The sequence below is a fragment of the Taudactylus pleione genome, unplaced genomic scaffold, assembly GCF_031769625.1.
Source record: "Taudactylus pleione unplaced genomic scaffold, aTauple2 ptg000009l, whole genome shotgun sequence".
NCBI lineage: Eukaryota > Metazoa > Chordata > Amphibia > Anura > Myobatrachidae > Taudactylus > Taudactylus pleione.
In genome coordinates this window covers 12,918,897-13,207,254 of record NW_028284412.1, presented here as the reverse complement: position 1 = coordinate 13,207,254, position 288,358 = coordinate 12,918,897, and the positions used below count along the sequence as shown (strand labels likewise).

The 288,358-nt window shown below is 45.0% G+C and overlaps 2 protein-coding genes and 1 pseudogene across 10 annotated transcripts; 1 reads left to right on the top strand and 2 right to left on the bottom strand.

Annotated features, from left to right (window-relative positions):
* Positions 1-58,100: 58,100 nt before the first annotated feature.
* On the bottom strand, positions 58,101-129,490 carry CSTF2 (cleavage stimulation factor subunit 2). Of its 2 annotated transcripts, XM_088467304.1 has the most exons (14): positions 129,287-129,490; positions 128,922-129,000; positions 84,566-84,735; positions 79,373-79,509; positions 78,561-78,680; positions 77,417-77,539; positions 76,985-77,093; positions 73,179-73,241; positions 72,248-72,307; positions 70,410-70,551; positions 69,861-70,033; positions 69,563-69,693; positions 61,488-61,568; positions 58,101-58,895 (listed from the first exon to the last, which is right to left on the bottom strand). In XM_088467304.1, exons 1-14 carry the CDS (start codon positions 129,342-129,344, stop codon positions 58,773-58,775), a joined length of 1,569 nt encoding a protein of 522 aa, XP_088323430.1. In that variant the 5' UTR covers positions 129,345-129,490; the 3' UTR covers positions 58,101-58,772. The 2 variants fall into 2 exon arrangements, with proteins under 2 accessions (XP_088323430.1, XP_088323440.1); XM_088467314.1 differs by lacking the exon at positions 72,248-72,307 and having other exon boundaries at positions 129,287-129,488.
* TYW2 (tRNA wybutosine-synthesizing protein 2) lies at positions 129,436-179,324 on the top strand. Of its 7 annotated transcripts, none has more exons than XM_088467360.1 (8): positions 129,436-129,460; positions 129,912-130,022; positions 158,722-158,890; positions 170,588-170,786; positions 172,245-172,395; positions 172,476-172,585; positions 175,698-175,855; positions 177,356-179,324. In XM_088467360.1, exons 2-8 carry the CDS (start codon positions 129,949-129,951, stop codon positions 177,731-177,733), a joined length of 1,239 nt encoding a protein of 412 aa, XP_088323486.1. In that variant the 5' UTR covers positions 129,436-129,460; positions 129,912-129,948; the 3' UTR covers positions 177,734-179,324. The 7 variants fall into 7 exon arrangements, with proteins under 7 accessions (XP_088323486.1, XP_088323494.1, XP_088323458.1 ...); XM_088467368.1 differs by lacking the exon at positions 129,436-129,460 and adding an exon at positions 129,461-129,483; XM_088467332.1 differs by lacking the exon at positions 129,436-129,460 and adding an exon at positions 129,463-129,539.
* Positions 179,325-200,279: 20,955 nt separating this feature from the next.
* Positions 200,280-287,766, bottom strand: LOC148542777 (tumor necrosis factor ligand superfamily member 10-like; annotated as a pseudogene). Its single transcript, XR_015877686.1, has 5 exons — positions 287,329-287,766; positions 228,673-228,834; positions 211,179-211,215; positions 206,639-206,740; positions 200,280-202,836 (listed from the first exon to the last, which is right to left on the bottom strand). The product of XR_015877686.1 is annotated as a tumor necrosis factor ligand superfamily member 10-like (transcript).
* Between the last annotated feature and the right edge of the window lie 592 nt (positions 287,767-288,358).

Below are 288,358 nucleotides of genomic sequence, written 5' to 3'. Positions count from 1 at the left end.
CAAGGACCAGTCTTTCAATATCAGCAGGAGGCGTGTTGTAGCCTCCCCGCCGACGGTGCCCTAGGCCTGCTGCTCGCAGGTTGGAGCTGCTGGCTGTGTCCCCGGCACGGTGCCGCCTGCTTCGTCTTGTACTCGGTGGTACACTTCTACCCTGCTGGTGTGACTGATGGCACCCAACACCTTTAATACAGGCACTCCTGTCGCTGTCTATAGCTGCGCTGCTCCTGGACATTGTCAGCCTGATCTGCCTCCTCCTGCTTACAGGAGAAGTCTGCCCTTATCTAGGATCCCTGTCTGCTGCTACCACCTGGCTGTTACTGTGGTTGGGGAGTGGAGTTGCGGTCATCCTCACAATAAGTATAGCTGTTCACGTTACCTCCTTCATGGGCTCCGTTATACTCTGCTGCCCTTGTGTGGCTAAACCATCGTATTGCTCCATAAGAAAACATCCTGCCTTCTAACATGTTTTTATGGCATTGATTTTTTTATTGATGTGACTGTTTTCCCACCACCTATGCTGCTACACACCTGCCTTCGCATTACTCCTGCAATACTGTAGGCATCAATCATTATTCTGTGTTAACAACCGGGGACTATGGCACCTAAAAGACATAATAATAAACCTACTAAGGGCATACCCCCAGTGAGTTTTTTCAACCCTCCCTCTAAAACTCCTGTCAGTGGTCCGCCCATCTCAATCTACACAGCCCAAATCACCCCCGGATAAGGCTCTTACTTCCACCATGGCTTCATCCCCCCCATTGTCACCGGATGATATGTCTTTGGATAAACCTATCACAGTGCGACGCATGTTGCAGCTTCTTGGTGACCTTAAGAAAGATATTACAGCCGAACTGACCTCCACCGTTAAGTTGAAACAAGATGTCCACGAGTTGGGTGGTCGCATGGACCTCCTTGAAAACAAATTGGAAGAGGTGGTCACATCTCATAATGATCTGATCTCTGCCCATGAAGCTACTCAGGTAGAACTCTCCACACTGCATGAAAAATTGGCTGATTTGGAGGATAGGGCTTGTTGGAATAACCTTAAGATTCATGGTATTCCTGAATCGGTCCAAACCTCTGAACTTGCTGAATTTGTTATGGACCTATTCCAGAAATTACTCCCTGACCTGACCCCTGCACAACTCCTTCTGGATTGCATTAACCATCTCCCTAAAGCCCTCAATGCTCCCGATGCCGCTCCGCGAGATACCATCATGAGAATGCACTATTTCCATGTGAAGGAACGTCTGCTTCGAGTATCTTGCAACGTTGACCTTTCTTCGAATATAATGGGATCCTTGCAATTATTTGGCGATCTCTCCCCAGCTACATTAAATAAAAGACGATCATTCTCCAGTATTACATCGGCTTTGCGACAAGCACTAATCCCTTATCGATGGGGTTTTCCTACAAAGCTTATTGTCACTCATGCCGGCTACACGAAAGTTCTCGTTTCCTTAGATGATGGCATGAAAGCATTGGATTTTTGGAAGATCCCGCATGTTTCTAAGTCTACTGAGCTCATCCCTAAAATTAGGTCGGACTGGTCCCAAGTCGGTAACAAAATATGACTGTTTAGCCGTGCAATTTATTTGAGTTCATGGGGAGCCTCCCCATCCTTTGCTGATCTATTGTTTTAGGTACTCCATTTCACCTATGTCTATTACACGGCAGTCTAGGATGTAACTCCCTGGGAGTTCGCTCGAATGCTCCCTACGGTCTCGGACATTTGTTTTGGACTTTTTGTTGTGCCTTATGGTGCCAGTCGTCCCTCACGTATACTGCAAAGACTCTACTCACCGTAAATATATGTTGGTTATTAGTGTTATTTACTGTATTTCAATTTCTATTTTTATTGCTAACTATACTGTATATCTGTTATATACTGTATTTTCCAAATATTTTTTCGATTCTGGTTGTGGAATATTGTGTCTTTATTTGCCATATAGACCTATTTCTGTATTTATACATTTTCTATGTATGATAGGCTAGATCTGGTGTGTTATCTGTTTAGTTTTATGTATTTTATTTTTTTCCCAGGTGGTGGTTACTATGTCACAACCCCCATTGCTCTACAATTTCCGCCTCTCTGTTCCGTGGCCCCTTTGACCCCCATTGTGGAGTCATTTATGTTTGTTTTTTTTTGTCCCTACAAAAAACCTTTTTTATTTTTAATTTACTCTCAGGATATGTGACACTGAAATTATCTCTGTATAACAAAGTCAGTGTAGTGCAGTACAGTTCTGATTGGTTGTCTATATCTGGTTTTAGCACCTCCTTCATTTCAGTCCCATGGTGAAATTCATGTCCATCAATGCTAAAGGCTTAAACTTACCCCTGAAACGAAGAGTTGCCCTGCTTTATTTTCATACTTATAAATTGGATGTTATAGCGATTCAGGAAACCCATTTTGCTAATTCAGCCCCCCCTGTTTTTTCTGTTTTACATTATCCATTAGGTTATTTCGCAAATGGCCTGGTTAAAAAGAGAGGAGTAGCAATCCTTTTCCATCGTCACTGCAATTTTATATTAAAAACTCAAGTATCTGATGTTTTAGGTAGATATATTATTTTGACTGGGGAGTTAGAGGGTAAGGCTATTACTTTGGCATCTGTATACACCCCGAATATGGGCCAAGTGTCTTTTATTAGAAAGTTCCTTAGGGCTACTCAGAAGGTGTGCTCAGGCCAGATTATCCTTCTCAGTGACTTTAACTTAGTTCTGGATCCCAGACTAGATAAATCTAATAACGCTGGTGGCGGTACTTCAGTTGATCCTTCTGGTGCCACGAAGACCTTTGGTCAGCTTCTCCTGGAGTATGGTTTGTGTGATGTGTGGCGGGCATTATACCCCACTGTGCATGATTATACCTATCTCTCTCGTGTCCGCAGATCATGTTCCAGAATTCCAGAAAATCATGTTCCGATTTTTAAGTGGTCCAGTTGGCACGAGTTCTGCACAGCAGGTCCATGTCTTCCAGCAGCCATGCAATGATACTTTGTTACCTCTACCCTATCCTTTCTGTTTTGATTTTTGCCTGGTGTCAATATATGCTGATTTGTCCTATTATATTGTTATATTTGTATCACATACCTGAATCCCTCTGATTCTTCTCTTTTTCATTCTTCTGTACCCCTTTATTGTTGTTTGAAAAAAACTGAATAAAAACCATTGTTTAACAAAAAAAAAAGACATCTATCATCGTGCAAACAAGCTGGTCAGCCTGACGATAACGTCAGGTTGAGCATGTTTGCAGATAATTGATGAGCCTGAACTGAATGACTTCTCATTCAGTGCAGGCTCATCACAGACTGACAAACTACTGCACGATTACAATGTCATAATCGTGCAGTTGTTTTCAGCTCATCTAGTGGATGGGCAGCTTATGAGCAACACAGGGAGAAGTAGAGTGTGACGGGGAGAGGCAGAGAGTGATGTGGAGAGGCACAGGGTGGCAGGGGGGTGACAATGAATGGCAGAGGGTAACAGTGAGAGGTAGAGGGTGGCAGTGGGTGACTGGAGAGGCAGAGGGTGGCAGGGCTAGGTAGTGGGTGGATGGGAGAGGCAGTGGGTGTTAGGTGGTGATTAGGGGAGCAGTGGGTGACAGTGATAGGCAGAGGGTGACAGTGAGAGGCAGAAGGTGTTAGTGAGAGGCAGAGGGTGTCAAGGTGGTGACTGGGAAAACAGTGGGTGGCACGGGGATGCTGTGGGTGACAGGGAGAGGCAGTTGGTGGCAGGGGAACAGGGAGAGGCAGAGGGTGATAGGTAGAGGCAGAGGATCACAGGTACATGAAGAGGGTGTCAGGGAGAGTCAGAGAGTGACAGTGAGAGTCAGGGTGACAGTGAGAGGCAGTGGAGGGCAGTAAGAGGCAGTTGGTGGCAGGGGAACAGGGAGAGGCAGAGGATGACAGGTACATGAAGAGGGTGGCAGGGAGAATCAGAGTGACAGTGAGAGTCAGGGTGACAGTGAGAGGCAGTGGAGTGCAGGGAGAGGCAGTTGGTGGCAGGGGAACAGGGAGAGGCAGAGGATGACAGGTACATGAAGAGGGTGGCAGGGAGAGTCAGAGAGTGACAGTGAGAGTCAGGGTGACAGTGAGATGCAGTGGGAGTTAGGTGGTGACTGTGCTTGATTATACCTTTCTCTCTCGTGTCCGCAGATCATGTTCCAGAATAGATTATGTATTTATGGACAAGTGGTCATTGCAACAGGTCCGTAGCTCTGATATCCTCCCTATAACATGGTCTGACCCTTTGACCCTTACCTCAGACCTTACCCGGTCTCTTCCCTTCACCAGACCATGGAGATTTAATAACTTCCTTCTTTCCTTAGTAGAAGCAAAACAGGCCATTCAGGCGACACTGTCTGATTTTTTTTAACATAATAATCCTACAGATATCTCCCCCATTAATTTTTGGTGTGCCCTTAAGGCGGTTCTCGGGATCGGTGATTCAGATAGCCTCTAGACTTAGACGTCAAGAAGCTCAAGCACAGAAAGATCTAGAGATTAAACTCAAAATATTGGAAGATCAGCATAAAACTGATCCCTCTAATCACATGCTTTTTCAGAAAATACAGAAAGTTCGGGAAGAGTTAGAATTTTACACCATGAGAAAGATTAAGTGCCTGATTCAGAGGCACTCTGAATCAGGGCATTTTTTTTTTTTCCGGCCTCCAGGCCGCTTGCACAGCTGTGAGTGACCACCCACAGCTTGTGCGAGCGGCCTGGCGATCAGTGGCGTAAGTTCATCCCAGACGCCCGGAGGCAAGTTATAATTTGGTGCCCCCCATCACAGCCACTGACACTGTAATGTAGCAATTTGCATGCAGACAAGCTATACATAGATGAAGGCAGCAGCTGATGGTCTGACATGGAGCTCTCCACTAGTGTATGGTGGCTTCTCAGGTGCTGGGAAGGGGTGACATTTGGGGCGATTATCGTGATCATCAGCATTACGAGGAGACCCTAAGGTAGGGTCTCAGCACTCGCAATGCCAAGTGGACTTCCTGCTCTAATAGAGCAGGAAGTCCACTACTGACATCACAAGTGATGTCAGTAGGGCCGCCCACAAATGGCAGGCATTCCTTCAGGAACGCCTCCATTTGTGCAGCCACCCCCCCTACCCGCCTACAAAACGGGGCGAGCTGTCGATCAACACCGACAGCCACCCTGTTTTGTTGTGAGCTCCGGAGCGAGTGAAACTCTTACTCGCTACGTGGCTTGCGTATGCGCACTGGGCCAACATCGACCTGCTTGCGAGCAATATGCGCTCGCAAGCGGGTCTGAATCAGGCAAGTCCGACAAGTCCGCTATTGATAGGATGAACCAACAATTTTTTTTAGAGAAGGTAATAGGGCATCCCGTCTTTTAGCACAGAAGCAGAGAGGGAAAATGGCTCGCGCTTCAGTTAGGGCCCTATATAATGGTTCTGTAGCTAAATTGATCAATCCACTAGACATTTCTAATGCATTTGCTGAGTACTATGCCCGCCTTTATAATCTAAAAGATGAGCCCTCTGCGGAGACTTTCTCTGTCTTCATTTCAGATTTATCTCTACCCACTCTTAACGAACAGTCTTCAGACTCCCTTAATGTTCTCTGGACAGAAGGCGAAATAAAAGATGCAATTAAAACTTTAAAGAATGATAAAGCTCTAGGACCTGATGGCTTCTCTAATAATTTTTATAAGGATTTTCAGGGTGATCTTATTCCGGCGTTAGTGCAGGTGTTTGAGGCGGGGACTTCCTTAGGCTCATTCCCTCCCGAAATGCTGGAGGCTCGAATTATTACCATTTTAAAACCAGGTAAAGACCCGACAAATGCCCAAAATTATAGAGCCATTGCACTATTGAACACATATATTAAACTGTATGCTAAATTAGTGACCAATAGATTAAATCCGTTGCTACCAGGTCTGATCAATTTGGATCAGGTGGGCTTTGTGCTAGGTCGACAAGCTACCGATAATACGCGCAGGGCCCTTAATATTATTGAACATTTTATGCGGGTGGGCGACCCCTTATTGGCATTTTCACTGGACGCTGAAAAAGCCTTTGACAGGCTCCTCTGGGGATACATGAAGGCAGTTCTCCACAAATTTGGTTTCGTAGGTCAGTTTTTGGATGCCATTTTGGCGCTCTACTCTTCTCTAGGTGCCTGTGTATTTAGTATCGGTTTCCTGTCCTCCCTGTTTACAATTAGTAATGGCACCAGGCAGAGATGTCCTCTTTCTAATTTTTGTTCTGGCAATAGAACCCCTTGCAGAACGTATCCATACTAATGGTCCATACACACGATCAGATTTTTCCTTCAGATATGAATGATAACGATTTAAAAATCGTTCAGTCGTTCATATCTGAAGGAAAATCGTTCATATCTGACATGCCTGAACGACGGACGATCAACGATGCGCGTTCCCGTTTGTCAGATAACGATATCTGACATCTGATGGGTTTGCAGTCAGACTTGGACGATTCCATTCATTTTAATGCAGTCAAAAATCGTTCAATCGTTCAAATCGTTCAAAACTTTGGTAAAATCGTTCAAATCTTTCAAATCGTTTAATCGTTCAGTCGTTCATCTGACAAATCTGACAAGTCTGACAAATCTGACCGTGTGTACGCTCCATTACCAATTTCTTAGTGGCCCCCTTCTTATTGGTTTGCAACACCGAATTTGCCTTTTTGCAGATAATGTTCCTCTGTTTATTACCCATCCAGAAACCTCTCTTCCCTACATATGATAGCTGCTTGATGAATATTGTGCAGCCTCATTTTATAAATTGAAACCATCTAAAACAGAAGTTCTATCATTGATTGTTCCACCCAATATTCTGCTTTCCCTTAAATCACAATATAATTTTAATTGGCAATCTGTTTCTCTACGTTATTTGGGTATTTCTTTGTCAGCTAAGGAGGAAACGCTACTTGAATATAATTATGGCCCTCTGTTAAAACAATTTATTTCCTTTACAAAGGACTGGATGAATTACGAGGTTTTTTGGATGGGCAGAATGGTGGCTGTCAAGATGACACTCCTTCCCAAACTTCTATATCTATTTAGAGCTATCCCCAGGACCCTACCCTCTTCATGGTTGAATAGATATCATGCAGTGCTGAATAAATATATCTGGAATAACAAGAGACCCACACTTGCTAAAAGGTATCTTATGATGTCTAGATCAATTTAGGGCTTAGCTTATCCAAATCTGGAACTTTACCAAGGAGCTTGTCTGGTTGACCAACTTAGTGATTGATCTCCAGTCCTTGACCCCAAACCCTGGGTCAAACTGGAAGGTGACATATTCGGCCAATTCCTTTTTGACTTGTGGATCCCATCTAGTTCCAGAGTTTTTCCTAAAACTATTTTGAGGGCAACACTTGCATCCCTTAAGCTTGGGACAGCCTATTGGTTCTTTTACAGTTCCACCTTCCATCAGTTAATCTTTCTATCCGAGGTCTGTCATGTTTGATTCCAAATCTGAATCTCTCCCTTTGGTGTACTAATGGTATTCGAACTATTCATGATTTGTTTCTAGATAATACTTTTATGTAATTTTCCCAGTTACAATCCCATTTCTCTATTCCCTCTAGACACCTTTAGAAATATCTCCAAATAAGGACATTGGATCCAATCTTTTTCTCCCCCGGTAGGCTCGTCTGGTTTTGTGCCCTCCCATGTCTTCTCCGACATTACCTCAGGTTGCCGCAGGGGAGGAATTTCTTTTTGGTATACCCATTTTGTGGTGGCGAGATAACCCGATAAGACCCAAGCTATTTTGAAATGGGAACATGACCTAGATATTTGTCTAGAACCTCATATATGGTCTCAAATTTTATTTCTCCATTTTTAAAATGTCAAAGTGTATTTTACATACTGAAATATATATGAAGCTGTTTTATCATATTTACCTGACTCCTGCCAGACTATATAAAATATGGCCCTCCTAATCTAGACTCTGTTGGCGTGCATGTGGCCAAGTAGGAAAGATCCTCCATGTTTTTTGGATGTACCCTGTCATACGTCTCCCTCTGGTCCGAAGTGGAAGTTTTAATTTTACAGGTTGCTGGTTTACAATTGTTATTGTCCCCTTCCACTGCACTTTTACATATTTTCTCAGATGATGTTCCAATATACCATAGGTACGTTATAAGCCATATTCTTATTGCTACTAGAGCAGCTATTGCTCAGTTCTGGAAACAAGATAAAGCTCCCCCTCTTTATGCTGATCAAGACCAAAATTAATTATAGTTTCCGGATGGAGACTCTGAATTGTCCTTATTCCTCCTCGGTTCAGTCACCGATTTTGAAGTGGTCCAGTTGGCACGAGTTCTGCACAGCAGGTCCATGTCTTCCAGCAGCCACGCAATTATACTTTTTTACTTCTACCCTATCCTTTCTGTTTGATTTTTGCCTGGTGTCAATATATGCTGATTTTGTCCTATTATATTGTTATATTTGTATCACATGCCTGAATCCCTCTGATTCTTCTCTTTTTCATTCTTCTGTACCCCTTTATTGTTGTTTGAAAAAAATTTAATAAAAACCATTGTTTAACAAAAAAAAAGACATCTATCATCGTGCAAACAAGCTGGTCAACCTGACGATAACGTCAGGTTGAGCATGTTTGCAGATAACTGATGAGCCTTCACTGAATGACTTCTCATTCAGTGCAGGCTCATCACAGACTGACAAACTACTGCACGATTACAATGTCGTAATTGTGCAGTCATTTTCAGCTCATCTAGTGGATGGGCAGCTTAAGAGCAACACAGGGAGAAGTAGAGTGTGACGGGGAGAGGCAGAGAGTGATGTGGAGAGGCACAGGGTGGCAGGGGGGTGACAATGAATGGCAGAGGGTAACAGTGAGAGGTAGAGGGTGGCAGTGGGTGACTGGAGAGGCAGAGGGTGGCAGGGCTAGGTAGTGGGTGGATGGGAGAGGCAGTGGGTGTTAGGTGGTGATTAGGGGAGCAGTGGGTGACAGTGATAGGCAGAGGGTGACAGTGAGAGGCAGAAGGTGTTAGTGAGAGGCAGAGGGTGTCAAGGTGGTGACTGGGAAAACAGTGGGTGGCACGGGGATGCTGTGGGTGACAGGGAGAGGCAGTTGGTGGCAGGGGAACAGGGAGAGGCAGAGGGTGATAGGTAGAGGCAGAGGATCACAGGTACATGAAGAGGGTGTCAGGGAGAGTCAGAGAGTGACAGTGAGAGTCAGGGTGACAGTGAGAGGCAGTGGAGGGCAGTAAGAGGCAGAGGGTGGCAGTTGGTGACTGGAGAGGCAGAGGGTGGCAGGGCAAGGTAGTGGGTGGAAGGGAGAGGCAGTGGGTGTTAGGTGGTGATTAGGGGAGCAGTGGGTGACAGTGATAGGCAGAGGGTGACAGTGAAAGGCAGAGGGTGTCAAGGTGGTGACTGGGAAAACAGTGGGTGGCACGGGAATGCTGTGGGTGACAGGGAGAGGCAGTTGGTGGCAGGGGAACAGGGAGAGGCAGAGGGTGACAGGTAGAGGCAGAGGATGACAGGTACATGAAGAGGGTGGCAGGGAGAGTCAGGGTGACAGTGAGAGGCAGTCGGAGTTAGGTGGTGACTAGGGAAACAGTGGGTGACGGGGAGACTGTGGGTGACAGGGAAAGGCAGTGGGGGGCAGGGAGAGGCAGTGGGGGCAGGGAAACAGGGAGAGGCAGAGGGTGACAGGTAGAGGCAGAGGATGGCAGTGAGAGTCAAATAGTGGCAGTGAGAGGCAGTCATTGGCAGGGGGATGCAGAGGATAGTTCAAAGGGAAAGAAGGAGAAAAGTAACTACTTTGTTTGAGGCACACTATGTCATAAATATATTAAAAATGTACTTTTATTGAAATTAATTAAAACAGAATAAGGTAGAGATACAGCATATATTCATCATATTTAAATCAAAAGGTATGGAATAATAACCAATACACCCAACTAATGAAAAGATGGAAGAGTGTATTCATACATTATTGGATGATACCATAATCTTCAGAATTAGCGGCATATGATATCAAAGTGCTAGTGCAAATGAGAATGTCCTGTTGAGAGTATCAAATTAATCTAAGGCAATAATCAATTCACTATCTGCTGGTGAATAAATACAAAGGGCAAAGGGCAAACATGCATAAATCACCAAAATATTGAGAAGAAACCCCTCAAATGGTAAGAAATATCATTCAGATAAATATAAATACATTGCTATATTAGTAGAGCATGAAAAGAGCGTGGAAGGCAAAATTACAGATACATGTAGACATAAATGTCACTGCCTATATCAATAAATGCAGTGATAACAGCAGACATAGAATGATAACACGAGATAATAATAACCAATAATCACATATAGTAAAAAAATGGAGGAGTGTATTCATACATTGTTGGATAATACCATTATCTTCGGTATTAGCAGCAAAAAATATCAAGGTGCTAGTGCAGTTAAAAATGTCCCTTAAAAAAATGTCAAGTTAATCCAAGGCAATAATCAATTCATTCAAGGAAATAGTTCTGCTGGTGAATAAATACAAAGTGCAAACATAAATCACAAAGATATTGAGAAGTAAACCCTCAAAAGGGTACAAAGTGTCATTCAGATAAATATAAATGCATTGCTATTTGATAGAACATGAAAAAGTGTGGAAGGCGAAAATAAAGATAGATAGATATAAAAAAAAATTTCATCAATTAATACATAAATCACTGACTATGTCAGTAAGTGCAGTGATGGCACGGACCTAACAGTACTGTAATTATCAAATAGATCTGAGGCGTCCCTCATTGATCAAAAATTTATCCCCAAGATAGAGTGCTGGAGTTAGAAGGAAAAGTACCTGTGCACTTACAAGGAAATAGGGATCTGCTATTGCCAGTCTTACTTCAGCATCGGACTGGGAATGAGAGTCCCTGTCCAAAGATACAGTGAAATACAAATGGTACTCTCTCTGCTGTCAGTGCGAGCAGTGTATCCCCCCTGTTGCCGCAGTATTACAGGGTGGGAATAACATAGCCAGCAACTGATGAGAGTCTGGTGAAAGGAGAATAGAGAAGACGATACCTGATAGCACAAACAGCGGGGAGAGGGAAAGTGTACCTGCACACAGGTACTCGCGTGGCCCGATGCGCGTTTCGCCTAGGGGCTTTTTCAAGAGGGCTCACGTGTTAGTGTTTTGGCTGGAGATAAATACATCCGGCTGTTTCATGATTGGATAGGATTCTCTGATTGATAGGGTAATCCGCCAATGTCAGCTGCAAGGATAATACTCCAATAGCGCAGTTAATGACGGATTTGTGGGCGGGTCTAGTGTCTCTAAAGAAATGTATAGAGACACGGATCGTCACCACACATTTCAATCTATTAAGCTCATACACGGCTTAAATTTAAACAGTCTATCTGGATAAATCAGCCAAAATTCCTTAATTAAAGAAGTCTCTATACATTCTCAATAACACATTAAAAAATTGTATGTATATTATAGAGCAGTGTTAGATCAAAGAACAGAATTCGATGTAATATAGAGCAATAATTATTTGTCATATTGGCAGAAGCACAGTGTCAATATCAATGAATAAAGGAGATCACTTCACAAAAGTGTTGTCCCTAGTCACCGCATATAGGACCTCATTCAGAGTCGGTCGAAGCGGCCGCACGGTCGTATAGAAAAAGGGGCCGGATATGCAAATGATGCACACGCATGTTGCGTCCCTAAGGTCGGATCGTTAGCTGGCCGACCAAGGGGTGGATGCGGTCGGATCGCTAAAAATACGCCCACTTCTCGTACGCATAACATGTCATCTCCGGCTACATAAGGATTAATCGCGAGCATCGGATGCCATCGGAACTGGTCGTAGAGCTAAAGGTTGACCTGACCCTCTCCTAAGCTCTACGATCATGTCAGTGTAAAACCTCCCCTGTCACGTGTGCCATGACGCTACTTATGCACTCCCATAAACCGTATGCACTCCCATAAAACGCCGTTCGCATAATTAGGCACGCCTGCGTTTGGATCTTCACTCCCTCGTTTTCAAGCACATTCCCCTGTTACCACCCACAAACGCCTCAATCTGTCACTCAAACTACCGACCTGGCTGTGTTCAAGGAGAGAGAAACTTCTGATCGTAGCCGCTAGTTTGCGCACACGCATTGCGAACTGTACGCATGCACAGATCAGCAAACATCGGTGGCGTACGACCGTGCGGCCGCTTCGACCGACTCCGAATGAAGTCCATAATGCAGTGAATATTGATTAATACAGAAAACCCTCATGTATGTAGAAAATTATATAGATATCTACATATGGAGTGGGGGCTATTAATGTTATCATAATGGATACATAGGACTAACACCTAAAGTATAGTTATGATTATAAATAAATAAACTTAACAATAAAATATTAATTAACAAAAGAAAAATTAATTATTAGACAGAAAACAAAGATGTACAAATAACCCAATATATATCAAAATTCAAATTGATTGATTAGAATTAATTAAATAAATAAATGTGATCCTACATATAGTAAAAAAGTGATATATGTAAACCTAAAGTGAACATGATATACAGTCAGGTACATAAATATTGGGACATTGACAGAATTTTCATATTTTGGCCTCTATTCACCACCACAATGGCTTTGAAATGACACAAACAAGATGTGCTTTAACTGCAGACTTTCAGATTTAATGTGAGTGTAATTACATCCAAATCAGGTGAACAGTGTATGAATTACAACGGTTTCTATATGTGCCTCCCACTTTTTAAGGGGCCAAAAGTAATGGGACAAACTAAACAATCCTAAATCTAACTTTCACTTTTTAATACTTTGTTGCAAATCCTTTGCAGGCAATTACAGCCTGAAGTCTGGAATGCATAGACATCACCAGTCGGTGGGTGTCATCCCTGGTGATGCTCTGCCAGGCCTCTACTGCAAATGTCTTCAGTTTCTGCTTGTTCTTGGGGCATTTTCCCTTCAGTTTTGTCTTCATCAAGTGAAATGCACGCTCAATCGGATTCAGGTCAGGGGATTGACTTGGCCATTGCATCATTGCATAACGTTCCACTTTTTAGCCTTAAAAAACTCTTTGGTTGCTTTTGCAGTATGCTTCTGGTCATTGTCCATCTGCACTGTGAAGCGCCGTCCAATGAGTTCTGAAGCATTTGACTGAACATGAGCATATAATATTGCCCGAAACACTTCAGAATTCATTCTGCTGCTTTTGTCAGCAGTCACATCGTCAATAAACACAAGGGAACCAGTTCCATTGGCAGCCATATATGCCCACGCCATGACACTACCACCACCATGCTTCACTGATGAGGTGGTATGTTTCGGATCATAAGCAGTTCCTTTTGTCGAAACTGGATTATTGGCTGAAACAAAATCAGTTTAAAATTGAATCGCAGCGACACCATCTTGCGACTGGCCGCAAGACGCCATTTTGCGAAATGGCCGCCTAAGCGCCATTTTAGATAAACTCACACTTTAGTACATGTGGCGATAATATTATTAGCATCATGCGAATGCATCTGTGACCATCACCATAGGTTACGGCGATTCACCAAAAGCCTATTTCATTACTTTACGTATTATAAAGGATATATATTTCAGAAATGTCTTTACAGTATGCCAAAATTGCATTAGCTGAATAGAGCAAATGGCTACGTGACAACTAGCTTGTGTAGATAAGCTTCCTGGACAGTGTCTGCCCTCACTACAGGTGGTATGGCTCGAATACACACCTTACATTAGCAAGCTTCCTGCAATTACATGATTTCAAAGACTAGAGTGTCATCTTAGGTCTATCTCTTGTAGCTGGGCTATTTGCATTTCACACAAGAGACTGGGAGAATAAAGAGTTTTTCTTTTGAAGCCTGGGACAGATGGGGGGGGACTGCTCACAGAGTGGGCATGAGGAACTATCTGGCTCAGCATGTCACACTGCTAAGATGTTCACTCAGTGAGAGTTAAGTGCACCCTTCCTCATACACACATTAATACGTCTTTATATCAAACCCCGAATACTCACACATTACATATTCACACATAAGGTTTAATAAGCTTTAAAGTATATGATTTAAGTTGGTTCAGTTAGTTTAAATGCTGTGAAATAAAGATATTTGATAACTAAGGTTCTATACATGTTAAGACAGCCGTGTTTGGTTTCAAACTGATGCGTACTCTTTCAACAGAATTCCGGTACTATCGGTGTGGAGATCGCATCATGCATTCCCAACTTATGGACCGCAGAGACTACAAGCAACAAAATGTATATTTTATGAACAACTGTTAGGATGCAGCATGGGGAGGCGGGAGGGAAAAGACCCTCAGTTGTTAGAGGCTGGGCGAGTCTATTTGAACCAGCCTGTTAAATGCACTGTAACATATGCTTCTCCCCTGGGAACCAATGGCATAAGCAAGAAACTTCTCTATTGTCCTGTCTATTCTGGGGGGGTATAAACATGTGTGCTCAAACACTGGGTCTTTAGTCTTCTTGCTGAATGCTGATTGACGGAGGTTTTCTTTCTGAATGCCGGGATCTGGTCCAGAGGCGCTGCATATGTATACTGTACTTGGGTCTGTATAATTCCTTTGCGCTAAATTGTACACAGATCATAGCGTGTAACTGACTGTACTTTTACTTGAATAATACTTTGTGCTTCGGAACCACATGTTCTGAGTCTGGAGTCTCTATTTAATGTATTACTGCGTACGCAAAATAGCGTCATCCTTCGAGGTTTATATGAAGGATTTTAGAAGGTACAGGCAGGGGTATATAGAGGTTCATTTCAATATTAACACTTTCCTTCTCCATACTCTTCTCTTCCCATCACTCTGGTACAAGTTGATCTTTGTCTCATCTGTCCATAGGATGTTGTTCCAGAACTGTAATGGCTTTTTTAGATGTTGTTTGGCAACTCTAATCTGGTCTTCCTGTTTTTGTGGCTCACCAATGGTTTACATCTTGTGGTGAACCCTCTATATTCACTCTTGTGAAGTCTTCTCTTGATTGTTGACTTTGACACATATACACATATCTCCTGGAGAGTGTTCTTGATTGGCCAACTGTTGTGAAGGGGTTTTTCTTCACCAGGGAAATAATTCTTCTGTCATCTACCACAGTTGCTTTCCGCGGTCTTCCGTGTTTGGTGTTGCTGAGCTCTCCGGTGCGTTCTTTCTTTTTAAGAATATTCCAAACAGTTGATTTGGCCACACCTAATGTTTTTGCTATCTCTCTGATGGGTTTGTTTTGATTTTTCAGCCTAATGATGGCTTGCTTCACTGATAGTGACAGCTCTTTGGATCTCATATTGAGAGTCAACAGCAACTGATTCCAAATGCAAATGTCACACCTAGAATCAACTCCAGACCTTTTACCTGCTTAATTGATAATGAAATAACGAGGGAATAGGCCACACCTGTCTATGAAATAGCTTCTGAGTTGAGAGTCCCATTACTTTTGGCCCCTTAAAAAGTGGGAGGCACATATAGAAACCGTTGTAATTCATACACTGTTCACCTGATTTGGATGTAATTACACTCACATTAAATCTGAAAGTCTGCAGTTAAAGCACATCTTGTTTGTTTCATTTCAAAGCCATTGTGGTGGTGAATAGAGGCCAAAATATGAACTTCTGTCAATGTCCCAATATTTATGCACCTGACTTCTGATAGTAAGAAAATATGTAATGATGATGATGTGTGAATAGAGTGTACATCTAGGTGAACAAATGGATGTGTGACTAAAAATTAATAAAAGTGCAAGTGTAACTATAACAAAATAATAAAATTGACAAGTGATGGGAAATGTATCTGCAGGTCTATATACGTGCATTGAAATATATAACTCTGACGTAAAAAATGAGTGTAACTAATAAATGATGTACAGGTGTAATGTGTGAATACTGTGAAATATAGAATGCAGGAAAAAGCAAAATAATAAAAAAATTCTGAAAAGAATGGAATGATCTATTGTAATTCCAGATCTTTCACTTGAATATGAATGTATGTGTAACGTATATTGCATAATAAATAACTATGCTGAATAGAACGAATGACAACTCTAATGAAGAGAAAAAGGAGGAGAAAAGAAAAAGGGGTGATCGAGGAGAAGGAACTATGTCAAGTATCCATGAAGGGGCTGTAATTAATGATCTCACTGAGGCCATTCGGGTTTACTGTATCCATTCTGAATGTCCACTCACATTCCTTCTTTAACAATTCCTTAGTGATATCACCTCCTCTGATATCCAATTGTATTTTTTCTAGGCCCATTGCTTTTAGATCCTTCCATGAACTGTTATGTTGTGCCAAAAAATGTTTAGCCACAGAACTAATTTGTTTCTTTTTTGCAAGGTCTGATGAGGCATGTGTAATGTTGCCTATATGTTCCAGTATACGTTGCTTTAATGGGCAAGTAGTCATGCCTATGTATTTTTTGTGGCAGGTACACTCAAGGCAATATACTACTGCAGAAGTACTTCAGTTGATGAACTGACGTATGTTGTGATTGGTACCAAACCTATCAATGATAGTCTGTTTCTTTATCAAAGTAGGACCTGCCTTACAGTGGCCACCAGGATAAGAACCACAAGTTTGGGGGTCTTTTTTGGTAGTTTTAAGCTGTTGTTGTAAATCATTATCCAAGAGAAGTACATGCCAATGCCTCTGTATGATTCTGGTAAGCTTCTTCCATTCTTGACAGAAATCTCCAATAAATCTCAGTTTGTACTGTTTCAAGTTATCTTTTTTCCTATTGTCAGGAAAAATTAAAGATTCTCTTTGTGTCTTAGAGACCATATACCTCGCTTTTTTGACCATTTTCTTGCTATAGCCTCTCTATATGAGTCTCTTCATTAGATCCTCACACTTCAAGACCACGGATGGCTACAGGGAGAAGGGGACCAGTCCAGGTAATGTAGGTGAGTATGTGTGAGTGTGCATGTATGTATGTATTAAAACTATACTGTCACGGTGTGTGTGTATTGTGTATATTTAAACATTTCTTTAAAGGTGAACTACAGGTACCAGCGGGCCCTTAATGCCCCTCCTGCTGGTACTTGTGGTTCTCCAAGTACCAGCATGCGGGTTAGGCTTGCTGGAATCTGCAGTTCTACTCATAAAGACAAAGTTTTCACTTCTTTTTTTACACTACACTTATACACTATCAACCCAGCACTATCAGCCTAGGCCTGGGGTGCTCTGGAGGGGGAGGGCCCTTTATTAGGGGGGTCCCCAGCTCCCCAGCCTGTACTGACTAGCAGTCAGGGCTGATGCTTTGGCTTGGTGACCCAGTGAAAGGGCGCCCCGGACTGTGGCATCAGCCCCCCACTACAAAAAGTCTGGTGCTGGTTCTGGAAAATACAGGGGAACCCTACGCATTTTTTCCCCTGTATTTCCAGAACCAGGACCGGATCAGAGCTCAGTGATGGTTGCGCAGAATACGGGGGACCCCTACGTCATTTGTCCCCCGTATTTTGGCAACCAGGGCTGGTTATGACTAGCCTGGTGCTGATTGTGCTTACATACAGGGGACCCCTATGTCGTTTGTCCGCCGTATGTTGCACAACCAGCACTGGGTCACTAAAAGCCTGGGGCTGGTTGTTCTTTGACGGGGGGGGCATGCCTTTTTTTTGTTTTAAACACATTTTTTTTTTCTACAGATGCACAGATGGTTCTCATTGAACCATCACTGCATCTGTGTTTATTTTATTAAAGACAGATGCATGCATCACGTGCGTGCATGTCCTTTTTTTTTATTAACAAATGATGTTGGTCGGACGCACGATGCATCGCATGTGCAAATACACGGCACGATCTGCATACGATCACGATATATATGATGGGCTGCACATCTGATCATACGATACATTTTAAGAGCTGTGGGAGCGCACATCGGATTGTGGGCCTGATTCAGACCCGCTCGCGAGCACTATGCGCTTACAAGCGGGTCAATGGTGGCCCAGTGCGCATGCGCACGACGTAGCCCGCTCCTTCATGCGCATGCGCGAGACCCGGATAGCGACGGGCAAACCATCGCTCCGGGTCTCGTACCAAACGTGATGTCAGTGGGGCCGGCCCCAGACGGTAGGCGTTCCCATGGGAACGCCTCTGTCTGGGCAGCCACGCCCCTGGCCCGCCCACCAAAGGGGGCGTGCTGTCACTCAACATCGACAGCACGCGCCCTTTAGTGGGCGGACCAGGGGCATGGCTGCCCAGACGGAGGCGTTCCCATGGGAACGCCTACCGTCTGGGGCTGGCCCCACTGACATCACTGTTTGAGCCGAAAGCTCTCTTGGGCTTGCGGCAACGAGACCCTACCACAAGGGTCTCGTCGCAAGCCCGATGGTCCCGATGCACCAAGAGTCTATAGAGGATACACTGGTCACCGGGAAAATGGCCGTGGTGGCCATTTTCCCTGTACTGCGCATGCGCAAATGACGGGAAAATGGCAGTGGTGGCCATTTTCCAGACTTTTTACAGCGCTGGACCGCCGCGCCGACGTGGGACTCCGGAGAGGTAAGTAATTCTATGGGTGCAGGGTGTGCGGTGCGGGGCCCCCTGGACCGTCCGACTGGCTGCTCCTCAGAACTATGTGAGAGATGTCATGATGTCTCTCCCATAGTGCACACTGCGGGAGCCGGAAGCCAGAGCTCAAGAGTGAGCTCCATCCTCAGTCTGCTGCTGTAGGGAAGGAGGCGGGTGCCCACTAGTAACAAAATATCAGCGGTCGCACGGCAACTCCCTGCGGCGCAGGGCTGACTGGCCGGGTAAGGTTGGCTGGAGAAGGCGAAACTGGTTCCAAATAGAACTGACGGTATGCAGTTCTGCCCCACTTTAACCCCTGCCCATTATGTCTAAAGGCGCACATCCATTAGCAGATATAAATGAGAGATTGAACGATTACGACATGGTAATCGTTCAATCGCTCATTAGTCGTGCACAAATTGTGCACTATAATGTCGGAAACAACCAGCGATGCACGCTCCCGCTGGTCGTTTCCGACATCAATCATTGGCTGAACATGACGGTCAATCTGCCAATAACGACAGATTGGCAATGTTCAAGGATGAAGGAAAGTACCTACACTGAATGATCATATCGTTCAGTTAGACACTACAGGGGATGAGGAATGACTGCACGATTACGATGTTGCAATCGTACTGTCGTTACCTCATCTGCTAGTGGATATGCAATCGCACACACCCGGCCACTGCGAGAATATGCTAATGAATGCATACGCACTGCCACCGCACCATATTATAAAGACGCCCCCTTACCTTTACTCACATCCGTAATAATGTGCAAGATTGTGAAAACATTGGTAAAATCGAGAACCATCGGACCAAGACGCAGAATAGTGGTTGACCTGACCCTCCTGAAGGAATTGCTAAACTTCCAGCACGCAGTGAGTATTCAGTCTGCGTATGGGTTCACTGTGAATAATTTATGCACGCCCCTACAACGGCATTCAAACGCATTGATACGCCTGCGTTCGCACGACCACCCCCAAACAGCACTTTCTGTCAATCACTGAGTCTGTGTACTGCATCTTTTATGCATGCGCAGATCACAAAAATCCTCCGACTGCGTGCGTCAATGCACTTGCAATCTGTGCTGAATCAGGCCCACTGTTCATATCAAAGCAACAGGGGTATATGTATATATGATGAGCATATACACTCAACAATTGTGCTATGGAAGTTATTAACAGCAGTGCACAAAAATCAACCTAGACAACCTGGTATGGTAGTAGATTGGAAGATGTTGTCTAGCCCCAGTGTGCAAGCAGTATATACACTGACCAGGCAGAAAAATCTCAGGTCACACTTAGCAAATCCAAAGGAATTAAAAATATGCACATGTAATAAAGAGTTATTTTTCAGGTAAACTTTAGTGACACCATTGATAGTAAAGGATCTTAGTGGTGATGTCTAATGAGAGCACCCTGACTTATTCAAACATAATTTAGGTAGAAAAGCATGTACAGTATAGACATATAAAGGTACCTGTACAGTAGGTAAAGTAGGGTGAGTGTTGCTGCCGCTTCCAACTTTGTGCAGCTGCTGGAGTATAAATTATCCTTCTGCAGTGAACACTGGGGGAAATGAAACCTGGTTCCCCATTGGTCGATGGCAGCCATGTTTTTGTAGACTGCTGTGGGGGCAGCCATTTTCTATTGGCCCCTGCTTCCATACACGTTATAGCACTAAGCGGCCGGAGGGCAATAGAATCCTCTGCCTGCCTGTAGTGGCCCGGGGGGTAGATGGCACCCTGTCCCCCAGCCCAGCCCGCCCCTGACGCTCGGTAAAGAGGCGAAGCAGGAAGCACTACCGATGAGATGTATGAACATCTCATTTGCCAGAGAGGGGGCGCGATAACTCCCCCCTCTGGCGCTACCTGCTAGAGACCACAGCGCATCAGCCTAGTGCCGATGTGCTGTGTGTCAGTTCTGGCCTGCTCCACTGAGCATGCGCGGGATCTCGCAAGTATCGTGAGATCCCCGCGTGCAGCCGGCTGCTGTGGGTATAGCGACAGCTACAGTGGGCCGAACAGTCAGGCGATCTGACTGTTCATACACAGTCCAGGCTAAGCGCCCCTGTCATTTACCGCTCAACCCCTGATCATACATTGGGGAGAAGAGGTTATCAGTGCACATAATGTGCGCTGATACCGCTTCTGAGCTTCATACATCTCCCCTCCCTGTGTCTAAGCATACACTGTGCTTGTGTTATGTCATTTTCTATAGATAGATCTGTCTGGCACCAAAAAATCAGGCTGCTCCCAAGGTCCATGTAACACCCTGATGTTGCACCGTATGATGGGAGGGATCAGAGCTCTCGTCAGAGCTGCTGCTGTTGGTGACTGTGTTATTATCCCTATTCTAGAGCTCTGGTGCAGGGGAGGGGGCCCGGCCCAGCCAATCAGAGACCACAGCTCTATGTATCCTTAAGTTATAATATGGTGACATCATACACTGTGCACCATTGCCACCTGGTGGCTGCTGCGTAACAGAGGAATACACGACTCCCAGGCTGCCTACCAGGGAGACCAATTACTGTACCTCAAACTCAGAGGAAGGACGGAGGCTTCATCTCTGATATCAGTTAATGGGAAGGGAAGAGAACATTGCACTCCCAGCAGATTACTACAGGTCACTCTGCAGTATGCACAGACACACTTATGGGCTAAAGCAGATTATGAGATTGCAGCCCATACATTCACTTAGTCAGTGGTTCCCAAACTTTTTTGAATCACGGCGCCCTAGAGTTTCAGCATTATTTTCACGGCGCCCCTAAGCCAAAAGTTTGTTATTGAGAAATATCAGAAAAAAATGTACTAATGTAGTAAACTGAAGTAAAGTGTGTTTACCTGTCGTTCTTATGTTCAGTTATGTGGTGGTGGACAGGTTTGCACTTCTGTTTGTCCACATATTTACATTACATTGACCATAAATACTTTGATTTGGTGTAGGACCACCAACTTGAGACACCCCTGCAAGGTCCCAAGCAGTGGCGTAACTAAGGGGGGTATCGGGCTTGTGCCCTGGGTGCCACTGGACCAGCTGCGTGGGGGGTGCGCGCCTAATGCGGTCCAGGACGCTGTGATCAGTGTAGTGCTGACCGGATGGAATTCGGTCAGCAGTACACAGTAACAAACACACAGTCGCTGGCACCGACAGCTGTGTGTTTGTTTTAATTAGCAGTCAATGAGAGTCAGACAGACTCTCATTGACTGCTGCGCCCACTGCCGGAGCCGGAGCTCACTCATGAGCTCCATCTTCCAGCTCCTGCAGTGGGTAAAATGGGAGAGACGTCATGACATCATGACATCTCTCCCATAATGCAGAGCGGGCCGGCCCGGAAGGACTGGCGGCGGTGGGAGCAGGAGCCGGAATTCAGGTAAGTAATTTTTTTGCTATTTTACTTGTGTGTCTGCTGGGAGGAACACCACTACTGGGGGCACTGCATCAGGGGCACCACTACTGGGGGGGACTAACACTGGGGGCACTGTATCAGGGGGGACCACTGCTGGGGGCACTGCCTCGGAGGGGCCCATTAGTGGTGATTACTACTGGGGGCACTGCATCGGGGGAACCACTACTGGTCATTACTACTGGGGGGACCACTACTGAGGACTACTTTTAGGGGGGGGACTACTACTGGGTGGACCACTACTGGGGACTACTACTGGGGGCACTGCATGGGGGGACCACTACTACTGGGGGGGACTACTACTGGGGGCACTGCATTGGGGGACCACTACTGGAGGCACTGCATAGGGGGGACTACTACTGGGAGCACTGCATTGGGGGACCACTCCTGGGGACACTGCATAGGGGTGACTACTACTGGAGGCAGTGGCGTCCTCACCTTTAGTTGCACCCGGTGCAGGTGTACAAGCAGGAGCGCGGCTTAGCCGCGTGCGCCGGGGAAAGGGGCGGGGCCTCATGACATGTGGGGGCGGGGCCGCGCACCCGAACCCTGGTTTTAGTGTCTCCGGGGAGTCCAGGAGGTGCGGGCTGCCCCCGGGGACCAGTGTGTTTGTAGTGCTGGCTCCTTCACTGTGACAGGAGCCGATTGCTGCATGTAATTCTACAGTGCAGCACCCGGCTCCTGTCACCAGAGGGGGAGTCTGCACTTTGGTGTCACCCCTCGGCGGGTGACACCCGGGTGCGGCCCGCACCCCCCTTGTGACGCCACTGACTGGAGGCACTATATAAGGGGCTTACTACTGGGGGCACTGCACGGGGGGACCACTACTAGCCCTGGGGCACTGAATAGGGAGGACCATTACAGGTGGCACTGTATAAGGGGCACTGCAGAGGGAATCACTGCTGGGGGCCTGTATAAGGGGGACAACTACTGGGAGCACTGTATAAGGGGCACTACTGGGGGCCTGCATAAGGGGGACCACTCCTGGGGGCACTTTATAAGGGTCACTGCATAGGGGGAATCACTACTGGGGGCCTGCATAAGGGGAACCACTACTGGGGGAACTGTATAAGGGGCACTACTGGGGGCCTGCATAAGGGGGACCACTACAGGGGGCACTGTATAAGGGGCATTACATAGGGGAAATCACTACTGGGGGCCTGCATAAGAAGGGGCACTACTGGGGGCCTGCACTGGGGGCCTGCATAAGGGGGACAACTACTGGGGGCCTGCACTGGGGGCCTGCATAAGGGGGACAACTACTGGGGGCACTGTATAAGAGGAACTAATGGGGGCTGCATAAGGGGGACCACTACTGGGGGCCTGCATAAGGTGGACAACTACTGGGGGCACTGTATAAGAGGAACTAATGGGGGGCTGCATAAGGGGGACCACTACTGGGGGTACTGTATAAGGGGCACTACTGGGGGCCTGAATAAGAGGGACCACTACTGGGGGCATTACATACTGGAGGTACTGTATAAGGGGCACTACTAGGGGCCTGCATAAGGGGGACCACTCCTGGGGGAACTGCATAGGGGGAACTACTACTGGGGGGCACTGCATCGGGGGACCACTCCTGGGGACACTGCATAGGGGGACCACTCCTGGTGGCACTGCATAGGGGTGACTACTACGGGAGGCACTATATAAGGGACTTACTACTGGGGGCACTGCAAATGGGGGACCACTACTGGCCCTGGGGCACTGAATAGGGAGGACCATTACAGGTGGCACTGTATAAGGGGCACTGCAGAGGGAATCACTACTGGGGGCACTGTATAAAGGGGACAACTACTGGGAGCACTGTATAAGGGGCACTACTGGGGGCCTTCATAAGGGGGACCACTCCTGGGGGCACTGTATAAGGGGCACTGCATAGGGGGAATGGGGGCCTGCATAAGGGGAACCACTACTGGGGGAACTGTATAAGGGGCACTACTGAGGGCCTGCATAAGGGGGACCACTACAAGGGGCACTGTATAAGGGGCATTACATAGGGGAAATCACTACTGGGGGCCTGCATAAGAAGGGGCACTACTGGGGGCCTGCATAGGGGGGACCAATACTGGGGGCACTGTATAAGAGGAACTAATGGGGGGCTGCATAAGGGGGACCACTACTGGGGGCCTGAATAAGAGGGACCACTACTGGGGGCATTACAAACTGGAGGTACTGTATAAGGGGCACTACTAGGGGCCTGCATAAGGGGGACTACTACTGGGGGCACTGCATAAGGGGCACTGCATTAAGGTGCATATGGAAAGGAATGTTCCAAGAGTGACTAGAAAGGGGTGTGTGTTATGTTGATGCCCCATTTTTCAGTGGCCACGTCTCTTGTGACCACGCCCATTTTCAGTTCGCCTAAGGCGAGCGCACATAGAGGGGTAGGGGGCTCCATTTTTCAATTTACCTTTGGCTCCAAATACCCTAGTTATGCCACTGGTCCCAAGGCACCCCATGGTGCCACGACACACAGTTTGGGAACCACTGCACTAAGTAATGACACCAATGAGGCATGAGGCTCTTTATGCCTCCAGATGTCTCATTAATTCTTAGTGAATTAGCTGTTTGTAGGTGACTAGGACTCTATATCGACTTATGTTTCTGTATATATTACCCTCAGTAGTGATCTGAGTACAAGTTACTAACTTATTTACCAACATCATAGTGTCCCTGCAGTGTTATCAATACACTGACTACATGGCCTCCTGTTATCTAACATGGAAGCCTAGTGTACAGTACATTATACATATACAACATCCCCATGTTATACAGAATGTGCATAATAACTCATACTCAGACACGTTATGTAACATACATGTATATACAGTGCCTGTATCTGATGGCACTCACTGGTGACAACACTTATTTTCTCAGAAACAAGACGTTCCTCTACCGTCATTGCTGGTATAGTGTAACAGTCCTGCCTGGGATGTGCATCACTAGCCAACTGCTTTCCAGTTAATGTAAGGACCAGGAAGACACCTACCTGGCACCTGGGTATTCAGCAAGTCAGACGAGTATTGGTACATATTTCAAAGAAATATAAGCACTCTGTTTATGTGTGTATATGTCTATATGTGTAAACACGGTGGCACTCAAAGACTTATACTTACTGGTATACTCTAAGGGGGTGGTTCAATTACTTTCGACCAGCAGCTGGTAGTGCTGGGTACCTAACTAAGCAATTCAGTTGTTGCTCTGCCAGGGTGCGAAGAGCTACCGACGTTTCTGCTCTACCCCTCCTGATGAGGCGAGCAGAAATGTGCAATAAATCCTAATCCACGCTGTCACCCGGTGTGCGGTGTGAATCGGATGCTGTGTGCGTGGACATGTGGCAAGGGGGTGTGGTCATGTGGGGAGGTTGTGGCATCGCGGCCGAACCCTCATGGTCCCGTCACCGTGCTTCTAACTTGGGGGGCAGGGGGTGTGCCGAGATGTGGACTGCCCTGTTTGCAGTGCAGGCCAGCTAATTCACAGTGTCAGGAGCCGATTGCTGCACTTAATTATACAATGCAGCACCCGGCTCCTGTCACTGCTGGGGAGACTGCACCTTGATATCACTCTTCGGCGGGTGACACCCAGGTGCGGCCCACACCCCCCTTGTGACGCCACTGCCCTAACCTAACCTAAACCTTAGACAGATATAGCCAATTTACTGGGCTAAACCCAGTCTAATTGCCCGCAAAGGGGCCCTCATTCAGAGCCCCTCTCAAAAAGCGAGCCCTCGCTCTGAATGAGGGCAGCCGCTTTTGTTTTGAAAGTCAGCCTCCTGACTGCTCGCTAAGTTGTGGGTTACCACCCACAGCTTTAGCGAGTGACAAGGTAATCACGATGATCGAGACCATCGCGACCATCGGGGCTTGCGGCGAGACCCTTGCGGTAGGGTCTCGTCTACCGCAAGGCCCAGGTAGCTTCCTGCTCTAACAGAGCAGGAAACTCCCTACTGACATCACTGGTGATGTCAGTAGGGCCGCCTACAAACGGCAGGCGTTCCTTCAGGAACGCCTCCATTTGTCCGGCCACCCCCCCCACCCCGCCTACAAAACGGGGGGCAAGCTGTCGATCAACATCGACAGCGGCCCTGTTTGTAGCGAGCCCTGGAGCAAATGAATTTGTCACTTGCTCCGGGGCTTGCGCACGCGCACTGCGTGTGTGCAGGCCCTCACCATCGACCCGCTTGTGAGCGGGTCTGAATGAGGGCCAGAGTGCAATAATTAATGGGCCCCCAAAATAATTGAATTGCTACATTGGGTGGCCATTAATTATCGCGACATAAAAAACAATTGAAGCGCAGAGACAGGTTCTTTCCCAGCAGGGCTTCAGCGCCAAAGGTCAGATTTTCTGAGGCCAACAAACGCTCAAGAGCCAAGGCTCATGAGAAGCCTAGCACCTGACAGGGTCTCTCCAAACCCGGTCTGCTTGTGAGTAGACGGTCGCTTACTCCAGTTCACTGGATCACTGTGATACCTTACTTAGACAATCTTCTTATTAAAGCCGACTCTGCTCTTCTATTGCAGACACACCAGGACCACACAGTGCAGGTCCTTAGGGATCACGGCTGGATTCTGAAATTGTGGATGGTAGTTTGTCAGCGTATGCTGTTCCTGCGGGTGATCTTCAACACCCGTCTCCAGCAGCCGTTCCTTCCGTAAGTACTACAGAGTTTGGTCAGGAAAGTACTGATTGTAAGTAACTCACCCTCTGATCTTTCTTTGCATGAAACTACTGGGCAAAATGGACTCAACTTTTGAGACCATTCAGTTCGACCAGTTCCACTCACAAGAATTCCAGTGGGAAATTCTCAGAAATTGGTTGGGGGCCACCAAGTTCCTCTCTTCTCACTTCCTCACTCTGTCCATCAGTACTTGTCTGTCTCTATAAGGTGGGGTGCTGTGACGTTACATAGTCTACAGGGCCTTTGGTCACCGTCGGAAGCTGATCAGTTTTCTTGAACTCCGAGCCATTTTTTAGCTCTGTCGGGGGCCAAGTCTGTCCTAGTAGACAGGCCATTACTGATTCAATCGGACAATGCCACTACGGTGGCTTATGTCAATCACCAGAGTGGCTCCCGGAGGTAGTACTGCGCAGGCCCGATGCTTTGGTGTTCGGCGCCCCTCTGCAAGCTATAAATTTGCGCCCTCTCTCCCATCTTTTATAAAGGGATAGCGCTTGCCTTCAGAGCGCACCACAATAATGATGTGTGGTTTCACAAGGAAGGGGAGTGGCTACACAATAATACCCCCAATTCAAATTACTCCATACAGTAAAAGAATCTTATTCACATTACACTGCACATAGCGCCGCTGATTCACATTACACTACATAGTAGTATCCCTTATGTTACGACACACAGTAGTGCCCCTTATACACAATGCCAACAGTGTTACCCCTTATACATATTGGCCCTCATTCAGAGACACTCGCAAAAAGCGAGTGCTCACTCTGAATGAGGGCGGCCGCTTTTTTTTTTTTAAGCTGGCCTCCTGCTAAGCTGTGGGTGACCACCCACAGCTTTAGCGAGCGGCCAGGTGATGGTCACGATGGTCGCGACCATCGGGCTTGCAACGAGACCCTTGTGGTAGGGTCTCATCTACCGCAAGCCCCAGTGAGCTTTTGGCTCTAATAGAGCCGGAAGCTCACTACTGACATCACTCGTGATGTCAGTAGGGCCGCCCCCAAACGGCAGGCATTCCTTCGGGAACGCCTCAGTTTAGCTAGCCACCCCCCCTCCCCGCCTACAAAATGGGACGAGCTGTCGATCAACATCGACAGCTGCCCCATTTGTAGCGAGCCCCGGAGCGAGATAATTTCTCTCTCGCTCTGGGGCTCAGTGCCCCACCATCGACCCACTTGCGAGTGGGTCTGAATGAGGGCCATTATGCCCACAGTAGTAGTACCTCTTATACACAATGACCACAGTAGTAGTGCCCCTTACACAATGCTACACAGTAATAGTAACCCTTATACAATGCCCAGGGTAGAGGTGCCCCTTATACAATGTCCACAGCAGCAGTGCCCCTTTCACAATGCCCACAGTACTAGGGCCACTTACACATACTGACACAAAGTAATAATGCCCTTTACACATAATGACACACAGACACACTATACAGTACTTACCTGAAACCACGCAACTGTGCTGGCTTTTTTCGATGTTGTTTGGCAAACTCTAATCTGGTCTTCCTGTTTTTGAGGCTCACCAATGGTTTACATCTTGTGGTGAACCCTCTATATTCACTCTTGTGAAGTCTTCTCTTGATTGTTGACTTTGACACTTATATACGTACCTCCTGGAGACTGTTCTTGATTTGGCCAACTGTTGTGAAGGGGTTTTTCTTCACCAGGGAAATAATTCTTCTGTCATCCACCACAGTTGTTTTCCGTGGTCTTCCGGGTCTTTTGGTGTTGCTGAGCTCTCCGGTGCGTTCTTTCTTTTTAAGAATGTTCCAAACAGTTGATTTGGCAACATCTAATGTTTTTGCTATCTCTCTGATAGGTTTGTTTTGATTTTTCAGTCTAATGATGGCTTGCTTCAGTGATAGTGACAGCTCTTTGGATCTCATATTGAGAGTCGACAGCAACTGATTCCAAATACAAATGTCACACCTTGAATCAACTCCAGACCTTTTACCTGCTTAATTGATAATGAAATAACGAGGGAATAGCCCACACCTGTCCATGAAATAGCTTTTGAGTTGATAGTCCCATTACTTTTGGCCCCTTAAAAAGTGGGAGGCACATATAGAAACCGTTGTAATTCCTACACCGTTCACCTGATTTGGATGTAAGTACCCTCAAATTAAATCTGAAAGTCTGCAGTCAAAACACATCTTGTTTGTGTATCATTTCAAAGCCATTGTGGTGGTGAATAGAGGCCAAAATATGAAAATTCTGTCAATGTCCCAAGATTTATGCACCTGACTGTATGTATATATATATATATATATATATATATATACACACCATACACACAGGCGGCACTCTGTCTCCAGTAAGCCAACACAGGTAATAGTGAGGTGTTGAGCCGTGGTCTATCATATATACCAACAACTAAATTTGACCCTTTGAGATGGGAAGTGGAAAAATATCGCCTGAATAGGCAACTTAAAATAAATTAGCACTTTAATGGTACTAAAGCACCGCCTCGACCACCCAAATCTCTTGAGGTTGAAATTCCATATGCCCTTCGTAAATTGCAATCTAGATCGCAATTTGAGACGGTATCTAACAATGCGGCCATTAAAACATTCATACGCATGGTAGATCATGATGTTAAGCGGTCTATGAGTGATGTAGAGACTAACAGCAACTTATCGGTGGGAGAATGGAAAGCCCTACAAAATTTATCCAACTACAAGGATGTAGTGCTCCGCTCTGTTGATAAGGGCGGAGCAATTGTTGTACAAGACCTTTGTGACTATATGTCCGAGATAGAACGACAGCTGTCGGACGTCAAAGTCTCTAGACGGCTTGAAAGGGATCCCACAGATATATTTAGTAAACAACTCCACGAGAAACTTGATCTGGCAGTATCTGAGGGGATGGTTTCTAGTAGCCTGATTGAGGCATTGGTCCCTAAATATCCCATTGTGGCTTTACTATACACGTTACTCAAGATACATAAGCGCCTTGACAACCCCCCTGGTCAACCTATTATATTGGCCAGGGGGTCGTTGTTTCAGGTGCTCTCTGTATACTTGGATGGTTTATTACAGCCGTGTATCAGGGAACATCCGAGGTTTCTTTTAGATACCACATTTTTTAATAAAATATATGAGTTACCCAAAATACCTGAGGGTAGCCAATTCTGTAGCATTGACATTACTAGTCTATACACTGTAATTCCCAATGATGGTGGTTTAGCAGCAGTGAGAAAACTCATTAATGAAAGTACTGTATATTGTGGTCCAGATGTCAATTTGGTTATTGATTTATTGGAAATGATTTTAAGTAAGAATTTCTTTATGTATAATGACCAGCTGTTCCTGCAATTGATTGGCGTAGCAATGGGGTCCAATGTGGCCCCATCCTACGCCAATGCATATATGTTTCTGGCCGAGCAGGAGATCTTTTTTTGGGACGTCTATGTGTCTGGTAATATTTTTTTCTATACCAGGTACATAGACGACATTTTCTTAATTTGGACAGGCACGGAGCTTCAATTTGTTGAATTCATTGAGAAACATAACCGGTCTGTTAGTCCGATTAAATTTACATTCAATATTGATAACTCTAGTGTGAACTATCTGGATGTCAAATTGAGGTTGGAGGGTGATAGATTAGTTACTGAATTGTATAGTAAACCCACGGATAGGAACACGTTCCTGCATTTTAAAAGTTACCATCTTAGATCGCTGAAATATGGCCTGCCATTCTCACAATTTCTGCGTGCCCGCAGGATTTGTAGTGATGAGAACTTGGCTTTGAGAGAAATTGACCTTATGAGTACTACATTTTTGGCGAGAGGTTATCCTGCTAGCATTTTAGAACAAGCCAAAACTAGAGCATTGGTGATGTCGAGGTGTGACTTATTGAAGTCAGGAAGAATTAAAGATAAGGACAAGTTGAGGATACCATGGGTGAATCATTTTCAAACCCAGAGTAATGTTATCAGCAAGTCCACTAAGACATTATGGCCGATTGTTGAAACGGACCCTGATTTAAATTTGCATAAGACCAGTATTATGCCCTGTTACACCAGGGGGGGTAATTTATGCAATTGGGTGGTGAAAACCGACATTAGTGATATGAATACAGATAATACCAGTGACTTTTTACGTCCCAAACTAGGATGTTTTTAATGCTTAAATTGCCTGACTTGCTGTTCTCTGACAGTGGGCAACAGTTTTTGCCATCCATATAGTGGGTACAGATATAAGATATACCATCGTTTGACATGTACCACTAAGTTTGTTATATATGTCATCACATGTCCTTGTGGACTTATTTACATTGGCAAGATTGACAGGACACTCAGAGAAAGAATGGCATTACATCGGCCGGCCATTCGGGCCGCCATCAGTTCTGGTGGCAGTGATCAACCGGTGGCTCGCCACTTTGTTTTTCTTGGTCATAATGTGGCTTCATTACGGTACATGATCATCGATCATGTGCCAAAATGTTCAAGAGGAGGTGATAGATCCCGTAAGCTACTACAGTGTGAGTCACGATGGATCTTTAGCTTAGATGCACTAGCTCCGCGTGGCCTTAATGAAAATTTGGGATTACACTGTTTTCTCTGAAATGTGGTGGGTAGCATCCAATTATTGTTGTATGCTAGAACCTGTGTTTTTATTGTAATTTGCCATTATTATGGTATGGAGTTTATATGTGTCTTTTCATTCTATCAATTCCCTAAGTATTGGCTATACAAGCTATTTATTCTGGCTCTTCATGATCTGCTTTATATCCCTAACTCTGGAAAAAGGACCTCCACGCACCCGCCGGACACAAATGTTCTATGATTCAGTTCTTTTGGGCTACTAATTTATATGCATTGAGTGGTTGCGTATATGTGTATAGATTTATTGGATCATTGGGGCAATTGAGATGGGAGGGGATAGTCATGTCGTGAGTCCCGTGTCTGTGATATTCATTGTTTGAAATTATTATGTTGTTAATATTACCATCTAATCCTTAATTCTTTATTGGATATGTGAGACAGTAATATTGATTGTATATCTATATGTTATTCCTCTGTTTTTCACAATGACCGCTTATTTCCGGAATACTGTGCGTTGCTGGGGCAACGGAGACCTGTGTTGTGGGCGTCTCCACGATCACATGACCGACGCATAGCCAGCGCTGGTGTGGTGAGCGTTGATGACGTCAGCAGCGGGAGACCCGGCCTCGGACAGTGCACAGAACGGACTGCACGTGGTGTTATGCGAGTATAAATGTTGGTGTTTTTTATATGTCAATTGTTGTACCTTGATGAAGGGGCTATATTAAACGCTCCGAAACGTAAGGTGATTTGTTCACTATTACCTGTGTTGGCTTATTGGAGACAGAGTGCCGCCTGTGTGTATGGTATATTTTGGGTCAGTTGTTGCTGACTTATATTGGAGGGCACCTGCACGCTGCATTATTGATATTGGGAGTGCCACCCTTGAGGACTACATATATATATATATATATATATATATATATATAATTATATATATATATATATGCAGGTATTCGTTATGAGACAAGGTATTTATATAGATCCTGCACAGTATTATTATTATTGCTCAGTTTTACTGGGGCTCTATCTTTCTTAGAACCTGTGTATTAGTCTCGGCTACGTCTGTGACATTGCCGGATGTATACTAGGTACTGTAATGCTGATACTGGGGTTCCAATCACAGTAAATTGCTGGACTTATGTACACATTTAAAATAATAGCCTGTATAGTATCTATTCTTATTAGTTAATATCTAATGCGCCTCTATCTGGCTACCATGTATGGAATGGAATGTTAGAATGGAGATGGACGAGGAGCATGCTCTGTCCACTCTACCTTTTATTAGAGTCTATGTCCCTCCTTTGGGGAGAGAGTATTCATTATACAGTGTAAGTATATATATATATATATATCTCAGTTCTGGACTGTGTGTTCTGGTCTCTCCTCTGACCAGTTCCTTTAAACTACACGATCTACTCCTCCCAGTTAACATTCTGTGAGTCATAGACTGTGGTATCTTGGTGTGACAACAGATTCTCCACTAACTATTCTGCTAGTTTGTTTACACAGGTCCAGGCCTTTACTGATCCAGCTTAAATCTAAAGCCCAGGTTATGCAGCGTTCGGTCTCATGAAACCTACGGAAACTATGGATATTTTACCTGCAGGTGGATATGGCAACATTAAACACGGGTCAGTAAACGTCCACAAAGAGACCAGGTAGTCCCTGGTCGCTCGCAGGTAAGGACTTGCTCCACTTTTCTAGGTAGGCGCTCTTGTCTTAGATCCATTTGGCAGAAGGATAAAGCGGCCTGTGCAACAGAGCGGTCTAACATAATTCCTTAACAGTTATACTAGCAAACGTCTGTCCCTGTAGGGTACCTTCTTTATCATCAGTTTGGTGACCCTGAGTGAAAGCATTACCTATGCTTCGCACTGACTTGGGATACATAAACTACTACAATGGTTATTTGTGTTTGTTTTTTTTTTTTTTTCTGCTAGTTCTCTAGCCTTATATGTCAGATAGACCTGGTCTGCCAATCCTTTATTGCACTGCTTCTCCTTCAAGGACTATATCCACGTTGTCGTCTGAGGATCTAAGGTGTACGCAGTTTTTTTTACCTTAACAGTTTTCCTTCCTTGCTAGAGTGATGGATGTTTAATGGTTGTTCGGATCAATCACTTCCAGAGTCAATGGTCGCTTCACGAGGCGACGCTGCCGTTCAATGTACTAGAACTACATACACCCTTCTCCACTCTTCTGGAAGTTCCTGCTCAAGGTTGGCCTGTTTGCTTCCAGTTGGACTACGCCACTTCCATTGAGTACATCATCCTTCCAGAACTGACGCGCAGCTGCATGGCCTTGCGCGAGTTGCATTCTACGGTGGACAGAGTCCTATGTTTTGGCGATCTCGAAGGTGTTCTTTCAGGAGTGGAAGACTGGGAGGTGGTCTCTCTCAGTCGTCAGGACCTTCCTCTCCAAGAATGGGAACTTCTACCTGCGGGTTTTCTCAACGGATAACCAGCAGGTGGGGCAGGACGGACATCCATATCATAGCCCCCAAGCACAGTCGTATAGTACTACAGTACTGCTCCAGGAGGACTCGGGACCCATATGCAGAGGTGGTAGGCACTCTGACAGTGTTTGGAGGTACACTCTCATGAACCTTATCTCTCTTTTTTACATATTAACCCGCTAGCCCACAAGCGTGTCAGGCGAAATGTGGACACGGTTTTCCTGGTGATTCCGAAGTGGCCGTTGGGCCTGGTTCTCAAATCCAACTGCTCCTCGTCAAGAGTCTATGGCTACTACGTTGCGCCCGGTCCTCCTGCTTTTAGGTCAGTTCGTATTCCTGAGTTACAGAGCTTGGGTTTCATGATGTGACTATTGGGACCCACATCATCTGGCCGATTGTAGTTCCGGTGTAGTCGGACGACTGTCTGTCTTCCCTCGCCTTGCATTGTGCAGACTCTTCAGTACTGCAGCATTGCGGAAGTCACATTCCTTGTTTCTCAGGTGAGGTGGTCCTGCCTCTACGCAGACGTTGGCCACATGGATTTGCCTAGTCATTGACAGACATTCATTCTGGGGGCCGGCCTTCGTCCAATCCAGCTTCAAGGAAGGCCAGGACTCTGGAAATCCTAAGTACTTGAGGATCGTAGCTTCTGGTACGACACCATTGGAAATAGGTATTCCACACTCTGGTAGATCCGAGCAGAGGCTGGCTTATGCGCTCTGAGCATAGTTTGGACTACAGAGCTAGAGAATCCTTTGGACCTCAAGAGGGATGTCTCAAAAGCCACGCCATCAAAGCCAGACGACCCAGATCCAGGTAAAGGTAAGGACCCTGAGACAACAGGTCCAGACGTTGAGGCAGCAGGAACGTCGTGTCTCCGAAGATCTGGGTACCAGTGATGTCTGGACCAAGCTGGAGCCATCAGCAGGATAGTGCCTCCGTCTTGTTTGAACTTCAGAGGAACTCGAAGAAGGGAGACTGGAGGGGACAGGTACACAAACCGGAAGGTCCACTTCACTGACAATGCGTCCATGAAGGTTGCTTCGGCATCCCTTGTTCTGGACCCATACACCGGCAGTTTGTAATTGTGTCGGGAGGCCCCATCTGCTCACTAGGAGTTGAAACACCTTTTGGTGAAGAGGCCATTCCCTGGGATGCACGTCGTGATGGCTGAGGAAGTCTGCTTCCCAATTGAGAACTCACCAAATAAACACTGCAGAGATGGCCAGGAGGTGACCCTCAGCCCATGTCAGAGTGTGTGACACTTCTGTCATTGCTTCCCGACTTCGAGTGTTGCCCTGATGATTGATGTAACCCACTTTTGTGGCATTGGACTGAACCTGTAAGGAGTGTGGACCGGTCACTACGCCCCAGCCCTGGAGACTGGCGTCCCTTGTTAGGATTACCCAGTCTGGGATCCAAAAGGGGCGACCCTTGGTTAGATGAGATGTCTGAGAGGTGGTATATGCACCTCCGGAGAGAGCACCATCGTCTGAGCTTTGATCCGATGGGATAACCTGTTCCACCTGGAAAGGATCAGCCTTTGCAAAGGCCTGGAATGGAACGGAGCATACTCCACCATGTCGAATGTGGACACCATAGATCCCAGAACCTGCATTGCTGAGTGGATCGACACTCGGTGACTGTGGAGACATCTGCGCACTCGTAGTTGAAGTGTGGAGATCTTGTCTAATGTCAGAAAGATTCTCTGATCCTGAGAATCCAGCAGGGCTCCCAGATGATTCATTCTCTGTGAGGGATTCAGGGAGGACTTTTTCCAGTTGATTAACCGTCCCTACTTGTGCAGGAAAGCAATGGTCAGCTGCAGATGGCGGTGAAGCACCTCTAGGGAACCTAAGAGCTGGTAGCAGTCAGACACCCTGACCACGCAGGTGGGCCACCATGATAGCCATAATTTTGGTAAACACCCGAGGAGCTGTGGATAGTCCAAAGGGCAGAGCCTGAAATTGGAAGTGTTGCTGTAGTATAGCAAACCGGAGATAACGCTGATGAGGTGTTATAGGGACATGTAGGTACGCGTCCTGAATATCCAGAGATACCATAAAGTCCCCAGGCTCCATAGCTAGGATGATGGAGTGTAGGGTTTCCATCCTGAACCTGGGTACCCTGAGGAATTTGTTCAGGGATTTGAGGTTGAGGATAGGCCGATGAGACCCATTCAGCTTCTGCACCAGAAAGAGAGAAGAATAATAACCAGTCCCTCGCTGAGATAGCGGGACTGGTGCAATTACCCCTGCTTGCAGCAAGGACTGTATTGACTTTCTGGATTTGCAGGACCTTGCTCGGGTCTGAAGGAGGGCCTGTGTAGAAAAACTGGTGGGGAGACAATCGAAGAAATGAGAGAGCGTACCGTGAGACCACTTCTCTTACCCAAGCATTCATGGTGGTTTGACACCAGCACTGGGCGAACTGAAGGAGTCAGCCTCCCACTCTGGGATCCCCCAGAGGGAGGCCCGTCCCGTCAGGCTGAGGGTTTATCCTCTGGTTTTGAAGCAGGTCATTTGGTGTTCCAGGTCTGCTTGTTCCTGGTTTTGGCGGCCCTAGTGGAAGCAGACTGCCTAGGAAAGGACTGACCTTTAGGCTGTTCTTGAGGACGAAAGGACTAAAAGGATGTTGTCCAAGGCCTGTAGAAGTAGTTGAAGGCAGAAATGCAGTTTTTTATGCTGCCAACATGGATACAATCTTGTCAAGGTCTAGGCCAAACAAGCTATCCCCATTGTAGGAATCCGCATCTGCCTTCCATGAGCGTAGCCACGGGGTTCATCGGGCAGACACAGCTGTGGCCGAGAATCTGGAGGTTAATAGACTGGCATCCAATGTCGCTTCTCCAATATAGGAAGCTGCATATCGAATGTGAGCAACAACAGACATCTGAACCCTTCGAAGCATCTGATGGGAAAAAGTGTCTTCAAGTGCGTCAGCCCAGCCCTCTATAGCTTTAGCCACCCATGCCATAGCCATGGTCGGACGGGCAACAGCCCCTGAAAGAGAGTATATCGATTTCAGGCAAGAGTCCACCTTTCTATCCGTAGGATCAGGGCCGGATTATAGGCGGGGCGAAGGGGGCAGTCGTCCCGGGGCCCCCAAAGAGGGCCCCCAGACATTGACAAACTTCCCCAAGTGCATTTACAGTTAAATTGCTGCTGATCCCGTGTGCACAGCGCTACTCAGTTTATTTAGGCTAGCAGCGGCTATAGCGACTACCTAGTTAATTTTGGCGGCTGGGCAGGCGGCTATATTCGGCGGCTCAGCTGTTTCTTACAGCGGTCGCCGAGGAACTTCAGCACAGTCGGGGTCTCGCAAGATGATGTCATTCCGCGAGACAGTGACTGTGATGCTGCTGCTGCCGCTCTGCGACGTGGGAGAAACGCCCAAGGCACACTCATTGTCGCTCCTCGAAGGCTGTGAAGTCAGCCGCTGCCAGCTGCCAGCCTGCTGTATAATCTAGCTTTCTCAGTGTGTTGGTTCCCTGGCTGCCTGCCCTGTGACCCAGAGAGGCAGGTAGTGATCATGTTTCCCAAGTCCCACTCAGTCAACAAGCACCCCAAGTTCAATTGTTTCATATATATATATATATACACACCGTATATACTCGAGTATAAGCCGAGTTTTTCAGCACATTTTTGGTGCTGTAAATGTACCCCCTCGGCTTATACTCGAGTGAAGTGTAGCGCTGACCGGACGGCTACACTTCACTCGAGTATACTCTCCTGTGTATAGGGGTCAATTGAATACTGGTCACTGGGATGCAGGCTGGGTTACTTAAAACTGCTTTTTCTCTTCCTTAAGCAATTTACCCAAACATGAGTGACAGACATAAAACTCCACGTATATATATGAAAGTGGTGCAGAAAAAAGGAAACTGGCTAAAGAACGTGAGAGTAAGCAACAAGAAACTATTGCAAAGGTTGGAAGAATTGAGGATTACTTTATGAGCAAGAGACAGCCTGCTGTAGCAGATTCAACATTGTCAGTGCCAACAGTGGCATCAGTGCCAACAGTAGCATCACCTTCATCACAGCTAGCAGCAGAGGTGGCAACTACTTCTTATTCACATAGTTGTGAAGAATCCGGTGAAGATAGTAGTAATTCCATGATGGAAGGAATTCAAGAGAAACAAAATGAGGAAACTGGGGCCCAAAATCCTGAATTTGACAATGATATTGGCTTATGGCCAGAATCATCAACACAGAAAATGATAACATTTTGGGCAAAAACAGGATCATCTCAATTACAAAACTGCGATGATCAATTGTTAGAGAAATCAACTCCTCAAGTACAGTCTAAGAGTGGGAAGCAATTTCTGTGAAAATGTACACGGAATTTGTTTCATCGGAAAACACAGAACAACAAAACAATAAATCGTTCCTGGCTCTGCTTCTCTCCAACAACTGGAAAGGTCTACTGTTACATATGTAAACTTGTTGCTATTGAGAAGAATAAATTATCCAGATCAGGATTTTGCGACTGGAAACATGCAAATGAACGGTTTATTGAACATGAAAAATCAAAATCTCATCTAGAATCTGCATTCATTTTGGCAAAGCGTGGGAGAATAATTGGAGGAGTGGACCAGGATTTAGCAAACAAAGAAGCAGAAATGTGTGGATACTGGCGAAAGCTTCTCATGCGTGTTGTGAGTACCATAAAATTTATAGCTGAGCGTGGTTTGGCTTTTCGAGGTACAGACGAAGTCATTGCATCACCAACAAATGGAAATTATCTAGGAATTTTGGAATTACTTTCAGAGTATGATCCATTTCTTTCAGCACATATTAAATGAAAAGCAAATAAAGGTCGTGGTCATACAAATTACCTTTCATCCACCATTTGTGAAGAAATAATTGGTATAATGGGGCAACACCTTTTGAAGCAGATAATTACAAGAATAAAGGAATCAAAGTATTATTCAGTGTCTCTTGATTCAACCCCAGATGAGTCTAACTTCGATCAACTGACTTTGGTCCTACGCTATATGGAGTACACAACACCAAAAGAAAGATTTTTAACTTTCATGCCCAACCGTGGTCACACAGGAGCTGCTATGGCTAATTCATTACTTGAATTCTTGGCCTGCCATGACATTGATATAAATGACTGTCGTGGGCAGTCCTTTGGTAATGCTGCAAACATGAGTGCCAAGTACCGTGGAATGCAAGCTCTCATAAGAGAAAATCAGCAGCCAATACATGCTCTGCAGCTGTTCGTTACTTTGATTTTGTACAGCCTATATATGTCTTTTTCAATGCATCTACAACACGTTATGCAATTCTAAAGGAAAAGTTGTCCCAGGCAAACAAACGGTTGCATATTCCCAAAAGACTGAATGAAACTCGTTGGTCCTGAGGAGCTGATGCAACAAAAGCCATTGTGCAAGGATATGAAGATTAAAGAGGCACTGGATGACATTTCAACTGACCAGGAGCAGAAGGATGTAGTCCGAAATGAAGCAGATAGTCTTCATGAGAAGATGAGTACATTGGAAATTGCTGTGTACACATCTTTCTGGAATTATATTTTAGAAAGATTTAATGCAACAAATCACATACTACAGGACCCTACATTGGTACTCAATTCTGCAGTAATGGCACTCAAGTCCCTGAAAACATTTGTAGAATCAAAGAGAGAGTTTTGATGAATATGAGGATTTGGGGAAGAGATTGTCTGGAACAGCCAACTATACTCCGATTCGTCATCACATGAGAAATGTTCGCCTCAACCCAGTGGATTATGGTCAAGCAGAGATGGCCCAGATGACTCCCAGGGAGAAGTTTCGCATTGAAAACTTTATTCCAGTTGTTGACCAGTTGATTCTATCCTTAACTGAGAGAATAGCTGCTTATGATATGGTTTGTGAGCGGTTTGGGTTCCTCAACCAGCTTGAAGAGTTGAATTCTTCTGAGATCTATTCAGCTGCAGCTAATGTTGTCAGCATATACCAAAATGACCTAGAGCACAGCCTTGGTGCATTTTGCTGCCATTGTGAAGCTTTACAAAGACGACTACAATCACAATATGCCAAAAGAACGGTTCTTCTACAAAATTCTTGTTGAGAAAAATTTTAAATCAACATTTCCAAATGTTGAATTTCTTCTAAGACTGTACTTGGTAATGATGGTGTCAAACTGCAGTGGTGAACGGTCTTATTCCAAAATGAAGATCATAAAGAACAGACTGAGAACAACAATGTCTCAAAGTCGTCTTTCATGGCTCACGCTAATGAGTATTGAACATGACATGTTGCGTGAACTTGACTTCAAAGATGTCATTTACTTATTTGCCTCTCAAAAAGCAAGAAAGCATGCTTTCTATTAGTTTAAAAGCATGTATATCTTTGGGTTCGGCTGTCCTGCTGCTATTTGAGCATTAGGACTGCTGATGCATTAATGTATATAAACCATGAACATGTCCTATAATGTTCTGTAGTGTACAGTAAGTAACATTTTCTTGTTTTGTTGAAACTATTACTGTTTATGTAGTTTGTAAGATACTGTGGAATGGGACCCCTTGTGGCACCATGTAATTGATAACAACAATAAAACCCTGTTAATACATACACTGCATGTTAATGCCATTTTTGTATTTGTTGTGTTATTTCTTTGAATTACTGTATGCAAGATAATTGTAAGATTACAATATTTTTGTAAAATGCTACTTGTATTGTTTTACTTTATATCATCCATATTAACTTTCTGTATGGATTGATAACAATCTTGATATATTATACTTTGTTATAACCTCACAAATATATAATTTTGATAATTTTATTAATAGGGGCCCCCACAGAACTTAATCCGGTGCTGCGTAGGATCCTTCAAAAAGGTTACTGTAGGGATAGGCAATGTAGTGCTTTTAATTAAACGCATAACATGTGAATCCACTGCAGAGGGGTTTCCCATTTTGAACAATGAGCCACAGGAAATGGGTAACAGGAGGTCAGACGTTTTTGTGGCTGAAACCTCTTACCAGGCATCTGCCAGGCTGCAGCCATGTATTCAGCTAGTTGATTCGAAAGAGGGAATTCTGCTGAAGCCACTTTCGTCGTTTAAATAGAGGGTGCTTGGATTTAGGGGATGGCTCAACATCTTCTATTAGTAAGATGGGTCTGACCGCTCACACCAAGGCAGGAATATTAATTTTTGACCGACTCTCATCCTCCTCCAGAGGGGAGTCAGTGTTAGGGAGATCAGCATCTCTGCCTCCTCAGATGATACTTCAGAATCTGAGAGTCGCGTGGACTGTCATGATAACACAGGACGCTTAAAAGGCTTATTGGGTAATGGCTTCTCACCTTGCAACATAGTTTGAAAGGCAGTAGGAGGTAGCCACCAGACACTGTACCAAGTTAGAGAGTACGTCTACCCATGGTGGGGGCACAGGAGGTACCTGTATAGCCTGAACCTGTTGTGGCAACCCCAGATGAGGAATTACGGCCTGCTGCGGTAACCCCATAGGGGGAATTACAGCCGGAAACCGCTAGGCAGTCTGCAATAGTAGCTAGCACCAGAGAAAAAGAAGCCCACGGGGGCTCTTGTACAGGTGCTGTGGGGGTCTGATGGGCCTGGTAGAGTATAACACTTAATACACAACCCATATTGAATCAAATCCTCCTCACTTAAGCCTGCAGCACATAATGTGCATGATAGCAGTATGGGTGCAGAGACTTGCTTGCTACTCTTGCCTTTGCTAGACATAGCTGCAGAGTAGTATAGTACTCAATATGGTACTGGGTAAAATGCAACCACTGTGTATGTAGGATACTAGTAGGAATGCAATATACTGGTTCTGTTTTATGCAGGAGCATACAGCACAAATATGACACAGTGCAATAACCAACTGTATGTGACAAGCTTCACAAATACTTAGTTTTATAGATGTGAGGCACAGGAAAAACCCTGAATACACCTGTATGTTAGGGCAAAATCAGAAAAGGGAAATATATATGCTGAAAGTATAGAGAGATAAACAGACAGGCAGCACTAGCATAAGTCACAATGCAGAAATAACATATAACTGCAGAATGGCACTACAATCAACTACACAGACTCAGTGTCTGGTAGGTTATAGCGCTACATACACTGACTCCAGGGAGAGGTATGTAGGGGGACCAAACCCTGCATTTCCCTGAGAGAGCTGTGGCTGTGCCTAGGAGAAAATGGCCGCCGGAGACCTCGGAGGGGGCGTGGTCATAGGAGAAAAGCAGCTCTAGGAAGCGAGACATCAGAGGAATGGCGCCCTGAGCTGAGGGGAGGGGCTGCTTTAATGGGGAAAGCTGACATTCCCATGCTGGTCTAGTGGATCACATTGGACGGAGCCTGTGTTCACACTCAGCGCCTCCGGTCTGTCCTCTGAGACCGGAGGTATGACTGCCAATGCGTGGGTCACCGTGAGCGATGACTCGCCTAAACTGTCCCCTTGCGTCCGTGCGGCGGGCTAGCGAGGATCCCTGGATGCCCGCCGTAATCCCCAGCTGAAGCTGAAAACGTAGGTGTGACGGAGCGGCAGCGCAGACGTCCGGTGGACAGTCTTCTGCTGCTCGCGCAGGTAGTAAAATAAATAAATAAAGCTATTTGGGCTGCCTAAGCAGCCCATTGCATAATGGTGACCCGACACCGGCCAGGCACCGACGAAACTGAGGTGTCTCTGGCTCGGGGATGGGGTATAGGGGGATGGACCGATGCATCCTGGGAGCTGAAAGCTTTAACTGCGTTGTGCCCGGTCCTCAACCACCACCTACACCCCAAGGTCTCCCTGTGAACCCTATGGACTTCGGAGAAAGAGTTTACAAAGGTAAGTTTTACCATAACTCATTTTTTTTTTTTTTTTTAAATCTAATGTCCTGTAGTATCGATTTGGAGATATTGTGGAAGTCGTTAAATTGTTGCATCTTATTCATACCCCTATTTTTAAAATAGTAATTCCAAGAATGCCAGGATGCCTATACATAACAAATTATTGTATGCATATCTTCATTCCTCTTTTGTCCTATCTGGGAAGCACTGACCATGGGATATTAGGGAGGCTTAAGAGTTTGGCACTAAAATAGTAAAAAAAAAAAAAAAAAAGGGCTGACCCTCCCTCCCTTATATACCCTCCACTTCCCTTAGCTCCTTAGTTATCTGGCTAGCAAAGCCAAAGGAGAAAATTAGGAAAAGAAATGAAGTCAGTGATTCCCATATGGACTCGGAGGAATTGATTCTACAATGAGTAACCAGAATCTTGTTCCTCTTTCTTGAGGATTGGAGTTGAAAATCACTTACAGTGCGGCGGGCTAGCGAGGATCCCGGGATGCCCGCCGTAATCCCCAGCTGAAACTGGCGTTGCAGCGCTTGTAGGAGTGACGGAGCGGCAGCGCAGACGTCCGGTGGACAGTCTGCTGCTGCTCGCGCAGGTAGTAAAATAAATAAATAAAGCTATTTGGGCTGCCTAAGCAGCCCACTGCATAATGGTGACCAGACTCCGGCTGGGCACCGACGAAACTGAGGTGTCTCCGGCTCGGGGTATAGGGGGATGGACCGATGCATCGTGGGAGCTGAAAGCTTTAACTGCGTTGTGCCCGGTCCTCAACCACCACCTACACGCCAAGGATTCCCTGTGGAGCCTGTAGAAAAAATGATTCTACACATATGTATCCACCACCATGTATATAATATGGCAATGGTATACCATACAAAGGGACTGCAGGCTAGTAGCCATAGCAACCATACTGGGCATCTAATTGGGAGGTGCCAATTAGCTTGGGATGAGGAGCAGTGGGAGGTGATCACATTACGTCACTACAAGTATTCGTCCAAAAGAAAAAGGTGCTCAATACATGCTGCAGAAATATCACAATCAATAAAACCATTGATTGCTCTTGTAAACCGTAGGAATTGTACGTTCTTTGAAAGTAGAGGAGGGAGAAGAAAAAAATGCACTGACAAGTACTGGTATTAGCATGCAAACAGTTTTTCTCAAATAGCCATTTGTGTTCAAACTATTGAGAAAGCAGTCAGTGTGAAACGTACGTCGGCTTCCACCGGCCATACAGTGTCTGTCTAATATGATAATCTAAAGTGCATACTCTTTTCAGCGGCAGCATCTTAGCAGGAATAGCTGGGATGAGAGGAGTATGAAAGATAACATATGCAAAATGACATGCCGATCTCTCTCTCAGTACTAACATCGTTCTTGCTGCGATTTTATGTTTACTGAGCATCTGTATCAGAGGCCAAATGAGAACGTATACCCTTTTAGTGGTAGCATGCTAATGGAAACAGTCCGTAATGATAAATGATTAATATAATTCTATGCGAACGGATCTACTAAGATCCTCTTAGCATTTACTCAGCTCCCTTCATGGGATCATAATATATAATCAGATAGAAGTATAGGATAATCTTTTATTTCTGAACACACCTTATTTGTTGCTGATTAATCTTTATTCCCACTGCAGAACATTTTTTGGTCATTATATTACTGGCAGACCCAGTGTTCTCCCCAGGCTGTTTTCTGCAGGTGCATCGCCCAGCAGAAACAGCCTGCCGCCCAGCACTTTTCACCGCTGACCCCTTCAGTCTGAATGGATTTTTTTCAAGCTCTTTTGTGTTTTCGCTGTGGAATGCTGGCCTCTGAAGTGACCGGATGCTAAAGAACCCTCCGATCGCTTCAGAGGCCAGCTATCCCAGAGATGCATTGCGCGGGTGACGTCATGACGAGCCTGCCCCGCGCGCCTGCTAGATCCAGTCAGCGCAAGGCAGCGGGAGCGGCCAGCAAGTACAGGTAAGTGCTGGGCTGGGGACAGAACCAGTCTGGGGGCACTGCATAAGGGACACTATTAAACCTGGGGGCACTGCATAAGGGGCCAGCCTGGGGGAACTGCATAAGGGACACTATTTAAGCCTGGGGGCACTGCATAAGGGGCCAGTCTGGGGGCACTACTTCAGCCAGGGGGCAATGCATAAGGGCAAAGTTAAACTACAGGGGGCAATGCATAAAGGGGAAAACTACAGGGGGCACTGTATAATGGCCACTTTTGACTGAGAGCCAGTGGGGGAGCAGCCTGAGACCTATCGGGCTGGATTGGTAAGGGAGATGCCCCTTTTCCCGGCGCGCGCATAATTGCGAAGGCCCCCACCCGGCTACTTTTGGATGCCACCCGGCTGGAAGAAATGTCTGGGGAGAACACTGCGTACCCAAGTATATGTATGATATAGTGTCTTAAATACACTGAATTTTGTCATTTATATAATCTTATTAGCAGTATCATTTGCAAACCATCTGATTTAAATACATGTGCATGATACTATTCATATATTTGTAATAAGCGACGTCATCTTGCTAACATTCATGCAACATCAATTCATGCCTGTATACTTATCTACAATATAGAAATATATACACACCAGGATTTCAGACTAAGACTAATGGGTGTGTTTTGATACCAATTAAGAACAGCAGCTTCATGAACAGCGGGAGAGTTATCAGACTCCCTGGAGAGTACGTTTTCTGCTACTCTATAATTCTATCTTACTATGAGCATTAAATGTACAAGTATCTGACTAATTTCTGTCACAGCCTCTGAACATACTTATGTCATGGTATGTGAACACATACATATTCGTTCAATGCAGTGTTATTTATGTTTGAAATAACACTGACAGAGTGGCATTTGGTTTAAATAATTATTTATTGCAATATATGAAATCAGTAAACTAATTTGTATCAGAGGCCGAAGGAAAATGTATATTCCATACCCATTTAGTGGCAGCATGCTAATGGGAACAGTCCGCAAAGATAAATAAATAATATTCATGCGAACGGACTTGCTAAAATTCTGTTAGTATTTACACGGCTCCCTTCATGGGTTTATAACATATAATCAGATACAAGCACAGGATATTCTTTATTTTATTTTTGAACACACCTTATTTGTTGCTGATTAATCTTTATTCCCACTGCATAGATGTATGCAGAATGTTATTTGGTCACTATACTACTGATAGACCCATATATACTGTATTTATGATACAGTATCTTTAACACACTGAACTTATCATTTATATCACTTATTTTTTTCCTCACCTACAAGGGTATTTGCTACATCTAATTAGTAGCATAATTCACCTACCATCTGATTTTATACATGAAAATGACCGTATACCCATTAGGGATTATAATGAACTGAGGTATAATCCTTATTTGTCATATATGGGGTATATTGGTACTTCAAAAATTGATACATATGCATGATACTTTCTATTATTATTATTATCCTTTATTTATATGGCGCCACAAGTGTTCCGCAGCGCCTTACATAGTACATAGAACTAATAGGTGAAAAAGAAACAAGTAACTTACAGTACATTACAGCGCAGGACAAGGACACGATTTATATACATTGCTGTAATAGCGATTATAGCACTCACAGTAAGCAGCCGGGAGTTGGCAGTGATGTGTTAGGTGCCCTTATGGGGAGTAAAGAGTAGAAGAAAATGTAAAGAGAAGAGGTCCCTGCTCGTGAGAGCTTACATTCTAAAGGGGAGGGGCAGACAGACAGGCGTGACACAGAAGGGGATGATAGGGAGGAAAGAGCATGAGGTGGGTTAGGATGAGTGCTGGAAGGCCTTGATGAAGTAGTGGGTCTTGAGAGCCCGTTTGAAGATTTGTAGAGAGGTGGAGAGTCTGAAAGGGAGAGGGAGAGCATTCCAAAGGTAGGGAGCAGCACGGGCAAAATCTTGGATGCGGGAGACGGAGGAAGTAATCAGTTGGCAAGAGAGGCGGCATGCATTTGTTGAGCGAAGCGTATGGGCGGGAGTGTGAAGGGAGAGAAGGTCAGAAATGTATGCGGGAGAGGATTTGGTGAGGGCTTTGTAGGCGAGTGTAAGAACCTTGAATTGGCATCTGAAGGGGAAGGGGAGCCAGTATAGGGCTTGAAGGAGAGGGGAAGCAGATGTAGAACGTCTATATATTAAAATAAAAATACTAATGGGTGTGTTCTGATATCCATCTAGAATACCAGTTTTATGACAAGCAGGAGAGTTGTCAGACTCCCTGGAGGGCATGTTTTCTGCTACTCCATAATTATATTCTACTATGAGAATTAAATGTACAAATATCTGAACAACCTATTAGACTACATTTCCCACAGCCTCTGAACATACTTATTTAAGTTATGTTACATTATGTGGGCACAAACATACTTTATTTAAAGCAGTACTATAATTAATGTTTGAGATAACACTGACAGAATGGCACTTGGTTTAAATAATTATTTGTTGTAATATACTAAACAAATAATAACATCCAGGATTCTACTATATATCTCAGATAAACATTAAAACAGACCTGTATTGGTACTGAGAATCTATTTTTAATCACATTTTTCCTACTTATCACACTAAAAAAAATGTTTGGTTTTTTAATATTTCACGGACTGTATCATTGATATACATACGTATTTTAAAGACTAATAAAAGTAATTTTTTAATTTTGTGCATCAAATACAGACAACTCTTTCCCTCTTTCCCCATCATTGAACTATTGACATCAGACAGATGAGGTGTGAATCTAACTACAGATAAATTAGGTGTCCCATTTGTAACAGACCCAGATGATCTATTTCTAAACAAAACTATAACTAGGTAAACATTTTCCTTATTGCATTATGCAAATCGCTTATGCGAATTCCTGGGAATTCATCCTCTTGCTCGTATCAAAGCCATGAAGACCACAGAGATTCAAAGGAAAAAACTGTAGAAAATAGCGCTTCCTAAATGATCTGAAGTGTAAAGAAAGGCTGCTGCCAAAAAGAAGAAATTGTGCAATTACTTCAAATCCTGATAGAAACAAAATTGGCTGCGCTCAATTAATCACACTTGATATGTATATTATAAATCATACTTGAGTATATAATGTAAAAATATTTTAATCAAACAATCTCATACAAATATATAATACCTGTAAGGAACATATATTTGTTCCTACTGTAAAAATAGACATATATATATATATATATATATATATATATAAAATATGAAAAATGAACAAAGGGGGTGCACTCACCAGTCTTCTAAAATGAGTTTTTATTTCATCTTTTTAAAAAAAATTTTACAGCATCATAGTAAAGCTGTAAATTTTTTTTTAAAAAGATGAAATAAAAACTCATTTTAGAAGACTGGTGAGTGCACCCCCTTTGTTCATTTTTTGTATGCAGGGATACAGGTGATCCCTTTTGGGTGGCTACCCCAGCAATTGGATTTTCAGACGTGAGTGTGGACTAATACTGGACATATATATATATATATATATATATAAAACATATAGTTAATATCAGAAAAAAAAGGAAAAAGATTTAATGGGTGTAGTTAATTTTCCTGATTGGGTTAGTATCAGGTGAAAAACAAGTGTTCCTCTTATATTTGGATATGCTGTATCTGTGGCAATTTGTTTAAAAATGTGCAACAGTTCGGTATATTGTTGCTACGTTTCTGCAACATGCAGTAAGCTCACCCGATTCCTGGCTGGTAGGTCAGTCTGTGATCTGCAGATCAAAAAAGTCAAAATTCCACGTATATTGCTGTGTATATATCCCAGTGGCTGCAGCATATACCTTCATGTGCCCGTTAGTAAATAGAGGACTTTCTCCCTTTCAACACGGGATCTCTCAGTGGTGTTGCTCTGTTCAGTGTCAGGTATTGTGTAGCTGCTGACGGAGCCGCCGGCCGGCTTGGCTATACACTCACTTGGGAGCGGGTGCTTTGCAGTCACAGTGGATAGACGTGGTTCCCGATAAGGGCTTCGTGCCGGTTTGTGTGGTGACCGGAATCCCTCTATTGGAGAGGGTGGTGAACCGTATAAGGTCTGGATGTTTGGTCTGCTCAGGGTGAAAAGATTATGGCTTGGAAAGTCAGATGCCACAAGTCCAGCTGTATTTGCTCAACGCGTTTCCGTGTGTCTACACACCTTCGTCAGGAGCATGCTGGGAAAGAGGGATTTAACCCTTTTATTCTGTTTCTCTTAATTAGTATAATGAGAATCTTTATCAGCTGGAAAGTTCAAGCAATGTCAATCAGGTGCATTTAATTTGATCTTTCATATATCCTGCACAATTGCAAGAGTTATTTACAATCTTTTATGTCCATAGTGGTTGTTGGAAATTCAGAGCTTATCTGAGATCATATTTTTATATGTGTAAAGATTATCTTAAGTTATTTCATCTGATTATATCATCCAAAACTGTTGTTTTATCAAATAAATAAACGATTTTGCTCTTTTGCTTGTGTTATGATCTCATAACCCTTACGTGTTTATAGATCATGGAAACCATTGAATAAGTAAATAAATGAAATAAATGCATAAAAAACAAGATATAAAACCAAATTATAAAGACAAAGTAGAAATAATAAAAAATAAATAAAAATGGGAATATATGTGTAAGAAGGACTTGTAGTTGGTCTTATTTCTAAGGTATGATTACTTGAACCCAACTCTAAATAGCTATATAAATGAACACTTTTATAATCCAAACATTTATATATACAGTTTCTTATCATCTCTCACATATTTATTATTATGAGAGTTAGATGAGACAACAATAATAAAATATAATATTCCATAATATCTGTTATGTCAGTTACACAGAGTATATCCAAATTATGAGGTGTAAAAATATAAATATAATATAATATAAACCTTATTTATGATTTTTCTAAGGTCACTGATTAGAGGGAATAGTTTTCCTATGATGATGATGATCTGGTGGATGATGATGATGAGGTGGATTTTGATATATAGCCCCTGTTTCTACCGCAGTTCCCTGTGGGTTTTTGGGACCATCATCATAGGAAAACTATGCAGTGCCCCTTATATAGTGTCCCCAGTAGTCCCCCCTTATGCATTGCCCCCAGTAGTAGCCCACCCCTATTCAGTGCCGCCAGTAGTTGTCCTATGCATTGCCCCCATAAAGCACCCCCCCAACTTACCTGAAACCCCGCTCCTGATGTGACCGCCGCTGTCCGCTCCTCTTCTCCTGCAGTATGGGAGAGACGTCAGCGTCATGACGTCACTCCCATCATCACCCGGGGGGGAGCCGGAAGACGGAGCTCATAAGTGAGCTCCAGCCGGCTACCTCCGTTGAAGCAGCAGCCAATGAGAGTCTGTCTGACTCTCATCGGCTGCTGTAACATACACACAGCTGCCACCGGCGGCTGTGTTTGTCACTGTGTAGTGTGGCCGCGCTCACTGCGCGGTCTACACTACACCAGCGGTGGGGACACTAGCGGCGGGTGAAGCTACCGGCTGCACCGTTGCTAGTGGGGGCCCCTCTGTGTGTGGGGTGCCCAGGGACAACCGCCCGTCGCCCCCCCTTAATCTGGCCCTGATAGTACATACTGTAGCTTGCTTACGTCATACAGTATTAAGACTTCTTATGCCCATATTAGGCAATTTAGCTAGCTTTTTACCTGAATAAAAAAAAAATCTAATTTCATAATATCTTCTTTTCTAACCTTTATAGACATTTTATTGTTTTCCTCTATTTAAAACAGATTTCTTATGCAACCGTAAAAGGAAGGGATAGACTCTACACACTATTAATTTTATGTTAAAATAGCTGAAGTACCCAGCGTTTCCTGGGTTTAAATCTTCAAGTTATTACGTTTCATTATGTGATTTCATCCAAATCCATCCAGTGGAAGGCCCAGAACAGGCTTCCTGGGTCAAAGCTCTGCCCGACGCACTCCACCGTGAGGTCCAACCGGGACCTCAACCACTCCATTAGGCATCACACAGACCAATTGCCACTCCTCTGCAAAGTTTTCATCCAAGTCCATCTAGTGGAATGCTCAGAACAGGCTCCCAGAGTCCGAACAGGCTGCCTGGGTCAAAGTTCTTTACAGCACACTCCGCTGTGATGTGCAACAGGGGCCCCAACCACTCCATTAGGCATCCCAGACCAATTGCCACTCCTCTGTGAAAGTTGTATCCAAATACATCCAATGGAAGGCTCAGAACAGGGTCCTCAGCTCAAAGTTCTGCACAGCATACACCAATGGGAGGTCGGACTGAGACCTCAACCCCCTAGTATGTCTTCTGAGATCCACTCTGTGAAGTATTCGTTCAAATCCATCCAGTGGAATGCTCAGAACAGGCTCCTTGGGTCAAAGTTCAACCGGAACCCTAAATCCCCTAAAACCTGGCGAGGATCCAACTGGACCACCTCGAGTTGGTTTTATCCCATCGGTGCAGGGGTGTCCGAATCCATAACCGGACAGGCAAACAAAAAAGACCAATGAATTTGATATATAAGATTTGTCACTGTTGCATTGTCGCTATGTGGTCTCTTAGCTTACTTTCTTCTTCAGGGTCCATACGCTCCACAGGGATGTAGGTGATGGAACCGAATCCAGGCACCATGCACTTAAATCTTTCAGCTCCCAGGATGCACTGGATCCACTCTCCCTATACCCTGCCCCCGAGCCAGAGGCACCTCAGTTTTGTTGGTGCCTGGCCGAAGTCGGGTCACCATTACCCAGGGGGCTGCTTAGGCAGCCATTAAGCTCATTAGTTTTGTTTAATTTTACTTCATCTTGAGCGCGCAGCAGCAGACTGTCCAAGGAACGTCTACGCTGCTGCTCTGTCACCACTCCAGGCTGCGACGCACATACCGATTTGGAGATCTCGGCGGGCATCTTGGGGGTCAACGCTAGCCAGGGCTCCCGGAGAGGACCCAGACTGCAACCGGACTTTAGGGAACAGGTAAGGCAGGTCGCCGCTTGTGGTGACCCACGTGTTATGGCAGTCGATACCTCCGGGCTTAGGGGACAGACCGGAGGAGCTGAGCGTGGATACAGGCACCAGCCATCATGATCCACTAGACCACCAGGGACAGGGGTTAATAATCTGCCAGGGGAGACAGCTTCCCTGTTTAAGCGGCTCCTCCCCTCAGCTCAGGGAGCCTTTCCTCTGAGGTCTGGCTTCTCTGAGCTGCTCTCCTCCTCCGGCCACGCCCCCTCTGAGGTCGCCGGCAGCCATTTTCTTCATGGTGCAGTCGCAGCTCTCCCAGGACAATGTGTGGTCCCCCTACATATCTCTCCCTATGGTCAGCGTATGTAGCACTATTTCCTACCAGACACTGAATCTGGGTAGTTGAGTCTAGTGCCAATTTGCAGTAATTTCTGCATTTTATGTGACTTGTGCTATTGCTGTCTGTGTCTTTTTGTCTACTGTCAGCATAAGGCTATACCCTTTTCTCTATTTCATGCCCTAATACAGATGGTGTTAGGGTGCTTCATAAATACCTCATTCATATAAACAATATTTGTGAGGTCGGTTACACACTGTTGCACCGTCTTATATTTAGGCAGCAGGTCCCTGCAGCTTACCCAGTATATTGCTACCCTGCTAGTATTTGTACATACTCGTGGTTGCATTGTACCCAGCGCCATATTATGTGTTGTTTTATCCTGCAGAGATGTCCGACAAGGGTAATGAACACACTTCTGCAATGCAGATTATGTAATGCAGTTTTCAGTGAGTAGGATTTGATTTGGGATGGGTTATGTGTGAGGTGCTCTAGCCCACCGGGTAGCTCAACCCCCTACCCCCCCCCCCCCCCCCCGACATCGGTACAGGAGTCCCCTTGGACTATCGCTCATTATGCAGACCACTTATGCAGGCTGTCATTCCCACTCCGGGATTACCACAGGATATACCCCCCCACCATGGGTAGATGTTTTCTCATCTTCAGTGCAGTGTCTGGCAGCTTCCTCTACAGCCATTCAGACCATTGCAGAATGAGAGTCCTGTACGGCCAGCTAAGCGCCCTGTAGTGTCATCTCAATCCACTCAGCTATCAGAGTCTGAGATGTCATCTGATAATAGAGAAGTAGCTGACATCTCTAACCCAGACTCCCCTTTGCAAGAGGCAGAGACTAAGTATAGGATTAATATCCCTGCCTTGGTGCATGTGGTCAGATCCGTATTGGTTATAGAGGATGACGAGTCAGCCCCTAAATCCAAACACCCTCTATTTAAACAAATAAAGGTGACTTCGGGAGTGTTCCATCTGTCAGATCAGCTAGTGGACCACATGGCTGCTGCCAGGTAAGTAGTTTCAGCCTCAAAAACATTTGGCCTCATGTTTCCCACTTTTTACAACAAACCTCAGGAAATGGGTATAGCCCCCTACAGTGGATTCCCACATTACAAGATTAATTAGGAGTGCAACGTTACTTATGCCTTCCATATCCTCCTTGAAAGATCCTACAGATAGGAAAGTGGAAACTTGCCTGAAATCAATATACTCTCTTCAGGAGCTGTTGCCCCCCTGTCCATGGCTATCGCCTGGGAATCTAAGGCCATTGAGTGTTGGGCTGATGCACTTGAGGACTACTTCCCCTCGGAAGCTCCAGAGAATCAGGTGTCGCTGGTTAGCCACTCCAGGATGCGGCATATATTGGTGAAGCCGCTCCAGATACTAGTCTACTGACCTCCAGGGTCTCGGCCGCAGCTGTGTCTGCGCTCTTGGAGTGCGGATGCAGAATCTAAGAAAGGCCTGGAGGCCTTACCCTGTAATGGGGAGATTTTGTGTGTTCCAGACGTGGACAAGATTAACATGTTGGCAAAATCTGCAATTCTGGCTACCGCATCTGCTCCTTCAAAGTCTCAAGTCTCCTCCTTTAGGTCCTTTTGTCCCCAAGGTAAATTTAAGGGCAGTCCTTTCCCAGACAGTCCACTGCCAAGCTTAAGAAACAGGCCTGGAGCACAAGACCTCCAGCTTGCAAGTCAGAGGCTAAACCCTCAGCCTGACTGGGCGGGCCTCCCTCTGGGGGACCCCAGAGTGGGAGGCAGACTTCTTCAGTTCACCCAGTGCTGGTGTCAAACCATCAAGGACGCTTGGGTAAGAGAAGTGGTGGTCTCTCACGGATACTCCCTCATATTACTTCGAAGACCTCCTCACCAGTTTTTCTGCACAGGCCTTTCTTCAGACAAGAACAAGGCCTTACAGATCCAAAAACCCATACAGTCTCTGCTGCAGGCAGGGGTAATTCTGCCAGTTCCACTAGCTCAACGAGGTACTGGTTACTATACTACTCTTTTTCTGGTACAGAAGCCGAATGGATCTCATCGGCCTATCCTCAACCTCAAATCCATGCACAAATTCCTCAGGGTACCCAGGTTCAGGATGGAAACCTTAGGCTCCATCATTCTGGCTATGGAACCTGGGGATTTTATGGTATCACTGGATATTTAGGACGCATACCTACATGTCCCTATAACGCCTTCTCATCAGCGTTATCTCCTGTTTGCTATACTACAGCAGCTACCCGTTGGCCTATCCACTGCTCCAAGGGTGTATACCAAAGTTATGGCCATCATGACAGCCCATTTGCGGAATCAGAGTGTCCGACTACTACCATACATGGACGACCTCCTTCTGCTGGCAGGATCTCCAGAAGTGCTTCACCACCACCTGCAATGGACAATTGCCTTTCTACAGGCGCATGGGTGGTTGATCAATTGGAAGTAGTACTCCCTGGATCCCTCGCAGAGGATAATTCATCTGGGTGCCCTCCTGGATTCTCAACAGCAGAGAATTTTTCTTACTTCAGACAAGATCTCAGCATTACAACTGCGCATACGCAGATGCCTCCACAGTCTCCGGGTGCCCATATGCTTGGCGATGCAGGTTCTGGCATCCATGGTGGAATATGCTAAACTTCACTCCAGGCCTTTGCAGGGGCTGATCCTCTCCAGATGGAATAGAATGCCCCACCGGATCAAAGCTCAGACAATAGTGCCCTCCACGGAGGTACGTCTATATCTGTCTTGGTGGCTACTAACGTCTCATCTAAACCAAGGGTCGCCCCTTTTGGATCCTGGACTGGGTACTCCTTACAACAGACGCCAGTCTTCGGGGCTGGGGTGCAGTGACCCGTCCGCACTCGTTTGAGGGTAGTTGGAGAGCAGTCGAAGCGAAACTTGCAATCAACATATTGGAACTTCGGGCCGTGTACAGGGCCCTTGGGATGTTCAAACACATGCTTTTCGGAAAACCAGTGCAGGTTCCGTCCGACAACACCACCACGGTAGCTTACATCAACCATCAAATAGGCACTCGAAGTCAGGCAGCAATGACAGAAGTGTCATGTATTCCGACATGGGCAAAGCGTCACCTCCCGGCCATTTCAGCAGTGTTCCTTCTGGGAGTTCTCAATTGGAAAGCGGACTTCCTCAGCCGTCACGACGTGCATCCAGGGGAATGGTCTCTTCACCAACAGGTGTTTCAACTCCTAGTGGAGAAATGGGGACTCCCAGAGGTGGACCTCATGACCTCCAGACCCAATCACAAGTTACCAGCATACGTGTCCAGAACAAGAGATGCCAAGGCAAGCCTGGTGGATGCTCTGTCAGTAAAATGGATCTTCCGATTTGCGTACCTATTTCCTCCTGTCTCCCTCGAGTTTTTTGGAAGTTCAAGCAAGACATAGGCATTGTCCTGCTGGTGGCTCCAGCTTGGCCCAGACGCCATTGGTACTCAGATCTCCATCGACAGTCCGTTCCTGCTGCCTCAACGTCCGGACCTGTTATCTCAGGGTCCTTGCCTTTACCCGGACCTGGATCGTCTGTCTTTGACGGCGTGGCTCCTGCGACAGCCCTCCTAAAGGTCCAAAAGTTTTCTCTAGCTCGTTCATCAACATGATGCTTAGAGCACGTAAATCAGCCTCCACCAGGATCTACCACAGTGTGTGACATACATATTTCCAGTGGTGTCGTACAAAAGCTTATGACCCTCAGGTGTTTCAAATTTCCAGCATACTGGCATTCCTTCAAGCGCTGCACTGTCATTGTGGTTCCAACGTAGAATTGCTCCGCTTCCGGATATCTGCACCTTCCTCCAGGGCGTCCTCCGGATTCAAATTCCCTTTGCCCCACCAGTTGCTCCTTGGGATTTGGCAGTAATTCTTTGGGCCCTCCATTTGAACCACTAGATTCAGTGGATCTTAAGAGGGTAACAGCCAAGACTCTTTTCTTCAGGCCATTGCATCTGCCAGAAAGGTGTCAGACTTGGGAGCGCTCTCCTGTCGTCCTCCTTTTCTGATATTTCACCAGAACAGGGCGGTGCTTCGTACTTGCCCTGAGTCCCTTCCTAAGGCTGTTTCTAGTTCCCATATTAATCTAGAAATTATAGTATCTGTCTCCAGATCTCTCAGCAGATCTCTCATGTGGTCCGCGCCCTCAGAATTTATGTGGCCAGTACCAGTTCTCTTCGAAAATCAGACTCCTTGTTTGTGCTCTATGGATTTCACAAAAAGGGATGGCCAGCCAATAAGCAAACATTGGCTAAATGGCTTCGTATGACTATCTCAGAAGCTTACACACAGGCAGGCCTGCCTGTTCAGTCTTCTGTTAAGGCTCATTCTACTCGGTCTGTGGGTCCCTTGTGGGCAGCTCACCGTGGCGCCTCGGCTATTCAGCTTTGTAAGGCGGCCACGTGGTCTTCTGTCCAGACCTTTCTAAGGTTATATGCCTTTGATACCTTTGCCTTTCAGGATGCTTCCTTTGGGCGCTGGATTCTCCTCTCAGTGCAGGAGCGACCCCACCCGTAAAAGGACTGCTTTGGGGCATCCACAAGGTCTCCCTGTGGAGCCTATGAACCCTGAAGAAGAAAATGAGAGTTATGGTAAGAACTTACTTTGGTTAACTTTCTTCGAAGTCCATAGGGTCCACAGGGCACCCGCCCTGACTCACTTGGCTTCATATGGGCTATGTTGCTGGTCACCGGTTTTCCGTCTGTTTCTGTGTGAGAATGTGATTCTTGAGTGGTCCAGTCTTCCTTCCCTCTTATCCTCCTCCGGCCTTTGGCTTATTATGAACTGAGATGCCTCTGGCTCGGGGGCGGTGTATAGGGAGAGTGGACCTAGTATATCCTGGGAGATGAAAGCTTTAACTGCGTGCCCGGATTCAATTCCATCACCAAGACCCCAAGGTCTGCATGTGGACCCTATGGACTTCGAAAAAGAGAGTTAACAAAGGTAAGTTCTTACCATAATTTTTTCGATACTAGATAACTATGCAAGATTTGGCAGCTTTATCTTGAGAGCTGTGGAAGATATTCGCCAACAAACAAACAAACTTCTTTAGGGGGTCCCAGGGACCCCTCACTTTAAAAAATTGGGTCCTACTCCACGGTTTCTGGGTCTCATCGCATATTACAGGGGGTGAGGGCAGGCAGCAGTTGGGGTAGTGGAGGTTAATTTCTGGGTTAAGGGAGTGGGTAAGTGCAGGCAGCAGTTGCGACAGGTAGGGAGAAAGGGTATAGATAGCAGCTGGCGCACTACTGGGGGGCAAAGAGGGTGTTAGGGACAGGCAGAACTGGACTGAATAGGGTGGCGCAGTACTGAGGGGCAAGAAAAGGGTTAGGGCAGGCAGTACTGGGGGTAGGGAGAAGTAAGGGTAGAGAGCAGCTAGGGTAGTACTGGGGGGCAAGGAGGGGGTCAAGATAGCAGCTGGGGTAGTTCTGGGGGTGGGTAGGGAGAAGAAGGGTAGATAGCAATCGGGCCAGTGGTTACCTCCTACCTCCTCCTGGGAGCCTCCGGCTGGGTAACTGTTGTCCGCCTCCAACTCTCTCCTGTCCTGTGCAGTGTCCACCTCCCCGGTCCCCTGCATGCAGAGAGCTGGCTTAAGGAGTTGGGGATGGAGCGCAGGCTGCTGGAGGGGCCCAGTATCCCCAACAACGCTGCTGTAACAAAGGAGGATGCCCGATGAATGGAGAGCACACTGGCAGGCAGGGAGGGAAGGAGGAGGAGGTCTCAGACGGAGATTGCATGTGACACTGCTGGCGACGATTGGATGAGACGCTGCTGGCGGTAATTGGTTGAGGAGACTCTGCCGACGGCGATTGGTTGAGGAGACCCTGCTGGTGGCGATTGGCTGCTGCGGCGCACACAGCACGACCCACTCAGTTTTAAAGACAGACTCCCTAACTGTATGTAGCATGTAAAAAACACGCTATACACTTATTTCGCGACCACTGGAAGACTGAAAGAAACAAGTTGGCTAGGTCAGATTGTACTTTTCCGTCAAAATGTGAATGGAACCCCACTAAATGAAATAAGTGAAATAAATCATTGCTGTTCTACAAAAAGATTAATGTTCAAAAATTGTTACGTTAGTAGATTAATCTTACTTGTATTGACAAGTTTTTGTCAAAATGTAACATTTTCTTTTCCTTTTTTTGGGATTAGTTGCACTATATCAGGGGTAGATTGCTGTTCAATTGCCTATTTTACTGACTAAAAGCTTATTTGTGTAACCACTCTCTTTATAAAGATAAAGGTCAACTGAACAAATACAAACCTGGATATCATATAACAAATCTGGTTTACACAAGCTAGTTTGTCATTTATTTTACACACACCAATGGCTATGCACTTAATGTATAATGCACCTATGTTGAAAAAATAAACATGACTAGAGACTATTTGTTAACAATTTTAATTAAAAAATAAACTAGACAGGAGAGAAAACAACATGGACTAGTGACGTGGTAATGAGAAGGTCTACATGAGAGGCTTTAGTCAGGGGAGGAAAGAAATGCAGGGAATTCCAATACAATTCATTAGGAAACATTTAGCTCTTACTGTATGGGCAATTTCCTAATGTTACAGACAAGCAGTCTCTCATTTTATACACTTTCTTAATATACAAAACGGTTTATGCCCCTCATTGAACATTCATATACCAGTTTTTCCCCTCTGCTTTGTCCCATCATTTTCTAAACCGTATGGGCTTGTTCACAACCATCACCTGAACATTTAAAAAATAGCACAAATAAGATGCAAATGCATCAATCCTGCAAATGTGTTTTCAAGTGTTAATATGGCTTTTACAATTTTAAATTGCAGTACCCCATATTTCCCATGCATCGACACATGCTACCAGTACAATAGGTTATACTGGCAAGTGTAACGCATACAACACATTCATTGATAACTAAAAGTGAATCCAAAGTGTGTATTTGTTCTCATGTGTTTCCATCCATTTTCTCAGCATGTGTGAACGAACCTAGAAACTATATGGTTTTATTCTCATCAACATACGGCGTCACTCTGGTCTGAAATGTCTCCATTAAGGTAACAGTGCGCTCACAATCAGGGAGCTCCTGTGGATTTTTGAATCTGTTCCTTTAAGATAAGGATGCTCTGTCTCTGCTCAGGTGGCAGCATAGCAATCTGGTCCGGAGTCAACTGTAAAACCTGCATGATGAGGGCAGCCTATCGGAAACAAAGAGGACAACGCAATGTTATAGTTCATATTTGTTGCATTTTAGCATGTGCTAAAGTAATACCAATCTCACACATTTAGATCCTTCTCCATCTTTCAATTGAGATACTTTAAGGCTACATAAAAAAACCTCCTCAAATGCATTGGAACACCCTCTGCATGAAGATCTTTTATTATAATTTTCTTTCCACTTGCAAAAGCTCTTCCAAGTAATCTCTTAAATGTGATCCTTACAAATTAACAACCCTGAAACATCAGAGATATTAAACACATAAATTACACTCTTTAAAAAAATATAGACAGATGAGGAGGAACGTGTGACGTCTCACGTTAATAATCCACACATATTGCACGCTGATTTTTCTAAAAAAAAATAAAACTAACAAAAACCCTTAAAATCTGAACAGCTCGCACTAATTCTGCAAGGTGCAAACTACGTGAAGTGGGGAAAACATCCTGATCTTCAAAAAAGTGGAAAATAAGTCAGCAAGTGGCCATTCAGACAATATAGACTGCTGTGGGTGGCCATAAGGAAGTTATAGGAGGCTGTTGGTGGCCATAAGGACTGTGCAGACCGCTGTTGGGGGTCACAAGGACTGCGCAGACCGCTGTTGGGGGTCACAAGGACTGCGCAGACCGCTGTTGGGGGTCACAAGGACTGCGCAGACCGCTGTTGGGGGCTATAAGGACTGCGCAGACCGCTGTTGGGGGCCATAAGGACTATGCAGACCGCTGTTAAGGACAGTGCAAGAGGCTGTTAAACAGTGTCACATGGCTGAATTTTACAAGTTTTTATTAATGAATGAACAATGATTGCCAGCAGGTGTATTTCAGCAAATGAATGTTCAGTATGTTGGGATGCATTTAAATATACCTATAGTTATTGCGCCTTCACCAGTTAATAAAATATTGGAAAAACACATGCAACTCAGCTGCAAATTTCAAAGACCATTCCCATCAATACAACACATTAATATACATATCACACATCACAGTTATCACCTTCTCTGGAGGTGCGAACTAAAAGCTGTATTTTCTCACTTTGAAACCCATATTAACTTAGCACAAATTTTCTAAATGAATAGCAAAAAAAGTCACAGATATTATTATTATTATTTTACTAAAATAAAAAGTTATGCAACAGTTTGCAGCTAATTGAATCTGCCCCTATTTCCTCAGCCGGCAGCACACAGTTATTTTTCCAATCTAGAGCCGTATTCAATTTGAGCCGAGCCGCAATACTTTTTCGCAGCCCAGACTTTCCGCCTACTCTCTCTCTTGCATTTATTGGGGGACACTTGAACCATGGAGACTTTACAGAACAACCTCTAGGTGAAGGAACACTGAAGTTGATGAGCACTTTCAACCAAATGTAGCATCCTTGGACATAAAATGTTGAATCTGTAGAATATTGTGAATGTATGAGCACAGATACAGATGGCTTCCCGGCACAACTGATCCACTGAGGTCCCATCGCCTGCTCCTTTAAGAACAGACGCAGCCTAAATAGTTTAAAGGAAGAAGAGACCCGGTTTGTTCACACCACCATGTTTGCCTGAGAGCACTCAGATTAATTCCCAGCAAGGGTTAATGAAAACAATGAACTGCTTTCTATACAAGACTCATTTTCAGTACATTTATGTGACGTTTCTTTTCTTCCCATGACCATGTACCATACACCATCTTTGTCTGGATGCGATCTTCCCAGACAACAGCACTGTAGTCTGTCGGAAGCATAATCCCAATCTAGTAAGGAAGCTACTCATTGTACTAGCTGCCATGGAAGAGTAAAGAGGAAATTCATATACTATGATTCAATCGATGGAAGAATGGAGAGAGCTGCTCCATGAAAGGTTGGATTGCCCAATATTTATTAGTAGTGGAGTGTAAAGTGGTGGATCCTACCACAAGACTAAATATATATAACTAATAAAGCAAGCAGAGAAAAGGACAAAACTCTGAGGTGAGCATGAAGCGTTGGACACAGTGGCTAAGCTGCAAGAGGTGTCTTAGGTAAAAAGACACCCACTTGCGGCTTCTCTGATCTGATGCTACATCTGAAGATGCAGCCATCGGATCAACTGCGTGTCCATCGGACATCTGAGTAACCCTGTGTTTCCAAGAACATCATGCTGCCAAGGATGCAGCCACTGGCCTCAGCAAGCCCAGAAAACATCGCCGCCTAAACACAAGCAGCATGCTGCAGCGTTTGAGGCACCGCGAGCGACATCGCAGCCCAAGGTTTGCAAATGTGCAGTGTGGCTTCTGTGCATATCTAAACATTTTGGAGATGTGCGGAAACATCATGTCTGGGTACATCTCCCCCCCCTACAAAAAAAAGCTACTTTTGACTTGTGGAGAGAAAAGAGGAGGGTCATACAAAAAAAGGAGACACCAGGGAGTTGGTCTGCAGCTGCTGGCAACCTGGATGCCAAAGTATAAGTCATTACAAATGTCTAAACCTTAGGAGACATCTTATATAGAAGAGCTGGAATCTCAGATGTTATTGGAAGAGAAGTGCAACTAACAATGTGGACCCCTGAATGCGGGCCCGTTCTTCCTTTGATAAATAACTAGTATACCTTTTCATGGTCCTGTGGGGTGATCTGGTTCTGCCCGGGACTAAACCCACCCTGCCCGGAAGATGCTGGAACACCCGGAACCTAGAGAAGGGAGAAATAATATATATTATATAATAAATGATTAATGCTGAAACCATCAAACAAGAAACTGTGTAAAAACTTTTACAAAAGTGTCCTTTCAATTCCAAAACAATTGCAATGTTTTTATCACATTATCAATATATGTACAAAGTATTGCTATAACTAAATAACACAATCAGGGATTCTGCGCAATCAATATAATTGTCAAGATAACAGAATATAAAAAAAAAAGTGCTGAAAAAAACCTCAATGTAGACAGGAGTACAACACTCCTGCAGGACTTCTTCCTGACGTCCTCAAAATATGCTTAGCCACACTCAGCTCGTCATTAAAGCCAGCAAACCTAGTTTTAGTAGATCATAACTGAAAATATTTGAGGTAAAAGTTGGTGTTGAGATATCATAGTAATAATTCTCCTACATGACCGGTTTCTGGTCAGTAATCCTATTGATGGCCACTGAAACTACCATATCCAGTGATCAATTACTTGCACTGAGCTTCGCAACAAATATAAATAGGATGCTAAATACCATCCTGCCAAGGGTATAGGATAAAGAAAGTGTTATGGTAAAACTTACCTTCGTTAACTGTCTTTCTTCGAAGTCCATAGGGTCTATAGGGAGACATTGGGTGTATGTGGGACATGGAGGACCGGACACCAACAGCAAAGCTTTTCATTCTCAGGATGATACGGTCCTTTCCCCTATACCCCGCCTACAGCCTGAGGGCACTTCAGATTTGTTAACGCAGGGAAGGAAACAAGTGACCAAGAGGAGAAGCCCATAGTAGCCAGGTGCGTAAGGGCGGGTGCCCTGTGAACCCTATGTACTTTGAAGAAAGAGTTAACAAAAGGTAAGTTTTACCATAACTTTTTTTCTTCTTCAGGATTCATAGGGCTCCACAGGGAGACATTGGGGATATCCCAAAGCAGTTGTTCAAGGGCGGGAACGCTCCTGAGCTGATAGGAGGCGGGTGCAGGGTTCTCCTGAGAGGCAAATGTATCAAAGGCACAAAACCTAAGAAAGGTGTGGACAGAAGACCAGGTGGCCCCCTTGCATAGCTGTTCAGCTGAGGAACAACTCCGGGCTGCCCACGAGGGAACCACAGAACGAGTAGAACGAGCAGAGACTGTAGTCGGCACACGAAGGCCAGTCTGTGTGTAAGCCTGCGAGATAGTCATGCAAAATCCATCTGGCCATAGTCTGTTTGTTAGCTGGTCATCCATACTTATGGAATCCATATAAGACAAAGAGGGAGTCCGATTTCCTGTGGAAATAATATGGTCCACGTAGATCTTCAGAGCACGGTCCACATCTAAAGAGGCCGCACCTGCCGAGAGGTCTGGTGAATTAAAGGCCAGAACCACAATCTCCTCATTCAGGTGGAAGCGAGAAACCACCTTGGGAAGGAAGCCTGGGCGTGTTCTTCGAACAGCCCTGTCCTGATGAAATATTAAAAGGGAGAAGCGACATGAAAGCACCCCTATATCCAATACTCTACGGCAGGGATGGGGAACCTTTTTCTGCCGAGGGCCATTTTGCTAAATATAACATTCGTGGGGCCGGTGCAGGCCACGCCCCCTCCGGGTGGTGTCACAATCGCCGGCGATTACAGCAATGCCCAGAGCGTTAGGACCCTTCACACCACTGCCCTAAGGATGCTCCAGGCAGCACTGCTGCATAGATTCTGGCTGCAGGGTGACATTCTAGGCACCCTGCTAGCCAGATGAGGTTAGCAGAAATAAGCTTAGAGGGCCAGACCAAATGATTTCAGGGGCCTTATACGGCCCCCGTGCAGGAGGTTCCCCATCCCTGCCCTACGGCAGACACTATAGCCAGAATAAACAGAGTCTTCGTAGTGAGCAATTTGACATTCAACAGTTCGAATGGAGGTTCCTGAAGTGCTTTGAGCACCACTGAAATCCAATGGAGCCACAGAAGGAACGAGGGAGGTTGTACACCTTGCATGAAGGTATGAACATCCGGTATAGGAGCAATTCTGCGCTGAAACCAGATAGACAAAAGCAGAGACCTGCACTTTGAGAGATACTAGGCGGAGGCCTAGCTCTAGTCCAGCCTGAAGAAAGGCAAGAATACGAGAAACTTTATTTGAGGGTCATAGGTTCTTGGAGCACACCATTGGAAATATGTATGCCATATTCTGTTGTAAATCCTGGATGAGGCCGGTTTACGTGATCCAAGCATGGTCTGGAGAAACCCTTAGCCGTTAGGAGGGATGTTTCAAGAGCCACGCCGTTAAAGACAGACGGGCCCTGAAACAACAGGTCTACTCGTAGAGTAAGTTGAAGAGGAACGTCAATGGAGAGCACTTGAAGATCGGAGTACCAATGACATCTGGGCCAAGCCGGTGCTATTAACAGGACTATGCCCCCCTCCTGTCCGAAGCACTCAAGGAAGCAGGAATATTGGAGGGAAGAGATATGCCAACTGGAAGTACCCTTTTACCACCAAGGCGTCTATGAAGGCCGCATCGGGGGTCCTTTGTTCTGACTCCATAAACTGGAAGTTTATGGTTGTGTCTTGAGGCCATGAGATCCACTTCAAGAAGACCCCATTTGTCCACCAGAAGCTGAAAGACTTCTGGATGAAGAGACCATTCACCTGCATGCACGTCGGGACGGCTGAGGAAATTCTCTTCCCAATTGAGAATCCCCGACATGAACACTGCAGAGATGGCTGGGAGATTGCATTCGGCCCATGTGAGAATGCGGGACACTTCCGTCATTGCTGACTGACTTCGAGTGCCCCCTTGGTGATTGAGGTAGGCCACAGCCGTGGCGTTTTCAGACTGTACTTGTACTGGCCTGTATTTCAGAATGTTCTGAGCCAGAATGAGCTCTGTAGATGGCTCAAAGTTCCATGATATTGATTGGCAGCACTGCCTCGAATGGGGACCATTGGCCCTGGAAGGAGTGCTGGCCGGTTACGGCGCCCCTCCCTTGGAGGCTTGCGTCAGTTGTCAGGAGAGCCCAGCCCGGGATCCAAAAGAGACGACCCTTGTTCAAATGGGAAGTCTGTAGCCACCAGGCTAGGGACAGGCAAACCTTTGGGGGGAGACTCATTGTCTGGGATCTGAGCAGATGGTGTATCCCATTCCACCTGGAGAGGATCAGATGTTGCAGTGGCCTGAAGTGAAACTGGGAGAATTCCACCATGTCGAAGATGGAGACCATTGATCCCAAGGCCTGCATTGCAGAGTGGAGCAGTCTGCGTAGCCTATGCAGCAGTGTTGAAATCTTGTCCAATGTTAGGAAGATTCTCTGAACTAGAGAGTCCAGGAGGGCTCCCAAATGTACCATCCTTTGAAAGGGTGTCTAGGAAGACTTCTCCAGTTGATCAGCCAACCGTGCATTTGTAGAAAGGCAATGGTTACCTGCAGATGGCAGTGAAGAGTCTCTGGGGAGCTGGCCAACAGCAAGAGATCGTCCAGGTATGGGAGCAGTCTGATCCCTTGACGACGAAGAGAGGCTGCCATTACTGCCAGGATCTTGGTAAAAACCTGAGGAGCAGTTGAGAGGCCAAACGGCAGAGCCTGAAATTGGTAATGTTGCTGCAGTGTAGCAAACCGGAGATATTGTTGATGAGAAGGCGCAATAGGTACATGTAGGTAAGCGTCCTGAATGTCTCGGGATAAAAATCTCCCGGCTCCATAGCTAGGATAATAGAACAGAGGGATTCTATACGAAACCTGGGCACCCTGATAAACTTGTTCAGAGATTTCAGGTTGAGGATAGGCCGATGAGACCCATTGGGCTTCTGAACTAAGAAAAGGGTAGAATAATAACCCTTGCCCAGTTGTAAGGAGGGGATCCGAACTATCACCCCTGAATTTAGTAAGGACTGAATGGCTTTTTGGATCAGCAGGGCCTTGGTCAAGTCAGATGGAGGTCCTGTGCAAAAGAACAGCTGGAGGGGTCACCTCAGGAAGGAGAGGGTATATCGGTGGGAGACCGCTTCTCTTACCCAGGCATCTGACGTGGTTTGATGCCAAACCTGGATGAATGCCCAGGGAGAGGCCCGCCCTGTCAGGCTGCAGGCTTGTCCTAATTTTGGCAGGTGGACGTCTAGTTTTCCAGGCTTTTTTGGCCCTAGGCTTGGAGGCCTTGGCTAATGTCGGCTGCTGTGGAAAGGACCGACACTTTGCTTTGCCTTGAGGGCGGAACGCTGTCTTGGAAGCTGCCAAAGTAGTCACAATTTTATCTAATTCTGGAAGAAATAGGGCAGGGGATCCCAACCACGGTCCTCAAGGCACACTAACAGTCCAGGTTTTAGGGATAGTCATACTTGAGCACAAGTGACTTAATCAGTACCTCAGTTATTTTGATTTAATCATCTGTGCACAATAATGAATATTACTAAAACCAGGACTGATAGTGTGCCTTGAAGACCGAGGTTGGGAATCACTGAAATAGGATGTCTCCCGAAAAAGGCAGAGACTCCAGAGCCCACTTGGAGTCCGAATCTGCTTTCCAGGAACAGAGCCAAATAATACGGCGGGCTACTACCGAAGTGGCAGAAATCCTGGAGGCCAGGAGAGCCATATCCATAGCTGCTTCACCTAAATAGGAGGCTGCATCCCTAATGTGAGACACGAAGGATAGTTGTTCCCTTGAAGCATCAGGGGGAAATGTCTCTTCTAGGGCCTCTGCCCACCTCTCAATGGCTTTCGCCACCCAAGCTGTGGCCCTAGCAGGACGAGTATTAGCTTCTATAAGAGTAAATGGATTTATGACAAGCTTCTATACGTCTAATCTGTGGTCTCCTTCAAGGAGGTTGCAGTATGAATGGGTAATGTGGCATTTTTAACCAGACGTGTTACATGAGAATCCACTGTTGGGGGAACTTCCCATTTAGTGCAATCAGCAGCTGGCAGAGGGCAAAAGGAACTTAACAGTTTTGGGATTTGAAACCTTTTACCAGGCATATTCCATGCTTCACTCATGTGATCAGATAGCTGATCAGAATGAGGGAATTCTGGTAAAACCGCCTTTTGTTATTTAAAAAGTGCATTCTTTTTCTTAGGAGCAGGTTTATCCTCTTCTATTTGTAAAATAGATTTTACAGCTCTCACAAGAGCAGGTGGCTTCTCTTCTCCTGAGACGTAGTCAGAGTGAGAGAGGTCTGCGTCTTCTGCTTCCCCAGATGATATATCCGAGTCAAATAACTGAGTGGACTGGGAAGATAACAGAGCATGTTTACTAAATTTAGTAGTTAAAGACTTGTCCTTTTGTAGCATTTGCTGAAAAACCATATATGTATTAGCCAAACTCTGTGCTAAAGTAGACAGTACGTCTACCCATGGGGGAGGAACAGAATTTGCAGGGAGTTCCTGCTGTGGCCATCCCACAGGGGGAGCCACTACTGGGATTGTTGTGTGGTCCGTAATTTTTGCCAGCAACTGTGAAAAAGCCGCCCAGGGTGGGTCCTGAGGGAGAGACACTGGGGCTGTGTAGCAATTAATACAAAGACCATCCTGAATGGGGTCCTCTAGGGCTAAGCCTGCTGAACAGGACTTACATGACAACAGAGTAGGGACAGCAGCCTCAGGCTGCTTGTTATTCTTTCCTCTGCCAAACATAGCCACAAGTATAATACAATACACTACACAGTATGATACAGTGCAGTGAACACACTGCAGTATGTGTAATATGGCACAATGTAGTGTGCAACACAGCTATATAGTATGTGATAGTTCTCACACATATAGAAAAAGTGAGGAACAATGAACCCCCTTATACCTTAGTATGTCAGGGTATAGTAGAATAAAGGGACAGTTATAAACTGACAGTATAGAAATAGAGATTAGCGCTAGCACAAGTCACATACAAACGCAAAAAAACATTACATGTCTGCAATGGGCACTAAAATCAACTACACAGACCGCAGTGGCTGGTAGGATATAGCACTGTATAGCCTGGCCCGTGAGAGAGATATACAGGGAGACTGGACCCAGCATTTCCCGGAGACCTGCTTGCAGAAAATGGCTGCTTTCGCGTCTGAGGCGCCGTGGAAAGGGAGAGTGTGGCCACGCGTGAAGGGGTGTGACCACACAAAAAGGGGGCATGGCCACGCTGCCCGAACCCCCGTGTCTATTGCTTAGAGGGGAAGGGGGGGGTGCAGGAGGTGTGGTGTGCCGGCCAGCTCCCTCAGTGACAGGAGCAGAGTGCTGCACTTAATGCTACAGTGCAGCACCCGGCTCCTGTCAGTGAGGGGGGAGTCTGCACCTTGGTGTCACCCCTCAAAGAGGGCAGACGGAGACCATGGTCTAAATCTGCCTGTAGAAAAGCCAGTACCCGGGAAACCCTAAACACCTTAGGGCAGAGGTGGCCAAACTCGGTCCTCAAAATCTACCAACAGTTAATGTTTTCCATGTCACCCAGCAGGTGCACAGGTGTAGTCATTACTCACTGACATATTTTGAAAGATCCACAGGTGGAGCTAATTATTCTGTGAGGAGACCTGGAAAACGTGAACTGTTGGTAGATCTCGAGGACAGAGATTGGCCACCCCTGCCTTAGGGTCATACTTTCTTTGGGAACACCATTGACCAAAAGAATGCCAAACCCTGTAATAGATGCGGGCAAAAGCAGGCTTCCGTGCACTAAGCATCGTTTGAATCACAGAGCTGGAGAAACCTTTGGCTCTTAAGATGGAAGATTCAAGAGCAACGCCGTCAAAGCCAGACAAGGTAAGTCCAGATGCCGGCAACACTCTGCGTCAGCAGACCCTGCCATAGAGGAAGAGGATACAGACTGTCTATTGATAAGATTCTGTATGTCGGTGAAACAGTTAGGTCTGGGCCAAGCCGGAGCCACCAGTATTACTGTTCCACCTTCCTAGTTGAACTTCCGGAGAACTCTTGGGTGGAGGGAAATCGGGGGAAAGCAATATGCCAGCTTGAAGTCCCATCTTACTGCCAGTGCGTCCACAAAGGTTGCTGATTGATCTCTGGACCTGGCACCGTACATGGGGACCTTGTGGTTGTGACGAGACGCCATGAGATCTATTTCTGGTAGACTCCGTTTGTTTACCAGGAGCTGAAACACTCCCGGATGGAAAGACCACTCTACAGTGTGTATGTCCTGACAACTTAAGAAGTCTGCTTCCCAATTAAGCACTCCTGGTATGAATATTGCCGAGATGGCCGGAAGATGACGTTCTGCCCAAATCAGAACCTTTGTCACTTCTTTCATGGCTGCGTAACCTCTCCCTGATGATTGAGGTAGGCCACTGTAGTCGCGTTGTCGGACTGGAGAGCCACCTCCCCTGTCTGGCCCCAGAGCTTATGTCAGCAGCTGCTATTAAGCAGCACCCCGTTACACTATAATGCCCTGGTGGTCTAGTGGGCGGAGAGGGAGACCGGGAACCCCCACTAGCTAGAACCGCATGCAGGGAGCCGCCTTACCTTGTCGCCTCTAAGCGCCAGTTATGGTGTCAAGAGTCCGCGGCCGAAGTCACTGACCCAGTCGTCAGTGCTGCAGCCCCAGCGCTGGGGTGGCAGTGGACACGTCCTATAGGATGCCTGGCACTGCCCACTCAGTATGAAAAAAATAATTTCAATAAATAAAACGTGGGAGGACCATCTAATACAGCCCAGTTTTAGGACATCCCCAGTGTCCCCCACACAGATGAAAGAAATCACCCTCCCCATTATTAGTGTTCTTTTCATTAGTAATAATATATAAAAAAAAAAGATAATTTATTCAAGGTAGAGGTATACTTAAACCATATTTTAGGATTTAGCCTTCTCCTAATCACCTTTGCATAGCAACATTTTTTTTTTTTTTTTTTTAAACACAGTGATAGAATAATATCAGGTGCGTTATAAAATAGGAAGAAAAGCAGATGTTTGGCCACATAACACAGCAAATATAAGGTTTAGGTGGAAGTCTGACAATCTGTAACTTGGGTAAAATAGTTGAATGCCTCTTTATTATGCAAGCAGAAGAAAACTACATAATAATGTTTCCAAACCTGTCTTGGGGGCTGAGGACCAACTGGGCCTGGTCCTGGCATTCCAGGCATAGGTCCTCTGGGTGCTGGGCCAGGAACAGGACCCCTTGTCTCCATGGCTCGAGGTTCCATTGCTCTGGGATCCCTGGCACCTAAAAAGCAAAGTAAAATATAGAATATAAAATAATATAAATGCGGAGTGTTACCAAGTCCTCCTTTCAACTTTGTCACCCCAGAGTCAAAAATTATGCCATCCCCAATACACATGGTGACAAGTGGATGTCTCAGTAACTATTCAATCATGTTCAAATGATCTTACCTCGTGCATCTAAAGGAGGTCCACGTGGATCTATTAGGGGTGCACCTCTGGATTCGACAATCATAGGTCGGGGAGGTTCCCCCATTGGACCACCTCTAATTTGAAGGGGTGCGGGTCCTCGATCATGGTGGATGGGTGGACCACCTTGCAAAGGTGGTGGCATGTACCCACGGCTTAATAAAAAAAAAAAAAAAAAAGGAAAAAAAAGGAAAAAAAAAAAGATTAAAGTGACCACACACACACACACACACACACACACACACACACACACACACATAACAGAACTAAATTTGAGGCTAAGGATTAACAATATAAGTTGAGACTGATCCCCAATTAGTTTGGTTTTCAGTAGATTGGGATACACACACACTTTATACAGACTGATAAAGAAGCAAAAAGTATAAGATCTGGGGAAAAGTACAAGTTGGCCTAGTGTCAGTGGAGTTGGCTTGTATTATTTAGTGGACTCTGAAACAATGCTGCATAAGACACACAAGAACAAATGATGAATAGAGTGAACAAAGCAGATAATTGTTTCCATTTACTTACTTAGGTGGCTGCTCTTCACTTGTCACTGTAAGTAGAGTTCCTCCTCGCGGGTCATTGGGGCCATCTCCAAGAAGACCACGGGGTGGGACGTTAGCATTGGGAGGGCCACGCTGTACAGGAGCGCGAGGATCAGGAATAGGAACTGCATTTTGAATGAAATGAATAGAAATCATTCTGAATGGTAGACACTGTATATTTTATCTAATCTATGGAATATTTGACTGTTATTTGTAATGCCAAAACCTAAAATAAAATGACATTTAAAAAAATGACACACATGAGGGAGAGACGTTACCACCAAATGACTCAAACTTTCATGATATACAAAGTGTAAGTGAGAAGAGATTCCATAGTATAATTGGATATAATATATACATAATTAGCAGGAGATCCATTTTCTTATGCATTACAAACAGAGCACATGCAAATATGTTATCTCAAATGATTACATCGAATCTGCTTGTGATAATAAAATGGCCATTGTGAGTAACTGTTAAGTGTTTGGTATATTATTAGCAGTTTCTTGTAGCTCAACAAAGCACCCATTGTTTAGCAGGTTTTGTAGACTTGATGAGATGCAGTTAGCCATGCATCATACAGCAATACATTGCCTGACAAGCATGTATAGGTCTGGCTGCTTTTTAAAGCACTTGTTTAATCAGTTACTGACATTATAATCATCAGCCTGTGGCCATTTTCTTTAGTACATTGAGTGCACTCCATAGCATGTACTGTCCCTTCCTGCATTACTAAACAAACTGCAAGAATATCAGGTAACTGTAACAGCATAATTATGAATACAATTTAACCATGATAATATATTAAGCACATAGTGTAATCATTTTAGTTTTCTGATGTTTGCTAAATGCAATAAGTCTCTAACACTCTACAGAATTTCAATATAACTTTTTATTTTTGTTTAATATCCATTTGCTAATTACCTCTAGAGATGTGGGGTATTTACCAAATTTGAATTGAATTTGCCGTTGTGCTAATTCTTATTAATATTGTTTCTCTCGCTCATACATAATTTATTTTAAACATTTAGAATTGCTTTTCTTATTACATTTAAGAGAATATACAGTAATAAATTAAAAAAAAAAATAAATCACCACATATTCTAGATTTGTCTCTATATTTGATTCCTTCCTTGTGTTATCAAATCATGCAGCTGATGGGCACAGATATATTTCAAGATTAAGTAACAATTGCAGCTAAATTCATTGCTATGGGTTTGGATTCTTTTCAGTGTAAATACATATGTCAGTGTTTCCCAAACTTTTTTGAATCGTGGCACCCTAGTGCATCAGAATTGTTTTCACGGCACCCCTAAGCCAAAAGTTTGTTATTGAGAAATTCAGGAAAAAATGTAGTGAAGTAGTAAAGTGAAGTAAATTGTGCTTACCTGTCATCCTTAGGTTCATTTATGTAGTGGGTGACAGGTTTGCGCTTCTGTTTGTCCACATATTTATATTACATTGGCCATAAATAATTTGATTTGGTGCTGGACCACCAACCTGAGGCAACCCAGCAAGTGTCCCGAGGCACCACAGGGTGACACGGCGCACAGTTTGGGAACCACTGACATATATGTTACAAATATAACTACATTGGGTGTAAGACAACCTCTTAATCAATAAGAAAATACCGGCTGTTGCGATACCTCTGAGCAGTTGCAGCAGCAGAAACTTAGTGAATAGCAACTTTACTTCAAGTTTCAAAATCCCCCCCCCTCAAAAAAAAAACAAAAAAACAAAAAAAAACAGACCTTACTACAAACTACATGTTTTACAGATGGATTCCCAAATGAACAGGCTTTCTCCATGCATAGTAGGTACCTGATACTCTCTCTATAGGAGCAGGCCCAGAAGAGGGCACTGGAGAGTGCTGCAGGCTCCCTTCCATAGACAGCATGAAAAGAAAGAGCAAGACAAAGTGATGAAGAGAAGGGGATTAGTCTTGATACTCCATAAATTAGGCAAAGAAAAGAGACTTTCCGTTTACCTTCCATATCTAAAAAGTTTAAAAAACTTCAATAGAACACTTATCTCGCACACATTAAAGAAAAAAATTATTTATCAAGGAAAAACTCAAAACATAAAAAAGTTTCCACTCCATTCACTGGGAGGTAAGACTATAGCAGATACAAGTTACTAATATGTAAACTTGGTGAAACTATTAAAAATAATAGCACTATTGTTGAAAATATGAGTTAAAAATTAAATTAAAGCACCTAGCAACCAACGTGAAAGAATAATGTGCAATGTGTAACAAGTCTATTTGGTTAGGACTCATTTACAACAAGCTGAAAATGTAACAACAGATCACCTACAGTATGTCAATAACATCTTTTAGGAAAACAAAATGTCAGCCTTTAATTATTAATTGCAGTCAAGTCGCTTGTATACGTCTATAGAACCATTATAATGTACTTGTACTGTACAGCCACAGTCTAGCAGAAGGATTTCTAGCGGAAACCAATAGGACAAAGAAAATCTACCCTACTGATAAGGGCTGAATCTTACTTTAATTTTCAAACAATCTGTAGTAAAACAAAGAGAAATGTTTTTCTCTAAAGATTTGTTTTTATTTATTGACCAAAGTTAACAAGAAAATGTGATCAACGTTAAAGCATTTATCATACTGCAGTGCACCCTAAAAGACTGCAAATTATAATGCATGTTAAATGATAAAACATGTATGCTCAGGCTGCTAATCTGTAATATTTTAAAGGGGACAAAGATAAACCATAAGTAATCCTGACTTTACCTTGGGCTCTTTCCAAAGGAATAGACGGGCCAGGAGGGATCCCAATCTGAGGCTGCAGGACTCCTACAATAGAGAAGAGGAGAAATAACTATAGTAGCTATCCAACTTGGTAGCAGGCTCTGACCAAAGACAACTTGAATCATTTCAAGGAGGAGAGAAGAAAATACAGATAATGGACTTTCTAACACAACAATAAAAATTATATTGGTAGTGGTTTACATTATCGCAGTAATTAAATCTGTAAGGTGCAGATGTTGGAAAGTATACACGATTGGACATCTATAGATGCCATAGTACCTGGCGACATGGCTTCCATCTACTCCATGTTCAAGCCATCACCCTTTACAAGCATTGAATAAAATTATTTAATGGTAACTACAATAAGTCACTCCTGTGGCTGAAGAGGGGACACAGACGGATGTCTCAAAGCCACCCAATAAACGGGAGGTTAGAAATTTAGCTAATGCAAGAGGGCTGTCTAGCGAGCTTGATTAATATTTAGATCTCAGCAGAAGCAACAACATGACCATTTATAAAGCTGGGACAAGGGGTCAGGAGACCAGCAGGTTGTGTCGATACACCTATGGCCCACAGATGTCTTGTGATGGACTGTCCAACTACCAGGCACAGAACTCTCATTATCAGGCCCAACACCTCAACAAACACTACAGCAGTGGTTAACACACTTTCTAAGTTCATTGCACTGTTAGTGTCTCAGAATTCTTTCGCGGCACCCCTAGGCCATGGGTTAGATTCATTTAGCATTGAGGTCCAGTTGAAACCTCCTGCGCTAATGTGACACTTGAAAAATAAGAGTTATGGTAGACTTACCTTTGTTAACTCTTTCTTCGAGGTCCATAGGGTCCACAGGAATTACCTTGGGGTATTAGGTTGGCATGATCCAGGCACCAAATAGTCAAGCTGTGCATCCCAGAATGCCCTGGTCCTCCCCTTATATACCCCGCTCCTGGCAACTCCGTTTTGTAACAAGCCCAAAGCAGGAGAAGGAGAAGAGGAGAAGGAAGGACAATATACACCAGAAACACTCAAAAAAGAAGAAGAGGGAATCAGTGAACCCCAGAAAAAAACATTACCCATTGATGCCAGGAGCGTCAGGGTGGGAGCCCTGTGGACCTCGAAGAAAAAGAGTTAACAAAGGTAAGTCTACTCTTATTTTCTTCTTCTTCAGGATGTCTTAAAGCAGTTCCCTTAAGAGTGGGGACACTCAAGATCAGAAGGAGAATCCGCCACCCAAAGGAAGCATCCTGAGAGGTTAAAGTATCAAAAGCATAAAACTTGATAAATGTGTGGACAGAAGACCAAGTGGCTACCTTGCACAATTGTTCAGCAGAGGTGCCATGTCTAAATGCCCATGATGGTCCCACAGAGTAGAATGTGCTGTCATCCTGTTCAGAACAGGGAGATCAGCCTGCGTATATGCCTGAGAAATAGTCATACAAAGCCATCGAGCCAGGGTCTGTTTGTTAGCTGGCCAGCCTCGCTTGTGAAAGCCATATAACACAAAAAGAGCATCCGATCTCCTAAAGAAGTTGGTACGATCCACGTAGAAACGAGGGGCACGAACCACATCCAAGGAAACTTCATCTGCAAAAAGGTCTGAAGACTGGAATCACAATCTCCTTATTCACATGAAAACGGGATACTACTTTAGGAATGTAACTTGCCCGTGTGCAAAGGACAGCTCTATCCCGGTGAAAAATCAAAAATGTGGAGCGACAGGAGATCGCCGCCAAATCAGGAAGACTGCGAGCTGAAGAGATAGTGAGGAGACAAATTGTCTTTGCTGTTAACCACTTGAGGTCCAGTGGTTAAAAGGGGGTAGCCTGTAGAACACTGAAAACCAATGACAAATCCCACGGTACCACCAGGGGGACATAAGGTGGTTGAACATGGAGAACCTCCTGCAAAAAGGTTTTACATCCAGCAGGGGAGAAATCCTACGCTGGAACCAAACTGACAGCGCAGACACCTGAATTCTCAGGGTGGCCAGGCGGAGACAGAAAGTCTAACCCTGCCTGGAGAATAGCAAGAACCCGGGAAACCCTAAAAACCGTAGGGTCAACTTTTCTGTGGGAACACCATTGAAAAAAAGAATGCCAAACTCTGTAATAAATACGGGCAGAGGAAGGCTTTCGTGCCCTAAGCATCGTCTGTATTACAGAGCTATTGAAACCTCTGGCTCTTAAGATGGAAGACTCAAGAGCCACGCCGTCAAAGACAGCCGAGGTAAGTGGGGATGCAGGCAGGAACCCTGCGCTAACAGATCCGGGGCGTAGAGGAAGTGGAAACGGAGTGTCTATTGATAGACTCCATAAATCGGTGAACCAATGGCGCCTGGGCCAAGCAAAAGCTATTAGTATTACTCTGCAGCTTTCCTGCTTGAATTTTTTGAGGACCCTTGGGAGGAGGGAGATCGGAGGGAAGAGGTTTGCTAGTTTGAAGTCCCACCTCACCGCCAGAGTCGGCTGAGGGATCTCTGGTCCTGGACACGAAAAAAGAAAAAAAGATAAAAAAAAAAACAAAGCTTGGGACTGTTTGAGCAGTCCCGCTGTCAAGAAATGATGCACCTGAATCCTGCGCACAAAACGAAAAAATGATTTGCCTTTGGCCAGGGGTTGGGGTATATAGGGGAGGACCAGGGCATTCTGGGATGCACAGCATGACTGTTTGGTGCCTGGATCACTCCAACCTAATACCCCAAGGTAATTCCTGTGGACCCTATGGATTCTGAAGAAAAATAAGTAAGGTTTTCATACATAATAACCACCTATGAATGCAGCGATTAATTAAAACTCCCACCAAAAGTTTCCTATTGAGATTCTATACAATAGAAATATATGGTGTTGGACATGGTCGCACTTCTGGTTTTTCATGTTTCTGTTTGTTCATAAACACTGATTTTGCTTAACACAAAGAACACAAGAGGAAGAAGGAGAGCATTATTACCAACTTTAAAATTCTTCTCTCCAGGAGCTCAGAGAAGAGATGCAGGCGACAGCTGATGGGGGCGGGGACAAACTATTCACCTGCCCCCTTGCTGCAAAATACAGTGAATTGTGCGTCTAGGAATAGGGAGCGGAACCAAATGACATCATTATCATTGAATGGAGTCATACTGGCCCCGTCCCCTCCCCACAGCCAAGCAATTCCCATACAGTTATTCTCTGCATTCTGCCCACTTCACTAGGCAGCATGACATCATACCCTTCGGAGAGCCCGGGAGACTGCCTGAAAATTCAGAAGCCTTCAGGAAAGTATGCAAGTATGGAAGAGAGGTATGAAAAGTGGAGAAGCGGAAAGTCAGGGGGGAGAAGCTCTGATGCAAGTGGACAGTGGGTTGTGGAACCAGATGTGAAACAAAAGAGGATGGGGGGGGGGGGCAGATATGACAATAGGAGACAAACACAGAAAGGGGAAGAAAAAAAGACTTAACAGGTACCCATACTAAGGTGGGACAAAGAGGAACACACAGTAAGGGGCAGGGGAAATATGCACACATACTTGTCTATTACTGTGGGTTAAACATTGCAAGTCCTGCTGTGGGCCTCTATGATGTAACCTTACAATGGCCATTCCGGAAACGCACATTGCTGCCATCATGCAGTTTTGAATCAGCCCTATAGTGTTCCAAAGGTTTTAGATATGCAGTTATTCTATTACAGACATTATGAGAATTGACGTAATATTGCACTTTGTTTGGTTGGCTCATTCAGCATTAGCAGATTTAGAAGCAACTCCTGCATACATTTGCTATGTGCTTCTTATGCAGTAATGAAGCAACTCACCGCCTTGAAGAACAGGTCCTTGTCCAGGGTTCACTATGGGACCGGTAACTCCACCCTGCATAGGGAGTGGCTGCATCATTGGTGGAGCACCATTCACATGCATTGCCCCCTGACAACAAGAGAAGCAATGACAAAGTGGAATTAAAGGAGTTTAGAAACGAATCCACCCCCTTCCCTGCATGAAGGCAGCGCTTCCCAGTGACCCAGACTCCATTCGTGAGGTATGGCCTGATGAACAAGGAATTTCTCCTTCATGGAAGCCCAATTACATTAGGTGGCCCACCAAACATAGAAGGTAAGGGGATGGGAAGTTTTATTTTACATTTGCCATTTTAAATAATTGTAGCGGTCATAACAATGGCAAATAATTAGAGGAGCCAAATCTCTCCCATTTCGGTTTACACATTTTCATTCAATCTGAAATCCACTTACCACAGGGGGTGGCTGTGCACCAGCAGGAGCATTCTGTGGGTTGATAGGAACGTTTGGGCCCTGAACAGGCTGCTGATTTCCAGGTATTATGGGTGGCACAATGGTTGGGCGATGAAGGATTTTCTGAGTAAAGTAACAAAAATGTACCAAGACAGAGATACCATCCGGATTACACAAATGCAGTGAGAAAGTTCTTAAAGAATCACTAAACTTAAACATTTTAAAGACATGAACCATGAAGGCAATGGCTGCATTCATAGGTATTCAGAGTGGAGTATTGTTTCCCATTCACGTACATATCTTTAGCACTATTACCTGATTATGGGCCTGATTCATTATGGATCGCTATTGCGATTACGCACGCAGACGGCCGATTGTTGCATATTGCGCACTGGTATGGAAAGCACCACTGTGTCGGCAGTGCGATCACAGAAACCACGAATACCCATTGTAGATTGACAGGAAGTGAATGTTTGGGGGTGTTGACTTGGTTTTGGCGAAAAGCAGGTGCGCCAGTCTGTTTCAACACTGGTACAGGAGTGTGCATAAAATAACCACTGCAACGGCATACACAGCTTGTGTACTCACTGCGTATGACGATTTTAGCAATTTCTGAGTAAGATCAGACCTGTTATAATTGTGCGTAAGGGGCCGATGTTACTCTATGTTCCCAATGTATAAGCAGGATTGCAAGGTATTACGGATGTGCGAAAGCGGTAGTGAGCGTCTCTATGCTGGCTTTGGGCGTCTCTATACTAGCTTTGCAACTGCAGTCATTACCATATTTTCGCAACAGACCTGCGTGCGTAATCGCAGCTGTGATCGCAATAGCGACCCGTAATGAAGCAGGCCCTAAATCCTATAACACCAAGCTGATGTGACATCAATGGCTCTATACATATGGGTCAAATATTCAACTTATATACTAGAGAGTTACTCTTTATCAAGCTGACTGTGTAGGTGGTGGTGACAAATTTAACTGAATTCATATATTGAGTTTTAAATGGTAATATATATAAAAAAAAAAAAAAGAGAAAAAAAAAGAAAAGCATCTTCTTGATGTGAAAGAATATATTATATAGTAAAGAATATAATTATCAGATATGCATTTCATCTCTATGACCACATCTACACAATTGCTCACCACAGCAATCTCTGGGTCCACAATCCTCATTACCACTTGAGCTTGCAGGAGGGCATAAGCCAGCTGAGGGTTCTGCAGCAGCATATTTCGAGCTTCCTGGGGACTGTTCTGCACACACAACTGGAGGACAAAGACATACAAAAATCACGTGGCCAGCTATGGCGAGAAGATGGCGTCAGGCGTGTTGGAAATAAAGGTCTCTATCACTAGTAGTCAAAGTCAGTCTCGTGGCGACACTAAACGTTCAGATTACTTTTTTTTTCCAAAACGCTAGTGATTTTTATTAAAATTGTTATTTCAAAATATAAATATTCTATAAGTTCCCTTTACTGTAACCCAGTAAGTGCAAATGATTGAGACATTTCACTAGAAAGCAGAAAAAAGGAGGACAAATAATAGTTTACAGACTATGCAAGAGCCAGTTTTTCACTGTATATCACCGCTGAGCAGATCATAGGAACACAACATTGGGAATTAGATGGCACCAACCTAAGGTAGTAGTATGCAATACATTTCTCAAATAGAACCAAGAAGAAACAATACCCGCTCTATTAGAGCAGGTAAATCTGATACATGCCTGGATGCATTAAAGTAGCATCAAAGCAATGCGGTTAATCTTTAAATTTGGTCATATGGCATTTACTAGTATGAACTACATCGGTACATATTTTAATTGCATTAAAAAAAACAAACACATTCAGACCACTTTTCAATATGTTTCGTGGACAGATTCTGTGTTTTATCGGAATCTGTTTATCAGAATAAACATTAATATTCTACTTCTGAACCAAGCAGTATCCACTACAACTCACCTTCATCTGTTTCATGAGTTCAAACATCTGCTCAGGAGGTAAGCTGGCCACAGCGCGGCTTATGGACTCTGGTGCATCCTCTGGAGACACTGGGTCACCATACGGGGACTCAATTACAGGTGCACCCGTTCCCAGACCTACAGAACAAAAACTTCTGGTTTACAAAAATGTATCACAGCTAATACTGTGAATGTCTTTATAAATTTACACAATGATCAAGTAAGTGTACCCAACATCCTAGTTATGGAGACATTTTGTTGGCATTTTCACAGACTGGTAAAATATATCCAGTGTTAAACATACCACAGTGACCCAACACACAGAACACACATACCTAGGGCACCAATACCTTTGCTTTTATTTAAATTCACTTCCACCAACCATAGAGATCTCGACTCACATTTTCTGGTTTGTGTTTTCTTCAAGTCTCCTTTTAGAGTCTATGCCTGCCAACTCCTAATAGGCACATGTTTCATCACAATTTCCTGATCTGCCAACATTGTTTAATCTATCTGCAAGCTACTGTACCCATTTCCTCAGCTTATCATTTTTATCAAGCCATTGTAACTCTTGCTTGATAAAAACTTACTTTCAAGGCATATAGCTCAATAGCAAAAATACATATAACTTCCATTTATGCCCTATATGTACACTAATATTCTTTGTGCGTGTGCTGTATTCAAAATAAAGTGTTTCAGCTAGAAGGATTGTTTGAATTGCAGAACTGGAAAAACCTTTCACTCTTAAGATGGAAGATTCAAGAGCCACGCCGTCAAAGCCAGACGAGGTAAGTCCGGATGTCGGCAGGGACCCTGCGTTAGCAGATCGTGCCATAGAGGAAGCGGATACGGACTGTCTACGGACAGGATTCTGTATGTCTGTGAACCAATGACGTCTGGGCCAAGCCGGAGACACCAATATTACTGTTCCGCCTTCCTGCTTGAATTTACGGAGAACTCTTGGGAGGAGAGACATTGGAGGAAAGATACGCCAGCTTGAAGTCCCATCTTACTGCCAGTGCGTCCAAAAAGGCTGCTGATGGGTCTCTGGCCCTGCACCCGTACCTGGGGACCTTGTAGTTGTAGTGTGACTCCACATCTCTCTGGTAGATCCCACTTATTTATCAGGTGCAGGAACACTCCCGGAGAGACCACTCTCTGATGTGCATGTCCTGGCGACTTAGGAAGTCTGCTTTCCAACTGAGTACTCTACGTACAGAGCGGGTTTGCTGATGCGCGTTTCGATAGTGAGGCTTTGTCAAGGATTAGTGTTGTCCCGATCACATGATACCAGTGACCAATCTGATGCCACTTATTTTAGTTAAAGACTCCGGAATCCATTGGTCCCCCACTATAAATATAATCTAGGTTAGTAAAGGCAATCTGTTTGCCTTGACAAAGCCTCATTATCGAAACGCGCGTCAGCAAGCCTGCGCTGTTATCAGTAGCAAATACATGTTGTGGATGATGTAATTCCAACTCACAATGTTATATCATGTTTATGCTTTATGTTTGTCCTCGTTACATGGACACTAAGCCACGTGTGAGCCCTTGACACACAGTCTAGGGACACTCAGTTATAGGCAACATTGTTGCTATGTGCCATACTGAGTGCTCTGAATACAACCACACTCATTTACCATTGAGACTGCAAAGAGATCTTTTAATGACATCTTGTTAATAATTAAGATCATGCACAGACTTTAACACTAATGTGGAATAGAGTGTAATTCAATAGCCCTATATGCATCATTAAAGTTTGGTGGTCAGGGATTACGCTGCTTATACGTTTCTTTGTATGAATATGTATTAAACAAATTAAATATTAAAGCACTAAAAGAGACCCTGGGCTACCTACTGCAAATTACAAATGGGGCTGTATTACGAATTGTAATTTATATCACTTTGCACAGTGTTAGAAACCTTATCTATGTGAGATCTGAAGGTGTTTAATTATAACAAACTGTCACCTTCATGACTCTTCGCTCAGCACGAATATTTAAATTAAACATAATGACGAAGTTATAAAATTGACTAACAGCCAGATTTATATCCTTTATTGAATTTTAACACACATTTTCCTGAAAATAAATCTTTCACTATTCTTTAGTTTTAATCCATTATTTCGCTGGCTATTACCCTATATAAAGGATATTTTAACGTATATCTAATAAACACTAAAGTTTTTATACCATAAATAATAATTTTTTGTCCACCTATGTACTGACATAACCTTTTGCTTCTTGCACTTCTTGCTTATCTACTGCAGCTCCTCCCAGATAGGAAGCAGATTGCCGTATGTGGGAGATATACATCATCTGTTCTCTGGCAGCATTTGGTAGAGAGTCTTCCAATTCTCCCATCCATTCTTCAACAGCTTGGACTACCCAGGCTCCAGCCATAGCTGGATAAGTAACAGCTCCAGATGATTAAAATATTGCCTCAATTTTTCTATTTGTGGAATCCTTCAGAGTAGATGCCGACGGAATATGTAATGTAGCATTTCTGAATAATTGCGTTACATGAGCATCCACAGTAGGAGGTACCTCCCTCTTAGTACATACAGAAGCTGGAAAAGGATACAACGATATTATTCTTTTATTCACATAAAATGGTTCGTCCGGGTTACCCCATGCCTCATCCATAAGCTCAGTGAGCTGTTCAGATATAGGAAACTCCGTTTTTGCCACCTTTCGGTGGTGATTAAACATTGGAGCCTTTATACTATGAGCTGGTTCATCCTCTTGACTATCTAGGACTGATTTAACCACCCTTACCAAAGAAGGAACATCCACTGTGGATGGATTATCTACCTCCCCCGAGCTAGACCTGGAGAGGAACCATGCACATCATCTGATTCCTCTGATGATGCGTCTGAATCCATATGTTGGGCAGACTGATAAAAAGATTACTTGCGCTTAGGTGCCTTAGTCACTACCTGTCAGTTATCAACCTTAGATGGTGCCATACAATGACTAGAATGGCCATAAACATCCTTCCAAGAAGGATGCATGGGAGGTGCACATACTGTGGGCACCCCATCCAAGGAGGCATCGTAGGAGTAGCCATACGATCCACAACCTGCTTCTTCACCTGGGACAAAGAGGAGACCTGAGATGGCTCGTCTGGTTTACCTGTCTCTGGATTGGTAAGGTGGCTCTTAAAAACAGACAACACACAAACCATACTTTACATTCTGAGGGGACACACAGGCCATACATGATTTACATGAAACCAGCACAGGTGGCTCACCCTCCTGTTACTCAGAGAAAAACCTCCACCCCAGAGGATGGAGAAAAAAAAAAGTGATAGTTATAATTGACAGACAGAAATAAAAGACAGTGTCAATACAGCAGCTAGCAAACAGTCACATAGAATGCATATGTAATATAATTACAATCTACTCTAGTTCTACTACACAAACATAAAGGAATGGTAGGATATAGACCACTACAGTACATACCTTAACCAAGGGAGAGGTATACAGGGAGACTGAACCAAACCCTGCTGAGACCAACAGCTACAGAGTGCACCGAGTTTTGACCGAGAGCATCTCATATACATGTGGAAGGTAGGCAGAGAAACCCAGAAGCGCAAAACCCTTCGTAGGGTTTGCGTCTGGGTCAGGGGAGGAGCTGCAGGGGGAGCATCTACCTCCCCTAAGCTGCGTTAACCAGCCGGGTACACTGGCTTCAGAGTCTGCTGCCGATCCCAGTCGTCAGACAATAAGTCTCGGGTGGTGTAGTGAATACGCGGGCAATCGCGGGCCCTGACTGCAGCTTCTGGTGCATCTCTGACACCAGAAGCGAGGAATCGCCTTACCTGACATCTCCAGTGCATCTGGTTGCAGCCCGGGTAACAGCATCGCTGCTAGCAAGCTCAGCCACGACCCACCGGAGTCACCAGCCCAGTTACTGGTGTTGTGGCCCGGCGGAGGTAGATGGAGTCGCAGTACATGCGTCTTAATTCAGACACTTAGTACTGCCAACCCAAAAACATAAAAATAAAATAAAACATAAAATAAAAGCTTAGGACTGTCCCGTTACAAAGGTGCGTCTTGATCCTGCCGCACCAAACGAACAACTGAAGTCCTGTGGCTAAGGGTGTGGTATATATGGAGGAGGACCAGAGGCATCCTGGGAGCTTTAACTGTTTGGTGCCTGGTCTCTCCAACCATAATATATCCATGGTATACCTGTGTATCCCTATGGACCCGAAGAAGAAAGAAGTCCAAAACTGGAAACACTATACTTGCAGATATATTGCAGATTTCCCTGCAAACAGGCTACTACAAACTAGGGATGTGCAGGCTCGGTTCTACTCGGTTCCGTTCGGTTCTTTTTACCGAATCTTATTGGCTATCCAAAACTCGTGACAGCTGAAACCCAATAAGATCCGGTAAAAAGAACCGAACGGAACCGAGTAGAACCGAGCCTGCACATCCCTACTACAAACCATGAAAACCAGAGGAAAAAAAAAAGTGGAAACACTGCTGCAAACCAGGACAAGAAACCCAAAAGTGGAAACACTGGGTGGGTTATTGTAGCCGATAGGTATAATCATGTAACTGCCATCGATACTACTACAGCTGAATCGGTCAAGGTCACTAACTAGATATTTGAGTGGGTACCATGACTGCACAGTGGTTAACATTGTAGACTCAGCGCTGGGGATCATGAGCTATACTCAAATCAAGGTGTGTGGAGTGTGTAGGCTTTCCCTATGCTTGCACTTTACAGATTTCCTCCCACAGTCCAAAAACAATATGGTAGGTTAATGCTGACAAAAACGGACCCTATTACCCATAAGTCAAGAACTAGCCTCATAAAAGTATTCATTTGTTAAACAATGTTACAATACTCAATGTCTGTGTGGGAATCCTTGTCCCTGTTCTATTCTCACAATGGGAAGAAGTGAGACTGTGTAAGGGGTGTACTTGGGTGATTGGTGTCTTTCCTAGCTGTTGTTTATGAATCTTATACATAAGTATACTAATATGTGGCATTGTATCTTATACTGTGTAATAAAAAAAAAACTGCTGGATCATTCTGATTAGCAGTGGGATCTATGAAACCTACAATTTTAAAACAGCAAGTCAGTAAATGATCCTCCTTAGAAGTCATTTATAGAGAAAATAAAAATCTGTAAACACGGATTATATTAAAACACCAATGCAAAACTATCAAATACAAACTCTTTAGCTCCTCCTTGTTCTTCTCGCTGGCTGCATTGTCAACGCGTAGCGCTCGGCCGCTGAATTCTCTCCCATTCAGGTTGCGCATGGCACTGAGGGCTGTCTCCTGGTCCTGATACTCACAGAAGCCATATCCTTTGGGCTTTCCAGTTTCTCTGTCATACACCAACCTAACAAGAGAACATCACATAATTATATATTGGTTGCATGAAAGTGGTAGGTGATCGCAGAGCTACTGCCACAGATAATGCACAAATGCTTTTTATTCTAGGTAAAATAAGTAACTGACAAAGTTCATGTAATTTAATCAAATCAGTATAGAACTTAGAAATATATTTTTGAAACACTGAATTGGATTATCGATAATTAAACTTATTCATTTTATGGCTGCAAAACTAGTGGATTGACCATGTCTACCTACTAGGAACCAGAAGCAGATTACCTCTACCACCACACCCTCGCTATCCCAGTGAATTGCATATAACAAATTAGGTAAAAAGTAACTTTTTAGAAAATTATAATATTACTAAACTTGACAGCTCAAGGAAGAGTCGTAGAAATAAAAACAAAATCCATAAGCTTTACATTCCACCTCCTTGGCAGCACAGTCAAGGTCCAAAAGAATTAAAGTCTTTCATATAATAAAAAAAAAAAAAAAAAATTAGGCCTATATTGATTAACATCAAGCTTTGCAATGACTGCAGCGTAGGCAGGTGCTGGACATATGTGGCTGCCCTGAAGATTTAATCTGTGGTGGATACAGTCCTCAACATCTACTGTAGGAGACAGGTGACTGGGGAATGAAACATTCCGAAAGAAATTGATAGTCACTGATGACCAGTTCAATCCAGGATGGATTGAATTGACGGAAGAAGATTTGACTTGGTAAAATTCACAATCCAGTCATGAGCCTGTAGGGTGTCCACTGCAATCTGCAGATGTTGAAGCAGAAGGACCTCTGAAGCAGCTTCGAGCAACAGGTCGTCCAGATATAGAATTATGGTGACCGCTGCGCGTCTTCACAAAAGTCATGGCCCATATAGCTTCTTTGCTAACACCCTGGGAGTTGTAGATAGACCGAAGGGCAGGGCCTGAAACTGAAAATGGAGATCTCCCACCGCAAAGCTGATGATGGTGACCCTTCCAGATTGGAATATGGAGAAGAGCATTTTTGAAGTCTATGGTTGCCAAGAACTCCCTGACCTCCATGGTACTGATGATGAAGCACAACGACTCCATCTTTTTTTCCAGAAATAGGGTATTTAATGGAGGGGATCAACGTGAGCACATTGTATAACCTTTATAACTATGATAATAATGATTGTAAAATCATACATAATGATGGTAAAATCACGTAACTGAAGAGGAATTCCAGAGGGGTGAAAAACGGTTGTCTGTAAAAAAATGAAAGCTTTGAAATGTAGACAAAATATGAGATATGGTAAGAACTTACCCTTGTTATCTCTATTTCTACGAAGTCCATAGGGTTCCACAGGATACCTTGGGGTATAGGTGTGACGTCAGTCGCCGGGCACCATAGAGTTAAGCTTTTCAGCCTCCCAGGATGCACTAGGGTCCCCCTCCTATACCCCGCCCCCGAGCCAAGGCACCTCAGGTAGTTATCAAGCCATAGGCCGGAGGAGGAGAAGGAAGAGAGAGAAAAAAAGATCTGGACACATACAAGAATCGCATTCTCACCAGAGGGAGACGGAAAACCGGTGACCAGAGCAAAGCCCATCTGCAGCACAGGTGCGACAGGGCGGGAGTCCTGTGGAACCCTATGGACTTCGTAGAAATAGAGATAACAAGGGTAAGTTCTTACCATATCTCATATTTTCTACTTCAGGGTCCATAGGGTATCCACAGGATACCTTGGGGATGTCCTAAAGCAGTATCCTTTAAGGGTGGGGACGCTCCAGTGCAGAAAGGAGAATCCGCCGCCCGAAGGAAGCATCCTGAGAGGCGAAGGTGTCAAACCTGTAATACCTCACGAAGGTATGGACAGAAGACCACGTAGCAGCCTTGCAGATCTGGACTGCAGAGGCACCACGTCGAGCTGCCCACGAAGGACCAACAGACCTAGTGGAATGAGCCTTCACAGAAGGAGGAACCGGCAGGCCTTCATGAAGATAAGCTTCAGAAATAGCCATACGGATCCAGGCTGCCAAAGTTTGCTTTGAAGCAGGCCAACCCTTTTTACGGAAGCCATAGAGGACAAACAAAGCGTCCGACTTCCTAAACGAAGAAGTGCGGTCAACATAAGTCCTTAAGGCCCGCACAACATCCAAAGAGGTCTCACCCACGGAAAGACCCGGTGAGTTAAAGGCCGGAACAACGATTTCCTCGTTAACATGAAACTGGGAAACAACTTTGGGAAGAAACTCGGGCCGAGTGCAGAGCACTGCCCTGTTCCCATGAAAAACCAAGAAAGGGGGTCTACAAGAAAGAGCCCCTAAGTCAGAAACACGTCTGGCCGAAGCAATAGCCAGAAGGAAAACAGCCTTAGCTGTTAGCCATTTAAAATCCACTGAGCTCAGTGGTTCAAACGGCAGTCCTTGGAGAGCCCTCAGGACCACAGCCAAATCCCAAGGCGCCACAGGTGGAACAAAGGGCGGCTGAATGCGGAGAACACCTTGCATAAAGGTGCGCAACATCCGGGATTGTAGCAATCCTACGGTGAAACCAGACAGATAGGGCCGAAACCTGTACCTTCAAAGAAGCAAGGCGAAGCCCATGATCTAGTCCCGCTTGCAGGAAGGCGAGAATCGGAGACAGACGAAACTCCCGCGATGCATAACCTCTCGGCCGACACCACTGGAAGAACGTATGCCACACGCGATGGTATATCCTCGCGGAAGACGGTTTCTGAGCTCGCAACATGGCACCACAGAGCTGGAAAACCCCCGGGACCTCAGCATGGCCGTCTCAACAGCCACGCCGTCAAAGACAGCCGAGTCAGGTCCGGGTGAAGACAAGGACCCTGAGACAGAAGGTCCGGTCGTAGCGGCAACCGCAGAGGACTGTCCACGGACAGACCCTGAAGGTCTGAGCACCAGTGCCGTCTGGGCCACGCGGGAGCTATCAACAGGAGCGTCCCTCCTTCCTGTTTGAATTTCCGGATTACCCGTGGAAGAAGGGAGACCGGAGGGAACAGGTATGCGAACCGGAACGTCCACCGGACGGACAGAGCATCCACCAGAGACGCCCCTTCGTCTCTTGTGCGAGACCCGTACACCGGCAACTTCTTGTTGTGCCGGGACGCCATGAGGTCGATCTCTGGAAGACCCCACCTGTCCACCAGCAGTTGAAAAACGTCCGGGTGCAGGGACCATTCCCCCGGATGAACGTCCTGGCGACTTAGAAAGTCCGCCTCCCAATTTAGCACTCCCGGGATAAAGACCGCTGATATGGCCGGAAGATTGCGCTCCGCCCAAACCAGGATCCGAGAGACCTCTACGAGAGCTGCCCGACTTCGGGTTCCTCCTGCATGTTTATGTAGGCCACGGTGGTAGCGTTGTCCGACTGGACCTGCACCGGGTGACCCTGGAGAAACCGATGTGCCTGCTGGAGAGCATTGAAGACCGCACGGAGTTCCAAGATATTTATTGGAAGCTCCGCTTCTGTCGGCGTCCACCTGCCCTGGAACAAGTGTGGACCCAAAACTGCTCCCCAGCCCCGAAGACTGGCGTCCGTTGTCAACAGGACCCAATTTGGAACCCAGAACGGACGTCCCTTGTTGAGGTGAGTCGTCTGTAACCACCAAGCAAGGGACAGGCGAACCTCCGGGGTGAGCACAGTCGTCTGGGACTTCAGAGAATGAGGCAGCCCGTTCCACTTGGACAGGATCAGGTGCTGCAGAGGTCTGGAGTGAAACTGGGCGAATTCCACCATGTCGAACACCGACACCATGGAGCCCAGTAACCTCATCGCCGAGTGTAGGGACACCCGGCGGCTGTGCAGACAACTGCGCACCCTTGACTGTAAAGCAGAGATCTTGTCCTCCGTCACGAAGATCCTCTGCTGTCCCGAGTCCAATAAGGCTCCCAGATGCAGAATCCTCCGAGACGGGATTAGAGTGGACTTCTGCCAGTTGATTAGCCAGCCGTGCCGTTGCAGCAGTGCAATGGTCAGGTTCAAGTGGCGTAACAGGAGCTCTGGAGATCCTGCCACCAATAACAGGTCGTCCAAGTACGGCAACATGCGGACTCCCTGCAGCTGCAGAGAAGCCGCCATGACCGCCATCACCTTGGTGAAAACCTGTGGTGCTGTCGCTAGGCCAAAAGGTAACGCCCGAAACTGGAAGTGGTCGCTGCGGATTGCAAACCTGAGGAACTGTTGAAGGCGCAAAAGAATAGGGACATGCAGATAAGCGTCCTGTATGTCCAATGACACCATGTAGTCCCCAGGTTCCAGCGCCAGAATGATGGACCGTAGGGTCTCCATCCGAAACTTCGGAACCCGCAAAGACTTGTTGAGTGCTTTGAGGTTGAGAATCGGACGATACGACCCATTGGGTTTCTGTACCAAAAAAAGATTTGAATAGAAACCCTGGCCCCTCTGGGAGAATGGAACAGGCACTATAACTCCAGCCTGGAGCATAGTGTGCAATACCTTCCGCAGCTCCATAGCCTTGTTCCGGTCTGATGGTAGACCCGTGGTGAAGAATCGCGCCGGGGGTCTGTGCCGGAAGGAGAGGGCGTACCCGTGAGAGACCACCTCGAGAACCCAAGTGTCTGTCGTAGTGGCCGACCAACACTGGGCGAACTGCAGCAGGCGGCCTACCACCCTGGGATCCCCCAAACGGAGGCCCGGACCGTCAGGCCGCAGGCTTGTCATCTGGCTTGGTGGCCGGACGTCTGGTACTCCATGCCTGCTTCCGGGGCTTGGCCGATTTCTTAGGGCCAGCCTGTCGAGGAAACGACTGTGGTTTGGGCCTGCCCTGGGCCCTAGATGACCGAAAGGACGATGGTCCAGAACCAGAAGGAGCAGCGGCCGACGGGAGTCAAGCCAATTTGGCTGCCGCCAGTGTGGCCACAATCTTATCCAGATCCGAACCGAAGAGAACTTCTCCGGTAAACGGCAATGCCTCCAGACCCTTTTTGGAATCTGCGTACGCCTTCCAGGATCGCAGCCACAAGGTGCGACGAGCAGCCACCGCTGCTGAAGAAATTCTAGACACCAGGAGTACTAATGTCTAGGGCCGCCTCGTTGATATAAGTGGCCGAATCACGGAGATTACCAATCAACTCCGCCTGTTCGGCCGGACAGTCGGAATCAAAAGAAGCCTCTAATGAATCCGCCCAGCGCTCCATCGCTCTGGCAACCCAGCAAATGGCCATAGCCGGCCGTGCTGCCCCCCCCCGCAAGGGAATAAGCGGACTTCAGGCAGATCTACACCTTGCGGTCCGTAGCATCCTTAAGGGAGGACATGGATGGCATTGGCAATGTGGCACTACGGACAAGACGGGTCACGTGAGAATCCACCTGTGGAGGGGATTCCCACTTTGCAAAATAATTATCCGCGAACGGATAAGCCACCGCCAGTCGTCCCTGCGGCTGGTATCTTTTGCCAGGCTGTTTCCACGCCTCCTCTAAATGGTCCACTAACTGACCCGACAGAGGAAAGACTGTGGCATCGCCCTTCACATCTTTGAAAAAGGCATACTTAGATTTAGCCTCTGGGGGAACTTCGTCCACAATCACCAAGGCTGTGCGGACCGCCCGAATAAGTCCAGGTGTATATACTTTGGACTTAGCATCAGCGTCCTTAGTTTGGAGAGGTTCCTGATCGTAAGGATCCAGAATCTCCCCATCATCAGACGTCCCCTCGTCATCCTCATAAGGAGCAGACAGAGACGCCACCGGCCGTTTATGCAGCCGCATCACAGACTCCCCTTGCAACACATCCGACAAGTGCTGTACAGAACTCGTCAGGGAGTTAACCCACGCTGGCTCCTGAGAAACCGGGAGCGGGGAAATAGGGAGACTGTGGGGTACCACCAATTGTCGTGGGAAACCCTGCATGGGTGACGACACCACTGACTGCTGGGACAAACCCATCGGTGTAAACGCGGGCTGCGGAGCTAACTGGCCCACTAAGGCTGTAAGCGCCTGAGCGAAACAAGCCCAGGGCGGCTCCTGTACCGGTGCTGTAACCGTAAGCGGCCGCGCCATGGACAAACACTGCCGGCAAAGGCCCTCCGCGCTACCCTCCCCGTCCGCTAACGGTACTTTACACGTAGTACACTGTATCACTTTCAGACATGATGGCACCAGGTATGTGACCCCTCTCACCAATTAAATAGTTAAAAGGCGAGATACCACCCTGCAGCACCGCACCGCAAGGGCTTAGCAGAAAGAACAGGGACAGAATAAAGCTGACAGTTTAGAAGAAAAGTTACAGGCAGCAGCGCTAGCACAGTCACATACAATGCAAAGAAAATCAATTCCTGCACTAACAGCGCTGATCACTCAACTACGCAGACACAGGGCCTGGTAGGACACAGCGCTGCATACACAGACCTGACCACATCGGAGGAGAGGTATGCAGGGGGACCCAGACCACGATGCTTCCGTCCAGCGCTTCCAGCAGCGTTCACCATGCGTTCAGGAGAAGATGGCCGCCGAGGAGCAGAGAGGAGGCTGGCCTGGGGGAGGAGCGCTGCCACAGGACCAGTCGGCAGCGTGCAGAGAGGGCTGTGTGCAGCGGGGGAGGCGCCGGCTGTGAGACAGGGAAGGCGCACTCCCCTGGCATGCATTTAACCCCTGGGACGCCGCAGCGCTACCGCTCTGCTGCGGTCCGCTGTCCCAGGGGGTAGTGGAAGCGCAGGTTGGTTGCCTGGCTCCACGCTGCAGCCAGTCCCCAGGGAGCCCCCTGCCTGGGGACTCAGGACCATGTGATCAGCGGGGACCCACCGCGGGACCCCGCTGCTTACCTTTGTCCCCCTTAAATCCGGCCATGGTCCGGAACATCTGGGGTCACCGCTAGCTGTGACCCCAGATGCTCACCAGCATCCCCGGATCGGTACCGGCGTTCTGGTACCGGCGGGTGGTGTAGGGAAGACAGCATGGACGTCAGGACTGACTGTCCATGCTGTACATCCAGATGTGCAGCCACAGCTGCATAGGAGAAAGCTTCAGGGGCTCTTCTAGCCCCCACTCCGACAGGTGCACCCGACTCCGGCCGGGCACCAAACTAAACTGAGGTGCCTTGGCTCGGGGGCGGGGTATAGGAGGGGGACCCTAGTGCATCCTGGGAGGCTGAAAAGCTTAACTCTATGGTGCCCGGCGACTGACGTCACACCTATACCCCAAGGTATCCTGTGGATACCCTATGGACCCTGAAGTAGAAATATCAAGCCAAACCGCATCTGTGCTACCAATATTAACTATTCTTTAATAATCACACTCAACATTATTCCACGTTGCCATTATGCCCAAAACAGCTATGCACAATGCGCTATATAATAACATGACACACAATAGTGCTGTAACCATTAGAACCACATATTCTGACATTTTTTGCAGCATTTAGAAGCTTGATTCCAGTTTGGAATTATTCACATAACAATATGACCAGGTGATGTAATCTGAAGTGAATACTTTTCTCCAGGAAATCTACCTGTACACAGAATAAGTATAGATGCTGGTAATCACAACCAACACAAGTGATATTTTTACTTTTATTATAATTAGGATCGGAAATATGCAGTTAGTAATTTGCAGTGTTAGCTAGACCTTTTAATATATTGTTTTGGGTCCAGTAATGATGGCTAATTCCTTTCAAAAACAGTTTGTGACTCAACTGATCGACAGATTATAAGGGCACAGTCGTGCCCTTATATGAAGGCTGAATTGAAAAAAACATGATTCTCCCATAGAGAATTCCTGAAGAGGGGGCATAGTGTTTAAGGGGCTACACCTCAATAGCTTTTGAACGCATCGAGCCGATAGTTGGAATGGACGGAATCTGTATGAAATCCCGGCTAATTCAAAGCCGACAATATTTTCCTCGTCACCATAATGCCGATCTAATCAAAATACCGACATTTAATAACCCATCTGGACATTTTACCTTCAGATAATATATAGACAATTGATTTCCCAACAGGTTTGTAATACTGACATAATTGAAATATTGAATATCATGATACCGGCAGGTTAGAATACCGACATGGTACATCTCCGACAATCTCCAAATACCGATTGCTCAGAATACTGGCAATATAAAGTTACCGGTATATAGGTTTATTGTCAGGATTTCATTTGTTGGCATGTTTGTAGGTATTTTGGTGTTGTCAGGAATATGTCTGTCTGTAATTTTATGTTGCTGGTATTCTGAGCAATCGGTATTTGGAAATTGTCGGTGATGTAACATGTCAGTATTTTCATTACCGCCAATATGATGATGTTTATCAGTATATTGACTGTCGGTATCATTATATCGGTAATGTTTACTGTCGGGTTTTTTCATATTGTCGGTATTGTGCATATCGGTATTTAGGTCATGTGGTCTTTTACCTGTCCCGTTTACATGGTCGGTATTGTGTGCATCTGCATTTCATCTTTGTTTTATTAGGTAGCTCTTGTTCCAGGGTAGGGCCTTTTGGGGTTCAGGTAATTGAGAAAGTTACAGTTTTTAAAACTATTAGCCCACAAATGCCCCATTATAGAGATAGGGAATGTCAACTTACTAAGCAATGTCAGTTGGTGGCCTCCTGCAGGGGGTGTACAGTGGCTTCACTTGGGTGCACAAACATGGCTGCCTTTTAGCCCGCATCCCATTTTTATTAGGTGAACTGGAGGGGAATTACATACATTTTTGTGATACAGTGGGGTGTTTTGGGCACATTATCACAGTAATAAACCATGGCACACCTCACATTAATCCTCTGGTTTGAGCGGTGCCAGAGGTGTCTGATACAGCATGTGATCATGATGTCACTAATTTATTCAGGAGGAGGAAAGACAATAGAAGATTCAAAAGTGCTTTATTATAAGGGCATGGTCGTGCCCTTATATTAAAGCTGAATCAAAGAAATTGAATTCTCCCATAGGGAATTCCTGAGATGGGGGTATGGTGTTTGAGGGGCTACACCTCAAAAGCTAGTGGACGTACTGAGCTAAAATTTGGCATGAACGGGTAGAACTGAGGTTTGTTTTGTTAGGTAGCTCTTGTTCCAGTGTAGGGCCTTTTTTGGTTCAGGTAATTGAGAAAGTTACATTTTAACAATTGGCCAAAATATGCCCCTTTTTAAAGATAAGGACGTTCAACTTGCTGCACATGCTCAGTAGGTGGCCTCCTGCAGGAGGTGTACAGTGGCTTCACTTGGATGAACAAACATGGCTGCCTTTTAGCCCACATCCCATTTTTATTAGGTGTAGTGTGTATATATTAGATGTATATGGTGTATATAAGTATACAGTATATAGCGTATATGTATTGGTGTAGGCTACAAGAGATTATATCTATCTAACAGTACAAGGCCTAGCAGCAGAGTGTCCGCCCCCCGATGCTGTCACACTGACTCACCCATGCACAGGAGGACACACCGGTTCAGTAAGAGGAGACCTGTCCACATCACAACTCCGGGCGGAGGGCAGGGGTAAATGACCGAAACTGCACCTCGAGGGCTTCGGGAGCAGTGGGCTGCACCGATGAGACACAGCAGCAGGGGATAGCAGATTGCAGGCAATAAGGCGTCAGCAAGAAGAAACAGCTGCACATCTTACAACTTCTATCCTTCACACTGAAACTCCTGCTGCCTCTGTGTGTGATGCCGATCTCCCAGAGTGATGCCACTGTGCTGAGCCGCCTGAGTCTACCCACGCGGAGCATGTTCCCGTCTGGCTGTGAGTGAGCGCTCCCTCCCTGGTGCACATTTCTGTTGCCATCTACCAGTTATTTCACACAGCTCGACCCCCTTGTGCACCATACAGTACACCAGCCAGGGGACCTTCCCGCACTTCCTGGAGACCATGCAGCCCAGTACAGAGCAGCCTGTGGGACCAGGAGGGGAAAACATGGCGTTCTATGTAGATAATGGTATCAGACAGGCTGTGAGATGAACCCCCCCCCCCCCCCCCCCGCTGACTGAGCCCTCAGGTATGAAACACAGGGTGGCTGTGTTCCAGCTGTGACTGACAGCTCTCTGTGGGAAGTGTAAACTACGGTTAGGGTGGGTCCGGGAAGATGGTGGCTTCTAAGGACACACCGGGTCAGAAAGATGAGGAGGCCGGTCTGGATCGTGTCTCTGGGCGAAGGGAAATGTCTGAATATCCCGGCAGCAGCAGCAACCAAGCGGAGACTGATCTCCAGGTGTTAGACAGACCCAAACTACGGTCAGGACGGGCCCAGGAAGATGGCGGCATCCGACAGTCTCATATGTCCTCCTCACCTTCCACTATGTCATATATATGTAAAATATACCATGTACATATTCTAACACTTCACATATGTATGTCATATAAACACCTACTAATATATACATGTCCTGTCATCCACACCTCCAAATATATCCAATACATGTCCTGTCACCTCATATATAGGTCATATACACCTCCTAATATATCTTATACATGTCCTATCCCCTCATATGGTACATAGGAGAGACCAACACTGGGCACTGCCATGTGTGCCCCCCTGCTCCGTGCCAGCGCTGCCCCCTGCGCAACGCCATCTTCCTCATTTTACACACACAGTGCTGCAGGGGATTTTCTCCTCCAGCAGCGCAGCAACAGAGGATGGGACGGAGCACTGAGCTAGTTGTCACTGTCAGTGTCTCGGGTGTGCGATGTGTACTGTAGTTATGCAAAGGACGTGTTACTCAGTTGAAGTCATTACTAAGCAGCATGCAACGAACTACAACTCCCAGAGGACAAAGCGTGCAGCACACTCAACAGTCCTGACTTTGTGCAGCTTTATTTATTGTGTCTGTGTCGTGCTCAGGCACTCGGTGACAGGAGAAGGACGGAGAAACGCATGTATATATTATATTATATGGTTAATAAATAATAATAAATAAAAAAAAGCAATGAAATTCCATAGACAAAAAAAACCTTACGGTTTCACATGTCCCATTAAGGCTTCATTAGACATGATCTGAAATTTCATAAAACCTACTGATTTTCTGCCACTCAAACAAGCAACGAAATTCCAATCATTAAGGTTGACACCTTAATGGACGCGTTCCTTGCGCAATACAGATATGGTATGCCATCACACCATGTGGATAACTGCAGATTCAGCATTCTCCCAGAGTGAGATTGCTGTCACTCACAAAATGGTGGAGCTGCTAATTCACAGAATTGTGTGCTCATTGGAAAACACACATGCAGTCTATGCAACTATTATATAGATTAAAAAGGCATGGTCGTTCCCATAGAGAATTCCTGGGGGAGGGGGGCCTACACCTCAAAAGCTGTTGGAGGGGGGGGCGTGTCCTGATCGGCAGGCTGAGAAGACGTGCCTCGCCTCAGCTCCTGCAAAATACCCACATTGGGGGCTTTTTTGGGGGGATTCCCCACCCTCAACCCCTGCATAGGGGTTCATCACTAATAACCCACTCTGCTGGCATCTACCTGCGAGTGCCGGAGGGCTCCAACGACCTGCTACAAGGCGCGGCCTACCTGTGGCAAGAAGCCGGGGCCTCAATTAGTGGCCCTGACCGGATTCACATCCAGCGACTATCGCTAGACCGCCGCTACCTACCCCTCACCAGGTGACACTGGCGCCGCTGACTCCCACCTCCTGATGCCCTTGAGGAGCCGGGATTGGGACTGGCGACGGAGGTTTAATCGGGTGATTGCACTCGGCCGCCATCTTCGATTGGGCTCCTGACACGGTGCCCCCGCTCTCGCTTCTCCTCCTATATAGGGTGAGCTCACCTGCACCTCCGGAGCCTTGCCCGGTCTTTTTGCCGACAGTGGCTGTGTCCTGGGCGGCCGACGGGGACCCGACCTCTCTTCCTGCGGTGCGCTGGGGACGCTCACTCTGCATCCTGCAGAGCTGTGGAAAGTCAGCTGACCAGCTCTTGAGTCCCCTGTACCTGGACCTGCGCCGCTGCAACCCTCCTGGGACAGTGTGGTGGGATCCCACTCCACCTCTCCCTTGTTGTCCTATTTGGAGGAGGTGGGGTGCTGCCATAGTTCCCTTGTCACTTGCCTCAGTTTATTACTATGTGTGTGGATCTGGCTCCCCCCTGTGGCAACCTGCTGTAGAAAGTGACACCAAGCTCCTCTCCCAGGTCTGTGCTGAAATGACATCTTCAGCAATACCCAAGTCTACATCTTTCAATGCAAATTTCCTCATGTAGACCCTCTTCGGATGTGTCCACGTGTGTGGCCTTAATAACCTCTGCGTAACACAAATACACTTCTGATCCTGAGCTTACATCCTTTATGAAACAAATTCTAATTTCCTCTTCAATGACCCCTACTGGCCCTACTCAAGCCCCCCAAGACGATACCCCCGGTGGAAATTCCTCTGACTCAGACTGCTCTTACCACTCGTTCCACCAGCTACCGCAAACGCAAATCATCAATCAACTCTAAAACATCTAAGATGAAACCTGCTGATATTGCTGCTATTTTGGGCCCTCTGCTCGATGAAAAACTTGCAGGAATCAAAGAAGCTATTGAGTCTACTTTATCTCAACTAACCCAACATTCTACTCGTCTAGACGAAATGGAGCAGAGGGTATCAAACATTAGAAGACAACCTGAGCACTGCCCAACAAACCATTGAATCTCAACATAAGGACATTGCTATCCTCACCGACAAACTGGATGACCTAGAGAACCGTAGCAGGAGCAACAACCTACGGGTCATAGGCATCCCAGAATCAATACAGGGTCATAAATTACTAGACCTCCTTTCTAATTGGATTCCGGAACAACTAGCTATGGACTTAAAGGGGGTACCGCTGGCCATTGAGAGGGCACATAGAATTGGGCCAGATCGCAAAAACACCTCTGATCGCCCCAGTCCTGTTATAATGAAAATGTTAAATTACGCAGATAAAACTAAACTCCTGGATCATTACCGCAAAACAGCCAGTCTATCATACAAGGGGAAACAACCCTCATGTTCCAAGACTTTTCTGTTCACGTGACTAACAAACGCAGAGACTTTGCCCCGATATGCAAGCATCTATTCGATAATAACGTCAAGTTCTCTCTGCTATACCCAGGTTGCGGGTGTTTGAGGGAGGAAAACCACTCTTCTTCGAAGATCCAGCTGCAGCAAGAGCTCATTTTTTGCGTCCTGACACTTGACTGACCTGCATTTAAGTCTTCTTGCATTTCACTTTGCCTGTCTTACTTTTGAATATAGGCCACACTGTGGATATATAGATTAACCACATATGTACACAAAATACCATTTTTTTTTTTCTTTACACAATTTTTTTCTGTTTATTGCTTTGTTAAATGTTGAGATATTTTGTGCTTGTCTGTGCCTGGGGGTCAGATCTTCCAGGGGCTCTCCTTTCCTCTCGTGCTGGGATAGGAAGGGACCCCTTTATGTTCTTGAATCTATTTTTTTGCCGTTTCCAGCTATGGGAGTAGGTTAACATAAGCAAACCTTCCCCATCTCAACCATCTGTACCATTTAATATAATATCATGGAACGTTGAAGGACTTAATAGTCCTATCAAGCGTAAGAAGGGGATTACACATCTTGGTCGTATGTCTCCACATATAATTTTTCTCCAGGAAACCCACTGGACCGATGATCCTAGAAATTCACTAAGGGCCATGTGGATCGGAGATTGCATCTCCGCTCCGTATTGTAACAAAACCAGGGGGATGGCCATTTTGCTCAGTAAAAATCTACAATACTCCATTTGCAGGAAATACTTAGATCCCGATGGGAGATATATTTTATTAGATATCAAGATTGATGACGTAGTCTATACCCTACTTAATGTATATGCTCCGAATACCTCTAATCAAATTTTTTTTGCAGCACTTTTGCAGAAGATTCTTTCCTGGGGCAGCCAAAATCTTATATTGGGGGGTGACTTGAATACAGTTGTCGATCCATCCTTAGACAGATCTGGGGTGAGTACACAAGTCCCTGATCACTACCATTCTCTTCTTTCTTCCTTTTGTACACAATTAGATTTACTAGACCCGTGGCGTGTGCTTCACCCACTCCAAAGAGACTACTCTTTTTATTCTCACCCACACTCCACCCACTCTCGTATTGACTATTTATTTATATCCAAACATTTGTTCCATAAAGTCACTAATACATCCATTAAGAACATTATTATATCGGATCATGCCCCGATAGTTATGACTATCCAACTAACTCTGCCCCGACACTCCTCCAAGTGCTGGCGTTTTCCTGCATACCTTAATAAATCCCAAGATTTTTTTCTATTTCTTAAACACACATGGCTGACCTATGTTAACGACAATTCAACACATATAGCGGACACGCCGCTATTTTGGGGGGCTTCCAAAGCCGTCCTTAGGGGACATATCTCATATCTTCATTCCAAACGTAAACACTTCACCACCCGTCTGCAAGAGCTAAGCTCTGCACTCACAGCAGTTTATCGGACCTATAAACGGTCTGATAGTCCTATAACACAGGGAAGCATACCACTCTGCTAGACAAATATACAACACGTTTCTCACTGAACAAGCCCAAACCAAACATGACTATCAGAGAAATAAATTTCATAGATGGGGAAACAAATCAGGGAAGTTATTGGCAAATCTTATTAAAGGCCCACATACTAAGACCTGGGTGAACGCCATAAAAAATTCGAATGCTATCCCTTACTACGCCGACTGATATCTGCGCTGAGTTTGCAAACTTTTACAAATCACTATACACCAGGGGCCCAGATGACATCAGTGAGGGACACTCCTTCTTGAAAGAGGCCCGTCTTCCTGAATTGTCTCGGGAAGCGAGGGAATCCCTTGATGATCCCATCACAGAAAAAGAGGTAATTGACACCATTAAATCCCTCCCAAATAACAAAAGCCCTGGCCCTGATGGCTTTGCAGCAGAGTTTTATAAGACACTCCGGGAGGAACTAACCCCAACGTTGACTAAACTCTATAACCACATCCTCACTACTAAAGAGACCCCTCTTAGTTTCAATGAAGCTACAATTATTGTATTAGCGAAGCCTGGCAAAGATCCAGCCCTGGTGGGCTCGTACCGCCCCATCTCCTTGTTGAACCAGGATTTGAAAATTCTAACTAAATTGATGGCTAACCGTCTACAGACGTACCTGCCCCAACTAATTTCCCCTGCACAACTTGGTTTTGTTAAGAATAGGAAATTGGTACAAGGAATACGAACTGCTATAGCCGCAATAACATATACTCATGTGCACAAAGCTATGGATAACATACTCGTTAATTTAGATGCAGAAAAAGCATTCGATAAAATAGCATGGTCCCATCTTGATAATTGCACCATCAACGCTTTGGTATAGCTTTCTGTAATTTAATAAAAACCCTCTACGATACACCCACTGCCCACATAGTGGTAAATAATGTGACCTCTCCTCCATTTCACCTTGAAAGGGGCACTAGACAGGGGTGCCCTCTCTCGCCCCTCCTCTTTAACCTGGCCTTGGAGCCCATTATTCGATATATTATACAATTACCTGGATTTGCTGGCATTAGAATTGGCAAACAAGAGATACGTGTCACAGCATTTGCAGACGACCTCCTCATATTTACGTCCAACCCCAGACAATCCATCCCTCTTTTAATTAGGGCCATAAATAGGTTCTACTCATTTGCAGGCTTTTCCATTAATTTTGAAAAATCAGAAGCTTTGGCCATATTTGGACAGGTGGAGAGGGGATGGGGTGATACATTTCCTTTTCAGTGGGCAAACAATCACCTTGTTTATTTAGGGGTGGCAATTCCATCTCATTTGACCCATTTATATACCCTAAACATTGATCCAATTATTCGCAAAATAAAAACCGAACTTAGTTTGTGGCAAAATCTACCTATTAACCTATTAGGACGCTGTAATTTATTTAAAATGGCTTGTTTCCCAAAACTGCTATATATCCTACAGATGACTCCTCTTATACTTACAAAATCAGATCTATCTTTACTCAATGCCACCGTCTCTAAATTTATCTGGAATAATAAAAGACCTAGAATTAGCCAAAAAAAACTGTCTCAAACCATACCAAGGGGAGGTGTGAACCTACCGAATATTAGACAGTATAATTTAGCTTGTCTTCTACGCTTCGCTATAGATTGGATCACTGGAAACAATATATACACAGATGTTGGATTAGAGTCCCAGTTATGCACTCCTCTATCCCTTAGCTATTTACTACATATGCGGGTGTCAAGATTGCAATCACTTAATCTCAATAACCCTCTTGTCACATCAACCATTCAGGCATGGCAATCCTCTAGAAAACTACTCAAACTCCAACAATTCCACTCTCTAGCACTCCCTTTTATTGGCAATCTGGACTTTCAGAAGGGAGAGACATCATTGCCCTTTTCCACCTGGTGCTCTTCTGGAATCTTAAATTTACGTACGCTCTTAAATGAGACACACCTCCCCCTCACCTTCACCTTCAATGAAGCCATGGAAAAATATGGACTTAGACCCCAACACAAATTCTATTATTACCAAGCTATCCATTATCTACGTTCTATCCTTTCCCAATTAAATGAGCAGGACTATGCGAACCCTTTAGACTCTCTCACACGCACAACTACATATTTCAGCTCAACAAAATATACACGTATACGCACAGAAATAGATCCGGAGACTGAACTTTTGGAATTGGATAAGTGGTCCTCCCAGATTCCCTCTATGTCTCCGGGTTTAATTTTGGAGACATTTCAAACTAACTTAAAACTCATTCCTGCCAGCTCCTACCAAGAGATGGCATATAAATTACTACATAGGGCATATTTGTCACCAAAAAAACAACATTTGATGGGTATATCGGACGAGTCAAGATGCACCAAATGCTCAATTGCAGACGCAGATATCATGCATTGCCTTTGGGAATGCCGACACATAAGGAAGTTTTGGAACGAGTTACATCATTATGGATCTGGGGTGCTGGGCATACCTTTTCGGTGTACTGCGTCATGGGCTATATTTGGCCATCTAGCTGACCAACCCGAGAATCCCAAATTTGATAAAAAAAACTTATAGTAATTCTATCCGCAGTGGGTCGGAAGGCCATATTACAGCAATGGATCCATGACTCACCACCAACTGTTTGTATGGCCACTTCTAGACTACTCTTTTTGTTCAATATGGATTGGCTGGAGGCATCTTTAGATAAGGAAACTTTAACCCCTGCGCTTTTTCAGTGCTGGGGTAAATATATTCAAACACTAGCCCCTTCAAACTAAACTAGCAAGGAGGACTTCCGGTGGGCGGGGCATCAAGCATGGCCGCTTTTTAGTTCAGCTCCTCTCTGAAGGCTTAGGATCCAGTGCCATCCTGCAAAGCCTCTCGATTTATGGGCTTCTCCTGATAACACCATTAATTTGGAGACCCTGGAGATACCTTCATTGCCAAGGAGCGCCTTTTGATTGCACCGGAGTCCGGCCACCAACTTAGATGGCCTGCATGAGCGCTGGCAGCCTGTTTGGCGCGAAACACATCTGAAAGCTGGCGGCTCTCCCAGCGGAGTTTCCTGCATCTGCCCTCCGGCCCTGTCTAGGAGGAAACACTTACCTGCTACCTGTCGGCGACCCCAGACATCCTGCATCGGACACGCGCGGGTGTGCTGTGCAAACCTGGCGCCGGCGGGACCACGCGGTGCGGCTGTACGTAAAGCTCTCTTCTAACCGTCTGGTCCCTGGAGATAACGACTTTACACTGCGCTGTTGTCAGCCTGAAGGCTCCGACTGCTGGATCTGGCTGCAGGGAGATTTTACCTTCCGGCGGCGGGAGATGTACTCACCTGATAGCTTGCTGTGAAGCTGAAGATGTGGTTCCCTGCTCTCCCCGGTGATCGCGCTGTTTGTCAGACGCTGGACGGGCTCCTGTGTACCTGAGGGGCGTTTGTGTGATTACCATTGGGGAGCGCTGCTACTATCTCGGAACATATCGCATAAACGACTGTGCTGGGGGAGACTCACATCAGGCATTATGCCTTTCATTGTCTCTAACTGTGGGATCTAATTAAGAAGGGCTGAGAGTACTGCCGCTGAGACTTCCTTCAGACGGTCACATAATTGAGAAGCGGCCAAAGTTTACTGCCCTGATACTTACTTGGGGCTCGTCACGGCTGTGACTTTCGACTCTGACCCCTGGCTATTCAGCTTTACAAAAAGATACTGAGCCCTACCAGCCGAAAAATTTGGCTATTATAAAACAGTCTGGAATGCCAGTGTCTGCTGTTTGACCTATTGATCTTACTGGTTGGTGACCAATCGTAATAACTATCTGACTCCCCCTGCTTCTCTCCCAACGCCGGTAGCCAGCAAAGGTGTCAATTTTATCCTCATACCGCTGTCTCTGCGAGTTGTGGAGGATTCGCTGGTTCTGACCCTGGACTGCTGATGACCGGACTTTCTATTTTTGCTATCCTGGGAGAGGGTGGAGGCCGGGGTGCTTGGCTTGCTACACTTGGCTAATAATCCGGCTGATCCTGATCCTGGACTTTGTTGTACCGTACTGAAAATCTGATAAGTAACACAGCTAAATATATATACTTGCTGTTTTTCTTTATGTGAGCTTTTAGTATATTGTACTTTGAACAGTGAAGATATAATTGCGGCTATTATCTGTATTATCTCTGATCTAATATTAGTACGTGGCTGCCATCTACTGGTCACAGTGACAAACAACAGTATCTAATTCTAGCCTCTAAGCTGATGGACATTTCACAAACTATCTATACAGTATTGATACCACATACTAGCAGTAACGGAAGCAAATTTTGTTAGTTTTACTTTATAAGAACACGGTGTATCATGGAACCATATTAGGGCTTCATTATATAGAGGAATGTAGTTCAATCACTATTGTTCAGAAAATAAGACATGGGTGTTCGACAGAGTGATGCATATTTTTGAATCTTCATAACATGTCTACAATTTAGGGATGGTTGATGCACATCTACTCCTGTACCGTGCTTTACCTCTTGTTAATTTAGTGTCTTGTTGAGGAATTTGGAAATTATCTGACCTTATTAACTGCGAAGGATCTACTTTGAGTAGAATTTTCAAGGGATCTCTCGTTAGGTTATGGACAGATACGTCCGTAAATCTACTCCCGCTACATCTTCACAAGGGTCGACAAGTAAAATGGGCAAAGTAACTAAGACTCCAGCTAAAGTTGTTCCTCCTTCTCCATCACGTAGTGACACTGCTGATGTGGAACCTGAGGAAGCTGCAAATTTCAGTCATCATTCTCAGGGTCCTTCATCGGTTGCTGAAACTGCTCAGGAAATTTCTAAAATACTAATGCCTTTAATAGATAAGAAACTGGATTCCCTCCAGTCATCTTTTGACGCTGCACTTGCCAAAATAGATTCAAACACCTCCAGACTCGCTACCTTAGAACAGCGAGTTAGTGATGTAGAGGATCGTTCCCATGATATACAACAAATTGTAGATACGCAAGCAGAAAGCGTTCAATCGCTTTTAGTCAAAATTGATGATATGGAAAATCGGCTTCGAAGAAGTAATTTGAGGTTTATTGGGGTACCTGAGCAAATAACTGGTCAGGCTCTGGTTCAACTGGTAGCACACAAAATTCCTGCAGCCCTAAATTTGTCAGAGGATTCCATTTTGCCCCACGTAGAGAGGGTTCATAGAATAGGTCCAGAAAGACAAGCGCCTAATTCACGATCCAGACCGGTGATTGCAAAGTATCTAGACTTTCGAATGAAGGAAAGGATACTTGCTGAATATAGGAAGACATCCACACTAATGGTAGATGGTTTTAAGGTACTCATATTCCAGGATTTTTCAGCAGCGGTAACACAGAAAAGACAGGAATTTTCAGATGTGTGCAAATTACTGTATGAGCGTAACACTAGATTTGCTTTATTGTACCCTGCCAGACTAAGAGTGGAGGATGGGGGTCAAACATTATATTTTTCAGACCCTAAGATTGCTAAACGTCATTTTGGTGTGGGTATAGACAGGGAGCGCTCACCGCAACAATCACCAAACAGATGATTGGATAACTGATATAACACTAATTTAGGGTTTGGCTCTAATTTCTAAATAACCACGATCATCCCTGAGAGTAGATTATGCACTTATATTCGCTATTATTTTGTTAAATGTGACACTAATGTTGAATACCATAACGTCTAATTGACATGAAGGAGCATTCCTCGTTTTGGTGAAGATTTTCTACTGTACTGATATACGTTTAGTTTGCTACTTTATAAGTGATATTGAGTAGTTCAGGTGTGAATCACAGGTTGCAAGTGATGAACACCACATTGAAATGTTGGAGAGAAAATAAAGGAAAAGGGTGTAAGACATTTGCGCAGAAGTGTATAGTGCATCTATTTTTTTATGGTTTGTTTTTCGTTTTTATTATTTTTATTTACATTTTTTATTTTGTTGGCTCTCTCTCGTTTTCGCTCTCCCCCCCTGGGGGACTCCGAGGCCAGAAGGCTCGCATTCTTCAAAAAGGGTGGTCTCCGCTTGCTGGGACGGAGTGCCACGTTTTAACTTAATTTTGTTCTTAGACTGTTTTGTCCCACGGCAAGGTATTGGATAAGACATGTCTAACAATATGAGTACCGGTAATACTGGGTCACGAGTTGATAAGTTAAAATTTTTATCCTGGAACATTGGGGGTTTGAACTCTACTATTAAACGCAAAAGAGTAGTAACTCATTTAAAAAAATTTAAGTCTGACGTAATGTTCTTGCAGGAAACGCACTGGGCAGAGGGAGATATTTCCACTTTGAGGGCCCCATGGATAGGGGAATGTGTTAAGGCTAGCTGCAGTAGAAAGATCAGGGGGGTGGCCACAATATTTCAAAGGAATCTGCAATATTCTATTATAAATACCATTGCGGATCCCAATGGAAGATTTTTGATTATTGACGTAGAGATTCAGGGAACCTGTTATACTCTGGTAAACTTGTATGCACCGAATGTTTCACCTCAAGAATTCATAGGAAGGGTGATGGACATTTTGGCGCAACGTACTAACTATGCATTGATAGTGGCGGGTGATTTCAATTCAGTGGAGGATCCCTCATTAGACAGACAACCGACTCCCCAATCATCTAATATGGCAATATGGAGACAATTCCAATCTTTTAAAGCAAATCATCAACTTACAGATGTTTGGAGACTATTGAACCCTACAGATAAATCATACACCTTTTACTCTGCAGTCCATAGATCTTGGTCGCGAATCGATTTGTTTCTGGTCTCAGATAGCTTGGTATCTTGCATACAGGATTCCAGATTGCATTCAATTCTAATATCTGATCATGCGCCCATTACAATTTCTTTGAGTTTAACGCAGTCATCTAGGAGCTTGAAACATTGGAGGTTTCCGTCCTATATGTACAAATCCACTAAATTTAAAGATCACCTACTAGTACAGTGGATGAATTATCAAGACGATAATATAGAGGCATGGGATACACCAGCAATCTTTTGGGGTGCATCGAAGGCTGTAATGAGGGGACAAATCATAGCTTTTGTCTCTTCCCAATGGAAGGCAGAAGCTGCTGTGTATAAATCAATGTCAGAGGCCCTAACTTTAGCGCTACAAAATTATATAGCAGACCCTACTGATGTCTCTAGGGAAACGTATGTTCAGGCAAAACAACTCTTAGAATCGCACCTTTTATCCCAAGCTAAAAAGGATGTACTGTTCACTAAGCATAAATTTTACAGGTGGGGGAACAAAGCTGGAAAGTTGCTTGCTAACATGTCTAAGCCCTGGCGTAGAAGAACGTATATCACAGCCATTAAAGATCCGCATACCAATGCTTTACTCACAACGAATAATGAAATTATAAATAAGTTTGAAGAGTACTATAAGGACTTGTATAGAGATCTTCCTTTTGATCAGTCTCGGTATGAAGCTTTGATCCCTGATGACTTGTTGCCTTTATTAACTATAGAACAACAGGAGGCACTTTCCGGGAAAATAACACCAGATGAAGTGCTGTCGGCTATTTCACAGTTACAACTCGGGAAATCACCGGGCCCAGATGGTTATTCAAACGAATATTATAAATTATTGCGGCACCAGGTAGCCCCGATTTTAGTGGATTTGTTTAATGACATGATAGACAACAATTCTCCATTCCCATATTTTACAAATACAACTACAATATTGATCCCTAAACCTCAAAAGGATGTACAAAAATTAGAATCGGACCGACCTATCAGTTTGTTAAATACAGACGCGAAGTTGTTAGCTAAAATTATGGCAAGTCGCTTACAAACTATTTTGCCAGAATTACTAACTCCTCATCAATTGGGTTTTGTAAAAGGGCGTCATTCAGTTCGAGGAGTTAGAGCGGCTATTGCTGCAGTGGCAGTGTCAGCAGGGGCATCTTCAATTTCTACTAACACTCTATTAAGTTTAGATACGACAAAGGCTTTTGACATAGTGTTATGGCCCCATCTATTTAATGTATTACAAATGCGTGGGTTTAACTCTTCATTTATCGGATTGATCAAATATCTTTATTTATCCCCAATGACGTCCCTAATGAGAAATGGTTGTACTAGTGCACCTATAGAGATGTTCAGAGGTACTAGACAAGGGTGTCCTCTTTCACCCCTCTTATTTGATCTAGCTATAGATCAGCTGATTAGAATACTGGAGAAGGACGATCATTTTAAGGGAATAAAGATTGGTTCTAAAACAATAAAATTAACAGCATTTGCAGATGATATAATGCTTTACATTGCAAATCCTCATGACTGCCTAACGCATATACTAGGGCTTTTGAAAAGTTTTGAAGAAATATCAGGGTTTGCGGTGAACATAGGTAAATCAGAGGCACTTTATTTGGGTTCGCGCAATTCATTACGTCTGCCTAGTGATGTTCCACTTAAATGGGCCAAAGACAGGATTACATACTTAGGTATTGTGCTTCCTAGAAATTTATATCCTTTTAATTATAGACCCATTATAAAAAAAAATTCGGACGAATTGGATGGCTGGAAGAATATCACTCTGTCATATATGGGTCGCGCGAACTTAATCAAAATGATTTCATTTCCAAGGTTAATGTACACGCTCCAAATCCTACCTTTGCTCATTACAGTTAAGGATCTGAGTCTTTTAAATAAAATATTTAGGTCCTTTATATGGAATGGTAAGCGGTCTAAGATTAGTTTGTTAAAATTGCAACAAACCAAATTGAATGGTGGAATAAGCTTTCCAGACATCAGATTATATAATAAAGCAGCTATGATCCGTTATTTGTCGGATTGGATAAATGGATCAGAGAATTATGCTAATACCTCACTTGAGCGAGAATTTTTAGACCAGGGCGATTTGATTACGTTTCTTCACTCCCGTGACCAGGAGTTACCAATCGCAATTAAAAATAATCCTTTATTGTGGAATACAAAACGAGTATGGCACTTGATAAGACAAGAGGCGGGCCTTAACTCACACATCATTATTTCTTCCTTTAGTGAAAAATCCACATTTTCAGTCGGGGCAGGCGACATATCCATTCACAATATGGCGTGTGGGTGGCATTCAGAGAATAGGCTGTTTGGTGGATAAAGAAGCATGTCGGGTTTTATCTTTTAGCGAAGCGGCAGAACAGTATAGTGCTTTGTCGGGGTTCCCCATGGCCTTCCTGCAGGCACAGCATTATATCAACAGTGATCCAGGTGTTTGTGGCGGAAGATTGGAATAATCCAGTAGATGACATTCTTTCCAGGCCTCCAATACTCAAGAAAGCTATTTCTAATTATTATCAGTATTTTAAAATATCTTTGGATCACGCGTCCAATGCTAGGGGACTTTCGCAGTGGGTTCAAAAATTTCCTCTGTATACATCGGAAGAGTTATTGACTGCCCTTAATTATTCCTGTAAAACTTTAACATCAACAATATATGTGGAGATGTTTCTAAACATTTTTCACAGAGCTTATTTGTCTCCGCATAGAAGTTTTTTAATGGGACGTTCGGCTTCTCATTCCTGTTATAGGTGTGGAGAAGATAATGCGGACTTCATATCATTGTTTTTGGTCGTGCCCAATAGTCCGAGGATTTTGGTTACGGATCAAACGATATGCGGAGTCAGCTTTACTCAATTATGTCCCTTTCATTCCAGAGTGGGCTATTTTTGGCATTATACCTACAGATATGAGAGCTAGCAAAGGAAGCAGAAAACTGTTATTGGCAATTAGCGCGGCTGCTCGTAAAACATTATTGCAGGAGTGGATTTCGAACACCTCCCCATCTTTTGTGTTATTTAAGACAAAGTTATATAACATATTTCGAATGGATTGGGTAGAGGTAGTCTTAGAGAAAGAAAAGAAAGTGGAGAAATTTTTTGATATCTGGGAATCATATATATCTACATTATCCCTCGACGTGCGACGCCAAATATATTATAGTGTGAAGGATACATCTTGGTTTTTACTCCAGACTGTTGGAAATAATACACCAATAGACATCAACTCTGCCACGACCTAATGTGTTTTCATCAGATACAGATGATTATGGATCCTTTGGGGGTGGGGGGGGGAGGATTGGGAGAGAGCTCTTTTTGTTTTTGTCTTTGGTAGACACACTGTTACTATATTATGTTCACAACAATTATGATCTATGTCTACTGTACTCTATGTATATATTTATACTTTGCGTGATTGTTATTTTGATGTATCTGACTGTGCTTATGTGCGGTGTCTCAATAAAAGAAATGGTTTAAAAAAAAAAACTAAACTAGCAATACAACGGTGCTTTCAATTCACTTCATGGTACTCCTATCAATTATTAGATAACCAAACTCCTATCACCACCTAAATTGTCCGTCTTCCTATATCACGGCCAAACATCTGTATTTTCCCCTCTCTCTCTCTATTTGTAATTTTATCTTTTATCCCATGGATGGATCAACGACATAGGGTGTAGATGAGCACAGGTTAAGGTTGAGGTTGTTATATTTCTATTTCTACATTATCTAATAGAGATGATTATAAATGTCTAAATCTCTATCTTATAGTAACGATTAGTTAGATATATAAAATTCTGGAAAATATTGGTATATTTATATACACTGACTGTGAAAGGCCTCTAGTTGATATATATATATTTTTTTTACTTACTTTATATTGACAAAGCTGTATTTGTTAAGAGGTCTGCAATGCCTTGCCTTTTTTGTGTATTTTCTTTTTAATATACCTTAATAAAAATATGTTGTAAAAAAAAAAAAAAAAAAAAGCTGTTGGAGGTACCGAGCTGAAATTTGGCATGGACGGGTACGAGCTGTCGCTTGGTGCGGCATGTCAAATTTCAGGGCATAAACATAAAAAATAAGGATTTGGGAGTAATCTAAATTTCCAACTGTCAGTTTTTTCGGGCACTCTCAATTAGGACCACTTTTCTGCTGTAGTCTATGGGGGATATTTGGGAAAGCATAAATCAGGGTAGAGGGTAAATTTAGACTTGGGGTTTGTTTTATTAAGTAGCTCATGATCCAGGGTAGGGCCTTTTGGGGCAGTGGTAATTGAAAAAGTTACAGTTTTTAAACTATTACCTGACAAATGCCACATTAAACAGATAGGTAGCTTCAACCTGTTGCATAGCCTCAGTAGGTGCCTACAGCAGGGGGGTGTACGTGGCTTCACTTGGGTGCATAAACATGGCTGTCCTTTGCGCGTGTTAGCAAGGGGAGCTGGCAATGGTAGCAGCGGCGGGTACCCAGAAACGATGTGGGAGTTAGCCAGGTGGAGACCCGGGCATCAGCAGCGGCGATATTGCGGGCGTCTGCAGTGCAGGCATTAGTGGCTGTGCGGGCGGTGGTGCGGGCATTGGGTCTGGTTCCGAGAGGATCCAGTCAATGCCAGCCATTCTGAGTTCATCAGCAAGGCCCATTTCAAAAGGGAAGAACATGCCATGCCCACCTTGGCGGCATCCCGTTAAAACAGCCTGCAGGGTGCCGTCCTGTGAGCGGTCACCGCTGGTGAATGGATGGCGGGTGCATGCGGGGGCCAGCATATTGGGCACCAGATGCCTCGGGTGTACGGACCGCTGGATTTGTAGGCCTGGGATCGTGGGTCAGATCGGCAGGTACACAAATCATACCCACCTTAACACTTACCTCAAAAGTAAGATGATCCCTGGTCGTCTGGCTGCCGAAGAACACACAAGTCTCCGTCTTCCTCTTGTTGGTCCCACCAGGCAGCTTTAGCCTCGGATGCTGTAGACCAAGGGTGGGCAATAAGCACCACCCCAGATGTTGTAAAACTACATATCCCAGCATGCTCTGCCACAGTTTTGCTATTTGACCATGCTAAAAACATTGCAATGCATGCTGGGATATGTAATTCAACAACATTGTCCACCCCTGCTTTAGACTAATGGCATCACTTAACTGTGCTCCGGGAAGCCTGGCACCCAACCGAGCAATGTACTGGAGTAGGACCTCATAGCGGGCCGCATGCATCACCTGAAGTCGATAGTGGACAAACCTGAAAGACCATACCCTACACCCCATTACCTGTGCAACACTGTACTCTATATAACATTTTACTAAGAATGTGTGGTCCAAACTTTCCCCCTGCTCCTATCAGAAGCTGCCCATGTAGCACACTGTTCTTGGGCAGTCACACTGTATACTGGTAAATTGCAAGAAACTAGGCCAAAGGCAAGTGAATCCACGAGTCAAGAAACTAAATATGTATACTTTTATTAAAACAATATGATGGTATGAGTATTTTCAATGATGGAGCTTAAAGCAGAGGATGGTACTGTATGCTGTATGGTTATAATTACCACTCTGGGCATACAAATGAAAATCCAGGGATGAGATGGACATCTTCTGGAGAGTTATCATCTCCTGGGGGCTCCAGAATAGAATGGGCCATAGGCAGGCCTGCAGGTGCATGGGTGGATTGCTGCATTAATTGTGGCTTGAATGGTGGAGTGATTGTTTGGTTTTCTACTTTCTCCCAGGGAATGCTGCCATAAAATGGGTGCTGGCGTATATTTCCGTACCATCCAAGGCGAGTGTGCCATTCTTTATTGAACAATTTAGGCAAGATGTCTTTAGCCTCCATGCTTAGGTCTTGTGGGTATGACGGGTCATCTCTCAATATCGATCTTATTATTGTAAGCCTTGAATACCCGTTGAATGGAAACTTTCCTGTTAATATACGGAAAAGCATGACTCCAAAAGCCCACCAGTCTGTTGCAGAGCCATATGGTTCATTATCCAGTATTTCTGGTGCCATGTAGAGCAAAGATCCTACAATTCCAGTAATTGTATTTGCCCCAAAAACATTTTCTGCTGCCAACCCAAAATCACATATTCTGATGTTTCCCATTCCATCAATGATTATATTTTCCATCTTTAGATCTCTGTGTATTATTCCCATATTATGTAGGAATTCAATTCCACACAAAATCTCAGCAGAACATATTACAGCTGTGGTGTTCTCAAGAGAGCCCATACTATTAATCTGATCTTCTAGAGTACCACCATTTAGATGTTCCATTACTATAAATGCATATTTACTGTTCTGGAAAGTGGCATAACAGCTACACAGATAGGGTTTCCCAGATACGACCTGCAGTATGTGTTTCTCTCTGATGACGTTTTCCTTCTTTTTCTTGAGAATAATTTTTACAGCTACCTGGATGTCATTGCATGGGTGTGATGCCAGCATCACCTTCCCAAACGAACCTCGGCCAAGCTCTTGATGGAACTGGTATTCGGATACCACAAGTGGAAGAGGCCTTCCCAGGGTTTTGGCTGCTCCATTTTCAAGCTTTGTCTTCTTTCGGTCTTCCTCCTGATTCGTGTCATCCTCTAGCTTTCTTTTACCTAGTATAGGACTTTCATGTCTCTCTGTGTATACTCTGCCCTCACTGTGTTTTCCTCCATCGCTTTCCACCTTTTGAAGACATTTGGCTTCTTTTTCGCCCTCTGACTTTCTGCAACACCTTTTTGTTACAGGACTACGATAATATCCATCACTACGTACGTCTCTCCTCCTTACGCTCTTCTGTCCTTCTTGACTTTGCCTTTTCCTTTTTTTTTCAAGGCCATAACTGCTCCTGCGTCCTCCAGGGGGCAGCTCTTTGATGATTTTAGATTTTCTGTCACCATTGCTACCCTTTGTCATTTTTTTTTCTCTGAGCTACATCAGTACATGCTCAAACGCCAAGATCCACAATAGGATTAAACAAATGTTCAGAATGTTCAGGATTTGTAGCTTGGATATGTCATAAACACTAATGATGTCATAGAGGAGCACTGCTTGATGGATACGCTTCAGCAGGATATTATTTTCTGATTTAATTTAGAAATGAGTTCCTTATATTTTAGCTTTACTTAAAGAAACCTATTTCTGTTCCTTTTGCATATACTGTACACCTCTTATCCAGTATGTCAGCGATGTAAGTTAGCCACAAATACGAAACATCACAGATTTGGAGAGGGGTTTAACCATCCAATCAGTGGTGACTTCGTGGTATAAAAGGCATTAGGTCTCTTCATAATGTAGCTATAAAACCTGTCTTCTAATGACTTTCAGCATTATTAATCTGGTGCTAGATTATAAAATAAGACTACCCTCTGGATATCACCCTAGAAGCCTCTTGTAGAGGGATCTCTTTTGTAAGCTATTTATTAAGATCATCCAAAACGGAATACATATGGGAGATGGGCAGTCGGTGGTCAGTAAACCGATAGCAGCATCCCGATGCTCAGAATCCCGTCATGGGCTTGAAAAAGTATCCTAACCATTTCCCCTTCACCCCGTAAACCTCCCTGCATCCTAACCGTAATGTCTCCCCCACCCCAGCAGCCTAACCCTAGCGCTCCCAGTTAGTGCCTAAACCTAATCTTAACTGCATCCCTCCAAAACAAAGTGTCTAATATTACCACAGGTACTCTCAGTTTACAGATACCGTATATACTCGAGTATAAATCGACCCGAATATAAGCCGAGGTACCTAATTTTACCACAAAAAACTGGGAAAACTTATTGACTCGAGTATAAGCCTAGGGTGGGAAATGCAGCAGCTACTGGTAGTAATCCCCCCCCTGGTAGTGCCCCCAGTAGTAATACCCCCCCTGGTAGTGCCCCCAGTAGCAATATCCCCCCTGGTAGTGCCCCCAGTAGCAATATCCCCCCTGGTAGTGCCCCCAGTAGCAACATCCCCCCTGGTAGTGCCCCCAATATTAATCTCCCCCCTGGTAGTGCCCCCAGTAGCAATATCCCCCCCTGGTAGTGCCCCCAGTATTAACCCCCCCTGGTAGTGCCCCCAGTAGCAACATCCCCCCCTGGTAGTGCCCCCAGTATTAATCCCCCCTGGTAGTGCCCCCAGTAGCAACATCCCCCCTGGTAGTGCTCCCAGTATTCCCCCCTCCCTGGTAGTGCCCCCAGTAGCAACATCCCCCCCCCCCCTGGTAGTTCCCCCATTATTAATCCCCCCCCCCCTCTGGTAGTGCCCCCAGTAGCGATATCCCCCCCCTGGTAGTACCCCCCGGTAGTAGCCCCCCCAGTAGAAAGAAATGTAAAAAAAAAAACCACTTACCTGTAACCCCGATTCCTGGTCCCGACGCTGCTACAGGCTCCTCCGCCGCTTTGCATAATGGGAGAGACGTCGTCATGACGACGTCTCTCCCATTACCCACTGCGGGAGCCGGAAGATGGCTCCCGCAGTGGGAGCAGCAGTAGCCCTGCTGATTACACCAAACACATAGCTGCCGGCTCCGGCGGCTGTGTGTTAGCAGTGTGTAGTGCTGACCGAACTCCGTCCGGTCAGCGCTACACACGCGGTGCAGGCTGTGTCACAGTGACACAGTCTGCACCGCGGCCCGCATGGTACGCTACTCAGCAGCGTACCATGCGGGCATGACTCGAGTATAAGCCGAGGGGGTGCTTTTTCAGCACAAAAAATGTGCTGAAAAACTCGGCTTATACTCGAGAATATACGGTATGTCCTGCAGGAGTCTCGTCTTTGTGTCAGTCACGTTAAACAGCCCATCTAGGCGTGCCTGGTTCCGTGAAATTCTGCTAGAGCCGGAATTTTTTTTTTCTTTTCTGAAAATGCATCTAAGTCGCAATGTAATGGAACTAGGACGCACCAGGAGACTCTGCAGTTTAATTTTACATGCGACACTTGTATATCTGTGTGCGACAGAGTCTCTGAATCAGCATGTGAATTGCTTTAGATGCAGCAGCCACAGCTTTTTGCCACTCCAAGTTCTGTTTACAGGCTCAGTTGCAGTTGCATACAGATATCACATTTCAAATTAATCAACACACAGTCTCCTGGTGTATCCAGGTCTCATCGCATTGCAACTTAGATGCATTTTAAAAAAAATAAGACGCTCAACGCAAGCAGAGTTGTGCGGGACCTGTTGGCTCACTCATGCCAGGCATACTGCGCTGCATTGCGTACTGAGGTTCGAAGAGCAAGGATACATCTGTAACTTCCAAAATCCAGGAGATAAAATGGGGTTATACCCCCAATTTTGATAGCATGTTTCCTTATTCTAACATAATGGGTAACATCAGAATAATGATTTGTGATTTAATACGCTACTGTCATGCCCTTATATTAAGGCTGAATAGAGTAAACATCATTCCACCATTATAATTTTCTGAAAGGGGGGGCATGGGGTTTCAGGGGCTACACATGAAAAGTTATTGTGCATACTAAGCTTAAATTTGGTGGCCACATAGAACTGTCCATCGGTGCCGCATGCAAAATTTCAGTGAAAAATAAAGAAATTAGGAATAAATTAAAGTCCTTCACTTCCTGTTTGACAAAAGTGTCAGTTTTCAGCTGTTTTTGAGGTACTTTTGGGAAGGCATAAGCTGATATCTCAGGGTAAAGGATGATTTAAGACTAGGGGTTTGTTTTGTTAGATAGATCTTTTTTCAGTTCAGGGCCTTTTGGGGGTTAAAGCGCACATCCACTACACGATTAAAATGCGCGATTGAACAGTAACGATAGTTAATCGTTCATTAAAATGTCTTAAACGACCAGAGATTCGCGCTCACGCTGGTCGTTTTAAACATCTATCATCGGCCAAACATGCTGAACAACCTGACGATAACGTCAGGTTGAGCATGTTAGGAAATGATTGATGTGCCTACACTGAACGACTGCTCGTTCAGTGTATGCACATCACAGACTGTCAAACGACTGCACGATTACAATGTCGTAACCATGCAGTGGTTTTGAGGTCTGCTAGTGGATGTGTGCCATTAAAGTTTTTGAGAATGTTACAGTTTAAAATTTGGCAAAATATGCCCCATTTAATAGATGGGGAATTTCAATTCGTTGAACACATGTCGAGGCCTCTGGTGGGTCTAGTGAAAATTGCTTCATGTGAGTGGTGCAATGTGGTCAACTTCTCACTTACAGAAATTCTTCTGTGAGCTGGACGGGAATTAGCAAAGTTTCTGTTATACAGGGAAGCCTTTATGATTATTAGCCTAGAGGCGGCTCGGAGAGAACTAGTTACATAGTGAACTAGGCAGCAAATTCAAAACAGCTCTGTAATAGATGCTCAGCTATGCCGATTACAATATGCACTGTGCAATGATCGTGTGTGTATAATCCCAATCATCTGCATAAAGAAGGAAAGGTTTGTGGAGGTACCGTGTTTGTGCCAGAATTTGCCTGATACCCATCATCCCATCTGTACTTTGCTCCCCCACTTCGCTAGTGTCTTGTTGGGTTTCAGCAGCAGCGTGAAACCAGAGGAAATTGAGTTGTGTCCCCCCTGGTCCCCAGCTTGCCGTCCGCTATCTGCCGGAAGACAGCGAGAGCTACCTGCTGCAACCAACCATATATCGACCCAGTATACCGCTGGAGGGAGCTGGGTTAGGTACCTTCAAATATGGTGGTGGTGCAGCTGCTGCTCACTGCTCTACAGCTACATACTGAGCTTCCTGAGACCGGCAAGGAGCTGCCCCGGCACCAGTGGCTGGGGCTCTTCCCATAACCGGCATCTCCAACTCCAGCACTGGCGGACAGCAGAGCTAGTGACAGGGGGCTTGGTGCTGTGTGTGTCTGTGTAATGATAGGACAGTCAGATACTGTATACAGCCAGCTGTGTATTTTCACTTATTGCAACAGCGTTCTTTCTGAAGTCCTGACAGCTGCAATGTTGCTTCCCTTCCCATTATGTCACATGTATTTGTCATGTCAGTATCAGGTAACTAAGTGTATATGTGGCAAATAGAATGGGGGTGTCAGAACACAGATGTCGGGATTCTGACCGCCGGCATCCCATACCTAATGCGAATAGAAGTACAGTTTGGGTAAAGCTATCTTGTTGATGTCATTGTGTCTTTGTTTTTGCTTTCCTTTAACCTATTGTATATATTTTTTCTTTTTTAGGAACTGTCATCACAGCCCTGCACCCCTCACCCCATTATGTCATCATTGCCCCATGCCCCCCCACCATCATGTCTTCACTGCACTGAATTACCCCATACCATCATGTCATCCCTTCCCCATCATCCCACCAGTATTCCCTTCAGACATAAGTCTAATATATAATTCAGAAAGAGTCTGGCAAGGGACAGACTGTGCCTGGTGCAGACGCTTATTCTTAGCATAAGAATATATATGTATGTATAAGCAAGGGCTTATACATGTCACTACCTGCAAAAGAAATCTCAAGTCAAAACTCGAGAATTAAATAAGATATGTTAAAACAAAGAAGACCGTTGTTTTTCTTATGAAATTCTGCATCTGTTTGATATGTCACATGACTACCTTCCCAATTAAAAAATTAATTCATTCAAAGCATTCAAATTATCCACCATACTGGTGACATACCCTAAAAAGTTTTCCACCATTCCCATATCATGTGTGTAGACACTAATAATATTTTCTTACTCATTTCCTTTTAAGAATAATAATGTTTCCACACTTATAGACCACCCTGTAAAAAGGGGAAAACTGGTGTGGATGATGGAGAGAAGTAGGGTGTGTGCGTGGGGCAGTGATGACATGATGGTGGTGGAGGGTGTGGGGAAGTGATGATATGATGGTAGGGGGTAGAGCAGTGCAGTGAAGACATGATGGTGGGTGCACAGGGCAATGATGACACAATGGGTGCAGGGCTGTGATGACAGTTCCTTATAAAAAATAAATAGGTGAATGGAAAGAAAACACACACACACACACACACACACACACACACACGATAGCTGTACCCAAAAAAAAGCTAAAAATTTACACTTTTGTCAAACAGTACGGCCAATAACTTTTGATGTGTAGCCCCCGAAACACGATGTCCCCCCTTCTCAGAAAATTATAATGGCGGAAAGCTATTTGACTCAGCCTTAATATAAGGTCAGGATAGTGCTTTTATAATAATTTTGGTAGAGGATTAAATCATAAATCATTAAGATGTTACACATTATGTTAGAATAAGCAAGCATTCCATCAATATTGAGTGTATAACCACATTTTATCTCCTGGAAAATGTGGGAGCTACAGATTATCATCATCAATTTATATGGCGCCACAAGTGTTCCGCAGCGCCTTACAAAGTACATAAATAAATAAGTAACCAGCGACTTACAATACAATACAAATCAGGACACGGATAATAAACATAGCTATATAAGCGACCTTTACACCCAAATAAGCAGCCAAGTGTTAGTTGCCCTAATGGGGAGTAAGATAAATGAAAATACAGTATGGAGAAGCACAAGAGGATAGAGGGCCTTGCTCGAAAGAGGTTGCATTCTAAAAGGGAGGGGCAGACAAACAGGAGTGACACAGATGGGGTAGACAGGGAGGAAACAGATGTAGCAGCAAGTTAGGATGAGAGCTGGAAGGCTTTAATGAAGTTGTGGGTCTTAAGAGCTTGTTTGAATGATTGTAGAGAGTTGCAGAGTCTGATGGGGAGAGAGAGGGAGTTCCAAAGGTGGGGAGCAGCACAGGCAAAATCTTGGAGGCGAGAGTGGGAGGAAGTAATCAATTGACATGAAAGGAGGCATGTATTAAGTGAACGAAGAGGGCAGACAGGAGAGTGAAGGAAGATGAGATCAGAGAGGTAAATGGGAGAGGAATGGGTGAGGGCTTTCTAAGCGAGAGTGATAACCTTGAATTGGATTGTGAAAGGGAAGGGGAGTCAGTGGAGGGCTTGTAGGAGATGGGAGGCAGATGAGCTGAGCAGCAGCATTAAGGACATACTGGAGAGGAGAGAGAGATGGGATTTGGGGAGGCCAGATAGGAGGAGGTTACAGTAGTCTAATCTGGAGATGACCAGTGAATGTATGAGGGTTTTGGTAGTATCCTGGGTGAGAAAGGCTCTGATATTGGAAATATTCTTGAGATGGAAACAGGACTGTGAGAGGTTCTGAGTTTGTGGTTTCAAGGAGAAGGAAGAGTCCAGGATGACTCAAAGACAAGGCACTTTGGGACTAGATGAGATAGTTATGCCATCTATTGATAAAGAAATAGTGGGAAATGAGATTATGTGGGAGGGTGGGAAGATGATCAACTCAGTCTCAGACATATTAAGTTTGAGAAATCGCTGGGACATCCAGGAAGGAATGGCAGATACAAGTCAGTAGAGAGGGGGAAAGATCAGGTGAGGAAAGGTAGATCTGAGTATCATCAGCATATAGATGATAATGGAGGTCAAAAGAGCAGATGAGTTTACCTAGAGAGGCCCTTTAGAGAGAGAATAGGAGAGGCCCAAGAAAAGAACCTTGGTGAACACCTACTGTAAGAGGCTGTGGGGGGGGGGAGAGCAGTCAAGAGAGGAAACAGAGAAAGAACTGTCAGAGAGAGGTAGGAGGACAGCCAGAAGAGAGCAGTATCACGTAGACCAAGAGAGTGAAGGTTATGCAGCAGTAGAGGGTGGTCCACAGTGTCAAAAGCAGCAGGGAGGTCAAGGAGAATGAGCAGGGAGTAGTGGTCCTTGGATTTGGCAGCTAGGAGGGCATTGCTGACTTTCGTGAGGGCAGTTTCAGTGGAGTGGAGAGAATGGAAGCCAGACTGAAAAGGGTCAAGGAGGGAGTAGGAGGAAAGAAATGTGGTGAGGCGGTTGTAAACAATATGCTCAAGAAGTTTGGAGGCAAAAGGGAGGAGAGAGATGGGTCGGTAGTTAGAGAGAATGTTAGGAACAAGGGTAGGTTTTTTAAGAATGGGGGAGACAAGGGCATGCTTGAATGCAGAAGGGACAGTGCCAGAAGAGAGGGAGAGATTAAGGAGGTGGGCAAGATGGGAGCAGGCAGAAGGAGAGGTAGTGGAGGTGGGAGGCGATGGGGTCAAGGGGGGAGACCTGGATGAGGGCCATTACTTCCTCTCCAGATACAGAGGAGAAGGATGTCAAAATTGGTTAAGTGGATGGGGAGGTTTGATCCAGGAAAGAAGGAGGTGGAGAGCTGGGGGACTGGTTGGATATGATGTCCTGACGTATGGAATGAAATTTAGATGTAAAATAGTTAGCAAAGTCAATGGCAGAAAGCAAGGAAGGGAGACGAGGAGGGGGTGGGGGCAGAGGAGGGAGTTGAAGGTGGAAAAGAGACGCTGGGGATTTGAGGACTGGGAGGAGTTTAGATTCTTGAAATATGACTGTTTAGAGAGGGAAAGGGCAGCACAGTAGGATGACAGCAGAAATTTCAATTGGAGAAAATCAGCCTGAGAGCGTGATCTTCTCCACTTTCGCTAAGCGGTTCGTGAACATTTTTTCAGGTATCTGGTGCGGTTGGATGCCAGGGTTGAGGTGTGGATTTGCATGGGTGAGTAATGATCGACGGAGCAACAGAGTCAAGAGCAGAAGTAAGGGAGGCATTGTATAGGGAAGCAGCTTTTCATGGCAGGTGAAAGAGAGGATAGGGGTATAGAAGTGAGTCAAGCAGGGAAGAAAAGAAAGCAGTGTGGATAGCTTCAATGGTACGCTTAGTGATGGTGGCTTTCGAAGGTAGAGGGGGGGGGAAGGAGAAAGGGATAGGTTAAAAGAGAGAAGGTGATGGTCAGACGGGGGGGAATGGGGAATTAAAGTAGGCAGAAATATCACAACGGTGAGTGAATACCAGATCAAGCAAATGCCCACTCGCACTCCCAATCGGGAGGGTGAAGAGGTCCATTGGAAGAGGCCAAATGAAGAAGTGAGGGTGAGGAGTTTGGATGCAGAGGATTCTGTGGGGATATCAATTGGACTATTGAAGTCACCTAGGATAATAGAGGGAAGGTCTGAGGAGACAAAGTGAGTGAGCCAGTAGCCAAAGTTGTCAAGGAACTTGGAGGGTGGGCCAGGGGGACGGTAAATGACAGCTACTCGGAGGTGTACTGGTTGGAAGAGGTGTATAGCATGAACTTCAAATGTAGAGAATGTAAGGGATGGTTCTGAGGGTATGAGAAGCCAGGGGATAGAAGGACCCTAACACCACCCCTATGGCGACTGCCGGGCCGGGGGTGTGGGAGAAGGTGAAGTCTCCATAGGAGAGAGCTGCAGGAGAAGTGGTGTCAGAGCGTAAAATCCAGGTTTCAGTAATGGCAAGGAGATTTAGGGAGTTGGAGATGAAAAGGTCATGGGTGGGGGCAAGTTTGTTACAGACTGATCTGGCATTCGAGAGGGCACAGGATAGAGTGACAGAGTTGATAGGAGAAATGTGAAAGATCAGGGTTGCTATAGCGTGGAGATGAGATTACTTTGGGAGACCGAGATGAATAGAGTGTAGAGCTCATGTGGGCTCGTGAGCTAGGAGGGGAACCAGTAGGAGGTGGGCAGGGAGGGAGATTAAGGAGACGTGGATGGAGGTGGGGTGAAGTGACAGGAAGAGAAGTGAGGGAGGAGAGATTAGCAGTAGGGTAGTAGGACCCTGGGGGGTATAAGAGAAAGAAATGGAGTAATGGGAGAAGAGGGGGGCGAAGGCAGAGAGAGAAGGGGAAATAGGAGGTGTAGGAGACCAGGGGAAAAGAATAGAGGTGGAATCACAGGGCAGAACAATAGATTAGGTAGAAACTGAGTGAAGGTAGGAGTTGAAGACAACATGATCATGGTAAGGATGAGGTAAATAGGATGTGTTTGCTCGTCCAGCCTTAGTTAGACATCGAGCGTAATATGCCTGGCATGAGCGAGCCACCAGGCCCCGCACAACTCTGCTTGCGTCGGACGTCTTTTTTTGGTGAAAATGCATCTAAGTCGCAATGCGATTAGACCAGGACACACCAGGAGGCTGATAATTTGATATGTGACACTTGTATATCTGTGTGCAACTGAGCCTATTAACAGAACTTGGCATAGAAAAAAAATACTGTGGCCGCTGCATCTTAGCACTTCAAATGCTGATTCAGCGACTCAATTGTACACAGATATTCAAGTGTCACATGTCAAATTTAATCAGCACAGTCTTCTGGTGCGTCCTAGTCGCATCTTCAGCACAAAAAAAAAAAAAGCACCCACCGCTAGCACAGACTCATGAAACGAGGCGCCCCTAGTGGCAGAGGCGACTGCCGCATAGACGAGTGAGGACACATCTGTAAACTAAGAGTACCTGTGGTAATATACCACAAGAGGCTTCTAGGTTGATATCCAGAGAGTAGTCATTTCATAATCTAACACCAGAGTAATAATACTCAGAAAATCACTAGAAGACAGGTTTTATAGGTACATTATGAAGAGACCTAATGCCTGTTATACCAGGAAGCACCGCCGAGTGGATGGTTAAACCCCTCTCCAAATCTGTGATGTTTCATATATGTGGCTAACTAACATCACTTACATACTGGATAAGAGATGTACAGTATATGCAAAGGGAACAGAAATAGGTTTCTTTAAGTAAAGCTAAAATATAAGGAACTAGTTTATATATTAAATCAGAAAATAATATCCTGCTGAAGCGTATCCATCAAGCAGTGCTCCTCTATGACATCATTAGTGTTTATGACATATCCAAGCTACAAATCCTGAACATTTGTTTAATCCAATTGTGGATCTTGGCGTTTGAGCATGTACTGATGTAGCTCAGAGAAAAAAAAATGACAAAGGGTAGCAATGGTGACAGAAAATTTAAATCATCAAAGAGCTGCCCCCTGGAGGACGCAGGAGTAGTTATGGCTTTGCAAAAAAAAGGAAAAGGCAAAGTCAAGAAGGACAGAAGAGCGTAAGGAGGAGAGACGTATGTAGTGATGAATATTATCGTAGTCCTGTAACAAAATGGTGTTGCAGAAAGTCAGAGGGCGAAAAAGAAGCTAAATGTCTTCAAAAGGTGAAAAGCAATGGAGAAAAACACAGTGAGGGCAGAGTATACACAGAGAGACATGAAAGTCCTATACTAGGTAAAAGAAAGCTAGAGGATGACACGAATCAGGAGGAAGATCGAAAGAAGACAAAGCCTGAAAATGGAGCAGCCAAAACACTGGAAAGGCCACTTCCACTTGTGGTATGAGAGTACCAGTTCCATCAAGAGCTTGGCCGAGGTTCGTTCGGGAAGGTGATGCTGGCATCACACCCATGTAATGACATCCAGGTAGTTGTAAAAATTATTCTCAAGAAAAAGAAGGAAATGTCATCAGAGAGAAACACATACTGCAGGTCGTATCTGGGAAACCCTATCTGTGTAGCTGTTATGCCACTTTCCAGAACAGCAAATACGTGTTTATAGTAATGGAACATCTAAATGGTGGTACTCTAGCAGATCAGATTAATAGTATGGGCTCTCTGGACAACACCACAGCTTTAATATGTTCTGCTGAGATTGTGTGTGGAATTGAATTCCTACATAATATGGGAATAATCCACAGAGATCTAAAGATGGAAAATATCATCATTGATAGAAAGGGAAACATCAGGATATGCGATTTTGGGTTGGCAGCAGAAAATGATTTTGGAGCAAACACAATTACTGGAATTGTAGGATCTTTGCTCTACATGGCACCAGAAATACTGGATAATGAACCATATGGCTCTGCAGCAGACTGGTGGCCTTTTGGAGTCATGCTTTTCTGTATATTAACAGGAAAGTTTCCATTCAACGGGTATTCAAGGCTTACAATAATAAGATCGATATTGAGAGACGAACCGTCATACCCACAAAACCTAAGCAGTGAGGCTAAAGACATCTTGCCTAAATTGTTCAATAAAGAATGGCACACTCGCCTTGGATGGTACGGAAATATACGCCAGCACCCATTTTATGGCAGCATTCCCTGGGAGAAAGTAGAAAACCAAACAATCACTCCACCATTCAAGCCACAAGTAACGCAGCAATCCACCCATGCAGTTGCAGGCCTGCCTATGTATGGCCCATTCTATTCTGGAGCCCCCAGGAGATGATAACTCTCCAGAAGATGTCCATCTCATCACTGGATTTTCATTTGTATGCCCAGAGTGGTTCTTGTAACCATACAGCATACAGTACAATCCTCTGCTTTTTCCATCATTGAAACTCTTCATATCATCAAATTTCTTTAATAAAAGTATACATAATTAGTTTCTTGACCTGTGGATTCATTCACTTGCCTTTGGCCTAGTTTCTGACAATTTTAACAGTATACAGTGTGACTGCCTGAGAACAGTGCTAGATGGGCAGCTTCTGATAGGAGCAGGGGGCAAGTTAGGACAACACACCCAAAAATAACGTATCTTAGTAAAATATGTTATATAGAGTACAGAATTGCACAGGTAATGGGTGTAGGGTAAGGTTTTCAGGAAACTTATATCATTTTAAATAAAGGGTACTGGAATATATAAGCACAATAATGCAGGAGCAGATTCAATTGACATAAAACATCTGACAATAGAAGCCACACGTTAAACATGCCCATAAAGGAGACCTAAAAAATGTGGAAGACTGTGCAATGGAAAGAGCCAGCTAGGTATAAGAGGAATAGATATTTTGCAGCTAAGGAGCAAATCTTGGTTCATTTTCTCATTGGGACTCTGGGCCTGATTTGGTACGGATCGCCACTGCGATTACAATAGCGTTTATACACGCAGTCTCACTGCGAAGATATTCTAATTGTCTGCAATCGCTATGCCGTCACAGCACAACATAAGGACGCCCACTTTACCTTACACACATTGGTAATACTTAGCAAGACTGCAAAACCATCGGTAACATCAAGTACAATCGCAGCCTCACGCACACTTGCACAAGCTCTGACCTTACTCAGAAATTGCTAACCTTGTCGCAAACAGTGAGTTCACAAGCTGCGTATGGCATCGCAGTGGATAATTTATGCACACCCATGCAACGGCTTCAACCGCACTGGCACGCCTGCGTTTCACCGACCACCCCCCTCATCACCACCCCCAAACGGCACTTCCTGTCAATCACTCTGCGATGGGTCTGCGTAGTCACTGCGATGGCAGTCCTGATCGCAGTGCAGTGTTCGCGCACTGCAATGCATACGCAGGACGCAACAATCATCCAATTGCGTGCATAGTCGCAGTTGCGATCCTTGCTGAATCAGGCCCTCTGTCCTCACAGGGCTTGAATGAGAATAACAACTGTTCAGTATTTCTTTCCTAATATACTGTATCATGACAGTATTTGATAGACCTAAACTCTGTATGTGATATTTTTTAAACATACTTTAAAGAATACACCAGTACAAACTGCATGGTACAAACAATTGGTTGCGCACAAGTTTATAGTTTACATTTTTCTATAGAATATGTAGCTTAGAATAAAAATAAAAAAAAACATCATTTTTGCTTTTATATAATCAGATATATAAGTGGATATATCACTATTTTCACATCGTATGTAGTATAATAAATATATTCACTACATGATATTGTTATAATTTTATTTTTGCTATGACTATGTCCAATGTATCAGAAAATTGTTATGTATTACACTTTAACAAAATTCTCACTTCAACTATCACCTTGAATATTTTTAACACTTAAATTATTTGTAACCTAAGACTTGTTGTATAAGGGCTAGCTAGGATATAGTTATTTTATATTTAGTTTGAACATTAATAGAACTATTTATGTTCAAATATATTTTAAAAGTAAATAACCTCTGTAGTAAACAAATCATTAGCTGAGGTATTTGAGGTTAGATTATATAATGTTGACCTAATTTTAAATCAATAATGTCGAAAGAAATGTGTTTCACGATTAAAACAAATATAGGTTCTATAGCTATATTATAATTAATGATAAATTCACATTATTCAATATGGGAAGCACAAAAGGCATTACAAATGAATACATTGATATTCCAGAGATGGTCAACCTAGCAAATTATTGTTAAAACAATTAATCTTCAGTGCCTCCTGCTGGATTTTGTGTAATATGATGTGAGGAACTTAGATTGGTTTCAAGCTGGGTACACACTAAAAGACTGTGTAGCCAGCAATGCAACCTACAAGCCCAGTCCCGACATATTCGGCAGTCCGTACACACTGGGTGATCCGATGCCCGACCTCCCAATATGCCGACCCCTGCTGCATATCACTGCCTGGGATCGTCAGCCACAACGCCTGATCTTCCTGCATGTACAAAAGATCAGGCGATGCGGCTGATGACCCCACAATACACAACAGGGTTCGCAAAATATATGCTATAGCGCGTTTTTATGCACTACAGGAATTTTGGGACCCGTTTTTTTAAACTGAGTGGATCCTACAGGACCCGCTCAGTTTGTCCTGTGTAGCGCTGCAGCATCCAATCACCACCGGCGGCTTCTCAACCAATCGCCGCCTGCACATTCTCCTTACTACAACACCCAGAATTGCTGTTGCTTGTGGCTCCCCCTCCGTATCCGCGTTCTGCAGCGTGCCGTGCCGCCCGCCCGCTCCTCTCAGAGTCTAAGTTAGACAGACTGTCACTCTTCCTCCTATGCCTCCCCTGTGCTCCCGACTCACTCACTGTGCTGCCGCCGCAGCCACTCTGCTTTCACTGCACCTCAGTGGGGATCTTGGACCCAAGGAAGGGGGAGGGGTGTCTGTGGGGATGTCGGACCCAGGCGGGGAAATTGTTGGCTGTAGGCGGGAGAGGTATCGGCTGCGGTGCAGAACACTTCAGACCTGTTGGTGCTGCACAAACAGGTGAACACGGTGCCGGTGGAGAGAAGCAACCTAAAAGGTGAGGACCTCTGTCCCTGGTGTTGCTCACTGGCCGGCTGTGTGGCCCTTCCCCTAGTATTATTACTGTCAGCCTGTGCGCACCCCCCCCCCCCCCACTAATCCTGACTGTGCATGCCTTCACTATCCCCAACTGTGTGCAGCCCCCACCTTACCCCCAAGCATTGCCTGTCCCTAACCTCCTCCTTACCCCCCAAGCACCGCCTGTCCCTAACCTCCTCCTTACCCCCCAAGCACCGCCTGTCTCTAACCTCCTCCTTACCCCCCAAGCACCGCCTGTCCCTAACCTCCTCCTTACCCCCAAGCACCGCCTGTCCCTAACCTCCTCCTTACCCCAGTACTGCCCCAGCTGCAATCTACCCATGCCCCCTTACTACCCCCACTACTACCTTCCCCTAGCACTGTCACAATTACGGTCTGCACTTATCCCTCTCTGCCCGCCATAACTCCCTATCTAGCCCCAGTATTACCACAACTTCTCCATGCCTTTACCCCCAGCTCTACCCCTACTGCTTATTGCCCTTAACCTCCTCTATCCCAACTGCTAACTGCCCCCAGCTCTATCCAACCAGCTGCCTGCCCTCACCCCCCATAAAATCTAATGGGACCCAAAAACAGTGGAGTAGGACCCCAATTTTTGAAAGTGTGGGATCCCTGGAACCCACTTTTTTTCGCGCACCGCGATCACTGCACAATATAGTGCATACACACTGCACGATATTGACGATTTGTCGTTCCGATGCGTCGGAATCTGCCAAATTGTTAGCAATATCGTGTAGTGTGTAGGGACCTTCAGGCTGTATAAATATCACTACTCACAACAGCAATATTTTAGCCTTGATAAAGTGAATGGAAAAACGCATGTTTTAATTGCAGTGATTGCCAAAACTAGGCCCATATATAACAAAACATATGGAGAATTCAATAAATTAACATACTAATGCTGTCCACCCATCACAAGCTAGCAGCCATTTACTGGGTATGACAAACCTCTCATACACTGGCTACAGGGCCAGATTAACAATGGGGCGGATGGAGCTACAGCTCCAGGCCTCCACAAAAAATAGGCCCATTGTCATGACAACATGATGTTGACTGGCCATCTGCTCTCCACACAGTCAAAAGTATATAAATTTTCTTTCTTTTTACCTCACAAAATTAAACATTTTTTTTATTTTACATATTTAGGGAGACATTGGGTCTGAGAGTATAAGGGTGTACACGCCCACATGGCACCGGCCACACCCACACAGCACTGGTCACACCTCCTCTCTTCTCGTAATAGGCCCTTGGTCATTTTCAGCTCCAGGCCCATGTGGCCCTCAATCCGGCGCTGACTGGCTATGTAACAAAAGTGTGCACTCTGACCGTGCATATTACAGTAAGGTTATCAATAGACAGGGTAAACATCGACAGGAAAGCACTGATGGTTGGTAACCATTGATAACCGAGGCCAACCCCGACACAGCAATGATTTGCGTTGAAGGACCTGAGATACCATACCACAGAGAATATGAACAAGCAGGGGACGACTACCCCAAGCCCACAAAAATGTATTCGGCATCCCGACACACAATGCCGGTGGTCATAATCCCAGTGCCAGAATCCCAACAGCAGTCAGAATCCCAACGGTGAGTATTAGGCACTAAGGCTAGGTTAGGCTGCAGAAGGGGAGGGTTAGTCTACGGGAAAGGGGGGTGTGGGTTAATACCGGTAGACACTAGATGATGACCTAGTTAGCGACAGTGCCCGGCATCGGCAAGTGCGTACACAGTTGCCAATGCCAGCAACGATGTCATCCGTCGAAGCGGGCAATGTCACTGACAACGCCGGGAGCGCACATAGACAGCAACATAGTGGGTATACACTAGACGATGTGCCCGATATGTTGTTTGATCCAGCTGAATTGGACAACATATTGTCTAGTGTCTACCCGGCATTAGAATACATACCTGAATGCATCAGGATTTTGCTGCCAGGATTCTGACCACCAGCATTATCAGTGTCGGGAAAGCGTATCCAACCAGGCCCAACTGATAGATCACCAACTTAATATCACTTTAGTTATGAACAGTCAGATGGCGTTAACTCTCTGTGAATCAGGTAACCCTATCCCACTCATCTGAGCGTTACCAGTGTCCGATTGCCCGAGAAGCTTACCTGAAACTAACCACAGGTCCAACTTCAGAAAATATATCTTTCAGCTGTTCCTCTGTAGCTTCATAGGGTATGTTTCCAACTGCAAAGAGAGCAGATCATCAGTGTGTGGAGTTATGGGCCTGTGTTTTATAATACATTTATAAACAACAGTGCATAATCACTCCCTCCTTCATGACAATAAAGTCATTTACTCCACTGAGCCTATCTATTGTGTTTAAATAATCTGATACACAGCACGCCATTATTTGCAGGTTCCCACAATGTCTGACCAGTACAATAATGGGCAAACGCTCTGTACAGTGGAGCAACCATATTGGAAAGCCGGTGTACTCAGCAGGAAGACCTCTGCTATACATTCATCTCACCGAACACTGATCGTAAAGATCTATCCACCGCGGGGTCCCGCACACCAAGCCCCGCCATTGTAACACACTGACATCCACTCTGGTCCGTCCAAAAAACGCTCCCTCCTCCAATTCTACCAACTTCCGGTACGGCACATTTATTCTTCCGACGCCCTTTTCCGGTATTAACCCGGAGTAAGGTTCCCCTCTTTCTCCTGGTGTGCGCGCCGCGCGGCCCCGATGTGTGGTGTAGTGGTGGTGGGCCCTCCTTACAGTCAGTGTGTGTCCATATGGTGGTGGCAGGGGCAGGTCCTCCCGATTACGGGGGAGGCTCAGTGCTGGGGCTTTGCAGGTTGGGGGTATTACGACTTTGAGGGTAGTGATTAAGGAAATTGTATCAGATGGAGGGATACGGATATTTAGTGGCTGACATCTTTTTATATATATATATATATATATATAATATCTATTAAGCAATCTAATATATGTATATTAGCTATTGGATATTGTGTTTTGAGTAAATTATACACTTAGAATTATAACATCCTAAACACTTAGCTACATAGCATTGTAATCACTGGTGGATTGCACCTCTCACTAATAAGTAGATTTCCTCATACTCTTTATCTTGCTGCTATTCCTTTAGGTTCACGGTTTAACTCCTCATTCACTGGCGGTTAGACATGGAGTCAGGCGAAGATCGTGCACCCGGGATTCCTGCCCTTGTTACCGAATCAGCTTTCTCACAGAGATACAGGTATTAAACTGAGCACAAGAAATTATTTGAGAGACCTGTGGCTGTATTTAAAGTAGGGATGTGCAGGCTCGGATAGGTTCGAGTTTGCACGTTGAGTTCGGATTGAAAAATCCGAATTCAACGTGCAAACTCGAACCTATCCGAGCCTGCACATCCCTAATTTAAAGTAACCCTCTGTGTACAGAACAACCAGCCCCAATTAACAAGGCTGAAGTTAGCTTCTTATTCTTTTTTCCAGCTTCTTATTCAGAACATGTTATATTAAAATAATTCTATCAAATTGAATCGCTATGTTTACATTGTATAAACAAAAAAGGGTGACTATTGCATACATTTCAATTGTATTCTGCTTGGCCCACAAATATTTTGGGCATGAAATAGGGTGGTAAAGTGGGCACAGGCACCAGATTATATACATTTGAATAAGTAGCTGTAGTTGTGCAAGGGTTATATAGCCATGGGCAAAATATTCCACACTTGGGACCCACAGAGGAGGGTCACTTACACAAGGCCCTCTTGCAATTGGCATTGCCCAACAAGGTTTTTGGCATGAAATAGGGTGCTAAAATGGGCACACGCACCAGGTCTTATAGATTTGAAGTAGTTGTACAAGGGTTAAAAAGCCTTGGGCAACAAATTTTACACATGGAACCCACACAAGGAGGTCACTTGCATATGACCCACTTGCAATTGGCCTTGCCCAACAAGGTTTTGGGCATGAAATAGGGTGGTAAAGTGGGCACAGGCACCAATTTATACATTTGAATAAGTAGTTGTGCAAGGGTTAAATGGCCTTGGGCAAAAAGTTTGACACTTGGAACCCACAGAGTAGGGTCACTTACATATGACCCAGTTGAAATTGGCCTTGCCTAACAAGGTTTTGGGCATGAAATAGGGTGGTAAAGTGGGCACAGAGACCAGATTTTATACTTTTAGATGCCCACTTCCTCTCTCGCACATCCGTCATACCTTGCAATCCATCCAAAACATCGGTAACAACGAAGTACATTGGAGCTTCTCACACAATTGCAGCAGGTCAGACCTCGCTTATAAATTGCTAACTCTCCTGAACGCAGTGAGCACTCAAGCTGCGTATGGCATCGCAATGGCTAATTTATGCACACCCCTGTAACTGCGTTCAAATGCAATGGCACGCCTGTGTTTCTCCGCGCCCCCACCCCCCCTGTCACCACTCCCAAATGCTCTCTGCCTGTCATTCACTTTGTGATTGATCTGCGTGAACTCCGTGATCACAGTGCAATCGCAATGAAGCATTTGCGCACTGCAATGTATGCAATAAATAGCCAGCATCATACGCGATTGCATTAGCGATCCTTGCTGAATCAGGTCCTAAGTGTGGATGAGTTTGTGACAAATTGGTGGTGCAGCAGTGGGATAATTTGTTTTTTTTTTATAAGAACTTAAGTAAATGCGGGAGTAATTCCGTAAGAGGAACCCAAATTCGCCAGATATCAGAACTCGAAGCTTATATTAGTTAAAAGTCACACAGTGAAAACAATTTCTGTTCCCCAACCCTGTTCTTTTATTTTGGCAAAGAAGACTGCAAACTACAAAAATCTCAGGAAGGAAGAGCTTGTGGCATGGTGCATGCAGAAGGGTTTGGCCAGTGCGGAGGAAACCAGGGAACAGATGACCCAAGCCCTGATGGACACAAACCAGCAGCAAGCGAATTCCAAGTCTGATGTTGGAGGTCGGTGGGCACTGGAGGTTACAGGACCCACCCTTCACAGATCGGCCTCCTCCAATACTTCCAGCAAGGACTCTGCCATGGATTTGTATCTACAGTCGGCTCTTAAATATGTGAAAGAGCCGCACCCTGCGATGGTGCTGCAGCTTGTACAGCAGTTCAATACCATGGAGGCTGCTGAAAGCAAAAAGCAACTACGGACAGTGAGGCTGACCGCAGGCTCAAGTTGGAGTTGGCTAAACTCAATCACCAGCCTGTGGCCAGCGATGTGAATCCCCACCGATCACGCCGTGAGCAATTCCCGTGTTGGAAAAGGACTGTGAACTGGATACCTTTTTCAGAACTTTTGAAAAGACTTGACGACAATTTCAATTGGACACTAGTCTGCGGGCCAGTTATTTGACCCCTACCCTAAGAGGGAAAGCACTGGATGCATTTGCCGACCTTCCATGGGAAAAGGGTGGGGATTACGCAGCAATTAAAAAGGCGTTGCTGGCCCGATTTAACATTACCCTGGAAGCTTACAGGCAAAGGTTCAGAGGTTTAACATGCAATGCCTCTGAAACTTTTGCAGGACTGACTGCACAATTATCAACCTTCCTGCAGCAATGGCTGGATGGAGTGCAGGTGACTGACCTCATTCTGCAGGAGCAATTCATCTCCCTGTGCCCAGCGGAAGTCAAAGAGTGGATCCTGGACCAAGTCAGTGCAAGACTGCCAGCCTCGCGGACAAGTACACTTGCCTGGACCTCTACGATGAAGAAAAGTTGGGTGCCGCCTTGGCAACCAGCTTAGAGAGAGAAGTGACTTGGAGGAGCTTTCCCATCACCTGCAGCTATAACCCCTGTTTGAGCACAAGTTGGGATGGTGGGGGAAAAACCGGTTTGGATCACGGGCCGCAATGTTTTGTGTGTGATGACCCTGGGCACCTCAGTGCTACTTGCCCGGTGAAGAAGAAGATGGCACCCTCCACTGCAGGGGACCCAAAAGCAAAACCCGTGCCCACGATTTTGCATGTACGAGGGTCCCAGGAGGGCGCCTGGGAAATTCTGCAAGTCATGGTCGTAGGAGAGCAGGTAACAATGGGGCTACTTGATGCTGGGGCGGATTTGACTTTAGTTCATCCCACGTTAGTGGACCCGGGGGACTTTGGCCCTCATTCAGAGCCGTTCGCTATTTGCGTTCGTTCGTTCAAAAACAAGGGGTGGCTATTCAAATGATCCGTTCGCACATTGCAGTCTGTTCACACCTCTAAGTCTGAACGAGCGAGCAAACACACTCGTTTATTTGTTAAAAACGCCCCCTGGCCGCTCACACCATACGTCATGTCCGCTATTTATTAGATTAATCGAGTACATCGAACAGGATATGAACTGCTCGCTATTCTTGTGGTTGGTTTTTTCAACCGCTATTTTGCGAGCAGTTCTGATTTTAAAAAAACCAAGTGACGTGGTCAATGACGCTGCTGGATTAATTATGCACTCCCTTAAAACGCCCGTTTTGACCTTTAAGCACGCCTGCGTTCGGATCTCCACTCCCCGTTTTCAAGCACCTTCCCCTGTTACCACCCACATACGCCTCATTCTGTCACTCAAAATAGCAGGCACTCGCTATATTGCGTACAAACGATTTTCAGCCGCACTGACTGGTTCGCGCATGCGTACTAAAAACCGTACGCATGCGCAGATGGGCGAACATCGCTCGGAACGAGCGTACTGCCGCTAGCGAGTGGCTCTGAATGAGGGCCTTTATTCCCCAAAAGACAACTGCAGTATGCAGAGTTGGGGGAACCACTCTGAAGTAGCCATGGCCCGGGTATACCTTGACTGGGGTGGTGGGCAGAGGTTTCCGGGAGGTGGGTGTGTTGCCCCATTTGCCCACAAATGTGTTGCTTGGTATTGACTTGGACCGCTTGCGGGCCACGTACGTAATGGAACCTGATGTAATTAATCATGCAATGCTGACAGCCCCCCCTGCTAAACCCCATTCCTCCCCAGGGACTGTGTGATCCAGATAAAATGCAGGTGTCCATGTATAAGGATAAGGAAATAATCCCATGTAATGTTGAGACTGCTCATGTTGGTGTGCAAGTACCCTGGGAGGATACACCAGGTCGGGATAACTATGTTACTCTTGATAATGAATTGTCTTTGTGCCAATGTAGCCAGTAACCCTGCCACTGCATGCATCATTGCTGGGAATAATGTAGTTATGTCAGGAAATGACCAGGTGGGACCTGTATGCAATAATGACATGTTTTTTTGGGAATGCCTCCCGTATGCATGGTAAAGGGGTAGTGCCTGTGAATAAGGCAGTGTCAGTGGCCGCAGTGACCACACAATCTCAGAAGATTAGGGAGGGAGATGTGAGCAGTCACGCTCGCATAAAATCTGGTTCCTGTGCCCACTTTACCACCCTATTTCATGCCCAAAACCTTGTTGGGCAAGGCTAATTGCAAGTGGGTCACATGTAAGTGACACTCCTATGTGAGTTCCAAGTGTCATTTGTTGGCCAAGGCTATTTATCCCTTGCACAGCTACAGCTACTTAATCAAATGTAGAAAATATGGTGCATGTGCCCACTTTACTACCTTATTTCATGCCCAATACTTTGTTGGGCAAGACCAATTGCAAGTGGGTCATATATAAGTGAGTTCCAAGTGTCTTATTTGTTGCCCATGGCTATTTAACCCTTATAAATCTACTTATTCAAATGTGGAAAATCTGGTGCCTGTGCCCACTTTTCCACCCTATTTCATGACAAAAACCTTGTTGGGCAAGTAGAATACAATCAAACGTATGTAATAGTCACCCTTTGTTTATACAATGTAAGAGTCGAGATTCAATTTGATTTCATTGTTTTAATATAACATGTTCTGCATAAGAAGCTGGAAAATGAATAAGAAGTGAATAAGACGCTAACTTCAGCCTCGTTCCCAATTATCATTTTATTATTTCTTCCTCCACTAGGGGGCACAGTTATAACACTGGGTATAGCCTGAGAGGAGAGTCTGGGCACCAAATAGTTAAATGAAAATACCCACAAGCCCTGGCTCCCTCTCCACTATACCCCAGCCATCTGTTTAAGTTTGCTACTGGCAGGAGCTGAGCACCATTTTTAGGGGGACTGTTTTAGATGGTCCCCCCGCAGTTTATTTTATTTATTGTATTTTATTTAACATCCACTAGGTGATTAGGGAAAGACAGTACGATTACAACATCGTAATGGGACTGTCGTTCCCCATCCCCTGCAGTGCCTACACTGAAGGGTTAGTCGTTCAGTGTAGGCACCCTCCCTCATCCCCGAACATGGCCAATTTGTCGTTATTGGCAGATTGACCAGCATGTTCGGGCGATGATTGATGTCAGAAACGACCAGCGGGAGCGCGCATCGCTGGTAATTTCCGACATTATAGTACACGATTAATAAGCGATTGCACGATTACGATGTCGTAATCTTGCAATCACTTATTAATATTGCCTAGTGGATGTGCGCCTTTAGTTTATTTTTACACTAGAGTGGGAAGTGAATTGTATCCTATAGGACGCCCCCACTGATGCTTTACTGCCCCAGGGCCTCAGCACTGATGACTGGGTTAGTGCGGCCGTGGACGACTGACACTGGCGCTTGACGGGGATAAGGTAAAGCGGCTCCCTGCAGGGAGCCGCAGGTTCGCGGCTGATTATCACCAGCACAGGAGACCACCTGCAGTACTGGCAAGTGGGGGCTCCTGTTCTCCGGCACCACCTACTAGACCACCAGGGCCTTAGTGTGCAGCAACTGCCATAAGCTCTGGGGTCTGGCCAGACGGGAGAGGTGGGCACTCCCTGTGAGCCCCTCCACCAACCCTGAGGTGCGCTTTTCTCCCAGAGACTGCAAGCCCCAGGCAGGATCCTCCCCTCTCTCATCGGAATGCTGAGCGGCCATTTTCCTCATAGCCTGCCTCAGCACAGCACGGGGAGAGAAGCTGGGCTTCTGTCTTCTTTCATAACCTGCTCTCGGCAGCCACGTTATGTATATTGCGCTCCTTCCTGCTTATTTGGCTGGATTTTTGAGCACTGGGCCCGATTCAGACTCGGTCGCAAGCGCTATGCGCTCGCAACCGGGTCGATGGTGGGCCAGTGCGCATGTGCACGACGGAGCCAGCTCCATCGTGCGCATGCGCGAGACCCGGATAGCGAAGGGCAATCCGTTGCTCCGGGTCTCGCCTCAAAGGGGGCATGCTGTCGATGTTGAGTGACAGCACGCCCCCTTTGGTTGGCGGGCCGGGGGGGTGGCTGTCCAGACGGAGGCGTCTACCGTCTGGGGGCGGCCCCACTGACATCACTCTGTTTGAGCCGAAAGCTCTCTGGGGCTTGCGGCCACGAGACCCTATCACAAGGGTCTCGTCGCAAGCCCGATGGCCCCATCATCCTGGCCGCTCGCATTAGCTGTGGGCGGCAACCCACAGCAATGCGAGCGGCCATCAAAAAAAAAAAAGACGCCCTGATTCAGAGCGTCCGGCTCTGAATCAGGGCCACTATTTGCTCACATTTCCTAGCATTTCAGTGGTCTGTGGGCGTGATTCAGAAGCGGGTCGATGGTGCCCAAGTGTGCATGACGGAGGCGCCTCCGTCGTGCACATGCGCGAGACCCGAATAACGACGGCCAAGCCGTCGTTAAGGGTCTCGCACCAAAGGGGGCGTGCTGTCGATGGTGAGTGACAGCACGCCCCCTTTGGTGGGCGTGCCGGGGGCATGGCTGCCCAGACGGAAGCGTTCCCATGGGAACACCTACCGTCTGGGTCCGGCCCCACTGACATCACTAGTGATGTCAGTGGGAGTGCTTTTGGCTCTGACAGAGCCGAAAGCACTCCTGGGCTTGCGGAAACGAGACCCTACCGCAGGGTCTCGTCGCAAGCCTGATGGTCACGATGGTCTTGACCATCGCAACCATCATTTTGGCCGCTTGCTATAGCTGTGGGTGCTATAGCTGAGTCCGCTCCAAAATGAAGGAGGGATGGCCCTGATTCAGAGCGAGCGCTCTGTCAGAGCGTCCGGCTCTGTATCAGGGCCTGTGTGCATGCAAGTATTTGTACTTCTACTGTGTGCCTGTGTACCTGCTGTGGTCACTGGTCTCCTGGGGAACATCCCTTACAGTTGGTGAGTACAGCTCTCAGTATACACTTAGCACTTTTTAGACCATTTTTGCTACCCTGTTCCTCCATTGTAATTTTGGTGTGGGGATTTCTGCGACTAAGGAGGTGGGTGCTTCAATGATGCGCATCTGTAAAAAAAAAAGGTGTTTGCGTCATCTCTCCTCAGGCTCCGGAGCAGGAATGCCTTTGCGTCAGTTGCTTTACGGCAACAGGCGATTTCACCTTCAAGATCCAGTCAGGTAATGTTGCATTTGATAGACCGGCTGGCAGCTCCAGTGCACCCTGTCCCCTAGCTCTGCGGCACAGCTTCCTATGGTGGAGCCACCTTGGATACAGTAATTTTCTCACTCCGTTCAGGGGTTAGCTCAGGTGTCCGCATCCTTTCAGAAGATGTTAGCTATGGATATAGCTCCCAGATGCAGGCCAGCTGCAAGCAAAAGTTCTACGCCACTCTCTGCGGGAGGTTCAGAGTCGTAAGTGTTCTCCAATGGGGAAGCCAGTGCTTCTATTACCTCTAACGTTGGGATTTCTTTGGTCCCAGAGGAGGCTATGTCTCCAGTAGACGTAGAGGCTCTTATTAGATCAGTAAAATCTATTCTACTGGTTGAGGATTCCAAGCAAACTAGATCCAAGGCGCCTGTATTAAAATGACAGAAAAAGGCGGTAACTGAATTTCCTTCTTCAACACAGCTAGAAGAACTCCTAGCGGAGGCGTGAACCAAAGTTTCTAAGCACATTGCTACCTTTTACCCTCTCCCAGAAGCAGATAGGGCTATGTGGGAATCTCTTCCCCCTGTGGACGCCCATGTTACCCATTTTATTAGGTTGTCTCTTCTTCCTATTCCTAACACTGCTTCACTTAAGGATACCACGGATAGGAAGTTAGAAAATTTCCTGAAGACCATTTAGTTAATGCAGGTGCTCTTGCTCGTCCAGTGCTAACGTCTGCCTGGGTGGCTAAAGCTATCGGCCGCTGGGTGGATGCTTTAGAAGACTGACTTTCCTCGGATACTCACAGGGGGGACCTTTGGTGGGGCATGTTAGGAAGGCAGCCTCCTACTTATCTGAAGCAGCCATAGATTCAGGAATTTTAACCTCTAAGGTGTCTGCTTCTGCCGTGGCAGTCAGGAGAGCGCTCTGGTTGCGCACCTGGAGGATGGACACTGAATCCAAAAAAGGCTCTAGAAGCTGTTCCTTATTCAGGAGACTGAATTAGACAAGATTGTGGCTACATTGGCAGCATCTAATGGTGCATACACACGATCAGATTTTTCCTTCAGATATGAACGATAACGATTTAAAAATCGTTCAGTCGTTCATATCTGAAGGAAAATCTGACATATCTGACATGCCTGAACGATGGACGATCAACGATGCGCTTTCCCGTTTGTCAGATAACGATATCTGACATCTGATGGGTTTGCAGTCAGACTTGGACGATTCCATTCATTTTAATGCAGTCAAAAATCGTTCAATCGTTCAAATCGTTCAAAACTTTGTTCAAATCGTTCAAATCGTTCAAAACTTTGTTCAAATCGTTCAAATCGTTCAATCGTTCAGTCGTTCATCTGACAAATCTGACAAGTCTGACAAATCTGACCGTGTGTACGCTCCATTAGTCTGCTTTCTTGCCTTCAGTGGCTTCGCCCAGACCTAGGACTTCAGTTTCTCGCTCCTTTCGTCTGCAGGGTAAAACCAGGGTCAACTGTTTCCCAGAAGCTAGGGTCCTTCCTCCAAGGGCTCTAAGTCCCAATTTAAGCAGTGTTGGTCCACCAGACATCCTGCTGCTAAACCAGCGGACAAGCCTGCCGCATGATGGGGCGGGCCTCCACTCAGGGGACCCCAGGGTGGGAGTCCAGCTTCTACTCTTTTTGTCAGTGTATGCGCAAACCACGACAGACGCCTGGGTCAGAGGTGTCGTGTCTCAGGGCTACGCTCCAACATTTCAGCTGCGCCATCGTCCCAGTTTTTTTCCACTGCCCTTCCCGCGCAGCCAGGAAAAGCAGAAGCTCTCGAGGAGTGTCTACGCTCTCTCCTGGCCTCCAAAGTCAACATTCCCATCCCACCATCACAGAGAGAACTGGTTTTCTACGCAAATCTTTTTCTGGTCTAGAAACCGGATGGCTCATTTCGGCCCATTCTCAATCTGAGTCACCTGAATATGTTCCTGTGGATACCCAAATTCTGCATGGAGTCCCTTCACTCCATCATTCTGGCACTGGAGAAGGGGGACTTTATGGCATCGTTATCTAGGATGCATATTTGCATATCCCCGTCCGAGCCAGTTACTAATGCTTCCTCAGGTTTGCGGTAAGAAATCACCATCTTCAGATTCAGGTGTTACCTTTTGGTCAGTCCACGGCCCCTCATGTGTTCACGAAGGTCATGGCAGCACATCTTTGAAAGAGATGCACCTTGAAAAATATCACCTTGTTGATGGAAACGCATTGGTGGAGGGACCTTCCTGATACGGTATGGATTGATTTCCTTTGCAATAATTTTTTTCCTGGAACAATATTACTGAAGCTAGTTTTGTAGGGAATCCGGATATCCCACAATATTGTGCTTGGGTATACATTGTCCAGCAAAATTTCTCTGGGCCATGAAGGAAGTCAGTCACATTCTCCATTTGGCGGATGCACCATCTTCCAGGACTGGCTCGCGGCCTATACTTCCGGTGTCCAGAATTGGAAAGCGGACTTCTTAAGCCGTCAGGATGTTCATGCAGGTGAGTTTCCTCTGCATCCGGTCATCTTTCAACTGCTGGTCCACCTTAAGGGCCTACCGTGATGTGTGGACCTTCGTTCAGGGAGTTCTCCACGTTCAACCACCATTAGTGGCTTCCTGGGACCTGTCCCTGGTTCTCCAGAGATAAGTCCCAGGGAGCCACAAATGGTTCTCCAGTCAGCTCCCTTTGAACCGTTACAGACGGTTGAGCTGCGTTGGCTTACATGGAAAGCCATTTTTCTTCTTGCCATCGCGTCGGCCCGGAGGGTGTCGGACTTAAGAGCCGTATCGTGTGTTTCCCCATTCCTTGTTTTTAATTCCGATAGGGCTGTGCTGCGGACTCTCCTGGGTTATCTTCCCAAGGTGGTGTCGCGCTTCCACATCAACCAGGAAAATGTGGTTCCCTCTTTCCAGGTTTCAGGTTCTTCTCAGCCAGAAGCCTCCTTGGACGTTGTGCAGGTTCTCCAGTTTTATATGAACAGGACCAGAGATATTCGCATATTTGATTCTTTGCTCACTGCAGCTCAGGAGCATCCCCTCTCATAGGGGGACAGCTTTGGGACATTCCAGTGTTATTCCTGTGCCCCCTAATGAAGGAAGAAGAAGAAAAGGAGACTTTTATGTTGCTTACCTGTTAAGTCTCTTTCTTCGACTCTATAGGGGTCACGGGGTGCCCACCCTGACACACCTGACTGCCGGGGTGTGCTTCCCTGGTGACCCCTCCGGCTATACTCTCCACTGTCTGAATGGTTCTGTGTGTGTGCCTGACCTCCACAGCCTCGCTCCTGCCGTGGGCTTGCAAACTAAACTGATGGCTGGGGGCGGTGTATAATAGAGATGGAGCCTGGGCTTGAGTAGTTTCATTTAACTATTTGGTGCCCAGACTCTCCTCTCCAGGCTATACCCAGTGTTATCCCTGTCCCCCTATGGAGTTGAAGAAAGAGACCTAAACAGGTAAGCAACATAAGTCTCCTTTTTTTTTAAGCTTGATGTGTGTTTCGATGCGAATAAACTAAAGTACACAAATTACTTTGTTTAAATGCTTGTAAAATCTATATATAGGTAGAACTTTAATGTTAATCACTTATAATGGGTGATTTTTCGTGTCATCACATACTATGTATTGTTAAATTGTGTGTTTATAAACATACACGCCCACCGACTGTAAAGGAGGGGCAAGTGCAGGGGTTCTGATGATGCAATTCACATCATCATGTCGCCCTAGGGATGGAACCAGAGCTAAATAGCATTATGTGGAACACGGGATGTCCATATGAAAAGGGGGCATGGCCACACATGCCCCCATTTCATGTCACACTGGGGGAAGGGGGTTGGGGTTATAAGTTGCTTCTCCAGCCTTACACAGTAGGTGAGAAAGTTCCCTCCCTATCTTTCCCCCCAAAATATAGGACAGTCCCAGGGCGTATGCATGCATGCATAGTTATACACATACTGTCACAAACCTAGTTACACACATGCCCACATATATACAGTCACATACATATAATTACACATATACATATAGTCACACCCTTTTACACATACATACATAGCGGTCAATCCAATTAGGTGTGAGTTGTATTCTGGGTGCTGTTCTTACAGCAAACTTTTTGTGTACACAGCCCTCTGAGCAGGTGTAAAAGTATAGAAAATAAGCCGGAGGACTGGGTGCTTTCTTCCCTTTAGAAACAGGGCAGGGCGCCCCGCTGAAACAGCCTAGCAGAAACGCTACACTCAAGCAGCAGCATGCTGCACCGTTTGGGGAATGTGGCTGGTCACAGTTTCTGAAAACGCGGGCACGTCTCTCCCATTTTCTGGGTGGGATGAGGCCAGGATCTGCGTTGGTCGACACAGATTTCTGGCCTCTTAGGTGACCAGCACCCAGTCAGGCTGCGGGAAGCTTCAGCTCCCGCAGCCTGACCAAAGGAGCAACCATCGCAATGGTGATCCCAGCCTGCGACATTGGTTGCAGTGCTGGGATCGTAAATGCAGCAAGGAGGTGTCTGACACCATCTTCTGCTTTTGCATCAGAGATGGAGGTATTTGCATAGCCACTTGTGTGCGGCTCTGCAAATCCGTCCATCTCTGAATCAAAACCCCAGTTGCCTCTTTTGGTGTCCTCACTTTGTCATGCACTTCTCCCAGTTTGAATTTTGTAGAAAAGTCGCACAACCTCTCTGCAACTACCGTAAATGGGCATTTCTTATTGGATCTTGCATTTCTCCTGTGCGTGCATTCATGCGATGTATGTGAGTTTCATGACGCAAACTCGCATACAGTCACATACTTATACACATACCTATACGGTCTGGATGCCGATGCTTACATTACCGGCACAAGAATACAGAGGTCGGTCAGACCTGGATCCCTTCTGTTGGTATTACATACCGATTCCACCTATACATACATAAACACATACATAGAGCCACACACTTATATACACACACGCATGCATTCATAAGGCTTTATTCAGAGTTGTACACAAACCCGATAGTTTGCATACAACGCCAATGCTAGAAGATCTGTGCATGTGCAGGATCCGTACTGCGTATGTGCAGATCGCCTTCTGCGAGCTTGCATACTGTGCCCAGATGCCGCAGCCTGACTGACAGGCTGTGGCCATTTGGGGGCAGAGTGAGGGTGACATCAGGCAGCGTCTCCCAGAAAACAGGGGTGCTAGCAGAGTCACACAGGACCTGGCGTGCCGACATGGGCTGTTTGGAACGACTGCAGAAAATGTGTAGAAACACATCTGTATGTAGTGTGTGGCTGCATCACTACATCTGTATTATATAAAATGACCAATACAACTAACTTCATATACTTGGAATTACCAGGATTCCTGTGCAGTAGTAAATGTTATATGAGTTTGAGAGTTCGGGTTCCAGGTACGGCATTCTGAGAAATTTTAAGTTTTTAATACAGGCGGATGTGACTGAATGTGCCCATCCCCTGTACGTATGGAGTCTGCCTGTCCCCAATACATAAGTAGAACGTTGGAAATAAAACTTGCGATTGTTCTTCTGAAACATCATTTGCTTCCCATCTCTGTGTCAGCCCCCACGCACACAAATACACATGCGATGCAGAAGCCCATGAAACACATCATGCCAAAGCACGGGACTGGCAATAATGACACATTTCTGACCTAGGGCTCTATTTACTACAATCCACATTTGTAATGCAGATTGTAGTGTGATATTATCGACTGAATTCGCATTGCGATAAAGCCCTGTCCCTGCGAATCCCCTCCGCACACTAGTCATGGTATTTTCGCAAAAAATACCGTGACAAAGTGCCGACGCATGCGCTGACTGCCCGTTGCTGCTACCCCCCCCCCCGGCTCTAAGCCCTGCCCCCTCGCCCCCCCCCCCCCAACACTTGAGATTCTAGGAGGGCTTCATTCAGAGGCGGCCGTACGGTCTACGACCGCACGGCCGCCCCGATGTTTGTCCAGTGCGCATGCGCACGAGGGACCCGGCTCCTTCGTGCGCATGCGTGAGACCCACTACGACCGACAGCGCCGGTCGTAGCGGGTCTCTTTCCAAAGGGGGCGAGCTGTCGATGTTGATTGACAGCTCGCCCCATTTGGAAGGCGGGCCGGGGGGGTGGCAGCCCAAACGGAGGCGTTCCCATGGGAACGCCTGCCGTTTGGGGGAGGCCCCACTGACATCACTAGTGATGTCAGTGGAGAGCTTCCGGCTCTGACAGAGCCAGAAGCTCTCTGGGGCTTACGACAAGTGAGACCCTACACTAGGGTCTCGCCGTAAGCCCCGATGGTCGCGATGGTCAAGGACCATCGCGACCATCACCCTAGCGTTCGTTAGAACTGTGGGTGTAAACCCACAGCCTAACGACCGAAACAGAGGCGGCCGGTCAGGATGCAAGCGGCCGCCCAGTTTCTGTGCGACCGGTTGCATCCTACGACTGCCTCTGAATGAGGGCCAGAATCCTCTGAGGAGAGCGTAAAATAATTGCTGTGCGTTTGAATCTACCAATGTAATTTTACACCGTATATCTTTTTTTCTCCTCTGTCACTCTCTCTCATTGTTTCCATGTCTCATATTCCTAGTGTATTCTGTTTCTTTTCCCTTTTCGCTATGCAAGGGATTCAACTATCACAGCAGGTCACATGGCACGGCTCACCTGTTACTCAAATTACTTTTAGTTGCTAGGAACGTACTACTTTCCAAGCAGTGAAAAGGACTCCAGTGTGTATTACTAGTAAGTCAGACATCATAGGGAGGAGGAAGGGATCAGTCTGATCTGGGAATGATGTAGGTTGGTAGCACAGAAGAAGTCTTGTAAGCGGGTTTGAGAGGTGGCTAAGTGCAGATTTGACAGAAAGTACTTTGGGGTGAGGTTTAAAATATATGAGCAAGAATGTATTCTAGCAATCGGTTGAAGGTTAAGGCAACAGGATTGTGAGAGAGACTATGGGGGTGTATTTCCTAACAAGCAGTTTGTAAGAGCCACCAATCATCCGCAGATTTGACCAATAGTTTTAAAATGGCGACAGGAATCAATACTAAACAAGCCTGATCCAGTGGACAATATCATTTGATTACAGGGACTCTCTTTGCTGCTGACATACTACTGTTAATTTTTGCATGATGATCTTAGAAAAGATGATCTGAACATTCAGTTTGCAATGGTTTCACTTGATTTAGTTCCAGATCGTCCTTATTTAGAAATGCAACAAGCCATATCATAATCTTACCAATCAGTTTAACGGACTGTCTTCAAAGGTTCATCAGTCACTCACCTGATGATTAAGTGTCGGAAACTTCTACAGGGGTCACCTCTTCACCATTTGGGATTGGATCATTGTGACAACGGATGCCAGTATTTGGGGTTGGGTGTGGCATCACCTTAACCCTTCAATGCTGATTTGGGTGTATTTGGACCGTGAACCGGAAGCTTACTTCAAGTATTTACCGGACTGTGGAATATCAAAGATTTCACATTTTTTCATTAACTCATATTAATGAAATGTTTAGATTGAGCCGGATCGCACCGTTACTCACCCGCAGCTGGGTTACTGTACCTTTGCACAAACCTACATTTGGGTCCTGTTGATCCAGTAGTTTACTTCTACCTTGTTTGAGGAGACATGAGTTTGTGCCCACTAAATCACAAACGGGAGGGAATATCCATCATGAGAGCCTTACTAATGCTGTATATACTGTTGACTTACAGCTAACACAACTTTGGTACTACAGTACTTTGGATCATACATTTCAGGGTAAGTATGCAGGACTCTTTAATATGGATTAATTACTCAATTTATATCCAAACAGACTGTGGGTAAATGTAATAGCCTGTGACTTGCAGCCATTAGTGAGTTCCCAGCAAGTCTGCCCGATGTTTTAAAGTGACAATCATTTAAAAGGCAAAATTAACCTAATTTTGCCTTTTAAATGACTGTTCTTTTAAAACATTGTACAGACTTGCCGTGAACTTGCAGATACCAGAAAGTCACAGGCTATTACATTTACCCCGCAGTCTTTGTTCTTAAATTATTTGTATATTTACTAAAGTGAGTGTTTTTAGAAGTGGAGATGTTGCCCATAGCAACCAATCAGATGCTAATTAACATTTATCTAGCACCTTCTAGAAGGTAATAGCTGATTGGATGCTATGGGCAATATCTCCACTTTTAAAAACTCTCACTTTAGTAAATATAACACTTATAATCATAGCTAGTGTCACATTCCTGCAATTGTGCTTTATAACCGTTGCATTTTTTTACATTTTGCACATTTATGATGTGTAGATATTAAATGTTATTTGTCACTCAAATCTCATGTGCTGTGTTTTATTGTAGAGTTCTACTAAGACTGCGCTGTCTTATTAATATCTCTCTGCTATTGTCACATAGATGTCTCAATGTTACGTAACGTCTACATGTCTAAATCAGATCTTATCATCTTTTCTCCGAGAGAACTACCTCCCCTCCAGTCGCCCTCACAATCCATAATTCCAAAATATCCCTAGGCTTCAGCTTCATTTGGAACTCTACATCAATGCCAATCGTTTTTGCAGCTCTAAATGCCGTCAATTTTGATCTTTCTGTACAAAACCGATGGCAAATAGAAGTGCAAAGCCCCCGAACAGAAGCACTGTATAGATCAGTATGATCTGTGCAGGCTTCATTAAGTATGAAAGTAAGCAAAAGGTTAAATTTAACAAAAAAAGAAAGTGTGGCCCCTCTGAGCCTGGTCTGGTACTGGAAAATCGGGGAGGGAAAAACTGGCATTTTGATTTTCCAATAACCAGCTCCGGGCTGAACTAGCTGCGAAGCTTAAGGCTGTGAATCATTGGATAGTTGGGACCACAAAAATAAAATGAGGTCACACCCCTCCTGAGGATCAACCATACTGGGGGGGGGGGGGCTCTTTCCGTATACCTGGAGGTGGTGGATGCTGGATTAATGATGTAAAAAATAGATTGTAACATTATTTTTTATAGAGGGACTACAGGTCTTAGCAAGACTGTGTCGGCATGCAGGCATTTGTGGACCATAAGTGCTAGCATACCCGAGCTTTAAGGGCCTGCTTGGCTGAAAGAGCTCTCTCAGCCAATCTGCGCTTTTCCATTGACTTCAATGGGAATGATCGCCAGTGACGTGGTCATTTGTACCATGTACAGTGCATGTCTGTCTTGCCTCGGGTTTGCGTTTTTTTGTTTTCAGAAGACGTATGGACTACTACATGGACCCAAGAAGATCTGATTCAAGGAGTTAATAAGTATGGATGTATTTTTTTTTTAATAAGGGACTTCAAACTATGGTGTCGGCATCCTGTCATTATTTTTATATTTTTCTTTATAGTGGGACTACATGTGCCCTTAATGTTCAGGCATGCTGTCACTTGTTGTTCTACAACTGGCCTGTATGCCAGTGGCATTCTTGCTGGGACCTGTAGTTCCACTGTAAAGAACAATATTCCATTCTATTTTTTACACCATTAACCCCGAATCTGTTTCAACCAGGGATGCTGAAAGCTCAGGGCTGTTTAATCCTCGGAAGGTCCTGACTTTTTGAGGATATCCAGCCCTGGGCTGACCAGTTTTGGGCTGATTTTACATTATGGCAGGGGGGCACCACGCTGTGTGTCTCCCTGCCATAGTCTAAGCCCCCCAGCTGGTTCAGCCCGTTGCTGGTTATTGGAAAATTGGGGTGACCCCACTCCGGTTTCCCCCCCCTATTTTCCAGTACCAGACCAAACTGAGAGGTCTGGTGCTGGTTACTCATTTAAGGAAAGGGGGGGAAAGAGGCGGTATTATCCTAATAAAGCCTGCACAGATCATAGGTCTATTATTTACTCCGGTTGGTTATTTGGGTTTTTTGGTAATTTTTTGATTATTTTGCAAACCAACTGTTAGACTATAGAAAGCGGAGATTTACTGTGTAAAAATATTGATTGTTGGTCCGAAATCCTAAAGTCAGGTTTTTGGTTATTTTGATGACCGTTTTGACTCTTCAAATTGCAAAACCAACAGGAAATCGTCCAAAAACACCAAATCAACCTTTAGTAAATTTATCCCTTAGTCTCTCTCTCTCTGTCCTGTGGCCTCCACCTTAAAAATATTGGCAGAATACGTCCTTTTCTTACCCTAGATGATATCAAAACTCCTGTCCACTCTCATCTCCCATACTGCATCATTATCCTGTTTGGGTTCCCCATTTTAATTTCTACTGCAAGACTGATTTTCTTTTCTCATCACTCCACATTTGCTGTACCACTTTGCGGATCCCCTACTCGGTCTCCTTGTGTCCTACAGAATAGAATTCAGATTGCTCACTCTTACCTATGATAAAGGCAAGTTGTCAGGTAACCAGGATATCTGGAAAGGAAAGGGTTAATGCGGTCAGAGTGTAACTCTGGAGACACAAGAGTGTATCAGACAATACTCTGATGTTTATTAGGCATAACAGGGATTTATATAGCTTCTTCATTACATATCTTATAATTTCTCAGCATGTGTTATTGTTACTATCAATTTGATTAAAGTCATGTATACATTGGGAGTTATTACTTGTATTAGCAGCAAGGGGGCAGTATTGCATTAATAAGCAAATGACTACTGATTTCTGGCGTATTCTATTGTATTTTGCAAATATTAAAGAGTCTTTGTTCATTGTTAATGAGAGGTACAAACCGTGACATTCCATTGCAACATTGTATATATCGCTTTGCCATTGCAAGCAACAAGCACATAGAAATCTTTGGTGAGAACATGTGAAACCTCCTGTATCTCCATGTCAGCATACATTTGAACAAACCAATATTAAGAGTTTAACTCTATCACTTACAAAACCCTCAATCACAACATCACGTCATGCAACTCAAATGTCATATCAATACTTTCCCTCTGAGATTTACATGTGGCCTGTGCGTCACCTCTTATGCTTATTGATAGGACTTATTCTGTGCTGCAACTTATAGAATTCCCCTCCACACCCATCAGACTCTCCCACAGCCTTCAAGTCATTAAATGCTCTCGAAATCATCTATTATTTAGCATTTACCCTACTCCCACCTATATTCTGCACACTCATGCCCCCTCACTACAGTCCCAATCTCTGCTCTGATCCACACTTGCTACTCTTTGCTTCAGCTTTGTCCTATTTCAATTACAATATAAACTGTTTTGTGAGCAGCGCCACACCCTACCCTTGTTTTTATGTCTGCGTTTATTTTGTCTACCTCGTATGTACCAGACAGGTCTGCAAAGCACTATAGTGCATTGGACTGAAGTGACGTTTTATTCTTTACCCACTTTTCACGTGCTTCTGCAAACACAAAACATTGGCGTGGGGAGTGGACAGATTGTCCAGGACAGTTGTGGAGTGTGCATGTTTACCTTACAGTGTGCTTGGCTTACTAAGGCATGAATTTACTATTATTGCTTTTAGGAATTAAAATGCACTGAAACACAGCAAGCATTCGGCAGTTAGCTTTAATTTGCACCTGAACCTAAATGCAGTGTTAGTAAATGAGCCCTTCTGGAACACTTATACATATAAAGCATCATTATGGGTCACATTTTTTTACTGTTCATAAATGAGCCTTATTACGTACGATTTATCACATGAGATTAGTGTCTCTTGATCTTTAGCCCTTACTGTAGTCCACACCACCATCTAATTTAAGTATTTCCTAAGGCACTTTAGCAGGAAGAACAAGACTTAAAGGGATGGTCCTAGATTTATTATGACAAGTTTCAGAGGGTGGGTATTAAAAACTGGTGTTTGAGCACTTTAATACTGCTCACACAATTTTGATCCCTAAACCCATCCAAGACCCACAGTTAGTAAGCTCTTATAGGCCTATTACATTATTGAACATGGACATTAAGTTACTAGCAAAAATTATCGCTGATAGGCTTCAAGCCTTTCTTCCCCATGCTCTGACATGTCACCAACTTGGATTTGTCCGCAACAAACACTCTGTTAAAGGAGTTCAAGCAGAAATTACTGCAGTTATTGCATCTTCTCAACCATCTCATTCTCAAAACATATTGCTGAGTATCGACACCACCAAAGCATTCGATACTGTGCTTTAGCCGCACTTATTCTTAGTATTGCACCTTAGGAATTTCCATCCGGACTTTATTAAAATGATTCAGTACTTGTATTCGTCCCCTTCCACCTCCCTGCAGCTGCATCGATCCCAACAATGCCCCCTTTCCCCACTTTTATTTAATTTGGCTGTTGATCCCCTTCTGCGTTTATTACAAGGTGACACTCAGTTTCAAGGGATTCAGGACTTCATTCAGAGGCGGACGGAGGATGCAAGCGGTCGCTCAGAAACTGGGCGGCCACTTGCATCCTGACCGCCCGCCTCTGTTGCGGTCGTTAGGCTGTGGGTTTACACCCACAGCTCTAACGACCGCTCGCGACCATCGGGGCTTACGACGAGACCCTAGGGTAGGGTCTCACTTGTCGTAAGCCCCGGAGAGCTTCTGGCTCTGTCTGAGCCGGAAGCTCTCCACTGACATCACTAGTGATGTCAGTGGGGCCTCCCCCAAACGGCAGGCGTTCCCATAGGAACGCCTCCGTTTGGGCTGCCACCCCCCCGGCCCGCCTTCCAAACGGGGCGAGCTGTCAATCAACATCGACAGCTCGCCCCCTTTGGATCGAGACCCGCTACGCCCGGCGCTGTCGGTCGTAGCAGGTCTCACGCATGCGCACGCCGGCGCTGTCGTGCGAATGCTCTGTGGGGGGCCATCGACCCGGTCCGAGCGCATCGGCGCTAACGACTGGGTCTGAATGACCCCCTCAGATTGGATGTAGAGAAATTAAATTGACAGCTTTTGCTGATGATATTTATTGTGCATATCCAAACCTGCTGACTCTACCACGCATCTTTCAACTTTTAACGGCTTTTGGTGCTGGTGTCATCTAATTTGTTTCTTTCAGTGCTTTAAGGTTATCCTTCTCTATAATGGTGCATACACACGGTCAGATCTGTCAGATGAATGACGAACTATTTTACCAACGATTTCATGAACTACGAACGATTTTTGACAGTATTAAAATGAATGAAAATCGACCAAATCTGACTGCAAACAAATCAGATGTCAGATATCGTTCATCATTGCAGGGACACATGATTTTCTTTCAGATATGAACGATTGAACGATTTTTTAAATCGTTATTGTACAAATCTGAAGGAAAATGTGACCATGTATATGCACCATTAGACAGTTTTGTTTCCAAATTTCATAGTAACGAAAGTTGTTGATTTTATACAAATACTTCTGTGTTATAACTTTTCGGACAAAGTGATACACCGATCATCTATTTGTCATCTGCACTTTGGTAATCTGTTTGTCATATGTTGTTATTTTGTAATGTTCATTGCTTCAAAAAAAAAAAAAAAAAACTGGTGTTCGTAGAAAAAAGGCTCCTTAGTAGCAGGTAGGGTTACAGCATAAATCCGTGGAGCCTTCAGGGGCATCTGCTGGATCGAGTGTTACTGCAGAGTATTTGATTAAATCTTAAGTATTGTGGGCCTGATTCAGACCCGGTCGCAAGCGCTGAGCGCTCGCAACCGGGTCATTGGTAGCCCAGAGTGCATGCGCACGACGGAGCCGGCTCCGTCGTGCGCATGCGTGAGACTCGGATAGCGACGGGCAATCCGTCGCTCCGGGTCTCGCACCAAAGGGGGCGTGCTGTCGATGTTGAGTGACAGCACGCCCCCTTTGGTGGGCGGACCGGGGGGGTGGCAGCCCCGACGGAGGCGTTCCAATGAGAACGCCTACCGTCTGGGGGCGGCCCCACTGACATCACAAGTGATGTCAGTGGGAGAGCTTTCGGCTCTGTTTGAGCCGAAAGCTCTCTGGGGCTTGTGGCCACGAGACCCTACCACAAGGGTCTCGTCGCAAGCCCGATGGTCGCGATGGTCTTGACCAGCATCCTGGCCCCTCACATTAGCTGTGGGTGGCAACCCACAGCAATGCAAGCGGCCACGAGGCCGCTCCATAAAAAAAAAAAAAAAAGACGCCCTGATTCAGAGCGAGCGCTCTGTCAGAGCGTCCGGCTCTGAATCTGGACCTGATTCAGAGCTGGACGCTCTGACAAGAGCGCTCGCTCTGAATCAGGGCCCTCCTACCTAAAATTGGAGCGGTCTCCTGGCCGCTCGCATAGCTGTGGGTGACCACCCACAGCTTATACGAGTGGCCAAAAGGATGGTTGACCATTGCGACAATCGGGCTTGCGATGAGACCCTGCGGTAGGGTCTCGCTGCCGCAAGCCCAGGAGTGCTTTTGGCTCATAGCCAAAAGCACTCCCACTGACATCACTAGTGATGTCAGTGGGGCCGGCCCCAGACGGTAGGCGTTGCCATGGGAACGCCTCCGTCTGGGCAGCAACGCCCCCGGCACGCCCACTAAAGGGGGCGAGCTGTCACTCACCATCGACAGCACGCCCCCTTTGGTGCGAGACCCATAGCGACGGCTTGGCCGTCGCTATGCGGGTCTCATGCATGCGCACGACGGAGCTCCCTCCGTCGTGCGCATGCGCACTAGGGCACCATCGACCCGCTTGCGAGCGGGTCTGAATCAGGCCCTCTGTCCACAATGAAATTTGTTTGAGTTGTATTTTTCATCAGGCTATACTTTTAATGTGGTGTTATTGAAAACAGCTTGACAAGTACACTCCAATAACACATTTGTTTTGTGAAACAGTAGTATTTGAATATACTTGGTTAGATATTATAGTAGTATTGACGACAGGTTGCGTAAACATTTTATAGCTTTGGAATGTCTTGTTACTTTTGGGGTGTTTGTGTTATACTTTATTTTAATATGATAACTTCTATATTTTTATACCATTTATACCAACATTTCTTTCAGTGTCAATAAGCTTTGCTATAACATCAGAAATGTTACTGCTTATATTAGCATAATGCTTTTAGTAAGTGGAGTGTTTGTGTGGCAACTGTTTTTTAAAGTTGCCTGCTCCATTTTCTTGCATTCACTGGAGGTAACATTACACATTGTGGGCAATGGAGTGTCTTCCCTTGACAGCTCTGACCATAAGTAAAGCACTCTTTACCACTGTATGACAATTACTTTTGACATATAGGGTCATATTCAATTTGAGGCGAAAGCCCGAGGTCGGACTTTTCGCCATCATCGCCGTTTTAGGAGGGGATAAAGTATCGGGCGCGTGCCCGCTTATCCCCGTATTCAATTAGGATCCGGCGAAAACGGGACCCGGCGGAAAGGTAAGTAGCGAAAAGTCCTGTCAGTTTTTGGGGAAATCATGCTGTCACCCCCAAAAGATGTTCTGATATGGGGGATCACTATGGGTACCCCCGATTTGGCCTGCTGAAGGTAGTCGGAGTTTTAATAGCTGCGGCAGGTGCATAAATGCGGCTTTGGAAGAAGTGGTGCAGAATAGCACTTAGGCTTTATTTGGGGGAAAAATAACTAGTCCCATCAAATTTGGGGTACATGAAACTGGGTGTGAGCATATTTTTAAGTCCCTAAAGTCATTTTTAAAAAAATTTCAAAAATCCACCTGCCACATTCGAGAAAATACCTGCCGCATACTTGGGGACCCCCCCTGAGTCAATTTCGCTACTTTTAAAGTTTGTCCCCCAACATTTTTTTTTGCTCCCCCAAAATGAAGTATCTTTTTTGGGATGTCCTAAGAATTTTTTTACATTTTTTTTTACACAGATTACATTAAGGGGACATTTCAAAGGCTGTAGGCTATTGTTTTATTCTGCACCCCTATACCCCAATTCTGCATTTGTTTTCGCCACCTATGCAGTGGAGAAAAGTTATCCCCGTTTTTTAACAAAGACCTTTCGCACCGGCGAAAAGTCTTTGAAATTGAATATGGGGATAATTAAAACAGGCGAAAATGACGTCATCGCCGATAAATTATCGCCGATAACGGACTTTTCGCCCCATATTGAATATAGTGTCATTGGGGTTTTAACAACCATACAGCTTCTTTCCCATACCAGTTTACATACTTATGCTGGCGATAAAGAATGTATCTTAACAGCAGTGGGTGACATGGGTACGAAATGTCGACATTTCATCCTGGTGACCCAGTAGTGATTTACCCTCACCTGGTGTCTGCAGCGGCAGCATCTATGTCTTCTGGGTCCCAGCGGTCATGTGACCTTCATATGCGGGTCCGGTTCTCTGGTATTTCTCCATTACCCCAAATCTCTGCCCCTAACCCTCCCTCTAGTGGAGGGGTGGTCAATAAGCGACCCTCCAGCTGTTGTTAACTACACTTCCCAGAATGCTCTGCAACTGTTTTAGCATGGCCAAATAGCAAAACTTTGGCAGGGGATGCTGGGGTGTGTAGTTTTACAACAGCTGAGGGGCCGCTTATTGCTCACCCCTACTCTAGTGCCTAACCCTAACCACCCTCTCCCGCAACCTAAACCTAATATCCCACCGCAGCCTGACCCTAACTCTTCCACCCGCAACCTAACCCTAATGTCGACATTCTGACTATGTCGACCGGATGCCGTTCACCATTTTAGCAAAGTCGTCGACATCATACCTGTCGACATTTTTTATTGTCATCCTTTTGACTACATCTGAAGTGGGTAAGGGGCAGATTTAATGTAATTAGTGACAAACTTAAAATCACTGACAATCACAAATTGTTAATGAATATTTTATTACAACTATATAGTCAAAGGCAATCTTTTGTCATTAAAGGCTGATGATAGAGCACTGTCAAAATTAACTGTGCTTTTGATGGACATGACCGTAGTAAGTTCATAGCAAATGGTTATAAAATGTAACAAAATAATGTCCTTTCTACTTCAGGGTCCATAGGGGGTCCACAGGGTTGACCTTGGGGTATAGCTGGATCTGGATCCACGGGCACCACGCAGTTAAAGCTTTTGCTGCTCCCAGGATGCACTTGGATCCATCCTCTATACCCCGCCCCCGAGCCACAGGCACCTCAGTTTTAGTTGGTGGCCAGCCGAAGTCGGGTCACCCTGACGTGGTGGGGCTGCATAAGCAGCCCCTAAGCTTATTTTTATTTTTAAAAGAAGAAGATTTTATTTATTTATTTATTTTTACTCTTCAGAGCGACAGCATCAGACTGTCCATCTGAACGTCCACGCTGCCGCTCTAGAGTGTCGGCCGCAGCTGTGTCGGCACATCAGTCCTTGTGGCTGCGGTCCTGGAAGGCTGACGTGGATTCTAAAAAGGGCCTGGAGGCCTTACCTTTTAATGGAGAGTTGCTATTTGGTCCAGATTTGGACAAAATAGTGGATACTCTGGCTAAATCAAAGTTTGCCTTCCTCCCTTCGGCTTCAGCACCAGCTAAGGTGAGGACCTCAGCCTTTCAGGTTCAGGGAAAGGCCAAAGTTCAGTCCTTTCCGAGGCAGTCGGCGACTAAGACAGTCTCGAAGCCCAAGAAGCAGACCTGGAGTGCCAGGCGCCCTTCTTCCAAACAGGAAGATAAACCTTCTGCCTGATGGGACGGGCCTCCCTCTGGGGGACCCCAGAGTGGGCAGCCGACTTCTTCAATTTGCCCAGTGCTGGCACAATACCACCACGGAAGCCTGGGTTCGAGAAGTGGTCTCCCAGGGGTACGCTCTGTCTTTTCGGCACAGACCACCCCACCGGTTTTTCTGCATGAGTCCTTCTCAGGATAAAACCAAGGCTTTGCAGATTCAGGAGGCTATAGAGTCCTTTCTGAAAGCAAGGGTCATTGTTCCCGTTCCTCAATCACAACGAGGGACGGGGTACTACTCTACTCTGTTTCTGGTGCAGAAACACAATGGTTCTCATCGCTCTATCCTCAATTTGAAGTCTCTGAACAAATTCCTCAGAGTTCCCAAATTCAGGATGGAAACGTTACGTTCCATTATTCTGGCGATCGAATCTGGGGATTACATGGTCTCCCTGGATATCCAGGACGCCTACCTCCATGTTCCGATAGCACCTTCGCACCAGCGGTATCTGAGGTTCGCTATCCTTCAGCATCATTATCAGTTCCGGGAGCTACCCTTTGGCCTCTCCACGGCATCAAGGGTATTCACCAAAGTGATGGCAATCATGGCCGCACATCTTCGGAACCAGAATATACGGCTGCTGCCGTATCTGGACGACCTCCTTTTGCTGGCGAGCTCCCCGGAGGTACTGCTTCAACATCTCCACCTGACGATCGCTTGTCTGCAAGTGCACAGGTGGTTGATAAATTGGAGAAAGTCCTCCCTGATTCCATGACAGCGGATGGTTCATTTGGGAGCCCTGCTAGATTCTCGTCAGCAAAGGGTTTTTCCTGACTCCGGAAAAGGTCTCCCTACAGCTGTGGATACACAGTTGCCTGAGCAGTTGCCGCCTGTCGGTCCATTCGGCAATGAGAGTTCTGGATTACCTCACCGGATCTGCTCTCAGATACTGGTGTTGTCCCCGGAAGTTCGGCAGTCTTTGGCTTGGTGGCTTCAGACAGCTCATCTGGTCAGGGGGCGCCCCTTTTGGATCCCAGACTGGGTCCTGCTCACAGCAGATGCCAGTCTCCGGGGTTGGGGGGCAGTGACAGGCTCGTTGTCTCTTCAGGGTCGTTGGACTGCGGAAGAAGCTCTTCTCCCTATCAACATCCTGGAACTGCGGGCGGTGTACAGGGCCCTGCAGTCGTCCGACACCGCTCTTCAAGGAATGGCGGTTCAAGTTCAGTCCGACAACGCCACCACGGTGGTGTACATCAACCATCAGGGAGGAACTCTCAGTTGGGCTGCGATGTCGGCGGTGTCTCACATCCTTGCTTGGACGGAGTGCCACATTCCAGCGATCTCGGCGGTCTTCATCCCCGGAGTCCTCAATTGGGAGGCGGACTTCCTCAGCCGTCACAACGTGCATCCCGGGGAGTGGTCGCTTCACCTAGAGGTGTTTCAGCTACTCGTGGATAGATGGGGGCTGCCGGAGCTGGACTTGATGGCCTCCCGTCACAATCACAAGCCCGTTTACGGGTCAAGGACAAGAGACGCAGGCGCATGTCTGGTAGACGCGCTGTTGGTGAAATGGTCGTTTCATCTGGCGTATCTGTTTCCTCCGATATCCCTGCTACCTCGGGTCCTGCGGAAATTCAAGCAGGACGGCGGCAAGCTCATGCTGGTGGCTCCGGCGTGGCCCAGATGTCCTTGGTACTCCGATCTGAGGAGCCTCTCCATCGACGCTCCGTACCTTCTTCCTCAGCGTCAGGACCTATTGTCTCAAGGGCCCTGCCTTTACACAAATCTGGGTCGGCTGTCTTTGACGGCGTGGCTCTTGAGACAGCCGTCTTAAGGTCTCGGGGCTTCTCAGGTTCGGTTATTGGTACCATGCTCGGGGCACGCAAGCCTGCTTCCGCATGGGTTTACCACAGGGTGTGGCGCACTTACTTTCAGTGGTGTGAGTCCAGAAACTATGATCCTCAGGTGTTGCGAGTTTCTAGGATCTTGGACTTTCTTCAATCAGGTTTGGACCTGGGCTTACGCCTTGCCTCCCTGAAGGTGCATGTGTCCGCACTGTCTGTGTGGTTCCAGCGAAGGATCGCTACGCTGCCAGATGTTCACACTTTTTTCCAAGGTGTTCTCCGAATCCAGCCTCCCTTCGTGCCTCCTGTGGCTCCTTGGGATTTTGCGGCGGTTCTTCGGGTCCTGCAGGGTCCTCCTTTTGAGCCTCTTGAGTCTGTGGAACTCAAGTGGTTAACGTTTAAGACCGTTTTTCTCCTGGCAATTGCTCCTGCCAGGAGGGTGTCAGAGTTGGGGGCGCTTTTCTGTCACCCCCCCTTTTTCTGATTTTTCACCAGGACAGAGCGGTGCTTCGCACTCGTCCTGAGTTTTTGCCTAAAGTGGTTTTCGAAGTTCCACATCAATCAGGAACTTGTTGTGCCAGCTTTTCAGTCACCTGATTTCTCAGCTGGTGAGGCTTCCTTGGATGTAGTACATGCGCTCACAATCTATGTGGACCGGACTGCTTCTGTTAGGAAGTCTGATTCATTGTTTGTCCTCTTTGGTTTTCACTGGAGGGGTTGGCCTGCCAAGAAACAAACGTTAGCCCGTTGGCTTTGTTCCGTTATTTGTGAGGCTTATGCACAGGAGGGTTTATCTGTGCCAGGCTCTGTTAAGGCTCATTCCACTCGTTCTGTTGGTCCCTCTTGGGCTGCTAGACGTGGCGCTTCTGCTGTTCAGCTATGTAAGGCGGCCACCTGGTTTTCCATTCAGACGTTTTTGAGGTTCTATGCGTTTGACATGTTTGCCTCTCAGGATGCATCCTTCGGGCGCTGGGTTCTCCTTTCTACACAGGAGCGTCCCCGCCCTTAGTTGAACTGCTTTGGGACATCCCCAAGGTCAACCCTGTGGACCCCCTATGGACCCTGAAGTAGAAAACGAGATATGGTAAGAACTTTTGTTATCTCTGTTTCTACGAAGTCCATAGGGTCCACAGGGCACCCGCCCTGATGCACCTGGCTTCATATGGGCTGTGTGGCTGGTCACCGGTTTTCCGTTTCCCATTTCTGTGAGTATGGTTTCTTGTGTGTTCCAGTCTTCCTTCTCTCTGTTTAGTCTCCTCCTCCGGCCTTGGCTGCTTACCAACTGAGGTGCCTGTGGCTCGGGGGCGGGGTATAGAAGAGGATGGACCCAAGTGCATCCTGGGAGCAGCAAAAGCTTTAACTGCGTGGTGCCCGTGGATCCAGATCCAGTTATACTACCTGAGGTGCCTTGGCTCGGGGGCGGGGTATAGGAGGGGGACCCTAGTGCATCCTGGGAGGCTGAAAAGCTTAACTCTATGGTGCCCGGCGACTGACGTCACACCTATACCCCAAGGTATCCTGTGGACCCTATGGACTTCGTAGAAACAGCGATAACAAAGGTAAGTTCTTCAAATATCTCTTGTTTTACATCTGTGCAAATGTAAATGCAACATTAGTACAATGTTATAGGGAACGTTTATTTACAAATATTTTTTTTTTAGAATTGTTTTTTGTCCAAAGAAGTATGGCTTTATGTTATACAGGTTTTTATTCACAGCCAGCATTAGCACAATCACCAACAAAATGGAAAAGTGGTTTATTTTGTTGAGGCAAAACCATAAACACAATACAGGTATTATATTTAAAAAAAAAAATGAACACTCGTTTGGCACATATCTACGGGTAAGGAAAAGAACATAGAAAAGATTATTTGAACTTTAAGCAGCACCATCTCTGCTAGATTGCATCAATGGGCTTGGAGGTTGCCACAATAATATGTTTGCACCATTTATTTGCAGTGTCATATGAGCCACATTTATTGCCGCTCTCCATGTGATCTGCAAAGGACAATGGTGCAGTTTTTTCTGTCAGTTTTGTTAAATTGCAGTCAACAAAACGGGAAAAAGTCCTCACATATGTTGTGCAGCTGATTGTAACCGATAGTTTTACATTTGGCAAATTTTGTTTGCAAAGATGTCTAGATGAGGCTGATTGTCCATCTAACGGGATTATGACGTGAAGTTTCCTACCCAATAATAACTACTTTCTGTTCCAATAAACTCCTGAAACATGTATATTTGTGAATGTTATTAGTGGCTTTTATTTATGGTTTAATGGTCCTTGTAGTGTTTCTGAATCGTATATTCTCTCTCTGGTCATTTTATTACAGAGAGTACTTGGAGAAGGCCTGTATTCTGGATGGACGTTATCGTGCACAGAAACTTGATGATGGCACAGTAGCTATTCCAGTTCTTGAAGAAAAGCTTAACATGTCAGTCCTAGAGGAGCTGATGATAAACGTAGCCCCTGGGAGCTCTTGCAGAGAAACTTTGATCACAGTGAGTATTTCTATGTTATTTCTGCTGATAACGTTATAGTAAATAACTAATTATGGACACCATATTACAGATGGAAGAAGCTTGTAAATGTAGACCTCTCCTTACCTTTTCCCATCCCCTCCATGAGGGATGGGAAAATAATGCTTTAGGTAGACTGGGTTATGATTATATGTATGCAACCAACCAATGTAATAGGTTTCCTTTTACTGGTAATAATTTAATTATTACCAGTAATTTATATAGCGCGCACACATTTCGCTGCACTTTACACAGAATATTTTGTCATTCAGATCAGTCCCTGCCCCATTGGAGCTTACAATCTACAGTCCCAAGCACCTGTACAAACACACACACATTAGGGTTAATTTTGTGTCAGAATCTAAGTAACCTACCAGGATGATTTTTTTATTTTTTTATATTGTGGGAGGAAACCGAAGAACCTTGAGGAAACTCATGCAAGCAGAGGGAGAATATAAAACTCCACAGAGTTAGGGCCTTGGTGGGAATTGAACCCAAGACCTCAGTGCTGTGAGACAGCAATGCTAACTACTTCACCATCCATGCTGCTCTTATGTGCTGATTTGTATATTAAAATTAAGCAGGAGTTTTAGAATGACTGTCTGTGGGGTTTTCTCCTTCATCCACTAGAGGACAATTGGAGTGATTACACTGGGGTATAGACGGGTGATGAGTGGAGCCTGGCACTTTAAATATTCTTAATTTTTTGCTAATTTTTTTTATTTTCTAGCCCTGTGAAATACATAAGGCTGTTAGCTCCCTCATATTAAACATTTTTGCATATATGAATCATGTAAACACCAAGTTCTTGATAATATTTATCAACACTGCACACCAGAGTTTATATAGAGTGGCAAGAATCTGGTGCTGACACTGCCTATTGTATATATAGAATAAGAGCATGCAAGCACAGTTCCTGGGGCAATAAAACCTGGCACATGAAATGCCAATGTCCTAATTCTGCGTCCTTATAATTCAAAGCAACAAGGGTGAGAGAGCAAGTCAGAGTGGCCGCCATGTAATACAGTTGAAGTGATATTCTGAAGCACAGGCCTGTAATGACGCCGTAGCAGAAAAAAGACTTTTGAATTTCTTTAATAATGGCCTAGTGCATTTTTCTATCAAATCGAATGGAACGGACTTATTTTTTTGTCTGATTTCACCATACACAAGTCATTACCTTCAGTGAAACTAGAGTTACAACTATTAGTTGTATTGGGACAATCTTTTTATTATTTTTTTTCCAATGAAGCGTTTGCCATTACAATGGTACATGTACCATAAACAACACACTCCCAACAAGGTATTTTTGTTGTTTAATAAAAGGAGGGTAAATGTGGCATCATTTAATAATTAAAAGGCACATTGTGCTCCTTTTTCCTTTTGTATTTTTAGAAAATACAATTTTGAGCTGCTAGTCCAATTAGCCAGTACCACTTGGCATAAATATTCAACCACACAAAAAACTAAAGAGTAGGACTGCGCTATAGTTATCTGGTAACAAAGACCTGCATATTGTTTGTTTGAATAAAAGACTTCAAGGCTTCTCAAAAACTAATAATTACAGATTTATTCACAACTCATGATATACATAATAAAACACATAAAAACAAAAACTACATATTCAATATGTTTAAAAAGGGCACTAGTAGCTTTTTCTTTTAAATCGCTTGTGACTTGCTGACAGATGGCAAAGTGGAGATATAACCTTTCCTTATGCTGATAATAGCAACATTATTGGCATCTCACTATACAAATCCAGAGTATACTGATATAACCGCACATCAGCATATGCAAAGGTTATATCTCCACTTTGCCATCTGTGGATGATTGAGAACTTATACAGCCAAAGTCTTTTTCTTACCCTTGGAGACCATATCTCCTTTTATCATTTGGATATTATATGTGGTTACAGAGGTGTCTATGGAGACGTAAGGTGCATACACATGTAAAGATTTTCTGTCCAACCATCCAACTAGTTGATTGGTTGGAATGAAAGTCTGCTAAGGTATGAAATCAAATGACAATCAGCAATTTGCTCCCAAATGCGGGAAAATGGACAAAAACTGTTGTTTGAACAAATTGTTTAGATCAAACATTTAATAAACTTGTCTGACCGACCATTTTCATCTGTTTTCTGGCATTTAGGAGCAAATTGCTGATCATCAGTTACTCCCATACTTTACCAGGTTTTCATTCCAACCAATCAACTAGTTGGATGATTGGACAGAAAATCTTTACGTGTGTACCCAGCCTTAAACAAGCAAGTCACAAGCGATTTAAAAGAACAAGCTACCAGTGCCATTTTTAAACATACTGAATATGCGTTTTTTTGTTTTTATGTGTTTTATTATGTATATCATGAGTTGTAAATAAATCTGTAATTATTAGTTTTTGAGAAGCCTTGAAGTCTTTTATTCAAACATGCAGATATTCATCACGCATGGCTCACCACACCTACCATCTGTTACCGTATTCCACATTTAGCTTCAGCATGCATCAGTTATAAAATGTAGTGTATGATTTGTAAGCTCTATGTTGTGCTACTTACAGTTTGTATAGCTGTAATCTATGGAGGTGGAGACTGCAGGCCAACTATCATTGCCACAGATAAGAGCAAGGCTATATAGACATAGGTCAAACTGTGTGACTAGTGCTGCTGAGACCCACTGAGAGGGGACCAAGGCTCCATCCACACCTGACAATGATTCTGCCTTACAAAAACTCTCTAATCTGTAACTGCTATTAGTAGAAAATGATTTAAAACTATATAAAAGTCAAACTCCAAAGAAAACAGTTGGATTTTATAGCTTGTTTAGAGTTTTCAGTAACCTGCGTTTGTGGCCCTTTATGCCTGGAAAGAAGCACCAGAGGCGTGTAAGTTCGTATAGAAGGAACATCTACACAAGTGTAGCACACCCTGTGGAGATGTGACCTAGTTAGGCTCCAGATACCATTCTTAGGAGGCATATCTATTGCAAGTTCCGCATACCTGCAGTAAATAAGTGCTGCTTTATGATTAAACCACCAGCACGTATATATACACTCTATCAGTAATCTGTACCCTCAGTCCTTACCAAATAAGTAACCAGCACCTGTGTAAATAAGGGAACCGTACTGGGCTGCTCATCCTAGAACCCCTGGAATTGTGGGTGCTGTGGTAATAATTGAAAGCTAAATTGGATTAAATACTAATGTGGTGCTACAAGTTCCAGCAAACCATTGAGTACTTTTGCATTCTGGCATATGGGAAGTAGTTTCACAATGGTACCCAAGAAAGGAAAGAAAAAGGCACTGACTTAAAACATGATTTTATTAAAATTCAAACTCCCCTAGCACACTAGCTTGCTTTTTATTCTATTCCTAAATATATTGGGAATTTTATTTCTTCGTTCCTAAAGTACCGTATTTCAGAGTGCAGTCAATCAACATTCATCCTCCTAGCTGAGCTGCTATGAAGATAAATATAGGAGTCAATAAACGATCAGCCAATTAGACCGAGTTGCATCTAAAGGGCTGGTACATAGGAAAGCCACTCTGATTATGTAATTCATAGATACTTTCCAACATCCTATATATGAACTGTTAAGTTGACCACATACAGTACAGCTGGGATAGAGACTCATCCAATACCCCTTTTCCACCAATCTTATAACAACCCGGGTTATTGCCGAGAAAAAACAGGTTGAGGTTTGGTGTGAAAGGGTCAGCCCGGGTCGTGTTACCCGGGAATCTGACCCATGTAGCTACATGATCCAGGGTAACGGTGCAGTGTGAATGGTGCAACCCGGGTCACGCAAAAAGCCGCTGATTGAAACTACTGGTGTGCTCTGAGATGATGTCATCCTCTTCTCTTCCTGAAATAACTCTGTGCTAGTTAGCACAGTGTAAGCAGCTGCATCATGGTCTCACTTCCTGTGTCAAACCGCAGTAATCCGCAAAAACTCAGGAACTCTGGGCAACACAGTTGTAACTCGTCGCCCATGATTAAGCAATGCAGTGAGCAGTCACCACCCACTTTTTTTTACCTCATCTTTGTGAGCCTGAAAAATGTCCACTTCTAATGACGTACATAAGTTTTGCAGGGCAGAAACGTGTTCATTGTAAGCCCTGGTCTACCCTGGAATAAATCTGGTCCCAGGTGAGGTGGAAAATGGGTCAGACATCCCAGACATACTTCCTTGGTCTTTAGTATCAGCTATTTTTTTTTTTTTTTTTTTAATACCCTGTATATTTTTGTTTTACTCATACCATTTAATTTTGTTTTACTCGTACTACTTTAATAAAGGTATCTGATGTCTTATTCTGTATCTTGCCGAACGGATTCCCTGCTTATGAATTTTATTGATGCTACTCAAAATTATGATAATGTATGGCACTAGAAATCTGTATATGCATTAGGGATGTGCAGGCTCGGTTCTACTCGGTTCCGTTCGGTTCTTTTTACCGAATCTTATTGGCTATCCAAAACTCGTGACAGCTGAAACCCAATAAGATCCGGTAAAAAGAACCGAACGGAACCGAGTAGAACCGAGCCTGCACATCCCTAATATGCATTAACAATAATTTTAACTATTTATTTCTAAGATCACCCAGTGAAGGTTTAAACAAGAAAAATGAGAATAAAACATCCTTTCTGCGGTTATGAAGTTCTCAGTGATTGCAGAAGTGCTTACAGTGGTGTGAAAAAGTTTTTGCCCCTTCCCTGATTTATTTTTGCATATATGTCACACTATCAGATCTTCATGCATAATTGAATATAAGACAACCTGAGAACACAGAAAATAGTTTTTAAATGATTATTTTTGAAGGAAATAAAGGTTATCCAACACCAACAGTAATGACCCCCTTAGTAACTGATTCAACCAATTAACCAAATAGAATTTATAATTGTATCAATTAGACTAGACACAATGGGTGTAGTGAGTATTCAAATCCCGACAGCAGAAGCCCGGCAGAGGTGAAGATCCCGATCGCTAATAAGGTAAGTATAACTAACCCTATTTCCCCCCCCTAACCCTCCCTATACACGGCCAGATAAAATGACTGTCAGACCGACAGACATTTTATCTGGCAGCCTGCCAGCCGCAGATGTCCGCGGCATATACTGTGAGATTTCTCTCGCAGTGTATTAGCCCGTCCCCTGCGCTCCGCCTCCTGGGAAGGAGACATTTCCCTGTTCCTTCCATGGGAAGGAACACAGGAAATGTCTATCTGTCGGCTGCGGCTGGGCATACACTGCCCGATGCGGCCGACAGTTTACCTCATAAATATTGCATCGGACGGGCATGCTGAACAATCCGGCATGCCCGACCAAGCAATATTTAACACTCGGTCGCCCGCATACACGCTACAATTATCGGGGGGATCCGCGGATATCGGGCGGATTGCCCCGATAATTGTAGCGTGTATGGCCAGCTTTAGGGGTGCCTAACCCCCCTCTAAGTGCCTAAACCTACCCCCCCCCTCACCGCAGCATTACCCTAAGTCTCACGGGGGGTGCCTAACCCTAACCCCCCCCTTCCCCTAGCCTAAACCTAACTCTCCCGGGGTGCCTAACCCTAAGTCCCCCCGGGAGCCCTAAAGCCTAACCCTCCCCCCCCGCGGCTGTCCACGCCCAGCGCCTGTCTAACTTTAGTTTGGTATGCCGGGGGCGTCGGGCTCCTGGCGTAGGTCTCAGTACATTGCCGGGTTTAGACAGTCGGGAAACCAACGGTCGGTATTTAGACCGTCGGCTTCCTGACTACATCCCAACACAATCAGGCTTGCTTACTGCCAGTCCTATTAATTCTAAGCATTACTTAAATAGAACCTATTCAGCAAAATATGAAGTTGGCTGAAAGGTCTTAAGCAGCACAATATGCCACAAGAAAAAGAAATTCCAGAAGAGTTGTGAATGAAAGTCATTGAAATATATCAGCCTGGAAAGAGTTGCAAAGCTATTTATATGGCTCTGGGACTCCAGCGAACCACAGTGACAGTTATCTGCAAAACTTGGAACAGGGATGAGTCTTCCCAGGAGTGGCCGGATTACCAAAATTCCTCCCAAGATCGCATCAATAACTCACCCAGGAAGTCACAAAAGAACCCAGACGAACATCTAAGGTACTTCAGGCTTTGCTTGTATTAGTTAATTTCAGTGTTCATGATTCCACCATAAGAGAGAGACTGGGCAAGTGGTATCCCTGGGAGAGTTACAAGGTGAAAACCACTGCTAACCAGGAGGAACGTAAATGCTCATCTCACATTTGCCAAAAACACATTGATGACCCCCAAGCCTTTTGGGCTAATACTCTATGGACAGATGAGGCAAAACTTAAACTTTTTGGAAGACGTGTTTTGTTACAGTACATCTGACTATGCTAACACAACATTCCACAATAAAAACAACATGCCAACAGTTACACATGGTGGTGATGGTGTGGGAATGCTTTGCTGCCTCAGGACTTGAGTGTCTTGCCATAATTCACGGAATCATGTATTCTGCTCTCTACCAGAAAATTCTGAGGGAGCATTTCTGGTCATCAGTTTGTGATCTGAATCTCACGCACAATTGGGTTATGCAGCAAGACAACAATCCGAAGTACAAAAGCAAGTCACTCGCTGAATGGCTAAAAAGAAACAGAACTAAGGATTTTGAGTGGCTTAATCAAAGTCCTTAGTTGATTCTAATTGTGGTGCTGTGGCAGGAACTTAAACGGGCAGTTCATGCACTAAACTCCTCCAATGTAGCTGAATTAAAGCAATTCTGCAAAGAAGAGTGGGGCAAAATTCCCCCACAATTATGTGAAAGACTGATCTCCCGTTATCGGAAGCATTTGTTTGGCAATTTATTGTACACATGGGTGATATACTGTAGGGGGTAAATTTACTAAAGTGAAAGTTTTTAGAAGTGAGTTTTAGAAGTGATGTTGCCCATAGCAACCAATCAGATTCTACTTAACATTTAACTAGCACCTCCTAGAAGATAATAGCAAGAATCTGATTGGTTGCTATGGGCAACATCACTTTTAAAACTCACTTCTAAAAACTCTCACTTTAGTAAATTTACCCATAGGTGTTTGATAACTCTTTTCCTTCAATGAATGAAATGATAATTTGTGTTTAGTCAGGTTGTCTTTGTCTTATATTCAGTTTTGTTTGAAGATCTGAAACCATTAAGTGTGACAAATATGCAGAAATACAAGAAATCGTGAAGGGGCAAAAACTTTTTCACACCAATGTACCTCGCTTCTCCGCTCATTATACTGTATATAAAATGGAAAATATTTATACTGAAACAGTCTACACGTGCCACCAAACCTGTAGAGAAAAACACCCAGGCAAATAGCTATTTACATTGCAAATTTAACGGTCTACCGAAACGCCTTCCGTTGATGTTTGAAGGCGTTGCACCCATATACAGATTCAGCCTTAGAGAGAGAGAAAGTGGATGGAGATAAAGTACCAACCAATCAGCTCCCAACTGTCATTTTTCAAACAGGCCCCAATTTATTAACGAGTCTTAGTCATTTAAAACTCATTTTCAGTGATAATGAACAGTTTTCTATATTATTGCTGATAGCGCTGTTTTTAAGCAGCGCTATCAGCACTTCGCCCCCTCATGGCAGATGGCTGGGGAGTGTATTTATCAACGAGCACTATGAGTAAAATAGCACTCGTTTACCTTATCCTCCTTTGTCGTCTTTTGCTGCTGATAAACACCGGGCCGGTGGTGCCTGGCCAGTGCTCTCCTTCCCAGAAGTAATCCCAGCATGCTTTGCAGGTGCCAGGTTTCTATGAAAACATCCCGTTGAGCTTGTGCTCAGTGTGGGGCCGATGGTGTATTTATTTATTTTTTATTGTGCCCACCCCACAGCACTCACTAGTTGCTACTAGTGCTGCCACGCTTCCTTGTGAGTGCTGACAGTCATGGGCCGCGGCAGCAGAGCCAGTGCACAGCCTCAGCAGAGCAGACATGCTGAGAGCTGTTGCCTGTTGTCAGTCTGCACTCAGCCCCTCCCCGCCCATTGCATTTATTTTCATTGGCAGGGAAGGAGGCTATGTGGGCGTGTGTCAGCACTGTCTCCTCCCAGTTCCAAACCAAACTCCCAGTCCTCGGAGCTCCGTTCCAACAGGAAATCAGCTATACGGGGCATCTGAAGATATCGCATGTGCAGGCTTGTATGATTCCACCTTCACTGCAGTACAAACCATGCTACAGACGCATGGTCACACGGGATTTCCCTTCATTCGTCAGCGCTGTTTGAATGAGAAAAACAGCGCTGCCCGGTTTTTTAACACTACTGCTCGCCGGAGAGCGTGTAATTGATAAATAAGAGTAGTAAAAAAATAAATAAATAAAACGCAGCGAGTGGTAATGTTAAATAGCATTGAAGGAGAAACTCGTTAGTAAATGGAGCCCACAGCCTGTAACGTGACACAGGAAGGAGCTGATCGGTTGGTACTTTATCGCCATCCACTTTATCTCTCTCCAAGCTTAGTACAGTGGTGGCTAAAGCGTCAGTTGACCGCCGTGGACCAGCCAGCAGCAGCCATTAAGAGTCAGGCAGTGTCTTATTGGCTGCTGCACCAAAGCTGAAGATGACATGTACCGTCTGTGCTCAGGTGTATCACCAGCAGCCAATAAGAATCAGGGTGATTCTTATTGGCTAGCTGCGCTAGTCACTGCTGGATGAAGTATTGGTGGTCATGTGCATCAGCACCAGCCACTCTGACTACTGGAGCGATTAAACACTCTTTTCTAACTGAATGAAGCACCCTTGTGACACCGCCCTTAAGGTACACTGTGCCCACCACTCTAGAAGGAAAACATGCTGGAGCCTGATCTCACTTCCAGGGCAATTTATCATTCTGTGCTCCACTGCTTTATGCATCAATAATGAGGCAATTAACCTCTAAATTATGTTACTAGGAATAGATCAATGGATTTTATTCCACATTTGGTGCAATATGCATAAAATCTGCTTCCTCATTTAATGCTTAACTCTTGAGCAGATTTCCTTCATTTATGAGATTGTTTGTGAGCCATTTACATTTTTCAACATTAAAAGTACTGTGAGACCATTTTATGTTTGCATTTTGATAGAGGATACTCACTTTGCCAGGCATTAGGGCTCTCCTAGGTCAAATTCTGCTAGTGAAACAAATATGGAAGGATACATATGTTATGTGGAATAGTTCTTACAATTGGGATGGGTATGGGATGCCGGCGCTCGGGATCCCAGCGGTCAGAATCCAGACCCCGGCATCCCGACAGGATTAGAATAGAGTTTTCTAACCCACTTCCTACCCTAACATTCCCTCCTCAGTGCCTGTCCCTTACCTCCTCCCCTAGTGCCTAAACCTAACCTCCCTGCACCCTAAACCTAACCCTCCCCATAGTGCCTAATGTTAACCGTCCCTCCAACCCCGCTAATTACCTTCGGAATTCCGGTGGTTGGGATCCCAGCGTTGGTATTCTGACAAGTGCTGGGATTCCGGTGCCAGCATTCTGAGCGCCGTAATTACCACGGTCAGGATATTAACCGTATCCCCTTTCAATTACCTCTAAGCATGGGGACCTGCACTGTTTCTGACTTAGGGCCGAATGTATGATGTATCGCAGAGGTGGCCAAAGCGTGGATTGCGATCCACTGGTCGACGGCAGACACTCGACCAGTCAATCACATTGGCCCGTCCAGTAGCAATTAGCATCGTCCAATAAGAATCAGTGTGATTCTTATTGGCTGCTGTGCCGAAATTACAGATGCGGTGCTGATGCCGCGGCTGCAATGTCTACTTACGGTCAGGTGTCCATCAGCAGTCAATAAGAATCACAGTGATTCTTATTGGCTAGCTCAGCTGCACCGAACTGAAGCCGCGGCTAGCTGCAGCCGTGGCTGTCACTGTGACAGCACAGCAATAACCAATTAGAATCAGGCTGATTCTTATTGGCTGAGGCTGTCTCATGTAACAGCTTGCGCCAGTGCCAGAGACAGATTAAAGCGGGGCAGAGCTGGCTCGAAGGTGCCAAACCCAAAAGGGGGCGCACTGCTACATCCTGGATTTATCAAGACTGGCGGGCCATCACTGTGGCTGCTGGTGTTGCCCACGGCTGACGGCAGAGAGGAACTGGGACCTCCTCTCTCTGACAGGTCAGTATTCTGTGGGGAGCTGGAGAAATAATGTTTGTTTTATTTTTTTTATGTGAGGGACAATGTTTTGCTTTTTCCTATGGGGGGACATTGTGTTTGTTTGTTTTTGCTGTGAGGGCCAATGTGTGTGTTTTTTTTTTTTTAATGTGTGGGCCAATGTGTGGTTTTGGCAGAACAGTCCCCACGACCCTTAATATGAGGTCACACCCCCTTTTTTGACATGTCATGCCTTCTTTATTGGGAGTGTGCCGACTGTGCGAGCAAATGTAAATGCTCAATAGATCATGGAAGATTTTTAGTTTTAAAAGTAAATCACTAATTCTAAAAGTATATCCACCCCTGGCATAGTACATAGAGGAGTCTGTGTCACACACAGATATACAGGTGTCACATTTCAAATTAATCATTGCAGTCTCGTGATGCCTCTTAGTCGTATAGCATTGCAACTAAGACGCATTTTCAAATGAAAAAAAAGACACTTAAAAGACACTCAGCGCTAGCAGTATACATGGGACCTGGCGCTCCGAGAGGGGCTGTTTCGAGTGATTTCAGCAATAGTGTATGAGGAGACATCTGTACATATTACTCAAACCCACTTTGCTAATTCAAGTGAATACATTATTTTTCCTCAAAGATCATCAACATCATCTACCCTCTGACTCTTCTTCAATACGAGACCCTTTAATCCTGTCCATTTTCTCTAAAGCAATAGATCTTATTTTCCAGGAAAATAATACTGACTGTAAAATTTTGATCGACCCCTCAATATCCTTCCTTGGATTGATAGCTCAGAGTCTACCTTGTAGGCAGATCAGAGTTCCCCCAGCACTTGACACATGCACTAGTGTCCGTTTGCAGGCTGGCTATAATCATTCAACGGGATGTAGTTAGGAGCCAGTGGTCGAAATGCCGACCGCTGCTTCCCGACTGTGAAATCCCGGCATGGGACTGATGATGGGCGTCTAAATACCGACACCTATCATTAGCCTCACGCCGAAATCCAAGTGTTTGCAATTGGCTAAGGGGGTGCAGCGCCCTCTAGTAATCTCCCTCTATTTCTAAATCCTCTATTGTTTCTGCACCAAATGTCAAAATACAATCTCAAAATCTTACATCCAATGTTGATTGACTGGACTTGACCTCAGACAGGTCCTTTCCCTCTGTTGATGCCCATATTATAAAAGACTGCTGTAATCACCCCCAAAAATTACAATATTATTTCATCTGCCCTGTATTAGGTGTAATGCGGCCATACATCTACAGGGAAATTCACCATGTTTAAAATCTGTCAATTCCGGATTCCAACCATCTTTGGGGAACCGTGATTGTCCATTTTGTTGTATTTCTCCGATCACCCGGCATCGGCAAAAAGGGGATTTGCCCCGATACAGACTATAAGACCCCATAAGTCTGAGACTTTTATAATTCTTTAAATGTTGTATTTTTGTTTTCCTTTTATTGAGGGATAATTGTATGTTGTTTTATTTGTTTTTTTATTTAAAATTCTCTAAAAAGTGACCTGAGCTTTTTATTTGTATTCCAGAATCCTGTGCTCTCCAAAAGGGCCAGAGTTCAGTCTCCAGCCCAGAAGTTGCGTATGGACCTATATGAGCTGTTGGACCGCTATGGAGTATTTTGGGGGCGAAATTTGGAACGTGACCTTCCTCACTCGTGGCAGCAACATGGCGATCTGGTTGTTCTAAGTGAAGACTGCTTTTGTGACCCTGTATGGAAGCAGCTAGGTGAGTACAAATACAACAGCAAATCAATATTCAAACTTTGTAACAATGAGCCCCACTTGTCATCAGCATGTACATTAAAACTGACAATGAGGAATGAGATCCGTCATCTGGTTTGAGGGGGGGGCACACTATTTTCCCGTACTGGCCCACGCACACATGGGAGTACCCTTGTTTGAAAGAGTATGCTCTTTTAAATGATGTGCTCCCTTATTAGTTATCGCCAGACAAACAAAATTCCATGCATGGGGTGGATCTAAAGCTCAGCTTTGCCACATATTGTGTTAAATAAAAAAAAAAAAGTGGTACCCTCAATTAATGTTGTAGGTTTTTTAGTTTAAAAAAATTGGTAGGCCTTGTTGGGCTGCAATAAGATTCCTACACATGGTTAGTGTTTTAAACGAGATGGCGAAAATGTGCAAACAAAAATATAAATGTACAATATTTATTTCAGTGTACATTTTTTTTTTTTTGGTGAAAACCTACAAGTAGAATCCTACTGGTTGCAATTTTGTAACAGTGAATTAATGCTGAATCAAGAACCACAAAGTATTTATTTGTGGTGTTTATAAAAAAAAAAAAATATGTTTGCTTTTTGGTACACTTCCTGGAAATTTCAATAAAAAATACTTTTGTTGTCATTCTAGCTAACTTTTATTTGACGTATTAGAGCAGAAAGACTAATGGTATTTTGTTAAAATGCAAAGTCTTATGGAAAAAAAAAAACAAGGTACAGATGTGTCTAGGGGTAAATTTACTAAGATGGGAATTCTATTTAAGAGATGATGTTGCCCATAGCAACCAATCAGATTCTACTTCTCATTTATCTAGCACCGTCTAGAAGATAATACCTGGAATCTTATTGGTTGCTATGGGCAACATCACTTCTTAAATAGAACTTCCATCTTAGTAAGTTTACCCCCTAGTCTCCTTGCCCATTAAAACAGCCCTTTCAGTCGCGACATGCCGTGGCGCGACTCTGTAACGCCAAGCGTCTTTTTGTGCAACTTTTTTAAATAATGGGTTGTGAATAAGACTGCGGCTGTATCTGAATGTGAAATGCTACGTTACGGTGTCACAGCTGCTGACATTGTAAAGTAAAATCTGGCATGCAGATACACACAGAATATAGGCATGCCACATATCATTTGAATCAGCATAAGCTGCTTGTGTGTTCTATTTGCATCACTTTGCATATAACACACATTTTAAGAGGAAAAGTTGCACAAAAAGACGCTCAGCGCTACCGAGTCACACAGTGCTCACGTGTTGTGTAGCGCAACTTGTAGTGCACGGAGGATAGATGTTTGTGGACACAGCTGTATAATTTGTGTGGGTAAAAAGTAATTGATATTGATGTTGGAATGTATCGAGCACTAATGTCAGACACTGGCCTCAGCACTGGTTTGCTAAAACCCTCAGCAGCGAAGAGGTTAATCTGTTATGTCTACAATATTGCAGGTGCTGGATTGTGGGCCACTGTAGCATGCTCTCTTGGGGCTAAGCGCCTAGCAAAGCAAGGTCGAGTGCTGGATGATGGCATGAGATCACCTAACGTGACTTTGTTACTAGGAGATAGCGGATGGGTGGAACATGTGGACAATGGCATCAGGTAACTGATTTAATAAATTAAAGTTAGATTGTCATTTTTATTTCCTTTACCTTGTCTAATGGCTTCACAACTATCTGCAGATATACATTTGATGTCACCAAGTGCATGTTCTCAGCTGGAAACATCGTAGAAAAACAGAGGCTGGCGGCGCTATGCTGTTCCCAGGAGATAGTGGTGGACCTTTTTGCAGGTGAGGTATGTTTTATACCTCCCAGTAGACTGACGTAAATCGTACTTGGGAGTGTGCTCACATTGTAAGATGATTATAAGGCTGACACGAATGAGGCAATGAACAAGTGACCCCTCCTTCCTAGTATAATGAGACCAAAATAGTTTTTCTCCTGAGCCCTTAACATTTATTTATTTTATTTATTAACAGTTTCATATATAGCGCAACATATTCCGTTTCGGTCCACAATTGCTCTTCAACATTGTTATTCCAATAGGATACATACTGTACACAAGAGAACTAGTAGAGGACACAGTTTACGTGTGTTAAAGCAATGACAGGCTATTATGGATAGAAAGGAGCCATGCATATGTGTGACATGTTAGAGATTTGGCAACAGCTGTACTCTACTGTGGCAAGCAGTGTTGCTAGGAGAGTGGTCAGTACCTTACCAGATAATGCGAATTTGGCATCATGTAAAAAACTGCATTTTGTTCTTCTGCCATTAGTTAGCCACAGTTATTAGCTCTTGGGCCAAATGTAATAGGGTGAGAGTTTAGAAAATGTGAGAGTTTAGCAGTAAACTCTCACATTGGTTGAGTTTTATCTTCAAAATGGGAAAACATCTGAATGAGATTTTAAATCGTGAGAGCTTTTTAAATCTAAAAAAACATGCAAGTTCGCTCTGTTACTTTGTTTTTGGACTCTATTACATTAGCAAAGTTTAAAAAGTGTCAGAAACTCTCACTTTTCTAAACTCTCACCCTATTACATTTGGCCCCTTGTCTCTACAGCAGAGGGCTAACTGTCCAGTGCTAAAGCTCATTGTTCCTCCCAGCCTGTGGAATACACCCTTTCCTAGCATTGTGAGTTTCCCTGTGTGGTTTTTTTTGTATTCTTGCACACCTAGGTCAAGCTTATGTTTGCCTGCTTCCTTACCCCTTCTCAGCCCTGAACCATAGTCTGCATTGTCTGATCTTCATGTTATCCAAGTTAGAATTATTGACAACTTTTTTTTTTATTACCCTCTGCGAATGTAACAGCGTTTGCTTTCATTGACCTTCATTCAATACATTAATTGCATATTGATTCAAAGTGTGCTGGACTGCCTTATTATATTCTAGTATTTTGGACCTGTTAATCACTGTGTCGCTAGCTATTGCCTGGGGTTGCAGGTGTTTTTTTCTCTATCTACCTCCACTCTCTCTCTGTCTCCCCCTGTCCCTGTGTCTCTCTTCTCTTCATCTCTCATGTTTCGCTCTCTCTCCCCTCTGTACTTCTTTTTACTCCTCCTTCTTTCCTAATCTCTATTCCCCTTTTTCTCTCTCCCCCTTCTTTTTTGTCTCTTCCCCCCCCCCCCTCTTTTTTTTTTTTTTCTCTCTCTCTCTCTCTATAAAAACATCAGGATCATGCTATATAGAAGAGCAGTTCCTATGGGGAATGGAGATGTAATGTGTACTTGTTCTCTGATCTATCCCAGGCAGACTGTGGTGTCCAGAAAGACCCAGCCTGAGGTATTGGACATGCTAGGGCAGGATTATGGGGCTTGAATGTCCAGCATGTACTCCGCATCGCATGTTGGGACTTGTAGTTCCACAACAGCACATCCCCCAACTTACCATCCTGTCATATGCATGTACACTTCCCCATCAGATGACTGTGTACTATGAAGCATACTGCACTACAGCGGGTGTTACCCAGGTGTGGAGACAAGCCATGCTTTGGGCCCCCTGCTGACCGCTTGTTGCTCCCCAGGAGGGGAGTGATGACCTCGGTGGGAGGTGCAGAGTTCTAGCCCTTGGGGTTTGCTGCTACTTTCTCGGGGAGACTTGGTTAGAAGGCTGAGCGGGTGCTCTGCTTTGACATGGCGGTCAGCTTTACACCCCCGCTCTAGGAATGATCATCCATGGTTAATGGTTTTGCCATCAGTGGTGGCGATCCAATGATTTTCCACCAACAATGGCCCCCTATCCACACCACACAGCCCTTCCCCCTTCTCTGATTAGTCTATTGAGCCCCACCTCGACACAGATTTGGGCTTTCTGCAGTGATGGCGATAGTGTGTTTCCCATCTATGGTATCAACCACCAATGGCACACCGATAGAGCCCATCAATAGTATACCCACTGATGGCTATCCCAAATTCCGCATTCAAGTCATGTGAAAATGAAAGAACACTAACAAATAAACACAAAATACAGGAGCTACAGGTACAGTTTCTAAAACATAAATGTGCAGACAAAAAAATGTGACTCAAAAAAAGGCGCTTTAAGAAAAATGTGGAAAAATAGGAAATATTACGTTCCTTAGATATGAATAATGTCCGTGGTGACGGTCTAGATATTCTTTCCAGTATGACTTCTGGATACAAAAAACTGTATTACACATGTATATTCTTTTTTTATTTTTTTTATGTATGTATGATATCACATCCACATCGTAGGATAAAGAGGGAAAGAATATCTAGACTGTCACCACGGACATTATTCATATCTAAGGAATATTTCCTATTTTTCCACATTTTTCTTAAAGCGCCTTTTTTTGAGTCACATTATTTTTTGTCTGCACGTTTATGTTGAATTTGGTGAGATTTCATATGTTTGAATCACAATTTTAGGCTGCTGTATTGATGCGCCATTCACTAAGGATACACTTCATTTTTTTATTAGTTTCTAAAACGTGTAACTTAACAGAAAAACATAATAATCACACAAATAGAAAATAAACTCAGACATGATATACATTTGAGTTAAAAAAAAAAAAAAAAAGGTGTAACATGAGTCATATGGTCTTTACTACTAACCTCTGTTACCTACATTTAATATTGTGCTAGAATGGCACCCTGCAGCCAGAATCTATGAAGCAGTGCCGCCTGGAGCATACTTAGGACAGTCACAATGCCGCCCTTACAGCTCTACTTCGGGCATTACTGTAATCACCGGCGATTGTGGCCCCGCCCCATGTGACAGCACATAGGGGCGTGGTCTGCACCAGGCCCGCGAATAATGTTATATATATCAAAATGGCCCTCCGCAGAAAAAAGGTTCCCCACCCCTGATCTAGTCTCACAGTTTTTGGTGCTGCCTATCATTACTGTGTATACTATGTGCATTTATATATAGTATGATTTTAGGTATTGGATATTTCACGCTGCCTTTCCTGGTGCATGCGGGTGCTGCTTTTGTTCATGCCTGTGAGTGGAATTCTCATGCTGTGACAGCATTACAGAAAAATCTGGAGCTTAACAAGGTGGCTCATAAATGTCAAATTCATGAGGGTGACAACAGACAGGTAACACCGTAATCGCTACACTGAAAAGTACAATTCTTTTGCTTCTTGCCTGTTATGGTTCTGTTATTTTATCCAATTGTATAAATAGTTTTCAGGGTTGTATAAACCAGGGCCAGATTAAGGTTTATAAGGGTCTGGGGCTGAAAATGATTGAGAAGCAGGGATCAGTGCTGTGTGGATGTGGCCAGTTCCATGTGGGCATGTACACCACCTACACGGTCAGCCCCAGTATCTTCCTAGTAATACTTATAATGGGAAATTTATGGGAAATGCCGGTCATCATCATGGGGTCATGTTGATGGGGAAGCCGACGGACGGCTTCCCGACTGTCTAATCCCGGCAAGGGTTAAATGACAGGCGCCGAAATCCCGACGCCTGTCATTTTACCTACGGCGGGAGTCCGTCATCCCGATCGAAGGTAAGCCAGTCGCGGACAGGTTAGGGGCTCCCGGGGAAAGGCTTAGGGTCAGGAACACTAGGGTGGGTTGGGTTTAGGCTAGGGGAAGGAGGGGTTAGAGTTCGGCACCCCCAGGGGAAGGTTAGGGTTAGGCCTCCCCCCCCCGGAAGAGTTAGGTTTAGGCAGCGGGGAAGGGGGGGCTAGGTTTAGGCACTTAGAGGGGGGAGTAGGGTTAGGCACTGCGGGGGGGGGAGGTTAGAGTTAGGCACCTCTAAGGGAGGGTTAGGGGGGGAAAGATTAGGGATACTCACCTTAATTACATTCTGCATTTTCACCCATGTCGGACTGCTGCTGTCGGGATTTGAACCCCTGGCCGCATACCAATCCCTGTTGATGGGCCTGTTTTTATGTGGAAGGCTGGGGCTGCAGTCCAATCCACCCCATTGTTAATCTGTCCCTGGTATAAACTACAATAAACTTTCACTACTAGCAGCATCTTTTCTGTCTTTAATACCCGAGTCACAAACCTGATCAGATTTTTTTTTTTTTTTCCTTAAATTACTTTTTTTCACTTGGGTACAACAAATTTTGTTGAATGACAACATTGTTCTCTTGAACAAAATTAGAGTTGGAAAGCTAAAACAATACATTGGTAAACTGCTGAATTCTATTACATATAACATTTCCTTGGCTACATTAAGAAATAAATTATTAGTTTTAATGGACATTCAGATTTTTTTTTAAAGTTGGTCTTTAAAATGATTTTCACCATATGCAATTCTATAAAGTTACTTCTGCCTCTCCAGGAACTGATTTAAATATTCCAATATCGAATGATAAATAAATACAGTTCAACATAAAAGTTTTCATTGTGCAAATTGAAATGACAGTCATTTGGTAGCTAATGATGTGTAAGGGCATGATATATCCTATTCCTATATATTTTTATGCTGTAAAATAAGTTTTAAACTGGCTTAGCACTCAAGAATAGATCCAAGTGATCTACTCATTGTAAGGTTCCAATCTCTATGCTCTATTCTGCACGTAGGATTGTTTATGGATATACATTTTAAATCATTCTTATCACTGTTTTTTCCCCCCAGTTGTTGCTGCATGGCTTAGCTGATCGTGTGAATTTGGGCCTTATCCCCACATCAGAGCCAAGTTACCTCATAGCTTGTAAAGTACTGAAGAAAAACTATGGAGGAATACTACACATACACCACAATGTGGACTGCTTCCCTGAGAAACATAGAGTATTGGCTAACATGGAGGCGGAGGATGATCCTGGGAGTTGGAGGAGGATGATTTGGAGGAAGTGGGCGGAGTCTGTTGAGATTAAAATCCAGATTCTGTTAGAGCAGGTCCATGGTTCTCCATGGCAGACAAGTATTGTGCGGGTAGAAAAGGTGAAATCATATGCACCACATGTGGATCATGTTGTCTTGGACCTTGACTGTCGACCTCTTCCGGTCTCATGAACGGTGCCTTTATCTTTTTGTAATCACTTTCTACTCAATACTACAATAATAGTGTATTGCTTTAAAGATCCAATACACCTAAAATACAGTTTGTATGTATGAGCTGCTAATGACATTCACATATACATATAAGAAACTTAAAGGAATAGAAGATGTTTAAGACTTCTGATCGGTAAACATATTGCAATATGGATGATATGTGAATTAGTTTGTCAGAAATCTTAAGATATATTTGAACTGTAACATATAGTGGTTCTCTTGTTAAAGACAATATGTATTGTTTATGTATTGTATGTGACTTAATGGTCCCTAAAGTGTAAATTGTAGATGTAAATGTTACTTACACTGCACTAACCATAACTGAACTATCACTTTGCCTGTTGTCACTGATGTACATTATATTTTTACACTGCTACGAAACATAGGGGAAGTCATTATCACACTATTGGCCATATCCAATTTGCCCCAAAAAATAGCAAAAACAAAACACCAGAGAAGTTTTGGTGCAATATTTTTGCGTCTTTTGTCTATGCGCCCTCTAGATTTTCGCACTATCCTATTGCAAAAGACGCAAAAACGCATTTGTGCAAAATCTGCATGGTGAAACCAGCGAAAAGTACTGCACATATTGGGTAAATCAGTCTGTACCCCTAAAAAGGCTAACTGACAATGGAAATCATTTTAGACTTGTATTAGTGGCACTAATAAAAGTATGTGGGGTTCTTATATTGTGTTAAATGTTATATGCATATTTCTATAACATTGGAAAAATGATAAAAAGCAAGTTTTTTTTTTTTTTAACCAAAATAAATGCTGCATTTAAATTAGGGGTACATGAAAATGGGCGCAAGTATATTTTTGTTTCCTAAAAGTGCACATTTGAAAAATGTTAAATACCCCCTGGTGCAGCAACCTGCAATGTTTCAAACACATGTCCCATCTATAGAGCCCCCCAAAATACCTGACCCATTTTCCAACACTACGCAAAAATAACATGTCACTATTGGCCAAAATAAGGTAATTAAAAAAATGTTTTTGCCTATTTTATCATTATGGAGGGGGTGTCCAAGGGGTTCTGAAACAAATCCCTACATTTTTTAATCAAAAATAGGGATTTTGATAATTTTTTCACCTGCTCTGAGATGCCAATTTGCCGGTTTTTGTCTATGGAGTTTTTGCATATGCGAAGTCTTCGGCAATAGGATTGCACGATCCGTTTTTTTGTGTGAAAAGTTATCTGCCAACATTTATTGCCAAAATGCTCGATAATACCATCAGAAAAAAACGCGATAACACACCATTTTTTTCCTGAGAAAATGATTGGGGCTAATTGGATACGGGCCTATGACAGTCCTGTATTTGACCAAATAGTTGTAACTCAGGCTTGGTTTTAAGTAATAAATGTACATTGGCAGCTTTCTGTTTGTCTTTGTAGGAATTGGTAGTGTTTCTGGTCTGCTTGCTGTGTTCATAAATTAAATTTTTGGGCTTTCCCATTACATTCAGTGCAGCCCTACATATCATCCATTTGTCACTCTGAACTGTACAGCTAGTGCTATTAAATAAACCATGGAGACTATTAAAGGAGGAACTGGGCTGACCATAGTGATGCTTTTATCAGAGACCCAAAGATGTGGGTTCAGCCATAGGCCTGTGCTGATTACAGCTTTGGCAGTTCAACTCTGGGGCTTGTTGGGACTTAAAACTAATAGGGAGCAGAATACCGTGACAGAGCTGCACTGTCCCCCACTGTGATGACACCTGTGTAAACTCATGAATAAACCATAATCTGGGCTGAAGTATCTAACCACCAATGTGACTTTCTCATCGACAGAAGGTGGGTAAGCTGCCTTGAGATGTCAAATTATATACACAATATGGTACAGCTGGTAAGCTAGCCTGAGACCAAATTATAATTATATTGTACAGTTGGTAAGTCTAGTAAGGATAGTCTGTCATCCAATACCCGGGCTCAGTAGGTCCCGAAAGTGAACAGTGGTGGCAGTCCAGTATAGCCGGGAAAGAACATTGTTTTTGTTGTAAGGATGTTTCTTGGCGCTGCTGTTTTTTTTTTCTACTTCAGGGTCCATAGGGGTCCACAGGGTGACCTTGGGGTATAGCTGGATCCTGGATCCTCGGGCACCACGGAGTTAAAGCTTTTAGCTGCTCCCAGGATGCACTTGGGTCCAACCTCCCCTATACCCCGCCCCCGAGCCACAGGCACCTCAGTTTAAGATGGTGCCCGGCCGGAGTCGGGTCACCCTGCGGGGGGGGGGCTGCAGGAGCAGCCCCCTAAAGCTTTTTATTTAACTAGGTTAAATTTATTTTTACATTAGTTTTTTTCTCCAGAGCGGCAGCGCTGGGCTGTCTGTAAGACGCCCACGCTGCCGCTCCTTCTCCCTGCTGGCGCCGCGACGCCAGCACTGAACTGGGGATCGCGGCGGGGGAAGCCAGAGTCTGTACTAGCCGGACTCTGGCTTCCCCCGGGACTGCTGCCGGAAGACGCCGGGGAGATCAGGTAAGCCGCGCACCGCTGATTAGCAGCGGTGCGCGGGTAATGCCTTTCATATGCAGTCCCATGCCCCCGGTCTAGGGGACAGACCGGGGGCGCTAGCGGTGGCGGCGGGCCCCCCCTCCATCGGAGGCATACCCCGCCAGACCACTAGACCACCAGGGTAATTAAGCGGCAAGCGGGATGCCGCAACCTTGGGGGCTAAATATGCTAGCCAGGGGAGGAAGCCTTCCCTGTCAGCGGCTCCTCCCCTCAGCTCAGCGCGCCTTTCAGCTCGGAGTCTGGCGTCGCTGAGCTGCAGCTACTCGGGCCACTCCTCCTCTGAGGTCTCCAGCGGCCATTTTCTTACTGGCAGCGTGGATACTCTCAGGGAGCACGCGGACCGGTCCCCCTGTGTACCTCTCCCCCGACAAGGACAGTGTACACAGCGCTATAGCCCTCCCAGACACTGAATCTGGGAGGTTGATTGTAGTGGAAAGGTGCAGTGAGTATATCTTCCTGCATGGTATGTGACTTTTGCTAGTGCTGCCTGTCTGTGTCTTTTTTCTACTTACTGTCAGCCTGTACCTATCCCTTTCCTTCTCCTACAAGCCCTACAGGTGTGCGGGGGAAGGGTGTTTCTACTGACCTCACCTATATAGATCACGTATTTGTGAGGTCCGTCACATACAGTTGTGTGCTACACGGTGCCATATTGTGGGCTGTTGTTCAGCACACTGGTGAGTGCGCACGTTTTCTTCCTAAGTCATGTCTGAGGAGGAGATTGAGCACTCCGGGGCTCCAGCATTGTTCTCCTGCAGGCGCTGTTCTGCAGGAGTGGATAGGGAGGATTTGTCACAGGATGGCCTGTGCGGACGGTGCCAGGCGGTCCCTGGTACGTCTAAACCTCCCATTTCGCAGGAGCCACCATGGGCGATGTTTTCCCAGGTGCTGGTGTCCATCGCGGACCGTCTGTCGGTCCCGACTGCCGCCCCTACTAGGGCGTTGCCCCAGCCTGCCATCCCCCATTCCCCGGGTGTCCCACAATTATTGCAGACTCCCCCGGGGTCTCAGCCTGTTGGTCCCTATGCGGGGTTGCCAATGTATATTCAGTCCACCCCTGTGGCACAGCCGGCTGTGGTGCCGTTTCAGGCTCCTGTGACAGCTCCTCCACCCTGGGTGGATGCGCTTTCCCACACTGTCCAAGATTTGGCGGCAGCATCTTCGGCTTTTCAGTCGATGTTGCGCAGTGACGTGCCCTCCAGGGCGTCTAAACGCTCAGTCATGGCACAGGCTGCGCATCTTTCGGATTCTGAGGGGTTCTCGGATGATGGTGAGGTACAGGATGACTCAGCCTCAGATGCCTCAGTCCAGGAGGTAGACACTAAATCTTCCATCAATGTGCGGGCTCTGGTTAAGGCGGTGCGGGCTATTCTTCTGATTGAGGATGAGGCACCCGCTCCCAAGTCAAGGTATCCTAGTTTTAAAAAAGCTAAGGTTACTTCTACAGCGTTCCCCTTGTCTGATCAGTTGACTGATCACATGGCGGTGGCCTGGCAGACGCCCAGTAAGCGTTTCCTGCCACAGAAACGCTTGGCGTCCAACTATCCATTCCCGGAAGCGCATTGTAAGAAATGGGAAACTCCGCCTGCAGTCGATTCCCATGTAACACGCCTCATCAGGAGTGCTACTTTGCCATTGCCGTCTATATCCTCGCTGAAGGATCCTACGGACAGAAAGGTGGAGACTTGTCTAAAGTCTATTTATTCTCTCTCAGGGGCTGTAGCCCGGCCGTCCATGGCCATCTCCTGGGTGGCCAAGGCCATTGAGGGGTGGGCCAACGCCTTGGAGGACACGTTTACGGATGAATCTCCGGACGTCCAGAGGGCGTTGTTAGGACAGATGAGAGATGCCGCCTCCTACATTGGAGAAGCATCTTTGGATGCTAGCCTGTTGACCTCTAGGGTTTCGGCGGCAGCAGTGTCTGCTCGTAGATCCTTGTGGTTGCGGGCTTGGAGAGCAGACGCGGATTCAAAGAAAGGCTTGGATGCCTTACCTTTTAATGGGGAATTACTATTTGGTCCGGACCTGGACAAAATAGTTGATACCCTGGCAAAATCCAAGTCAGCCTTCCTCCCTTCAGCTACTACACCTGCTAAGGTCCGGAGCTCGGCGTTTCGTTCCTTTCGGGTTCAGGGCATGGCAAAGGGTCAGTCCTTCCCGAGGCAGTCCGCACCCAAGACCGCCTCAAAGCCAAAGAAGCAAGCCTGGAGTGCTAGGCGCCCTTCTTCCAAGCCAGAAGATAAGCCTTCTGCGTGATGGGACGGGCCTCCCTCTGGGGGACCCCAGAGTGGGAGGCCGACTTCTTCAATTCGCCCAGTGCTGGCACAATACCACCACGGATGCCTGGGTGCGAGAAGTGGTCTCCCAGGGGTACGCCCTGTCTTTTCGGCACAGGCCGCCTTGCCAGTTTTTTTGCACAAGTCCTTCTCAGGACAAAACCAAGGCCTTGCAGGTTCAGGAAGCCATAGAGGCCTTGCTGACGGCGGGGGTCATTATACCCGTACCACAGTCTCAACGTGGGATGGGATATTACTCTACGCTGTTTCTGGTGCAGAAACCCAATGGCTCTCATCGCTCCATCCTCAATTTGAAGTCCCTGAACAGGTTTCTCAGGGTTCCCAAATTCAGGATGGAAACTTTGCGTTCCATCATACTGGCGATGGAACCGGGGGATTATATGGTCTCCCTGGATATCCAGGACGCCTACCTCCATGTGCCTATAGCAACATCGCACCAACGGTTTCTGCGGTTTGCTATTCTCCACAACCACTACCAATTCAGGGCTCTACCCTTTGGTCTCTCCACGGCACCAAGGGTATTTACCAAGGTGATGGCGGTCATGGCGGCTCACCTTCGGAGCCAGGGGATACGGTTGCTACCGTATCTAGACGACCTCCTCTTGCTGGCAAGCTCCCCGGAGGTACTGATCCAGCATCTCCACCTGACGGTCGCTTGTCTACAGGCGCACGGCTGGTTGATCAACTGGAAGAAATCCTCCCTCATCCCATCACAACGGATGGTTCATTTGGGGGCCCTGCTGGACTCTCGTCAGCAATGGATTTTTCTGACTCCAGAGAAGGTCTCCTCCTTACAGCTGCGGATTCACAGTTGTCTGAGCAGTGGCAGAGTGTCGGTGCACTCAGCGATGAGAGTTTTGGGGTCCATGGTGTCGGCATTCGACATGGTGGAGTTTGCCCAGTTCCATTCCAGGCCCCTGCAGGGGCTGATTCTTTCAGAATGGAACGGATTGCCACACAGGATCCGCTCTCAGATGCTGGTGTTGTCCTCGGAGGTGCGTCTGTCCCTAGCCTGGTGGCTGCAGACAGCGCATCTCCTGGAGGGGCGCCCCTTTTGGATCCCGGAATGGGTTCTGCTCACGACAGATGCCAGTCTCCGGGGTTGGGGGGCGGTGACAGGCTCCTTGTCACTTCAGGGTCGTTGGTCGGCGGAGGAAGCGATTCTTCCCATCAACATCCTGGAACTGCGGGCAGTATACAGAGCCCTGCAGTCGTCCGGCACCGCTCTTCACGGAAGGGCCGTTCAGGTGCAGTCAGACAACGCCACCACGGTGGCGTACATCAATCACCAGGGAGGGACTCGCAGTCGAGCTGCGATGTCGGAGGTGTCCCGCGTCCTGGCACGGGCGGAGCGCTATCTTCCAGCTCTCTCGGCAGTTTTCATCCCAGGAGTCCTCAATTGGGAGGCAGACTTCCTCAGCCGTTACGATGTGCATCCCGGGGAATGGTCGCTTCATCCAGAGGTATTCCAACTACTCGTGGACAAGTGGGGGCTGCCAGAGCTGGACCTGATGGCGTCCCGTTACAATCACAAGCTGCCTGTGTACGGGTCAAGGACAAGGGACGCAGGCGCAAGTCTGATAGACGCGCTGTCGGTGAAATGGCTGTTTCAACTGGCTTACTTGTTCCCTCCGATATCTCTGCTGCCTCGGGTCCTGCGCAAGTTCAAACAGGACGGAGGCACACTGATCCTGGTGGCCCCAGCGTGGCCCAGAAGGCCGTGGTACTCCGATCTGCGGAGCCTGTCCATCGACGCTCCGTACCTCCTACCTCAACGGCGGGACCTGTTGTCTCAGGGGCCCTGTCTTCACCCGGATCTGGGTCGACTATCTTTGACGGCGTGGCTCTTGAGACAGCCGTCCTGAGGTCTCGGGGCTTTTCTAGCTCCGTTATTACCACTATGCTGAGGGCGCGCAAGCCTGCTTCCGCGAGGATCTATCACAGAGTGTGGCACACTTACTTTCAGTGGTGCGAGGCCAGAAACTATGATCCCCAGGTGTTCCGAGTTTCGCGTATTCTGGCTTTCCTTCAGTCCGGTTTGGATTTAGGATTACGTCTTTCTTCACTGAAGGTACACGTGTCTGGTCTGTCGGTGTGGTTCCAGCGCAGGATCACTGCTATGCCGGACGTACACACCTTTTTCCAGGGTGTTTTGAGAATCCAGCCTCCCTTTGTGCCACCTGTGGCCCCGTGGGATTTGGCGATGGTTCTTAGGGCCTTACAGGGTCCTCCTTTTGAGCCCTTGGAGTCAGTGGAGCTCAAGTGGCTAACTTTTAAAACTGTTTTCCTCTTGGCAATTGCTTCTGCCAGGAGGGTTTCAGATTTGGGGGCGCTTTCTTGTCGTCCCCCTTTTCTGATTTTTCATCAGGACAGAGCGGTGCTTCGCACTCGTCCTGATTTCCTGCCTAAGGTGGTTTCCAGGTTCCACATTAATCAGGAAATTGTTGTACCAGCCTTTCAGTCACCTGATCTTTCGGCTGGGGAGACTTCCTTAGACGTTGTAAGGGCACTCCAGGTTTATGTGGACCGGACTAGTTCTGTGAGGAAGTCGGATTCTTTGTTTATCCTCTTTGGTTTTCACAAGAGGGGTTGGCCTGCCAACAAACAGACTCTAGCCCGTTGGCTTCGTTCTGTTATTATTGAGGCTTATATGCAGGAGGGTTTACCTGTTCCAGCCTCTGTTAAGGCTCATTCCACTCGGTCCGTGGGCCCTTCTTGGGCTGCTAGCCGTGGCGCCTCTGCTGTTCAGCTCTGTAAGGCGGCCACCTGGTCTTCCATTCAGACCTTTTTGAGGTTCTATGCGTTTGACACCTTTGCCTCTCAGGATGCATCCTTTGGGCGCCGGGTTCTCCTATCAGCACAGGAGCGTCCCCGCCCTTAGTTGGACTGCTTTGGGACATCCCCAAGGTCACCCTGTGGACCCCTATGGACCCTGAAGTAGAAAACAAGAGATATGGTAAGAACTTACCTTTGTTATCTCTGTTTCTACGAAGTCCATAGGGTCCACAGGGCACCCGCCCTGACGCACCTGGCTTCATATGGGCTCTGTGACTGGTCACCGGTTTTCCGTCTCCCATTTCTGTGAGTATGGTTCTTGTGTGTTCCAGTCTTCCTTCTCTCTGTTTCGTCTCCTCCTCCGGCCTGGGCTGCTTACCAACTGAGGTGCCTGTGGCTCGGGGGCGGGGTATAGGGGAGGTTGGACCCAAGTGCATCCTGGGAGCAGCTAAAAGCTTTAACTCCGTGGTGCCCGAGGATCCAGGATCCAGCTATACCCCAAGGTCACCCTGTGGACCCTATGGACTTCGTAGAAACAGAGATAACAAAGGTAAGTTCTTACCATATCTCTTGTTATTTTTAATACATTTGTAAATATTTTGCATTCGTAAGAAGATGATTATGTGAGCTGAGATTTAATCATGATGATATTTCTCAGGATATTTACATTAATAAAATAGCATACATGTTTAGTTATAATTGTTAATAAAACAAATATAAAAAATATTGATACTGGCAGTATAAATCTACTTCAGGTGATACATGTCACATCCAGCCCAGTGGATATTTCCTACCCAGCGGGGACATAAATTTAGTCCATTTGAACCTTAATGTGTTTACTATCTCTTGCTCCAACGTAGTGTGGAAACTGCTATGGGCAGTGACATTGTCACTATAGGTGCTTCTGCGTGGAGCTAATAATTGTAGCCGCGCCGGGGCTTGTACTGTAGAAGCTCCTGGCGACGGCATTGACGGGGGCACTTAGACGCCGCTTCAGCGCGGCTGTCTGTAATCTAGCAGAGCCGCCTCAGCGGCTATTAGTAATCACCGCGCCGGTGCTTTACAAAGCACATCGGAGCCGGGGTGTTCTCCGGCACGCCCGTTAGAAGCTGCTTCAGCACGGCTGTCTGTAAAGCAATAACAGCGACATGCTCTCCCTGCTAGTACAGCCTATGTGGCTCGGGCAGCAAGTGCAAGGAGGATAGAGATGGCTAGTGAGTGAGTGTCTTGACACAATGACTCGAATCATTTAGATGTTCGAATGATTCGAGTCACTCAAAGGTTGGGGAGTCGAGACACCCACCCACCTCTCTAGCCTCCCACAGTTACAGCCTATGTGGCTCGGGCAGCAAGTGCAAGGAGGATAGAGATGGCTAGTGAGTGAGTGTCTCGACACAATGACTCGAATCATTTAGATGTTCGAATGATTCGAGTCACTCAAAGGTTGGGGAGTCGAGACACCCACCCACCTCTCTAGCCTCCCACAGTTACAGCCTATGTGGCTCGGGCAGCAAGTGCAAGGAGGATAGAGATGGCTAGTGAGTGAGTGTCTCGACACAATGACTCGAATCATTTAGATGTTCGAATGATTCGAGTCACTCAAAGGTTGGGGAGTCGAGACACCCACCCACCTCTCTAGCCTCCCACAGTTACATAGTCAGAGGGAGCCAGAGGTTACAGTGTGTAAATGTGTGTTATTACTGTAGTCAGCGGCAGCTCCAGGAGTCATCATTCATGTGATCCTGCCAGTGTGCCAACCTTCACTGATTTAGAGATGGCTAGTGAGTGGGGGGGTGGAGTCTCAACACACTGACTCGAATCATTCAGATGAGTGAGTGTGTAGAGAAACCCACCTCTCTAGTGGGAGCCTGAGTGAATGGCAGCTCCGCCCCCTACACTGCTGATCCGACCTGATCATACTTCTCCACTGTGTCAGATCAGCAGTGTAGGGGGCGGAGCTGTCAGCGACTCACTCTGAGTCGCGCAGCTACTGCCAGGGCTCGGGGAGTGCACTGACTCAGGAAAGTCAGTGAGAACCCTGAACTGTGTTACTGGGCTGCGGGGGGCGGAGCTGTCATCGACTCACTCTGAGTCGCTGGCTCCCCTGCTGGCTACAGCGCTGGACTATCTAAAGAGTCGTGACTCAAGACACTTCACTGAGTTGAGCCATGTGGCTCAACTCATTGTAGTGAATCGTTCTGCCCATCCCTACACTGATTCGAGTCGGGAGTCAGCAGTGCAGGGCTGTGGGGGGGCGGAGCTGTGACTCACTCAGAGTTGCGCCGCTAGAGCTGGGTCCCGGTGAGTGAACTGACTCGGGAGAGTCAGTGCAGATTAATCCATCAGCAGCAGGGCTGGGAGGGGCGGAGCTATCAGCGACTCACCCGGAGTCACTGATAGCCAATGCTCAGTGAAAGAGTCGTGTCCCGAGACACTCCACTGAGCTGAGCCATGTGGCCATGTGAATCACTCTGCCCATGTCTAAAGGAGGAGACGCTGCACAGCTGATCACAAGGTCAGCGCAGCGCTGACAGGCCCGTCGCAGTTGAAATCGGCTGGGGCCGAGTCCTCTCTAATTAGGAAAGGAGGTGTAGCGCCGCGGTAGGCGCACTAAACGTCCGCCATTAGCGGGAGCTGTAGAAGAGACCCACCACAGCTTACAGGGTCAGTGTCCGGGTCTCTGGTTAGGGGAGTGGCGCGATGGCAGCAGGAGAGTCTCTGTACTCCGCACCCTCTCGCCCTGTACTCCAAGAATCCCCTTACGCACACTCCCTGTGCGGACGCCCGCTATTCCTCTATAACAGGAGGTAAGCCACTACAGAGCTGCACCCGCCTTTTCAGAAGGCGAGCTAGGTTATATGCAGCTGAGGCACAGTCAAAACTACAGCAGACCGGTTCTGCTATCGTAGCGCGCTATCACACAGACGGTGTAATGGTTAGCATAACTGCCTTTCAGCACTGATGTCGTGGGCTTCGATCCCATCACGGCCCTTACTGTATGGAGTTTGTATATTCTCCCTGTGCTTGCAGAACTGCCTTAGCTATTAGCAGATCTCATCTAAATCTCAGGAGTAGACGCCACGACCCGCAGCTCCTGGCTGGGCTGAGCAGGCTTCCCTGTTAGCTAGTCTATAGAATAGGGCTATTAGCCTTAACATTATACCAGCACAATACGGCTCCCTGATGCAGCGCTGTATGACCGGCATGCCCTGCCACAGCAGCACAACATCAGAGCTCCCGTGAGCCCTCTACGGTCTGGCAGAAGAGATGTTTGGTTAATGCGGGGTTTTGCGTCAGGACCCTTGAATGCTCCTCCGTGTTCCCAGCGCCAACCGGAACTTCAACTACTCTGCTTTATGCGGTTCTATTAAGGGGGCTAGCAGCACTGTGCTGACTGGCGTGTAACAGTTCGCGCACACAGCGCGGTATTTCATGAACAAACGGCGCCCCCCCTGCTAGTAACAGTAGTTACTACCTGCACACAAGCAGTATAGCTCAGCGCACTACCTGCAGCAGGGAGTGCTTTAGTGTGGGTCTCCTATGCCCTCCCACGCTGAGAGTACTTCAGCGCAAAGGTAGGGGATGCCTGTCACTGTATGACAGGAGTATAGTGCTAGCAGAATGGGAACTAGCCCAATCCCCTTTTTTGCACTATAACACCGCGTTATGTGGTTCTGAGAGGGGCCAGTTATTCAGCCGGTGCATCCCGCCTAGAAACGCTGTGCTGACGAGACACAGTTCCGCCAATTTCATTACCCTCTGTCAGGCTTCTCCTTGGTTCTATAACAAAGGGCGCCTAGCTTAATCTAATGGCCTGATATTATAGCCTGTGAAGGCTACCTCATGGTGTACTAGTATTGATTCCTAGCTGTTGCTATTTAGCGCTGCAAGTCGCGTAAGAAAGAATTGCTTTCCAGTCCAATCGTGTGGTTCCAAAGCACAAAAAGTTATTTATGTAGAAAAGTAACACGATATAAGATTTAACAATTAGAGTAAAAAGCAATGAAAGTAGTACAGCCGATACATACGCTTGCGCACTGGTCCCAGTATACAGTCATCAATCCAGAAGCCTGCGGTCGCATAGAAGATGTTTATACACTGGGACCGGGACACAGCTTATATACCTTACAGGTTTCTGAGTTAACAAATGGACTATTTAACAGGTTTCCATTGGTTCTTGCTTCTGGATAATCTGGTCATTGGTCAGTTCATACGGTGTCATCAGGGGTATGGCTCAGTCCTCAAACGGTCACATTGTGTTGCTTCCCGACGAACAACTGGTTAAAACTGGCTACCACACTGCATACAAGTTATAATATCTCTATCCAATAACTCCCTATCATCCATAACTAGCGGACGCATGATGCGACTTCTTTGCCGATAGATACGGATGTCTGCAATAAACAGGGATTTAGTGATACCAAACATGACATGTCCACTGTATTCTAAACCTTAGATCTCGTTTAAGTACATATTACATCATAATTATTGGCTAACAAACCCTTTAATAACTCTGGTTATTAACTATAATGTGTGGGAACCCTTTTATATGTATGCGTTCGTATATTGAAATAGCAAATGTACGTAGGTATGTATGTGAATACGCATATGAGTGTCTACGTGTACGTATGTGACTATACATACAATCGTCTGTGTATGTATATACAGTCAGGTGCATAAATATTGGGACATTGACAGAATTTTCATATTTTGGCCTCTATTCACCACCACAATGGCTTTGAAATGAAACAAACAAGATGTGCTTTAACTGCAGACTTTCAGATTTAATTTGAGGGTAATTACATCCAAATCAGGTGAACGGTGTAGGAATTACAACGGTTGCTATATGTGCCTCCCACTTTTTTAAGGGGCCAAAAGTAATGGGACAAACTAAACAATCCTAAATCTAACTTTCACTTTTTAATACTTTGTTGCAAATCCTTTGCAGGCAATTACAGCCTGAAGTCTGGAATGCATAGACATCACCAGACGCTGGGTTTCATCCCTGGTGATGCTCTGCCAGGCCCCTACTGCAAATGTCTTCAGTTCCTGCTTGTTCTTGGGGCATTTTCCCTTCAGTTTTGTCTTCATCAAGTGAAATGCATGCTCAATCGGATTCAGTAGAAGGGGATGCGGGGAAAAGGAAATACGTCGCACAGGCTATTTTTATTGTAGTATTGTGTTAAACAATAAATTTCGAAGCTACTATGTACACTATAATATTAACTAAAAGTACTATTATGATGGATAGAGTGGCGGTGCTCACTAGAGTTAAATACAATGTAATATAAACAAAAAGAAGAAAAAGAAACACTTTTTGTGAGCACTCTTGATCAGTGTAGACAAAGGGGCAGCTAAAAACATATATTTGCCCCTAAAATATAACTTTTAATGAGAGCAATTAAAACGATAGGTCATCTATTGATCATTGACCATATCTTACCCAACAGAGACACTCAAATTATAACATACAAAAACACATACAACATATAACAAAATGACACTTGCATCAAGATCAATATTGTAATAGTCTCTAATAGAGATGAAGGCGCAAGTGTAATACCCTCAGTGGCGAAATATAAAAAAAATGTAATAGTCAATTTTTCAATAAAAAATTAATTAATAAATCTACTGCATATTAGTTTGTGCCCTTTTTATTACATCATTCATCTGACTTCTGTGTATGAGATCAAAATAGAAAAAGTCAGAGCATAGGACTGCTACTCCTCATTCTACTTCTCTTCACCTCTGCTGAAAGCTATCTATGAAGAGTGAGAGATTACCGGAGAGCGGGTTGCCCTTAGAAACAACAGGTAAACGGGGACTTTACTCACATTTCATTTCTGCTTTCGGGTGTCATACTAACGCATTGGACACCCAATGAGAGAACTACTCTAATGAGATTGTCCGCAGTTTAATTGAGTGAAAGAAGCAATAGCAAACAGTAATATTTATATGTGAAATTCAATAATAGAAAATTAATAAAACACCCTATATACCTCCGTGATCAAGCCTACGGCGATACGCGCGTCGGGGAGCAACGGGTGCCCGCGGCTATACGGCACGAGGCATCCACACCATCCACCACCATTTACCTCCTTAATTGATAATGAAATAACGAGGGAATAGCCCACACCTGTCCATGAAATAGCTTTTGAATTGATAGTCTCATTACTTTTGGCCCCTTAAAAAGTGGGAGGCACATATAGAAACCGTTGTAATTCCTACACCGTTCACCTGATTTGGATGTAATTACCCTCAAATTAAATCTGAAAGTCTGCAGTTAAAGCACATTCTGTGCATTGTGGTGGTGAATAGAGGCCAAAATATAAAAATTCTGTCAATGTCCTAATATTTATGCACCTGACTGTATGTGTGTGTGTCTGTGTTATGTGCGTTAGTGTATGTGTGTGATGGATTTGCATTTGTGCGCATTGGATTGCATGACACAAAGTAGCGTCCTCGTAACACGTCATCCGACCATAGACTGAATCGTCGGATAATAATTGTAAGCGATCATATCCAATTATTTGACTTTGACAGTCCACCCTTTGATAGCAAACATAAAACTATCACATTCTATTCTTAACTTCTTTTAGTCATGCATAATAAATTAGCATTCAATGTTCTAAATGGTATGACACAGTTTCGTCATTGAACCGTCAATAATGCATTTCAGGAAAGGGTAAAACAACCCTTATACGCCATCTGCAGATCTATAGGGGACCATTGGTAGGATGTGGGGCCTCATCGAACCTATAAAGGAAGTTTGGGGGGATTGAGACTACATTATCTATGATGTTTAACGGAACATTTACAATACATTTTATTATACATGACCAAGCCTATTCACATGTTATTATCAGATGGTACATTCAATTTCAGGGTTGTAATGCAGTTCTTTATCAACCTTAGTACTTATACCACCACCACTCACCTCCATCATCATGATTTCATTTTCACGGTTTACCTTGGTGGTACATTTTCCACATTTTACCACAGTAAGAACACATCTGACACATAAACCAATTACTAAAATGACAAGTATAAGAATAAGGAGCTTACCTATACTAGCAATTCTCCCAGACCGGTGAACCATTTGACAGGGTTTAACCACGAGAACCATTTCGCTACCTTTACCTCAGTCTCATACAAGGAAGTATTATGGTCCTTCCGAAATTCCCACTTCTTTTCCGGTCTATATCCTCTTTGGGGTCACTAGTATTATTGGTGATGTATGTGCAACACTTGACACCAAATTGGGTGGCCAAAGTCACACAATATCCACTTGTAACAGCTGTCAGGTAGTTTAACAGTAGCCTATATTGTACCAATTCCTCTTTATAAGCCTGTAGCTCCTTACCCGTATACCTGAAAGTGTCATCATCCATCTGTGATGTTGTCTATTAATTTAGCCAGGTCTTGATGTATTTAATCTAATGCTACCAAAATTTGGAAGCCAGTTGTTTCACTAATCAACTGTGTGGCTATATGTTCTTCACCAGTGATCATATTTCTTTTGTCACGATGTTCGTACTGCGTGTCTATGTATGGAGGTGGTGCGGTTTTATGGATACCAATCATTTCATCATGTGCAAGGGTCATGTTATCTGGTACCAGCCTTCCAATATAACATAAACCTTCAGAATTCGGAGAGAGCCACTTGTACTCTTTCCTTCCACATATGAAATACATATCATCTGGGAGAACATAAGGAACGGAATGCATCATTATCATTGAACACATTATTCTAACAAAGAATCCTGCCCCTTTTTCCCCCATTTGACTGGTACACATTTCTGGTTGTTTAATATTTTCACAGTACCCTAATGCTACTCTGCCAACCATTACTTTGTCGTAACTACGCATGTACCTATACCGGAAGTATCTCCCATTTGCAATAATTCTGCATACAAGTTCAGAATCGATAGGCTCATTATCAGATCTGTGTGAAAAGGTCATTGTCTGATTGTTCCAGATCACCTCCCAGTTTCCTGGTTTTCTGAAATTTGTGAGATTTAAGCATACCAGGGATCTATCTACATGGTACTGGTGGAGCTTAAGACTAGGGGGGTCTAGATATATTATATTTCTTGTCCACCGGTCTTCCCCCATGTAATTCAAGTACCTCTGCTAACTTTAATGGGTATGGCACTAATCCCGAATTACTCTGTCCTTGAGGTACTTGTGAACACACCCAACATTTTGTTTGATTTAGAACCTTACCCACTTAAGAATGGTAATCCTCTAAAGGATGCCCGCCCAAATACAGATTACTCTTGGACTGACATTGTTGGATGCATTTCTCATCTAGGGATCCACAGTACTCACAAATACGTATTCCTAAGACAATAACCCCTCACACTGTCTCCGAGTTACATGGCTAACAGATCTCTTAACAATTCCTAGACTGAGTTTAACCATAGGTTGCTCTGATCGTTTTTTGCTCTCTCCTCCGACTCCACTCCATCGACATCACTATCGGCCTCCCTCTCCGTCATCTGTCCTCTGTCACAGAAATAAGATATCCTGAAACAAATAAGCATAAGGAGAACCCTGGAAATAGATAAAGAAACAAAAACAGATTGCCACTCCATTACTGGAATAGTAATCTGCACGCGTCTCCGGCTCAGGTGTTTTCACTGCTGTCTATGGTTCTCCCGGAACAGACTTGCAATCGACAGGTCCGTGTTGTCTGTCTCGACTTCGCCTTGTACCTCCTTCGGGTGGTTGACCTTTCTGCAGTGAGTGGAATGGACCCAGGTATCTCTTTCTGCTAATTTCAAAGATGTGGTACTTGTAATCTGGTGAGTGCCCTCTCTGAGTGTATCTAGGTGTTCCCTTCTTAGGTGGCCCCCAATATCTCGACTTACAGTCCCTCTTCATGTGTCCTTTATTACAGTTAAAACACCTTACTGTATAACTTCATTGCTGGTATGTGTTGTAAGGTTGTGGCTGTATGTATGATCCCTCTAGAGCCTGAATGCTCACTGCCATTAACTTCTCACTCTGTGTCTCTTTCTTCCTGCAAATGTTCTTGTCATGTTCTACGGCCGTTTCTCTAAGTGCATCTACAGTAATTCCACTCCAGTTAGGTAGAGAGGTTTGCACCCTGGTTTTAAGATTATCTTTGAGACCATCCATTAGTAACGTAACACCTACCTCCCTGTCGTGTACATCATCCATTATATCTACTATCCCTGTGTAATGGGTTATTGCTAGCAGCGCTCTGGCAAAATAATCTGCTGCAGATTCACTATCCTTTTGTTTAATAGTGAAAATTTTACTCCAGTTCACTACCACTGGAAAATATATAGCCAATTGTGTGTTTATTGACTTTATATTCACCTGGTTATCCTCATCCGTTAAGTATTCATCCTCCTCCAATACACAATCCTTAAAAAACTTTTGTACATCAGTATTGGAAGGAAGACCTGCCCTTAACACCACTCACCAATCTTTATTAGTTGGCTCATGATCATTACCTAGATCTTTAACAAATTTCTGGCATTTGGCTAACTCTTTCCTAGGGTCTGGGACAGTGCTCGAAGTGGTAATTTAGAGGTGGGGGTATGGAGATTGAATCATTGTGTTTGGAATCTGCATTTAAAGGTATTGCGACCATTGAAATTGCTGAAACCAGAAAATCTGGTATTACAACTATATATGTTTAAAGCACATATCTGGCAACTACATGTCCGATGCCTTGGGTTTGTCTCTGATATTCTAGCTACAGTATTTTGATATATACATACAGGCAGGTCTATATTGTCTGTTGAACCTGCAATTTTTATATATCTGTGGAACTGCATATGAAAATGTGACTGCATTTTCAGACTAAGGTCATCTGTGTTTTTGTTAGATGTCTGGGTATGCATCTTTTTTCTTTTGGTTACCTGTGAATACTATGTTATATATTATACACAAAAATTTAACTATTCGTGCCTATTAATATTACATCAACACCTGCATCTGAGCAGCGTATATAATAAATATTTTCGCCCAACCATTAAGGATCGCTTCCCTGGGATATCTTCCCATTATCACTTGATAAGAAGCAATTGTACCCTATTGTCCCTTTATAAGGACAATTTTTTCTGTGTTTTTTCTGTTTTTTCTATGTGTCTTTTATATGTTTAAGTACAATTTTTAATGCATATCTATTAAATATAACTATTTTCAATTTAAACTGAATAAGAGTGCCCCCAAAAATAGTTTTTTTTTGTTTTGCTTGCTTGCCAAAACCTACCCATAACCTCATTCAATTATAAGCCCACAGGAGGACTTGAAAAGTAACAACGAGGTAACTGTAAGGTATCTTATAACAATGAGTAAACAGTTAAAACAGCAACAGCAGAAACTGAAATTGTTTTCACTTGATGTGTCTGAAACAAACTGTCATGATGTTGAACCTGGAGAATTTGTTATGATCAGAAATTTCTTGCGTTCAGGTTGTTTGACTGATCGGTGGGAAGGTCCATATTAGTTGTTGTTGATGAGTACAACTTCATTGAAGGTGGCGGAGAGAGATACCTGGGTCCATTCCACTCACTGTAAGAAGGTCAACCAACCAGTGGAGAAACAAGGCGGAATCGATACAGATAACGTAGACCTGTCAATTGCGAGTCTGTTCCGCGAAGGTTAAAGGTTACAGTGAGATACCTGAGCTAAAGAAATTTGTAGATCAGTGTTTTCAGCGATGGATTGGTCTGCTGTGGTTATCTTTGTGTTTTCTCCCAGAGTCCTCATTATTTTGGGTAGTTTCAGGATCTCTGGTTTCTGTGATGGAGGATAGAGGACGGAGAGGGGAGCTGATGGTGATATCAATGGAGTGGAGTCGGGAGAAGGGGCAATACAGTCACAAGGGCAGTATCTTACCAAACCCAGTACTGTAATTGTTAAGAGATCTGCTGTTCTGGATACTCGGAGACAGTGTGAAGGTCTATCATCTGAGGATTATTGTATGTGTGAGTTTTGTGGGTCCGTAGTCAATGAGAGATGTATCCAACAGTGCCAACCTAAGTATAACCAGTATTGGGGTGGGTATCCTATAGAGGATTATCATACTATGGTGGGCAAAATTTTAAACCAAACCGACTGTTGGGTGTGCTCTCACGTGCCCCAAGGACAGCATAATGTAGGATTAGTGCCATTTCCATTAAATGTCTCTGAGATTTTAGAATTACAAAAAGGGAAGACACTGGATGGAAAATTTCTTAACACTAAACCACCCCATTTTAAACTCCACCAGTACCAGGTAGAATAAACACTTTTATGTTTGAACATCACCAACTCCAATGAACCAGGAAGTTGGGAGGTGACTGGGAATAACCAGATGATGACCTTCTCACAAAGAGCTGACCATGAGCCTATGAATTATGAACTGTTATGCACAATTAGGTCGCGTGGAAGACACTTCCGGTATAAATATACACTAAGTAACACCAAAGAAATGGTTGGCAGAATACCAGAAGGGTACTGTGCTAGGGTTATACAACCAGAAATGTGTATTAGCCAGATGGGAGAACCTGAGATAGGATCATTTGTGAGGGAAATGTGTTAGATGATCATGATGCATTCTATTCCTTATGTTCTCCCCGATTATGTATATTTTATATGTGGAAGGAAAGCGTATAAGTGGCTCTCTCCGAGTTCCGAAGGTTTGTGTTATCTGGGAAGAGTACTTCCAGAGGTTATGACCCTTACATATGGTGAAATGCTTGATATTCATAAAAACACACCATCACCATACCTTCACACACAGTATGAACACAGATACAAAAGAAATATGATACCTGGTGACGTGCATAAAGCCACACAGTTAATTAGTGAGACAACTGGCTTTCAAGTTTTGGTAGCATTGGATCCCACCAGAATCACTCGGGGTACCCTAAATTTTAGATATATCCAAGATCTTGCTAAATTAATACATAATATCACCGAGATGTATGATGACACATTCAGGTACACAGGTAAGGAGTTGCAAGCTTACAAGAAAGAACTTGTGCAACATAGACTAGTGTTAAATTACTTAACAGCTGTCACTGGAGGGTATTGCGTAACTTTGGCCACCCAATTTGGTGTAAAATGTTGCACTTACATTACAAACGATACCAGCGATTCCAAGGAGGTAATAGACCGAAAGATGGATGAAATTCTGCAGTTAAAATGGGAATTTCGAAAGAACCACAATGCTTTAGTGGCTGAAGTAGAGTAGAAGGTACAGGAATGGGTTTCTTGGTTGAACCCAGTGAAATGGTTCTCAGGTCTAGGAGAGTGGGTCCAGGAAATGATTGCGAGCATAGATAAACTCCTGATCCTTATATTGGTTGTCATCTTAGTAATTAGCATATATGTCAGGTGTGTTCCTACTGTGTTGACATGTGGAAAATGTAGAGATAAGGTGAATCAAAGGAATGAAATTAAGATGGTGGTCAGTAGTAACAATATGAATACTGAGGTAAATGAACTAGAAGGTACCATCATATGATGTATAAAATTTAGACATGCATGAAATGTGTTATTAAACTGTTGTTTTAAAACATCTTAAATAATGAAAGTCCCTATTCCCCATCAAGACTTCCTTTATAGGATTGGTGCATCCCCACATCTTTCCCATGATCTCCCAAGATCTGCGGTGTGCGTATAAGGGTAGTTTTATGTCCCTTCCAGAGACACATTATTGATGGTTTAAGAACCACCTTGTGCCATCCCATAATATAACATTAAATAATATGTCATAATGTAAGCCTAAATTAATTTTAAAATCAGAGTATGATAGCATGTTGTTTGCTATCAAAGGGTGGACTGTCGAAGCCGGATAATTGGCTGAGACAGAATCGGTTTAAAATTAAATCTGCACAACGCAATTTTGCGAATGGCAATGAGACACCATTTTGCGACTGACCACCCAGTTTAGCGAATCTCGCCATTATAAGTACATACGGCGATGCTATTATTTAGCGTTGTGCGATTCCCACGCAATAGAAAGATGTTAAAAGACCCCATTAAATAAATACAGACCGTCACTAAAACATATAAAATGATCAACTCTGCAAAAACACATACCATGGTGTACTCCACAAACACGTAGTCACACAACGCTAACTAGCGTCTTTTCTCAATACCCCAATATTCACACACTCCACACTTACATAAAAAGGTTCCCTAGCATTAAAGTGTAATATTCGAAGTTTATTCAGTATTAGTAATGTTGTGAAATAAATGTTATTTGATATCTAAGGTTTAGTACATGGTAAGCAGACAGTGTTTGGTGTTGTCCTGATCCACTGTGTCTTTGCAGATTTCCGGTATCATCGGTGAGAAGATCGCAACATGTGCCTGCAAACTATGGACCATAGAGAGTTAAACATTAAAATGTACTCTGTAATGTAACCAGCTTAGATTTATTATGCAGTGGGAAAATGGACACAAAGGGCTGTTGGAGGCTGGATTGTGACCATACGAACTGACCTATGAACTATACTGTAATAGAAGAACCAGGAAGAAGAACCAATGGAATCATGCCAAACTGTTCTATTGTATTGCCTATCTCTGCTAGAGTATATATGCATGCTCTCTGAAACTGGATGCTAGTCTTCTTGCTTTGCTGTTGACGGAGGTTTCTACTTTGATGCCGGGATCTGGGTCCAGAGCGCATGCGTATGTAACGACTGTACCTTGGGTCTATATGATTTATTTGTGCTAATTGTATTTAGATCACAGCGTGTAACTATCTGTTTTTTATGTTGAATAACAACTTTTTGTACTTTGGAACCACAATCAAAGTCTGAAAGCAACGCTAAACAGCGACAATTATTTTAGAGTGTATAGATAGGTAGGAATCGATAATGCCCTTCTCACTGATCAGCAACCTGCACCTAGAGTGAACACTAGATGTGTGACAAATCAAGGCTATAATTGTCCCATGGACAGATTCTCCCCTCTCTTCTATGGAAGTCATATAATCTACTATATATATATATATATATATATATATATATACACTGGTATGCCTTATACTATATTGTTTTATTATTGTTAAAATCTAAATAAAATGGTAAATAATAAATTATTGTCAGTGTTTGTAGTCTGGCTTAACCATTCCAAATCTGTTTGTTTCTTTAATTCCGTGTAACACTAGTGATGGTGATGGTGGAAACTGGTGTAAAAATAAGGTGCATTTCTTTAACATAGATCGCATTGATTACCTGTCAGAAAACATATAGGGGCTTATGTAATAGCCTGTGAGAAGCAGACTCTGGAGCGATTTAGGCAAGCCTGTCTGTATTCTTTACAGCTGCAATGACATTTTCTATCACATGAGCATCGAGGAGGTCCATCACTTCCACCTGTTATTTCAGACAGGAAGTGACCAATTTTTCCTGTAATGATAGGTGGCAGGCTCTATGGTTCAAGTGTAGCCCAATTACACCAACATCCTTTGCCATGAGTGTTTGACAAACCAACCCGGTCATTGATCCACCTTGATTCCAAGACGGTGCCCTCCTTGGCCTGTGGGAATGGGTATGAAATCCCGACGCATGCCAACAAGAAGCAGTGAGAGAGATAGGATAGCACAGGTAGATGAAATGGTGCAGTGAGGAACTGTAATACCGTAGCTACTATCTAATCTGTGAGTCAGGGGAGGTCATGGATGTGATACCTGTGTGGCTGGTTCGTGCAGAGGATAAAATGGAATATGTAGGGTTGAATCTTGACTGAATTAATAATGTTTTTTGGTATTACAGGTGAGTAGAGTCCATGTTTGAAGTGGCGCCATGTAATCAAATAAAATAACCCTTTTATGTTGCCCTTACCCTAACCAAATCTCTTCCTTTGTTCTGACCTCCATCCTGTTTCATGTTATTGTAATTGTACAAACAAACTAAAAAAAACATAAGTCACAAACACAAATATATTAGGAATGAATCACATTATATGTAAAGTTTATTCACAATATACAAAATCCTTCATTATGATTATATAAATCAAATAATTATTATAGAGAATGAAAACATAGAATGTCACATATGAGGCAATACCAGATGAAATTCATGTACAATAAGTGACAGCTCATAAGTATAATACAAAGGGCATGATGTGCAGCTACTTGCAGGAGAAATGATGATGGTGCCTTTGAAAGAAATGAATAATTGCAAGTACTGTAACATCACTGCAGGATTGCACATTCAACGTGTTTGCCTAATTGCCAATCATTACCAGACCTTAACCGTAGCTCATTCCATAAGGTATGATATACAGCTGCTTGTGCTTCAAAGATCATTCAATCATAAAACTAAACAATGACAATGGCATTTCTTCATTCACATTTCTTCATTCACATACACATTTAATAGCTGGAAAAAATAGCCTGCTTCTTTTTGTTTCATACAAGTACAGGATCAGATTTACAATGTTATCTTGTTCATTCCAGTTCATAACTGGAATCACGGGCAGATTTAGGGGTCAGGCCACCCCAGGCACAACATTAATAGCCGTCCCCCACCACCACAATTTTATTATGTTCATTATTACGTTAAAAGCCCTAATTTGCTCATTGTCAATATAATATACTATACAAGGATGGTGTAAGAGAGAGGGAGCCTGTGTGCAGTGTATGGATACATATGTACTAAGTAGGACAACTTACAGGGGCTTCCTAAATGCTTTCAAAACTGCTAATTCTGTCCTGTGTGTCATCCCAGGCTGAGCTGTACAGATGCTATGTGTGCCACTTGCTGTGGGCAGAGCCGTACAGAACTCTGGTGCTTGTTTTATTACTTTCACTGTCAGTAATAAAAAATGGTGATACCTAGTGACAGTCTGTCAGTCTGAAATTTACCAGTAATTATGAGATATTTCCACAGTACCATACGGTAATTACAAAATAGTTCCACTGTACCATACAGTACATCTTGTGTGAAGTTTGGACTGGTCCCATATCCCACTGCTACCCAGTCTGATGCCTCTAATAACTGGACAGGCACCTGCCAGGTCCACCTACTGTTTGGCTAATCCATATGCCTGGGCACACACACTGAATGGTCTCTCCATTTCCCAGTAACTACAAAATATTTCTCCTGCACCGTATATTATCTTAGTGGAGTGTGGAAAGGTACCACATGTGCAGTCTGAGCAAGGTACAGTGGAAATATTTTGTCGTTCCCAGGAAATTTCAGGCCAACAGTAATAAACCAAGCATCCAAGTGCTACCCCCAGCAAGTGGCGCCCCTAGGCATGGGTCTAATTGGAAATTAAGCACTGATTGGAATTTTACTTGATTACAATTAAGTAAAAGTAAGCATATACTACAACTGTAGAAAAGAATTAGGACCAAATGTAATAGCTTTCACGTTTCAGGCAGCAGCAGCAAGGCTTTGGCAAGTTAATGGCTAGATTTAACCAGGTTGATTTTGACGTTTAAAAAACTGGCACATTAAAACTAGCGGCTAAACCGACAAAGGTTCACTGCTGACTGCAACTTTCAGGCTATTACATTTGGGCCTTAGCGTGAATAGCAATATAGAGGTTTCCATGTAATAGGATTGCGTCCATACAGTAGGTCAAATTTGTTATTGAAGTATTGAGCATGCATCAAAATGATATTTTCATACACTATAGCTTCACTATTGTTATTAACTATGTTACTGGAGCAGAGGAAAAACTAAAGCTGGGTACACATTAGACAACATGAAATTCAAGTGATGTCAATGTCCATGCTACATATTTTTGCTTTAACAGTGGTTGCAGAAATCCTGATTATCTTCATACAACTCTCATAACTGTAGCTTGTCAATTTCTTGTTTCACAGACAAGTGTGCTTCCAGTAGTTCGCTGTTACCATTTCTTTTTAGTGACTAAACCAGTGACTGCATTTTATGAAGTCATCAGTCTGAAGCTTTGCAGCATTCAGTTGTGCAGGAAGATTCTTCATGACTCAGAAATATCAACAATAGTAGTAATTTCCTTCCTGGAAACTTCAGACTTTGTATTGTGCTTCCTGCGGGAGTTTCATCCATCCAGTCTGAAAGCCCCAAAGAAGCTGGATGTTTCATCAGCATTGAGCATATCAAGAGAGGAAACTGTTACAAACAGCTCATCCCCAAACCTCAAATCAAAAATGCCAGCCTGGTGCACGGTGTGGAGTCCATATTGTGCATTGGGAGCCCAGCACTTTGTTCCAACTCCTTTGAGAAGTAGAAGTGGTGTGGCATAGGCTGTTTTCTTATTTACACATTGGACCAGCTGCTGTCCTAGTTTAGCACTAGTGTTTTGATTCTGAGGATATCGGAAATAAATTTGAGAATATACATAGTATTTTCCATCTTGGAGTATTTTGAGGCGACCATTTTGATAACTCATATTTTGCATATGGGCCAAGGGGCTACTAGAATGATCAAATTCCCACTGACGGATGGGGTGGCGGCAGGATTGTGGAGCTGCTTGTTTATCAACATCTTTATCGTTTTGTGCTGCTGTGAAAAAGCAAAACAATCATGTATTTTTATTTTCTCTTTGTCCATATTTTAGTTTTCCTAACTTCAGTATGACGTTAATTTGTGAGGACATAGTATACTTGAAAAAGCAGAGTTTTTTAATAGGGAAGCCCAGGAGCAGAGCATTTTGTACCTGGTGGAAGGGATCATGTTGGAGGGTCTGGAGTTATGGACCTCTGACAGGCGCCGGCGAGCTGCCAGTGCCTGTCAGACAGAATAATAAGTGTGACACACTATTGGGGGCGGAGTCACATAATGGCACTCAGCCCCACAGTTCGGTTGGCTTCCCCACTTTAACGACCAATCCGCCCCTGGGCACAGGGACCAAAATGTCTAGTTACGGCATTTATGCAGGAATAGAGAAAAAGCAAATTGGTTCACTCTATCGCTATGTATTATATATAACTGTGTATTTACAGTTACCAAATAATATTCACAATGGCTCTGTTTTACTCCTCTGAAAAGAGGGGTTTCTTTAATTTAGCAGGCATGCTGACTTGGGTTTGGTATGGAATCCCAGCGGTCGGGTTGCCACAAGTCAGAATACAAACAGCGGCATCCCAACAGTGAGAATCCCAACATCATTAGGTAAATTACTTTCCACTAACCCTTACCCCTAACTCTCCCTCCCCGATGCCTGAACCTAACCTCCCCCACTAGTGCCTAAACCTAACCTCCCCCTCCCCGCACCATAAACCTAACCCTCCCCTCTTAGTGCCTAACCCTCCTCCTAGTGCCTAACCCTTACCCCTAAACCTAACCCTTCCCCTAACCACTGATACTTACCTTCTGGATGCCTGCGATCAGGATTCCGGCACCAGTATTTTGACCATCAGTATCCCGCATGCCGGGATGCTGCCTACATCCCGCTGACTTGCCTTGAAGAAATGAACTGTATGATTTGCTTGCTATATACAAATGGATGGTAGGGTAGAAAGCAGACCCCAAGTACAGGTAGCTAGTGTAGAAAGCAGAACACAAATCCTAGTGACTAGTGTAAGATCAGACCCCTAATCCTGGTGAAGAATGTGTAAAACAGATGTCAAGCCCTGGTGGCGAGCATGTAAGACAGCCCTCATACCCTGGTGGCTTGTAGAAAAGAGACCACCAATCAGTAAAGAGTGGGAGGTAAGGATGGGACAGAATGTATTAAGAGTAAAAGGCGGAATTTTAAATAAGAGGTGAGGGTGAACTTTGATTGTGGTCTTTACTGTTCCAAGTGATGGGCATACTGTATATGCCGTAATAGCTGATATTTTGAGGCTGGTATAATAAACCAGAATCGATTATGGAATAGGTGTGCAGAGGTAAGTGTGTGAACTAATAAAGTTAGGTGCAAATGTAGATATGCCGTGCTGCATAATCTTTGTGGTTATATGAAACCCATTGCCTATTTCTGCCTAAAATATATGTTCATAACAGAACATGTAGATACATGCTGCTCTTTGTATAATTATTACATTAATAAGTATTTCTCTTTGTAAAATTATTATGTCACAGATGTAAACAAATATGAATTATTACTTAGTCTAGAAACATGAATTCAGTTTCTTTAAATGATGAACCTAGAGGAAGCAAATTTGTTAAATTTATGTGTGCTATTGGTGATGGTAACAGCAGAGTAATAGTATACACCAGTGGATCCCTCAAAGTCACCAAACAGCCCAGTGCTAACCCTGCAGAGTGATTTATTGAGCAGTAGTGTGATTGTACAGCCATACTCGCAGTTATGCACAGACAGACTCTTGCATGGAGCGGAGCTTGTGCGGAGCATACAGATCACCAGCTGGTGATTGTATGTGGCCAGCGGTTCTTGTATAAGAGGATATTAGAAACATATCACAGGGCCTCTCAGAGCTATATGGACCACTACTGTGTCCCACTGTGGTGCCCTTCCACAGTGACAAGATGGTGCCACGCATGTGCAGAAGACCATACGGCTGCCATCTTGGTATGGGACTTGATGCCTCCCTGAGGGAGCATCATGGATACTGCGCAGTAGCGCTTTCCACATTTCAACAAAATTTACCCCATGGGCCTATTCACCTGCGTGTCCTGGTAACGTCAGCACCAACAATTCTTGATTTGAATGATGCGGCCTGCAGTGATAATGTTGTGTCACTGACACTCATCTCATAGGAATGCCAGCTGCACCATTAAGTTTGCTGAAAAGCACAGAAACATTAGGGTGTGCCTGGGCACACTTTTAGCGCACACCTATGGGTGATCTGGGTGAGAAGGGGAAGAACAGTATGTGATAGGAAGAACAGGGAGAGAGAGTAGTCTCCCTGTGTTCCTCCGTCTTTCTATATTTATAGGTAACCGAACCATCAAATTATCTGTACTTGCCATGGTAAATACATTTGAAATTATCTATGTATCTCTTGTTGCACACAGCCGCTCCATTACCCCTGCCACAGAAGAAGGTCCAGATCTAGGTGCCCTCCTTTGCCCCCCCTTCTTCCAGAGGTCCTGCTAATTGTCACTTTGCACATGCCCAACCATGAAATTTGGCAACTCCCGCAACCCACTATAGGTATACAAATCGGCACCTCCCATTCCCCCCTCCACCAGAGGATTTGTGAACTGGCTCTGCACCCTGAACCCTATTTGCAGGATGCATCCTGCTGCCACCCCGGTGGGGAAAGAAGCACCAGCACCAGACATTTCCGACACCCCTGCTACACAGGCGGGACACATAGCGAGCATAGGTGTCGGCATGAGGCAGAGCAGAGTAAAAACATGGGGAGATAGGAAAAAAGGGTGGGAGATGGGAGGAATGGTGGAAGAAAAGGTAGTAGACACTGGGAAGAACAGTAAGATTTGGGAGGAAAGGGTAAAGAACATGGGGGACAGAACAGGAGGGAAAAAAGGGTGAGACCATTGGCGTGCGCAGCACTTTTCATTAGGGTGTGCACCCAGAGAAATTTAGATCGGGATTCTCTGTCTAGCACAACCCAGGGGAATGTCTAGCACCACTCAAGGGGGTTTCTAGCACCACTCAATGGAACATCTAGCACCACTCAAGGATATGCTTGCACCACTTAGGGGTCTGTCTAGTACTATTTCCATGCATTCAACCCCCCCTTTCATAATTCTGTCTCCCAGCATATCATGTCCCACCAAATCCCCTCCCATATTACCATATACCCATCCATCCTCCCAACTTTGTTATCGCAATTATGTTAATTTTCACCTGCTTTTGTAGAAATTAATTTTTGGGGCCATTCATCAAAAAAGTAAAGCAGGAGATATCCCATACCAAGCAATGCAGCAGATAATATCTCCTGCTTACCTTTCACTTCCGATGTGGCCCGCTGTCCCCGTACACTAGTAGGGGGAACTAAATTCTTCAAGCTCCGAAAACACAATTTTTTCAGAACTTGACTGCAGGAGCATTCGTCATCTTCAGATGACGATTCTTCCCGCACATGGCGCTCACCCCGCTCCTTCCCTATGGAAAGCAGACTGAGTTGCGAAGAGGGATTCTTTTGGATCCCTCCGCCTCTGTCTGGCTCCTTCCGCCGGACGTCGGGGCTTTGTGTGCCTGCGTGAACTCTAGTTCTGACTCAGCAGTGCTACACTTCACAGCACTGAAAGGAGCAATGAAACTGTTAAGGGAGATAGCTGACTCCACGCAGAGCTATATCGGATCCGATCATTTCCATAGTGGATAGACCCCAGAGAGAGAGAGAGAAAAAACAGTCTCTGCAATACAGTAGCTACTGACTCGGCGAAAGACTGGTCAAAAAAACTAGTTCAAAATATATTTACAATTTACCTGGAGTGGAAGTTACTTGAAGTATGAGATGAGCTGATGTCTTTGTAAAGAGGCCTCTTGGTATCACTATTCCTGAGTTGTTTAAGAAACCTTTTGCAGCTTCTAACAAAATGGAAAAGAAAAATGTCATAGTCCCAGACAGTCCCTTTCAGCATTTTGCATGTGGACATAGGGCTGAGTGGTTATACATGCAAAATGCAGAAAGCCACGATGCTTCATTTACAAAGAACAAAACGATTCAGACAAAGTGCAACATTTCTTTGGCGATGGGGCTTGCAAAAGAAAAGAAGTTTAACTGGGATGATGGGAGAAAATGGAGAGAGAATAGGCAAGTAAGTACATAATAACAGTTTGTGAAGCAGTGCAAAACGGGATTTGTAATAAAGGGAAGTCTTTATTAGCAGAAATCATAACTAAGGTCTGGAAAAGGAGCATCAAAACAGCTGCTGTTGGCAGGACAGTTTGATATTCTTTTGGTATGGACTTCTAACAATAAAAATTGTCTTTATTACATCAGTGTGTGCTAGACTTGTGTCAGTCACGGTCTATATCTATTTTGCCTGCACCAAGAACTTCAAGGATTCACAAAACAGTGAGTGAGCATTATATGAAGGTGTAATGCATTTCCATTTGCAATTTTTCTTAACTTTGCAGACTAAGGGGGTGATCCAATTAGTCGCGAGGGGTGCAAATTTGGGGAGATGTAGCTATGAGACCAGGGGCCGAAATGCCGCCAGTCTGAATCCCAACGGGGAAGCCCAACAAGGGACTTATGATAGGCGTTGAAATACCGATACCCATCTTAATCCCAAAGCCGGAATCCAGAAGGACGGCGGCCCGAATGAGATAAGTCTGGGGAGCCCTTAGCGTTAGCCGCAGGGGGGGTGGGGGAATGGAGGATTAGGTTTAAGTAGCATAGCGTTAGGTTTTGGAAGGGGGAGGTTAGGGTTAGGCACCCCTAGGGGGGGGGGTTAGGGTTAGGTACTATGGGCAGAGGGTTAGGTTTAGGCATGAAGGGTTAGGTTTAGGCATTTCGGAGGGTTAGGGTGCTGTTGTCGCAATGACTTGCACCCGCGGGTGCTTCGTGGCTAATTGGATTGACCCCTAAGGGGAATATTACACAGGTATGAGCTCAAAATGTAAATATTATTAAGTATAAAACATGCTGGTTTTTGCACTTAAAGTTAGTGCCTGTTTATAATTTGATGTCAAGTTGCCGCTTGTAAATATATACGCCAAAGCCTTTGTCAGCCAGCCCTACAACGTTCAAAATGAGTGATGATCTAATTCAACAAAACCTCATCAACCATGCCCATTATTTGTTGCCACCCCACCCCTCTCTGTCCTAAGGGAAAGATTTATGAAAGTATGGAGAGAGATAAAGTACTGACCAATCAGCTTCTAACTGTCATGTTACAGGCTGTGTTTGAAAAATGACAGGAGCTAATTGGTTGGTACTTTATCTCTCTCCAAGTTTTGATAAATCTCCCCCATAAGAATTGGAAAGGTCTCATCCCAGGAGTTGTGTAACTACAACGGTCACATGACCTGGTGAAATTGTATGAAAGGGGCAGTTATGGAGTGATGGCAGTTTTACTTTTTAGGTGATATTTACACTTTTGCACAATACACCTCTTTACATTTTTTCTCCTCTCTGTAAACTAATGGTGCGTACACACGTACTGATATAAATGAACGATTTGAACGATAACGATATTGTTCTTATCGCTATCGTTCAAATCGTTCATTTTTTGGTCCCTACCAACTCACCTACGACCAGCGATGCGCGGCCACATATGGATATCGATATCGAGCAGGTTACTATAGGGACCCGCGATCGTTGATCGCAGGTCGCTATAGTTGTTGGTGAGTTGGTGGTGTGCTGGATGATCGATATCGATTATCCAGCACACCAGGGAGGGTGCAGGATGATCAGCAAGCGATATCGTATCGCTGGCTGATCACTACATTTGTACGCACCATTAGGCTCTCTTCTAGTTTGGATTCTTCCCAGAGTAGAGAGTTCTCCTTGCGGTCCATTGAGAGGATCATCTAGATGCATTGGTACAAAACCAAAGCACTTTAAGCTGCCCATCTAGCGTGCTTTACCTCCATGCGCTCCCTTTAGAAAGATGTTCAAGCAAATAGGTGCAATAGCTTTAGGGCACCAAAAAGTTTATTAAACACATAAAATAAAACACAAATGTTAAAAATCGCTAATATATATCAGCAGGAAGTTATAAACATGGTACAAAGTGCAAAATATAGTGTAAATGATGAAAAGAACAAGATATACTTCAGAGGTAAGTTCGCTGTCAAATATATATGCTAAAGTCTACAAATTAGACATATATGGTAATGCAAACAACCACTAAAGTCTTAAAAGAAAGAAGTCATATTAGAACCCCATGTCTCATACCCTTTTGGGGGGGTGGTGTGAGTAAACTCCGGATGGAAAAGGCTGTCCACAAATAGGCAGTTCTATCTACCTTCATCTAGCATGCTAGATCTACTTTACAGAAAACATGGTACTGTAGTTATGATAAGAGTGAAAGATGTGCTGACAAAATAGGCTTCTGGGACTTTCTAAAGTGTGACAATTAATAATTATAGTATACAACTTAATACAATAATTGAAAGGTGGGTATTTACTGCTCAAGCATACACAAACGTATTATAATAACACTAACACTAAAATGTGCTACTGATTGATTGGCCTCTGCAACTGGGCTGGCTTTGCCCATTCAGCGGTTTTGAGGAGTATTATTCTATTAAAGTTTTTATTAAATTCTATGGGAAATTGTGTATGCGCTTAGCTATATAAATGTAAGTCTAACACACAAGAATGATGAAAGGAGTATGTATTTATTTTACTATACAGGTATGCTGTTATGGTAGTGCTCCCATGGGAACAAAAGGAACACTCTGCTGCTAATTATAGCCAATGTCTGTAACTTAATCTCTATTCCAGTAATTAGTGTCAATAGAGAGTCAATAAAAAAGTAGTCTTTAACAAGGAAAAAAAAGCTGTATATGAAGCAGTCCAGAAAAAATATATATAGAATTGCGGGTGTAATGCTCTAGGGGCGGCGTCACTACACCTCCGTCATCCCCCACATCAAGCGTGTATACATTTGACCGGCAAGTAACCCTACACTCCTCACCAGCGGGCTGAATCGAGTGACCGGCGGCAGCGATTGACGGCCATGTGCCATGTGATCACTGAGAGTGGGGGGGACCCGGCCAGTCTCGCAGCCACTGGGGAATAACTATATGGATACCCAGGAGTGTGCAACACGGCACACACTCCCCGGCAGAGAGAGGCTACACCAACAAACAACGCACACAAAACCAACGTTACACTGCGGAAAGCGCCTGAAGACACAAGAGGGTAAGTAAACGGACCGGAGGGCACGGGACGCCGCACCTCCAGAGCGTTACACCTGCAATTCTATATATAATTTTTCTGGACTGCTTCATATACAGCTTTTTTTTTTTCTTGTTAAAGACTACTTTTTTATTGACTCTCTATTGACACTAATTGTTGGAATAGAGATTAAGTTACAGACATTGGCTATAATTAGCAGCAGAGTGTTCCTTTTTTTCCCATGGGAGCACTACCATAACAGCATACCTGTATTAGTAAAATAAATACATACTCCTTTCATCATTCTTGTGTGTTAGACTTACATTTATATAGCTAAGCGCAGACACAATTTCCCATAATCATTTGTACTCCAGAGATTGATTTATCTCTGTGTCAGCTGCTAGCTAGTATAATCACAGTAGAGTGAGCATAGGTTCTTTTCTGAATTATTCAATTCTAGCCCTCCAAATGACTCTGGCGGTTAGTTACTGCTTTTACTAGACGTGTTTTGCTAATAAAAGCATTGCTGGTTTTTTTTTGTGGTGCTGGTTAAATATTTTAGGAGGGGGGCGTGCTGCGCTGTCCATTTTTTAATACTACACTTTACTTTAAACAGAGACATTCCTGAAAGGCTTGTTGTTGATTCTCAAATGATTTCACAAGCTGAATTAGTCGGCTGACCACAAGGCTCATTCTTCTGATAGGACTGACCACACAGTAATGGACACTTTGTTATGTATTAACTTATTTGTGCTCTCTACAGAGATTTCATATAACATGTCACCCTTCCAATATTCTCCTCATTGCTTGTCATTTACCTGTTTTATGTCACACTGAAATAAGCATCAAATTATATATATATTTTTAAATGTATACTTAGCAACCAGCTTGTTTTATGATTTTATTTGTTTTCTTATGTTCATACTTTACATCCAACATGCTACGCTTCTTTACATATTGTTTCAGTATGATGTTTGTGACATTTTAATAAATGTCAATAAAGATACACACACTATTAAAGAATGAGACCAGTATTAAATACCTAGGGACCAGTATTAAATACCTAGGTAGACTTATAGCCGTTGTGATCATTTTTACAGCAACACTTTTATGATCATAAGAATTTGATTGAATATTTACATCTAAGAAAACATACATCACCTCTATACTCACCTCTCCTTGCTGTTCCTGAAATTGCATTTTCTGTTACCTACAGATGAAAAATATTAGGTACAGTAAAGTCATACGCATAGTTATCACTGTAGATGAGAGACTAATTTTTTTTTTTTATAAAACTATGGGGAAGATTTATCAAAGCTTGGAGAGAAATGAAAGTGGAGAGAGATAAATTACCAAACAATCAGCTCCTTTCATTTTTCAAACACAGCCTGTAATGACCGGTAGGAGCCGATTGGTTAATACTTTATCTCTCTTTAAGCTTTGATAAATCTCATTTTATAGAATGTACTTGATAAATGCTACCTTAAAGCAGATTGGTTGCTAATGGCAACTTCTCCACTGGTCCACTTTTTCATTCTTTACACTGTTTGATACATTAAGCTCTATATCCTTTTACTAGCATTTCTAGAATATATTTTTAGTCAGCAGTGTAGTATGATGCATATAAAACAGTTATATGTTTTATACCTTATTAGATAGGTGGTGGCTGGGCCACCGAGAGGGGGGGGAAGCGGGTACTAATTACCCAGGCCCGGCGCTCTTGTGCACATGCGTGACCTGTAGGTCACGCATGTGCACTCCCGTTACTGCTCCCAAAGGAGCAGTGAAGAGATTTAAAATGTTTTGAGGATTTAAAATGCAAAAACTCATCATAATTACATTTAGGTAACAGTACATGATAGAAGTTGCAGTATTTCAAAGATCGGCAAGACATTGACGCACTAGCTTGCAGCAAACTGTCCCTGTAAATTATTATAATATGTTGGAAACTATAACAAAAATGTTTTTTATTGTCATTTAGAAATTTTAAAAAAAGATAGTATTGGGGGGAGAAGGTGGGACAACCAAATGCTACATATCCATACATATTTCTAGAAAGTTGTTATGGTCAGAATGCCAGATCTGCCATGTACTGTAAACACAGAAATTATAAATATACTGTTTGCCAGTGGTTCCCAAACTGTGCGCCGTGGTACCCTGGGGTGCCTCGGGACACTTGCAGGGGTGCCTCAGGTTGGTTGTCCAGCACCAAATCAAATTATTTTGTGGTCAATGTAATGTAAATATGTGCACAAAAAGAAGTGCAAACCTGCCCACCACCACATAACTGAGCCTAAGGATGACAGGTAAGCGCAATTTACTTCACTTTACTACTTCACTACATTTATTCTGAATTTCTCAATAACAAACTTTTGGCTTAGGTGTGTCGTGAAAACAATGCTGGCCTGACACTCTAGGGCGCCGTGATTCAAGGCATGAATTCTGAGCCAGTGTTAAACAAAATAGTATTAAGCAGGCCATACACGCTGCGATTTGCACTTTGCGACACAACGGGGGATCCGGCAGCCGACATCGGGCGGTTCCCACACACAGTGTGATCGGGTAGCGACCACCCGATATGCCAGAACCCCCCTCCCCCTCCCGTATAGCGCTGCATGGGATCGCACATCGCTACCCCAGATCAACTGAACCTGCAGTAAGATCTGGAGGTGCGATGTATGACCCCAGGGATGCGCGCACTATCCAATATCATGCCAATACACGGTACAATATCGCAGCGATATCGTACCAATCCGTTGGATCGGCTGCTTTATCGCACCGTGTATGAGCACCTTTAGTCACAAGGAAAAATGATAATGAGGCCACCAGCATGCTGAATGCTGGGCTAGTGACATTATGCATGTACATGAAATCAACTCCTTATGCACATATATGATTCCGGGACAAACAATCAGTGCAAAATTAGCTATGGCTGATTTATCCAAACCACCACCAACCCATACTTAGATTAGATAAGGTGATTGGCGTGTTTGAGGATATGCTTACAGCCCAAATAAATAATAGATATTTTTGTAGTCCAATTACAGCATAATAAGCCAATGAGAGCATAACTTTCCATTCTGCACCACATATGCAATAAGATTATATTTGGTATATTTTATTATTTAATATATACTGAAGTGTATTGTACTTTCTATGTTATTGCATCTGTTGTCTTCCAACCAACCTATGGTTGTCACCACAGGTGCAGGCATGCAGACAGTATGTCGACAATGACAATGAAGATAGTCATTATGTCAACACCAGAATGTCGAATTTTACCATGTGGACATGGTTAAAGTGCCGACATTCTCCATGTCAACACCTGTACTATGTCCACATGGTAAAAATATTGACATATGACATGACTATATAGTCATAATGCAACAATACACATCTTAGGGTTAGAGTAAAGTCAAGTACGTACAGACCTTTTCAATCGGGCTGAACGGATTAAACTCTTCTGTTCAGCCAAGTTGTGTATCTCCAGCATGACCCCCTGTCAGCTGCCGCAGAGCACTGTATACACAATGCAGGCACAGCACAATGTGTACCGGCTTCTATGGGAGGTCGGGCCGACATATATTATACAGAACATAGGAGGCGACCTCCCGATCCCAACTAACGCTCCTGCAATGGTACAGCATACACACCTATACAATCATCAGCCCGATCATCTGATATCAGGTGATCGGGCCAAGGATTGTATAGGTGTGTTCCCAGCTTTAGGGACAATATCGAAAACAAGTGTCGACATGATAAACATGATGACTGTTATATATGTACTCAGCTGGTCGAGTCTAGACTGAATAATTGGAATGGTTGCTGACTTGTTCACCTGTTATGATGATGTCATCCTGGGCATTGGTCTGGTAAACTGTGATTGGTTTGCCAGCAGTTTTAATCAGGTGCTGGCTCTTGGGTCTGTGTGGGTTGTTCTGTTCTGGCTGCATCTCCCACAGGATTCCATGTCTTGCCTGGTCCCTGGATCTAGCGATTTCCAAGCTGCCTAGGAAAGATTGCTGGTTTCTTCATCTGCTAAGTATCCTGGATGCATTCTATTACATACCATTGCTAGCAGATGTCACCTGGCTAATATACTACTCTGGATAGTCCATGTGTTTTGAAATGTCTTATCCTGTAGTTTGCTGTGTATCTAAAGAAATTACTGAGTTTTGCAATTACTCTCATGTTTATTGAATTATCATTCTGTAATTATTACTATTGCTTAAGAAAGTATATAGTACTAATGCAGTGAAAATATAAATGCATACCCTTTTGTTAGCTGCTTAATCATTAGTAGATAAATGGAATCCTCGTTTGTTACTAGCTTGCAGTGTTGTTAACTGCAGAAGGATATTCTGGTAATCACTCTTTAGGAGTGCTATTTGTATTACTACATGAATTAGCTTTAGACAGACTTCTTCTGTCTAGCGTGGGAAGCTAAGCAGTAAGGGCTTGGGTTTTTTCCTGGATGGTAGACCTCCTGAGAATCTAGGTGTAGTTCCCTATATGAGTTCTTAGAGTCTCACATTCCGATGTATATATTTTGATACCTGTACTTCCTGCAAGTTATTACTACAGGGGTTAAACTTACTAAGATTCGAGATTGGTCGAGTTTTGTTTTTTTTAAACACTTTATTTCGCCGAAATTCGGGTGCGTTTTCCGTTTTTCAGCTCACAAATTTACTAAGAAGTGAGTTTAGCTGAAAGTAAGTTTTCTGATTGTAGATCGAGATTTCTTCCCCTAGTTGTGAGTTTAGTTGAGATTACTCACCCGAGATTGCAGTGTTTTCTCTCTGCCAAACTCACCCAAACAAGCAGCCTGCACATATCAGTGAAATATGTGAAGGCTGCTGTTTGTGTTGTACCTGTAAAAAACGGGTTAAAATATATTAAAAAAATTATGTAGCGTCCCCCCCCCCAAAGCATAACCAGCCCTGGACTTGTCAGCCAGTCCTGGTTCGTAAAATTACAGGGGGAACAAAACACGTAGGGTTCCACCGTAGTTTAGGAACCAGCACCAGGCTACAGGGTCAGTCCCGGTTTTAAATATAGGGGGAAAAAAATTGCATAGGTGTCCCCCTATATTTAAAACCAGCACCAGACCAAACCGACCGGGGTGTAATGCCACAGCCAAGTGACCCTATGACTGGGTCACCAGGGCCAAAGCATTCTCACCCCAAGCCAGTCAGGCCAAGCTGGGGATTTCAGGGTAGGTGGGGACCCCCACAAGAAGGGGTTCCCCTCTCCCAAAACCCCAGGCTTGGTCTGAAGCCCGGGGCTCTTCCCAGCACCCCTGAGCTGTGGGTAAGGGGGTAATAAAGTGTAAAATCAAAGTAAACTATTATATTTTACAGTGGAACTACAGGTGCCCGCATGCCTGCCCTTTGGCACTTGTGGAACTACAAGTGCCAGCAGGTGGCCGGGACCTGTACCTCCACTGTAAAATAAATAGTTAAATAAAGACAGTACACACACACTTATACAGTAAAAGTTTATTACACACACCTATCCCATTCACACATACTTACCTGCTGCCAGATGTTCGCGTCCACTTGTCCCCGTAGATCCCGTTTGGAGTACCTGAAAAAAAGATCCTATACTCACCTCCATCCTCTCACTGGTCTCCATAGAATCCATGGGGGTCACTGCAAAAAAAAAACCAACCAATGTGATCCATATACTTACGTTAGCGGTGTATGTGTGTGACCACATACACCGCTAACCGGCTCCTGACTGATCAGTGAGAACTGTCAGGAGCCACCAGCCAATCAGCAGCTGCTCTACAGTTAGCGGCTGCTGATTGGCTCTAGCTCCTGACAGTTCCCATGTGGGCTGGTCAGTGTGTCAGGAACCGGAAGCCAATCAGCAGCCGCTAACTGTAGAGCGGCTGCTTATTGGCTGGTGGCTCCTGACAGTTCTCACTGATCAGTTGGGAGCCGGTTAACGGTGTATGTGGTTACACACATACACCGCTAATGGTAAGTATATGGATCGCGTACTCGGTTTGTTTTTCTTTCTCCAGCACGAGAATGAAGGTGAGTATAGGATCTTTTTTTCAGGTACTCCAAACAGGATCTACGGGGACAAGTGGACTCAAACATCTGGCAGCAGGTAAGTATGTGTGAATGGGATAGGTGTGTGTAATAAACTTTTACTGTATAAAGTGTGTGTGTGTACTGTCTTTATTTAACTATTTATTTTACAGTGGAGGTACGGGTGCCGGCCGTAGTTCCACAAGTGCCAAAGGGCAGGCATGCTGGCACCTGTAGTTCCACTGTAAAATACAATAGTTTACTTTGATTTTACACTTTATTACCCCTGTACCCATACCCCAGTACCCTGTACCCAAGCCTGGGGTTTTGGGAGAGGGATGACCCCTTGTGGGGGTCCCCACCTCCCCTGAGATCCCCGGCTTGGCCTGACTGGCTTGGGGTGAGAATGCTTTGGCCCTAGAGAGCCGGTAATAGGGTCTCCTGGCTGTGGCATTACACCCCGGTTGGTTTGGTCAGTGCTGGTTTAAAATATAGGGGGACCCCTACGCAATTTTTTTCCCCCTATATTTAAAACCAGGACAGGCCTTGCAGCCTGGTGCTGGTTCCTAAATTATGGTGGAACCCTACTTGTTTTGTTCCCCGTGATCTTAAGAACCAGGAGTGGCTGACAAGATCGTGGCTGGTTATGACTTTTGGGGGGGACCGTACGTAATTTTTTAAAATAAAAACCCCTTTACATTAGGTATATAGGCAGAAACATACACAAATCACACTGATCTGTGTATGTTTCTGGCAAACTCGCAGCTCAGGAAGTGGTCTATTTGAAACTTCAATTTATCAGTGCGTTTGCTACAATCTCACACGAGATTGTAAACTCGAATCTTAGTAAATTCAGAGTTGCATCTTTTTTCTGAAAATAACTTCCTAGTTTGGCCGATGGTGAGTTTTTTCGAGTTTGTTATCACACGAGTTTTAACAGTGAAAAGAGAGAACTCACTTCCAAACTCACTCGAGTTAGTCTTTAGTAAATTTGTGAGATGAAAAACATGTCTAAACTCATGTGAGATTGCAATCTCCCCCAAACTCGATTCTTAGTAAATTTACCCCTAAGTGCGTAGTCCAGGCGGCAGCCGAGTACCCTCGAACAAGTGTGTGTTTTGGGAAAGGGGGTTGTTATTGGTGAACAGCACTTTGTTTAGGTTTTGACAGTGCAGGAGTTCATCAGGTATCATCAGGGGCAGAACTATGGGAGACAATGGAGGCGCTTGCTGCCGGGCGCCAGCACTGAAGGGGTACCTCCTCTATTGCCCGCAGTATATTTACCCCACTTAGGGCTGTAACTATGTACCGCCCATTACATGGCACCTCTCCCCGGCACCTGAGATGCCACCATACACTAGTGGAGAGCTCCATGTCAGACCATCAGCTGCCGCCTCTGTTATCTATAGCCTGTCCCTACTCATTGGTGTTGCTGCTCCTCAGCAGATTCTTATGTCTGAGTGACACATCCGGCACCTCGCCTGACCCACAACTCCCCATCGCACTCCTCCCTGGCTGCAGCCCTAGCCTCAGACCCATGCAGCAGTCCCGGCGCACCCCCTCACCCACAACTCCCCGTCCCACTTCATACATCTATCCTCCATGCGCTACAAGTTGCTTTACACATAACGTGTGAGCGCAGAGTGACTCGGTAGCGTTGAGCATCTTTTCATGCAAATATTTCCCTTCAAATGCGTCTTATTTGCACAGCGATGCAAAAGCAGCTCTGATATGCGGTATGCCTATATTCCGTGTGCGACTGCGGGTGTATCTGCATGTGAAATACTACATTACAATGTCAGCGGCTGTGGTGGCTGGGCACCAAATTATAACTTGCGTCTGCGATTAATTTACGCCACTGGGTATCATAACAATGACATCATACATGTTGACATAATGAACATGTCGACATGTTTTATGTTGACATGCAGTGCCTGTCGGCATAATAGATTTGACATTATGATTATCAACAATATGAACATTGTCAAATTATACCGAACCCCATGTGATTTCCGGTATTTTTTGTTTTCATGTTATTATTTCACTGGATTACTATTGGCCAGGAATTAAACAGCTAATTTACTGGTCTACATTAAATCTTAATTGGTAAATTAAATAATTTGACTACATAGAGCTCCAGTAGAACGAAAGATACTGTAATTTTACATTACTGTGTCAACTGAAAATTTATACATACGTCAGTCAGAAGCTAAATCTCCATGAAAATACATTTTAATTGGGAGAAAGATAAATAATAGAAGGCAGTTTACGTTGACTGTTGGGCTTCCCTCTAAGTGATCCAGGAGAGGAGGGTCCCAGGGGCCACTGCGGTAAGACGTGTCAGCTTTAAAAGTGATTCCTGACATGCTGACTTGCTGTTAGTGCTGTAAGGTTCAAATGTCAGTGCTGTAAAGGTCATATGACACAATTCACAACTAATCGAGTCATTTTGGCATGTTCAGGATGTTTCAAAATTGTCTGTTCTCCCGGCTTCCCGAAATTAGGGGGATGGTGGGCAGGGGTAGGCCTCTATTCCTGGGGTCTTGCAACCAGCACCAGCCACTTCTACTTCAAAGTAGGTAAGAATGGACTTGGTGCTCTGTTCAATTGTCATCTCCAGGGAATTGTCACTTTTTAAATGTGAGCTAACTGCAATAAAAACATGAAATTTGTGGTTTTTATAGTGTCTGTATTTACTTGTCTTATCTCGTAACACTGGATGGAGAGGAAACTGAAATCATAAGGGTCAATTAGAACATGGAACAAATTGTAATGTTGCAAGGTAAAATCCATGGCAAGGTTCATAACACAATATTTTCATAGCTGCAAGATAGCGTCGGTTAGGGGCTGATTAAATATTTGCTGCCGATGATGGACGGAGCTGGTAGGATTACAGCATATATTTTGCAAGTCAGGTTATTTAGTTTAATGAGATGGCATTTTGTAAGGGGTTGCGTACGGGATCCCTATGGTCAGAATTCCGACAGTTGAAATCCTGACCGATTTATGAAGTATTCTAACCCTCTTTATAACCCTCCCATCCCGCAGCCTAACCCTAATCCTCCCCCCGAATGGTCACGGCGGCTGATGCCGGAAGCCCGAAGGATGAAGATGCCGACAAGGGTGGTGAGTGTGCTAACCCTCCCCCCTCTAACCCTAACCCTCCCTTAGTGGTGCCTAACTCTAACCTCCCCCCAGGGGTGCCTAAGCCTAACCCCCCTCCCTGTAGCTTAACCCTAACCCTCCTCGGGGGCAGCGCCGGCCCGAGCCTAATATTTTTGGTAAGCAAAGATACATTTTCGCGCCCCCTGGCTGAATTTGCGCACGCTGATGGTGCGTGCACCCGACAAAGAAAAGGGGTGTGGTCTCATGGGAAAAGCCATAATCACGAGCGCCAATCATGCTGGGTACATGCCTAGTGCTCCTGGAGCTGCTGGGCATGCTCCCAGTCCCTTTCTCCAGTTAATAGATGCTGCATGCATGCACATGTCATCTATTCACCATTCCCCCCCCCCCCCCCCCCCCCCCAATCTGGAACACTGTCGCCAAAATAGGGATGGTTAGGAGGCATGCTAAAGGAAAGGTCTCAAAAGAAAGGGGTGTGGTCACACAATAGTATTCCCAATTCAAACTACACCACACAGTAACAATCTTATTCACATTACATCACATAGCAGTGTCCCTGATTCACATTACATCACATAGCAGTGTCCCTGATTCACATTACATCACATCGTAGTGTCCCTTATTTATGTTCTGACACACAGTAGTGCCCCTTTTACACAATGCCAACATTAGTGCGCCTTATACACAATGCCAACATTAGTGCCCCTTATACACAATGCCCACAGTAGTAGAGCCCCTAATACAATGCCCTCAGTAGTAGTGCCCCTAATACAATGCCCACAGTAGTAGTGACCCTTGTACAATGTCTACAGCAGTAGTGGCATTTACACATAATGTCTACAGCAGTGGTACCCCTTCTGCAGTGCCCCCAGTAGTGGTGCCCCTTCTGCAATGCCCCTATTAGTAGTGGCCCCAGTAGTAATGCTCCCTGTAGTAGTGCCCCCAGTGGTAGTGCCCCCAAAAGTAATGCTCCCTGTATTAGTGCCCCCAGTAGTAATGCCCCTGTAATAGTGCCCCGTAGTAATGCCCTCTATAAAATTGCCCCCAGTAGTAATGCCCCTGTAATAATGCCCCAAGAAGTTAGCCCCCAGTAGTAGTGCCCCTGTAATAATGCCCAGTAGTAGTGCCCCTGTAATAATACTCCCAGTAGCCCCTGTAGTAGTGCCCGCAGTAGCCCCTGTAATAGTGCCCCCAGTAAGACCCCTGTAATAGTGCCCCAGTAAGACCCCTGTAATAGTGCCCCCAGTAGCCCCTGTAGTAGTGTCCCCAGTAGCCCCTGTAGTAGTGCCCCCAGTAGCCCCTGTAGTAGTGCCCCCAGTAGCCCCTGTAATAGTGCCCCCAGTAAGACCCCTGTAATAGTGCCCCCAGTAAGACCCCTGTAGTAGTGCTCCCAGTAGCCCCTGTAATAGTGCTCCCAGTAGCCCTGTAGTAGTGCCCCAGTAGCCCCTGTAGTAGTGTCCCCTGTAAGAGTGCCACGCAACACACACACAAAAAAAAGGAATACTTACCTTAAGCCCCGATCCTGCGTCCGCCGCCGTCCGCCGCTCCTCGTTACTATGGGAGAGACATCATGACGTCTCTCACATTGTGCCCATGGGGGAAGCCTAGCTGGAGCTCAGGAGTCAGCTCCGGCTGCCGCTGCGAGCAGCCGGGCACCCGCTGGTAAAATCTCAGCGGGCACCATGCAAATTAAGCTTTCCTGTGGCGGCCGCAGGTAGATGGCGGGAGGAGCGCCCTCTGCTGGCTGGCGCCCTACGCAAATGTGTAGTCTGCATAACGGACGGGCTGGCCCTGCTCGGGGGGTGCCTAACCCTAATCTTCCCCAGGGGCCCCTAAAACTAACCCTCCCCCCCACAGCAAACCGCTTATTGGGCCCTGCTTACCTTCGTTCAGGATGCCGGCTGTCGGGATTTCATTGTCAGGCTAAAGATAGGTTTCAGGATTTCGACGCCTATCTTTAGTCCCTGGTCGGGATTCCGACAGCTGGCATCCCAGCAGCCAGTAAATTAACTACATCCCCCTAGTGCCTAACTCTAACAGCAGATGGTGCTTTGAGCTGGGGTCTTGATACACTTTAAAACCTTTTTGCACATATGATAGATCACATTTCCTATAGAGATGTAAACCTATACTTGTGTGGAATGGTAAAATAGTTGCAATGTAGGATTTAAAAATGCACTTTATGGTCTGTTTTTTATCAGTATAAAATACTCAAATTCTGGGGGTTTTTTTGCCACTTTTTAGCAAATGAAAAGTACAAATTACATTTATTTCTTGTTTCTTATCTATTATCATTTATTTCTTATCTATCAAGAGAATGTCAAAAGGAATTTAGCACCCCCTTCCCTTCTCTATTCATCATAACAGACCTTGGCTGGAAGTAAGCAGATCTCAGTGGCCTTCATTAAGTTTAAAAAATATGTTGATATATATTAAAAATAACTTAATGTTTATCAAGCACGTTAAGACAAGTTGGCTAGATTTAAAAAAAAAAAAAAAAAGTATAACCACATAAATTCAAGATGCTCCATGAGGACATGGCCATAACTAGGGTAGTGCCACCAGTGAAATGGCACAGGGCACCGCAGGGCTGGGGCCGCTGTTTGGGCCTGTCAATTTTCCTGTTTATTATCATTCTCACTTGTAGATTCCTCTTCTTTTATCCCCCATCCTGGCCTCCCCTATCTCTTCCCTGTCCCTTTCCAATGAGGCCATGGTCCTTTTTCAGGTGCACTTTGAGGGGCTTCAATGCTTTCTCTGGCACAAGGCACCAAAAAGTCTAGTTACAGCTCTGCATTAGGATTACAAATACCTGGAGAAAGGCTCCTGATTGCTTCCTCCCCTCCCTACCCTCGTCCTCATTTGCCAGCCTGCGCATATGCAAGAAGGGGGCAGGGCCTGACTGCGTGAAGACGCAGAGGTGTACTCACCATGGGTCACGGGACGGGTGCAGGGAGGCAGGAGTGAAGCTGCTACTTTCCCGGAGGTCTCCTGGGCCCATCTTCCCCTGCACACAGACTGCTGGGAGAGATTTACTGGCCAGCCAGGAAAATGGAGGGAGGAAGAGCCGACACCAGAATGCTGAAGAGCTGCATGAGACTGTGGGCCTGATACAGACCCGCTCGTTAGTCTGCGTTCGCGCGCAGCCTGCCAATATTTGCATATTAGTTCATGCGATCGGAAAGCGTTCATTCGCTGCTCATAGACAGCTCACTAGCCTAAGTGACAGGAGAAGCCTTTCTGGTTGGTGACAGGGGGGGACGATGGAAACAGGGGAGTGGTGGTGCGAATGCAAACGTGCCTGAGCGTATTAATGGCGTTTCAGAGGCGTGCATACTGTAATTAAGATGCAGCGTCATAGTACACGTCACATGGTTGAATTTTACACTGAAGCACTCGCAGTGCTTGAGATAGGGATTGCTCGACCACAAGTGCTGCGTTTGCTTCCGATGGTACTCTATGTTACCGGTGGTTGCATACACATCTTGGAGATGATGTGCATAAACACCACGATCGCACGCTAAGACATAGTGGGCGTGCTATTGCCGTGCGATTGCGGATTTGTATACTTTTGCTGTGTGCAAACGCATCTAGCATGCGGGTCTGAATCGACATCTATTCATGTCACAGTGCCGCAGGAGAGGAGAGGGGGAAGGGAGATCTGTGTGTGTGTTCCGGAACCCTCCCTGGCTATGGCGGCCATGCATGTGTAGTCCGCAGCAGCCCCTGCACTGGGCCTTTCAGAACCCGTGTTCCTGCATGTCCGGGATGATACATCCAGCTGCTATGATCGCATTTTGCAATGTGATCATGGGCACTACTGGCATGCCCTGATCGCATTGCAAAAGTGATCATTAATAAATGGGGGTCTGTGTGAGTGTGTGAGACTTTGTTTGTATTTATTAATGTGTGTGAGTGTGAATCCATGTAAGTGTGTGTGTGGAGAGGATCTAACAATGTGAATGTGGGGGGAATCTATTTATGTGGGTGGAGGTGATCTATTAATGTAAATGTGGGGGGGATCTAATTGTGTGTGTATGTAGTGAGATCTATTAATGTAAATGTGTGTGTGGAAGGGATCTATTAACCACTTAACTGACTAATTCTTTTTCCAAAAACCGCTCCAAAATTGTCGGTTTCTTTTATGATTGAATTAGGTCAAGAACATAATTTTAAACTTATCCATCACTATTTTATTTGAAACATTTTTTTTTTTTAAAACCCAGTATAACATAAAAATAGCACTTTTTATGTAATACTGTAGTGATGGCCATTGACAGCTGTACCATTGATGGTTCAACCATCGTTAGAAGCAATCAATTGTTTAGCGATTGGGCAAGATCTGTGTAGACCACAATTGTCGATGTTCCCTAAACATCGATTGATGGCTACCATCGATGGTGCAACATTGATGGCCACCAGCAATGGCAAACCACTTGTTTTCAGTCAGACCATCGATGTTTGCAAACCATCGATGGTTGATTGACATCCCTAAACAGAGGCTCTGCGTTATCTATCGAACATATATATATATATATATATATATATATAATATATATTTATTTTATTACGGCCAGGTCCCTTATAAATGTGGGCATTATGGGGGAGGAGGAGCAGCTGTGGCTGGAGGGAGTGGCCCGGATACTTAGAACAGCGGCGGCTACCAGAGCCGCCGCTGCTCTCTATACACGGCCAGTGATCACTGTGTGATCACTGCCGGAGTCGCAGCGGGAGAGTGTCCCGCTGGCTGCCCGGACCCATGACACAGCGGCGGCTACCAGAGCCAGCGCTGCTTCAGCTCAGCCAGTGATCACTATGTGATCACTGCTGTGCCGGAGCCACAGCGGGAGGGTGTCCCGCTGGTGGCCCGGCTACTCAGCAGCGGCGGCTACCAGAGCCATGCTGCTGCCGCTTCTACACAGTGATCACACTGATCACTGTGTGTTCCCGGAGCCGCAGCAGAAGGGTGTTCCGCTGGCGGCTCCGATACATAGCAGCAGCGGCGACTACCAGAGCCGCCGCTGCTGCTTCTCACTGAAGGGGGTGGGGCCGGCTGGACTGCCCGATCACTGCTGGCCACAGTGATCGGGATATACTGGAGCCTGCAGCCGCGCCGGGAGGGGGGTGCCGCCAGATGCCCGATCACTGTGGCCAGCAGTGATCGGGACACAAAGGAGGGGGTGCCGCGGGTGTAGAGGGACCAGAAGGTCCCTCTAATATAGGCGGCAGTGGGAAGATTAACTTCCCGTAGCCGCCTAGTGGCCATTCCTGACTGGTCGTATCAGATATGACTATGTCAGGGAAAGCCCAGCCTGGTGTCGTCGTATCTGATACGACCATGCCAGGCAAGTGGTTAATATTTGTGTGTGGAGGGGATCTATTAATGTGAATGTGACAGGGGGAGATTGAGTATTAATCAGGGACAGAACTATTTGGAGGGGCCCATGAGAGCCACCTGTCTCTTTTGACCCAGGCGGGGGGAGACTAGGGCAGGCGAGGGCAGGTTCTCTGTATTTAAAGCAAAATTGTCATGCGTTTGCAGTAACCTAGCGGTTCGGCTAGGAAGGACACCTGTGACTCATGTTGTTAGTTTAAGAGGGGGAGCGGGGCATATGTTGCAATGTGGGTGATGTCCTAATAGCTGGATTGCATTTGATTCTGCTCAGAAACGTTTTACATGCTCCTGTGATTTCTATATTGATAGGTTTACTATGTTTCTGTTGTGCCGTTCTCTTCTGTGTTTTCAACATGTCATGCATGCTTTTCTATTGTATGCCCGTGTGAGTCAGGTGTGAACGGGTATGAAGGTGCGTATGTGTGCGTGCCAGTTTAGCTAGGCACAGTGGAAATGCCTAGTTTTAGAGGGAGAGTAATGTAATACCCGGCAGAGCCGGGCTTAAGCTCTGCCCCCGCAATTAAGCTCTGCCTCCCAGTGCTGCCATGATTAAGCCCCACCTCCCGGTGACATCATCTGTCAATCACCGGGAGGGCAGGAGGAATCAGGCTGCACAGGGGGCGTGGCCTAGTGGGACAAAGGGGGCGTGGCCTCGCAGCAGGCTCGAACAGTGTCCTGAGAGTGAAGGAGTGCGGCCATCTTAGGCTGGACCCGCGGGACCTCCCTCCTCCTGTCCCTTGCGTTCAGGGGAGGGTGTATGGCAGGCTGCCATGAGCCACAGTTTATATGTACATGGGAATGCCTCTGTAATACAGTAAGGGCCCCCTGCGAGAAGCCCATAGGCAATAAGGAGCCTTAGAGAAGCCCCTGGGTACAGACAAGGGGGGGGAGTCATCCCTCCCTACAGTTCTGCAAGGGAGCTGTGGTTAAAGAGCAGTCCTACTGATATTGAACCCCTTCTGAGAAGAGGATTGGGGAGTGCTGCAGAGGTAGCAGCTGGAAGCAGAGTGCATGTTGAGTGAGGAAGTCAATGCAGAGGATCTCTGGAAATACTGCCTGGTGCCACAGTGGAAGATGAGAGATCTCCTGTGAAGAGACAGCCCATGTGTGAGAGGGTAAGTGTCTGTGATGCATAATGCTGGATCCCTGGTTGATAGCCCCTGGAGGAGTGCCCCATAGTGAGGGAGGGGTCAGTGCAAAATGGCAGTGTGGCTAGAGGGGAGTCCTATGGAAGAATCCTGTGTAACCATGTGCTGAAGTAGAGAAGCCCAGCAGTGAAAGGGTTAACAGCATGCATTAAGTTGCCAGCACGTCAGATGAAAGGTCCCTGGAAAGTGGGAGTTGTATTAGAGCACAGTCCTGGGATATACAGGACATCAGTATGCCTGAAGAGAGTGTATGCGAGGTGATGGAAGGAGAGAGTGTAATGTGTAATGGGATGTGCCGCACGTTAGCAGTCTCTCGTGAGAATAGAGATGAGTGCGATGAACTTCGAATCTGAAGTCCCCTGTATGCTGTATGAAGTTTTTGTTGGGCTGACATGCGTAGAACTACTGAGCCCAGCAACACCGGGTATGTGCTACTATTTCACTGCTGTGTCATATGTGTAATGGAGCGTACACACTAGACGATATGCTCCCCTGAGCGATATCGTCTAGTGTGTCCCCGGCAGGGTGTGCTCAATGTCGTTCATGACATTGAGCACACCCACTGAACGATATCATTAACGATATCGTTCAGCGCCGGGCTCTCTCCCCCCATAACATGCAGCAACCTGACGACATCGTCAGGTTGGCCTGCATGTTAACCCGATAATCGATAATGACGAACGACCCGCAGGAACGCGTGTCGTCGTTATCGTTCATCGTTTTTGTGTTAAAAATGGACAATAAAGTGGACGACTGAACGATAACGATATCGTTATCGTTCAGTCGTCCACTTTAATCGCCCAGTGTGTACGCACCTTAAGTCTGCGCTGGAGGTGTTCATTTGGAGTGGAACTTAACTAATTATTATTTATTATTATTTATTACCAGTTATTTATATAGCGCACACATATTCCGCAGCCCTTTACAGAGATCTTCTGTAACCATTAAGCTTAAAATACAGCATTTACCATCTGCTGCAAGTATTGTGCTGGAGGAAGTTGGCGAAGTAGAGCTTGTAACCATTACTCTTACTGTGCTGGAGGAAATAGTGGAGTGTAAATAAAGTTCTCCTGTTATTGCATCATGAGATGGTCTGGCGCCCAACATTTCTTTACTGCACTGCACCTGTTGTCCACATGTGTTCCCTCCATCAGGTACTTTGTGCTAAGCACCCGAGTATTCGGGGGTCCTGCTGGTCATGTATGCCATACCCGTGCCATAGCCGGAACAAAGGAGAGTCACCGTGCAGAGGTGAGAGACAGTATTCAGATACTCCATGTAAGTGTACCATAGTACAAGTAGGGTTTCACACAGTCATCCAACTAGTTGATTGGTTGGAATGAAAATCTGGTAACGTATGGGAGTAACTGATGATCAGCAATTTGCTCCTAAATACCAGAAAACAGATGAAAATGGTCGTTCAGACAAGTTTGTTAAATGTTTGATGTAAACAATTTGGTCAAACAACAGTTTTTGTCCATTTTCCGGCGTTTGAGAGAAAATTGCTGATTGTCATTTACTCCCATACCTTACCAGATTTTTATTCCAACCAATAAACTAGTTGGATGGTTGGACAGGAAATCTTTACGTGTGTATGCAGCTTAAGTTGCAATGCAAGGGGTTCAAATACATTTATTATTTTTTCATGCAGGGTAAATACTGGATGCTTTTGCATGTAGCTCACAAATACTGAACAGTTTTATTTTTACATGGCAAATTTGATTTGAGTTTAGACACTCCACTAATCTCTCTGCACATTTTACATCTGGCCCACCTGCAGTGCAACATGGTTGTGCCAAGCAGGGCCGTAGCTAGGGTAGTGAGGCCAGTGCCATCGCACAGGGCACCACAGGTCAGGGGGCGCTGTTTGGGCCTGTCATATTTCTGTTTATTATCATTCTTGCTTGTAGTTTCCTCTTATTTCCTCCCCATCATCTCCTGGCCTCTCCTATCTCTTCCCTGGCTCTTCCCCATGAAGCCATGGCTCTTTTTTGGGTGCATTATGTCCCTTTGAAAAATGAGGGGGGCACCAATGCTCTTTCTGGCACAGGGCACCAAAAAGTCTAGTTACAGCTCTGGTGCCAAGGTGCAAAGTTACTGGCTCTTTTTGCTTTGCTCTCAACACTAAATCAGGCCAAAAAAGGGCCATCCACGTGCAGTGCTTCTGGTGCTCATTTGCATAGGGACCCAGTGGTTAGTGCCACACTGGGAATCTATAAACACTGGGTGGTGGTGGTGGTGGTGTGTGGTGTGTGGTGTTATGTCCCTGGGATTTTATCACCACTAGGGGGGTAATGCAACTGGAATCTATTGCCACTGGGGGGCGGGAGGTACTGTTACAATGGAGACATATGGACACAGGAGAGAAAGGGGAACAAGACACCCCTTAGGCATATTCTATTTCAATAAAATATTTAAAAACATTTTTGAAAATATGTTCTATAGCTTAATTCAATTAATTCATTTTTTTTTTAAATAACAATTTATGAGCATTTTTGGGGTTAATATTAGGCAGTTAAGTAGTTAAATAGCTTTGATATATCGGAGCTAAATAATGCAAATTTAATTGTTATTCATCAAGGAAAAACCTTCCACTTATTGTTTTGCAAATACTGTAAATTATTTTTAGCATACTATTTAGCCTACTTACACCTATGTATACATTTTTAAATTGTCCTCCAGCTTCCTGAGTAGCAGAACAGTGGCATATTATCATTGAATCTGGAAAATCCAACTTGTCAGAATTATACTATAGGACTGCAAAATTCAAAGCTTAGTAGAACACGTTCTGTACACTACAGTATGTTTCTGCTAGACCAGGAGTGAGTGTAAGTTGCTAGTTCCCTTGTAGTACTGTTTGCATGTAAACTCTCCATACTACTGAGAGAAATGGTCTTTTGTTATTGAAGTAAAGGTTATAGAGGTGAAGATTGCCATGGAGCAGTGCCATGTGTACTCACCTGTCTTACGTAAAATGTTATGCTCTTAGCAAGCTTTTGGCATGATTCACTTGGTAGCAGTCCATCTCTCTCAAATTCCAAAGGGTCAGATATATCTTCCATCCTGTTGATAATCTGGAGGCACCTGAGTTCTTCTGACATACCCTGAGTTTGTGCCTTCAGCTGGGAGAGATGGAGAGATTATTAAAGTAATTAATTTTTCTCTTACCTATATGCAGTTAGCAAACAAATACATAATTCTGTGCTGTCCTAATAATAATCTCATGAGGGATTTGTGACGTTTCTGAACACAGTTTGTTCTACTGCCTTAGTGTTTTTTTTTCTGCAATGATTTTCTGGTTTACATTTTTTGACACCTCTTCTACACTCTGAGGGGGAGATGCACTAAGCCTTGGAGATATAAAGTGGAGAGAGATAAAGTACCAACCAATCAGCTCCTAATTGTTATTTTTCAAACACAGTCTGTAGCCTGACAGTTAAGAGCTGATTTGGTTGGTACTTTATCACTCTACACGTTATCACTTTCCAAGGCTTAGTGCATCTCCCCCTGTGTGAGAAGTGCTTGCGTTGTCACAAGAGGCAGAAGAAAATGCCTCACTGACAGTTGCAGAACTACCATTCATGAATAATGACCAAGGCCTGAGCCTTTCGTTGTCACTGTGTGTGATGAATTTATTAGAGATGTTTTTTTCTTTACCACTGTAAAATATTGTTTTTTTTCTATTTCAGATGCCCTGACTTAAACCCTCTATGCCCTTGGGCATCAGCGTTCGTAGATGATGTTGAATGACTAGTATCATCCTGACTGGTGGCAGCAGCTGCAGCACTGTTATTTGGTTGCTGCTTCTGTTCTTCTCTCGACTGATCGTCGTGATCCATATCGATGAACACACACAAGTTGTACAAAAACAACTACAGTATAAAAGTATTATTTATTTACTTGAACTTACTTTTCAAAAATCACTGCACACTGCAGAGTCACAATACATATGTGAACACAGTGAGGTAACAGCCTGCGGAGTCACAGACTCACAGTACTTATGTGAACATAGTGGTGTATGGCCTGCGGAGTCACAGTACTTATGTGAACACAGTGGGATATGGCCTGTGGAGTAACAGTACTAATGTGAAACTGAAACAGTGGGGTATGGCCTACGGAGTCACAGTACATATGTGAACACAGTGGGATACAGCCTGTGGAGTCAGACTCACAGTACTTATGTGAACACAGTGGAGTACAGTCTGCAGAGTCACAGTACTTATGTGAACACAGTGGGGTACTACCTAAGGAGTCACAGTACATATGTGAACACAGTGGGATACAGCCTGCAGAGTCAAACTCACAGTACTTAAGTACTTATGTGAACACAGTCGGGTACGGTCTGCGGAGTCACAGTACTTATGTGAACACTGAATACAGTGGGGTATGGCTTGCGGAGTCACAGTACTTATGTGAACACAGTGGGGTATGGTCTGCAGGGAATCGGTATGAAATACCGCCAGCCGCAAGGCCGGCGGTTCGATTCCCGGCAACAGCAGCCCGACAGCTCAACAGATCCCAGCAGCTGCAGGCCGACAGCGCTGGAAATCCTGAACGTCCTGAGGTAAGTAAAAACTAACCTAACTAAACCCCCCTAACCCTAATCCTCCTTAGGGGTGCCTAACCCTAACCTCCCCCCCAAGTGCATAACCCTAATCCCCCCTCTAAGTGCCTAACCCTAACCCCCCTCTTCCCCGCTACCTAAACCTAAGTCCCCTGGGGGGGTGCCTAACCCTAAGTCCCCCCGGGGGTTCCTAACCCTAACCCTCCCCCTAGCCTAACCCTCCTGGGGGAGTGCTTAACCCTAAGTCCCCCCGGGTGCCCTAAACCTAACCCTCCCCCCCCCCCCGCGGCTGTCCGCTCGCGGCGCCCGGCATCCCTTCGATCGGGATGCCGGGCGCCTGTCTCACTGCGTCGGGAAAATGACAAACGTCTAGGTACAGTATAGACGCCTGTCATTTAACCCACGCCGGGATAAAGCAGTCGGGAAGCCGGCTGTTGGGATCACGTCAGCCGGTTTCCCGATTGCATCCCGGTCTGCAGAGTCACAGACTCACAGTACTTATGTGAACACAGTGGGCTATGACCTGTGGAGTCATAGTACTTATGTGAACACTGAATACAGTGGGGTATGGCTTGTGGAGTCACAGACTCACAGTACTTAGAGATGTGTCCACATACACCTTTCCTAAAATTTAGCCATATGGCCAAATGTGCCATGACTTTAAATCTGAGAATTAGCCACACCTTGTGATTTTTCTTAGAATTTGCTACTTTAATCTGATACTTAATACAAACACTTCTGCAGCAAAAAAAAATTGGGATCTAATTGCTACTTGTCGTGGTGCATCTTATGGAGCATACACACGGTCAGATTTGTCAGACTTGTCAGATTTGTCAGATGAACGATTTTACCAAAGTTTTGAACGATTGAACGATTTTTGACTGCATTAAAATGAATGGAATCGTCCAAGTCTGACTGCAAACACATCAGATGTCAGAAATCGTTATCTGACCATCGGGAACGCGCATCGTTGATCGTCCATCGTTCAGGCATGTCAGATATGAACGATTTTCCTTCAGATATGAACGACTGAACGATTTTTAAATCGTTATCGTTCATATCTGAAGGAAAAATCTGACCGTGTGTATGCACCATTAGCCGTGCTGGCATCTCGTGCCAAATGAAGCAAAAAAGGAAAGGTGTATGAGGACACATCTGTATGTGAACACAGTGGTCTATGGCCTGCAGAGTCATAGAACTTATGTGAACACTGAACACAGTGGGGTACGGCCTGTGGAGTCACAAGATTTATATAAGCACAGTCAGGGGCTGGCTGGCAATTTTTGGCCTGGGGGGCAGACACAAGTAAGTGGCCCGATTTCTCCACCAGCGCATTGCAATGGAGAAAAGACACATGATAATAGCCTCTGTAAGTAAGGTGTGCCTAATGTGGGTGTGCTTTAAATAATGTAGAGAGGTTTGCAGTGACAGCCAGATTAGGGAGCATCGCAGTGACTGCCATATAATGCAGAGAGGTTCGCAGGGACCATCAGATCAGGGAGTGTCGCAGTGAGCTTCAGATCAGGGAGTGTCGCAGTGACATTATTATGCAGAGAGGTTGCAGTGACAGCCAGATTAGGGAGCATCGCAGTGACTGCCATATAATGCAGAGAGGTTCGCAGGGACCATCAGATCAGGGAGTGTCGCAGTGACATTATTATGCAGAGAGGTTGCAGTGACAGCCAGATCAGGGAGAGTCGCAGTGATGTGCCATATAATGCAGGGAGGTTTGCAGTAACCATCAGATCAGGGAGTGTCGCAGTGACTGCCATATAATGCAGAGAGGTTTGCAGGGACCATCAGATCAGGGAGTGTCGCAGTGACTGCCATATAATGCAGAGAGGTTCGCAGGGACCATCAGATCAGGGAGTGTCGCAGTGACTGCCATATAATGCAGAGAGGTTCGCAGGGACCGTCAGATCAGGGAGTGTCGCAGTGACTGCCATATAATGCAGAGTGGTTCGCAGGGACCGTCAGATCAGGGAGTGTCGCAGTGACTGCCATATAATGCAGAGAGGTTCGCAGGGACCATCAGATCAGGGAGTGTCGCAGTGACTGCCATATAATGCAGAGAGGTTTGCAGGGACCATCAGATCAGGGAGTGTCGCAGTGACTGCCATATAATGCAGAGAGGTTCGCAGGGACCATCAGATCAGGGAGTGTCGCAGTGACTGCCATATAATGCAGAGAGGTTCGCAGGGACCATCAGATCAGGGAGTGTCGCAGTGACTGCCATATAATGCAGAGTGGTTCGCAGGGACCGTCAGATCAGGGAGTGTCGCAGTGACTGCCATATAATGCAGAGAGGTTCGCAGGGACCATCAGATCAGGGAGTGTCGCAGTGACTGCCATATAATGCAGAGAGGTTCGCAGGGACCATCAGATCAGGGAGTGTCGCAGTGACTGCCATATAATGCAGAGAGGTTCGCAGGGACCATCAGATCAGGGAGTGTCGCAGTGACTGCCATATAATGCAGAGTGGTTCGTAGGGACCATCAGATCAGGGAGCGTCGCAGTGACTGCCATATAATGCAGAGAGGTTCGCAGGGACCATCAGATCAGGGAGTGTCGCAGTGACTGCCATATAATGCAGAGAGGTTCGCAAGGACCATCAGATAAGGGAGTGTCGCAGTGACTGCCATATAATGCAGGGACGTTCTCAGTGACCACCTGATCAGGGAGCATTGTAATGGCTGCCAGATAACGCAGTAATCACCAGATTATGCAGAAATCATCAGTGACCCACATATAACACAGGTATTATGAATATACAGTAGCCCTCACACACAATAATAATACCCCCCCCCCATTCACACACATTATTACATCACCCCCAGCACCGACAGTATTAAAACACCCCATCCCCCCAAAGATAAAAATAACTACAGCCCCCCATTGCATAAGTATTCCAACACCCCCCCTTCCCTCTTAAATGTAATTTAAACATGTACACCTCCACTGGCACTTACCTGCCTGGAAGGCTGTTCTGTCTCTGGTCCCTGCGGAGCTCCAGGGTACAGGAAGAGATGACACAGACAGGATAGACTAGTGAAGGGGCGGAGACTCATGGTGAGGGGGCGGGGTCTTCAGCAGGGACAGGAGGTGATGGATTACTATAGTCAGGGTAGGAGAGGGGGTGGGGCCTTCCGGTAAGGGGGCGGGGCCTTAGCCGGGGAGAGGACACAGAGGTAGGTGCACAGCCCCTGCAGCGGAGCAGCCTTGGAAGGAGTGCTGCTCAGTGTGCAGCCACAAGCTACATAGGGTGATAGACAGCCCGGTAACAGGCAGAAAACGCTGCCCAGCCGCTCTGATGCTGCTATAGTCGGAGCGACTGAGAGCACTTTCTGCCTGTCATCCGGCCATTAGTCATACCTGTACACTAGTGATACCGGCCCTAACTGAGGCAAAAGTCTTCCGGCCCGGGGGGCATATGGTACCCTGCCCCCCGGCCCAGCCCGCCGCTGAGCACAGTGGTGTACAACCTGCAGAGTCACAGTACTTATGTAAACACTGAACACAGTGGGGTATGGCCTGCGGAATCACAGTACTAATGTGAACACAGTGGGATATGGCCTGCGGATTCACAGTACTTATGTAAAGATAATTTTTTTTGCACTTACATCTGTGTGGTTTACTGTGTTGCATTGGGAGATCCTGCCTCTCTGTTGTGGTGTGTGAAAAAGAAACTACAAAAGGATGCTGTTTAAGAAAGGTGCCAAAGCAAGAAGCTGAACCTGATCCCCTGCTACTACTGTAGGTAACCCATTGTCAGGGCTGTAACTAGAGTGGTGTGGCTGGTGTCGCCTCACAGGGCACCAAAGCTATTTCTCACACAGGGCACCAAAATGTCCAGTTACAGCTCTGCCCATAGTAATCACATCTCAACAGTGGCGTCCCTCCCAGTGGTGACACCCGGTGCAGGGAGGGCTGTAGTGCATTCGGCACCAGTAAAAAGGGGCATGGTCTCGCACGTAGGGGGCGTGGCCTTGTAGCCCGAACCCCGTTGTAATCACTCCAGGGCGGTCCCGGAGTTGCGGATTACCCCTGGGGACCACTCTGTGTGCAGTGCCAGCTCCCTCACTGTAGGCCTGATTCAGCAAGGAATGCACAGGATGCATGCAGTTGGCCGATGTATGTGTACTGCACATGCGTGTATGCATCGCACTGCGCGTGCGTGAACTAGCCAGTGCGATCAGGTAAGCAGACTCAGACTATACGTAGCGTGTACGCAGACCCCTTCCGACATTGATTGACAGGAAGTGCCATTTGTGGGTGGTCACAGGGGGTGATCGAGCGAACGCAGGTTTTCCTGTGCATTGGGACGCCGTTTTAGGGGTGTCCATAATTAAGCCAGTGCGGCGATGGATGCAGTGATGAGACGCCATGCACAAAAGAAGTTGCCAAGATCCTGCACGAGGTCAGGTCAACCACTATTATGCAAATATGGCCGATGGTTCTCGATGTTACCGATGTTTACGCTATCTTGCGTACTGATCAGGCTTTGAGTAAAGGGAGATGGGCGGTTTAATATGGGGCTGGGCGTCTGCATCTTGTGCTGCTGTCTCCGCGCGTATGCATTGATGAGCATATTCTCGCAGCGGCCGTGTGCGTGCGTTCTCTCCTGTGCATTCCTTGCTGCATCAGGCCCTGTGTCATAAGCCGAGTGCTTCACTAATGCTACAATGCAGCACCTGGCTCCTGTCACTGAGGAGAGGTTGGCAATTTAGTGTCACCTCTCGGTGGGTGACACCCAGGTGCGGTCCACGCCCTCCTTGTGACACCACTGCATCTCGTAACATATAGAACTATTTGGGGTATCAGACATGATGCCGGGTAGGGGGGATATGATGAATAAAAGAGGGATTGATGACATGAAAATATTACCAGACAAGCCCCTTTGCTATAAAAATTTTAGATCTATTTAAACAGTAACAAATGATTGAGGAGAATACCAGACAGGAGGCGGTTGCAATATTTTGTGCAAGGGCGATCACCATTGCCCCTTTCACCATTGCCGTAACTAGGGTAGTGCGACCTGTGCCATGGCACAGGGCACCGCAGGGCAGCGGGCGCTGTTTGGACCTGTGAATTTTCCTGTTAATTATAATTCTTACTTGTAACCTCTTCTTTTATCCCCAGCATCTCCTGGCTGCCCCAGGAGTACCCCTATCTCTTCCCTGGCCCTTCCCCATGAAGCCATGGCCCTTTTTCAGGTGCACTATCTTATGTCTATGTCCCTATTTAAAAAAATGGGAGGGGGGCGCCAATGCTTTCTCTTGCACAGGGCACTAAAAAGTCTAGTTACGGCTCTGCCTTTCACACTGCCAGCAAATAACCCGGGTTATTGCACATGAACGTGCAGCAACCCGGATTACTATGCAGTGTGAAAGGACCCAGTTTAAATGACCTGGGTCGAGCAAACCGTCATTTCAACTCGAGAAACAAGCAGGATTGAACACAAGTTCAACCTGGCTAGCAGTGCATTGTGAACGGGTAACCCGGGTCACATTCACTGCATAGGAAAAGCTGGTGCTTGGAGATGGAGAGGGTTAAGTTTAGGGTTAGGTATTAGGGGTAGAGTTAGGGTTAGGCACTAGGGGGAGAGTTAGTGTTAGGCTGCCTGGAGGGGGAGAGTTAGGGTTAGGCTGCGGGGAAAAAGGGTTAGGCTGCGGGAGGGGAGGGTTAGAGTTAGGCTGCGGGGAGGGAGGGTTAGAGATAGGCTGCAGGGAGGGTTAGGCTTCGGGGAGGGAGGGTTGGAGTTAGGCTGCGGGGAGGAAGGGTTAGGCTGTGGGGAAGGAGGGTTAGAGTTAGGCTGCATGGAGGGAGGGTTAGGCTGCGGGGAGGAAGGGTTAGGCTGCGGGAGGGTTAGGCTGTGGGGATGGAGGGTTAGGGTTAGGCTGCAGGGAGGAAGGGTTAGGCTGTGGGGATGGAGGGTTAGGGCTAGGCTGCAGGGAGGAAGGGTTAGGGTTTATGCTGTGGGAAAGGTGGGTTAGGGTTAGGATACTTACCTAATTCTGTCAGGATTCTGACTGGATGCCTCTGACGAGTTAGTGACTGCCGGCATCCTGATCGCCAGAATCTCATGCCCAACCCAAATTTCAGTGAAATTTATTGTTCAATTATTAAGAAAGAAACATAGGGAGAGTACTGGACAAAGGTATAATATTTAATAGTCACTTACAAAAAAACATACAATATAAATATACAGTATAATATATAATAATGGATATAAAAAATATTATTATAAGTCCAGGACTAGACAGACGAATTAGTGATGAAATGTTAGTTTAGTAGCACCTCAGTCAATCAAAGACAGCCAATAGGTTAATGCAAATAAAATCACATATACAGTAGAAAGCAGCTTGTGTTAGTAGAAGCAGCATTAGCTGACAAGCGTCTCATACACTTCAAAAGTCCACATTCAGCCAGAAGCGTGTATAACTATGTAGCTGCATTTCAATTAATTAAAAAGTCCTGCACACGTACTCTAAAAATCCAGCTAATTGGTTAGTATTAATATCTCAGAGAGAAAGGCCAGGGAAAGCCAGGGAACCAATTCAGATATTAAGCAGCGGTGACCAGGTACAGGGACTGTGCATCACCTGTAGAGTATAGTGCTGTCTGCCGGCGTCCAAGTCAGAATCAGCGATGAAGTGTCTGCCTGGCATCCCACAGTGTCTGGCAGCGTGGCAGCTCTCGACCGACCTGCAGTATAAGGTCCCAGCAGCTGGAGGGACAAGGCTGCACCTCTGTTGGTGAGGTCCCGGCGACTGTTCAATTATTACACTTTCAGGTCGTCTAATGTGTACAAATCCAATAATGCAGTGAAACCACTACACTTCCCAGCGCTAATAGTGTATAAAATAGTATAATTAGATAACACAGCTGCAAGTAAAGGGTCTAGTTAGGACCCAGAGGGGATACAGAAAAATGTAAAACCTGTATTTACTGCGCATAGTGGTATGAAGTAATCACATTCAATATTTAGTATATCAGTGTTTGCTTTCTATTTAAACAAAGGAGGCTTGTATATAATTGCACAGAATTCGTTTCAATCACATAAACATCTATACTATATAAAAATATAAATAAAATTACAATCAGTGTAGCAGCATGCTTCATAGGAAAACAATGTTAATCCTAATATAACGAAATTGCCATAGAAAATTGGGATTGAATGTAGAGCATTACTTACATAGCTGTTTAATCACCACTTCTGTGTGGAAATGGTCAATGTTCACTGGCCCTGATTCAGAGCCGGACGCTCTGACTAAGCGCTCGCTCTGAATCAGGGCCGTCCCTCCTTCATTTGGGAACGGCCTCCTGGCCGCTCGCATAGCTGTGGGTGACCACCCACAGCTATAGCGAGCGGCCAAAATGATGGTCGTGATGGTCAAGACCATCGCGACCATCGGGCTTGCGACGAGACCCTGCGGTAGGGTCTCGCTGCCACAAGCCCAGGAGTGCTTTTGGCTCTATCAGAGCCAAAAGCACTCCCACTGACATCACTAGTGATGTCAGTGGGGCCGGCCCCAGACGGTAGGCGTTCCCATGGGTACGCCTCCGTCTGGGCAGCCACGCCCCCGGCACGCCCACCAAAGGGGGCGTGCTGTCAATCACCATCGACAGCACGCCCCCTTTGGTGCGAGACCCATAACGATGGCTTGGCCGTCGTTATTCGGGTCTCGCGCAAGCGCACTTGGGCACCATCGACCCGCTCGCGAGCGGGTCTGAATCAGGCCCACAGCTCATTAAGTGCTTATTGGTACAAGTGAATCTTTAAAACGTATAGTTGAAAGCAAGTAACCAATTTGTTGCAATTTTAATGTTCTCACAGAACAAGTCTGAAGAAATGCAGTCTGTAGCTGTTAGTGATAAACTGGCATCCCAGTTATAATCACACTAATCCTGCAGCTTGAATATAAATATAGTGTTACCTCAGTCCAAGTGAGCAGGTATATTTCCACCTTTTGATATCCCCAAAAACGTAGCTGGAAGGTGAAAGGTCAATGCGTTTCATCCCGTAAGATGCCGGTACTTTCTCCAGTCTTGAGAAAGTTCCAGCATCTTACAGGACTAAACGCGTGCGTCCTGGTTCCTGTGGTAGCGAGCATGGGTACAGCCATGTTGGTCCATATCACCTGACTAGTCTCTCCCAATGGTAGTCCTTCGGTCACTCAACTGATGTCCTGCTCCAATGACCAACCTGGGTATTTAGATCTGACTCCAGGAACAGGAAGTTGCGTGATCAACTTCATCTCTTCATTTACTTCAAGTCTTCAGTGTTCCAGAGTACTACTTCTTCACTCCAGGCTCCATTGCTTTCAACTTCCAGTGTTTTCCAGCGATTCTCTCTCCAGTGTGCAGTTCAGCTATTCATGCTGATTGTCACAGTGCCGCCGAATCCAGGTCCCTCTTACCTGGTTCGGCGATGCTGGGGTCCGGGCTGGCGTGGGACAGCGGGCGTGAGATCCCCGGCGCCCACTGTCAGTAGTTCTTCTTCGGCGTCTGTGTGCAGGCGGCCGCGGCTTCAATAGGAGTGTGCACGACGTTCTGCTAAGAGTTTTAAAGTGACAGACACAAAATAGGAAAGTGCTGATTGGGGGCCAAATTCAACTCTGACCTATATAATGAAGTTCCTGGGAGCAGTCCATTGCCAGAGTATAGGCTCCATTACCATACTCCAGCATTCCTGTGCATATCCTGGTTATCGGTTCTGACCTTGGCTTTGTTCGTGACTCTGATTTTGCTCAAACCCCTGGTTTCGTGTTGATATCTGGTTCTGACCTCGGCTTCTCCCTGTGACATGTTTATGCCTGCTTCCTGGTACCGTCTCGTCCGTTTGGTTCTGTCCTGGCTCGTGTACTACGCTAAAGTCTTCTACATTCCAACCAAGTTTGCCAGCACCTGTATAGGGAAACCTAACCTGAGGGCCGCGACTTGTGTGTCGGACGCAGCCAAGTCCAAACCTTCTTGCGAAAATCGCCGGCACATTAGACTCCGCGCCTCAGGAATAGGTCTAGCCAATTCCCTGAATACGGGTAGCATCCACAATCCGTCCGAGAGTTTGTGACACTGATTCCCTGAGTTACATGTCCTGCTCTCTCCCTGAGTTACATGCTTCAGCTGTTAAGCTGATTACCAGTATTGAGAGTTTCCCTTCTCATGCTGATTTTCCTGAGTTACATGTTCACTTCTCACATCTATATCAATTCTCAGTGCATCCCCGTGTCTGCCTGCATTTCCCTATGTTCCTTACAGCAAGTCAGTCTCAGTATCTTCCGTGTCTCCCAGAGCAAACCTGCGTCCAGGGGCACCAAGAGAGGGGGGGGGGCAGGTGCTAATTACCCTGGCCCGGGCTTGCTGGAGGGGCCTGGTGGCGGCCCGGGTCTGGCACCACTCCCCCCCTCTTACATCAAGGCAGCCCAGAACATGCTGCTGTGTGCTGGGCTGCACTGGGAGACTGCTCACGGTTGCTAAGAAGCAGCCATTGCAGTTTCCTATGCCTATGGGGGGAGTGATCAAGCTGATCGCGCCCCCCACTGGTTATGTACTGGGTTGAGGGGGCGCAAAACTTTTTTTTCCCGAAGGGGGACGTGGCCACGCCTCCCACGATTAGGCCTTGCCCCCTTTTACCTGGGCCCACTGCGGCTCTTGGCGGGCCTGCCTGCGTCTGGTTAATTTCCAGCATTTCCAGTACCACTCCATTTCCAGTGTCATCCCATTTCTACTAATCCCCAGTTTGTCTCATTACTAGTAATCCCCAGTGTTACCACAGCTTTCAGTAACTTCCAGTGTTATTACATTTTTCAATAATTCTCAGAGTTAATTTCTAGTATTATATTCCTGTCTTCTGCCACTCCCAGGTACCTGTCCAGAGGGACATGACCTGCTCACTTGGTGCGGCGAAACCCAAATCCCAATAGGAGGGGTCACTGGTGAAGACCACCAAGTGGGTTAGACTCCGTGCCCATGGGCAGGTCTAGCCAAACCTGGGTTTGGCCACAATAGGAAGACATTTCCACTATCACACCCGTCAGTTACTGCTCTACCACCCTAATCTCCCGGTTCTTGGCCTCAACAGAGGTGTCCCTAGTGCCCGGTTGTGACATATCTCCCTTACCCTTCTGCCTCCCATCTCTGTCCTGCACACCCCCATCTCCTTGTTTCTCATCTCTGTTCCCCTAACCCCATCCCGCATCTCTGCCTCACCCCACTCCCACCTCTGTTTCTCATTTTTCTTCCTCTCATCTGCTCCACTGTCTCCATGACCCTCAGCCACTTTTCATCTTGTCTTTCATCTAACCCCCACTCCTCCTCCCCATCTCCCTGTCTCAAATCTCTGTTGCCAATCTCCCCTACTGCATTGGGATGGGGTAGCAGGGAAAGCATGTGGAAGGTTTGCCAATTCCAGGCACTGCCAGGACTCAGGGGACAGTATTGTGCAGTGTGTCTGGGAGCAAAGAAGCCAATTTTGGACTGGAAATAGATACACTGTAGTTGTACAATTCTTATCTGATCCGCTATATAACCAACTATATAACCAATTAAAAAAATAAGAACCTGCTATCTTCTGTCTGCAATTTATTTATTGATTATGTTTACAATTGTATTATTACTACCAGTTATATATATATTGCACACATATTCTGCAGCGCTTTCCAGTTTGGTCATTCACATCAGTCGATGCCCCAGTGTAGCAACAAATCTATACTCACCCACGCTAGGATAAATTTTACATCAAAAGCCACTATCAGTGTGTTTTAAGAGTGTAGTAGGACCCCTGAGTACCTGGAGGAAACCCAAACAAACACAGGGTCTTGGTGAACATAGCAATTCCACACAGATAGGGTCTTGGTGGGACTTAAACTCAAGACCTTATTGCTGTGAGGCAGTAATATTAACCACTGCACAATCCGTGCTGCCACAACTTGCATTAACTCATTTTAAAGCTTCTGTTGTTTTTTCTTTAGATTCTTATAGAATTGATGTGTTATTACATTCAACCAGCTGCAAATGTAATATTTCCTGCTTAGCATTTATTCAACTTGATTCTATTGTTATTGCTGTATATTGCTTTTATTTTGAAAACACATCTTGTTTTATACCTATATCTTTTCTTTTTTTTTTCTTTTTTTATTACTTGTACCGTTTTGCCCACTTTTTAATGATAACTCATTTGGGGCTCTATTTACTACAATCCGCATATTGAATGCAGATTGTAGTGTGATATTAACGACTGAATTCGCATTGCGAATTCAGGCAATATCACAGGGATTTACAACAAATCCCCTGCAGGGACAGAGCTTGCGAGAAAGCTCTGTCCCTGCGAATCCCATCCGCACACTAGTCACGGTATTTTCACAAAAAATACAGTGACAAAGTCCCCGCACATGCGCCGACCGACCATCGCTGCTACCCCCCAGGGCTAGGCCCCGCCCCCTGGTGCTAGGCCCCGCCCCCCACGATCGCGGACTCCCCGCAACCCCCCCACCTTAATTATACTTACCTGCATGATCCGGGCCTCCGATGATGTCCTCCATGTTCTCCGGTCAGGTGATATCCCATACTGCACTGGGACCCGATCACCTGATCACCGGGCCACAGTGCACTATGAGAGACCAGCTGACCGGAGGGAGGACATCACCCGGAGCCCCGATCACCGGTCCCTGGAGTCAGGTAAGTTAATTTTTTTTTTTACTTTTTTTTTTTTTACAGTAATCAGCTTGCGGTCTGTTTAGACCACACAGCTGATTACTGGGACCGACTCCCGGCTCTGTTTTCCCCGTCAGAGCGGAGCAGGAGTCCGGTAACCGGGGGAGACCCTGGATAACGCCACCTCCAGGTGGCGTTATCACAGGGCCTCCCTAGGTATTTTTTTCACATATTATTTTTAGTAACTCTGGTCGGATCACAATTCCCATTACAATTATGGGAAATGCGATCTGCTTACTAAAAATAAGTGATACTTAGGGGTTGGAGTAGAATTTTACGAATTCTACTCCAATTGCCCTGTAATAACTATAGGTGATACTAAAATAATGTGAAAAAGGTGTGCAAATACCCTTTTTCACTTTATTTTAGTCAAAATAATGTTAATAAATAGAGCCCTTGGTCACAAATATAATAGATTTGGCAAATGTCAGGTAATCTGAAAACTGGTTACTTAAAATAAACTCCACTTTTTAATACTTTGCCACACTGGAAAATCCAGAAAACTCTTTGGTGAAACAAAGCACCATAAACACTTTTAAACATAAAAGAGCAGAATAGACCAAGTTGTGCTGAAGTTTGTTTATTTTTATTTTTGTTACATTATTACTGTATTTAATTTTTTTTCATGCTGAAGGTTATGCCGAAAAGTATGCGTAAGATTATGCTGAAGGGTATATTGTCCTGCTAAGTACAGTAGCTTAAAATCTATTTATTTTTTTGTATTTTGTTGTGGAAGAGTCAGTCAGCAGGGAGAAGGCCACAGTAACCGCATCCATCATTCTGCATGATGGCAACGTCTGCGTCTGTAGCCTGCTACAATGTAAAATGAGAGCGAATTAGAGACTTAGGCCCGTATTCAATTTGAAGCGTTACGTCCGGATCCGCGTTAATTTACCGCCGATGACGTCATTATCGCCTGTTTTGGTTTTACCCCGTATTCAATTTGAAAGACTTTCCGCCTAGGCAGGGACCATACATCCTCTTCCAGGAGAGGTAAGTGCCAGTGTCATCTAGGAGTGGTATCTGTATGCAATGGGGAGGGGGTGTATTAATGTAGTGTGTGTGTGGGTTGGGGTGGTGTATTAATGTTGTAGTGTGTGAGTGGGGGGGTGTATTAATGTAGTGTGTGTGGGGTAGGGGGTGTATTAATGTAGTGTGTGTGGGGTGGGGTGGTGTATTAATGTAGTAGTGTGTGAGTGGGGGGGTGTATTAATGTAGTGTGTGTGGGGTAGGGGGTGTATTAATGTAGTGTGTGTGGGGTGGGGTGGTGTATTAATGTAGTAGTGTGTGAGTGGGGGGGTGTATTAATGTAGTGTATGTGTGTGGGTAGGGGGTGTATTAATGTAGTGTGTGTGTGTGTGTGGGGTGTATTAATGCAGTGTGTGTGTGGGGTGGGGTGGTGTATTAATGTAGTAGTGTGTGGGTGGGGGGTGTATTAATGTAGTGTATGTGTGTGGGGTAGGGGGTATATTAATGTAGTGTGTGGGGGGGGTGTATTAATGCAGTGTGTGTGTGGGGTGGTGTGGTCTAGTAGTGTGAGTGGGGGGGTGTATTAATGTAGTGTGTGTGGGGTAGGGGGTGTATTAATGCAGTGTGTGTGGGGTGGGGTGGTCTAGTAGTGTGTGAGTGGGGGGGTGTATTAATGTAGTGTGTGTGGGGTAGGGGGTGTATTAATGTAGTGTGTGTGGGGTGGGGGTGTATTAATGTGGGGTGGGTGCTGTATTCTATGTGTGTGTGTGTGTGTGTGTGAGGGTTTTGTTTATATTATCTGTGCTATAAGTTATATGAGGGTCAGAGATGTTCTCTGTTATATGGTGCTCACTGCGGGTCTCTCTGCATTATATGGTGCTCATTGTGTTATATAGCGCTCATTGGGACGCTCTCTATATTATATGCCGCTCACTGTGACACTCTGCATTATATGGCGCTCATTGCAACTCACTGTGTTATATAGTGCTCACTGCAACGCTCTCTACTGTACATTCTATGCCGCTCACTTTGACACTCTCTGCATTATATGGCGCTCATTGCAACGCTCTGTGTTATATAGCGCTCACTGCGATGCTCTCTATATTATATGCCGCTCACTGTGACACTCTGCATTATATGGCGCTCATTGCAATGCTCTGTGTTATATAGTGCTCACTGCGATGCTTTGCATTATATGGCGACTTTGCATTATATGGTGCTCACTGCGGCACTCTGCATTATATGGCGCTCATTCCAACTCTCTGCATTATATGGCGCTCACTGCGACGCTCTCTATATTATATGCCGCTCACTGTGACACTCTCTGCATTATATGGTGCTCATTGCAACTGTGTTATATAGCGCTCACTGCAACGCTCTATATTATATGCCACTCACTGTGACACTCTCTGCATTAAATGGCGCCTTTGCATTATATGGTGCTCACTGCGGCACTCTCTGCATTATATAGCGCTCATTGCAACTCTGCGCTATATGGCGCTCACTTCGACGCTCTCTATATTATATGCTACTCTGCATTATATGGCGCCTTTGCACTATATGCCACTCACTGTGACACTCTGCATTATATGGCACCTCTGCGTTGCACTCTGCATTATATGGCGTTACTGATACCCTATGTGTTGTAAGGCCACCATTCACTAGTTCCACTGCTGGGCTGCGGCAAGTAAACCGCGCATGCCCAACCGCCGCCACTCCTCACATCTCATGGCTCTGCCTCCATCCATAGCCCAGCACCCACCAAGTCCAGCAGGGAGAGGCCAGCTGCAAAAACAAGCAGGGGTGGCCGCGACTGCCTCCCTGGCCCTAAAGAGAGTGAGTCTAAAGCTGGGTACACACTTAACGATGTGTACCCAGTGCGATATCGTTACCAGTGGGACCCAGCAGGGATCCCAGCATCAGCAAGTACATACACACTTGCCGGTGCCAGGAGCGACGGCACGGGGCCATGCTGCATTCCGCAGCAAAGCCCTTGCTGACGATATCGCCCGTCGGACCTGCATGCAGGTTCAACAGATGATGCTGCTGTCGATGCGCTGGCACGTGCTATATACAGTGACAGCGGGTACACACTGGCCGATGTGGACAATATGTTGTCTGATCCGCCAGATTGGACGACATAACGTCTAGTGTGTAGCCGGCGTAAAGGCCCCATTTATTAACAAAGCTAAACACCAGAAGCATTTTTTTATTTAGAGTGTCAGTGACACAAATGAAAATTCCCCTCTGGCGAGTTGCAGCAAAGTCCTCCTTGTCGGCCACGTCCTCCGCTCCGCATTAGGCTGCCAGCGATTGGCTTCTGTGTAATGCGAATGCACAACGGTCCGTCTGCGCATGTGCATGCCACTTAACCCAGAGGGGACCCGGTAGTGCCTGGAAGGCTTCACTGAAACCAGAAAGGCAGAGCTGGATCCCCGTTGCCGGCAATGGGGACCACATCGCTCTCGCCATCTAAAGGTTTATATCCCCCCTTTATGCCCACGTGGATAGTAGGGAATGACTTTGGGCAGTACCTGACAACATCAGGGTACAAATACTGAAGGGGATCTATCCTCTACCGTGCTGAATGAGGGGTTCTGACTGCTTGATAAGGGGTGCATAATGAGGTCAGGGGTGCTGTTCTGGATGTGGGGCGCTACTTGATGCCAGGGGTGCTGTGCTGGGAAAGGGGTACTGGATGAGGCCAGGGCTGCTGTGCTGAGAGGGGTGCTGTTCTGTGAGGCGGGCATTGAAGGGGTAGTATGTGGTGCTGTGAGGTGGGCAGCAACTTTATCAGTGTGTGTACTGTATATATGTGTGGGTGTGTGTACATGTAGCTATATATCTATCTATATATATAGAGAGAGAGAGAGGGAGATGTAATAAATATGTCAAAATGGGGGCAAATGAATCACAATTTTATGTCCTCTGCCAGACTCCTAAAGAAAGAAAGAAGAGAAAAAAAGAAAAGGAACACCTAAGAGGTAAGTGAAAACTGAGTATCATGTTTGAAGAGGTGAGGGAGAGTGTCTGTAGAGTGCAGTGTGGTGGGATTATCTGCTAGGGGGCACCAGCCAAAATCTTGCCTAGGGCACCAAATTGGTTAGGGCCGGCTCTGTCTGTGTCACCCCTGTCGGTCTGCCCCTCCCCTTTAGAATGTAAGCTCTAACGAGCAGGACCCTCTTCCCTCATGTGCTTCTCCTTCCCTCACTCATACGATCATCTACTCCAAACTCCCCACAAGGGCACCTAACACTTGGTTGCTGATGCCCTGCTGCTTATTTTTGTGTGTTATGACTGCTATTGCAGCAATGTATAGAAACTATATTCTTGTCCTGCATTGTTTTGTACTGTAAGTTGCTGTTTTTGTGTTTTCTCATTTGTTTATGTACTTTGTGACGGGCTGCGGAACCCTTGTGGCGAAATATAAATAAAGGATAATAATAAATAAATAATAATAACACTGACATCTCAACTTAGTGGGCAAATTTAAATGCCCATCCAATTGTGATGTCATCCCAGACACATCGAGCGGCTGACTGGTAAGTGTGTATAGCTTACCAATCAGTTGCTATGGCATCTGCTGACCGATCCTTCATGTAAATGGGTATTCAGCATGAGAAGTCTTAAGTAATACATGCCTTTATATCGTCCCTCACGGAGGTATGGAGGCAAAATGGTAACGGAAGAGGTAGGTGTGACCTTATGATACTAGTAGGTGAGGCACGTGGAGGAATTGCTCATAGTAACCAATCAGATTGTAGCTATCACTTATCTAGAGCATTCTTAGAGCATTGTTATGGTCAACATCTCCACTTGTCCGCTTTAGAAGGTTTGATGAATCCCTTCCTGATACACCAAACTCTGGGTGATTTCATAAGCTAAATTCCAAATATTACAATTAAAATGTCTGTTATAAAGTATAGGAGGGAGTCTGTGACACTTAACATAGCCACATAAAAAATACACACAGGAAATAAAAACAGATTTTTGATGCAGCTACAGAGCAACAACAAGGTAAAATAAAGGGCCACACTGAGCTGAGGGCCCAATTCAGACCTGATCGCAAGGCTGCATTCGCACGCAGCCAGTCGATGTTTGCATTCTGTGCATGCGTACAAGACATAGTGCGCGGGCGTAAACCGGCTACTGCGATTGGAAATTGACCACAGCTAGCACGCAGAGCCTTCACACAGTGATTGACAGGACCTGACCATTTCACTTGCCAATACTAAAGTAACAATGACACTGACAGGATACAGCTTCTCGGAAAATGGATGTATTCTAGTTTAATGAATCCCAAATGGCTGCTCAGAGCAAATGACTGCAGATAATATATGCACACACTAATTCAACAGACTGCTCTAAAAAGTGAAAGAAAATACAAAGAATTGAGAATGTTAAATGAAAGAACCAATAGGATCCCACTGTGAAAGCAGGACAAGAAATCTATGTTTTACCAGGTGATGCTCAACCACTGGCGCCACTAAAGGGGTGCGGGCCGCATTGGGTGAGCTGCTCTGCTATTTTGGTGTCACCCCCTCAGATGGTGCCACCGAGCAGCTGCAACTCAGAGAGGCAGGGGAGAGGTTGTGGGCTGCCCCAGCAGCTGCCGGAGCACTGGGTAAACCCAATGTGTACCGAGAATGGAGGAGTGACATGCGGTCACGCCCCCAAGCTCGGCACAAGTACAGGGTGTGGCTTAGTGGAGCGAGGCCATGCCCCCTTGCGCATGCGTCCTTCGACATGCGATAGAAGTCCTACCTGCCGCACCTGGTGTCACCCAAGTAAGTGACACCGCTGTGCTCAACTACAACTCCCAGCATGCCCTGCTGATGTTCTTTATGACAAACATCTTTTAAGTTCCAGCAACATGAGATGGTACCAGCCTCAGTTTAGGTTAATGGTGCTACAACATTTCACAGATCAACCGCTGTGTAAATACGGCAGCTTTGTAATAAAGAGCTCACTGTGCAATACGTTTTTTACTGTCAAAATAAGGACTGTATTGAAGGTATGTAGTGTTTTCTGTAATAATGTAAAGTGCTGAAACCTATTGGATGACATGCTTGCTAACTGTCAGTAAATTTAATGTTTGTCAGTAAAAACAAAATATTTTTAAGTAAAAAGACAACACCCTCTGGCACTGCTTAATTACTGTACATATGGTAATGGCTATAGGACTTAAAAGGGTTACAAGCAGAGGCGTAATTAGGATTGATGGTGCCCAAGGCAAATAAAAAATGGTGCCCCTTAAAAACTGTTTTTTAATATCCTTGTATTGGTACTCATATCAACACACAATGAAAACAAAAATTATGGAAGAATGCGAAACATCTTTATAACAATGAATACCACATGCATACAAACGCTGTTGTACAATAGAAATAAAAGGGTCTATTTACTAAGCCTTGGATGGAGATAAAGTGAACAGATATGAAGTACCAGCCAATCAGCTCCTAACTGCCATGTCACATGCTGTGTTTGAAAAATGACAGTTAAGAGCTGGTTGGCTGTTACTTTGGGCTCCATTTATCTATGAAGCATAACCCCTTTAGCGCTCGCTAAAGGGGTAATGCCACCTTTCTGGATTTAACAAACAGCGGTAATCTAAGATAGCCACTGTTTATCACAGCATCGCTCTCACCATCGTTAGATGGCGAGAGATGTGCTGTCCCCATTGCCGGCAATGGGGACTCGGCGCTGCCTTTCCGGCTTCAGCGAAGACTTCCAGGCACTGCGGGGTCCCTGTATCATGCAAAGATGGACTATCGCGCATGCGTATTACACAAGACCCCCGTCGCTGGCAGTATTAGGCTGAGAGCAGCCCAGCGGAGGATCTCGCCGACCAGGAGGACTTCGCTGGACCTCGCCGGAGGGGTAATTATTGGTAAATACCAGTGGATTTTATGTTTGTATCACAGTGATACTAAATGAAAAATTCAGCTGGTGTCTACCTTCATTGATAAATGGGGCCCTATATCTCCGTCCACTTTATCTCCTTTCAAGGTTTAGTAAATAGACCTTTTACAGATAATGGTCTGGTCCTGGGATCCGTCTCTACCCCCTGAAGATTTAAGGATTTTGATGGCGTGAAATAAATTTTAGCTGCTGTTTTAACACTCCTGACACCAGTTGACTTTTAGATGTTAGCAATTTTTCTTTGTAAGGGGACTATCTCATTTTATTAGTCTACTGCCCTCTTCAATGGACAAACTGTGTTGATATTACCCTGGTTAGCCCCTTTCTAGCCCCAGAATAACTATATGACATTAGTGCATTGTGGGTAATATATGGGGACAAATTAGAGCACTCTGTATTGGCCAACCAGGACTTTAATTATTCATTATGGTATTTACACTGTTATCAGCTGGGGCCATGGTCAACCTCCAATCTCCTCTCTAAATCTAGACATTTAAAGAAATGGAAGGTATATCACACGTTGAGATGATACTAAATTATGGTGATTTATGGAAAGTATGGAGCATTGTGGAGAATTGAATAACTAAATCAAGAAGTTTATATAACATCGTACTTGCAGCTTTTATTAAATAAATTACAATTACATGTCTTTGAGAATGTGGATAACTAATGTTTTAAAGAGGTTGTTACAAAAGCATCAGCTTTCATTGCAGATAATAAAGAAGTAGAGATTGATTTACAATAGTGAACCGAGCGCATAACTTTGGTCACCTTGTAGAGCAAAAATGTTAATATATATGAACTATTGTTATATGTGCTCAAGATCAGCCACTCCAGAAAGGGAGAATAGCCAAATCAACGGGTTGGTTTTGGAATGCCGGCGGTCAAAATCCCGACGCCGGCATCCCGACAGGGTTAGGATACCGACACCTGTCAGTAGGTGTCCTAACCCTCCCTCCCCAGTGCCTAAACCTAACCTTCCCCTCCTAGTGCCTAAACCTAACCTCCCCATACCCTAAACCTAACCCTTCCTCCTTAATGCCTAACCCTAAACCTCCTCCTAGTGCCTATCCCTAACCCCTAATGCTAACCCTCCCACTAACCCTGCTACTTACTTTGAGGATGCTGGTGGTCGGGATGCTGGCGTCTGTATTCTGACAGGTGTCTGGATTCCGGCGCCGGTATTCTAAGTGCCGGGATATTGACCGAACCCCCGACTCCCAACACCAACCAAATAAGCAAAAATAGCAAATAGCAAAAATGTATTGCTAAAGAATCAATGTAGCTCATAAATAAATGTTCAACATTTCATTTATCAATAAAAACACATAAAATGAAACACATATAAATAACATAAAACAGGTTAATACATTCAAAGCCAGCAGTTTATGAAATTAATAATATAAGTCTGTCTTCATTTAATTGAACTGATGATCTTGCTGATATGTTAGTAGTCATGCTAGTATCTACAAATTCCAGGAGTGGGTTAATAACTAGCAGATACATTAGTACAGTTTGTTGTACAGAAATTTCAATACAGGTACAAATCATAATCAAAATATAGGACATGTTTTCTAGAGAGATCTTCCCCCAATTGTTTCATTTATATTCCCCAACAGCTAATATGATGAAATGCAATAATTTGTTGTCTTATATTGTAAACAAAACACATTATAAGTCTGAGTTGATTACATTCTAGACAAGATTTGGGTACACACTGGGCCTGATTCAGATGCAATGGACACGTGCCGCGATTGCTTTGTGATTACGTTCACACAGAGGATCCACACGGAAAGTGAGTGAAAGGTAGTCAGCTTGTGGGGTTGGTAATGAGGGGGTGGTCAGAAAACGCAGGCGTGTCTGACTGTTTGAACACTGTTTCCTGGGCGTGCATAAATTAGCCATTGCAATTGCATTCGCAGCATCAGAACTCTCAGCATGTGAGGAGAACTGCAGTGTTTACAGCTGGTCAGACCAGCCACAAGGGCAAGAAGGCTGCTCAATGTGCGTCGATGTTACTGATAATTACGAGTCGTACACATATGAGAAGGCAGCAGTGGGTGTCCCTATGCTCGGGTGATCTTTGAACCATATTTTCGCAGCTGCGTTACATACCAAATTGCAGTGTACCCAGCTTTAGGCAGCCAGCAATTTTATACTGACTATAACATACATGCATAGTGTCATTTATATAAAGAGACACTAGATAACAGTAACCATAGGTGGGCTAGCGCACACAAGGACATTTAAGGCCCATTTACTATAGAGCCTTTTCCTGGCCATAAGTAAAGATCCTTTATTGCTGCAAGTTATATGTACAGTACTAGTGATACGCAGCTGTATAAAGAAGAAAATACCAGGCACACCTACAAAATCATAAAAATCACAGTCTCAGACCCTGACCTTTAATACACAAGATCAGTGAGAAGGAGCTCAAGGGCATTCAGTGGAGGAAATAAATACTTTTATCAAATAAAATGTTATTTTGACTGTAATCAAATCTTTATTAGAGCTAAACAACATCTAAAGTGATACTTTAAAGTAGCAGGACATTGTTATACGAGAGATTGGTTACATTTATGTATTAAAAGTACAGTACCATATTTATAAATATGTACATTATGACTAATGGCTTCAATGTAAAAATAATTATATCTGCAGACATACTCAATGTGTTATCCCTCTCAAAAATATTGTTTTAGTGCTGTTTGAAATAATTCATTGCGAGCTTTAACTTATTCCTTTATTTAAAGTATACTTATGTTCTTTGAAAGGATTATATGAATTAGAGCACAAGTAAATTGTCTGTATATGATTCTCCTATAACAGTCTTATAATGGGAAGAATAAAAGGGGAAGAGCAATAGAGTAGCTGAACTTGGGAGTGCCCTGTGCCAGCCCCACCTCTTAAGTGGATGACATCATGATATCGCACAGAGGGGGACGGGGCAACGGGGGAGTACAGCAATGCCCGGCGCATCTGAAAGCTGCAGGGTGCCGTTCCAAGTGCCCTGCTAGCCAGAAGCAAGGGATGTGGGGCAGCGCCAGTGCCACCCAAAGTACCCTGCGCTCTGTGCGATGGCACTGGTCACACTAGTTAGGGCTCTGGAGAAGGGAAAAGTGTTAAGGATGAAAAGGGGAGATGAGTGGGTCAGCCCCTTGTCCTGATGTCTTGTCTGTTAGTCTAGGCATCTTGCACTAGGCTGATAGAACCCGAGCTGAGGTAGTCAGAGTAGGGATGGCATCCTCTCAGGGTGAAGCACCACTGCTGGACACACTCTACTACCTGCTAGTCACAGACTATTATATCTAAATGCCCGGCCACCAGGACAGGCAGTTCAAGTGGGCAATAATGGAGCAGTTTCAGAGCTTAAATGGCACTTGGTCCTACTGTCTAGTCCACCCCTGTTGCTCAGCCTAATATTCTATTTCCTTGAGTCATTCATGGTTAGCAATGTGCATGTATTCTTTCTAAATGTGCAGCAACGTGTTTCTATCCTGCTCAATAAAATACCACATTACAGACACAGCAAAGAATATGAAAATCTTAACAAAAGATCAGTTTCTACTTCTATTGGCTTCACTGTTCCTAGAGCCATCTCCATGCACAGCAATAACCTTCAGCAGTATCCACTGAGCTCATGCTTACCCTCCACTTCCTGCTCCTAGTGTACAACCAGCTCTACTGCAGCGCTGACACTAGAGGTGCTCAGGCTCTCTGAGAAGGTCTCAGTTGCTCCATATCATATGGAGGAAAGAGGAAGACTCCTTATTCCAGGGTGGTGACCTTGGCAGTCAATGACTGCGCAAGTGAGTTTGGCTGCGCCCCCAGCTGCCAAGCTAGACAATGTTTAATAGAGTGACTGCAGCTGTGCCAGGGCCAGCAACAGAAATGTTGTGCCCCAGGTACACTCATAGGCTTGAATCTTTTCTTACCAATATGGTGGTTTTTTCTACAACACCTCTGAAGAAATTGAGCCTCCCAAGGCAGACAGTCTTATCAGTCGGCATTCACTATAAATGGTCCAGAAGACACCTCATTGTGTAGAAATTTAACCTATGTTATCATTATACAACAGAGTTTCAATCAGATAATACATAGTAACAGAAGTTTCCGGGCAGGGCAAAATTTAAACATCCCTGATCAAAGAACTTTATATTATTAAACTGTATTTGCTAATTTGGTAACATTTCTATATTTTTTCTTTTTAGAATTGGTGTCTTATTGAAGATTATTGTGACCCTCCCGGTTGTTTATAATCTACAGCCCCTTCCCCACAACCTCATACCCCTGTGTCTATCCAGCATAATCCACCCTGGTGTCTCTTCAGGTACCTCATCAAACCCTGTGTCTCTCCAGCTCCAACCCCCCTGTGTAACTCCAGCAGGCCCATCCCCCTGTGTCTCTCCAGTCACCTCACCCCATCTCTCTCCAGCAGCTTCATCTTCCCCCCTGTGTAACTCCAGCAGCCTCAACCTCCCTGTGGTTCTAGAGCAGACTCATTACTCCCCCCTACATTTCTCCAGCAGGCCTCATTCCCCTCCCCAATGTCTCTCTGGCTCTAGCTCCCTGCTGTGTCAATCCTGCTCCAGCCCCCCTCCCTTGTGTCACTCCAGTTCCCCAATGTGTCACTCCAACTCCCCCCTATGTCACTTCAGTCCCCCTGTTTCACTACAGTTCCCCTCAGTTCAAACCAGTCCCCCTATGGGCAGGTGCCCCCTGTGTCACTCAAGCTCCACTGTGTCACTCATTCCCCCCAGGTCAGTCCAGTCCCCCCCATGTCACTCCAGTTCTCCCTGTGTCACTCCAGACCCAGGCAAAACTTACCTTATTGGGCTTCTGTCTACTGCTTCTCTTCTCTTTGCGGCTTCTCTGCTCTGCTGCCATCCAACTTCATGATGTCACAAATGCTGCACCGATCAGAATTTTTTTTTATTGCACCAGGTGATGAGGAGAAAAGGCTCCTCCCCCTACTTATGCCTGCACACTGCTGATTTCTGCAGCGGCGCAGGCACTGTTTGAATCTACAGTAATTGGCTCTGGAAGATGGACAGACTATCAGCGGACCGACAGGAACCAGGGTCCATGGGAATCTCAGGGCCTGGTACACATGTCCCTGTTGTACTCCCGTCTTCAAACCTAGGCTGCGCCCCTAGGCCACAGTGCCCTAGGCGATAGCCCTGCCAGTATGTCCCTTGAGCTGCCTCTATGTGGCACCCCCATGCGGCCACTCCACTAGAACAGCCTTTGAGCCAGGCCTGGAAGCATCACTCATGTTTAAAGCAACAGTATCAATTATATATTGATCTAGTAATAGCAAAGATAATTTTTAATCTAATCGGTTTCTATACCTTTTGTCATATATAATATAAATTTATTGCGGGTCTATGAGCCAATCAGCTCCTAACTGCCATGTCACAGGCTGTGTTTGGAAAATGACAGTTGGGAGCTGATTGGCTAGTACCTTATCTCAGTTCACTTTGTCTCTTAACACTGTTTAGTAAATAGACCCCTAAATGACCCCTGGCGACACCTTCACCCAGTCTCAAGGGAATATTCATTCTTTTCACACCTCGATAAATGCTTCTCTAGATTAGACTATTAGTTGACATCAAGCACCTTATTGCACAGAGTTGTGGACGCAACTATTGAAGACATACTCATCTCTGATCTCGCCCCCGTTAAATTGTGAATACAACTAGGTGTCCCAAAAATGTCATCCTCTAACTGGCTTCCTCAGTGGATTTCCAGCAGACATTTCTTAATTATACTACTGACAACTGTGAACATATTGAAAACATCAATCTCATTTGGCAGGCATCAAAACCAGTCCTGAGGGGCCATTTGATTTCATATGTTTAGTCTAAAATGAAATTATTACAGCAGAGATTCTTCTAAGCCGCTATCATAGTGTCTGCTAAATACTCGGCCCTCTTGACAAACCCCTTAGAATCTAACAGAATATCTTATAAAGAAGCTAAAGCTGTTTATGATGTGAGGAACAGGCCCGAATGGATCTTACTTACCGTAACAATAAATACTTTAGATGGGGCAATCTCCCTGGTAAACTGTTAGCAAATTTGGTGAAATCTGTAACCGCACCTAAACATATTTCCTCCATTCAGACAGATTTGGGCACACTTAGCTCCAAACCAGATCAGATTGGCGAGGCTTTTTTTTTTTAGATATTTCGAGTCTTTTTATATGGAATCTCCTGATCACCCGTCCCTGGGTCGAGAGTTCCTGGAGAGGGTTGGTTTACTAAGGCTCAGGGGAGTTCCTAGCAACCCCAGTCACTGAACAAGAACTACAGCGATTATAAAAACTTTACCTACGGGAAAGACACCAGGCCCAGATGACTTAAGTGCAGCCTATTACAAACTCCTCTCCTCACAACTTCTTCCTCACCTTTCTAGCCTGTTTAATGCTATCCTTCAAGGCAGGCCTGCCCCACTGGATTTCAATATTGTCTGTGTCATTCTAATCCCTAAGCCAAATAAAGGCCCCACATTGGTTACCTCCTATAGGCCAATTTCTCTCTTGAATCAAGACATTAAAATATTTACCAAATTATTGGCTATGATATTACAGTTGATTCTTCCTAAAACACTACACCCTGCTCAGACAGGTTTTATCAGTACACAATATAAGAACTCTTATTGCAGCTATGATCAAAACTCATCAAGCACGGGAGAGGGACAGCATACAGTAGATATCAGTTGCGATGCAGATAAAGCTTTTAATAGAGTATCCTGGGCACATTTGAACAGAATATTTTAATTTCAGGGCTTCTGCCCAGAATTTACCCATGTCTTTAATGCCTTATATCACACACCGAGAGCTTTTCTAACTGTCAATGCTTTAAATACTCAACTATAAACTCTTTTCTGTGTTACGAGACAGGGTTGCCCACTCTCTCCACTATTATTTAATTTAGCACTAGACCCCCTTATTAGATCTTTTTTTAAAGAGACTAGATGGCGAGGCATTAAGCTGGCTCAAACAGAAATCAAATGTTCCACATTTGCTGATGGCTTGATGATATATTTCATGGATCCACAACTAACAATGCCCTATTTGATAGCATTACTCGATACTTTTGAATTGGTATCAGGATTCAAAATCATTTGTACTAAAACCGTTGCTTTGGCTTTCTTTCCTGAGGCTAAGCTAGGTTGGGGGGACCAATTTCCTTTCAGATGGGCTACTGATGATTGCATCACCTATTTAGGAATTAAGATACCACTACACCCTACCAAATTGTACGACACTAACTTTTCCCCTATCCTGTGCCATCTACACAAAATTATTTGTTTTTCTAGATTCCTTTACTTTTTACAAATGCTTCCGATAATACCGTCCAAAACAGATCTAGCAATACTGAACAAAGCAGGCAAACGTCCGAGGGTGTTTGAATTGCAGGAAAAAAGGAACCTGGGAGGTGCCACTTTGCCATGCCTTCGTACCTATGTGCTGGTTGCAAATTATAGAGTGGCACTTGATTGGATTGGGGGCTCTGATGTTTAGATGAAGCGGCATATTGAACAAACTTTTACCCCTGACTGGAACTTGACCTCCTTATTGCATACCCCATCATTATCACTCCCTGCTTCGATCAAGGAAAATATTTTATTACACTCTACGTGTATGGCATGGAGATCAACTAGATATAGTCTAAAGGTATCCAACACCAACTCCATATTTTTACCATTGTGGGGCAATCCGAATTTTATACCGAACAAAACTTCATCAATTTTTAATATGTGGAACACTGCAGGACTATGTTATATTTATCAGTTACTGATTATTGACGATTTGTCACCTATCACTCGCTCACAGCTACAAGACTAATTTCCTTCTCTTTTAATACCATTATTTCCCTTTTTGCCGTGAGTTACGCTCAAAAAATATTAAAAGGGTTTAAAGATAGATCATCTTTGTTCCCTAGATAAGATACTACTTTATAAACCTAGAGACCCTCTTTCCACTTCGTCCATTTATGCAAACTCATGCCCCATCCTCAATATAGAAACTGGCTCGGCGGGATTGCTGAAATGGAGGACAGTGGGCCTGATTCAGACCCGGTCGCAAGCGCTGAGCGCTCGCAACCAGGTCGACGGTGGCCCAGAGCGCATGCCCACGATGGAGCCGGCTCTGTCGTGCGCATGCGCGAGACCCGGATAGCGACGGGCAATCCGTCGCTCCGGGTCTCGCAACAAAGGGGGCGAGCTGTCGATGTTGAGTGACAGCTCGCCCCCTTTGGTGGGCGGGCTGGGGGGTGGCTGCCCAAACGGAGGCGTTCCCATGTGAACGCCTGCCATTTGGGGGCGGCCCCACTGACATCACGAGTGATGTCAGTGGAGAGATTCCGGCTCTGTTAGAGCCAAAATTTCTCTGGGGCTTGCGGCCACAAGACCCTACCACAAGGGTCTCGTCGCAAGCCCGATGGTCGCGATGGTTTTGACCATCGCGACCATCATCCTGGCCGCTTGCTATAGCTGTGGGTGGTCACAAAAAAAAAAAAAAAAAAACGCCCTGATTCAGAGCGAGCGTCCGGCTATGAATCAGGGCCAGAATTCACTGATCTCACCATGAAAAATATTTTCGAGGCCTATATGAAACTTAATAAACTTTTGGACTCATCCTCTTACACCGAAATGCACCAGAAAATTTTAGATAGGACATACTTCACCCCAAAACTAAAATTTATTATAGGGGAAGAAGGAAACTCCAATTGTTACAAATGTGGAACCCCTGATGCAGACATAGGGCCTAATTCAGAGCGCATGCGAGTGCACAGCTCACGGCTCAATGTTTGGGCTTTGTGCACGTGGTGCGTCCGGCATGTGCATGCGCGAGCCCCGTTGAGCGACCGAGCTTTAGTCACTGTGGGGCTCGCTACAAGCTGTCGATGGTGAGTGACAGCTCGCCCCGGTTTGTAGGCGGGTAGGGGGAGTGGCTGCACAAACGCAGACGTTCCCTTAGGAACGCCTGGCATTTGTGGGAGGACCTACTGACTTCACTAGTGATGTCAATAGAGTACTTCCTTCTCTATTAGAGCAGGGAGTCCACTCGGGCTAGCGGCAGGCGAGACCCTACCCCAGGGTCTCGCCGCAAGCCCGATGGCCGCGGTAATCGCAACGGTCTCCAGCCCGCTCGCACAAGCCTGTAGAAAAAAAAAAATGCCCACAGACCCTGAGACCCTGCGAGCTGCCTGAGGCAGCGAGTGGGTCTGAATCAGGGTCATTATGCATTGTTTTTGGTATTGTTCCCAAGTTCAGGTATTTTGGTAGACCCTTTAAGCCTGCATTGTTAACATTTTACAGATAAAATTCAAAATTATTAAGGAATGGGTTTATTGGGGTATTTACCCGTGTAGCAATTAGGATAGACTGGCTAAGGGCAATCGTATTCTACTTATTAAATTGGCAGTAGCTGCCAAAAAGGCTATTCTGTCACAGTGTTTCAAACGATGCTATTCCTATACATTTATTTTATACCAAGTTTTTTCCTTTCTATTTTTTATGGATTGGACAAAAGCTTCCTTACATAAGGAAAAACTGCGGGAGAATATTTTTGAAACTTGGCTTTCTTATGTTCACACAGTTTCGGACATATTAAAAGTAGAGCTGTGCGGATTCGGTTTTACTCGGATATGTCCGGATCACAAAACGGCATCTTATTGGCTATCGGCTATCACGTGTTTTGGATAGCCAATAAAATAAATCTGAACTAATCCGAACTTGCAATAATTTGGGCGAAAAGAACCGTGTAAAACCGAACCCGTACATCTCTAATTAATAAAGCCTTAAAAAAATGTTTTGGTTAACAAATACAATTTGTAAGTCCTAAGTTCAGGTATACCCTTCTAAATGATACAGTTAGCCTTACGACCAGATTTTCTTTTATGGGAGATATATGTTTCAGCTATGTATAACTTTATACGTAAACTGTATGTCACTGTTCACATACTATGAGGTGTATTTGTAGCAAATTTTGTACCTGACATTGTATTTTGATTTGTATGTCAATCTGTCAATAAAATTGTTTGAAAAAAACAAAAACATTTTACCATATGAACAGCAGTTGCCATCAGTGTTAGACTAATTACTAATGGTGCAATACTGAGTTGCCCTAGTGAAACTGGCTGGGATGGTAAGCGTAGCCTCTGTAAGTGATGCGTATTCATGAGCAGGCTTGCATGCGTAGAAGCCCAGAATGTGGATTTTACTTAAATTATATAAAAAAATATCAAAACTTAGACAAAAAATGCTTAATAAGATGCAATAACTGAGCATATATATTGTGGCGATCACTTACAGCCACATTACATGTTAAAGATATTTCTCCAGTATAACAATGCAATCACCAGGTGTATGCCTTTTGATGAATTGGCAAGGTGGAATTGAGCCATAAAACTTCTGCTTTCACTTGCAATTAGGTGTTTTGCTCTTTTATCTATACTAATACTGTATAATAAAAAAGTTATGTCTGTCTGTTTGTTCCAAGTTGGCGCAAAAACTACTCAACAGATTTTTATGAAAATTTTATAGTGGAAACTCCTAGAAATAACCTGCGTTTTTGTTTCTTCTTGATCCATCAAGTTAAAGCTGAGCAATAACCAAAACAAAACTTATTGACATCATCGATACAATAGATATGTGTGGAATCATGCACGCGGCCGGTAAAGGGTGGGGGAGAGGTGCTTTGAGCACGCATTGATTTGAATAGAATAGGCTACATAGCAGTCTGTGAACAGAGCACACAGTGACATTGGTGTGAGTGATGGGTGACAGTGCTGCCGCCACCAATCTGTATAGCGCCTCTGTTCACGTGGGCCACTCATGAGACAGGGCCCTTATGCAAAGCTATAATTAGAACACCTCAAATAAAAGAAAATGTTGGCAGAAGCGATTTCATCAGGGGCGAAGCCACAGACAACAGCTAGCAATAAATATGCCTCTTAGACCACTAATCTGCTGACTAGTACTCAGAGCAGATTCACACTGTAGTGGCTAGTATACACAGCAAACATGTAACCTGCTGGCTAACGGTATGCAGTCGGGATGCTGACTGTCTGAATGCCGACCATTGAATCCCGGGAAGGGTCTAATGACAGGCGTCGTAACCCCGACGCCTGTCATTTTACCTACGCCGGGAGCCCGACGCCCAGTATCCCGATCGAAGGTAAGCCGGGCGTGGATAGCCGTGGGGGAAGGGAGGATTAGGTTAGGGGCTCCCGGGGGGGACTTAGGGTCAGGCAGCACCCTGGGAGGGTTAGGCTAGAGGAAGGGGGGTTAGGGTTAGGCACCCCCGGGGGGAGGTTAGAATTAGGCACCCCCCCCGGGAGATTTAGGGTTAGGCTGCGGGGAAGGGGGGGTTTAGGGTTAGGCACTTAGAGGGGGGTTAGGGTTAGGCACTTGGGCGGAGGTTAGGGGGGGAAGAAAGGTTAGCAATCCTTACCTTAATTAACGATTTGGATTTTCACCCTTGCCGGGCTGCCGCTGTCGGGAAATCATACTGATTTCAGATAGAAAGAATCATACTGGCTAACAGATAGAGCAGACAGCCATACATAAATAATTGAGGTTAAAAGGAGGTTACTCATTCTGTTAAGCAGCTTAGTGACTCACTAACAATGAAGTACTAACAGAGAGACAAAAGAGGCCAAGAACACAGTCCAGGAGTCACAGATGTAAGGTTAATTTTTTAACACAGGTTGAGAAACTAGAATTACTCAGCAGCAACTGTCAACCAGTCTAGTTATCCAGAGAGACCAGACAGCAGCTTGACTCATAGATATCTACTGGAATCAGCAATCAGATATTATAAAGATATTTTTACTGTAAATTCACAAGGAAGTACAAGCAAAAAAAGAAAGAGTATGAACTTTGTCAGCACAGATTGCAGGTCGCAATGACTACATAAATAAAACTTGTATCGTCTCTCACTTAGGGACAGATTTAATAAGCCACATTAAGTTGAGATTTTACAGCTGGTATTCAATTAGAAAATACTTATTGCAGCACCCACGCGGTAATTCTATAGTGCATGACTTGGGAGGAAATGCAGGTAAGTGGGGAAAGTACCCTGAAGCCCAGAAAAGTGTCAAATGTTGTTGGATAACAGTATAGAAGGCTATTAGTGGTCATAGGCAAAGTATTTGAGGTTCTTCAAATGGCTGCTTTTACCTTTTTTTTATTAACAGTAAAAAAAATATAGAAAAACAAGTATTCTTCACTAAATTAAAGCATCTGGAATATTTTGGTGGAACAGAAAATGTCTGTACTGTGATGTTTAAAAATTATTGGACAAAACACTTCTAACTCCCATCTATACGTTCAAAAACTAATTTCCCATCTATACAACACCCCAAAACACATGTCCCATATAATTAAACTTTTTGCAGAAAATCACTTAATTCTTAGAGCTGGACCTCAATCAGCTCATGGGATAACAGTAATGCCCCATACTTGGAGGGCATCTGTAATAGTTAAAAGACAAAATTTAGTTAAGGACGAGCCTTGCTCAGAATCCAGAGCAGGTCTGCAACGGGAAATCCTGCCAAAGCAGTAAGTTCAAGGTCTTCTCAAGGCTTGAGCCCAAGGGGCAGGAACCAATTTTTAATTTGTGCAAGAATACATGGTGATTGATACAGTGAAAGATCAGGTAGTTCAATTCAACCTACCTTCCCCGGTACAGTCAACTTATGGGCCTTTAGACGAGGAGGTTGATTTTCCAAATATACAGTAGGACACCAAGTTTTTTAAACAACACTAAATAACAAGAGGGGGAAAAAAGGTAAGGAATTGTCTTAACCAGATACATTAGTTTTGGGAGTAATGTCATTTTGAAGTCAGCTATACGTCCCAGCCACAAGCTCTTATATAATCCCCAGACGCTAATGATTGTGGATCAATGTGAGAGCATTGGGGATAGATTAACTTCAAAAACATCATTAATTAGAGTTGGGATTTGTATACCTAGGTAAGTGAGAGAAATCATCTACCAAGTATATTACAAGTAGTCTTCCAAGTGAGGTTACAGGTTTAGTGACAAAAAACAGAACATCATCAGCAAAAGGCACAATTTATGAGAAGCACTATGAGTTGGGTAGCCGGGAAATTCTGCAGATTTTTTGGGCCAACTGTCCCATAGCTAACACATGGCTAACACAAAAATTAAAGGGGAGAGCAGACAACCCTGTCTGGTGCCGTTAGAGATGGAGAATGCCCTTACTGAAAACCTGTGTCAAGGGATCTTTATAGAGAGCCATTATTGAGTCAAAAATGGCTTCTTGAAAACCAAAAAGAGACAATGCATGGCACATATAATCCAAGTTCAGCCTATCAAAGGATTTTTCAGCATCTAGAGAAAACAATGTTCCTGGGAGTATGAGAGCAGTTAAATCATATCAAACACTACGAGTATTATCAGAGGCTTGTCGATATAATACAAATCAAACCTGGTCGGGGTGAACAAGTTGGGGGAGAAAGGGAGAAAGACAATTTCACTATCATCCTATAATTCTTACAGATATAAAGATCTTTCCCTGGTTATGGGACATGTCTATTTGGGTTTCCAATAGTTCAACTGGGAGACATGCTAATTTTGTGGCTTGTGGAACAAGTTGACTAAAATAGGGGCCAAGTCAGTGCAAAAGGAAAAGTAGAAGGAATTAATAAAATCATCAGGGCCTGGAGCTTTGCTACTGGGGGGATCTCTAATAACTGTCTCGACTGCCTCTAGAGACCATGAGGCATTAAGAGAGGTCATGTCATCAGAAGTCAAGGATGGCAAATTCAAGCTCAAAAGAAAGGAGTCAATGGTTTCACTAGTAGGATGGGGTATCATGATGTCAGATGACAGATAATATAGAGTAGCACAGTATTTAGTGAAGAGGTTTGGGGTTAATAACTTTTTTGTTCTGGTCCTCAATCAAACAGTGGATTCTATTACAAGTGCGTTTACCTTGTAGTTAATAGGCGAGCATTCGACCAGCTTTATTACCAGGACGTATCGTTGGGCTAGATGGAGAAGGGTTCCAAACCCCAAATAATGGGGTATGGTCAGACCAAGTAATGGGCAAAATTTTAATGGAGTGGGTGAGCTGGAAGTTCCACTTATCAGACAAAATAAGGTCTATACAAGAGTAAGTGGTGTCCAGTGTTGTGGACATTGGAAAATGAATTATAATCTCTCACTATGTTGAATTCAGTAAGCAGCTAGATCCCTAGGGGAGAGGGTGAACCTAGAAGCACCTGATCTCTCAAGACAGGGGTCAGGGGCAATATTAAAATCTCCAACGATAATAAGATGACCCTTCTTAACTTCTTTAATTTCAGAACAGCCCTCACTCAGGAAAGGGATCTGACGAGAGTTTGGGGCAGGAGTGTTTTCCACAGGGAGAAAATGTGTCAAAAATAGAACATGGGGGTGGGCTAATAGAAGCCTAACCCATGCAACAATAATGTACTAGAAAAGTAAGAACATAAAAACAATTGTGAACCCAACAAATTGTCGAGGTACTGTATGCATGAATAATAGACTATATTAAATTAATGCAAAATTAAATGAATGCAAAAAATTAAATGTATCATTATCAATTGCAATAGAACAGTAAACTGACAACATCTGGAAACTGTAAAAATAACCATTAAGCAGTAGAAATAGTGACCTATGCATTAAATTTCCCAGTTTAGCTTTTTATAGGGTCTATAGGGGGCCGCAGTTAAACCCTAGATTTAAAGAGGGACGAATGGATATTTGTCTAGAAACAGTAGAAGCATCTCGATCTTACCCAACCGACGACCACTAGGAGGCAATCAGAGACTGAGACTTGGTAAGGGATGGAAGCATCTGAATGTTCCAGTCCTCCAGAAGCTTAAATCCAGCTTCAATGGAGGATGCCATAAAGGTTTGCGTATAAGGAGTTTGACAGGAAATTCCCGGCAGTATCCAATCTCATGTTGTCTCAGGATTGACGTAATGGGAAGAAAGGATCGACGTTTAGTAATGGTGGTCACTGAAAAATCTGGGAACAATTATAGGTTTCCTAGAATTTCAGAATCCGAGTCAGCTCTACCAGCCTGAAGGATCGCCTTTTTGACATGAAAAAAATGAACACTGAGGAGAGTGTATCTAGGAGCAGGGGTTGGTGAATTACAAGATTTGGGAAGGTGGTAAATCCGATCTATGAGGAGATAATTCTCAGCGAGAGATGGCAGAAGTTTCCTCAATACGAACAAAGCAAACTCCTGCAGTTCTGAATTCAGCACCAACTCCTGGATCCCCCTAAATTTGATGTTATTGCAATGGGAACAATCTTCTAAATCCGCCAGTTTGTCATTAAGAGTAGAAACCTTTACTACCATGGATTTATGAGTAGTAATTAGGTTAATATTGGAGGCCACTAGTTCTTGCATGGTTTCAAGATGATCGGTTTTATCCCCTAGGTCATTCAGATCTTGTCTCATGTCTTACAATGCAGATTGCATGTCACTATGAGGTCTGTTTGGAGAGATTGAAGCATTTGTTGCATCATCCGCACAGTAAGAGGTGTCTCACCAGTCTCAGATCCTTTCTGCATAGAAAGAGTGAGCGAGCCAGCCAAAGGGAACTGAGCAGGGGAGACCTCATGGATGTGAGCAGTGCAGCTGGTGAGGACTTGCTAGTAGTTGCAGGTTGCCATAGTTGAAAGCGAATTGGCTGAATATTTTGTTGCAAATATTTCTTAGGAGCCATATTCAGTTGTAGTTGCACACGGTCACAGAGATTGAGCAGGTGTAGGGCAGGAAGACCAGGTGTCAGTTGAAATGGGTTCACCACATAGACTGTTGCATGGGTAGGTGAGAGAATATCACTCAGCAGACATCAGCCTGGAAATATACACAACAGATAAATCATGGCAATATAATCCAAAGAGTACCTCTGAGCAGAACACAGCTAACAGACATCCAGCAGGAACCAGTGATAGGGTATCTTTTGGAATCTTGATTAAAACAGCCAGCATCATGTGTGATAGTGGCAGCTGGACAGCATCTGGAGCCAGAGGAAAGGGCACACTTCTATCCACACTCTCTTAGGCAGCTGCCAGCAGGAGAAAAAGAGCAGACTCTCATATCAATTTTCAGGGGTCACCAAATAAGGGGAGCATACAGGTATCTGCACAGCAGAGAATACAAGGAACCCCCGGGGCTGTAAATAATGGGGTAAGATGGGGAAAGATCTGTAACACAGTCTCCAGCAGACCAAAATGGCGGTGCCCCTTATATTTAGGTATTATGGCCCCAATAATGGAAATAGCAGTGCTGCAGCAACAGGCAGGGGAGGGGAGTCCTGTATATGTGGCTGATTCATGTGCAGGGGCTTGAGAGGTACAAGGGGACCTGGTAGCAGCCTGCAGGATATCCTCCAAAATTCACGGTGATAGCAGCTCTAGAGACCAAGCGGCAGCAGAGGGTTTATACAGGGTCCCAGCCAAGATGGCAGCCACCCTACTCCAGAGCTTCGTCAGGCCAGCTGAAGTAAGGGAGACTGATCTGGGCATGGTGTGCTCACTGCGTGTCGGCAGCACATCTGGGGCAGGCAGTAAGCAGGGGGACGCATGTCAGCAGACTGAAGAAACAGGTAGTCAAGAAAGGCTGAGCGGCTGTGGTGTTCCAGGCCACGGAGGCACCAGCGGCCAAATTGAGGTGCGGCTTCAGGCTCCAAGATAGGCCTCAAAAGTGGGGAGACACCAGGCCATCAGAAATAGCACCAGAGGGATCCTGCAGGGTAGAGATGAGATAGATGCTTTGGTGTAGTGGAACGGCCAGGCAAAGTTACCTCAAACAGGAGTAATTACAGCGGCTGCCGGAGCTCTCAGAGCTCACATCCTCTCCTGAAAACAGCTAGCCTACGTCCCCAAGTTTTTATATATTTTAAAAATATCCAAAACCGAAGCAAAACACTTGAGGGTGGTTTTGCCAAAACCATAACATTTGAGGGTCAGTTTTGCCAAAACGAAAACACGGGGATCCGCGCACATCTCTAGTTACTTGTTACATTACCTAATGTTATAAATTGCACCAGACCAGCATTGGTGTTTTCCACAGTTTTTATTTGACAAAGCTGTTATTCTTATTTTAAAATTCTAACATCATGTACCAAAAGTACGTGGACATACAGAAAGGGGTCGGTGCCGGCAGCACCAGTAAGTGCAGCGCTGATTGGAGCGTCCTCAGAATCATTGGCACTGGCTGCAGTGATCCTGGCTGCAGGGTGTCATTTCAGGCATGCTGCTAGCCAGAAGCAAGGGCGTTGGGGTGGCGACTGTGCTGTCCACAGAGCCCTGTGCTCTGTGCAGCAGCTCCAGTCGCTCACCTCTAGCTACAGCACTGTAAAGTATTGTATATATTGAGAACAACTTTCAGTGTTCTCTATATTGATTTGAAAGAGAATTATATAAGAGAAAATATTTGCTCTATATGTCTTTTTGTAATAGTTAATATGTAAATAATTAAAAAAGGTAAAGAATTTTGCAGGAGCAGATATAGGATATACTGTAGGAAGGACTTTATCACTGTGAGCTCCCAAAGGAAGTTACAACAGTATTGTTAGACTTCCTCTACAGCATAACACAGTATTTTATTTTGGTGGTTTTTTCTACCGGCCAGAAGTCATATTATATGTCGTTTCGAACACTCTATATTTTCTGCTCCCATTTTAAAGAGGATATTTATCAAAGGTTCAATCTCCTATATTTTAGTGATTTACATGGCGATATTCAGGTTACCTAATCTTCTCCACTTTTTTAAACATCTCAAAAAATTACCATACATCTCACTATCACTAAAGTCATAATTTTTTGCATTCAAAGGTACTGTAACAGCAGGAGTAATCCATTAAAGTGCCACTTGCAAAATTCAGACTGGTGAGTTTGCATTACATAAGTAAGGTTTGCTATTTATTTTAATTTATTTTATTGGACAAAGTAAATTAAAAATATTAAATACTACTGTGGAACTACAAGACCAGGAGAGCCCTGGCAGCAAATGCTTGGAAATGTTGGCACTTGTGAAAAGGTTTGCAGTAGTATTTCATTACTATTTCACGATCTCTATTGATTGCAGTGAGTCAGCCAATCACAAACTGCCAGCATGTCAATGTGAGTTGCTGAAATATTCCGATATGTTCAATACATTTCAGTTGGCTTGAAATGCACTGACTAATTAAATGGATGAGACACATCAGTGGTTTTTCTCATTATAGTAAAATAGCCACAAATGAGTTGGAGGATGTATTTTAGATTTAGATTTATTTATAGCAATTTTGGGTGATTTTAGTGTCTAAACAAACTTAGTGATACTGCCATGGAGCAGAAATGGATAGTCTACCACTGCGTCAGTTTAGTCTCTGTCTTTAGCTCCACTAGGTAAAAAAAATAAATAAAACTTAAAAATAGGTTACAAATATTGCAAAAATAAAGCAATAAATAAATCTATAAACAATGAAAAAATGCTTTATTCATAGAATAAAGCATTTTTACAAAGATTTATTTTATGCTATTATTAAAGATGTGTGCATTTGGTTTTTGGAAATCCGAACATACCCGAACCTGGGAGTCCTGAGGAGAACCAAAGCAAAACTTGTTTTTCATGGAACCTTCTGAACTCTCTTGGCATATAACAGTCCCACCCTGTCCCTAATGATCAGGTGCAATTTCACATAGGAGAGTGTAGCATACTTGCCTACCCCCTCGGAATGACCGAGAGGCTCCCGAGTGAAGTGGGCGGTACAGGCGCCTGATGATGCAATTTACATTAAATTACATAATTGTGACTCCGTCCCTCCCCCTCCCCCCCCCAGCTTCACAATGTTGGTAATCACAACACTCCCATAGCGGTGGTGGGGCTATGATGACACAAATGTGTCATCACGCCCCCTTACCCGTAGACCCACCTTAGTTGTGTATTATGGTGCATGACTAATCTGTCTGACTACAAATTCCATGTCTGAGTAAATATTATTCACCAGACTTACAAGTTAGGGCAAGATTTGTTTACCTAGCTCTTTAAAAGAGTCTGAATGTGCCCAAGCCTGCCACTGTGTGTATGGGAGCGTTACAGTGCTGTACAGTACTTATCCAAAGAGTGATTACTACTTTATCGTATTGACTGCTGTTTATCTTCTTTCACCTCTATCCTGTTATCTTCAATAAAACCTACTCTGGTTTGGAATCAACGTTTGGACTAAGGGCCTGATTTACTGCCATTCGCAACTGCGATTACGCACGCAATCGTCCGATTATTGCATTCTGTGCATACATATGCAAAGCAGTGCGCATGCGTGAACACTCCACTGCTATCGGGATTGCGATCGCAGTGACAATGTAGACCCAACGCAGAGTGATTGACAGGATGTACCGTTTGGGGGTGAAGGGGGGGTGGTCATTGAAATGCGGACGTGCCAGTGCGTTTGAATGCCATTGCAGGGGTGTGCATAAATTAGCCACTGCGATGCCATACGCAGCTTGGCCTTTCAATGCGTGCGCTGAGGTTAGCAATTTCTGAGTAAGGTCAGACCTTGTGCAAGTGTGCGTGAGGCTCAGATGTTCCCGATGGTTTTGCAGACTTGCTAAGTGTTACGGATGTGTGTGTAAGGTAAAGTGGCTGTCCTTATGTTAGGCTGCGACGGCATTGCGATTGCAATCATTAGCATATCTTCGCAGTGAGACTGCATGCGTAATCGCTATTGCAATCGCAATACCAATCCTTACTGATTCAGACCCTAACCTACTTGCTCAAATCCACTACGCACCTACCAACTTGTAGGCATCTGCCAATAAGATATAGTAGCACCTGCAATGTAGTGCTGCAAAGCAAACAGACTGTTGTATTTGTTTTGGGTATGTGTGTTAAAGAGAGCTTGCACTTGTTTTTCACATGGATATATCAGTATACCAGATCTCTACACTGTGGTATATATATGATATATATATGATATATATATATATACACAGTGTCAGTCACTTGTGTATATGAGGGCAGAGACAGTGTGATATCAGCTTCAAGCACCCAATAATAAAAAAAGTGGAAACAAGGCATTTTATATTTGGTGTCAACAAAAATCTCTAGTCTTCTAATAAAACTGCATGGTAAAAGTAACAGTCCCTCATTTCCTTATTTCATTGTACATTCACTTGGTGTGGTAGCAATTAAGTTCAAATACAGTAGCGTTAATCCTGTCCTGGTGTAAAATAAAAAATCAGTCCTGGATCAGTTTATAGAAGAGCAGGGGCAAATCAGTACTAGCGCTAGCAGTGATAGTACTTCTTTAACATCTTTAACTAAAGGATGTGAAGTAGAAAGAATGAATGACACCTCAAATCTATACAGTGCTGAAACTTAATATTGCCAAGATGCCATGGCCTTTCTTTGTAAGTGGTGGTCTTGATATTGCTGTTTCATTCCCTAGAATGCTTATTTAGAAAGCCAGGGCCAAACACAGTCAGACACCTTCTGCAATCTTGCATGCAACACCTTCTCCATATAGATGTGTCAAAACAGACAAATCAGTGCACAAAAAGAACACTAAGGCTGAAGAACAAATGGTGTGTTCACAAACTTCACAGAACCCTGAGGAGACTCTAAAGGGTATATTTACTAAAGTGAGAGTTTTTAGAAGTGGAGATATTGCCCATAGCAACCAATCTGATTTTAGCTTTTATCTTCTAGAAGTTGCTAGTTAAATGTTAAGTAGAATCTGATTGGTTGCTATGGGCAACATCACCACTTCTAAAAACTCTCACTTTAGTAAATATACCCCTAAGTGTGTCCAGAGTGCTATGTGTGAGTCTGACATTTTTGACACTGTAATAGTAGAGAAGGCTCCTTCCACCATTTATGATCCCTGAGACGAATGGGTATGTTGATGATGAATGTGTTGAGCAAGAAGAAGCTGATAAAATTCAAGAGTAATATGTTGTTTGTATCATAGTAAGTTAGCCACCAGTGGCAGCAGTTTTTGCCAGTGATAAGAAGAAGGACATTGTCATATTTGGGCATAAGATCATGTTGAATAATTTTTACCCAAATCCTGACAACATTTGTCAAGCCATCTGTACCATTTGTGAGGTTAAAGTTAATAGAGGAATGGACATTAACCATCTAAGCACCTCCTCCCTGTTACGTCATTTGCAGTGAGGTCATGCAATTTATTTAGTAAAATCTGGAAAATCCTGTAAAATAATAAAAAGCAGTCCAGCATCAGCTACCAGCAGCATGGATAGATTCTAGCACATGCGATCACCACCGCCAACACCTTCATCATCAATCTCCTCATTATTAAGGTAGTCCTCCTGCATCCAATTTGCAAAGGCAATCTGAGTTCTCCCCTTTCCATGATTCACAAAAATAATCCTTGAATGCTAGGCTGCTGCTGCTGGGGCTGAATTTTTATCACAAAAGGGACAAAGAAGACTAGTAGTTTCAAACAACAATTGATTATGAAACAATCATTTTGCAAGAGAAAGTATGACATGATGGCTATGTTTGCATTAGATCTGCATCAATTCATCTGGTTTTAGACAATTAGTTGAGGTCATATGTCCACGCTACCAAATTCCATCTCAATTCCATTTTATCAGAACAGCAGTTCCACACTGTACCAGGATGTTAAAAAAAGTTATTATTGGTCTAGAAAAATGCCATTGGTCCAACCATCCAATAAACTACAGATATGTGGACAAGCGGTACAGATCAAACTAAATATTACATGACTGTGACAGCTCACTGGGTGGGTGTATCACCTTCAACAGCGGCAGTATCTAACACACAATGCCAGCTCATACACAGACAGGCTACTGTCTGAATCACTGGCTTCACTAAGAGGCATACTGGTGCATATCTTTTGTAACAAAATGTGATAGCAAAATGACTTACACAAATTTGTCATTTCTGACAATGCAAGTAAATGGTACAAGCATTACATAAAAAAAAATGACAGGGCCATGCAGGAGATGGTAATGACCCATAAAATCTCTGGGCATATTAAGCATTCAACATGCAAGTATAAGATTGCAGCAACTACAAGAACAGTTCCATTTACCACGCCACAAACTGAAGCAAGGGGTAGTAAAGTGACGAGGTGGAATCCTGTACAGGATGTTATTAAATCTAATGTGGTTCAACATATGCAACAATGTATATTACTGTATATTTCAAGGGCCCTTACATACCATTATCCAGATGTTCCATCCTCAAATGAGGCCAAGTGTTTCTCCCACACCCATTCCACAAAATAAGATCACTGTGTGTCACAGAGCAATTACATTCAAAATCAGGTCACTGGTTGAATTATATTTATTGTTTCTAGGTCAGTGTGGTCTGACTATAAATGTTAGATGAACCCTATAATTAAACAAATATGTTAATACAAGTGATTTAACAAAGTGCTAGCATTATATTTAATGCAGGTGATTACATAAATATTTATTTTCTGCTACATTCTTAGCCTAGAGCTTTATATGCGAGATTGCTTTATCTTTTCACTCCAATATCTATATTCTGTACAGTATCTATCAGTAAAGCCTGAAACCCAGGGGCATTTTAAGAGAGGAGGGGGCCCTTGTGCAGCCTTTGTTTGGGCCCCCTCCTCTCTGGCAGCGCAGTCGATTCTGGCTTAATGCCCCTGAGTATTTTATTAGGCCTAAGGCTCTACTGAAGAGGACATAATAGACTGAGTTCTTCTGCTTCCCCTTATTTTATATATGTAGGGCTGCAGGGGTGTAAGTTTATACCAGACGTCTGGAGGTAAAACAGATAGAGATGATGCCCCCATGCATTTACCACAACACCTCAGCAGCAAACAGTCACACACCCCTTGATCAACACCAACAGCCCTGTGACAGCCATTCCCACTGAGCACATGACGTTATGGCATCGCGCAGATAGGTTGGGGCCGCCAGATCCAGGAAGTGCAGCACTGCCTGGAGCGTGCTCTACTTACAGGGGGCTGGATGGATGGCATTCTTGGAGTGTCCAAAGGACTCTCCAGGTGGCACTACCGCAGTGTTACTGACTGTAGGGTGCTGTTCCTATTTTTTAAAGTTATATCTTCTACTCCAATTCCATAAGGTTTTTCTGTTTTATACAGTGAGCATATTTTTTCTTATTATTTTTATTTTCTTAGTTACCCTTTAAGCAAAATAAAGAATTCAACCTGGATGCATTTTAATGCAAATAAAAAGTGTTCATTTGCGCTCTGCTTCCAAAATATTATTCTTAAGGGGCCTATTGATGATGTTAATTATCGGGGTCATTCTAACTCATCGCGGCTGCCGGAGCACTTCATCATTGCTCCGGCGTGGTGACAGCTGAGGCAAAATCAGCTGTCCCCGCAAGTGACTTCTCTGCTTCTTTTCGGAGCAGTGATGGGACTGCATATGTGCGGCCTACAGGTCATGCGTGCGCACAAGAGCCCCGACGTTCGGCGGAAAGAGCCAGACAGGGGCGGGGGGATCCAAAAGGATACCTCTGCACAACCCGGACCTCCTTCCTATACAGCAGTCTGAAGATGGTGAATGCTCCCTCAGTCAAGCTCCGAAAATATAATATTTTCGGAGCTTGATGAATTCTGTCCCCATACTAGTGTATGCAGAGAGCGGGCCATTCCGCAAAAGGAAGGTAAGTAGGAGATATCTGTGAACCTAGCTAAGGCTGATGTCAGGTCTTGCCTGCGGAAAACTAGTGCTAGAAAAGCTGCCGGTCCTGACTGTATTCCAAGCAAGGTTTTACGTGAGTGTGCTGATCGATTATTTTTAATTTATCACTTACCCAAGGTATTGTTCCAGGTTGTTTTAAAACTACTACAATTATCCCAGTCCCTAAAACCACGTCCATTTCTGGCCTAAACGTCCTATTGCTCTTACTTCATTAATCATGAAGTGCTTTGAGCAATTGGCTTTGGCACACCTGAAGAGTGGCATCCCAGATGTCTTTGATAGTTATCCATTTGCATATAGATCTAATAGATCTACTGAAGATGCTGCCCTTATGGTTCTTCACAAGGTATTGTGTCATCTAGAGAACAAGGATTCTTACGCTAGATTGTTGTTTGTGGACTACAGTCCTGCTTTCAACACTGTAGTACCGTCTTTACTCATTGCTAAACTCTAATGATGTGTCTATCTGTACTTGGCTGTTGGATTTCCTGACTGACCGTTCGCAGTCGGTTAGGTTGAGAGATCTGCTTTCGTCTCCAATTGCTGTGAATATAGGAGTACCTCAAGGTTGCGTTTTAAGTCTCTTCCTATACTCCTTGTATACATCAGATTGTGTCTCTAGTTCAGAATCAAATCTCATCGTGAACCCTCACGATTGGGGGTTTGATCACTAATGAGGATGAGGATAGTTATAGAGCGGAGGCAGATCAACTTGTTAGGTGGAGAGAGGACAACAAGCTGCTGTCAAACAGTAAGAAAACTAAAGAGATGGTGGTAGATTTTAGGAGGTCCAGGAAAACTGCTCCCTTTCCCTTATTCTTTTTTTTTATTAATAATATTTTTATTACACAGTTTAAACAGAGAATACATTTCTCTACATAACATATAAAAATATAATAATTCAATGACATAGTAATACAAAGAAGGCTAAGATGTATGTCATACAGTAAAAGACAGATTCTCCACTTAGTAGTCAGTAACTTATATAGATAGTACATGGAACATAGCATAGACCATATAGTGACTGCAGAGCACATAAACAAACCCACACAACACATTGAATATCCCCATTCCATACAATGTAAATTCTATGAACAGTATGATTTATCCTCAGAATGGTGGATGGCCTTTTTTAAGTATCTCCGTATTATCAAGTAGTCATAATTACCACTTTACGTATCCTTTCTTTGATAGATGGTGATAAAGTGTCAATATATGGGAGCCATATCTCCCAAAAATTTTTTAGCACTATTTTCAATATCAAGTGAGCTTTCTACCCAGTCCATCTGATAAAGATACATTAATCTTGGTAACATAAGCGTTAAGGGAATAGAATTAGAATCGATCCACTGTGACAGGATCATTTCTTTTGCTGTTCCTACAACTCTAGCTAATTGTAAACGTTTTCCCCTCGATATTCTCGGTTGAGTTGTGGGAGGGTAATGATTCCACAGCGCCCATACCATAGATATCTCAACCCGTCCCTTATTCTTGACTGGTGTTTAAGTGGAGAGGGTTGGTGGTTTTAAGTTTCTTGATATTAATTTTTCTGAGGACTTGTCATGGTCTTCGCATATCTCTTCAGTGGTGGGAAAGGCTTAGCAATGCCTCTATTTTCTTAGGAAACTAAAAGCAAGTGGATTATCTAGGCCATTATGGGTAATTTTATATTGTGGTATAATTGAGAGCCTTTTGACTTATTCTATCACTGTTTGGTATGGGAATTCAAAGTGTTTGGATCGTAGATCATTGGCTTGGGTGATTAAAGCAGCTGGAAGAATTATTGGTCAATCTTTACCTAGACTAGAAGATATTTATACTAAAAGGTGTGCTTCGAAAGCAAATAATAATTGTTGCCGATTACAGCCGCCCATGTTATTCTCTGTTATCTTTTTTGCCTTCTGGTAAACGTTTTAGATGTCTTAGGTGTGGCACTAGCAGGATGCGAAATAGTTTCTTCCCTGCTGCAATTACTGTATTAGTTTAAATCTTTAAATTTGTTTTATGTAATTTATTGATTGTGAGTATTTTGCATTACATTTTCGCTGACGCATTGTATGTAGATGTGACAAAAAATTGATTTGATTTGATCTCCTGCTTCACCTTCTTGATGAATGGCCCGATAACTTCATTTTTAGGCAACATCTCCACTTCTAAAAACCAGTAAATTAGTAAATATACCCACACTACAAAACATGCATAACATGGGATCAGGGCCGGATTAACGGGGGGTGACAGGGGCGATCGTCACTGGGCCCCCACACGTTAAGGGCCCCCACACCCATCGGGGTTAAAGTGGACCAGAGGAGGCTCCGGCCAACCTAACCCCGGCGCCGCAGGGAGGCTCCTTTTACCAGGCGCCCGCTGTAAACAGCAGGCGCCCGGCTCCCTCCCCGCAGCGGCAGCCGGAGTCGGAGGCTTGAGCTCACATGAGCTCCAGCTTCCGGCTCACGCAGAGCACTATGGCAGAGACGTCATGACGTCTCTGCCATAGTGTGGAGGAGCAGCCGAGCTGACTGCAGCGGACGCGGGGCTAAGGTTCAAGTAAGTATGAGCTTTATTTTTTTTTTTTTTTTAGTGCAAGCGGCCTACTGGGGGCATTGCTGGCGGGGGGGCAATACTAAAGGGGACATTACTCGGGGGGGGAGCATTATACCTGGGGCATTACTCGGGGAGGGGGGAGGCATTACTACTGGGGGCATTACTGGCGGGGGGCATTATTCAGGGGGGAGCATTACTACTGGGGCATTACTCGGGGAGGGGGGAGGCATTACTACTGGGGGCATTATTCAGGGGGGAACATTACTACTGGGGCATTACTCGGGGAGGGGGGAGGCATTACTACTGGGGGCATTATTCAGGGGGGAGCATTACTACTGGGGCATTACTCGGGGAGGGGGGAGGCATTACTACTGGGGGCATTACTACTGGGGGCATTACTGGGGGGGAATTACTACTGGGAACATTACTCGGGGGAAGCATTACTGCTGGGGGCATTAATCAGGGGGCATCTCTATTGGGGGCTCTACTAGAGAGGGAGCATTAGTATTGGGGCACTAATGGAGGGGCATTACTACTGGGGGTATTTCTACAGAGGGCTCTACTAAAGGGGGAATGACTACTGGGGGCATTACTATTGGGGCACAACTACATGGGTATTTCTACTGGGGGATTTATACAGGGGGCATTACTACTAGGGCATTACTATTGGGCACACGCCCAATTACTACTGGGGGGCATTACTATTTGGGGCACAACTACAGGGGTATTACTACTGGGGGCATTTATACAGAGGGCATTACTACAGGGGGCACTACTAATGGGAGTATTGCATAGGGGGCACTGCATAAGGGGCACTACTACTGGGTGCACTGCATACGGGGAACTACCCCTGTGGGCACTGACACTACTGGGGGCTCTGCATAAGGTCCCCATTGCGCATACCCCCAGTTTGTCACATTTAATAGGGGCCCCCACATGTTTGTTGCCCAGGGGCCCCCACAGACCTTAATCCGGCCCTGCATGGGATACAAACTATATAACCATTGCTGCACATGCAGTCACAATACCCACAAGTTTTGGTGCCATTGCTGGCAATGGGGAGGAGATGATGGTATAAAATTGAGCAAAGGCAAAGAACATAAGGGAAGAGCGTCCAGTCTAGAGGGTAGCGGCAGACAGACAGAGGTAACACAGAGGGAAGCAACAGTGACTAAGATGCCTGGAGCGATGAGTTAGTATGAGACTTGGAAGGCTTTCAGAAAGATGTGGGTTTTCAGAGTTCATTTGAAGTTTTGGAGAAAGGTGAAGAGTCTGATTGGGAGAGGAAGATAATTCCAAAGGTAGGAGCAGCAGGGAAATATCTTGTAGGTGGGAGAGGGAAGAAGTAATCAGTTTGGAGGAGAGGAGCTGTTTATCACTGTATTGCTTACGCTTGTATAGATGGCGAAAGTGCTATGACCCAGGAACAGCTTTGCCGAGTCCCTGCCCGGTAAAAGTGCCATGCGCATGTGAAGACTGGCTGTTAAGAATGCGCATGACCTGTTGCAGGCAGCGGAAACGCTAGTTTCCGGATATTTAAGTTGCCGGACCATTCACCATCAGGGGTCCAATAGGAGCCCCTTGGTATTCAGCAAACTCCAAAAACTGAAAGTTTTTGGAGTTTGCTGCCAAGAACAAGCTCCATCTTCAGACGGCGCTTGCTCTCGTAGCTCCACTCCTTCCTATGGGAAGGAGTTCCGGGGATGTGAAGAGGGATCCGAGTGATCCTTCCTCCGCCTCCTCACTACCTCCTCAGCAGCTTTGCGCATGCATGACCCGAGGTAGCCGGGATGACGGGGAGCAGGTAAGTAATGCAGCTACAGATGTAGCTGCGATACTAACCACGGGGACAATTGCTTTTCGGAGCAGCTGTCTACTCACCAGAGCAATGATGCTCCAGTGTCACGTTTCCCCATTAGCGAGTTGGATACTTAAGTATCCCTCGCAGTGAGTTCAATACTTCATCATCGGAGGCCATACAGCCTTTGATAATGAATAGGCCCCTGTGTTTTTTTTTTTTATCATCTCAGATCTTTTGACATTGAGAAAAAAAATTTCTTTGCCAGGATTAAGAAATCTTCTGTTTTCATCTTGCATTGCTTCTACACTGCTTATAAAAATATGTAAATAAAAGATTTATTTGGTAGTGCTATGTGATTTCCTATGGAAAAGGTTTGTTTTTGCTGATTGTGTAGCTATGCCCTGCAAGTCATTCGTTTATGATATTTACAATCATCTAAAGTATGTCTCTAAAGTATGAATATACAGTGGTTTACGCTTTACAGTGGCCTATGAGCGGTTGTATCAAATCTTTTGTAGGCTCCTTAAGACACCTGTCATTATGTTTTATGCACAGTATGACGTATAGGCCTGTAAAATTACCTCTATTTTACATGTTGGTCCTCTACACCTATATAATATGCTCTACTCCCCCAAAGTATAGTGCTGCTGCTCTTTGCGGAATTTTATAAAAGGAACAATAATAATATATATAAATATATATATTTTTAATAGGCATATACTATAATAATGATATTATGCTAGTATACTTATAGATCATATTTGTCATAGAATTGTAATCCATAAAGGTTTCAGCATATTCTGGATGCAAGGACAGACTATGAATTCTGCTCTATAATATAGAGCAATGTATAATTGTTGCATTTGGTCATATGTATTAGGTATAAATAATCCAAAAGCCTATATTCCGTAAAATGGAAACAAAATGTCATAATAAATTGAAACAGTAAACCTATGTCCAGACCTATCAGCATTTATGGATAAATTGTAAACTTAAATCCAAACTAGAATTACTAACAAAGATGGACAGAATGACACTAAAGAGAAACACCAAGTTACACACGACGACTCCAAACTGACATGACCACAAGAGTGCCCGTACAGTATGAAAGGAAAAGCCCACTATAGAACCAGCAGAGAAAGGCGGCTCAGACAAAATATATGATGAAGAACATATTTGCCAGCAGGTGACTGATAAGATAAATGGTGAAGGACAGTTACGTATACAGTACTCGCCTAATCTCCCAAAATTGCTGCATTTTGTTGCGGGACCAAGATGGCGCAATTCATGATGCTATGCCCCCGACCTTCCCACCAGAACATCTCCAACACCGCAACTCCCGTAATACTAATTACCTGCACTTGTTGGAGGGGCCCGGGTCCGCCGTCGCCGCCCCCCTCCCCTCCCTCTTACCTGTCAGCAGCCCAGCATACGCTGCTGTGTGCTGGGCTGCAGTGGGAAACTGTCTCCACTCCTCTGCCTGTGGGAGGAATCGATCACACTGATCGCGCCCTCCCCTGGATTTGCGCTGTGCTGAGGGGCTCACAGCGCCCCACTCCCCAGAAGCTTGACCACGCCTCCCGCTATTAAGTAATGCCCCCCCGTGGCGAATGCAGGATTTCTAGAGGAGGGTTTCCAAATGCTTGAATAAAAGTGAGTGTGGCCAGTCCATGAAGAGGGCATAATTATTACTTATCCAGCTTTAATATGCGTCATACAAAGTATATTGTGTGTCATAATTCCAGCATATACAGGACCAGAGATCACAGTAAGCCATTAAATGCGGCAGTAGGGCCATCCTGCCTGAGCTAAATGTTTTTAATTTAGATGTGGGCACCATTCCTGAGCATGGGAGCAAGTCCGGGAGTCTGGGGGAGCAGCAGAAGAACCTAGCACTGCCCTGGACATATATGTAAATATTGGGCTCTATAGCAGTGCATCCCTAACAGTGCATGTTTTCCAAATCCCCTAATTGGTGCACAGGTTATTTATTACTGGCTGATACATGTTAAAAGATCCACAGGTGGTGCTATTTATTTAATTTATGATACTGAGAAGAACATTCAGCGCTAGTAGAATTCCATTATATTACTATTTCTATTTTGGTCATGGTGTGGGCTGAGGAGGGGGGTTTCCACGCAGACGGAAACCCCCCCTGCGTTTGCCTATGCCCCCTTCCCCCCGGGCCGGCTCTCTACAGCCCTGGCTGTCTGTCCTTGTGCCAACTGTTCTACACCACCAGCAAATGCGTAGAAATGCTTTATTATTGGAGTCTGACAATGCTACTGCCTTCTGTATCATGTGTTCCCTACACCTCTTAGCAGCACTTGGACTTTTGTTTTAATGCTGTCAGTCTGAAAAGTTTTCAAAGCAATTTTGAAAGCAGGAAGGAAGCCCCTGTGAGATGTCTCGTAATCTAGTAATAGTAATTACATGTATATAATGAAGCATAAAATGAAGTGTCATAGTTCATAGCTTGTTTTATTAGATTATACTGGCAATTATCCAATTTAGATCTTATAAACTAATAATAAAAATATTAAAATTGGGGATTTGGGCGGCCAGTAATGTTGTACCTAGGGGTGACTCAACCCGTAAATTTGCTCCTGCCTCTTATGCAGCCCATACATAATGCGATTTTTTTGCATGATGTGTACGATTGTGATCGATTGTAATGATCAATCGTGCACATAATGTGTTGTTTATGTCCATTTATGATGGCGATGCGCATCCCCGCCATAGTAGAACTGGATCGTAGATCTTACGGCAAAACCGTAAGATTGCGATCTGTCTTGTACAATGTGATACATATGCATATGGGGATCGTATGATCGCAACGATCAAACACCATTTTGACCACATCGTATGTAGAATTTCAAGAGAAGAATTTCAAGGGCAATCATACAACACATCTTAATAAACAGAAAATCGCACCGTTATGATTATACACTCATTTGAGCAGGGTTATCTCTTTACTTTCTGTTTCATTTCATTGTAATTTGTTTGTTTCACATCATGGTTTCCTTATTGTGCAATGCTGGGTAATGTGCCAGTCCTTTATAAATACAAAGATAATGATAACAGTTCTGTCGTTAGGGTATGTTTAATTAGTTGAAATATTTATTATTACCACACTTATGGCCTCATTTGTCAATGAGTGATATTCTTGTTATCATTCATCACTAATCTTAAATGGTGCTCCAACCAATCAGCTCCTAACTGTCATGTGTTTGAAAAATTGGAGCACCATTTAAGATTAGTAAAGAGTGATAACAAGAATATCACTCATTGGTTACTGAGGCCCTTAGATTGTTCTCACCCAGAGATACTGCACACGAGGAAAGAAGATTAGAAAAGAGACTGATCTGGCCCAGACATGCCCGGATGGCAGTCATCGCCAGATGGGTTTGACCATAGGCCAAGCAATGGAAAACAATGGAAAACTTATATATTTATTGCAATCATTTTTTTATTTTTCATTTACTTATAATGGCATAAAAACTAAATTTTATGCAGTTTAAAAAAATATATACAGTAAGGTTGGTTTCTAAAAAATAAAGCTGGATTATTGTTTTAAAAAAAAACTACAGATTTACTCTAGATTCTCAAATGGGCTAGATGCATCCATAGGTCCTAAGTTGTGTTGGTTGCTACTGCTTCAGATGCATGCGACTTCTTTGCAGGTAATTTTTGATTTATATTCCTCTAATTTAGATTAAGACCCTCAGCATCTACCAGGTTTTTAATTTTAATCTGTTTGATTGGATAAGCAAAACTTCTGATTAAAAGAGTTAATATGAACTCTTTTATGCTTATTTATTTGTAATTTTTTTAACCAGTAATACATATCACATACATTTCAGAACCGTTGATATTAAAATGAACAAAAGCTTTTTCTAAATAAACAGTAAAAATTGCTATAAAGTAAAAAAACTGTGAAAACACTACAATCCTCAAATTAAATATGTAAAAAAAACACAAGGCAATTAGCAATTAACCACAGAGATTTATTATGTTAAGATTAAGACAGTTATTACAACACATAAAATGTCTAGATGGATGTTCAATGAAAAAATACTCATCTCTACACTAATGCAAAATGTTTTACATTCAACATTTCATAAACTGAGAAAAACCTATTCCATCATGTATGTTAGGGTAGATTTAACTATCAGTGAAAAGCCTAAACTGCTGTACCTATAGAGCTCTATGAGGGCAGCGCAAATTGTCACTTTAACAAGCAGCAAAAATCAGTAAACTTAACGTCATCTTCAGACGGTGTTATGCAGATACTCACCATAAGCAGCAGCTTCGCTGGAGAGGAGAAATGCTGCATGGTGATTGCCAGCCAATCAAAGATTGTTTCGCTTACTATGGAACTTGAGCCACACATGTACAGTATAGTGAATAGGGCTGCACCATACTTGCCTACTCTCCTGGAACAGCCAGGAGGCTCCCGTAACTCAGGTGCTGCTCCCGGCCACCTGTAAGAGCATTCAAGTCTCCCGGAGGCTGCAATGTGCACTGCCGCATCCGGCCAGTGCCGCCCACTTTCCGAATAAAGTGTATGGTCTGGTCGTAGCCACAACACCGTTTTACAATGCCAGTACTCTCTGCATTGTTAAGTAGGGGGTGGGGCCACAATGACTCATTGCGCCATCACGCACCCCTCATTGCTCGCTTTGCCGTGCCATACCCCCTGCTGTGCCATGACGGGGCAGACAGAAAGTCAGCAACTGTGGGTTGTACCAGGAAGATATATCCTTCGCTGGAATGTTAAACAAGCAGCAAAAGACATCACATGTTGGTAATGTCTTCGCTGATACATCCAGATATCAATAGCATTGTCACGAAATTACTATTTGGTAAACAGCATTGATAGTTTATTTCATATCTCTGTTATAAACGGCAACAAGAAATTAAACTTTTCAGTTCGTGGTTCACTGTACTAATAGACCCTTAGACCTTTTGCATCACTAAGGTGTCTGTTTATAAAACCAACAAAATCCTTTTCTCCAGCTGTTTAGCTGGATAAATCAAGACTTCTAGTTTCTCTATAGTAACCAAATGAAGAGTCTTTGATTTCCCCACTGTAGGGCACAATCAGGGCTCTGCACTTTGGCAATTTATAAAGATGCAAAAAGCTGAGTTTTATTCCATATTTTGTTAAATTCGTAACATCATCTCAGGATGGCATTATGCTTACCCGAAGTCCTGTGACGTCTCATCCAGTCTTCGCATTCTTCAAAGTGTTTACTGTTCATGTGCAGTATTTGTGCTCATGCCTGCGCAGACCTATTATCCCATATTATTTAGAGCGCATTATAAGCCTTACCACCTCGCACATGCGTTCAAAAGTGTTTTGTCTTTAGATGCATCATCGGTCACACATTAAGGCCTGCACCAGCCCTACGGCAGGTGCACTTTCTTCATCAGAGTATGGCCTCCTATGTGAGCAGTCTTTGTATGCAGCCGCTTACAGTGACATGCCCGCAACACTCCCATAAGACACAACATCTCCAAGCGTCTTTTTAGCCAACCCCGTTACCTCCCAGTAACCATCCGTGAACACCCTTGGAGAGAGATAAAGTGGATGGAAGTACCAACCAATCGGCTGCTAACTACCACTTTACAGGCTGGCTTGAAAAGCGGCAGTTAGGAGCTGATAGGTTGGTATTTATCTCCATTTTCTTTATTTAGTGTAAAATCAGAAAGATGGACTGTGACCGGACGCCTTTTGCCTAGGCCGTCCCTGGTCACGGCTTAGCGCTTTTGGACTACCACTCACCGTCAGTGACCGCCTGTCACCGACTCCACCAACTGCGCTGTGGGCATTTACGGAAGCTCCTTTTAGCGGCGCTTGGAACCGCTTTTGCTGCGTATGCTTGACGCACTGCGGCCACACCTCCTGGTTGGTGTCGGCTGGTATCTCCCTGGCCCCTCGCAATGGACCAAGCTCTGCACAGTAGCTGCCCGAGGGCTTGAGCTTTGGAGACACTTGGGCTCACTCCAGAACAGCCGGAGAACGGAATAGCGTTTGGCGCAATTCTGTTAGGCATAGAATGCAGATGCGTAGAGGCAAAAGGTGTTTATTGCTCAATAGTCTTAAAAAAGACTCCACCTTCTGGGTGAAGGGATTTACAGCATACAGTTGGTACAAACAGCAGACACCCACAAAGGATCCACAAGGAATATATACATTTCAGAGCCCACAAGCCCTTCTTTTATGCCACTCTAATATACATTTCCGCAGGGGGTAAGCCCGCCCTGTGGTTTCCAACCAATCATCATAAGTGCATGACCTGTGCATGTGCTAGCCACATGCACCTTTAACATTGTCCCTTATGGCAAGGGGGAGTGGTGACTCCCCTGTGCCTGGGCTTAACCTTGGAGCTGGGCAACACCCACGGCTCCGCTCCGTCTGGATACAGCCTGGGAAGATAAGAATCTCCCTCCGAAAACGGACTTCCAGGAATCTGCTAAGGGACCAAGCTTGCTACTCTTGCCCGAATCTGAGCTCCAGAGGTGGGCAAGCAGGGTCCCTGGCAGAGACTCCTGGCCACAGAGGAAAGTCCGTTTGGAGCTCGCTGGAAATTCTTAGCTGGCTGCATTAGCCAGCTTCCTATGCACCTCCTCATCCCACTTCCAGGCATGAGGCCGCATAGGAGGATACTTTATTTTCCTGGACGGGGCTGGAAGATCCAGCAGCCAACTGAGGACTCTGGATCCCGTTGGCCGTCCAGGGAAACCACAGGTATGTGCATTTTTACATTTTACAATACATTGCATGTTATAATACATATATGTACACTGAAACACTTTTATTTAATTATGTGTAGTGTGTGCTTTTAACTGTGATTATATACACTGTGCCCAGCACTGGGCTTTACTAAACCAGCCCTGCAGTGCTGGGATACTGTGAGCTGAGCACTCAGTCCCCAGTACCGGGCCCTTAGCTCTGCAGCCTGGGACCATGCCCTGGCTGCAAAAGCTGTACCTTTATTCAGCAGCGCTCAGCTGCTGCTCTCTTCTTGCAGCCCTGGGGCACCAGGAGCCAGTGCTCCTGACCCCCAGTGCATGGCTCTGGGGGTCAGGAGCACTGGCTCAGTCTTCCCCTCGGTGCAGCACACCGAGGGTTAAACTGCTGGCCACGCTGCCTGATGTTGCTGGAGAGCCGGAAGCTAGGTTCCCTGCATCCAGTGGTCAGCGCGCCGCATCTGTCCGGGAGGCTTGGTTGCTGGAACACCAGGAGCCTCCGCTCCTGGTCTCCAGCTTGGAGCCGCAGAACGTCTCCCTTGCCCCTGCCCTTCCCTGGTGTGGCATACCAGGGGTTAAGTCCCTGTGCCGCCACAGCGGCTGGTACCTTTGCAATCCGGGACAAGCTTGTCCCGGCTGCCGAGGTGTCCTGCCGCTCTGGAGTGCTGACGGGCTGGGAGACCTGCTCCCATCCCCAGCAGTCAGCAGCCAGTGTATAGATGGAGCGCCGGGAGCGGAGCTCCCTGCCTCCGGCTGGGAGCACGGAGCGGCTCCCTTGTTCCCCCGCTGGTGTGGCACACCAGGGGTTAACGATAAGCGCCACGGCTGCCGGAGTCAGTTTCCGGCAGCAGCGGCACTAAGAGCTGGCCCCCAGTGGGCAGAGGGCACATACTATGCTGCCGTGGTCCCTGGACCTGGACCGCGGCAGCTACATAGACCTATCCGGCGGTAGCGCCGGCAACATTAAACACATGGCGCCTAGCGCCTACAACAAATCAAGATGGCGCCGGTCACGGGGGTTAAACCCTTCAGTGCCACAGCGGCCATTACCACGAGGGGAGGGCGGGGGTGCTGGCGACGGGACTGGGACCCGGCCACATTCCTCCCCCCCCTATTCATGCGGGCCACCAGGGGCCATGTCCCAACGATTTGGCTCCTGGTCCCGCTGTCCTTTGGAGTTTATCGGGAGTTTCCAGGGGGCAGGCTCCTCCTGCCGAGACAGTCCATCCGCATTGCTGTGAGCCTTGCCTTGCTTGTGGATAATATGAAAGTCATAAATCTGAAGTGCAAGGCTCCACCGCAACAGTCTGCCATTTTCCCCCGTTGTATGTTGCAGCCACTTTAAAGGATTGCGATCAGTCACCACAGTGAAATGTCGGCCATACAAATAGGGCTGGAGCTTCTTCACAGCCCAAACAATGGCCAAACACTCCTTCTCAATCGTGGCATACCCCACCTCCCGCTGTAGCAGTTTTCTGCTCAAATAGGCCACAGGGTGCTCCTGCCCATCTGGCCCCTCCTGGCTCAGTACTGCTCCCAGTCCGTACTGTGACGCATCAGTCTGTACAACAAAATATTTACTGTAGTCCGGTGCCAGCAGTACTGGAGCTTGTACCAGAGCCGCTTTCAATGTCTGGAATGCCAACTCACAAGCGGGTGTCAAGTCAACTAACTTGGGTAGTTTCTTCTTAGTCAAATCCGTCAGGGGTTTGGCCACAGAACTGAAATCAGGGACAAAGCGTCTATAGTACCCTGCGATTCCTAAGAAGGCCAGAACCTGTCTCTGTGTTGTGGGCCGGGGCCAGTCTCGGATTGCCTCTACCTTTGCGGGTTCGGGCTTTACCTCCCACACGGTGGCCCAGATACTGTACCTCTGTCATCCCCATTTGGCACTTGTCTGCCCTGATGGTCAGACCTGCCCAACGTATCCTTCCTAACACCAGCCCCACCTGCATCAGGTGAGCTTCCCAAGTTCGGCTGAAGATGGCGATGTCATCCAAGTAGGCCTGAGCAAAGTCTCTGTAACCCTTCAGAGACCCTTTTCACATTATTTTAGTTTCACCTAAAGTTACTACAGGGCAATTGTAGTAGAATTCGTAAAATTCTACTCCAAGCCCTAATTATCACTTATTTTTAGTAAGCAGATTGCATTTCCCATAATTGTAATGGGAAATGTGATCTGACCAAAGTTGCTAAAAATAAAATGAGAAAAAATATCTGGGGAGGCCTTGTGATAATAACGCCACCTGGAGGTGATGTCCTTCCTCCGGTCAGCTGGTCTCCCATGCTGCACTGGGGCCCGGTCATCACATGACAGGGTCCCAGTGCAGTATGGGATGTCAGCTGACTGGAGCAACAGAGGACATCACCGGAGGCCCGATAACTGCAGGTAAGTGTAATTAAGGGAGGGGGGGTCCGCGATCGCGGGGGCGGGGCTTAGCGATGAGGGCGGGGCTTGGCGACAGGGTGGGCAGCAGCGGTGGCCGGCTGGTGCATGTGCGGGGCACTTGTCACGGTATTTATTGCGAAAATACCGTGATAAGGCTGCGGAGGGGATTCGCAGGGACAGAGCTTTATCGCAAGCTCTGTCCCTGCAAGGGATTTGTAGTAAATCCCTGTGATATTGCCTGAACTCGCTATGCGAATTCAGTCGGTAATATCACACTACAATCTGCATTACAAATGCGGATTGTAGTAAATAGACCCCAAAGTGTAAAAAGGTAGTGTATAATCAGAAAGATGGACTTACTGACACCTATTAGGGACAAACCATGACTAAGTGTAAAAAGGTAGTGTATAGTCAGAAAGATGGACTTACTGACACATATTAAGGATAGGCCATGACAAAGTGTAAAATACGGGAAAATATAAAAAGGGCATTTGACTCTCGCAGATCACTAAATAAAATATAGGTCAACACAAGGCTTATTCATCATTACATAATTATTACTAGTGATGATTATGTTTTAAACTTGCTGCAAGTTTAAAAAATCTTTTGTAGGCATTCATCATGCCTCACATACAAAATTATCACTTCCAAAAACTGCTTTTTGCGGAGTCAGCTTTTCGAAAAAGTGATAATTTCCACCCGCAGCTGAGGTATCAATAAGGATTTCCTCACACTGCGCCGGACCCCTCTCTCTATTCCCCCCTCTCTTTCACCTGAGACACCCCCTTCCCAAACCCGCCGCTATCAGCAGCCAGGACTGGGGAACATGAGACTGTGGTCCAGCACACTCCTTTCGCCGGTGTCTGATCTGACTCCGCCCTGCGCGCCACTGTCCGATCTGGCTGCCCCCCCCCTCCAGTGATATCTCCTCTGTTACATGCTTAATGAATAGCCCTGACCCTTAATTTTTACAAAAGTACATTTTTACTTTTTACAAAAGTAGGGAAAATGTAAATGTTCACACTCTTTTGTAAAAATTAAGGGAATTGAACAGACCCCAGAATGTGTGTTTTCTGTGTCACACCGGCTAACCCTTTTCTTCTAACGATTGTACAATGTACAAGGAACACTTCAGTAGTTCATAGTCCACATACTGTGACAGATCACTAGAGCACAACATAGCAACTCATACACAAAGCACTTTGTACAACTTGCATGCAGGTATTTATGATAACATCATATGAATTAATCATACCTTGGAAATGGACATGCTGAAGTAGACATAAAGACCAGTACAGCAGGCGACTTGCAATACCAAAATGAAGGCGAAGGCAACTATCACCCAAAGGGGGCTAAACTCCCTCCTCAACGGCACCTTCTCTCCAGGCTCTTTACAGCATTCTTCCCCGTCCCCAGCTCGGAGCATGCTGGCAGCAGAGTCATTGCTGTGTGCCTTCATTTGTCATATTGTTACAGTTACTGATTCTGCTTTTGTTCCAGGTTCTCCCTATAACTGAGCACTCTATTGCTTCTATTTAATATCTTATTTCTGCCTTCCTTTGTGACTTATTTTGTTCCCTGAAAATCACTACCACTACCATGTTCCCCTTCCTAATGTTTACATTACTGTTTTACTCTCCTAAAGCTCCTTTCCTTAACCCTTTCCACCTCCCACTTACCACCCTTCCTTCCACCTCTCGTAACCACTCTGAATATAAACAACAAATTCCGAAAGAGAAATAACTGGTTCTGGGAGGGACTAGATTTATTTTCTCTCTTTTTCCTGGACAGAGATATTAAAAGAAGTAGCTTAACCCGCCCTGCCTTGCACAGTCCAAAGTCACCCTACTTGTTTCACATTTACATGATAAGAAATGAGAAAGGTTTAAAAACTAGAGATTTAGCATATAAATACAAGTTCTGTTATGTAAAAGATCCACTAATAAGATTCAAAATACATTTGGAAAGGTTTAGGAGTATATTAGAATTTGATATGTAAGAATGGAGCCTACATATCAGACCCACGCTGTCTATAAATCCTGTGAACATCATCATTTTTGCAGGATTATAGAATTTTTAGGTTTCACAGGTATTTATTATACTGGTCTGATGGCCAGACTTTGGCGTTCCTTTAATTATGGATGGTATATCGCAAGGCAATATCGATGTTAACAATGTTCTTACCATCAGTAACAAAACATTGATAGCTCTAGAACAGGGGTCTTCAACCTTTGGCCCTCCAGCTGCTATGGAACTACACATCCCAGCATGCCATGCCACCGTTT

Coding starts and splice junctions, on each gene's coding strand:
- CSTF2 (XM_088467304.1), bottom strand. CDS start 129,344: ATGGCGGGGCTTGGTGTGCGGGACCCCGCGGTGGATAGATCTTTACGA. Junction 77,094..77,416: donor GTGCACAGCCACCCCCTGTG/GTAAGTGGATTT, acceptor TCTTGTTGTCAG/GGGGCAATGCATGTGAATGG. Junction 69,694..69,860: donor ACCTCCTTTAGATGCACGAG/GTAAGATCATTT, acceptor TTTGCTTTTTAG/GTGCCAGGGATCCCAGAGCA.
- TYW2 (XM_088467360.1), top strand. CDS start 129,949: ATGGAGTCAGGCGAAGATCGTGCACCCGGGATTCCTGCCCTTGTTACC. Junction 170,787..172,244: donor CCCTGTATGGAAGCAGCTAG/GTGAGTACAAAT, acceptor ACAATATTGCAG/GTGCTGGATTGTGGGCCACT. Junction 175,856..177,355: donor ATGAGGGTGACAACAGACAG/GTAACACCGTAA, acceptor TTTTCCCCCCAG/TTGTTGCTGCATGGCTTAGC.